Source organism: Cololabis saira, chromosome 16, assembly GCF_033807715.1.
Source record: "Cololabis saira isolate AMF1-May2022 chromosome 16, fColSai1.1, whole genome shotgun sequence".
Lineage (NCBI taxonomy): Eukaryota > Metazoa > Chordata > Actinopteri > Beloniformes > Belonidae > Cololabis > Cololabis saira.
In genome coordinates, this window is record NC_084602.1 from 9354838 (window position 1) to 9643195 (window position 288358).

The window sequence follows — 288358 nt, forward strand, 5'->3', positions numbered from 1 at the left end:
AATTCAACCCCTTTTAAAGTTAACATAAACAAATTCAAATATCTGGGTATCTGGGTTACGTGCAACCACAAAGACCTCTACAAAGCCAACTTTCTGCCCCTGATAGACTGTTTGAAACAAGATATTAAACGTTGGGATTTGCTGTCCCTCTCCTTGAGCGGGAGGATTAATACTATTAAAATGAATGTATTACCTAGGTTCCTTTATTTATTTCAATGCCTTCCTGTTTTCCTGACCAAATTCTTCTTTAGTTCTGTAGATAACCTCATATCATCGTTCATCTGGAACAAAAAACCCCCACGTATTAAAAAATCTGTTTTGCAGAGGCCCCGTCTCCAAGGCGGTATGGCACTCCCAAACCTTCTATACTACTACTGGGCAGCCAATATTAGGGCCCTGATGTATTGGATGAGCCGCACAGGAGATTCTGACGCCCCTAAATGGCTCGTTCTGGAAAACATGTCCTGTAGTCATGCCTCCTTATCAGCCCTACTGTGCTCCGAACTCCCACTAGAAAAGCCCATTTTTCACTTTACCGCTAACCCCATTGTTGCACAGTCAATAAGAATTTGGAATCAGTTCAGGAGATCATTTGCTCTCCGTAATCTATCCTTTTCTACCCCGATAGTCAAAAATCACATGTTTATTCCCTCAATGTTAGATGGGGCCTTTGGTATATGGCATAAGAAGGGAATTAAATCATTGCGAGACCTATATATAGACAACAATTTTGCATCGTTTGTTCAGCTGGTAAACCGTTTTGGTCTCCCCTGGTCCCACTCCTTTAGATATTTCCAACTACGCAATTTTATAACTTCACATTCCGACTGTTTTCCTTCATATCCTCCCGATTCCTTGGTAGATACTATTTTCAAATTGAGGACAAATCTAAAACAGGCTATAGGTAAGATCTATCATCTTCTCAATCACCATAACATGGCAGCTTTGGATAACCTTAAGAGTAAATGGGAAGAGGATCTAAGTGAGGAAATTTCAGGTGCAGTTTGGCAGAAGATTATTAGGAGGATTTACTCATCATCCATTTGTCAACGGCATACTGTCGTACAATTTAAGATTGTACACCGACTCCATTGGTCAAAGGTTAGGCCGTCCAAAATTAGACCAGAGCTGGACCCTACATGCGATAGATGTAAGCAAGCCCCCGCTAGCCTGTTTCACATGTTCTGGACATGTCCAAGTTTATATACATTCTGGAAGTCTATTTTTGATACCTTTTCTAAGGTGCTTGAGGAGCCGATCCATCCATCCCCTTTCATTGCCATTTTTGGTGTTACACCAGATGATGTACATCTGGACAGCTATGGGCGCAACATGCTGGCTTTTTGCACTTTGTTGGCCAGGCGACTTGTACTTTTCAAGTGGATAGATCCTCTCCCCCCTACACATTCCCAGTGGATCAAGGAGGTAATGCAACATCTCAAGTTAGAGAAGATAAGATACTCTCTTCAAGGATCTCTCTCGAAGTTCGATGCAACTTGGCAGCCTTTCATGACATTTGTCAACAATATGGAATCAAGGACTGTAACCCCATAATAAGTAGCATTATTTATCTAATTTTACATGTATCTGTACACTTTTGCACTGTCTAATTGTTTCTCATCTCAAGAAACACTTACTCTTGAGAGGTTTAGGTCTGGTGGGCCGGGGTGGGTAGTGGGTTTCGTGTTCTACTTGTTTTGTCTTTGTTATGTGTGATATGCAAAACCTTTAATAAAAAGACTTTGATTAAAAAAAAAAAAAATAATAATAACTTACTGACACTTTACGAAACACAATCTAAAGCCTAAACATAAGATAAAAGATTTATATTTCAATTTATTCTCTTGCTTAAAAGACACATTGTGAAAGTAGCGGCGGTGCCGCAGCTGACAGGCCGGGTCGGAGAAGCTGTGGGCCGCCAGGCGACACCTCCCGAGGCGGCGGGACCCGCGGAGCGACCCACCCCTGCACCCCGTCTGAGGTTCGCCGCGGCGGCGCTGGTGGTGCCACAGCTTAGGGGCCGCGAGGCAGAAGCTGCGGGCCGCCAGGCGACGGCCCCTGGGACGGAGGCGGCGACGGAGACGGAGGCGGAGTTGGCGGGGGAGGCGGTTGCGGAGACGCAGCCGCCCGCGATGGCGGGTCCCGCGGAGACGGGGGCCGGACCTGCGGACCTCCAGAGCAGAGTGTGGGGGAAGAGGCGGTCCTGGAGGCGGACCAGCAGCCCGCGCAGGGCTGCGTCACCAAGGAGGGCGTGGTCCGGGAAGCACCAGCTCCAGAACGGGGCTGCGCCGTGAGGGACGCGGTCCTGGATGCACCGGGTGGCCCGAGGCCACCATGGGCCCGGCCCCGAGAGCGTCTTCCACGGCGGGCGGGCCGACCCCCCCGACCAGGAAGGCCCGGAGGGTTCCGGGCTTCCTCTCCCGCTCCGAGGGGGCGGGGGGGGGAGTAGGCTCGGCCGGACGGACAGACCCCGGCTCGAGGTTGGCGTTGGGGGTGTGTGGCAGGGTGGAGAGGTGGATGGGACACGCGCACCTGTGTCCCATCCGCCTGAGTGGTTCTCTCCACCCTGCCTGACTTATAAGGCGGAGCCGGACAGCAGCGAGAGGTCGGAGGAGCTGCTGTCATGCTTGTGCACTGTGTGTGGTGTTTAAGTGACAAATAAAGGGTCTGCACGAAGCTCCGTGTCTCTCCATCCTTCGGTCGGGCCCCGTGGCACTCGCCCTGCCACATGGAGGCCTTCGCAACACCATCTAATCCCTTCCTAAAATGCTTTGGACCAAAAATAATAAACTTTGTTTTATCGGAATTTAGAAGCAAAAAATGTCATCCAGTCCTTGATGTCCCTAAGACATGCCTGAAGTTTAACTAACGGTTCTGTTTCATCCGGCTTCATAGACAAATAGAGCTGCGTATCATCAGCATAACAATGAAAGTGTATGCCGTGATTCTAGATTATACTTCCCAATGGCTGCATGTATAAACTGAACAAGATTGGCCCTAGCACTGAACCCTGCGGAACACCATAACAGACCCTTGACTGTTCTGAAGAAACCTCATGTACATGAACAAACTGGAACCTGTCAGATAGGTATGATTTAAACCAACATAGAGCTGTCCCTTTAATCCCAACAACATGCTTTAACCTGTGCAGTAAAATGCTGATCTACAGTGTCAAAAGCAGCACTGAAGTTCAGTTAATTGGCTCTGCCCACACGTCCACCTATCTGATTGTCCTTCCACTGTGATCTTTGTCCTCCCTAACCACATATCTCTTACATCTTTCAGAAGTTGCTTGGACCCCCCCTTTTGCTGCTATAGATTTTATTTTATAGTTGGAAAGTTGGAAAGTTTGAAAGTTGGAAATGAACCATCCACAGCTGCTGGAGTAGCATCTTAAAATGAAAAATAAAAACTACTTTAGGATACAGTTATACAGGATATTACCAAAGAGAATACTATACAGATTATGATAACTTAACATAAAATGCTGTCCAGTCAGAAGCATGGCTTTGATTATGCTGTTGAGACTAATCTAGTACACCAACTAACCATGTATCAGTAATATGTACATAGAACTTTCAGTTCTCCTGCTCATGGATAGGTAATATTAATATATTGTCTTTTGTACCTTTGACAGTGTGTCTGTGTCTCTCCTCTCTGTTCTTCATCCTCTCTTTCGTATCTCCCTTTTTTTCTCCCATTCAGGGGGTGTTTACTGACCATTTTCTATGTAATATTTGTTCTGGGGTCATGTTCTGGGTCTCTGGAAGGCGCCTAGAGACAACTTGTATGGCCCTTTAGCACTAGTATCGCTTCTCCTCGGTTCTACCCGCCACGGCCCCGTTTTGCGCTTTTGCATTCGGGCTGAGACGGGTAGAGCCGCTCCAAGCCGATACTATTTCTGTAACCATTTCGGCGAGGTTCTATCTCAGGGCTGAGCAGGGACTATTTCCGACGTCACCACCCTCCGCGCCACTGATTGGTCAGGGGGCGGGGCCGTCAGACATTTGAATCAGGAAGCGGGAGTCAGAGCGAGAGCAACTCGCGGCGATTTTATTATAAAGCGCAAAACGTCTGTTTGGTGATCCAACTCTGAGGTGCAGATGTTCAAAGCGGTTGCGCAATCGAGTACGTCACAGCAGCTTCACCCCAACCTGCCCACTTCTCCCCTGGCTGTGGAAAAACAAACGAGTAGAGGTGGGTAAAGGCGTGACGAGCCGAGTCGGGCCGAGTAAGTCCTAGTGCAAAAGTGCCATTAGTGATAATAGACGCTATCCAAATAAAAGATAAGATAAGATAAGAAATCCTTTAATAGTCCCCCAGAGGGGAAATTTCCAGGTTACAGCAGCAAAGGGGATAGTGCAAAACAAGAGGCATCAATATCACACAATATCACACAACAATAATAATAATAATAAACACTATAACACTATAAACAGTATATACAATAATAATAATAAGAAGAATAAGAAGGAGAATAAAAATAGTAATAAATAAAAAAATTCTAGTATACAAAAAGAAAAACAGATGGATATTTACAGATGTTATTTATGCCCGTTGCAGAATGGTTTTTATTGTCAGGATTGTTTGTATTGTTTGTGGTCTACTGTGAGCAGTGCTGGTTGTGTAGTCTCACAGCTGCAGGGAGGAAGGACCGTCTGTAGCGCTCCTTCACACACCTAGGGTGAAGGAGCCTGTCGCTGAAGGAGCTCTCCAGCGCTCTGAAGGTGTCCTTCATGGGGTGGGAGTCCTTCTCCATCATGGATGACAGCTTAGCCATCATCCTCCTCTCTCCCACCACCTGTACTGTGTCCAGAGAGCAGCCCACGACAGAGCCGGCCCTTTTGATTGTTTTGTCCAGCCTCCTTCTGTCTGCAGCTGTGATGTTGCTGCCCCAGCAGACCACTCCGTAAAAAATGGCTGATGCCACCACAGTGTTGTAAAATGTTTTCAGGAGCTTCTCCTGCACACCAAAGGCCCTCAGTCTCCTGAGCAGATAGAGTCTGCTCTGGCCTTTTCTGTGGAGTGCAGAGGAATTAGTAGTCCAGTCCAGTTTATTGTTGAGGTGAACACCCAGGTACTTATAAGATGTCACCATCTCAATGTCCTTTCCCTGGATGTTCACCGGTGTCGGGGGGGATTTATTACTCCTGCGGAAATCCACCACCAGTTCTTTGGTTTTCCCCGCATTGATCTGGAGGTGGTTCTGCAGGCACCAGTCCACAAAGTCCTGGGACAGTTCTCTGTACTCGCTATCGTCTTCATCAGTGATGAGGCCGACGATAGCAGAGTCGTCAGAGAACTTTTGGAGGTGACAGGTTGGGGAGTTGTAGGAGAAGTCAGCAGTGTAGAGGGTGAAGAGGAACGGCGCCAGGACCGTTCCCTGCGGGGCCCCCACACTGCAGACGACCATGTCCGATGTGTGGTCCCGTGTCCTCACATACTGTGGGCGGTTGGTGAGATAATCCAGAATCCAGGCTGTGAGGTGACTGTCAACCCCTGCATTCTCCAGCTTGTCTCCCAGAAGTGCCGGCTGGATGGTATTGAACGCACTGGAGAAATCAAAGAACATGATCCTCACAGTGTTCCCAGGTTTCTCCAGGTGAGACAGGGCACGATGTAGCATGAGGATGACGGCATCATCCACCCCAATACCAGGTTGGTAAGCAAACTGTAATGGGTCCATCGCTGGGCTCACCATGGGGCGGAGATGTCGGAGGAGCAGCCGCTCCAGGGCCTTCATCAGGTGGGATGTCAGAGCCACCGGCCTGAAGCTGCTGAGGTCCTTGGGGTGCGGGTTCTTGGGGACAGGTACCACGCAGGATGTCTTCCATAGTGGTGGTACCCTCCCCAGCCTCAGGCTCAGGTTGAACATATGTCCAACAATCCCGCACAGCTGGTCTGCACAGGACTTCAGGAGCCTGGAGCAGATGCGATCCGGACCTGCCGCCTTCCTCGCGTTCATCTTCCTAAGCTGATTTCTCACCTGGAGGGTTGTGAGGGACAAGATGGAGCAGGGGGGGTGTGTATCAGAGGTAGTGGAGGGGGGTGGGGGGGTAGAGCAGAGAGCAGGAGCAGCGGGGGGTCGGCTGTGGGATGAGCTTTGTTGTTTTGGGAGTGGAGGTGGGGGTGGGGGGGGAGCTGGAGGTGAAGGTGAAGGTGTCGATGACAGTGGGGGGGCTGTTGTTGAACTGAAGGAGGAGGAGGAGGGGGAGGGGGGGTGTCCTGTAGAAGCAGATGAAGGGGGTTGCAGCAGTGTGAGCTGGGTTGGGGGAGGGGGAGAAGACTGATCAAATCTATTGAAAAACAAATTTAGATCGTTCACCCACTGTTGATCCCCCACAGCCTGGGAGTCTGGTTTCTTTTGGCCCGAGATGGTTTTTAGGCCTTTCCAGACTCCTCTGATGTTGTTCTGCTGCAGTTGTTCCTCCATCTTTCTTCTGTAGCAGTTCTTCCCCTCCCTGATCCTCCTTCTTAGTTCCTTCTGAGCAGTCTTCAGCTCCTCTTTATTTCCTGATCTAAAGGCCCTCTTCTTCTCCTTCAGGAGGGCCTTTATGCCAGGATTAATCCAGGGTTTGTTGTTTGAAAAACACCTTATTGTCCTTGTGGGTACGGTGTTTTCCACACAGAAGTTGATGTAGTCTGTGATACAGTCAGTGAGACCATCAATGTCATCCCCATGAGAGTCACAGAGTTCCTCCCACACAGTTGTGTTAAAACAGTCCTGCAAAGCTTCTTCAGCTTGGCTGGACCATCTCGTCACTGTGCGGGAGACAGCTGGTTCCCTGTGCACCAGGGGTCTGTACACAGGCAGGAGATGAACCAGGTTGTGGTCGGATCTGCCCAGCGGGGGGAAAGGTGATGAGGTGTATGCCTCCTTGGTGTTGGAATAAAAAAGGTCCAGTATTTTATTGTCCCGGGTGCAGCATGTTACATACTGGGTGAAAGTTGGCAGAGTGGAGGACAAAGATACGTGATTAAAGTCTCCAGAGATCAGAAAGAGAGCCTGCGGGTGCTGTGTCTGCAGCCTGCTGGTGACTGAGTTCAGTGCATCACATGCTGCATCACTATTAGCAGAAGGGGGAATATATGCAGCCATCAGTATAACGTGCGTAAATTCCCGCGGCAGATAATACGGCCTCATACTAACAGCCAGCAGCTCAATGTCCCTGCTGCACTGTTGTTCTTTCACAGTGATGTGCCCGGGTTTGCACCATCTCTCATTCACAAACACCGCCAGGCCCCCTCCTTTCCTCTTTCCACTTTCTCTCGTCCGATCCGCCCGCACCAACTTAAATCCGTCCAGCTCCACCACCGTGTCTTGGATCGCCGCAGTGAGCCAGGTTTCTGAGTAAAACTGAATTGAATTGAAAATTGAAAAAATTGAAAAATCCTGCCCTTAAAGATTCTGAACAGAACCGGTGACAATCTGCAATCCTGCCAGAGTCCAACATTCACTAGAAACAAGTCTTGTTCAGTGCAGGCCCGGATCCTTCTCCAGCCGGACAACATCCCTTACCACTCTGTTCTCTAGTGCCACTGCAGGCACCAGAGACCTTGCGTCCACATCTTCCATCTGCCGCGTTGACAATGGAAGCAGACAACATGCTTTACTCGGACTCAATGTCCTGAGTTCTCCCTGAGGTGGGGGTTGAAGACGTCTCTTACAGAGGGCTCAGCCAGGCCCTCTCGTTCACCGGGGTGAACTCCAACACATGGTGGCTGAGCAGGGGAGCGATAAGCAAGCCTACACCAGCTAGCTGCCACCCACCCTGGGCAACTCCAGAGTAGTGGAGGGTGATGCCTTGTCCCGGCCTTGTTCCGTAGGCAAAGACCCGGCCACCAGGCGCTTGCCTTTGAGCCCCAGCTCCCGACCTGGCTCTAGTGTGGGGCCCCGGCAACGCTAATCTGGGTGACGTAACAGCCCTTGTTGGTTTACTATTCATGATGGGCTTGTGAACTGCTCTTATGGCGCTTTTATACTAGTACCTAATCAGCGCGACTCGACTCGCCCCGGTTTTGTGCTTTTCCACTAGGGGTGGAGGTGGGTGGAGGCGTGCCGAGTAGATACTTTTCTGTATCTATTCTACCGAGGTTCTAAGCAGCTGAGTCGGCTGTATCTGACATCATCACACTACAGGCCACCGATTGGTCGGGGGGTTGGAGTCAGACGTCTGAGTCCCGAGGCGGAAATCAGTGAAAGAGCGGCTCTCTGCTTTTTAATTTTATTCAACCAGCAATGGCAGCACAAAAGTCTGTTTCTTGATCCAACTCTGAGGTGCAGATGTTTATAAACCTGGTGCTGAGGAGAGAATTAAAAAGGGATCTAGACGGGTGATAAGGAACGACCAGATCTACCAGGAGCTCTGTCACTTCATAGCTGCTCACGGCTCCAGCTGACTTTTCAGGAGCACCGAGACAAACTAAAAAACAATTAAAAAGCGTTGCTGCTTGAAGCTTCTCTCACTCTCATTTTTTAACTTGGTATCGAACACAAGTCACAGACCCAGCAGCACATCTATCATCTCCTCCAGGTTCTACATCTTTAGTGTTGTTGTCTTCTCCTTTTAGATCACACAATCCAATACGTCACAGCAGCTTCACTCCAACCCTGCCTACTTCTCATCTGGGTGTCTAAAAAGAAACGAGGACAATGCGAGTGGAGGCGAGACGAGGCGTGGCGAGTCGAGTCGCGCTGAGTAGGTACTAGTATAAAAGCGCCATTAGTCTGGCCCGTCACCTTGGTTCTGATTGCCATGGGAGACCCTACCAGGGGCATAATGTCCCGGACAACATAGTTCCTAAGATCATTCTGGCACACAAACCCCTCCACTACGGTAAGGTGGCGGTTCAAGAAGGAGAGTTATGAATTGTTAAGAAAGGTAGCAGTAGCAGTTCAAGTCATTACTACATACAGTCAAGTGGCAAATAATTAAAATTCTGTGTATGACATATTCATATGCATAGGCATACTCAGTGAGGTAGTTTCTATTTAAATGTTCTTCTTAACAAAAAAAAAGCACAGTTTGATGAAGTGCATGTCTACAAGTTGATTGCTTCTCACATGGGCTTATAACTATTAATTTCAAGTAGCATCTACACAGCTCAATTTACACAGCAAACAAGCTCCAGTTCCTTGTCACACCAACTGTTAGCTTTTCATTTGACCTACCAAACTGATCGCAGTAGGTGACACAATGACTCACACACACACACACACACACACACACACACACACACACACACACACACACACACACACACACACACACACACACACACACACACACACACACACACACACACACACACACACACACACACACACGCACGCACGCACGCGCACACACACACACACCAAACACCACCCTGGCTCAAATCTCCCCAGATTGTGTCAGCACAATGTCTGTTAACTTTTATATAAAAGGAAAAGAAAATAACAATGACTGATGTCAGAAGGTGTTTTTACTCTTTCACTTCTCCATGTCGGAGTCTTTACCATCCAGATTGTAGTGGCATCTCCTTTTTTTGTACTGCTTGGCTTTGTGTGGGTGTGATCCGCACATCTGATTTTAAAAAGGGCCCTTTCCTTATTAAACTGTTTCTCTCTGGTCATCATCAAGTTTAATCACATTTTTTAAGGCATTTTTATTCTCTGAATAGGCTCTAGCTGATCCAAAATCCCAAAAGTGCTGACAGGAATCAACAACAGAGTGCATGTCTCTCCTTAGTTAGCCTCCCTCCATTGGCTTTCCGTAAAATTTGAAATCCAATTCCAGATTTTATTTATTATAGACTGGATTATGGTTTTCGTTAAATCGACGCCGAGCATGCGCCGCAGGTTGCGCCGCAATAAGCACCCTACGGCGCACGCCACGCCGTGCCTGACGTGCACCCAAAAATTGTAACTACGCAGACCAACGCAGACCGAGAGGGCTGTGATTGGTTCGCTTGGTAGCAACGCATTTCCGGTTTCGGTTCATAAAGCAGTAGTGAACTTTCAATGCTCTTTTCTTCATGTGTGTGTGATTTTTTTGTTTTGTTTTTTTGCACAATAGTTGACCTTATCTCTTTGATTCATTGTGAACGGAAAAGTCGGATAAACCATTCAGGAAAGGCGCTCAGGAAAGGCGCTCACGGGGGGTATTGCACCGCGGCGAAATGGAGTGACAGAGAAGTCCGAAGGGTTCATGACGGCGTCACGGCAACGGCGTGGGTTCTGCGCTGGTGTATCGCAGAACCATAATCCAGGCTTTATTACTAAGGGGGGGACCATCCTGCCGTAGGGCAGCTGGGGAAAGCAGGAAAAGAGAGAACAGACAGAGAGAATGAAGAACAGGGAAAGGAGAGACACAGACACAATGGTTGCCTCAGACAGGAGGGTCCCCCCTTATGATCCTGGTCCTGCTCAAGGTTTCTTTCCTCCTAAAGGAGAGTTTTTCCTTGTCACTGTTTGGCTTAAGGTTTTCTGCCACTAGGGGAGTGTTTACCTGCCGTTGTTTATGTATTACTAACTCGGGGGTCATGTTCTGGATCTCTGGAAAGATCCTAGAGACAACTTCTATTGTAATATACTCTATATAAATTGAATTGAATTGAACCTGTTCTTCACCAGGTTCTGTTCAGAAGCAAGCTCAGCATCCTCCTCTCCTGCCCTTAGCCAAACAGACCTTCCCTTGACCAACAGATTTCCTGTAACACCCTCAGCTGTCCCCATCTTCCATCCCAGTCATGGATCTTGCTAGTGCTCCATCATTGTTTCCACCAGCATCTCCTGATGTGGTAGTATACAATGTGGAGGTTCTTACAAGCACCTTCTCGGACCAACTTCCTTGTGCATATTGTTGTAGGGTTAAAGTTTAAGATGCCATCACAAGCCTGATTCAAATCAGGCAGTACTGTCAGGGTTAGGTTCCTTGTTTTCTCCAATGCATTTAACACCATCCAGCCTGCTTTCTTACGTAAAAAGCACCAAAAACAGAGCTCACAGAGGCACGACTCGATCAGTCAATTTGTCAAATTTGTTAGGCCACGTGTTGTGGCATGTGGGTGTATTGTGCACGCCGAGCAGGCATTTTGTAGCCTACTTGGTTCGGAGGACTCTGAATTGACTGTTTGGGCAACTCAAACTGAAAGTGGATGGGGGACATCAGTTCCCGGCCATTAGTGAAGTCTTAGACTCCCGCGACAAAGATATTTTCGCAACATGAACATCAGACTGAGACACATGAGGAAGGGCAAGGGCCCTGAAACAAGAAAATTACTTTTCAAAATAAAAGAGGAATTGACAGGACAAAACAAACCCAAGACAAGACAACCTTGAGAAGGTTGTCTTGTCTTGGTTCCTTCGTATTCTGATCATTTCCTGATGCTGTTGTCCCAAAACCTGTTCAGGACGCATAAAGCTTCCCATTCTTGTTCATTAATCATCCTTAAAAATAATGATGTGCTTCTTCAATGCTTTCCTGAAAATAAACATCCAAAATCTACAAACTTGCATGGTACTGAGTCCTGTGGAAAATTTTGAAAAGTAGCTTATGTGTCTGCAATATTAAGGAGAAGAAGCAGTGATATAGGTGATTGAAAAGGAAAAGCACGTGAGACAGTTTGGCAAGTACCCATGCAATGTGGGAAACGAAAAGAGAAGCGAACGTCCGGAGAGGCTGCGGAGAAGGAGGGGTCGTGGAGGAAGAGAGCTGAAGCTGGTGCTTGTGGTCTCAGCTTCTTTCTCAGAATTATCCCTCAGTGACGCAAGTTCCTCCTCACACATCCTGACAGCTGCTGCCTGCCTGGTTACAGCTCTGTTCAGCCCATCCCAGAGCATTCTTGTTCAATGCTGTTTTGATGTGTGGCATCCCTCTTTGGGGTTGTAGATAGAGCTGGAATTTGTTTCAATACTTCATGTTAATTCTTGAATTATTTTTTTCCTGCATAATTTATGTACCTGTGGGACCACAGTGTCCCATACACTAATTCTTCCTTTTTAACGAAGATGAGCTGTGGAAACATTAAAAATTATTATTATCCTTCTTCCCGAGTAATTCAAGGCAGAATAGAAAACAATGAATGCTTAAAAGGGAACTCAACGTCCCTTGTGAATTTATACGTTATTCAGTTTTTGTAATGGTTCTCTTAAATTAGAGCTCTGTATTTCAGTACCACCACTCTGGCTATCTCCAACAGTCAACAAAATGAATGTGTGGTTGATTAATGATTCCAAATTGCCTGTAGGCCAGCATGTTTAATTGTTTGTCATATGTGCGGCCCTGCGATGGACTGGTAACTCATCCTGCCTTTCCTCTGTAATGAGCTGGGATAGGCTCCAGCAGACCTGTGTGACCCTGTAGGATTCAGCAGGTATAGCACAGGTATAGCAAATGCATGAATGAATAAATAAATTCATAGTAAAATAAAGCGGAAACACAATTCAATTCAATTGAATTCAATTGAATTCAATTGAATTCAATTCAATTCAATGTTATCTATGTATCACAACTAGGGCTGTCAGGCGATTAAAAAAATTAATCTAATTAATTACAGGATTTATAATTAATGAATCTAATTAATCGCATTCTAGCACATTACAAAATTGTAGTGCATGACTAATTAACTGAATTCACCAAGAAGAGAAGATTTGAAATCCACATTTTTATTGGTGAAGTGTGTTTCATAAATGAAATTCAAAAGAAAAAAATATCTTCCTGTTCAGTTGGTCGTGCATCTGTGCAGGTTGGCCTGGGGCAGTGGTTTTAATATGGTTTGGTCATGACACCATTCCTCTTGAGGTTCTCGTCTTCCACAATTGGAATTGGCCTGCAATCAGCAGCAAGCCACTTTGCAATTGAGTTTGTCAGTTTTTTTGTCGTGGCTTTGCTCCTTCGTTTCCCAGATTCTGCAAGCGTGGGTTGGCGAAGGGAGCTCACGCTAGCACTAGTACCTGTAACGTTTACAGTGGAACCTTTACGGACATGTTTAGCGTTTAAATGATAATTCAGGCAGGAGCAGCTCCGGTGATAGCAAAATTCCTTTTTTACAAAATGTACAAATCACCGCTGTCTTGTTGATAGTCCCGTCTTCTTTCTTTTTATACATAAACTTGCCGTTCAAAGGCCCTAGCAAAGATTTGCTGGCCTTGCTCTCCTGAGTCGTCCAGGTCTGTCACCTGCTTTGTTTGTTTGACTAGCAGCAGGAGGGAAGTGACCTGCCAAGTGGCCTACGGGTCCCTCAATGGGCCATATTTAAAATGCTCGCGCATTTTGCCACTTATAATTAAATGAATTAACTTTCATAACGCATTAATTAGCAGTGTAATTAATTCATCTAATTAAAGGAGCATGAGGCAGGATTTATGAAAAAAATGTGTATATGTTTTAAGTTTTCTAGTAATAATGTCAGATGAAGCGTTCCAAACCAAAAAGAATGAGCCCTCTAGTGTATCTCTCCGTTGCCTTGAACAGGCTGTGTGCTGCAAAATGTGCTGCAATTCAGACTCCGAATTTCCCGCGCTGTCCTCCGAATGTGACGTCAAATGACGCTGCATGTGCGTTCTCCCCGTTCTCCCGTGCCGGCCTCACTGTTGGCTGCAGTACCCCCCGACGGTCGTCTTGGCGCTAATGAGTCTCATTTCTTAAAGGAGCCTCATGCTCCTTTAACTGTAACATCTTGTAACATCAGACCATGATCATGAGCAAGTATTATATAAACAATGGCCAGTGGCAAAGAAAAACTACCCTTTAGGAGGGAAGAAACCGTGAGCAGGACCTCATAAGGAGGAACCCTCCTGCCCGAGGCCAGCTGGGTAGAGCAGGAAAAGAGAGAACAGACAGAGAGAAGGAAAAACAGAGAAAGGAAACATACAGACACAATAGTATGTTGATGTACTACAGGGATGTATATATCAACAGATTTAGAAAGTGGATAGTGGTCAGAAAGGATAGTGTTGTGCTTGGAGCACCACTGTAACAGCATAACTGGATTCTGTTACCCATTTTCCAAACCGACAACCACAAAAGCTTTCTGTTTCCACTGCCAGAAAAACCGGTTCCAACGTAGAAACAACTCTTTGTTGGGCTAGAGGAAAGAACCGCTTACATGAGCGGAGGGGGGTGGAGTTATTAAGACCAACGGCAATAGCAAGACTGCGAGACGGCGACATTTTCAAATAAGAAAAAGCAAACCGGTTCTCAGCTGGTTCGCAAATTGAGCAAGTTGGAAACCAGCACCAGCTATGGCCCAGTTTGGTGGAAAAGGGGTATCATTGGGCATGAGAGCTCATCCTTTCTACTAACCCACTCACAAACATCTCCAGTTTTATCTTCGACATAAGGCTTCAGATTTCCTTTGTTATTGCTGGTTGAGAGAAAATCTGGTCTGCCATTCAGAATCAAGCTAGACGTGAACACCACATCATGTTGTCCACCATTCTTACCATTCACACGTGTACAAGCACCAATCATTCAACTTCTGCATTGAGTCTCATACGGAACTAGGTTTAATTACAGTTCCTCGACTGACTGGTAGAGGCTGGCTCCAAAAGCGAGTCAATCTCTATGGACCTCCATGTTAAAATGTTCCACTTTAGAGCAGAAAAAAATCTATTTACAGCCTGGTTCAAAAAGATATATTGGTCTCAATCATTTGATTTCACACCCTTGACAACTGTGAGGTGGGTGATTTTTTTTGTACCATGCCAGGAAAGTTTATATCAAGCAATACATTTACGATTGATTGTCTCAGCCAATTACTAGCTGTTATTACTTCCTCATCTGTAATTGTCATGCTACCACCCTTCGAGAAGCGACCACTCATTTGTATGGACCCAACGTCAGCTAAACGTGACGATCATCTTTTATTTTGGCATCAAGTTAAAATGTTATATCTCACTGTAAACTTCTGATGACTGCTCTGCAGATATTTCAGCAGTGTTCGGCTGAAAGAACTGGGAGCATAGCTAATTTTGATTGACATGCGGCTGTGCTCCATACTTCAAAACTGGTCTTTAGAAACCAATGGGTCACATGACTGAATGTTTCGTCCATTGTTATATACAGTCTATGAATGTGTATGAGCAGCCATCTTATCTCTCTCTTTCTCTCTCTCTCCCTCTCTCTCTCGTATACACAAATGCACAAGTAGGCTATAGGCTATAGACTGATGTTTCTGTTTCATGTTTAGTTAGTTGTTCGCTTATGTGTAGTTTAGATATCAGAACTTTAGTCACCTTCTTGTGCCAATAAAATCTGATTTATTTGAATGAGATAAGTTGTTTGTGGTTATTTTACACATATTTGTAACATTTGCTGGTTGCAAAAGCCTGTGCTTGGATCCCTTCCCTCTCTGTTACTCTATAGCGCCAGCCCTGGTCACAGGCTGGCACGCATAGCACTGCTGATAAGGGTTTCGTTCAGCACTCTCACATGAACATAAATTGTGTGACCACAAATCATTTAAAGCAGCACTATGTAACTTTTCCACCTTAATCTAATATTTCCAGAGTCATTGTGATGGTACATCAACTTCCAACAGGTTTAATGACACCTCTGTCATGGGGTGAGGGGTCTGTATCGCCTTCACTGGCACTATGTAACTTGGAGGTGGATGGTAGGAACCCTGCCACACTACTGGTAAAGCACTACCGCTTTTGTCCAAAGGAACCGCCAAACTCAACAAAAGCTGAAAGTTACATTGTGCTGCTTTAAACATTTGGACCAGAGACATTTTGCTACGAGAACATTTGATGAAGTTGGAGATTACATGGAAAAAAACAACATGGACCAATGAGTCGGTTCAGGTCTTGGTGGCCTATTACACTAATATAGAGAGGTCCGGCGGGGCTTTCTTTATTCTAAATCGCGATGACCACAGTGTATGTTTAAGAAAAAAAAAATTGTTTGGGGTGTCTGAGCGAACAATTCAACAGAGGATAGCACAGTACGGAATTAATCGATTCTCCAATCGAAGATAAATGTTAGAACCAATCAGCTCATTAACACACAGAGACAGAAATGCATAAATAAATAAATGTAAAATACAGAAATAAATGTAGGAATAAATAACAAAAGGGGATATAAATACATGTATAAATAAATACACATATAAATAAATAAATGTAAAAATAAATAAAAGTACAAATACAAGTCAATAAAAAAGAATGAACATTTTTCATGTGCAAAACATATTTATTTATTCATTATGTGAATTTATTTATTTTTATATTTTTTTATGCATGTATTTGTGTATTTATTTATTTATGCATTTAAACATTTTATGTGCATTTATTTATACGTGTATTTATTTATTTTAATATTTATTTGTTTTTTTTGTCATGTTTCGTCCCTCACTACTTTAGGACTAAACGGTTCCATCATCCCACATCCAGAGATACTTCCAGGCTACATCTTGACTTTGATTAAGAAACATTATTTTTAGTCATAGGAAAACAAAACTTAGGCGAAATAGAGCACTTTACATACAAAAACATCAGACGTTACTTCAACAAAACGCGGAGCGTGTCTGTCAGACCCGGAAGTGTTTGTACCTCCTCAATGACCCGGATGAACACGTGATCAATGTGACCTGCTGGATAACTCTGCTTTGACTTGTCTGGGAAAAATACACAATACATCATGTTTCTCACCACATGCAACTGTAAGTATCAGCCATTGAATCGGTGTATGTAATAAGTTGGATCATGATTAGGTGTGCGGTTAGTGGTAAATGTGAAGCTTGCTAGCATAAAACACGGTACTTTTGAACGTTTCATCGTCATATACGTCCAGGTTTCTTCCTCCTAAAGGGGAGCTTTCCTTGCCAATGTTTGGATTAAGGTTTTTCTCCTACTGGAGGAGTTTTTACCTGCCAGTATTTATGTTCAGTTTATGTAATAATTGCTCTGTGTTCATGTTCTAGTCTCTGGAAAGATCCTAGAGACAACTTCTGTTGTAATAGACGCTTTATAAATAACACTGAATTTAAATTTAATTGAAATTCTCTGATTGTTTTGTTATATTATATATATATATATATATATATATATATATATATATATATATATATATAGTGTATAGTATTATAATATAGGGGGAATATATTAATAAATATATAATAAATATATATTATATTAAATATTTTACATATATATTACATATTTTTGTTATATAAATAAAATTGAATTGAATTGAATACGTCCACAGCTGTTTAAACCGTGGATCACTGTGGTCATTTTAACGTTTCATAATTTATCATTATATCCATTCCTAAATGTACGTAGCCAACGGTAAGAAATTAATCACATTACTAAATAAAAATGATTGCTCGGAGCAATCAGCTGGGAAAGAAGTTTGTAAAAAAAAAAAAAAAAAAAAAAAGTAAAACGATTTTATTAACTCTTACATTTTAAGTTTTTCCTTTTACTATATCCACATGAATTCTTTAATTTTGTGTGAAATTCAAACATATTTTCTGCTCTTTTTCAGTGGCTAAAGCAAAATCTAAGTAAGTGAAATGACTACACTTCAGAATACACAGAATATCAACTAATAAAAGTCTTGAATGAAATGAGTGTGTTTGCCTGATGTTGACACCTGTCCTCCTGTCAGAACCATCCTGGTGCAGATGATGAGCGCTGCAGGAACTGGATTCTTCTTCAACACAAAGAGGAACCGGCTCAGAGAGAAGCTGGTGCTGCGTAAACACGACCCCTTCGGTGAGATCAACCTGCTCTCTGCTTTCATCTGTGTTGAACATGGATCTTTATTCATGTTTCTCTACATGATTCAAGAAATTCAGATTAGTTTAGTCTTGGTTAGAAATCAAGGTCAGTTCTGCCACAGCAAGAGCTGAAACAGAAAGATAGTAATTGATTTGATTCGATCCAATTCGATTCCGATATTGATTTGGGTTAGTGTTATTAAAACAGTTTTTTTGAGCTGTTACATGAATTATATAACTGTGTAGTTATGCAACATATGAATACTAGTATTATATTGAGATTCAACAGCAAGTTTTAGCAGCTAATGATGCTGTAAGGACCAATCACCTCCCAGAATGCTGATAGAACTGCTTTCAGAAACATCGTGGGTCAGAATTACCAAACAGATCCAGGGAGGAAACAGAGACGGATGAAATCGCTTTTATTTTTTCTATTTCGGTTTTTAATTTTTGAGTATTTGGTTTTTAGCATTTTATGCAAATGAAACCCCAAGACAGTATATAAAGTAATGAAATATAGACATTTTATGCAATTATAACTGAAAACCTTAATGTTTTCATTCTTTTAAACATATTTAAAGGCAAAAACATGACACTAGTTATTCCGGTGTCCAACAAAGCATTCCTTTTTTGGTCGTAAACAAAAAAATACAAGGAAGTGATAGAAGTAAACAGTAACGGCAGTTGTAGAGAGGAACTTTATCAGACTTGTTGTATCTTCCTATATTTGCATCTTATTAAACATTGAGTCGGTTCTGATGGAGGACAAAACAGATGTAAACAGTAGTGCCCTCATATGTATAAGGCACTTGTAAACAACTTAAATATTTCATAAAAAAATAATTGACTTGTCAGGCAGATCAAGAATTATCTTCAAGGATGTGTAGGTTCTGTTAATTCAAGAGCTCTGGGAATACTCAGGATCACAGTGCAAAAACATCCGCATGAGGATGTTTTTTTTTTATACATTTATTTATTTTTTAAATAGAATAGTGTGCATGATTATTTGTGGTGTTTGTCTCCATGCGGCTCTGTGATGGATCGGTAGGGCATGCTTAGGGCTACTGCCAAACGAAAGCTGGAATAGGCTCCCCAAATGGGATAAAAGCAAGTTTAAAGGATGAATGAATCTAAAAAAACTTTCAGATTTTTTTCTGCATTTACAAAAAAAACATGTTATGTAATTTTTCTACTATGATCCCACTGAAACAGTTGCATAGCTTGTAACTGTCTCCGTAAGACAGTTTTAACTACAGCATGTACGTTTCAGTCTTGCAGAATGAACAGCCTTATATAAATCTACACAGCAGAGGAAGCTGTATTCAGACTGGATTAATTGCATTTACTGTATTTGAAACTGCTGGCTAACTAAAACCTTTAATGTTATGTTCCAGCAACTTATCTGTATTAATGCAGCCTTTGTTTATGCTCATATAAGTTAAAATATTGAATGGTGGTAAAAGAGTATGTCTGCTTCTTGATGGATGTTCTTTCTGTCTTTGCAGTAAACAAGCATGTGCTGTTTTTTGAAAAGAGGAAGATCAGATCAATTTAACAATGGACACCCACATATGGACTACATGAAGCTGCAAAGTTTAAACACTGTTTATTGTCAAGGATTAAAGAAAGCATTGGTCAGTCAGCATTTCCGATTGGCTGTCTCACAGACAGATTTTTTTAAAATCTTTTTTTCCCCTTTTTTGATCAGTTAAAATCCCACAGCTCTCCAAACTGCAGCAGTTCAGCGTGAAGCCGTGACTCAATTTGAACATTTTCCATCATCACTTTAATTTAAAACTTGGTTGATGTTCCAAGCTGTTTGCTCACAGAATAATATCTTTTTGGTATCAATGGTTATGTAATGAACTCTGTTAACATAATTAAAATGTTTTCTGATATGAACTGTTTGGAGTAACTCAAATTATTTCAGTTTCTTAGTATACAGCAATTAGTAATTTTTATGTCTGACATTTTCATAAGTCACCACAAATACTGTTCATTGTAATGTTTTATCAAAGGTACGTAGTTTCATAAGATTATTCAGTGTCCAGCCATCCCAAACTTGGTCCATTAATCAGGAGTTTATGGCCTCTAATGAAACAGTTCGGCCGGTAGATCTTTTTTAAAAGGGAAAGACTTCTGTGTGCCAGCAGCTCTCACGCTCACTCCCGCCACCTGATTGGCTCTGCGTGCCATCTCCTCCAGATTCATCGTAGAGTGGTTTGCCATGTAAAATGCCAGTGCTCCGATGAAGCTATCTCCAGCTCCCTGAGGAAAACAATCAAACATTAATACATTAAATTAAACCTGCCGTGTAAACTTTCTCCATAGCCATGAAAGCTGCTTACAAGGAACATGTGGGCAAATAAATATGACATATGAAAATGTGTCTGTCGTATTTTTTTCTGGGGAAGAACAGAAACACTTGAGTTAACGCAATGAAAGGAAATTGACATTTTAAAACAGAATAAGCTTCATCAGTAGGGGGTGCTGTGGCATTTGTAGATCTCGTCTCTGGAAATCCTTGACGCAGACCAAACAGTTGGGATAAACACTTTGCACAAAGTTTTTCAGTCAGCTCTGTCATTAAAACATGTCTTTAGGGCTTTAATCATTGCATAATTCCAGTTACAGTAATATCTGAAAATACAGCATGATTTTCCCACAAATTCAGTTTAAAAAACATAACAGAGCACCTGGAAAAAAGAAAGAAAGCATTCTTAATATGGATTTAGTTAAAAAAAAATTTTTTTTTTACATAGATCCATAAACTGATGCAAAACAGAAGATTACATTTATAAGATTAAAAAAACAAAACAACAGCTCCAGATTGAAAATAAAATGAGATGAAGGGTTCATTGTTTTTGAAAGTCAGCAGAGCGACACGCGTCTGCTCTCTGGCTTCACCATTCCTACCAGCAGCTCTGGTTTGGGCTTCACTGAAGGCACATCAATCCTGCTCTTTCCCTGCTCCTCGATTGATAAAGATGGAATGTGCTGTAAAAGCCCTGAAGGTGGTTGGCTAGGAGTGGAGGGGGCTGTGGCTTGCTGATGGGAAAAGGCACAGTGGTATGTAGGGACATGCTCATGTTTAACCACAAATGGCTCCCCGATGCTGGTTCTCACAAGCCTGTTCCATTACTCATCACCTTGCGTCTGAACAGAGTTCATTGGATGTTTTCTGGGCACCTTTGTAATAACCCTGACCCCCACCCCCCCAACAAAAAACTGCCTAAAAGAAACCCTTTAGTCACAATGTCAGTGATGGTTTGTTCGTTGTTTGGAGATGAGTAAATGGCATCAAGTTCAAATAAAAACTGACGAGCTCATGCCTTCTTGAGACGGGTCTAAACAGGCTCCTCTGTTCAGTCACTTGCAGTCTTTTGTGTGTGTGTGTGTGTGTGTGTGTGTGTGTGTGTGTGTGTGTGTGTGTGTGTGTGTGTGTGTGGCAGTGGGGTGTTGGTTTGACATTTTAAAGACAAATATTTAACCCTCCCCCACCACTCTCAACACTGATGTACAATGCGGAGATGCAAGGACGAGTGAGATCAGAGATGAAACTTCTCACATGCCTGATGGATTTCCATTTTAAACCCATGCCGTGTTTGTATCAGTCTGGTCGCTGGGCTGGGCCCCGCACCAGCCGGGGTCAGGGAGGGGAAACACTATCTGCAGCTTTAAACGGGCATCGTGTTGTTGAAACTTTTAAGTTATTACTGAAAAAATGCAAATAAAAAAAAAAGATGAAAATGTTAATAGGGTGTTTAATTGAACATTTGATAATATCAGCTTTGAGGAAAAAGTCACAGTTTGAAACAATCAAAACTAATTGTTAGTTTGCAGTCTAAAATTATTTGAAAATATTTCCAACTTGGTAAGATTGCCGTTCCAAATTGTTAAAGAAAGAAGGTAATTAATTCCCTAGTGGGCCATAATTCAGCTGCTGGGAGTAACAATTGCCAGTTAATATTCAGGGAACTCTGTGTAAAGAATCAGTGTGAGAAAGAAGTGAAGGTCACAACATTTTTGGACCAGTAATTGTCCAAACTTTGACCAGGACAAGCAGATGCACCGTTGTGACAGTTTATCATAGCTTTTTGTGTCTCAGTCCTTACATTGTATCAAGACCTTGACCTTGACGCCCACAGTGCGTGTGAGGGTGTGTTTCACATTTAAACAATGTTGCTTACTTAATCTGTAGCTGGACGGTGAATGATAATATGTAATATTTGCAATGTTTGTTCACGATTTAAGCACTAAATGAAACTCTGTCCTGTTTGCTCTGTTAGTGTGGCTCATTGGTGGTAAAAGCTTTTCTCTCTGTTACTCCCTCTGCTCAGTTATTTAGGGAGGAATGGTCCAAAATTCCAAAGTTATTGGATAATGGACAAAGGCTTTTTGTAAAATAAATAAATACATTTATTTAAAACATGAGACAACATACTCATTTTGCACCAAATTAAACTGTTTTCTCAAATTTTAATTTTGGCAAAGTTATGGCACCACTGGAACTGAGTAATCAGAGCAGACTGTACTTTTGGGAGGCAGCAAGTATTTGTCCCCATTTTGGCTATTCTTTGATATCCAAATTTTGAAAACTGTTCACAGCAAAGTTGTGAACAGTAGGCGTCTCACAGACCAGATATAATTTCATTTTAGGGTTAAGAAATCAGTTCTTCACATGGTAAAATTGGTGTTAACCTTTCACCTTCATATTTTGTCTCTGTCTCTGTGTGTATGTGTGTGTGTTTGTGGTGGTTGGGTTGGGGGACTGATAAATATTATGTTTTAAAATATATAAAATATTTTCATGTTTCCAGAACAAAACATCTTCAAAATATATGATCTTAAACTACATATAAAATAAAAAAATAAAAAACACACCGTCCACACAAGACAGTGTGTGCATGGATAAACTTTCTGTTTCTCTTGATTCCGTCTAGATTCATTGGGTTTAAATTGGGTTTTATTTATCCATTTATCCATCTTGAAAGGATCCTTGAATCTCCCCTCCCAGGAATAAATGGGTGACTTTTGTGTAGCAAAACCATCAACTTCCTGTTTTAGAGGGAATGACGCAGGTGGCATTAGACATCCATCCACAAAACTTGTGTTACGTGACGACAGTTTTTAAGTGTATTCAGTACAAATGCCAGGCTGATCTGATTAAATACAGGACATAATGTGACCAAAATAATGTTCCTTGATCAGAAAGTGGCACTTTGGAGTTATTTCAAAATGGTCAAATCCACTTGTTCAGAGTGGAAGCCTCGTAGGAGTTTGGGTTCAGATTGAACAACGCATGGGCAAGTTAGAAGCTTTCCATTCATGGCAAAGCATTGAAATTTGCCACGTCACCATGGGAAGGTCCTCTGATAAAAGTAATTTTTATCAAATGATTAGCTTCATCAACCTCTTACACAAAAAATGTGACCAGGTTTGACATCTTTTTGACCATCACGTCAGAACAGTCACATCAAAACGTCAAGTTAGTCACTTCCTGTTGCCACTAGGGGGCGCTATGAATATAACTAAATATGACCACAAACCTACTAATTCATAATAATTATAATATAATTTATGATAATAATAAACAGTGTGAAAATAATAATAATAATGATTATAAAAAAACGTGCGAAAACAAGGTACTCGCAACATTGGTTCTCGGGCCCTAATAATAATATCAAACAGTGCAAAAACAATAAGGTCATGGGTAGGTACCCTCTTGGGCCCTAAATAGTTGACAAAAATAGTTTCTTTCTTCAACCTTACTACAATCATTTATCGTAGTACATGAAATATCTAAATAAGTATCCATAATTTCATGAAACAAAAGTTGCTCACTTAACTGTGTGAGCAACCATGCGTTCCTTTCTTTGTGTTAATAAGAACGTCTCCTTCAGTGACACTGGCATGTGACACGACTGGATCACATGAAAGACGCTCAACAATGCTGACAAGTTCTATCCTTTTGGCTTGCCGCCGCTGCCCTCGACACACTTTGTTGAAGGTTAGATCTGGAGGCCTGTCAATCAAGTGACACAAGCACTTGCTGAAGATGAGCCGTGATGCTCTGGCCGGCCGGCCTCGTCTGCCGAGCCTCGACCTCTACCCACTTTCCTCTGCCTCTTCTCTGCTCGCACTCACACGGAACTTAGGAATCATGACGGCAGTCACCCCTGCGAGAACCCGCCAGATTAACAGTATGCTGTGAGAACTTCTCTGCAGCAGTTTCATGTTGTGGAGAGAGAACGTGCATTAAGTTGTATAAACTGATGAGAGCCAGTGAAACGTTCAGATAAACTGCATTAGAATCAGAGGTGGGTAGGGTAGCCAAAAATTGTACTCAAGTAAGTACTGTTACTTCAGAATAATATGACTCAAGTAGGAGTACAAAGTAGTCATCCAAATAATTACTTGAGTAAAAGTAAAAAAGTACTTGGTGAAAAAACTACTCAAGTACTGAGTAACTGTTGAGTAACATCTGATTTTTTTTTTTTAACACAACCATTCAAACAGACAAAAGTACAAAATAATCATCTTCAGGCAAATTAAATCAATAAAATAATAAAATAAATTAAAATTTATAAAAAATATCTTAAATTAAAATAATTTTAAAGTAAATTCAAGTACTTTAATAAATAATGAAATAAATAAAATAATAACAGAATAAAAAAATAAATTAAGCACATGTAGCACAAAATTTCAAGCCTTTGTACTTTTCTTTTTTAACCAGGCAGAACTAGAACAAACATGAACTCATAGAAACTCTGTGTGTGTTTGAGTCTGTGTAAATGTGACAAAACATGCAAAAACAAACATTTTTCCCAAAGAATCACTCAGTGATGTCATGGGATTGACGCGTACGTGGATAAAAGGGATAAAAGAAAAGTAACAGCTCAACGTAGCCTAATGTAGCGGAGTAAGAGTAACAGTTTATTCTTCACAAATCTACTCAAGTAAAAGTAAAAAGTATAGTGATTTAAAACTACTCCTAAAAGTACAAAATTTCACAAAACTTACTCAAGTAAATGTAACAGAGTAAATGTAACTCGTTACTACCCACCTCTGATTAGAACAAGCTGACCTATTAACACAACAGAAGTTAGTAAGAAAGTCAGGCGGTTAATTAAAACTGCTGGATAGAAAAAACTTGGAAAAACTGCATAAATGTTTTTACACTTCTGGAAAACTGATGATGAAAGACAACTGTGACTAAGAGCACTGGAAACACATGTGGCTAAAGATGAGTAAATAAAAGGAACTGTGAGTTGTTTCTGAACACAGGGGGTTACCACAATTCCTCTGGGAGAACATAGTTACAGAAGTTGCTGGTAAAAATGATCAGTTAGCATTGTCCACAGTGCTTTCTATCCACTGGAGTCTATTGTGTTAATATTTGCAGTGTATGTATTAACCTTTGTTTGAGATTTGACTGCCACTTTTTAAATATTGACCTCTCATTATGCCATGCCTGCATTTCTGACACAGTCTTTTAATACCTGATATAAGGACAGTTTAGCCTCAAAGATCCAAAGTCAGTTAATGTTTCCCATATGCCATCAATTACATTTGCTCCATGTGTAATACCATGTGTGTGTCGATCATCATTTTAAATGAGTTGCCAAATAAAAAATAAAGCCTCAAAAATGTAAATTTTGATTCAATCAGGTTTTAAACATTATTGTCCTGCTCTGTTCTTTTTCAAGTACAGTCACTTCTTTTTGAGGCAAAAATCAAGGTGGCGATGACCAGACGGCACATTTGAGGCTTAAGAGAAATGGTTTAAAAAAATATTAGAAAATTGCTGAGTGCTTGCTTTTTTTTCTTTTTTTTTTTTTTTTTTTACTGGAAACAATGACTGATAACGGCAAGGGTTAAAAATAATCACAAAGACCTTTTCGATGTTCCTCACATGACTGACATTACTGTTTTCTTTCCGCTTAGTGAATACGACTGTTATTTATAACCATGTGTAAAATATCTGCTGACCAAACATTAAGAAACATGGTTGATGCATGTTTTCTAACATTGTAAGTTGTAAAGTTCATCAATATGTCTGACAGTTGGATGGAAATACGCACACACACACACACACACACCGACACGGACAAAAAAAACCCAACAGAAAATAAAAAAATGATTGAAAAGATAGCCTCAGGAGTTAGACTCTTAACTGAGGGGCAACGATGAATTGTAGCAGTTTCCTCGCCTTGAATCTTCCAGTAACTCAGCTGAGGATGAAGTACTGGGAGGTAAAGGGCTGGATGGGGTGAAAAAACAAAAATCAACTGGACCAGTTGGACCACTTGCGTCTTTGATCCATGTGTTGTGCTTCTTGTGTGTTCAACGGTGATCAAAATGACTATGAAGTGGTCGAGGCCGAACATTTGGGTTGCTCGACAACAGCTGCTGCATCATGTGCAGACAATTATAACATGATGATGTGGCAGTTTTCTGCTTGTGTCATGCTGACCTGCAGCCAGAAAAGTTGAGGAATGTAAAGCTCAGGAGGGATTCTCTTACCCCGAGCTTTCAGGAAGGAATCATGCCATCGCTTCTCACGTATCCTCTCATTGGAGAAGACTGGGAATAATTTGCTTGTCCAGACCAACCGGGATGCTGTAATGTCTGGTTTAGACACTACCGTCTACCTAACAGACCTCCCAGCGCAGTGGAAACCTAGGCCACCCAAGTCCTGCTGGGGCTAGGAGGTGCTGGGTGTGTGTGTGTGTGTGTGTCCGTGTGTGTGTGTCCGTGTGTGTGGTGAAATCACATTTATCTGTCTACATAAAACAGGGTCAGATCTCAGCAAGGGAAGCCTGCCTTCACTATAAGACAAAAGAGATCTGCCTTTTCCGTCAGATTCTTTGCTTCTTAATTTGTTTAGAGACTAGTGAAAGTATTTTACAGCTTGCAAATAAATATTTTTATTTTAATTAATTGACTGATTGAAACCTTTATTGTCCCCCTCTGGGGAAAATTAGTTGCCAAACAGCTCATGACATTCAAAAGAGGAAGACAAACAGAAAAACTGAGTCAACAATGCAACAATACACTGCAAAAACTCAAAATCTTACCAGGAATATTTGTCTTATTTCTAGTTAAAATGTCTAATTTTTATTCAAAAAATCTCATTACACTTAAAACAAGAGTCATTACCAGAAAAATAACTTATTTGAGAATTTTCACCTGTTTCAAGTAAATTTTCACTTGAAATAAGTAGAAAAATCTGCCAGTGGAACAAGATTTATCTTCTTATTACAAGCAAAAAAATCTTGTTCCACTGGCAGATTTTTCTACTTATTTTAAGTGAAAATCTACTTGAAACAGGTGAAAATTGTTGTTTTTTCCAATGATGAGTCTTGTTTTAAGTGTAATGATAAATCAATTTTTCTAACTAAAAATGAGACATTTTAACTAGAAATAAGACAAATATTCTTGTTAAGATATTGAGTTTTTGCTGCTGGTCCAACAAACACGAAGTGCTGGTAATAAATAAAAATAAATATTAATACATATTATTAATTAAATAAATATTGAAATTTGTTTTACGTTTGGAAACTGCGATTGCACTTCTTGGCCATCGTACATTTAGCACTTCATTATTCCACCAGAGTTGGACCAAAGTGGAAAATGGTCAAAGTGGGGTTTGGGTTATTTTCTACCACCTGTGCCTAGTGAACAGTAGCCTGGCTAAAAAAAGCGAAAAGCCGCAGGTTCGTCATTGTGCTGATGTTTATGACAAAGATTTCCATTTACGTTCCGAAGCAGTCACAGCAAGAGCATGTAATCTTTCATCATCTCAGATAATTATGCGAGAAAGAAAAAAAATATCACCAAGATAATCATAACCAGTTACCAGAACAAGCAGAAAAGTGAGTGATTACATGCCATTTGTTTTTTCCCCTCTCCAGTTAAAAAACTAAAAAAAAAAAAACTAAACAGAGAGTCTTACTGGAAGAGAGATTATGATGTCCAAAACAGTTAAACATAACAGGATTTATGGGGCCATCAAAGAACAGAAGTATGTGTGTTTGTGTGCGTGTAAGTGGGGGGACATGCAGCAGGCCCGACCACAGCTCTGTGCTGACTGAGGCAGAGCCGGGAGGTGAGTCATGGGAGAGCCGGGGGAGGGTGGGGGGGTGGGGGTGAGGGATGGGTGGGGGTGTGAGGGTGCTGCGTAAGTCTCCTCAGAGCTATCGAGGAGTAAAGACACTGAATAAGACTAGTTGTGCGCATCTGCTCGTGAAAGCAATGAAGAGGTCACTTACTCTGCAAGAAGCACTGCAAAAACTCAAAATCTTAACAAGAATATTTGTCTTATTTCTAGTTAAAATGTCTCATTTTTAGTAAAAAAAAATCTCATTACACTTAAAACAAGACTCATCACTGGAAAAAAACAACAATTTTCACCTGTTTCAAGTAGATTTTCACTTAAAATAAGTAGAAAAATCTGCCAGTGGAACAAGATAAGACAAGATAAATCAGATTTTTCTACTTATTTCAAGTGAAAATTTACTTGAAACAGGTGAAAATTGTCAAATAACAAGTTATTTTTCTGGTAATGACTCTTGTTTTAAGTGTAATGATATTTTTTGACTAAAAATTAGACATTTTAACTAGAAATAAGACAAATATTCCTGGTAAGATTTTGAGTTTATGCAGTGAGACTTTGAGCTTTGTTCTTGAAAAAAGACCTGTGATAACAAGTAGATGGTGATTTATAGTCCACACAACCTTCCCATTTTTCCCTCATCGCTTCAAACTCTAGATTCAATCTTAATGCATTTTTTTTGCTGTTTCTTTATGGTTGTTTTTATTCCTTTAAGAGTATCAGATGTGGTATAAATGTACAGCTAAGATCACATGTTCATAAAAAAATAATGAAGATTGCAATTATTTTAAAATAATTGCAAAAAAAACTATAAGGAAAGTATCATGTACTTCAAGCACAAAGTTTCAATTACACAAATAATTAAAGGTAAAGTAAAAGTTAATAAATTAAAAGTTCTGACTGAAATAGTGATTAATACCACTGATGTGTTTTGAATAAGCACAACTTTCATCTTATGCTGCAAGAATTCTCTTCAAAACAATGAAAAAGATAATCTTAACATTGAAGAAAATGGACAAAAACATTGTCTTTGACAAATTATTGCATTTACAACTACTGCTGTTGAGAAAATCATTCAGATGATGAAGGCAGCAGTTGATCATTGAAATGATTATTCAGGGGCAAAGCCTCCATGTAATGCAGTAATGCATAATGATAGTGCATTACAACTACAGCATATTAATGAGGTCAAAAATGGCTGTAAATTAGATTTTGATTACTTTAGATTGACTGGTTACATCACATCCAGCGCTGCCAGAGACGTGTAAATCAAATCAACTCAAAACTTATCTATATAGCCCTTTTCATACAAGAAAATGCAGCACAAAGTGCTTAACGGTAAAAACCAAATCAATCCCACCGATCCACTCACCATCATTCCTCACCAACCCTAATCCTTATCAATAATAAAACACAATCGAAAGGAAATCAATCAAAAAGAAGTAATAACATGGAAAACATTGCTGGGCTCAGAAGAACCAGTGAGGGAACAATATCACAGGATCACAGCTGTCTGTGTTAGGAGGCGGCTGCTGCAGCTGGGGGCCAGACTGCATGGTAGGGGGCCACAGGGGGACCACGGGGGGCACAGGGGGGGCCACGGCCCACCATCAGAGAGCCAAACACCAACTCTGCTGGATGAATGGATGAACCCAACACAACCCAGGGACGAGCGGAGCCAGCAACCACAGTCAACCCCCCTCCCAGTGCAGAGGACTCCCACTGAGGGAACACTGGAGTTAAAAAGTATGAAAAATATAAAAATAAGAGTAATAAATAAATATAAAAAAATTAAAGAGCGATAGATAAAAATAGTAATAATAAATCATAATAGAAATAGACAAATAAGTACCGTATTTTCTGGACTATAAGCCGCTACTTTTTTCATAGGTTTTGAACCATGAGGCTTATACAAAGGTGCGCTCAGAGCACTCTAACCGGAATTAGAATCAAAACTAAGACAAAATAAATGCAAAGAAGAATATGCTACTTCTTCTTTAGCAGATAGAAGTAGGTAGAAGCAGATTTCAAACAGATAAATAAATACCAGTTATTTTCTCTTGGTTCTGTCCCGTTTTAATCAGCAAAGTTGCTGCCGTGTTAAAAGACACTGTTAGGAAAGGATCTATTTAGGTACAAACATGTACATCATTTACAGTTCAAAATCCGTCTGTACATGTAGTAAATATCTAATCTAACAACATAAATATCTGCGGCTTGCATATCTTTTTTTTTTTAAATAGAGCAGATGCGGCTTGTATGCAGGTGCGGCTTGTACAGTATATCTTTTTTTAATTATTTTTTAAATATAGAGCGGATGAAAAGAAAATACGGTAGATAAATAACATATTGGCAATAAAAGACAGTACACCGTGTTAAAAAAACTAAATCTAAGATAGAAAGGGGACATTAGTTAAAAGCCAGATTAAAAAAGTAGGTCTTGAACCTGTTTTTAAAAAATTGAATTTTCTCTGCAGCACTCAGGTTCTCTGGTAGGCTGTTAATAAACGTGGGGCGTAATATTGGAAAGGAGAATTTTAAGAAGGCTGGTGCCGGGGATAAAAACCTGTTTTAAACATGGAATATGGCGAGGAATAAAACTATGGAATAAAACTATGCCCAGTCAAAAATGACACCCAGGTTCTTCACTTGATCAGATGTCTTTGAAAATAGAACATGCCATTTTGACAAATGTTTCTCTGTCTTAGCTTTGAGACCGATAACAAAAATTTCAGTTTTGTCCTTATTGAGTTTTTCAGCTATCCATGATTTAATATCTAAAATACAATAAAAAAGTTATTCAATTGGCCATATGTCTCCAGCAGACATGGCAATGTATAGCTGTGTGTCATCAGCATAGCTGTGAAAATGAATGCTATTAATGACATCCTCAAGTGGAAGCATTTATAAATTAAAAAGAATTGCGCAAAAAGCGTTTCCATTGCACTTTTGTGATAAACTGGATTATCAAATTTCCTAAAAAAAACACATAAAAGTGTAAAAATTCTTTTTGAAAATTAGAGCCACTGTTTGAGCCATTTTGCGCAAATCTACGGGTGATGGAAATCCAACTATAGAGGCTGGTGTAAGGTGACTCAACTCATGCTCAGCCTCATTTAAGAATTAGAATCAGTTAAGGGAAGTAGTAGTCACTGATATCTACAAAAACATCACTGTAGCACGACTCCCCTCATCCTTCTTCAATTGGTAGGACAACCAATGTTTCAATCAGATAATTTCCTTAGAAATTCTTCAAAGGTGATCATGGAGAAACATTCTACTCATAGTCTACACCCACTTATTCCTGTTTAGGGTTATGGGGATCTGCTGGAACCTATTCCAGCTTTCTTTAGGCGAAAGGCAGCGCTATACCCTGGACAGGTCACTAGGGAACTGCAGAGTTTTCTATTTGAATTTTTGTTACTTTTCAATAATGTTGAGAGTGCTTCTACACTTGTCAGAACATCCTAATACTTATTTAAAGAATGCACTCAGAAAAAAAGTTACATTTACTGCTAATAATATATAATAAAAATTAAAATACAACATAAAATGTATTCAATGCATTGAATAAAATAGGTAGACTGTAAAGGACCAAATCTTAAAATAGTGTATATATCTGGACATGTAGCTGTGATATATTGCAGTATCAATGTGCATTTAGAACCATAAATATCTGGACACTGATAGGGTTTTCATGATTTTGCCTTTTTCCTGGAACAACCTCTACCATCAACGTTTTGTCGACATTATGGGTTTTAGACAAAAATTTGGCAAACTGTTTTACGTACATGTACATGTACAGTACATATCAAACCGTAACGTTATTGACACACAGGAAGTGAAGAAGCGGGAGACTGTTTAGCCAATCAGAATGCAGAACACAAGGCACTATGCAAATCCATGAAGCAGCGAGATGTGAAAGGTGAACCGCGTTATAGCGAGGGATTAATGTATATGTAAACACTCAGGCATAACTTGTGTTTCATATGGTCTGGTTAGTAACTTCCTTTTGGAGATTAATAAAGTATTTTTTAATTGAATCAAATAATCATTTTTGATTTGTTCTTACTTTATAAAATTCACTTTGAGATTCATGCAACTGGTTTCAAGTAGTGTAAAACTAAGTTAAAGTAGATTCTTTTAGTGCTCCTCAAAAACAAAACTCTAAAAACCCGAGCAGCTCTGTATGGTGGTGTCCCCTGCCAGACACCAGAAGGATTCACAGGCTGGGAAGAGGGAATGCAGACACTTCACTGAAGTCGCCAGAGCTTGGTAGATGGGTATAGATGATAAACAGCTTTTCAGCCAAATTGTTTATGGCTTTGCACCTGGTGCAAATGAAGCATGCTTTTAGCACAGAAAAAGTGAAATGCTGAAGTATTTAAGGGAGTGCACGTCACACATCAGCTATGTATGCACTATGGACCACATTGTGTAACTCCAATACAATTCTGGTTAGGTGAAGATCTGATTTGACAACTTACATTCATAATTGTTAACTTGAATCAGATCTTCCTGTGGAAGCGATAGCTCTCTAAACCAGATACAATTCAGTGTGTGCGATTTCTATCAACAAGAAACGAAAACATAATATTTCTGAGAGAATAGTGAAGCATGAGATATGATCTGAGCAGAATACAAACAGCTGAAAATGGACGCGATCTCAGCTATGTCTATGTTGACATTCACCTCCAAAGGATGGAACTTCAACATGTGAAAAGATCAAGGACTTCTGTCACTTTCCTTCACTTTTGCTGAATGACTGTTGCCATGCTGGCAGTGCAGGTTGATGGCAACAATGCTCAGTGGATACACATATGTGAGGAGCCTAAAGGATTTTGATATGTTCATTTATCGCTCATGTTACAAGGCCAGATATCTGATATAAACTTAGCAAAAAAAGTACGGATATTTATGTCTATCTGGCATCAGACTTCTCCATTCACATTCAACCTTTGAAAATGGAAAACCTTTTGACCATATCGAGTCTCTCTTGAGAATTTGAGAGCGTGTCTCAATAGGCGTGTTTCCATTACACTTTTGTGCAAAAGAAAATCAAATCTCTGAATCTATGACAGAGGTAGCACTGAAGGGGAATAAGTGAATAAGAGCAATTCTTGTAACTTTCCGTATCTCTTCCTGTGAGACTTCTCTTAAAAAAACAACAAAAAAAGAAAATCTCAATGTGGAAGATGGACAAAAATATCTTTAGTCTTTGTCAAATTATTGCGATTGCATCAACTGCTGTTTAGATAATGAGATGATGGATGGAGTGGATGATCATTCAAATAATTATTCAGAGACAAAGCCCTTCTGTAATGCATCATAATTAAGTAGCTTTATACCACAACTGCATCATAGTAATGAGGCCAAAAACAGCTGGAAACAAGGTTTTGATTACTTTAGATTTATTGGCCTATAAAATATAAATAAAAATGTTCGGCAAATGGCCAGTGCAAATGGCAGACATTGATTTAAATGCATGTTGCAACAAAGCAAATAATGTTGAAACTTTTTTAGGAAATGCATTGGCATTGCTAGATTACAGTCCAGATTTAAACCCTTTAAAAAAATCTATATATATATATATATGTATATTTTTTTTATGTCAAGGAACTCAAGCTATTATAAATATTCGAAGAAGTGCACCACAGCATGACTTTTTCATAATCCCATAATGTTTTCCCTCTCATTTGCCTTTACTTGGGGATTTATCCTTCACAAGTTTCCTTCTAATATACTTTATTCTTCTTACACTGGAGATCTGTGCAGCAATTTTCTGTTCATAATTAAATAAAAATGATTGTCATAATTGACAATCATTTGTATTTAATCCGTTAAACTTCTGTTAATTGTTATAGTTAATGTAAGACTCTTTTTGTCAAGGGCCCCATTCAAGTCACATAATAATATTAAACCTCCTACATAACTGAATGCCATTAACTTACAGAAGAAAAAACATGAAATTATCCAAACTGAGAAACTGGAAAAAGAGATTAGAATAAATATCTGCTTTAAAAATGATTACTATTTATAAAAATGATGCAGTTTGAGTTTCTGTTTGATTAGTTGGCTCTGCATTTCAGCTAAGCGACCAAAGTACTAGAATATAAGTTTTAAAAATGAATAAAAAGCATTCAAGTGTCAATTCATCCTGATATAATATAAATGAGGCTAAGAAAAGTTCACAACAAAATACTGATGCAAAGAATAAAATGATAGATGATGATAATCAGACATAAATGGTATTCTTACAGTGGTATCCACAGGTGTAACGGGAGTAGCTGGAACATGTGTTGAGGTGGAGTCTTGTGCCTTGAGCACCACACAGCCTTGGGGTCCCAAAGTGACGATGACCGCCCCACAGCCTCGCTGCAGCAGCACCTGAGCAGCGCCATGTGCTTCCTCCACATTAGTTACCGTGCAACCCGTGAGAAGCTCTGCCTGCAAGGAAACACATCTTTTATAAGTCAAGGAACCATGATAATCAGGGGTTAAGAATTACAGCACAATGAAAGCTGGAGAAAAATCTGCACTAGCGTGGGATGCTATGAGTGTATATGAAAACTGCATAATGGAAAGTCCCCAAAGCAAAACCCAGTGCCAGGTGCTGTGTGCAACATGCAATTAATGAAAGAAACAGCAACCTCTTCTACCTTCTTGTTTAAAAAGAAATCTGTTGTCATTTAATAAACAAAAATAAAAAATATAACAAATACATGTCCACACATCTTTAATCAGTAGTGTATTAGTTGAGCTTATTGTTGTGTGTTAACAGCTCTGGTATGAGGGAGCTCTAAATTACACATTGACAGTGGTCAGACAGAGCCATTAAATCACTCGGTCTGTGAGGGATTTGCAGGCTTCGTCAGTCACATTTACAAAGACACAATCCTCCGACTGTACTGCATCATCTAGCTCTGCCATGACTACATGGTGACAAAGCAGGAATCAACAGCTGATGTGTGAGATGCTTCAAGGAACCCTAAACCGCAGCTCTGCTCACAGCCACAATCAGTGAAGATGAACCAGCGTTGTTACTGCACAGTTGGAGCTCATTTTCAAACCATGTGCACAGACTGACACATATACAGCCCACAGTCACAAGTGCTCCTATACGTTGATTCACAGCTGTATCAGCGTTACCTTAATCACCAACAAAACCTTTATCTTTCCTACTGGTTTGTTTTGACTGTTCAGTCATCCGATTTAATCAAACAATGTTGGACAAAGGATCACAGATCTGTTACCCTGAGAGCATCTAATTTTTTCCCTGGAAGGTGTGGTTTCGATGTGATCAAAAGCAAGCATTTAAGGATGGAACGATTCATTTCCTATTAACATTTGTTATGTTTAAATTAGTGCTGTTAAGAGATTAAAAAAATTCAGCAATTAATTCATTAAGATCTGTAATTAATTAATCAAATGAATCTCCTTTTTAATCTCACCTAAAAATTACTGAAAAAAGCCCACAACTTGAGGTGTTTCCTTTGAATTCATTACATTATTCGAGCAGATCAAAACATTGATATATAACAAAATATTTAACAGACTTGAACAGATTCAGTCATTAGCTGTGTCCGAAATCCCATCCTTCCTGAAAAATGCAGCAATGTACACAAATGGGCAGCAGCCCCCCGTGGCACTCTCGAAATTTCTGCAAGGAAATTTTCTAGTATTCTATAATTTCATCTTGTTTCAGCCAGGATAAATGGGAAAGAGCGGGGCGGTGCGCTGCTACTGCTGCTGTGAAAGGAGTTGTTACCATGGTAATAACTCCCCTCCCAACGACAGGAAGTGCCGTGGGGCTCCGAGTAGTACATCCCAATTAATGTATACTACTGATATTAACTCAAAAGTGTGAAGAACTTAAGTATACTTTCTGAGTATATACTGTTTAGCATTTCGGACGCACCGTGTGAGTCTACCAGCTTGGCTAACCACGCCCACACACAGGGACAGCCAATCAGTGTCCACTTCAAGGTGTGACGTACAACTGTTTTCCACCCACAACTCAAGCACAACAAGCCCACTGCACAAACACAGATTTCATAATAAAAGCAACTCGCAAACAGAAAAAATAAAGTTAGAGATTAAAAAAATAGATTAAGCGATTAAAAAACAGAACGCGCTAAATATGCCTGTAATTAATTAATCGCATTTAACACGCTAATTTGACACCCCTAGTATAAATAATTGTACTGTAGTTGCTTATTATTATTTTGTACAGTACACAAAAAAAATGTGTTATGGACAATAGTTTACATGTTTAAAATGACTCTGCTCTAAAATGAACAGCTGTATTTCACACATCTGAGGTTGAAAGAAAAACATCTTGCTCCCTTATCACGCGCTTATTATTATGTGATCTAGGTCAGATCCATACACAACACATGCGTTTTAGCAGGGGTGGTCCTTGAGTGGATATCAAAGATAATTCCCCTAACTATAAAGTATTTTAGCGTAGCATGTGGGCTGAGGATCAAAGAGCCCTGCACTCTGTCATCCTTAAGCCTCCCTTTAACCCTTACGACTTCTCAGCGTGAGCATGGCACACACACACACACACACACACACACACACACACACACACACACACACACACACACACACACACACACACACACACACACACACACACACACACACACACACACACACACACACACACACACACACACACACACACACACACACCTGTGCAGAACGTGTGCCAGCCACAGTATTGTAAGGGAGGATGGAGACGCAGCTGACATGGTGACATGAGTGTTGAATAGATCTCAACCCCACCCACCAACACAACCTGACCTGAGATCTGTCAGGGGGAACAATGACCCAGGACAATTCAAAAATAGACCACGGAGTGTAGCGGTGCTTTCAGAGTTGGATGCCAGAAGTGAAAAATAATTGATCTGTTAGTCATCAGCTTCAAACCAGGGATGGGAATCAATCTACCTCCAACCGGGTGCAGGACCACGAGCACAAAGACCCATCTTGCTGAGCGTGTGTGAGGACTTGCATGAAAGCACCAGTTATTTTAAGAAGACATTTGTTATTGTATATGCATACATCCTTTTTTATTTTATTATCTCCTTCATGCAATAGAGAGTTGAAATCCTGAACTTATTACATTCTATATCTCTCATTTGTCCTCACTAACAGGATTTCTTAACCTCAATCATAACGACTGGTGTTTAACATCGTTAAATTAAGATGCATATTTAGCCATCTAGATTTTCTTTTTTTTCCTAAGACCTTTTATTCTACTACCACCTCATAATTGTGAAATAAATTATTTTATGTGCATGTGAAATAATTTTTAAAAAGAGCTTAAAGTGATTTCTCTTTTAGTGACAATGAATGCTATTTTGCAGTCTAAAGGAAATTAATAGTTTTTTTATTTGTTTAACACTAATATAATTCATTTTCTCCATAGTATGTTTAAATACTATCATATTATTTTCGTTTTTCATTCCATTTTCTCACGCTCATGTTAGGAAAATAAACTTAGTTAAAAGAAAACCCAACAGAAGATCATCTTCACTGCCAATGACACTTATATAAGCTCAGTTTATGGGGATACAGATGTCAGCACCCAGTAACTTTTGTGAACATTCAGCAGACTACATAAAGTGGCATGCTAAGAATTTTTATGTTCCTAAGTGGTTGCGTGTGAAAACATGGTTTTATCTCTGTAGTTCTTGTGAACACAACCTGGCTAACTATCTGTTTATAAGTCCAGAAAATGACTGAAACAAACCAGATACGAGTGTGCTGAAGAAAAGCTTCTTTCACTCTTCAAAGACACTCTTCTCGGCTGACCTTTATGTTACTTTCCAAACAATCATTGTGATTGTGAACAATACAAATAAGGGCAGTATTTAACACAAAAACGGTCATTACTGAGACTACTCACACGTGACTTTTTAAGTGTTTTATGTTCTAACAATGAGTCATGTATTAAAATGTCATGCTTGAGTTAAAAAAACAACTGCACAAATTCTCTCTCATGTTCATGTATGAAAATAGTTTAAACATATGATACTAATGGGATGTGGGATGTTATTCTGATTCTAATAATGTAGCACTTCTTTTACACTGTTTTTTGTCATTTTCTTTTTCTTTTTTTAAAGCGTGTTTTTTTTGTGCGCCTTTTTACGCATTTCTAGACATTATTCATTTTTCCTGTTTTACATGGATGTAACATGGACAATGGAATCTGTTTTAACTATAGATGTTTTTCAGTAGAACCAGTATTTAATCTATGCTTTAAGGTTTATTACATGTCCCTGAGTGAGATGTACATTCTTCACCTCATCCCAATCCACATCATCATAAATATCACTGACAGCAAAAAACAAAAGCAGACATGTAGAGCTTTCATCAACTCTCCCTGTTATGTTCCCACACCTGGCGACATCATCTCAACACCTTGCATCACCACATCAAATAAAGAGTCGAAGGCAAACTCAGATTTACCTTATCTCCCAGGCAGTTTCTGACTAAGGCCAAGAAGACATCTGCTGTTTTGGTTTTACTACCATTCCCATCTATCCCTGCCCCCTCCCGCTTATCTGTCATTATCTTACAGTCAACAAAGGTTTCTTGACTTAGTTTTTACTGTAAAAGGGTGGAGGCATACCTGCTGGCTTATTCCCAGCAGAGGGTTTACACAGATAGATGAATGTGTTTGTGGAGTTCATGACCCAGGATGTGTTGATGGATCTGTAAAAACCGGTACATGGGCGGGACCTTCTGTCAAACTTTACATCATTTCCTTCCAATGCGGTTGACTGGACATCTGCTGATTTTGCATTATTGGCCTTCCTAAACCTAATTATGCAAGAGTGAAAGTGGAAGTGGTTTTTTTTATGCTGTGATATAAGCTGCAATATAACAGCCGAAACTTGCGTGCAATCGTCACTTTTAAGGCCTGACTGCAGTGGTTGTGGTTTTACAAGTTCTTAGAAAATCATTGTGACAACTACTGTCACTGTGCATATCCGCTACACTTTGTCTTGCTGTTGAATCAAATGGAGAAAGTTTAAAACAGACAAATACAAAACATCTCTTACACTTTATTACATCTTTTGAAAACAAAAAGACAGAAGGCAGAAGATGCAGCGTGCAAAAGAGCTGTTCTGCTTTCCTCTGTGTACTTACAGTGCAAATATAAGAGGCTGTATACCATGATTTGTTTTGAAGATAAAGATCCTAAAAATGTTTATCCATGGGAGTTAAAAATAAAGAATGTGTCTCTTTGCTAAGTATCATGTGCAGTATGTAACTAAGTTAATGTTTAAATTTTGCTTTTACAGTACATGGTTTTACTGTAAAGTGAATCAGTTGGAAGCCCTACAAAGTCAGCTGGAGAAGGAACTGATGAAAGTATTCTTAACTTTAAGAATCCACATTATACTAAGAGGCATCCTTATAGTATTATGTTATGGTCTGTTTGATATGTTAGATAAGGAAAGCAACAACAAATATTGCTACAGGCAGCGTGAGAAAACAGGGGACCCACACATACTAACACTATCTATCTAGTCTCACCATTGTGTCTATCATGCTCGAAGAAAACCCATACAGGAATGTGACTAAGATTTTCAACGGAAAACCAACTTGCTTTGAGGAAACAATGCTAACATCACACCATTTTACTGTCTTCATTCAAATTATGAAAAGTAAGCAAATCCTTCTGCTCCACCCTCAACTGCTGCTTTTCGGGTCAATAAATAAGAGTCTGCATCAGTGTTCAGAAATGAAGAGAAAAACTGCACCAATTGCAAAACAAAGCAGTTAACCAAATAAAAAGACAGTTTCCAGTTTTTTTTGTTTTGTACAAATAAGCCATAACTTGTACTTGTACACTTTTGCACAATTGAAACACAGAGCCACAGCAGTGGAATTTGCATGAAAGAGCAGAGAGAAAAGACAGGTTTGACTGGCTGATCACTATGTTCTTTTAATTGCCCCCCAAAAATAATGAAAACAGCAAAAACACGAAAAAGAAACAACTTGGGAACACTGGGTCATCTGTACAGAAATACCCCAACACATATTTTTGATGGTTTAAAAGACGTAATTGAGAAATGACTTTTAGTCTACGTATTGTTTCCCACAGAAAATCCTGCTTAGAGTTATGTTCTTTGTGTGTCCTCACCTCTGACTCATTACAGCAAAACACATCAGAGACTTTGTAGAAATCAGAATCCAAGTCAGGGATGGCTGGTGCCGGGTTGAATATCGTCTTCACTGCAACAGGAAACAACCGTAATTAATTTTATTGATGTCAAATATCATAATCTGCAGGTCACACCATGTACCATGGCATCATTGCCAGGGACTAAAATAATGCAATGGTTCACAATGTTATACAAGGTAGAGCTTTCAGATGTTTTAAAGGAAACAGATTGTTTTCTTATCTCCCAGCGACACATTTTTCTATTGTGTGTTTTGTTTTTGTTTTATTTTATTCTTTGTTTGTCATTTCTGAGCCTCACAGCCAAGACCTGGTGACATCTTACTTAACCTTTCACCAGGAACAAAGGCCAGCAGGTGACCACTGCCTTCGAGGCAAAGCTGAATTGGTTGAGCTTCTATAAAAACAATTATATAGCCAAATTAAAAAAAAAAAAAAAAAAAAAAAAAAAATGGTAAGAAGGCTTTATGTTCTGTATTATTTTTGTGCCATATGAGTATCACTAGATACATGTGCTCAAATGGTATCAAAGAGAGGTAAAATGATCACAACTAAAGGGGTTAAGCTCCCAGAAGGAAACCAAACAGCTACAAATACCCGGGGATTCCACCAGCAAATGGCAACCACTGCACCAAGAGTGGGAAAGATCCTGATAAGCCAGCTGAGTGGGGAGAAATAACACTGAGCCATCGATGTGTACGCCTGCTTGTACAATAACCTGGACACAGACGCAGATGGATGCCACTGATGTCAATTAATTTAGCTAACAATGGAGGCTCCAGTACTCTGACACCGCCCAGTACGTGTTAAAGAAACCATACAGGATTAAACAGCTTAGATTAGGGCTGGGCGATATGGACCAAAAGTCATATCTCGATATTTTCTAGCTGAATGGCGATACTCAATATATATATCGATATTTTTTCTGTGCCGTAATTGGGGTTTCCCCCAAAGCATTATAGCATAGCATCTCTGTTAGCTTCATTTTTTTCTGAGGCAAACCCTTAAAAAAACAGTCAGTTTTAATACAAAGCCTCGTGCCAAATGTCACACTGGTACATTTATTAACAGAGGTCTGCACAAAATCTAAATGTATAAAACAAATTAAATAAAAATAAACTGCCTGCATATATAGAATAAAAATGCTTCTTTAATAAAATAAAACAAATATCCCTTTCCTGCATAACAATTAAATTAAAATACACTGTGCAATTAATACAATGTAGACAGTAACAGGCAGGCTTTTCCACTGAGGTTGACAGTTGTGCAAATAACAAAACATTTGTGCAAATCTCAAATAAAACATTCAAGTCAATTTGTCACAAAATAAGTTATATCAAAATCATTAAAAAAAAAAAAAATATTATTATTATTATTTTTTTTTTATCGATATAAACGATATTGTCTCGTACCATATCGCGTTTGAAAATATATCAATATATATTAAAATCTCTATATATCGCCCAGCCCTAGCTTAGATCCATAAATACAAACACAAGATGTCCCTCAATGATGGAGTGTGGAAGAGGAAACTGTGGCAAAACCATCATGGAAGGAAAAGCCCTTGACAAGAGACCCAGTAGTGAACCCTGAATGCAAACAGATGCTTTTATAGAGGCAGACCCTCTACTGGTGATGATCAACCCAATACATCTGATTAGCAGTTTGAACTTAAGGATCAATTCATATGAATTCATATGGAAGCAGTAAATGTGTATTTACTAATATTCATGTATACCGCTTTGGAATTTTTGCATAATGTATGTTAAATAAATAACAATAGGGTAATATGTTATGTACTGTTGTTCATATGACATTAAAACCTAAGAAGGACTATAGGTGATTTTTATTTGCATTATTTCCTTATGTAGAGAACCTTTGAATACAAATGTTTTATTAGGCTGTCTGTTTCTTCCTCGCATGACTATACATATAACCATGTATATGTGTTAGTGTGTGGGTGTGATGAGTTGTGACCCTCTCTGTGAAGAGCACGAGGGGGAGAGAGAGAGAGAGTGTCAGAAGTAATCCTCTGAAAGTGTTGCAAATCACTGTCTGATGCATATTCATGAGCAGAGAGCATTAATGCATCTAATACCATGATTTCTGTGTATGTGTGAGGATAAGCCCAGCTTGAAGAAGCGATTAATTCCGATATCTCTGTGTACAAAATAAAGCCTTGTGCGAGTGTGTCTGAGGGAAATATACATATCAGAGCTGGTGACATCAAAGTCTGTTGTGCAGAAGTGAGCGTGTGGTAATTGTGTGTTTGTGTGGGCATAAAAAGGCGCAGCTGCGTGGGTTTGCGCTGGGCTTTGGCCACCTGGTACTTTGAGGCAGATGCGGGGCTGCTCATGAGTAAAAGTGGAAATAATGTTTGTGTCTTTTTTACAACAGACACACAGGGTACTTGTGCTGTATCTTTTATATGCGTCGACCAGAACATGGCACAGAGAAGTGACATTAGGCTCACTCTCTCTCTCGGCTGAACTCTGTTAAGTGTGAGATCTGTGATGTGAAGCCTCTGTTTTACGTGAATATGAAGGATCCCTATCAGCCCCCTAAAGCCTGTTCTCTTTTTGAAAAAAAATGTCCTTTTAATGCTCTTATTCTCCTATTTCTTTTATCACTATTCCCTTAAAGGATAATACAACTTTAAATGCACCATTAAAGTTTCTTTACTCAGCTCTGCTTAGTTTGCCGCACTTTCATCATGAATTATCTTTGAGCAGTCACCTGAAAACAGACCAAAATAAATTTTTTGGCATAAGCGTTATGACTACTACTACTACTACTGTCATTTAGCAGACTCCAAGCTCCAAAGCGACTTACATCTGAGAGAACAACACAAGCAGCAAACAGCAAGAGCTTGTTCATTCGGAACTAAAACATGACTGTAAAATATTTCAGTTTTTTATAGAAATTAGTTTGAAATCAAAGTTATTGTACAGTTAAACCATCATTTAATGCACTTGAGGTTGCATATTCTTATAATTACATAATTACAGGCTGTTTCACGGTGCATGAACATATGAGTCATGGGGATCTTTCTTGGACAAAGGGTGGTGTTTTTTTGTTTTTTTCTGAAGTCCTTCTATGGGATTTCATTAATTCAAATGTGACCAGGCCATAGTTATATGATCATATTGATAGTGGAAAGTTGTTCTCATCAATTATTACAACTGACTATTATTCTTCTGCCAAACCTCTAGACACTAAGGATCATCTTGTGAGTCTTTACTTCATTAGTTCCAAAGGAATTCATGTTCAGGTCACTACAAATATCTTCTTGCCAATGTACTCATGCAACCCATAGTATCACACCCAGCTCTGTGGCTGCCAAGTCCAGTAAAGACAGGCTAAACCTACTCTATCTCCTATTATTACTCAGCTTTCTTTCAATGTTCTCTAGCAATATTTGATTTAGCAGCTGTGGACCAAAAGTTAACATTGCTATGATTATTATTATTTTTTTTACCTAGTTGCTGTCTATCAAGATTTAGTGCTTATTGCTCTGTCTGAGCTGTCACAAAAACTCTGATCAACAACCTCTATATGATGTTGGAAGTGCCTGCTAGTCTGTTTTTCAGGGTTAAATGCTAAAATGTAGTACACTGTCTATGGCATCATTTTAGGACGACCACAACAATAGCCATGATTGTGGTAGCACGATTTCTTCTATTGTGCTTGACTCAGGTAAAATTGTTGTGTAAAGTGGTGTACTAGCTCCATATCCTCTGCTGGCATAATTGGACTTATTCAGATGTTTTTAGTTGCTCATTGTTCTCTGCGATCTGGTTCTGTCTTTGTGATGTCTCAGTTTTCTACTGGCAATACTTTCCCATGTATGAGTCATATTGCAATTCCATTTCAATTCAATTTTATTTACATAGCATCTATTACAATACAAGTTGTCTCTAGGCGTTTTCCAGTGAACCAGAACATGAGCCCTGAGCAATTATTACTGGGGGTGTCAAATGAGCCTGTTAATTGCGATTCATTAATTACAGGGATATATAGCGTGTTATGTTTTTTAAGCGCTTAATCTATTTTTTAATCTCTAACTTACATTTTTCTGTTTGGCATGGGGAGTAGATAGATAAATGACTTTACTAAGCCACTTTTTTGTTATACAGTATATCAATGTTTTGATCTGCCACAATAATGTAATGAATTCAAAGGAAAAAAACTCAAATTGAGGGCTTTTCTCAGCAATTTTTAGGTCAGATTAAAAAAGAGATTAATTAATTATAGTTAATTATAATTAATTCATCTCAAATGTTTTATGATAAATGTTTTAATCGTTTGACAGCACTAATTATTACATAAACAATGCCAAGTAAAAACTCCCCTAGTGGGAGAAAAACCTCAAGCCAAACAGTCGCAAGGAAAACTCCCCTTTAGGAGGGAAGAAACCTGGACCAGGACCTGAATCATAAGGGGGGACCCTCCTGCTGAAGACCAGCCGGGTAGAGGAAGAAAACGGAGAACAGACAGAGAGAATAAAGAACAGAAAGTGGAGGGGGACAGATATTTTGTCAAAGGTACAAAAAACAAGATATATTAGTATTAATCATCCATTAGCTGGAGAACTAAGTGTTCTATGTACATATTACTGTTACATGGTTAGTTGGTGCACTACAGAGATAACTATGTAAACAGGTGTAGACAGCAGACACTGAGGTGGTTGGAGGGTGGGAATGTCAGTAGATATGCAAAAGAGACACCTACAGTATACAGACAAATAGAGGTAAAGACTGTTATGGTCAGAGACTGCAGTTCAGCATGCAACCATGGAAGCTCTGGCCAAACACAGGAGAGAAAAGGAGGGAGCAGACCAGCACAACAAACTACAAGAACATGGAGAACAATGATGGTTATGAGATACTTATTATTAATAATTGGCTGAGCTTTGGAAAGGAAAGAGAAGGAGAGCAGGGCAAAAGGGGTGAGAGGGACAGTTCCTTGGATCACGGTGGTGTCCCCCTGCAGCGTAAGTTCATTTCTACAGCACAATTCAACAACAAAGTGATTCAAAGTGCTTTACAAAGACATTAAAACACAAATAAAAAGCATGATTTAAAATGTAAACAAAAAAGAAAGAAATAAGAACAATACATAAAAATATGATAAAATCACTATAAATATGATGTATATAAATGTGTATAGTTTGTTATTATTTGTATATAGATCTGCATGTCTTGTTTGCTGTTTTATTTTGTTTGTTATTTTGAGTCATTGTTTGCCGCTGTCCCATTTTTGGGATCAATATATAATAATGATCTTTCAATCTTGATGACACTCAAATTGCTTTTACATTACAAACCACCTTCAGCCATGATTATTTTGACTAAGGTATCAATGCACTGTGTGAGACATGACTTCAACAAAATAGCTCAGGAATATTGCAGGAAAGCACTCTTTTCAAACATGTCTTTACCCCTCCACTATCAGGAGTTTCGGGGTTGGATTGAGCTTCTCCAGGCCATTCCTCTTTTCCATGGTACGGGCTTCTTTCAAAACCTTTTCAGGTGATTTGGTTCATCTATCAATCAATCCATGAGAAATGGATTACATTTATTTTGTGCAATGGATGGATGGGGATTTCCATTTGCAGCCATGAACAGAACTGCAAGAAAACTGTGTGAGTTTAATGCTGATGTCAGATGCATAGACCAGATGTCCATGAAGTTTACATGTATAAGAATGTGGGACATGACTGATATGGAATCTTATCAATATTTACACGTTCCACATGAGTGAAATCCCTCGTGAAGGAATCTGCCTTACTAATCTGTTGAGCTGCTACTCTCTATATCAACTTAAATCATGTGTCTGTCTCGAGTTGCTATGTTTCTCACTCCAGGTGTTAGTCAAACCACATAAACCAACACACGTACAAGCTCACAGCTGTGGGGACAGATGTGGCAATTCTGGGATATGTGCATACTGAGTCATGTCTGGCAGCAGAATATTTGTGTTTGTGTGTCATAAGTCTGGGCTTTTAGCTTTCAGGTTCAAAGTCTGGTCGCACATGAGATGGAAAAGAAGTCGGAGGAGTTCCAGAAAAGCACAAATCTATAGATGTTTGTTGCTGGAGTCAATTTAGGAGGAAAAGTAGATGACGAAAAAAAGCAGAATGCTCTCTCTCTCACACACTCACACACACACACACACACACACACACACACACACACACACACACACACACACACACACACAACATGAGTCATCAGTGAATATGTGCAATAGCTTTAAGAGGCTCTAATTGCATCTGGTGTGAAATATGATAGCAGCTTTTTGCTCAAAAATGAAGACAAGGAGGCAAAATGGTAGAAAACGGAAGAGAAAAGAAAGAGAACCTGCACTATAATTTCTTCCACTGTAAAAGCTACTTAAATCCCATTACCATCTCAATCATAAATGCCATGTTATGTTTCCCCTAAAATGAAGAGTAAGCTTTTTTTTTCTTAGGTTACCAACACTTTCTAAGATCTGGCATTCACAGAATGTGTTGCTTAATGGTGACATTTGCGTAGTTTGAGTGTCGCTTCACCCCCGCGTCATTAAATCCTAGCTACTAAACCCATTAACACCCAGCCCTTCCAGAGAACTGTATTTACGCAATGCACTGGTGTGGCAACATGGAGGGTGTATCTTTGCCAAACGTCTCCAATCCATCTCTTCTGGCACCTTACGCAGAGCTGAAAGCCGTGCTATGGTTGACGCTGCAAGGAGGAAGGCTCGGGGAGGGAGGGTGGCGCTCAGAGAGGCCATCTGGGTATCCCATCTGCAGCACAGTTATGGCTGCAACTCTATCGTTCTGGCAGCCTGCAGTGAGCGATTATGGACGACAGACCCTGATGACAGGGGCACAAGGCTTCCCACAAGTCTCCAATGACGTGAAGTGCTAATAATAGGATGATTTGTTCAGTAACCTAGTTATGAAACCGCGGTGGAGGAAAGATGGGGATAAAGAGTATTGCATTCCGAAACAGGTCTTGATGGTGAATGAGTGCACACACTGCAAAAACTCAAAATCTTACCAGGAATATTTGTCTTATTTCTAGTTAAAATGTTTCATTTTTAGTCAAAACATCTCATTACACTTAAAACAAGAGTCATTACCAGAAAAATAACTTGTTATTTGACAATTTTCACCTGTTTCAAGTAAATTTTCACTTGACATAAGTAGAAAAATCTGCCAGTGGGACAAGATTTATCTTCTCATTACAAGCAAAAAAATCCTGTTCCCCTGGCAGATTTTTCTACTTATTTTAAGTGAAAATCTACTTGAAACAGGTGAAAATTGTTGTTATTTTCAAGTGATGAGTCTTGTTTTAAGTGTATTGAGATTTTTTTGACTAAAAATGAGACATTTTAACTAGAAATAAGACAAATATTCTTGTTAAGATTTTGAGTTTTTGCAGTGCAAATCATCTTTTAAAAGACAAATAGTATTTAAAAAACTTGCCACTTGCCAAAAAAACAACATTACTTCCACTTCTTAAAGGACTTAATCAAACCAAATCTATTTCTAGTAGAATAAGGAGAACCAAATCTAAAGCAAGATTATGCCAATCTTGCTGTTTCAATTTTCGACTCATTTGTCATTTGTCATTTTAAAATGATAAAAAAAAACGAGCAATCTTGAAAGAGTACATGTACTGTAAGTAGAAAAAAGCAAAAACAATTCTAGCAGAATGTGCTGCTCCACCTAAAAGTGATTCAAGCTCTTGAGTAAAGAAACAACCAACACCTTGTGTTTACCTTGGGTGGTTCTGAGAAGTTCAACTCTGTTATGAATGAACATTAAGACTAGAAGCCGTGTATACATTCATGTTTTAGTGAAGGACTGGGAACACAGACTGCAGAGAAGTGGATTGTACTACAGAAGTAATTTGAGAAGCTGCGGTGGATCTTTTGATACATTTTGGGCTGGATCTAGACTTCAAAATGACCATAACCTTTGACCATGTCCTGCTCTATTTAATAAAACAATCTACCGTATTTTCCATACTAAAAGCCTTTAATTTTCTCAAAAACTGGCAGTGCGCCTTATAATGCAGTGCGCCTTATATATGATCATTACGGTAATTTCTGTTACTGTAGTCAGGGGGATTGTGGGTAATGTAGTTAGTGTCGCCGAAGTAACGGCGCTAAAAACATCAGGAATCGTCACAGACGTTCAAGACAACAGCAGCGACGCTGACTCGCATAATGGCGACATTGACGAGACGGAGCAAAGCTGTTTTTATTTTGTTATTAAAGTTTGACATACGGAACTTTTCTTCTTGTTTTTTTTTTTTGCATTTGCTGTAGCATTTTGTAGCATTTCCTGTAGCGCAGCTCCATCAGGTAGATACGTAACTCAACCCCAAAATGTACTAAGGATACATTAGTTTTCTTACTTTAGAGGAATCTCTACCAGTAATGTCAATACAGAGCATTGACACTGACTGACCTTTATTATCCCGAGCCATTTGTAGAGCCTGCAAGGACGTCTGTGGGTTGATCTCCAGCTGACAAAGCAAAACTTTTGCTTTTTTGATGGCTGGAAGAGCTTCCTGTAGGTCCTCTCTGCTCAACAGCATGTTGGCACCAGCCACGATTACAATGGCATTCTCACCTGCCCATAAACAGCCAAAAGAGATTTTTGAGAATACATCTGCGGCTTTACCACAAAAAGATTACACAGGAACGCTACAGTTCATAGATATACTATGATGAGTGATGCAAAAGAGTGCAGAGGCTTACTGTGCATATCAGTCAAAAAAGATTGAGTCATGTGAAAAAAATATTTAAATCCCGCTGCTTTAACTCGTTGAGAGTTTTTAAAGAACACCTTAGATCTAATAAACATAGTTCGGTCACAATTTGAAGTAGCAGAAAAGGGAATAAAGATTAAAAAAACTTGGATTCAAATGTATGTGTGTGTGTGTGTGTGTGTGTGTGTGTGTGTGTGTGTGTGTGTGTGTGTGTGTGTGTGTGTGTGTGTGTGTGTGTGTGTGTGTGTGTGTGGGGCTGTTGGGGATATGCCCTGCCCCAACACCGGGGCATATGCAGTGATTACGGCCTTAATTACGAACTTAATCTATTTATGAATAAAACACCAATCCAGCAAGTGAAGGAAACTAAACTCCTATGCATCTTTCTTGACAATAAGCTTTCCTGGTCAAAACACATTGACACTGTTGTAAAAAGAATGGGTAAGGCATTGGCAGTGGTAAGGCGATGCAGAAAATATCTAACATCAGAATTGACTAAAAAAGTACTAAACAATATTGTTCTCTCACAGCTTGACTACTGCCAAATAGTATGGGCGAATGCTACTAAAAAAGATTTAAATAAACTCCAGCTGGTTCAGAACAAGACAACACGCCTTGTTCTCCAGTGTCCATATAACACCAGTATCAACAGCAGGCACTTCTGTCTACAACAGTTAAAAGTTGAGGACAGAATGAATGCTGCACTTCTGTTTTCAATATGGAAGGTTTTACAATCCAAAACTCCATTATATCAGTACAATCAGTTAAGACACAATCTAGAGTCATATCCATACGCCACTAAACAGGCAACAAATGGCCGGTTTTCACTTCCTAAGCCAAACACAAATTTTCTGAAGAATACAGTAGAATATAGAATATAGAAATAAAAATTCTTTACCACTGCCTATGACATCAATATTCAAAAACCAAATTAAGAAATACCTTGGAATATCATATGTATAGGATACCATACACACACTTATACAGATACATATACATACTGGACAGGGTAAGGTGTGTTTTTGATCTGATATTCATGGCCTAGATGATGTTTTACTGTATATTAGAATGTTTCATGTATGTTTTTTTGCTTTAAGATAATGATTTACATGTACGGTAAAGTTTAATGTAGGTTTGTCCTGTTATTTCCTTTTCTTTCTTTATGTCTTGTTTTTAACTGTATGTTTTAAATGTATTGTTTTTAATGTGGACTCCAGTAAGACTAGCTGTGTTTAAGGGCATAGTTAATGGGGATCCTTACAAATAAACCCAAGTATTCACCCAAGTATACTTGGGTGAATTCAAATCAATTTTAAAAGACAGAGAAATTAGCTCTCTTGGTTCTTGTGACTGCCCCGTTGTGTAAATTTTACTATTGTTTTACTATTGTTTCCCCGGAATGTGTGACTGACTGTGTTTGTATGTATTGTTGTATTGTTTTTATGCTGCCATTTTGGCCAGGTCACTCTTGGAAAAGAGGTTTTAATCTCAATGAGTTTTATTTTACCTGGTTAAATAAAGGATATATATAAACAAATAAACTAATTAGTAGTTACTCAAAAGTGGAACTGAATGCATAGCTATTTTGTGTTTATTATATGGAGTGTGCTAACAGTCCACATGGGCAGGCTAATGTTGCATTACATTATTTCTACAACTCAAAAAGTTCTTTGGAGATCAACAGGGCATATATAATAACCATGTGCTCTATATGTGCGAGCGGCTCGAGCGTTTACCTGCATCGTTGATGGTGATGGAAGCAGCTCCTGTGGCTGCATCAGACGTCTGCCAGACAAAGTCTGAAAAAGTATCTATCATTTGTATTTTTCTGCCAAAAGATACATTTCTTATCTCTCAGATTTTCATTGCCCTTGGCTTACAAGATACAGAGCACTTAGTACAACTTTCTAAAAACAGAATTTTAACAAACAGTTCAACAACAGATGGGTGTAACAACAGGGCAGACTTCGATATGTATCCAAAAACCGTAAGTAACTAAAAATGACCTGAGGAGACCCAAACTATAAAAAAGTGCTCTGCATGTGAACTTCTTGCATGGCTACCATTTGGGCATGTACTATTAAAAAAAAACAACATCTTACCTGTGTGCACATTATTGTCCTGGAAGTTCTGGATGTAATTGTTTCCAAAGAAGTCTTTACCAACCTAGAAAAGATTGAAGGCAAAACAATTCCAACAAAGAGGATGTCAAGCAGGGTCAGACTTGGTTTGCGGCAACTTTTAAAAACTAGTCTACTCAAATCTCAGTTGGGCTGGATTTTCGTGTGCTCTGCCAGCATACTGGCATGGTGCCGCCACCGAAAATGTGCAAAAACGAACACACAAAGACAACAGATGCACACACGTGCAAACACACGACCAGCTGCGCCAAGCCTTGAAGACACGATAACCCGCAATAACGCCTCTTCATGCCCACCTCACAATCGCTTGCTTTCCCTCCTTTCCCTCTTCCCCAGATCCGCTCTGGGATGTCCACATCTGTAGCTACTTTGGGTTGTGGAAGGGGTCCCCACCTTGCCCCGAGGCGTCTACTTCGAACCCACGCTTTTCAAAAACAAACAAACCAAAAAAAAGTGCCAAAATGCGGGCATTTCTAGCTCCCTGTGATTGTGGGTTAAGATGGTATTGGCTGCTTGGCCTCATTCTCTTTGAAGAACGGCCTTTCGCATTGGATGTTTTTGACAAGCCCGGGTGTTTATTTTTGGGTTCTCCCCATGCCCGAAGAGCTCCTCTTGCATGAGGTTGATATCGATTAGGCATCTTTGTTCTGATAGAGGTGGGGCTTTGGTGCTTTGGTGTTCAGGTTTAAAGGCCACACCAAGCTTACTGATTGGAGACCCTGGGTTGGATGGTAGGGGAATAGGCTGGTTTGAAGGCGTGCAAGCGTAGCTGGGCATATGCATTTACTAAGGTATTGATCAGGACAAAATGAAACACAATGAAGTGTTTATATTGTAAAATGACTGAAGTGTGAATGAAGCCAAAAGGTTGTTTGAGCAAACCAATGCCTGATTATTTGTATCGTGTCAGAAATGGATGAGCCAAAGGCTAGATAAGTAAAAGTGCCCACTTTACAACAAATTAATTAATGCTAGAAACCAAAAGAACACACATTTAGTCCAAACTCAAACAGCACCATAGGAACATTAGTAGTGTTTAGATGAAAACTCAGCAGTTTCATACCTTGCAGATCATAGCAGTTTTGACTCCCAGTCTGGAAGCCTGTACGCACTGGTTGGCTCCTTTTCCTCCGAAGCCAATAAAGAAATTATGACCATGGATGGTTTCCCCTGCTTTCGGAAGTCTTGGTGCCTGACTGAAGGGAAAAACAGTTGGTCCAGTTTAAGAAGTGAACATGTACAAAAACATTGTCAGGAATCCTCCTCCACAGAGGAATATTATATGTGGATGAACCTTTATTTTTTTCTTAAACAACATCTTGACTGTGGTAATAAAGCCGATAAACAGTTGCCCATAACATTGGAATACATTTTTTTTCCCCAAATTACTCCAACCTTTGGGCAACAATGCAGTGTATTATTTATATATATATATATATATATATATATATATATATATATATATATATATATATATATATATATATATATATATATATATATATATATATATATATATATATATATATATATATATATATATATATATATATATATAAATACAGTACATATACTCATATATAATACAGAGTTTATTTATATGTACATATATACACACACACTGTTTGTTTATATATGTTTTATCATGCATCCCTATAACCTGGTGAAAATAAACCTGTTATTGATAATGTGCTTTATAATGCAGTGCACCTAATTGTCCGCAAAATATAGTTATATATTTATAGTAATATATATATAGTAATATATATATAGTAATATATATATATATATATATATATATATATATATATATATATATATATAGTAATATATATATATATATATATATATATATATATATATATATATATATATATATATATATATATATATATATATATATATATATATATATACACAGTGGGGCAAAAAATTATTTAGTCAGCCACCAATTGCAAATTCCTCGGTAAAATAAGTATTTGGTCACCTACAAATAAGCAAGATTTCTGGCTTTCACAGACCTATAACTTCTTCTTTAAGAGGCTCCTCTGTCCTCCACTTGTTACCTGTATTAATGGCACCTGTTTTAACTGGTTATCAGTATAAAAGACACCTGTCCACAAGCTCAAACAGTCACACTCCAAACTCCACTATGGCCAAAACCAAAGAGCTGTCAAAGGACGTGAGAAACTAAATTGTAGACCTGCACCAGACTGGGAAGACTGAATCTGCATGAGGTAGCAGCTTGGTGTGAAGAAATCAACTGTGGGAGCCCTCTGTAGGGTTGCGGGTGGCCTGGGTTCCGGGTTCTTCCTTAATGGCTTCTGGTCTAGCGGTTGGCGGGGTTCCCCCTCCCCCTCCCCCCACTATAGATACATTTCAGGTGGAGCTTTGGTAGGATTATTACACACACACACACACACACACACACACACACACACACACACACACACACACACACACACACACACACACACACACACACACACACACACACACACACACACTCACGTACACACACACACACACACACACACACACACACACACACACACACACACACACACACACACACACACACACACACACACACACACACACACACACACACACACAGCCACTCATATACATATACACACATATACATATACACACGGAACATACAAACACATAGCCACACAGACATATACACACACAAACACACACAGGGCCGCCGCAAGGTGTGTGCGAACCGTGCGACCGCACGGGGCCTCGCGCTATGGGCCGTTTTTTTTTTCCCCTTATAAATATCAACAGTCACGTTCCATTACAGACCTAATGGCCAGTGTAGGCTAATTCTTACTTTACAACTGTCCTGAACGCATCAGGGCTGTGAGCCAACGCTGATTGGCTGTAAAGCCTGATTTATGGTTCTGCGTTAAATCGACGCAGAGCATACGCCGTAGGGTACGACGCAGTCTACGGCGTAGGGTACGCGGCGACGCGCAGCGTACTTGCGCATCGCCGCGTACACTACGCCGTAGGCTCTGCGTTGGTGTAACGCGGAACCATAAATCAGCCTTAACAGTTACAGCCAATTTGCCGACTTGGCAAATTTGCGGCCATGAAGGAGACGAGCGCTAAACTAAAGAACTAAAGAGGACTAAGCATGTACAAAGTTTTGAATGTTATCCCGTTTTCCATGTTATCTGGATTATTTTGGTTTATGGAAGAGTCAACTACCATTGGTGAGTGAGTGTAACCTTCTTAAATAATTTCTTTATCAGAATGTTGTGGTAGCCTTGACCACCTGCCTATTTGAATGTTTGTGTTGTTGTCAACTAGACCGCCGAGTCTAATCTCTATTACAGAGCTCAGAAATGATTTTATAGACTGCTGTGTCTATATCTATCTAAATAGATTGTGTCATTTTAGACAAGTTATGGTTTTTTTTTTGTATTTAAGCTGTATCAAAGATGGAACTGAGTCAGTCCGTGACTATCTGAGTTTTCAGCACCATGTGATTGACAGCTGTCAGGCCTGTGTGTGTGTGTGTGTGTGTGTGTGTGTGTGTGTGTGTGTGTGTGTGTGTGTTTGTCACTTTGGTCTGCTTTCTGCAGCATAGGCCTATAGGCTTGCTTGGCTCAATAAAAGTGAGAATAAATGTTGATTGATGGGTAGGATGAGGTGTTGTGGAATGTTAAAATGACTATCATAAGGGCCCATCGAGAATGCTCCGCCCCCTCTGTACTGAGACCCACGCTCCGCCACTGGAGGCCGGGTAAGGTACACCCGATCTGACCCAAAAAAAACAAAAATTTTGCGCCCACCAGCCATTTCGCACAGGGCCTCGCAAATCTCCCAGATGACTCTGTACACGCACATAACCACACAGACATATACATACACACACACACATACATATACACATACAGACACACACATATACATACACGCACACACACACATAGACATACACGCACACACACACATAGACATACACATTGACTTGTTCACCTGCATGCTTGCTCTGTAGTTTTTGGGGTTAGTTAATCGCGGTAGCTTAGCTCAGACTGTGATTGGATCTCGAGATTTGGGTCGATTGCTGCTCCTGTTTTGGTCGGCTCCGTGTCGGTTTCATGTTCGTCGTTTTTGGTTTTTGTTGCAGATTTCCAGTGCTCGACGTGTGCCTCCATGTGTTCTTGCTTCCTGGTTTAGCAGCGGATGTCACCCCCCCCCCAAAAAAAAAAATGTATGTGTATATATATGTATGTGTATGCATGCGTATATATATGTATATATATTAAATATAGTAACAATGCACATATATATGCCTTAGGTTTTTACCAGCATGGTATTAACCATTAATATGTGTGCAGACAAGGTAAAAAAAAAACAACAAAAAAACTGTGGGAGCAATTATTAGAAAATGGAAGACATACAAGACCACTAATCTCCCTCCATCTGGGGCTCCAAGAAATCACCCCGTGGGGTAAAAATGATCACAAGAACGATGAGTAAAGATCCCAGAACCACACGGGGGACCTAGTGAACGACCTGCAGAGCTGGGACCAGAGTAACAAAGGAACCATCAGTAACTCACTACGCCACCAGGGACTCAGATCCTGCAGGGCCAGACGTTCCCCCTGCTGAAGCCTGTACATGTCCAGGCCCGTCTGAAGTTTGCTAAAGAGCATTTGGATGATGCAGAAGAGGATTGGGAGAATGTTATATGGTCAAATGAAACCAAAATAGAACTTTTTGGTAGAAACAAAACTTGTGTTTGGAGGAGAAAGAAAGCTGAGTTGCATCCAAAGAACAGCATACCTACTGTGAAGCACGGGGGGTGGAAACATTATGCTTTGGGGATTTTTTTCTGCAAAGGGACCAGGACGACTGATCCGTGTAAGGGAAAGAATGAATGGGGCCATGTATGGTGAGATTTTGAGTGAAAACCTCCTTCCATCAGCAGGGCATTGAAGATGAAACGTGGCTGGGTCTTTCAGCATGACAATGACCCCAAACACATCGCCCGGGCAATGAAGGAGTGGCTTCATAAGAAACATGTCATTGTCCTGGAGTGGCCTAGCCAGTCTCCAGATCTCAACCCCATAGAAAACCTTTGGAGGGAGTTGAAAGTCCGTGTTTCCAGCGACAGCCCCAAAACATCACTGCTCTAGAGGAGATCTGCATGGAGGAACGGACCAAAATACCAGAAAACGTTTGACCTCTGTCATTGCCAACAAAGGTATACCAAAGTATTGAGATTAACTTTTGTTATTGACCAAATACTTATTTTCCACTTTGAAAATTACAGGCCTCTCTTATCTTTTTAAGTGTGAGGACTTGCACAACTGGTGTCTGACTAAGTACTTTTTTGCCCCACTGTATATACAGTTGAGGACGATATTATTAGCCCCCCTATGGAATTTTAAGTTTTTTCAAGTTTCTGGCAAGATCCTTTTTAGCAGAGCAAGGCGGTTCTAACAGAGCATTCCTGAACATACAATTTGTCATTATATGGGCCAAAACATTTATATTTGTGCACCAAAACATTATTATGTAAGAAAAAGCTAAAATGACCAGAAACATTATTATTAGCCCCCTTTAAGAAATTACCATTTATTAAGTCATCACACAAGCCACTTTTATGCAGTGATGTGCTTAAACTTCACAGGTGATGTGCATAAAGGTAATCAGGTCAAACAGGTGATTGCACTCAATTCAGTTAAGTTAATTAACTCAAGCCAAAACATGGTATAAAAACCTCATTATGGAGCTGGCAGTTGAGGAAGCAACATGCCAAAAACAAAGGAGATCAGTGTGGACCTCAGAATAAGAATTATAGATGCCCACAAAGCAGGGGAGGGATATACGAAGATATCCAACCGTTTCCAGGTGTCAAGGACTGGAGTGAGAGGCATCATTCAACGCTCCAAAGACAGCAACACAGTGCAGAACAAGCCTGGCAGATAGAAAGAGAAAGATTTCAGAGAGACTGGAGAGGAAACTGGTGAGAGACGTGTCTAGAGACCCCAGATTAACTTCCAAGGCGCTGGCAAATGACTTGGCCACATCAGGAATCATTGTCTCGAAGAAGACCATAACAAGAGCTCTGCACAGGAATGACCTACGAGGGTGCAGACCAAGAAAAAACCCACTTTTGAGGAAGAGGCACCTTCAAGCCAGACTTCAGTATGCTCGAGACAACCTGGAGAAAGATTATTCATACTGGAAGCGTGTCTTATGGTCTGATGAGACTAAACTAGAGCTCTTTGGCCACAGGGACACTGCTTACGTTTGGAGAAAAAAAGGACAGGCATTCAACCCAAAGAACACCATCCCCACAGTGAAGCATGGTGGTGGGAGTATTATGCTGTGGGGATGCTTCAATGCATCTGCAACAGGAAATCTTGTCAAGGTGGATGGAATCATGAATAAAGAAAAATATTTGGCTATTTTGAAAGAGAACCATAGGCAGTCAGCTGTGAAACTGGGTCTGAGACGTCACTTCATCTTCCAACATGACAAGGATCCTAAACACACCTCCCTCTTGGTGAAGAACTATCTCCAGACGACCAAAGTGAATGTCATTGAATGGCCTGCACAAAGCCCTGACTTAAATCCAATAGAAAATCTGTGGGGTGACCTAAAGAAACATGTCCATGCCAGGCACCCATCAAATCTAGAGGAACTGGAGAGATTTGCTAAAGAAGAATGGGCCAGGATTCCTCAAATGAAGTGTGAGAGACTTGTTGTAAACTACAACAAACTACAGGCAGTAATACAGCAAAAAGGATACACAATTGACTATTAGGGTGTGGGGGGCTAATCATTTTGACCCTGGTAGTTTTTGTGTTTTGTACAATATCTTCATTTCTGAGTGGAATATAAAATAGTGTAAGCATCCAAAATAAAACTACGAAGTCTACAAAAAGCTGTGTTCAGTTTATTTTGCTCTGGTTAATATCACTTGGAAAACACTTAGAAAACAAGCACTATTTTTTAAGGGGGCTAATAATCGTCCTCAACTGTGTGTATATATATATATATATATATATATATATATATATATATATATATATATATATATATATACACACACACACACACAATTTTATATATATAATACAGTGTAATGTATTGATTTGAGAATAAAGTGTGATGATAAGCTTCAAATCTTGATAATAATATTTAGATTCTTATTGTAAATGATGTGCAAGGACAGAGGGAAAAGTCTCTAGTCCATTAATAATGTCAATAAATAAAAGTCAATAAAATATTTCATCATTCTAAAAAGCTTTTTTACCAAGACATAATAAATTAATAATAATACATTTTATTTATAATGCACTTTATATTTGAATCAAATCTCAAAGTGCTACAATTTGAAAAAACAAGCAACAAAAATAAGATGGACTAAAATTGCAAGAAAAAAAAGAAAGTCAGAACATGTTCACCTATGCAAAGCTAAGAGATTAAAAAATACATAGTTCCTACTTAGGTTAGGCAAATGCATTGGTGAACAAAAAAGCCTTTTGAAGGCATCAAGTGACTGTTGTGCTCTCAGGTTGGCGGGGAGGGCATTCCACAGTTGAGGGGCAGCTGAGCAGAAAGCTCGGACATTTAATGAGATAGGTTGATGTATCCCCAAATTAGCAAACAATGCGACAAGTAAATATCATAGATGTCTCAACATGACACTATTGGCTGATTCATCAGGGTTGGCCAAGTCCTACCCATCCCTTGAGGGTGATACCCCACAGGTGGGTTCTTGCAGGAAGAGCATTCTGAGTTTCCTGAGTTCTCCACATAGCTGGAGTGGGCAGTGAGTAACTCGAGAAACAACAGTCAGCTTCATAATCGACGTCAGAACTCTGTGGTTTGGCCCTGAGCAATGCTGGCCTGGGGCCAGTCGGTTTGCGGTGAAATGCTGTAATAAACTTGTTTTTCACTCTGTTGTTGCATTTCTTGTGTAACATGCTTGTGTCAGTGTTATTGTGGCAGGTGTGCTGTTACGGTAAATTCACTCAATCCCAGGATTTCCAGTAACTGAGCAGCCTGTTGTTAAAACGCTGCTGTTTTTGCACCTCGGTGTGAAAACATCACAATATGCAAGGCTATAACAGGATGTTGGGTCACTGACATGGAAATGTGGGTAAAAGGAGAGACAATAAAGGCTGTGCATATAAACACTGACATACAAGTGCCTTTACACACACAGACACACCAACACAGTCCCCCACGCACACACACAGACACACCACACACACACACACTAACAACTATCCTATAACCTGTGTTACTCTTGAATGACTCCAACTTGCACTTTTTTTCAATTATTAGGGGGCTAAACAAGGGATTAGCAACAAATGGGCTCAATTGATTTTGTATTTCACAAAAATATAAAATAAATACATTCCTTATAACCTGCAATACACTGGTGACTTGTCCGCGGTATACCTGTTCGGATGGACATTCGTTACATTCAAGACTCCTTCTCACAGAATATCTCTTAAATATAATAACCATCTTATAATCAAGGCAAGTAAAGTCCTTTTCTGTCTCACATATTTTTTCCATCAGTCTTTTGGAACTGAAAACAGGTACTTTGATAAAACCTGCTCAGTCATACTTAACATTGACATTAAATGCAAGCACAGTATGTGCCGACTGCTCTGTACAGTGTATTTTGGGCTCAGGTGATTTATCAATTTTTAAAGTTGGAAAATGGCTGCTCATCAAAGGCAAGGAATTCCATGATATTCTTTCAAATGGCTTTACTTTTTTCAGTGTTGATCTGTGTTTCCCACAAAATGACATAAGGCTTGATAGATTTATGATAATTTAAGTAGGTCAAAACCAACAGAAACTTTATTTTCAAAACCAGATGCATGTGGTAGAGGGGATATGAGTTTTGCAGAGTTTTGGCAAACAGTTGTTAAGTATGCAGTAAGTAAATAATAGCTGAACAGTTTACCACCTCATAAAAAATTTGGAACTGAGCAGTCACATGTGCATACCCTATCCCATAATGCAGTGCTTTGACTGGGATAATGTCAAATATTGCCAAATTGTGAGTTCATTGTGTCGCGTGGAAGACACAATAAGGAAGCTCAACTTTACATGTGTTATCACAAGATTATTACAAGATTATCACAAGATTCCCCCATGGGGTTGTACATGGGGATGGTACTGTTTCAAAACATGTGGCTTAACCGTGTACCTGGTTAGATTAGGGCAGGGCAATATGACCTCAAATCAATATCACGATAAATTGGGCAGTTTTACCCCGATAACGATAAATGCACGATAAATGCGATGGTAGTGTGTACTTTTTGTCGCTACTTTCATGAGGCGTTTAAACCCTGTGCGTGGAATGCCTCCCTCCCAGTGTCCCGTCGACCCTTCTTCAGAAGGAACGAATTTGACTATATTGAATAGGCCGTTTTATTTATTCTACAATAAAGAAAAACACTGTAGTGGCCATTGTCTATTCACAATATTCATCCACCCATCCATCCTCTATACCCGCTTTATCCTTTGCAGAGTCACGGGGGTCTGCTGGAGCCTATCCCAGCCAATTTCAGGTGAGAGGCAGGGGTTCACCCTGGACAGGTCACCAGTCCATCACAGTTCACAAAATTCATGATATATTAAATAATTTGTCTTTGTGCTGTATTCATTATTATTATTATTAGGGCCCAAGCACTTACAGTGCGAAGGCCCTATTGTATCTGTAGGAGATGTCATCCTGGTTGTCGTTGTTTTTCTCGTTTTTCTTCCGACGAAATGAGGGCCTTTTTGCCCCCCTAAACGTGCCCCAAAAGTCACCAAATTTTGCACGCAAGCAAGGCCTGGCGATAAATTAGATATTTAATGGTTTGCATTAATGGGCGTGGCCTAATGGCTCAACAGCGCCCCTTAGAAAACTTCGTGCCTCAAGCCTCACAATACGGTTTAACGTACATGCACGAAAATCGGTACAAACCTGTATCATGTCACAACTTAAAGAAAAGTCTCTTTGCGCCATAGCCGAAACCGAACAGGAAGTTGGCCTGTTTGAATTAATCGTGTAATTTTGGCGCAATTTATGCCATTCCTTCGGCAGTTAATGCAGCCCGAACCGTAACGTGCACCCAGGTGTGTTATACATCAAAATGTGCATCTAGATCCACAATTGGTGCAAATCAGAGGTGGCAAATCCGGCTTCAGAAAGTAAAAGTCCTGCCATATATTTGTTCTGTCCATTCACTAAAACCAGGTGAGTTCACTAATTAGCTCATCTACCTGGCTGAAGAGCTGTGCTGATTAGAATCAGCTGGTTGAGTGAATGTGCAGAACAAATACATGGTAGGACTTTTACTTTCTGAAGCCGGATTTGCCACCTCTGGTGCAAATTAGCCCCGGCCCTTCTTCTGATTGGTCGATATTTGATAGTCTCTATTCTCCGCCATAACTTTTCAATGGGTTGTGATAAAGACATGTGGGTGTTGTCATCAGACTCGGTATTGAGTACTTGACCTTCATTGGCCTGAATTAGCTCCGCCCCTTCTTCTGATTGGTCAATATTTGATAGTCCCTATTTTCTGTTATAACTTTTGAATAATTGACATAGAAAGTCGTGGGTGGTGTCATCTGACTCGGTTTTGACTCCTTCACCTTAATTGGTGCAAATTAGCCCCGCCCCTTCTTCGGATTGGTCGATATGTGATAGTTCCTATTTTTTGCAATAACTTTTGAATGTTTTGACATAAAGACTCGTGGGTGGTGTCATCGGACTTGGTATTGAGTATTTGACCTTTATTGGTGAAAATTGCACGTGCGAGGGCCCGTTCATCGCTGCTTGCAGCTTTAATTATTATTAGTATTATTATTAGGGCCCGAGCACTGACAGTGAGTGAATGTACATACTCACTTGCTTGCTCGTTATTGCGAAGTTTTTTCAGATCTCGCCAGAATAAAAGCTGATTTATGGTTCCGCGTAACACCAACGCAGAGCCTACGGCGTACGGTGCGCGTCGCCGCGTAGCTCTACGCCGCAGCCGACGCCATAGGCTCTGCGTCGATTTAACGCAGAACCATAAATCAGCCTTTATTCTCTTATTACGATACTTATCCTGGTACGATATGTATCCCGATACATATATTAACTATTATAAAATTGTGATATATGAAATTACTTTACTTTGTTATCTTAGTCAAAAACACAAGTTGTTGTACATATACACTGGAAGATGCTGATCGGAGGACAAAATTTTGTTTTTAAAACAACTGCTCCATTTTATTCCAACTGCACTGCATAGGTGCTTTGTAGATCAAGTAAAAAAAAAAAAAAGCCTACCTGTACTACATGGCACTCACTAAAGTGCAAAATAAAGAACATTTAGGGAAAGAACAGGATATACAGACAGGCAGCAGACTAAAAGACACACACAGCAACAGTGAGTATGCAAAAACAGCCTAAACTAAACTAGAGAAAGGAGGGAGGTGTACAGAAAGCTAGAAATCAAGCTCCGGCAGAACAACATGTGGAAAGTTTGGTCAAAGACGGGGGAAAAAAGCAGAAAGAGAATCAGACTGATAGAAGTCTGGACTTAGCCAGTGGGGGATCTAGCAGGGCAAAGATCCAGGAGGCGAAATCTGCTGCAAGTTTGTTTTCTGAAGTTTTTATCAGCCATTTTGAGGCCAGTTTGTTTGGTCCTCTTATGGCGCTTTTGCATTAGTACCGCCTTAACTCGGTTTTACCCGTTTTGCCCTTTTGCACTAGGGCTGAGACAGGTAGAGCCGCTCCAAGCTGCTACTTTTTTCTGTAACCATTTCAGCCAGGTTCTATACGGGGCTGAGCAGGGACTATTTCCGACGTCACCACCCTCCGCGCCTCTGATTGGTCGGGGGGCGGGGACGTCACCACCCTCCGCGCCTCTGATTGGTCGGGGGGCGGGGCCGTCAGACGTTTGAATCAGGAAGCGGGAGCGACCCGCGGCTTGCAGCGATTTTATTATAAAGCGCAAAACGTCTGTTTGGTGATCCAACTCTGAGGTGCAGATGTTCATAAACCTGGGGGCTGAGGAGAGAATTAAAAAAGGGATGTAGACGGGCTGTTTTACTCTCAGCCGCTCGCGGCTCCAGCTGATTTCTCATCAGCGCCGACATGAACAAAGCGGTTGCACAATCGAGTACGTCACAGCAGCTTCACCCCAACCTGCCCACTTCTACCCTGGCTGTGGAAAAACAAACGAGTAGAGCCGGGTAAAGGCGTGACGAGCCGAGTCGGGCCGAGTAAGTCCTAGTGCAAAAGTGCCATTATTTAACCCAGGTGGCCTTCTCTCACACACTTGGATCCACCAACACATCAAAGCAATCAACATGGATGAACATCATCCCCAGCACAAAGACACACTTTAGGAAGGGGTTAGCTCTTATACAGTATATAATAAATTAGTATAATTGAGTATAAATTATAATTTAATTTGCCATTTAAAAAAAGGATTATGTTTAAAAAAAACCAATTGCTTGTTATCTCTTAAGCTTACACATTATCCATAATGACCCCAGCTCATTACAGGCAGGGGTACACCCTGGACAGTCTATCACAGGGCCACATATACAGACAGACAAGCAGACACACTCACAGTCACACCTATGGCCACTTTAGAATCATTAATTAACCTAGCATGCATGTTTTTGGACTGTGAGAGTAAGCCAAAGTACAGGGAGAACATGCAAACTCCACACAGAAGGACTCCCGCCGGGCCAGGGAGTCGAACCATGCAACCTTGCTGGTAGGCAACAGCGCTAACCACTAAGCCACCGTAGTGACCAATCTTAAACATGTTCAATGAAATTATAAAATTCAAAAGGGAAATGTTTACAGTATCAGTCAGCCACTTTCACAAAAAGATGCCCAGTTTTAGTGAGGTAAGGAATATATGGCAAATTGAATTGTCAGGTGAAAGCCTTTGCCTAAATGTATAGTCGAATAATGCAACATAATGTAGGTGAATCTGATATATATACATATATACACTGTATACAAACAAACTGTCCTTTCATTGTCTTGTGGACAATATGCATATTAATCTGCCTGTAAATCTTCTTCAATGCAGACATTGTAAAGATGCCTTAGTGATTTGAAGAACTGGTCGGACATAAATCTTCTCAAGAAAAGTAAAATAGAAATTGGTTATGTTTGGTTATGCTAGCCAGCAGAGGGACTGTGGCGTCTCTCTGTGTTGTCTCTCAATTTGATACAATGCAATTTTCAATTTAAAAGTGCTCTGACAGCACCTTTACATTTGATAAACAGTTTAGTTCTGTTGTGAATACTAACTTCCTCTAGTTAAGACTGTTGGTCAAAGTGAAGTCTTACCCAATGATTTTGAAAGAGTCATACATGCTAAATTATTGTGCCCACTGTCATCCTTCAGACAGATGGCCCTTGATCGTTCCAGATCTAGACCTAAAATTAGAAGTGACCATGCTTTTTCAGTTGCTGTACCCATTCTGTGGAGCACCTTACCAATACAAATTAAAACAGCTCCAACTGTTGCTACAGTCAAACGTTTTGGCTTGAGACTCATCTTTTCTCATTGGCCTTCAATGCAAGCGGAACTTTGACATCTTATAAATATTCTTGCCATACCTTTTCTTCTCTCCATCTGTTTCAATCTGCATTAGTGATGTTTGATTTTTGCCTGTAAAGCACTTTTGTCAGCCTTGGTTGTTTTTAAATGTGTTATATAAATGAATTTGACCTTGACTATAACCTTAAAAAAATAACAAAAATAATATTCTGATTGCTCAGTGTGTAGTCAGCCAGTAACAGACTAGAAATGGAGATGGTCTTTTTATCCTGCCATACACTATTTTGGTACTTCTGCGAGTAAAGATCCTCGGTCCTTTTAGGTCTAACTTTAGTCTTGTGTTGATGGTAGTTTGGATGGTAGGAAGGCTTCTTATTTGGCATGGTAGTTGAAAAGATTATTGACAGGTGTCCAACTATCCCAATTTGACATTTACTGAGATATTCGTAAAAGTTTATAAAACAGTCATGAAAACTGTTTCATTAATTATAAGGTTTTATAATGATGACTTATAGCTTTGGCTGGCAGCTACCTGAAGTCGGATAACTGACAGGTAAGATAAACAGATTTTCAAATTCTTAAATAAACCCACCCATGACTCATAAAGACTTGAGAGACACTTGGCTATTTTTTTTCTGTGGCGAGTGCACCAAGCAAACAGGGCAGATATGTGCCAAAGTGCAACCTCAGAGTGTTTTCTCCCACGGAACCAAAAGGCCAATGCAGGTGTTCAGTGACGTGAAGTGTTTGCTTTCAGGCTGGCTCTCATTTCCCTCTCTGCGGTCTCTGTTGAAATAATGCATCAGCTGTTGATGAGCAACACTGGGAAGTAGATGTGGACAAAAATAAACTGAAATGTTGTTTTCCACAGTTCCTAACCTCCACACAGTGGCCTAAAAATGAGGTATTCAGTCATTTCAAGCATTTACCTGTAACATTAGTGAGTAGTGAGGATACATAAAATGGTTCTAATAAACTTACTAATTGATTTAATTCATGTGCAAAGGTGAGGCAAGTTTATTTCTATAGCACAATTCAACAACAAGGTGATTCAAAGTGATTCAAAAGTTACATTGTTACTCCAACAAGTGGCTTTTTCAACTCAATAGACAACTGAGGTAGACTGTTTTGATCTCTTTTGTACAATTGTTCTTGCTCACACAAATTCTGTTACTGAGATTCCAGGAAATCATGTAAAGGTGGAAATGAGACTTAACATCTAACAGGCTGAGTGAGCACACCAAACCTTACATCATCAGAGTAAACTGTTTTGCCAACAAGAGGTTCATATGTGGGTGTTTATTTTTGTGTGTTTCTTTTGAATCATTTGTTAGAAACCCATGCGAGCTGCCATTATACACTTGGTAGTCAGGAACAGCCATGAGATATAACAAGCCACTTATCAAGCTGCTCAGTGTCTGAATTGTTCGCTGCTTATGGAACTATAACTACTCTGTTTATTTATTTAATTTTTGCATTCACACATATATAAATTTAGCACAAAAAGTAAGGACATGTGTGTTTAGTAGATTATTTCTTTGTTGTAACAATGCTTCTTGGCAATACATCGTACACCGTTGGAAAGCCTGTTTGTTTCCCTTTTAAATGGTGCCACATCTGTCAGGAACATGCATTTGTGGGATGAGCAGCAGAGCTGAGTATGTGGGTTGTGCCCATGAAAAAAATGCCAAATCTTCTCTGCTAATGTCTAACAGATTATTTTGATGTTGCTTTTGACCCTTGTTATGGGCTCTTGCTGTCAATTAGGTGGTAATTAGGCACCTGTTTGGGAGCCCCTGTATGCATGGGCCCAACTACAGTGGCCAGTAGGTGTCTGCTCCAAGAATTGGCATGTCACGTTTGACTGATCTGGATAGGACCCGTGCCATAGGGCAACTTCAAGCTGATGTGTTCTGCAAAACCAAGTTGCGCCATTGTTTGGAGTGAGCCCTAGTACCATCTCCAAACTGAAGGCCAAGTTCCATTTAATGGGGGATATCAGAGACAGGCTGAAAAGTGGGCATCCCAAGAAGACAACATCTGAAGAAGACTATTTCCCTCACCCTGTCAGCACCGTAGGCTGTCTTCTACAGATTTGCTGTCAAGGTTTGCAGGACGATATGGCCAACGGCTCTCTTCCCAGACAATGCGGAACAAACTGCACGCAGCCAATCTCCAGTCTCGTTGGGCCCAGGAGGTCTGCCATTACTGCTTTTCACCGTCAGTCCCATTTGCACTGGTGTAGGCAACATGTGGACGAACATATGGATGAACATTATGTTCAGCGATGAGTGTAGATTCTGCCTACGGCAGTTAGATCGGGTCAGAGTGTGGAGAAGACTTGGAGAGCGCTGTGCTTATTGCTGCACTGACAGAGTAACATCTTTTGGTGGAGGCAGTGTGATGGTGTGGGGTGGCATCTCCCTCACTAGAGAAACAAGGCTTTATAATCAATGGAGGAAATCTCAATGCAGAGAGATATCGAGATGAGATTCTGCAACCAGTGGCAAACCCATATCTCCACAGTCTGGGACCAAACTCTATCCTCCAAGATGACAACGATCGCCCCCACAGAGCGTGGTTCATCAGAAGGCGCTTACATACTACCATTCTGTAACCTTTCCATAAAAAGTAAGCTAAAAATTTTACTCCATTGGCATTTAGGAAGAGAGGAAAATCCTGCAAAGGAGTGCCTTTACATACACAAAACCGACATTCCAGAACTGAAGTGTGACTCCACATCGTGTGCGTGAAACGAGACGGTAGGGGTCATAAACATTCATTGGGATCATATAAATTAAGGGTTTAAAATAACCAACTGAACTTTTTATGCAAGGCCTGTTTTAATGTGTTTTTGTCTTTTTTTGCAAGCTTTTAACCATTTTGTTTTTATTTTGGCTATTTTACTTTGTTGTGTATATTGTGTATTTTGCTACGTAATGCAAATTGCTTTGATGAATAATGTTGATCTAATGTTTTGCAATTTGATTTACTTAAAAATATTAAAAATAAAACTGTATGTATAGCAAAAAGCTCTTTTTTATTCTATTTTACTTTATTTCATCTTATTTTTTATTTGTGGATACGGCTGGAATATTTGAATTTGTATGTATGTATGTATGTATGTATGTATGTATGTATGTATGTATGTATGTATGTATGTATGTATGTATGTATGTATGTATGTATGTATGTATGTATGTATGTATGTATGTATGTATGTATGTATGTATGTATGTATGTATGTATGTATGTATGTATGTATGTATGTATGTATGTATGTATGTATGTATGTATGTATGTATGTATGTATGTATCGATCAAAAAAATTGCTTGATGTAAATCTGAGCAAAATTTTTGCTTATGCACATTTTAAAAGTAGGAGTTCTGTCATCTGTTTCAGAGCACAATCACAGTAGAAGTGTACCCACTAAGCAAGCTGCAGCAGTAGGGGGCACTGTATCTCTTTGACAATGGATTGACAACTTTAACAGATCTGCACCTCCTCTCTGTGTACTGCAGATTTTAAAAATAGCATGTCACTACCTATTAACACGTCTGTCAGCCTGATACATTTAACACTAAACACTGCAAGGTGTGTTTGGGTATTTGAACCAGAAACAAAGCGTGTGAGTGTTTGCCTCCGTCAGAAGGTTACTGTACTGCCAACCATCCAGATGCTGGATTTCCAACTACAAAAGCCATGCACATCATTTTAATGGACTGCAAATGTATTTCCTTATCCATCTTTTGACCCCCATCCTAAAATCTTTCCCAAAAAACAGGTAATTTTACATAAACTTATTAAGTTCTTAATTGACAACTTCTGCCCTTTACAGCAGAAACTCACTAGTTAAATTTCTAATGAGCAGATTAGGTACGGGAATGCTAACCATGAACTGTTATATAGTACACAACATACAATATATAATAATTAAATAGATTACATAATAAGGATGTTTACGTACTCATAAATAGATGTTTACATATTTGTTTGTCTATATTAAGGACTGGAGTTTTTTACCATTAATTTATATGTATACACACAAAGGGATATACGGATATGTATGTATAACTGACTGTATAGTTGACTGCATGTACATGATGTTATCTTGGTATATTTACATATGTATGAGCATGTAAAGATGTATACCCTTTATATGTCAATATATAGACAGTATGTGTGGAGGGCAGCCTGTTGGCCTCGATGTGAAAGGGACAGGATGTTCTCAATGTGTAGCCCTCCAACATACAAATGTCCAAACAATAAGTGCAGTTGGGTGGCATTCCGAATTATTTATTCAAAATAATCAAAGATCTCTTTTGTCCATAAAATTAGGCCGCTATATTAATTTGATCACATGCTGTAAAATAAAGTTGTGCTGTGTACTGGCAGTAGGCTACGGTAAGAACCATGTGATCCCCACCTTCCACGCCCTTACATAATTAGTGAGCACACCTCTACATTCACATGAAACACCATGTGACTAAACACCTAGTGCAACACACCTCCTATTGGATAAATAAAGACTAAATAAATAATACTTATAAAACTAAACTGTCAAAGTTTCGTTATTTAGTTCCTGTTTTATTTTGAAACCGGTATCTTTGTTTCAGTTACGTCTTGACTTTCCTTATCCCCATCTACCCTGATTGTCTGCACCTATGTCTCAAGTCTTCTGTGTATATCTGGTATTGTCTTTCCTTTGCTCCCTGCTGGTCTGTACTGTTTTGTTCCTCTATGTTTCGGGTCTGGTTTTAGGATTTTGTAATGTTTGTGTTCTTTGTAATGTCTTGTGTTTTTTTTGCAATCCTGCTCAGCAGTGCTTTTGGTTTTGTTTAACTTAAAGGAGCTTGAGGCAGGATTGAGGCAGGATTTATGAAAAAAATTCGTATACGTTTTAAGTTTTCTAGTAATAATGTCAGATGAAGCGTTCCAAACCCAAAAGAATGTTTCCTCTAGCGTATCTCTCCGTTGCCTTGCACAGGCTGTGTGCTGCAAAATGTGCTGCAATTCGGGCCCAAATTTCCCCCGCTGGGCTGCGGATGTGACGTCACATGACGCTGCATGCGCGTTCTCCCCGTTCTCCCGTGCCGGCTTCGCTGTTGGCTGCAGTACCCCCGACGGCCGTCGTGGTGAAGGGTGGCGCTAGAGAGTCATTTCTTAAAAGGAGCCTCATGCTCCTTTAATAAATCACTGTTTTTGGAACTACTGCATCTGGGTCCTATCCTCTCCACCCGTGACATAAACTAAAGTGACTATAAATGGCTTTTACACCACGGCCCCATAATTGTGAATATTAACCCCACACAACCCCAGACATTTTTGTAAAGTTTAACCTATGACTAAGCAAGAGAAATTTCTTTTTTTCTCAGTCTCAGGACAGCTGTCATAGGGGTCTTCATGGCAACTCAGCTTCCATCAACAGATTGGCCCGTACTTGTTTTAAGTTAAGCTGAACGAAAATGGCCCTTCTTGTCAGGATATGTCTGTGTAATTCTTCCCATCAGCCAGGAAGTGCTGTCTACCAAAAGACCGATGGGCCAAGATGCAACTGCAGCTCCCTCTTCAGCATCTTGTCCACGCGGACAGTCAGAATAGCGGCAGTCAACTTGAGACAAGGAATAGTTGTTTGCTTTAAAGGAGCGACCTTGGACTTGCCCAATATAAAGGCAACACTGACTCCCGTTTTCTCATCTTCCATCCAGAAGTACGACACAGTTCCATAGCCATACACACTGGCATTCGAGAAGTGATGCAACTGCATGCGAATAGGTTTTCCGAAACCCATTGGCTTTATGCATCTGTGATGCGATGGAGGTTGGACAACCACTCGGATCACTGCTGGGAAAAGGTGTGTGGTGTCTGAGAATCCCAGCTGTTGTTCAGTTGGCACATCTCCTGCAGCATTCTCCTCACAGGCAAAGTAAACGATGCAGGGAAACCTAAAGGGTCATAGATGGATGACACCTTGGATAATATGGCTTGTCTTCTGTGTGGGCGCTACTCCATGGCTAGCCTAAAGGTCAGAATGTCTGTGTCCATGCGCCAGTAAAGCCCAAGAGAAGTCTCAACAGAGTTGGTACTTTGACCCAGATTACTGTTCTTCAGCGATGTTGGCCAAGACTATACTGCTGTTGCTTGTCCACGTCCAGAGGTGGAATCCTCCTTTGGCACAAGCAGCAGTCAGGTCATTCACCATCTTTAGGCCTTCCATCTCCGTAGACACAGACTTCAGACAATCATCCATATACAAATTCTGGAGTATTGTATTCAGCATACCAGGCTCGTAATGGTCTTGATGATCTTGCACAATTCTCCTTAATGCGTGATTTGCACAACTTGGCAAAGACACAGCCCCCTCTTGTCAGAGGACCATTCACGATTCACCCCAGTAGAGTCCTAAATGCATTATGTCTTTCGCTTGGCTATTAATTACTTTCCACGGTTCCATAAGCTTCGGTGCATTGGTGCCTATTAATAACTCCACTTTTACTTGGGGACTGGGAATGTTAATGCCTTGAAGATATGTCCAACCCTTTAGATCTTGCTGAGTGAGGATGTTATTTCTGCTCCTCGGCATGGGTTTCTGTGTGTAGACTTTAGGCAAGTCCATGAAATTTTGTTCACTCACACTACAAATCTCTAGACATCCAGGGTCTACGGAACCATAGGTGTTCACAGTCTTGGTCCTGTACCTTGCCCTCACCTGTACAAGCACAATAGAGAGCACCTAATCATCTTACCCCGCCCCAGTATTGCCACAAAGTGACACAAGTGCATGAATGACTGCTACAGCCATTGTTCTTGCCTTATGTTCAATGTGTAAAATGATGGGATTTTTCTGCCTGCAAACATAACAGGTCAAAGGCTTATTACATTCCCTACTCTTGTGACTTGCCCTAAGACAGCTAAAACAAACTCTCTGATTTAAGAGCTTCCATTTTTTTCCCTGTGCGACATCTTACAAAGCTGTGAGCTATTCTCAATTTAATGTTGATTCTTATACGTAACACAATACAGGATAGGGGTGCAACGGATCAAAAAATCTCACGGATAGGATCGTTTCTTGGATTAGAGTGATGGATTGGAAAATTTTTTGGATCATAAAAAAAAAAAGATAAAACATAAGTTTTGTCTTTTTGTTTATTAACACTTTTAATTTATTACATTAAAAGATATGTACTGCTTGGTCAGTCGGCAAGGTTTTTTTAAATTTCAGTTTGTCTCGGCGCGGCTGAAAAGCCCGTTGGTAGCTGCCGTCAACGTCACTTTTCAACTGATGTCCACATCCTGACAGATATCTGACTGGCCAACCCCCTGACCAATTGGTGGGCTGTAGCGTGATGACGTCAGATACGGCCTGACTCAGCCCGCTTAGAACCTCGGCAGAGTAGACCCCTAGTGGAAAAGTGCCAATAGATAGTAAAATAAAGCCAATGTCCACTTCATCAAATAACAATAAACGAAAGAAAGTAAAGCATACCTGAGCTTATAATTTCAAATCCTTTTTTAAAAAAAAAAAGGATGTCCACATTGTCTGGGGAGAGTATGGCACGTTTCCACTAGCAGGAGTGGAAGCTTCCTCAAAAAACCTGGTAGGAAATGGCATGTGTTTCCTGTGAGCAAGAACATGTGGGACAGTCTGGGTAACAACTACGATGGTCCAATTTGAATGCTTGCGAAACAAAGGCACACAAATATGCCCTGCAACTCTTCATCAACACAACAGCAGAGACTGCTGCTCTTTAATCACATCTTTTTTTGCCAACACCCAAGTGAACAAACAGATGCTGTATAACACAAACTGCTGCACAGTCTAAAACATGGTGCTTCATTGCCTGGAGCTACTGGTAGTTTTGGAATTTTGAAAGCTGTTTTGGGACATTTTGAGATTGTGTAATTCCTCGCAAAGGGATGACAAATTATTATCAATGAAAACTGTTTTTCAATGTGCTGCAGTTGATGACTGATGCTTTGTGGGAATGGATCCGACTCAAAAAATCTCATCACGTACAAGGATGATGCAACACTGACAATATCGTAAGCAGCAATTATATAAGACTATATGTGCAATAAAAGCATAACTGCATTTATCTGGAACCATAAAGTACCAAGGGTGAGTTTGGAGAAATCATCATGGGATTATGAAATGAGTGGCCTCCCAATTTCAAATTTTACTACTGGGTAGCAAAGATGAGATTTTTCCTATCCTTGTTTGAACGGGACTCTATCCCCTCTTGGACACAAATTTAACTACATGACTTTGGAGAACAGATGGCAGGATGATTGCACATTTGTTTTACGGATTTAAAGTCAGTGTGTTTTATTGTGAAAAGTATTTAAAGTGCTGGTGGCTGTCGGGAAGAAACTGTCTCTGAGCCTGTTGGCCCTGTCGTTATGAGACCTGTAGCGCCGGCCTGAGGGCAGCACGTTGAAAAAGTGATGACCGGGGTGGGATGAGTCCTTCATGATGTGTGTTGCCCTGCTAGCAAATCGTGAGCAAGCAATAGTCTGTCTGTCTGTCTGTCTGTCCGTCCGTCCGTCCGTCCGTCCGTCCATCTATCCATCCATCACCTTCCGCAGAGCTTTCGTGTCTACTGCTGTGCACCCAGCGTACCACACTGTGATACAGTATGCCATGATGCTCTCCATGGTGGCTCTGTAGAACTACATGAGCAGCTTCTCCTCAAGGCTGTTTCTACTGAGCACCCTGAGGAAATGGAGACATTGCTGAGCCTTCTTCACCACAGCCGTGGTGTTAGTAGACCTGGGGCCTCATGTACAAAAAATGTACGTACACCACTTTCTACGCTCACGTGGTCCTTCACGCACACATCAAGGCTGGTGTATGCACATTTCTGATGTTTTGTCCGTTGGCGACACTCACTGGTGATGCACTGATGTCCAGAATATGAGAAAAATGTGACGTCATCAATAAGTTCACGACCACACGTGAAAGACACGACAGTCCCCACATAACTAGATAAGTTACACACGAGCTGCAACAATCTCACAATCAACCACATTAACATGTAAAGGTAGGAGCCTGTCAATCACAACGATGGAAGGTGTCAATCACAACGATGGAACCTGTCAATCACAATGGCAACCATGGCTCTGTTAGAGGACACTGCTGATGCAGGATCAGGAGGGAGGGAGTTTTCAGGTACCTGATGATCCAGGATCTGGATCATCAGCTGATTTAGGTCACCAAGAGGATCCTTCTGCATCGCTGCCCTGAATTTGTCCCAGCGACGCTCTGGTTCGGACCGACACGAACCTTTCAACAGGAGCTGCTGACAGATTGGACATTTCTCACTCACCATGACGATCGTATGGGACGACTACTAGAGATTTGAACAGACAAACATTAAAACACAATTTGCAGCGAAGAATCGGTTCTCTAAAGTTGTCTTTTTAAAATAAAACTAACATGTCACTGAAAGGTTGGTTGGTACGAACTGATGTGACTCAGATTTTAATGAATAAAGTTTTATCGAATGTTTAGGCTACTTTCAGAGTCTGATATCCAGTCGGCTGCAGGCCTCCAGAAAGTGTCTGGTACTGCAGCCTTCCTAGGGTTTACAGTCCTCAACACACGTCTCACTTCATGTTCCTGAAGTGTTTGTGTGCTGCTGCTTTGATGCCTCTCCTTAGGTCCGCTCTGGCCCCCCTGTAGAGGGCCTTGTTGCCAGACCTAAAGGCAGTGTTTTGGAGTTTGAGGAGTCCCTGCACTTCACTGGTCATATAGTTTTTGATATAGTGTCTGTATATTCCTGGAGGTTTTGGTGCTTCAAAATGTTTGAATCTTTCTAACCATGAGTTGGATTTAGCATTTGACGAGATGGTTCTCCTTGCATTTTCTTAAATAATTGAGTTTGGTTTACAACTTGCACCAGCAGATGATCTGTTTTTTTTTTTGTATCTTAATTGATTTAGTGAAAAGACCTGTAGATAGTTAATTGTTACTATCTAATAGAAAAAAACTGCTGAACTAAACACTGTTGGACAACTGACGTGCATCATAGCATTTCTAGGACAAATACTGAAAAAGCCACAGCAGTGTCTAACTTTAGATGACTTCCTCAATTCCTCAATGTGTAGGCAGAACTGTACAGTCCATTTCAAGACATGATGGAAAACAACCTTCAGACCATATACTATATATTCCACACAACCATTAAGGGAAAATAAAAATACATTTTAAGCTGAAGAATAAGATACAATAAAATAAAAAAAGGTGCTATTTAAGGCATGGTCCAACATAAAGATTTTAAGCAAGGTGCTGACTCAGCATTCAACCAAAAAAGCTGCATTTCCTTTGAAAATACAGGATTGAATGATGTGAAGCTGAACGTTGCAGGAAAAACTGCTGAATATAGTAACATTGGGTACAAATTTAAAGAAAATGGTAAAACATAGCTCAGACATTTGAAAACTTAGAAGTTGAAGACAGGTGGAGGCACTGAAAAGGGGCAATATTTGCTGAAGATAAGAGCTGAAGAGAAAATGATGTCAAGAGAGTAAGATCAGCTGAAGAGAGGATCAGCTGAACCCAGAAAGATGCGCTGAAGACAAGAAGTTGACCTCAATTTCAATTTTCAATTTTATTTATACAGCGTCTATTACATAAGAAGTTGTCTCTAGGTGCTTTCCAGAGACCCAGAACATGGCTCAACCTCAAAAAGGGGAAGATCAGCTGACAAGGAGAATAAGAGCTGAAAAGAGGACAATAGGCTAAAGACAAGAAGAAAAACTGCAAGACAGGAAGATCAGTTGAAAAGAAGATAAACTGAAGAGAAGATAAGGTTAAGAGAGGAAGGTCAGCTGAAGAAAGGAGCTCTGTATTGAAGATGGGAGGATGAGTTGAAGAATTTAGGCGGAACTCTGGTAGATTTTTAGCATAATTTACCAAGTGGCTGAAAGCAAAAAAAGGAGGCTTTGATAGCTTGGGTAGTGTTTATCTTAAATAAAATTGTTGGAATGTATGAAGAAGGTGAAAAACATTTTCAATTGCTAAAGAACTTTTTACAAATAAAGATTAAGAGGAAGAAGAGGAGGTAGAAGGAGGGGGGATAAAGGGAAAGAGATCATGAAGTAAAATTGAACAAAGAAGAGGAAGGGAGGGTAGACAGAAAACAGATGCTGAATGAAAGCCAAACTGTTGCAAAAACAGCTGAATTCTACTGAAAATGAAAATGTTAGGAAAACTGTGAAATGTAGCTCAGACATTCAAAAACTCTCCACATAACGGAAGAGAAAATACTGAGGGCCCCCATTAGAGTGACTGCTATGGCCCAATGGGGCAACTTCAGCCAACAGAGTACACAGGGAGCTTCACAGGCCACATTGGTGTGTGTGACCCAACTCATGGCCCAATCGGACAACTTTAACATTTTTTGCTCCCAGACGCGATGGGTGACCTCAGGGCCCCCATTGGAGTACGTGACCCAAGTTATATGTTCCTAACTGAGCTCTCCGTTCTGATAGACCAGGTTTAGTCGTAGTCCCTCGACTATCCAAATGTAGATTTGGAGGACGGCGTTCTGCTATCAGGAACCGTTACTATGGAACCAACTTCCACTCTGGGTTAAGGAGGCTGACACCACCTCCACCTTTAAAACCAAACTAAAACCTTTCTGTTTAGTAAAGCCTATAGTTAATGTTTAGTAAACCACTAGTAGTTAGTGTTTAGTAAACCTCTAGTTAGTGTAAACTCTAGTGTGTTAGAGCCAGTAGTCATAGATGCAGTTACAGTTGCTCGTCCTAACCATAGCTTCGTTGTAGATATGCTGCTATAGAGCTACGCTGCAGGGGGACACCAACACGATCCACATAACGGTGCCCATCACCCTTCTTCTTTTCTCTTTCTCAGTTATTAATTATAAGTATCTCAGAGCCATCATTGTTCTCCATGTTTTTGTAGTTTGTTGTGCTGGTCTGCCCCCCCTCATTTTCTCTTCTGTGCACGTTTGCAGGCCAGAGCTTCAGGAGCTGCATGCTGACCTGCAGTCCCCCCTCTGATCATCCCACTGTTGCTTCCAACTGTCTGTATGGATGTCTGGTAGATGCCTGCTGACATTCTGCTCTGCCCCCACATCTGCTTGTGCAGTCATCCCTGTACTGTACCAGTTAGCCGTTGTGTCCGTATCTCTCCTTTCTCTGTTCTTCATTCTTTCTGTCTGTTTTCTCTTTTCTTCCTCTGTCCAGCTGGCCTCCAGCAGGAGGGTCCCCCCTTATGATCCAGGTCCTGGTCCAGGTTTCTTCCCTCCTAAAGGGGAGTTTTCATTGCCACTGTTTGGCTTAAGGTTTTTCTCCCACTAGGGGAGTTTTTACCTGTCATTGTTTATCCTACAGACAACTTCTGTTGTAATAGACGCTTTATAAATAAAATTGTATTTAATTATACACGTTCAACCAATAATAATATAATATATATATAATATAATATACTAAAATATAATGTAATAATTATATCCTATTCATTTTTTGAATCACATTTACTAATAGGGCAGAGAAGATTTCCCCAACATCCTATTTCCTCTTGGGCCCATCTGGGGATACAAAGGAACTTCCTGCGTCTACAGAGACTTCCCCTCAAATATTGAGCTTATTTAGTTTAATTTCCACCAGAACACAGAGAATTTATTTAATTAGTTTGAGTCACTGTCAGTAACTTGGTAGTTTTAGTTACTCACCTCACCAAGTCAGTCATACAGGAGCCAACCACCACGACATCCAAAGCCTCCTCAGTCATGATCTGATGAACAACACACACACTTGTGTTATTTCTTCTTCAACTAGGTTTTGTATTATCTTTATTAGATGTGATTCTTTTTCTAAATTGCATATTGATTTAGGAGATTACTGGATGTCTCAGTATTCAGCGCTCTGAAACATATTCAGAAATGAAACCATTATCTAAAGCATCACAAGGGCATTTCAGGAAACACATGTAAACTAGTTTCTCAACACCCTTTTATATATCTCCTACATTAGCATGAGCTCTACTGGAAAAAGGAAAAAAAAGAAGAGCATTCATCACAGGCTGAGTTGGATAAATTCAAATCTTACAGTGGGTGGGTGCAGGGAGATGGGGGGGTATCGATGCTGAATGCACCACAGCCTAGTGAAGTCTTTAATTAATTCAATCCTCTGCTTGTATTGGAGTTAATGCTAGCGTGTTAATCTCCTCAAATCTCAGTAGAAGACTTTGAAAGCTTGGCCGCTGGCTGACGGTTGTCACAGCTCTTTCCCCGCATCTTACAGAATATTGTTTTCCCTCTGAAGGCATGAAAAGTCAACCCTTAACTCTTTAAACACCAATTACAGGAACATTTGATGAAACCTGCATTTTCTGACCACTTGAAAAAGGAGGGACCTTTAAAATGACATGTATCTTGCATATGTGGTTTTGTATAACATGTGTAGTGTATGGGTCTTTATGTACATGGGTGTTAAACACAGGCATTTCAACCCTCTGAAATCCCAGAGTTATGCATGTGAACAATTGAATCTAGATGCAAATCAAAGTTGCTCACAGAGGGTTAAACAAATTTAACTGACACACTTCTGCATCCATTTTAAAATCCTGTTTAAATTCTTCAGGCCATGTTCTAGTCAGACAATCAAGACTTAATGGGGACCGTTATTACACCAGCATTTTGGCTTTTTCTAACACTTCATTAAACACAGTTTGGGAATTTTTTTTTTGTGTTCATGCAGACATTTAATTAAGAGAAAAATAAACTGCTGCACAGGGTGGAAAACTCCTCATATCTATGGGAAAATCTCATTAAATAATGTCTGGATGGTAACCAGCCGAACATATTCTGCTGTGACTATTTTCACTGGTTACTTTTAAAGTCATTCTGAATCACTCCCCAAGAATGAAAACTTTCCAGGTCCTGAGTCAGCCAGATTGCCTGTGATGTAGAAACAGCTGATAAAGTTGCATGCACTTAACCAAAAACCTGTCAAACACATTTTATTTATTCTGCGATGTGTTTTCTTTACACCAGATGTGATACATTGAATTAATAATAAATAAATAAATAAATAAATAAATAAATAAATAAATAAATAAATAAATAAATAAATAAATAAATTAATTAATTAATTAAAAAAAAAACTAAATTAAATGTTAAATGCCCAGATAGCAAAATATGTTAAATCTATGTTGAATTATGGTCAAAAAGGTTGATTTTTGGTTAAGGTCGATGATGGTGAATCAATCATCAATTGATCAACAAATTGTAATGACAACCTGTAATCAACGTGTCCTGTTTGTCGCTGACCAGGCTTCAACATGGATTCAATTTTTCTGCCTAACCATATTACAACGTTGATTCACTCATATTTTGCTATCAGTGCATGGATTCATGCTGCATTATTAGAAATTAATTGGTTATAATGTATTAACATTTGAAACTTGCAGTAGAAAATTACAAAATAAATGAATAAAAATAAGGTCTTATTCCAAACATATCTTAAGAGTAAAGAACACACCTGCATTAAAGGCATACCTGTCAAGTCTCCCGTTTTGGCCGGGAAACTCCCGTATTTTACCCCTCTTTCGTTTGGGCCCTTCCTATTTTATCATGCCGTCCTGCCGTATTAGTATTTTCCCGTAAATTTCCAGTTTTATAATCTAATAATTTTTAAAAACCATTTCTGTGCCTCTCCAAACTGAATTGTCACTAGCCTCGCGAGAACTGCCCCCTGCTGTAGCCTGGGTGACAGGAACAAACTCGGAACAACAAATCAGAGAGTGAAGGCATTTCAGGCAAAAAAGCGAAAACTTCATGTAAATATCTATCTATAAAAATGGGATACCGAAGTTACTTTCCTAAGGGGGAGCAGGATGGGGCAGAATTATTTAAATTAAAAGAAATTCAATTAAAAAGGAAAGTGTAAATGTTTCACTTCAAGACAATCGATGTGTTTATAAACTGAAAATATTTAAAATAAATAAATGTGCTTTAATTCACTTATATATTATAGGATTATTATAGGAATTACATACATAACGATCTCCACAGCATTTCAGTGTCAACAAAGATCGTCCTATCAGATTCTGACCACATAATTGTAGTTTGTAAGTGGTTGACAGGTATATATTTTAGATTTGTTATAAACCTGTTTTAAAATGTAATACTGGACCTCGGTTGGGCAGGTGGGACAGCGGCGGAACATTTCCCTTGTTTTTTTAAATCCATAACTTGACAGGTAAAAAGGTTAAAGGTCACCTATGTTGTAAAACATTTGCACACCTTAGAGTGCGAAATATTGAAAACCTTACATTTAAGTGATGAAAAGTTATTTTCATCTTTGTTGTGTAGCCCAATAAAACTGAAACTACTAGAATTAAGTGTTTAAAGTAGTGCTGCAGTATTCTGTAGTGAGGGTACTGTGATTTTGAATACAGACTCCAGTAATGTACCTACTGTAAACTGTACAGGCATTTCATCTGACTTGAACATTTAGGAAGAAAAGCGCCAAAACTCGAACACAGATAAGACAAACATTCAATAAAAAAGTGTTGGGCACGAATTTTATAAGAGAAATACGACTTAAAATGTACCTTGACTAGAAATGTGCCCTTGCAGAGTGGACTACTGAACACTGCTCAGTGGTGGGCGACGGGCGGCGGGACAGATGCCTGACCTCCGCTGCTACATCCATGTATATCATTAAAATGCAGCATATAGATTTACCTTTACTTCACAGTATTTAAGTATAATAATAAAAATAATGACAGATGTGTTATATAGTATATAAATATACCACCCATTAAGTGACATTTTCAATTTTTGACAACAGGCAGTAAAACGGTTGACTAAATGCGGGGCTTTCCACCAAGACCCCAATAACATGTACCGGAAAGTTTAAGAGCATGAAGTAAACATTGGACCGAAGACTCGGATAAAAGTGACTTCCAGCTCCCCCAGGTACTCGAAGACACACCGTATTCTTTATTTTAATGTACATATTGAGCAGGTCATCTCACTAGTGTGCAAAACCCATTTAGTCATCGGTCTTTTCCAGCCTATGGAAGGCAACGACAGCTAACGACGCAAAACCTGTGAACATGAAGACCAATAACATGTTCCTTTATTTATGTCACGATGGGGGAATTCACAAGCCTTCTCCTCAACAACAAAGCTCATGAAGAAAACATTATGTTTGCTTGCTCAAATATTTTTCCCCGTGCAGGAGAGTGATAGTGCCTGTCACACTTTACCATGATTTCCTTTTAGTTTTGAGCTACTAAGGAGAATATAGACGATATTTTGTCATTTTTATTTTATTTATTTATCTATTTTTTTCTCCCTTCTATAGCAAAAAAGTAATTCCGAGGTGCGTTCAAACATGTAATGATACCAGGAAGTGACAGTTTACAAACAAACAACAGAGCAGTTTACATCTTTGGAATATAAATTGCAAATCACTATTTTTGGTTTCAAAAATTAGCCCTGCTTTGCAAAAATACAGGTTTTAATCAGTTTTAAACAGTCAAACAAGGTTTGTTTGACGTAGTTGTGTTGTTTTCTACCATGAGCAGCCTGCAGAGGTGTATAATCCAGGTGTATAATCCAGGTGCCATAAAGTAAAAATCCAGTCCAGCAGTTCTTCCAACCGGTCACTAAACCAGCCCCTCTGCAGGTAGATGGTCGTTAGTGAAAACACCTGTTTTAAATGTACCGGCTGATCCACAGGTATATGTTTTAATGAGCAAATATCAGCTTAATGTAAAGAAAACTATTTGACAAATGGTGCTTTGAGACTGACTCCCTTTCAAAATTGGTCTTAATTTAAGATTGACACATACACAAGACTCCTCATGTGTGTCAAAAACATCTCCTGGAAAACTCATCCAACCAAGGAGCAGATCTCTGGTGAACTGCCACCAATAACAACAACTGTAGCACGCCGTAGAGCAATCTTTGCAGGTCATTGCTACCGTGCTACGGATCAAGTAATATCCGACATCCTGCTATGGTGACTCCCCCAATCATCCAGAGGAACCAGGCCTCATACTTATCCTGACACAATCTCTAGGGACACAGGATTTACACTCCAAGAACTGGGAGCGGCAATGGCCGACAGGACCCGATGGAAAGAAGTGACATCTAGGATCTCGACGACAGTCGAAGGATGATGATGATGATGATGAAGATTGATTCAAAACTATTTTTGATTTTGTAAAAAAAAAAACATTAAAGCACATAATCCAGGTGCCATAAAATAAAAACGCTGCCATGTTTCTAGATCAGCCTGTACATTTAGAACAGGGCTTTTCACTAACAACCTACCATCTACCTGCAGAGGAGCTGGTTTAGTATTTGGTAAGTGCTGGACTGGATTTCTACTTTCGGGCACCTGGATTATACACCTCTAGCAGCCTGTCCCCTGAGGTTGATGTACCGGTAGTTGTGTTTTTTTTCTACCTGCAGCAGCTACCATGAGCAGCCTGTCCCTTGAGGTTGATGTAGTTGTGTTGTTTCTACCTGCAGCAGCTACCATGAGCAGCCTGTCCCCTGAGGTGGCCCTGCACCGCATCGCGGCAGAGCTGCGGCCGCTGCTGGTCAGTCTGGTGAGGAACGGCCGCGTGGGGCTGGACTCCACCAACTGCCTGCGCATCACAGACCTCAAGACTGGGTGAGCCTCATTATCATTACAAGCTCCACTCCATCAGTCTTGTGTTTCCTAGATGGGTGATGCATGAAGCAGGTCGTCCAAGCATGAAATTATTTATTTATATATATATATATATATATATATATATATATATATGTATATGTATATACACATGTGTGTTTACTTTACATGTTTAATATGTGTACCTCAAACTGCTGCACCTTTCACTTAAAAAAAAAAGGTATATGTGTTAATAAGAGCTGTCATTTATGGAAGAGTATTAGGGCCATGCAGGAGAAAAGGAAGATTTTTTTTTTATTGTGCACTTCGAGAAAAAAGTCAAAATGTTGAGAAAAAAGTCGAAATGTCAAGATTAATGTTGAAATACAATTTCAAGAATAAAGTTGAAATTTAGCCTTTTTTCTCAACATTTCGACTTTTTTCGCGACATTTCGACTTTTCTCGAAATTGTACTTCAACATCAATCTCGACATTTTGACTTTTTTCTCATCATTTCAACTTTCTCGAAGTGAATGATTAATGATCATATGATAATCTGTAGTTAGCCTACTTGAGACCGGGTTTACAACTAGGATTTCTTAATTATACTGCTCTTTCTGTTCAGTCTCATGTCAGTCCAATTTGAAAATAAATTTAATGAATAAAACAGTTATTCATGATCATGTGCTTGTATATTCCCTTTTGTTTTATTAACAACCATCAACATTTTTGTCAAGGTGATGGATTTCATACAGGTTGTATTGATGTAAGGCTACGCAGTTATGGAAAGTAAAAAAAATATTATTATTTTGGTCAACATTGAAATCAGTCACTTGAACTACTCTAATACGGACACTATTGGCGCTTTTGCATTAGTACCCCCTTAACTCGGTTCTACCCGCCACGGCCCCGTTTTGCGCTTTTGCACTAGGGGCTGAGGCGGGTAGAGCCGCTCCAAGCCGATACTATTTCTGTAACCATTCTGGTGAGGTTCTATTGCGGGCTGAGCCGGGACTATTTCTGAGGTCACCACCCTCCTCGCCACCGATTGGTCAGGGGGCGGGGCCGTCAGACGTTTGAATCAGGAAGCGGGAGTCAGCGCGAGGCGACTCGCGGCGATTTTATTATACAGCAAAAACGTCTGTTTGGTGATCCAACTCTGAGGTGCAGATGTTCATAAACCTGATGGCTGACGAGAGAATTGAAAAAGCCATGTAGACGGGCTGTTTTTTTCTCAGCCGCTCCCGGCTCCAGCTGATTTCTCATCTGCGCCGACACAAACAAAGGTACGTCACAGCAGATTCACCCCAACCCCCCCACTTCTCCCCTGGCTGTGGAAAAACACACGGGTGGAGCCGCGCCGCGCCGAGCCGGGCTGAGCCGAGACTAATGGAAAAGTGCCATATGGCGTCCGTATTAATGGTGCCATCGGTGTAAACCTGAGTCAAGTTCTCTCGTCTGATTATGTCTGACCTGGCAATAAAGCTTTTTCTGATTCTGATTCTGAAAAAATGACGACCTAATTTTATAAATATTTTGCATTCATCAAACCTTGAAACCCCCACGATAAACTGACATTTCAAAAGAATTAGGAATTAATGAATGAAGACCAACATGGCAAATGTGGGTAGACAATCATTTCTTGAATGTTTTTGGCCAGAAACATCAGTGTGTCTTTGATATGCTAAACAACTTTGTGACACACAAAGAGCAGGAAGGAATCATTGATCTATGGACATGTCTCTGGATGAAGTGTGCAGAATTCAAGACACAACAGAATATGTGGTGAAATGTGATTAATTGCAAATAAAGATTCTTTATTTGTCATTGAGCCAGCTACAGCAAAATATGTTTCAGCACAGCCCGTCTAAAGAGAATAAAAAAACAAACAAATAACACGAAACATGAGTAGGCACCACCTTTTTCATTAGGTAAGACAAGGATGACACTTGGAAAGGGAAGGGAAAAAAGAAACACCTCTCACACTGTGTCATTTACAGGACACAGTGTGATATTGCAAAAAACACGTCAGCACAAAAAGCAACATACAGGCAACATACCGAGATACTCGAGACACGAGCATATGTTGAGGGGGATAGGAGGGAAGCCAGAGAAGGCGGTGAATTAAACGGAGGGGGTGTTCATAGTAGGTCCCTATGAAATGTTTTATTTTTTCCATTTTCTGTGTTTTTCATTTTTGAGAATTTGGTTTTTAGCATTTCATGCAAATTTAACCCCAAGACAGTATATAAAGTAATGAAATATAGACAATTTATGCAATTATAACTGAAAACTTTAATGTTTTTTTATACTTTTAAACATATTAAAAGGCAAAAACATGACACTAGTTATCTCGTGTCCAACAAAACATCCCTCTTTTGGGCTTAAACAAAAAAGTTCAAAAAGGTATTTTGTATGAAATAAATATTTAAAGGAGCTTGAGGCTCCTTTTAAGAAATGTGACTCTCTAGCGCCACCCTTCACCACGACGGCCGTTGGGGGTACTGCAGCCAACAGTGAAGCCGGCACGGGAGAACGGGGAGAACGCACATGCAGCGTCATGTGACGTCACATCCGCAGGACAGCGCGGGAAATTCGGGACCGAATTGCAGCACATTTTGCAGCACACAGCCTGTTCAAGGCAAAGGAGAGATACACTAGAGGGCTCATTATTTTGGGTTTGGAACGCTTCATCTGACATTATTACTAGAAAACTTAAAATGTATACGGATTTTTTTCATAAATCTTGCCACAATCCGGCCTCAAGCTCCTTTAAGAAATAAATAACTAATACTCCTTTCAATATCCATTTAAAGTGCAAAAAAAAAAAGAAATTGTAACTGCTCATGCAGTAAAGAAAATCATTTTAGCTTGTTTAATTTTTTTTTGTCATCAGACACATAGTTTGTCATGACTTACCTGACGTTTGTCAGGTAAGTCATGACGAACTGTGTGTCCGATAACAGAAGAAACCAAACAAGCTTAAGTAAATATAGATAATATGAACTTCATTGCACTAATATTACATTTTGAAATTTAAGCTGAAATATCCAAAGCACTGAACAGTGGTTGTGAATGGGTGGGGGTGTGTATGAGTGTGTCCGTGTGTCTCTCTTAGGTGTTCCACCTATTACAGACCTCGCAGTTAAAGTACATGAAAAGTTCATTTAGTCCAAGAAAAAAACTCAACTTTTACGCAAATTGCCGCTCAGTTGTGTTATTTTGCGCATTTAAAGAATTCCTTTTTAAATCTCCAATTCCGTGATTCCCTGATCACGGATTCCATAGGGCTCTATGTTTATAGCTGTGTGCATGTGCGTGTTTGTGTGAGTAAGTAAGTGTGTGAAATCTGCCCCAGTTCATTTCCTCAGGTATAGTAGCATATTTTTTGCGCCATAAGGCGTACTTAAAACCCTTTGAATTTTCTCAAATATTTTATTGGGTTAAAAAAATCTGTTGAAATGTTTTAGTGCGACTTTGTTAGCGGCAAAGCCGCTGTGCCTGATTGTCGGACAATTCCCAGCCGTTCCCAGGGACGTTGTATTAAAGTGAGTCCTAAGTTGGATGTGGGTTGCAACGTCAGATAACTAATTATGTAGCGCTGGCAAGCGACCAACATCTAGTCAATGTTACCTTACTATAATTAGACATCAAGCCAACATTAGGTTTTTAGCGTAAACCCAACTTTCAAATCTATATCATAATCCAGTTATAGTCGATTGTTGGAATACAACGTTGATCCAACCTCACACTAACTTCAAGTGTCCGCTATCGCCGGCAACGATGAACCAATCAGAGAACAGGACGTAGTACGAAGCTTACCACCTTTTTATTTGTGGATTTGTGGAGGACGACCAATTTAAAATGTGTTTATTTTTCCGTATTAGTTACACTTGAACATTTCAGTTCCACAGGTGTCATGGGGGAAAGGGGAGGGGTAGTGTGGGCAGAGCATCTTGGCAGGCAGCCGGGAGACAATTTTAATGGCAACAATTGTTTTGGATGATGCCGACTCCAGTCATTTTCTGTCTCCCTTAGAAGTGTCTCTGGTACATCTCAGCGGCAGCTCCAAATAGCCGAATTTGTGGTCAATTTCTGCCAAGCTGAGTTTGCAACTTCTCCCAGTTCTTTTCCATCCCAGCAATGAGTTCAGAAACCGCAGTTTGCCTGCGATTCTGTTCGAGAATCGCATCTAGTTTGCGAATTTGCTCACAACATCTGAGTCTGAGCGTTGATAGTACGACATATTCCATCACACAAGCCAGGCAGCCTTGAAAGGGCCAGAATAGCTGGTGACATATCCCAAATTTGTCAATATGCCAGGTAATCCGCCAACTCCAAAAAGCAGAAATCTTGTTATCAAAATTCCAATTGTGTAGACATTTCAGCATCCTCGACCGACAGAGTGGACAGAGACACGACCCTTCAGTTATTCCAGGAGTCCATCGTGTAACCGGCAGCAACCGTCCAATGGGGGCATACAGGTTTTCCTCTGCCCAGTATTTTCGTCAAGAAAATTTGGTCAATTGCATTGAGAGACCAGCTGACCAGATCTGTGATTTGAGTATTTGGAAGATATGCAGAGAGAGGCTCCAGAATAGATGAACAAGACAGAGAGCAGCAGGGCAGATAGGGAGGGAGCGGGAGAAGAAAAGCATCCACCTTCACTGAGAGCAGGAAGAGAAGAAAATCACTATATTGATGTAATGTTTAACCTACAATAATGATTATAAATGATAATTGGATTTCTCTTACTTACTGACTTCTAGATATTTTCTTGGGGGTAAGCAAGAACATTTCCCGTTAGTATTCTCAATGATGTGAAATGTGGAAAATCTCAATATAAGACACAATTTGCTGAACCATCTCAGCTGTATGTCTTGCTATAACCTGCATGCAATGACCATGATAGGTATGGTATATAGGTATATAAGTTTTGTATTTAGGAAACTTAAAAAAAAAAAAAAAAAAAAACTTAACATGAAATCCCAATTCAGTCCAAAGCTCTCAACTTCTGTGTGGTTGATATCACCCTCAGAAAGAAGTAATTCTACAAATGAGAACTGTCAATGTCGCATAATGCAATCTGTCCACGGTTTTCTGGCAAGACAAATTCTCTCTTAACAGGTTCTTAACAGTAGTGTTTTCATGTATTAGGTGTGTGACCTCCTTATACATTTTCATTATACTTACTTCAGAAAGTCGTGAACACGCAGGTCCCAGGATTAGTCACACCTGGCTTGACATAGCTGCGTCTTTTCATCCTAGCTTCCCGTTTATGCAACAGAATACGACTGCATTAACTCAGGGTATTTAAGCTCCACTTTCATCTTAATTCTACTTTTCTGTAATAACCCTCGAGATAACTTGATGTTGTTTAGACTTCATTATGCCCTGCAGAGATTCAGGGACCCCCCACCCACCATCCCATCACGTATAAACATAATACATTGTTTATTGTGTGCAATCTTAATTCTAGAGACTGGAAGGCCCTCTTAATGTTGGTGTTATAAGGATACATTTGTTTTTTAAACATTTATTCTTTTTGTTTCATTTTTTTCCTTTCTAACATGCAGATAATTCTTTCTTTTCTTTCTTTTATTGTTTATTTTGGTCATCCAAAAAACAAAAAACAATGTTACATCGGTGCAACCATCATCATCATACAGCACACATGGGGAAAACAGCAAAACCAGAGAGGAACTAAAGAGATGGCTCAAAAGATGTGACCAAAAAAGGTGTAGGCTGAAGCATGAGCTTGTGATGCCTACCCTATTATCATACAATCAATGCACGCACGCACGCACGCACGCACGCACGCAATTCAAGGATTCAAGGAGTTTTTCAATGCAATTTCAACACATCAGACATGAAGTGGAACGAAATTTGTTTTCCCGGTCATGGTGACAGGCCAATGACACAATACAATATAGTAAAAACAAAACAAAATAACTTAATAGAATTTACATAAGTGAAGAAAAGACATCAATAACAGTCAGCAGCAGTCTTGGGCTATTTGAGGTAGTGTGCAATGGAGTTTTAGTTCAAAGTGATTTGTGCTGTTTAAAGTGATCTTTTTTCTAATTACTAATAATGCATTGCTTTTAAAAAAAAATATACCTGACTAATATTTGATAAATAATTGCATGCTTAAGTTAATTTTGCTTTGCTTTTGTGTTTTTGCCTCTATTTTTGTTCAGGTGTACATCTATGACTGCAGGTCCTTGCTGTGACCGATTTAAACTTCACATTCCCTATGCCGGAGAAACCCTTAAATGTAAGTAAAAGAGTCTCAGTGCTGTTTAACATGTTATTTCTAGTGCAGCAAGGTTGTAACTTGTAATGCTGGTTCATCGAGGGGCCATTTTGGATACGCTTGAGCTGAAAGTTTATTTATTTTAATGATAATTCATTTTAGATTACTTAGGCCAAGGCACTGATAATATGACTTTATATCAGGCTGGTCTGTGCATTTGGTTCATATGAAACAGACCAAACAAACAGACGGATTAATTAAAGTTGGATTGTAATTACATATGTGTCAGCTCTCAGTATTGTAAGCACTTACAAGATTTCAATTTGTAAGTTACTACTGGTGTTCAGAACCAATTGGTTTATTCTCTAAAACACTGGGCTTCCAGTCATTTAATTTCAGACATTTCAAACTGATTAGTTTTGACAGATGTCACTAAAGAACTTAAAGTGCTTGAAGGTCAACCGAACTTATACAATTATAACAATATTAGATTTAATGTACAAATTCACCACAATTTTTAAGTTTAATTAACCAGTAGTCACAATTTCAAATCATAATGTTATAATACTTAAATTAGAGGGCAATCATTTATTAACACGTTAGATAACTAATTATCTAGTGCTGGCAAGCAACCATCATCTAGCATGTAATCAATGTTACTTTACCATAATTAGACGTCAAGCCAACGCTCTCCCGGCATGTGTTGGAGTTTACCCCGTTGAACGAGAGGGTCGCTTCATGTGCTTTCAGGTTGGGGAAAGGTCTCTCACTGTTGATTGTGGCTATGGGCCGAACAACAGTACAGATAACATGGCTTTCTTGGAGTCCCTGGGAGGGGTACTTGATAGAGCTCCAACTGGGGGACTTCCTGCTCACGTGGGCAATGACGGTGATATCTGGAGGGGTTTGATTGGGAGGAACGGCTCCCCCGATCTGAAGCCGATGGGTGCTTTGTTATTGGACTTTTGTGCCAGTCACAATTTGTCCATAACAATCACCATGTTAGAGCATAAGGGCTAGGACACCCTAGGCCGGAGGTCAATGATCGATTTTGTTGTCGTTTCCTCTGACCTTCGGCCGTATGTTTTGGACACTCTGGTGAAGAGAGGGGCTGAGCTGTCAACTGATCACCACCTGGAGCTGAGTTGGATGCGCTGGCGGAGGGGGAAGTTGGACAGACTGGGCAGACCCAAATGTATTGTGAGGGTCTGTTGGGCACATCTGGCCGAGCCATCTGTCAGGGAAGTCTTCAGTTTTCATCTCTGAGAGAACTTCTCACAGATTCTGAGGGAGGCTGGGGACATTGAGTCCAAGTGGACCATGTTCTCTGGTTCCATTGTCGACGCGGAAGCTCAAAGTTGTGGACGCAAGGTCTCTGGTGCCTGTCGTGGCGATAATCAGAGATAAGGGATGCCATCAGACTGAAGAAGGAGTCCTACCAGGCCATGTTGGCCTGTGAGACTCCTGACCCAGTCGAGGTATCGATAGGCCAAGCAAGCCGCAGCTCGGGCAGTCCTGGAGGCAATAAACTCAGGTCTGGGAGGAGTTCGGTGAGGCCATGGAGGGGGACTTTCAGTCTGCCTCAAATACATTCTGGCAAACCATCCGGCGCCTTAGAAAGGGGAAGCAGTACTCTGCCAACACTATTTACAGAGCGGGCGGGGAACTGTTGACCTCGACTGGGGACATCGTCTGATTGTATAAGGAATACTTCGAGGATCTCCTCAATCCCACTGACATGCCTTCCATTGAGGAAGCAGAGAGTGTGGACTCTGGGATATACTCTTCCATCACCCAAGCCGAAGTCACTGAGGTGGTTCATAAGCTCCTCAGTGGCATCGGGGGTGGATGAGATTCGCCCTGAGTACCTCTTGTCTGGATGTCGTAGGGCTGTCTTTGTTGACACGCCTCTGCGACATTGCATGGAGGAAGGGGACAGTACCGCTGGAGTGGCAAACCGTGGTGGTGGTCCCTCTTTTTAAAAAGGGGGACCGGAGAGTGTGTTCCAACTATAGGGGGATCACACTTCTCAGCCTCCCCGGGAAAGTCTACGCCAAGGTACTGGAGAGGAGAATACGGCCGATAGTAAAACCTCAGATTCAAGAGGAACAATGCGGTTTTTGTCCTGGTCGTGGAACATTGGACCAGCTCTATACCCTCCGCAGGGTGCTCGAGGGTTCATGGGAATTTGACCGTGTCCCTCGTGGCATTCGTGGGGGTGCTCCGCGAGTATGGGGTGCAGGGGGCTCTACTAAGGGCTGTCCGGTCTCTGTATGATCGGAGCAGGAGTTTGGTTCGCATTGCCGGCAGTAGATCAGACTTGTTCCCGGTGCATGTTGGACTCCGGCAGGGCTGCCCTTTGTCACCTGTTCTGTTCACAATTTTTATGGACGGGATTTGTAGACATAGCCAGGGGCCGGAGGGGATCCGGTTTGGGAACCACGGGATTTCATCTCTGCTTTTTGCAGATTATGTTGTCCTGTTGGCTTCATCGGACCGGGACCTTCAGCATGTGTTGGGGCGGTTTGAGGCCGAGTGCGACGCGACAGGAATGAGAATCAGCATCTCCAAAACCGAGGCCATGGTTCTCCACCGGGAAAGGGTGGCGTGCCTTCTCCGGGTAGGTGGAGAAGTCCTGCCTCAGGTGGAGAATTTAAATATCTCAGGGTGTTATTCATGAGTGAGGGAAAGATGGAGCATGAGATCGACAGACGGATCTGTGCAGCGCCCGCAGTTATGCGGTCGGTGTACCGGACCGTTGTGGTGAAGAAAGAGCTGAGTTGAAAGGCTTTTGATTTATAGGATTGCCTCGGATCCCTCCCTCCCCCAGATGAATGGATGGATGGATCTCTGTTGGGTGGTTTGTGAAGACTACTCCTGATATTAGATTGGCTTTTTTTTAAATGTTGTACTTTTATGATCATGATAAGGTTGATTGCCCTGTTGCATTGCATCAAAAAAAATGTTTGCTGTTGTAATTATAGGGCTTACGCTATAGCTATTTGAATTATGTAAACTATGATGGTAATTAATTTTCATAAAAGGAATTTACATCAAATCTATTTAATTTCTTCTGAAATCTAGTACTTTCATAATATAAGCCTATTCATTAATTCAGTATTTCATATTACATATGAAGTCTTTCCATATCAATTTTGAAAGTGGCAGATATGTCCAAAGCCAAAGGAGAGTGAAATGACATTTCTTATTTCAAGGGTGTCAGCTCTGTCAAATACTGTTTGAAAAAGAAAAAAAAGGACAATTTACAGTTTATTAAATTTCACCCTGCATAGTGTCTACAATTCACAATTAATCAGATATTATGTAAAAACGACTTCTTTTTAAACCCTTAGGTGAAATCATCATAAACTGGGTATCTGTCCTATTTATGGAAACAATTTCTGTTACAGACATAGGGCAGCAAGACACGAACAAAACAAGGTTCTAGCACCAGAATTGTGGTCCGTTACACATCTATCACAGCTGCTGTAGAGTTTGACATTAGTAGTTTTTATTGTGCTTTGACCTGAGGAAGCTTGCCAGTCAAGAATGACGAGCTTGCAGGTTTGTCTGTTCCTGTATCGATGGACCTGTGACTGATGGAATGCTAAAGCAAACCATCACCACTTCCACTTCACCGTTGTGGCTGTAAATAACAATTTAGGTCTTTGTCCTCATGCTCATTATCCTTTATGACAGTAAAATGTCTGGTTGAAAAAAAAGACGGAACGCACGTAGACAGGATTTTTGTGAGGTTTTTCATTGCTGTGTTAGGTTGTGTGAACTAAAGCAGCATATAACGGCCCCAGTTTTAACCTGTATAGTTCTCAGTGTTTTTTAAAAGATTGAAACAGATACTTTTATTTCCTTGTTTGACTCCTCTTCACTGGAAAAATATTTCCAGTTGTATTCATTTTACTGTTACTGGAACAAAAAAAAAGCAGAACTATACAGAAATAGAATTGTGTAACAGAACACTGCCTGACAAACATCTCCGATAGCACCGTTTCCTTTGCGAGATCACAAGAAAAGCAGTGCAGTTATCTCCTCTTCATCCCGTGTTGCTGTCTCGTTTATTTATCTTTATTCCACGAGCTGGTTTATTATACTACTACAAAATATTTGATTACTTTTCTAACTCTGGCTCTGCATACTGCCCCCAACTGGTTACCGCCGGTACGACGCGTACTACGAGAGCGAGGTTGCAGTTGTTGTGAACGCGAAAGGATGCGAACGCAGGCTCAAACAGCAAGCGTATTTGCCCCTTAAGAGGTTGATGAAACTAATCATGAGATAAAATTGAATTTTCATCAGAGGGCTTTCCCATGGTGATACGGCGAATTTTGATGCTTCGCCATGAGTGGAAAACCTGTTCTTACTTGCCCATGCGCTGTCAATTCTGAACCGAAATTCATACGTTTGATGAGGCTTCCAAGTCGAAAAAATGGATACAACAGGCTGAACTCCATAGCGCCACTTTCTGATGAAAGGAAAATGGTTTTTGCCAAATGATGTCCTGTAATTACGCCCTGCTTCATCAAATCAGGCTGAGATTTCAGAGTGTGTATCCAAATTTGTCTTCCCACAACACAGTTTCATGGATTTATGTCTTTGTCGCTGTGAAACAGGAAGTGGATGGTTTTGCCACACGTTTGAAAAAAATCACCCATTTGTTTTTCAGAGGGAGAGATTCAAGGATCAGATCCCTTTCACAAAGGCAACATTTTCATACACTGGAACATAGGGTGTAATAAGAACTTCACTTTATTTTTGAAAATATAAAATCATAACCGATGATCATATCTCGAAAATACTGTTGACGTTGAACTCATTAAATCCTTAGTTTTTCTTTCAGCCACACCCACATACATAAAACAAGCCCCCTCATTTGAATATAAGAACATGAAATAAGAGATATGAAATAAATGTCATGAAGTGTAATGCATAAAAGTGCCATGAAATAAACATACCAATAAAATAAATAAATAAGTTGTCATTTAAAAAAAGATTGTATTCATTAATTTTATATTTATTTCATTGTCAGTTATTTATTTGGCTTTTCGTAACATCTGTGAACAGTTTAACTGTACAGACGCCGGCCCAGGACCGAAAACAGTGACAGCGACAATGAGCAAACGCAGCAAAGTGAAAGTAATAAGAGAAAGAGACAGAAGATGTCGAAGGTGTGGGATCATTTTAAATTTAAAATTAAGGTCCAAATTGTGTGAGACTCTTGGTTCAAGTCCCGGTCCACAGCCAAGCATTTCTGTTTAAACATATTGCTTCTGAATGTGAAGTTGCACAATTTAAAGGCAATGTTTAAGAACATTTATTATTTTATTTTAGATACTTGGAAAAATAAGTTGCAAATTATTTTATTTTGTCTCAGGAAATGTAAAATTTGAAGTAGTTTTATTTATTTTTATTGGAAAAATTTAAACAGTTTACTATTTTGCATAATATGTAAATACATGTCATTTTTTCTTATAAAGGAAACAAATGGGTTGTGATCCGTCTTGTTGTCTATTTTCTATAATGTAATCGGGCTTTAATTAAGCAAAGGTATGTTTTATCTTACTCGATTTAATCAATGGAATATTTGATAAAATAATCGATTGAATATTTGATAGCTGCAGCCCTAGAATGCAAAAAGCCAAAAACCCTGCTGAGCAGCGCTTAAAAATGAAAATAAAATAAATAAAAAAACTTCTTTTGCCCTGATGAAGGCCAGATAGGCCGAAACATGTTGGCAGCCCTCTTTTAATAAAGGCTTTTTTACCTTTTTATCCACCGCGTCTCGAGTGCCTGGATCTTATGCTTCTAAATAAAAAAACTTGACCTGACACATGGCGGATAAGAACAGTATTGACCAGCAAGGAGCAAGGGACAGACATGATGTACATGAATATATAGACAAAAAGCTTGACGAGACTCAGGTGCAGACGATCAGGGCAAATGGGATGGGAAGTCAAGACAGAACTTAAACACAATGACATGGGGTTTCAAATTAAAACAGGAACCTATATACCGAAACTGAAAAATCGTGACACGAACCCAAAAACGTGACGGTTGTAGACCGTTGAAAATATCAGGGTGTTTGTAAAGGTCTGCAGCCTTTTCAAACTTGGTGTATCTCTTTAATTCTTATTATAAGATCCTGTCATGACAGTTAGAGATAGCGACATGGTTCACACCTACTATTTTCCTGTGAAGGACAGAAATGTGTCATTTTTAATTCAATAAAGTTCCTTTTGTCTTGGCATACAATTATTCTTCGCTGTTTCTTTTATCTCAGACAAGTCTGTCATTTTGACTTCATATTCCCAGTATTCATCATTAAGGAGTGGCACTTATTCTACCACCTCCTCCTCCAATCACAACTCCTCAACTTGATTACCTGAGTCTTTTAGCATCAGCAAAATATCTCATCTTGACCGGTCTGTGACAATTACTTTGTGTTCAATAAAGACATAACATTCTGCCTTTTTGTGTCGTATTGGTATATTTTGATCTCAACTGCGAGTTTGATAGAACTCTGATAATTTTTATTAAAAATGAGAGAAACGTCATTGCAATTCCAAAAGCTTAACAAAAAAATAAAGGAATCAAGAAATGCAGAACCTAAGCATGTTTCTGTTTTTACAAGGCAAACCTGTCTAGAGTTTAGTGGCTTCATTGATGAAGGGGAGTTTGCTCAACAATTTATTTAGTTCGTTTGTTAGTTTCAATTTATTGTCCTTTCGGAAATTCTTTTTGCATCTTTGACAGAACCATTAAGTGCAGTATAGTACAACACTATACAATAACATAACTTAACACAATGATCCTAAAGTGCTTCACACCAAACCTAGTGGATTATGAAATTAATAATGCATCATATAATTTATTTAGCAGAGTTATACTAGAGTGTACAAAAGATCTTTGGGCCCGGGAGGTTTGCAGAATAATTTAGGATTATATTGCAAGATCTCTGAGGTCAAGTGCACATTATTTAATAATACAGCTGCTGACAGAAACATGTGCCCTGACAGGTCAGTGCCAGTGCAATGTACAACTCTTAATGTTGTGTGTTACCAAAAGTAACACAGATACTTTTGGTCATATCCATATCATATTCTTGAAAGTAAGTTTATATAGCATTAACACATGTTCTCCTTTATTCTTTTAGGGGATATCATGTTCAATGCACGGTATCCAGAACTGCCTCCTGATTTTATTTTTGGAGAAGATTCAGAGTTTCTCCCAAACATCTCAGAGTTGCCTGTGAGTACCTTTTTGAAGAACATGGACTCTTCTGTGTATATTTGCTACTCTAATGTACATGGTTTTGTTTTTGTCTCTCTAACTTTTGGAGCCAGATCTCTGAAAATAATTAATCTGTTCTGAAGGCAAATGATGCAGGCACTGCGGGCGGGTTTTTTGTTTTGTTTGTTTTGTCCTCTGAAACACTATTTTGACTGGTGTTTATCTGTTGGTCTGATCATTCTTGTAAATCTGTGATTTACTAGACAGATATTCTAAGCACAGTGTTGTATAATGAGTTTCATATTCCAGTTCAAAGGAAGTTGAAGGTTATTTCCTTTTTCTTAAAGTTGTTTTCTAGGTATCCATGAACCACTTTGGGTACATGCATGTGTTCTTACGTTTGCACCTCGATAATCACGCTGGAACTTTGCTTTATTTTCTGCAACGGAGGAGCATCAGATTGTGATGCTTCATGTTTTAAATATATGTTTATGTCAATACACATGTACATTGGGCTTAATCCCATAATAATAATAATAATAATAATAAGCTTTATTTGTATAGCACCTTTCCAAACACAGTTACAAGGTGCTTTTACAAAGCAGAATTAAAAGGCAGAATCCAATAAAATGACAAAAATATAAAAACATAAGAGCATAGAAATACAATAAAACATTAGAAAATAGTAACATTGGATATTATAAAATACATTTTTAGATTTTAAGTAAAAGCACATTTAAAAAAGTGTGTTTTTAAAAGAGATTTAAAAATGGACAGAGATGTGGCTCGCCTGATCTCCTCCGGCAGGTCATTCCAGAGCGACGGGGCCCTGATAGCAAAGGCCCGGTCGCCCTTAGTTTTTAGTCGAGATCTAGGAATCACTAATAGGGACCCGCCGGAGGATCTCAGGCTACACCTTGGCTCGTATGGGACTAAGCAGTCTTTGATGTACTCAGGGGCCAGTCCCATCCGGGCCTTAAAAGTGATCATTAAAATCTTAAAATCAATTCTAAAACGCACAGGTAGCCAGTGTAATGAAGCTAAAATCGGGGTTATGTGTACTCTTTTATTTGAATTTGTGAGGAGTCTGGCAGCAGAATTTTGGATAAGCTGAAGTCTGGAGAGATTATGTTTACTTAGGCAGGAGTAGAGTGAGTTACAGTAATCTAAACGGGATGTGATGAATGCATGAATGACAATTTCCAGGTTCTTGGGAGACAGAAAGGACCGGATTTTGGAGATTCTGCGTAGTTGAATGAAACAAGACTGGACAGTTGCTTTAACATGCTGATTAAAGTTGAGATTACTGTCGAAGATGATACCAAGATTTCTGCAGCTGGGGGTAATACTGGTGGAGAATAAGCCAAGTTGTGGTGAGATGTGATTGTGTGTGGTGTCTGGGCCTATGATAATGACTTCGGATTTGTCCGGGTTCAATTGGAGAAAGTTATTAGACAGCCAGATTTGTACTTCATTTAGGCATACTTTGAGAGTGTGTAGTTGATGGTTGATGGTAGGGTCGAAAGAGAAATAAAGCTGTGTGTCATCTGCGTAAAAATGGAAACTAATATTGTGTCTGCGGATTATGTGACCTAGAGGTAACATGTAGAGTGAGAAGAGCAGTGGGCCAAGGACTGACCCCTGAGGTACTCCACAAGACAGAGATGCTGTGGAAGATCTGCAGTCACCAATAGCAACATTAAAAGTCCTATTGTGGAGATATGAGTAAAACCAGTCTAAAACAATGCCAGAGACGCCAACCCACTTCTTGAGACGTTCCAATAAAATCAGGTGATCTACGGTATCAAAAGCTGCAGTGAGATCTAAAAGGATTAAAATAGATGAATGGCCAGAGTCAGCTGCTAAAAGGAGATCATTGAGCACTTTGAGGAGTGCAGTCTCTGTGCTATGGCCCGTTCTAAAGCCAGACTGGAATTTTTCAAATAGGCCATTTCCGGTCATAAATGAGATCACCTGTTCTGCAACAATTTTTTCTAAAACCTTGGCCAGGAATGGAAGTTTGGAAATGGGACGAAAGTTGTTCAGGATGGTGGGGTCTAATGAGGATTTTTTGAGCAGTGGTTGAACTAATGCAGTCTTGAAGTGGTCCGGGACTATGCCTGATGAGAGGGAGGAGTTGATTATGGTTAAAATAGAAGGACAGACTAAGTGCAGGACTTCTTTAAGGAAGCGGGTGGGGATGATATCGAGAGGACAGGATGTGGGCTTCATGTTGGAGATGATTTTGCCAAGATGTTCTATTGAGACGGGGTGAAACAAATTTAAAGAGCACAACAGATTAATAGGTGGTTCGAGTGTTACAAGAGGCAGTGGGGTGATTTGATTTCTTATTACACTGATTTTGTTAAAAAAGAAAGATAAAAATTCCTCGCATGTCTCCGTAGACGGCTCAATCACAGTGGGCGGGGCATCTGTAGCACGGCTGATAATATTAAAAAGCACTCTGGTATTATGCTGGTTTTTCTCAATAATATCGCCAAAATAGTTTGCTCGAGCATTTTTAATTTTCAAATTAAAATCTTTCATTAAGACTTTTAGACTGTCAAAGTGGACAGTTAATCGTGTGGCCTTCCATTTCCGTTCAGCTTGACGGCAGATTCTCTTTAATGAGCGAATTTCCTCATTTATCCAGGGTTGAGAGGTATTTTTAGGCTTTTTGGTTTTAAAAGGTGCAACTCTGTCTAGAATGTTTGAGCAGGTGCTGTTAAAACCATTTAAAATATCGTTAGTGTTCATTAAAGAGCAAATTTGGAACTCAGAGGAAGCAAATTCTTGACAGAATATGGAGGCAGAGGTTGAATTAAAAATGCGGGAGCGTGTCTGACTTTCATGTTGGGTTGAGGTAATGGGCAGGGTAGTGTTAAATAAAATACAATTATGATCAGTAACCCCAACATCAATACAGAGCATGTTGTTTACAGTAATTCCAGTATATAAAACAAGATCTAATGTGTGGCCTTTGATGTGAGTAGGACCAGTAGGAGCCAGAGACAAAGTAAAAGATTCCACCAGATTTAAAAACTCATTTGCTAAAAAATTCTCAGGGCAACAGATATGCACATTAAAATCACCTACAATTAGAATATTATCAAATTTAGGGATAGCAATTGACAATAATTCTGAGAATTCTGTGATAAAACCGGTTGCAGATTTAGGTGGTCTATAAATAAGAATACAGAGGGTCTGTGTGCTACCTGAAACAGTGAAACAGAGGGATTCAAAGGTAGTGAAAGACCCAAACGTGGTGCTACAACATTTAAAACAGTTCTTATAAACAACAGCTAGACCACCCCCCCGGCCGGTTAATCTAGGTTGATTCAGGTAAGAGTAGCCAGGGGGACTCGTTTCAATTAAAGGAGCTATGTTATCCTTGGTCAGCCATGATTCAGTGATTAGAAAAAAAATCAAGATCATGGCTGACAATAAAATCATTACATAAAAATGATTTATTGGAGAGGGATCTGACATTAAGAAGACCAAGTTTACTGTTAAAAGCAGTGGGATGTACAGTATCTGGAATTGGTATATGGTATATGGTGTTGATTCTTAAAATTTACTTGGTTATAGTAATTTATACTAGCATGTCAAAAGTAGTGCTCTTGTATAAATCATGACAACGGTGCAATTTTGATCTAAAACACCACAATAGACTTGGCCGGTATGAGGAGCGCTCAAGTTGATCCTTGTTAGGTTTTAAAATAAGTGAGATTGTTGCTTGTTCCAATGTTGGAAGGAGACAGTTTGACTCAACGGACTCAATAAAAAAATGTTTTTTATGGAGATAATTTTTCACTGAACACTTTAAAAAATTCAACTGGAAAGCCATCTGTGCCTGGAGATCCCACTCTGCATTGAGTTGATAGGAGCTTCAATTTCTTGTACTGTGATTTTTTTTTTTTTTTTTTTTTTTCTAATTGATCTCTATGGTGTGCATTTAAAGTCGGGATGGATAATTCATTGAAAACTCTGCTGAGTAGTATAGGCTTATTTAAGGATTCAGATTTGTAAAGAGTAGAATAACAATTTTGGAAGCTCTCATTTACCTCTTTGGGATGTGTGATGATCTGTCATCGTTGTCTTGATTTAAGGAATTAAATGGGTAGACTCCGATTTACGTTGCTGGTGAAGCCTTCTCCCCTTGCTCATACCATGTTTGTCTAGAGCTAAAGAGCATCTGTTCAGCCTGGTTAGTGGAGAGTAAATTTAATTCCATTTGTAAAATTAGACTGTGTTTATAGAGGTCTGGGGATGGGATGGTCGAGTGTTGTTGATCCAACTGCCTTATCAGATCTGTTACTTCAGTTAACCATTTCTGTTTTTGTTTGTAAGTGAACGAGCAGTATAAAATTACATGACCGCACAGGAATGCCTTTAAACTTTCCCATATAGTACTGTAGATAAATAGTTATGTTTACTTCTAAAAAGGTATTAATTGTTCTGAGATGTACCGACTGAATCCCTCATCAGACAATAAGAGAGGATTAAAGGCTGAGGTATGGTTCTGCGTCACACCGACGCAGAGCACACGCCGCAGCCGTGACGCCGTGCTGAACCCTTCTGACTTCTCCGTCTCTCCATTTGGTCGCGGTGCAGTACCCCCCGCGGCCACTAGTTAGCGATCTTTTTCTGAATGGTTTATCCGACTTTTTCCGGTCACAGTAAATCAAAGAAATAAGGACAACTATTGTGCAAAAAACTAAAACAAAAAAAATCACACATAAACGAAGAAAAGAGCCCTGGAAGTTCACTACTGATTCAAACCGGAAACCGGAAATGCATTGCTTTCAAACGAACCAATCACAGCCCTCTCGGTCTGCGAGTGGACGGCGTCTCCTCGACACGTAGTTACAATTTTCGGGAGGTGCACGTCAGTGACGGCGCAGGTGACGGCGTGTCCTCTGCGTCGATCCAAACCACACGCCGTAGACACGGCGTCATTTTGACGCAGAAGCATAACTGAGCCTTAAGCCGTCATGAGTGAGCTGAATGCCCATTCGGGAAGTTGAGCTCCAACACAGAGGGCTGTGGTCAGATATTAATCATATATATATATATATATATATATATATATATATATATGTATATGTATATGTATATATATATATATATATATATATCTGGCAAGGCTAGTCAGGTTTATTTCTATAGCACAATTCAACAACAGGTTAATTCACAATGCTTAACAAAGACAATACAGCAGACATAAAAAGCATGATTTAAAGTTTAAACAATAATAATAATAAAAAGAAGAAAAAAAGGATTAATAAAAAATAAAACATAATTAACATAATTAACCTTTTGTCAACAAAAAGATAATCAATACATGAGTAAGTTTGATGGACAGGGCGAAATATTAGTTTTGTCTTGATGCTAGAAAAAGAAATCGCCACGCGTCAACTGCCCCATATATTTCAGGATGGAGCGACTTTCCAGGATGAAGAGCTTTAGTTGAGGATCGATCAAGCTCGAGTCCATAGATGTATTTATGTTTCCTCCAAGTATCAGTGGGTATCAATGGCAGGTAGGGAATGAAGGAGGTTCCTGAAAAAGTTTTCTATCATCCCAATTGGGGGCGTATACATTAACCAAGACAAGGGGGGTATTAAACAATGAGACAGTTACCATAACATAGCGACCCTTTGGGTCAGCGGATACATCAGAGACTGTAAATGGAGCACATTTATGAATGAGGATTGCGGTATCCCTCGTTTTACAATTAAAATTTAGAGTGGAAGACTTGGACCAACCCAATTTTTTCTCAGTTTAGGATGGTCCATATTTCCTCTATATCTCCACGAGGAACGCAATATTCACCTTTTTAGGGTGTAAAAGGTGGGAGAATATTTTGTTGGGTTTAATTTGGTGATTCAGTCCCCTTACATTCCAGCTGATAAAATTATCAAGATGTGAGCATCAATAAACTATGTGAGAAATTCCAGCCCCACCACGCTCAAACGAAACACACGGAACACAAATAAAACATAAATATACATTAAAAAAAAACTAAAATATACAAATAGATACGAAATAGAAATAATACCTATTAAGATATAAAAAATGAGGTGCAGTTTTATTTTCTGAGAAAGATGTAGCGCTCCAGTCTGACCCTGACACCCACGTGGGTGGGGCCACCTCCTGTGTGTGCGCACCCATCCGGCCTGTCCACGAGGACCAAATACGCGCAGAACCGTGCTCAAACGTTAAATAGAACTGCAGCAACAAACACAGAGAAATTACTGGCATATACAAAGTGTTATAACCACGTATACTTTCATGCACCAAATGATCCACCATTATCCCGTGTTCGTACAGTGGTGCAAAAAAGAATGAAGTCAAAGAAGGATTGTGCAAGTATTCCTACTTAGAAAGATGAGAGAGGTCTGTAATCTTCAACATGGGTACACTTCAACTATGAGAGACAAAATGGGAAAAGGAAATCATTGTTGGATTTTTAAATAATTTATTTGTAAATTAATGGCAGCAGGGATGGCAGTGCAGGGAATTTTTATGTTTCTCCCACATTTTCTTACAGAAGAAAATGCTTATCCCTGTGTAGGATCAGTTCCACCCTGAACAGATCCATTAATGCTCAAAATTAAAACATGTACCACTGTGAGTGCAGAATACTCAAAAGATACACGAAGAACCAAAGCGTTTGAGTCAACAACCTTTATCTAACACTAAACATCTTTGTCTTCCTTACCACTTTTATGAGATTACAAAAGATGTAGGAGCTAAAAATAAATCCTTCACCCTCTGCTATCTTTCTTTTTTGATCAAGTTAACATATGCAATTGATTATTGTTCTGTACAGAAAATTGGAAGCTGCTAAATTCAGAATCAGTAGCTCAGAATTAGAATTAGAATTGGTCGAATTGAGAAACTTTTTTTTACTTATTAGAAAAAGGAAAAATGTGCAGTCTTTGAATGCTTAGTAACTGCAGTTATTCTACTGCTATGTTGTCCACAGCTATTTTTGAACTAGACCAGCTTGATGAAACTAAATTCCCCTGCTTGTGTCAGAGTCTGGAAAAAGAAGGGGGAGAATTGCTCACTGTCTCATAAATCCAGCTGTGCACATAAGGGGAAGTACCTCTGCTGAGCTCAAGCTTGGCAGCATGTTGCTTGTTTATTTTCTCACTTATGCTCCTGCTGTGTTTTGCACTTCATGCTTTCATAATCTTTTTTGTTTGCTTGACATCTTCCCGTCTCACTCCCCCCTCTTCTTTTCCTGTGCATTTTCAGTAAGGACACCCCCCTTTTACTACTGAAGGGGAAAAAAAGACTTCCAAGTAATTCCTTAAGTTTCCCAGTCTCTTGGGATGTTTTTTTTTTTATCCGTTCCACAGTGTACAATGGCCTCTACAATACTCTACAATAGCCTTAAAACAAGTGAACCACTTGTCTCCACAAGATTAATCATATAAAATAACAAGTGACTGGCAGTGATTTGGTAAAAACAGTTCTGTATGCTTCCAGATAAATCCTTATCCTCATGAAGTAAAACTCACAAGCAGTATGTTTCTGGCCTTTTTCTTTCCAGTGGGGGTAAACATTCTTGATGTTTAGCAACACTGTGTTCTTGTTTACAGCCGGGCAAGGGTATCATTAGCTTCCCTGTTTAGGCCTGTGTTTTTCCCTGCTGTCACCAGGCCTTAAGAAGGTTTGTTATCCATGTTTGTGTTTGGACAGAGTGATGTATTGTTGTTACAAAGAAAAAAGGCAGGACTAAAACATGATGTGTATGACACACAGTAGATGTCAGTACAGTTTATTTCAGTATGGTATCAGCATTTGAAGTTGTATAAATAGTCGGGATGTGTTGGTCAATAAATTTGCCATCTTTTTCTAATCACAATCTTGAACTTTGCCTTGGTTCCATCAACTCTGTGTAATTTTTAAATGTGCACTAGGGAAAGGTACTGGAAACAGTTCCCCCCCTCCTTTTTAAAGCGTAAAGAGTTGAGACATTGGATATTGCTTTTAGAAATAAGTAATGTGATTGGGTAATAAAGATAGTGTGATAAATGTTGATCCATAGTGCAAAATGTTAGTTTCACAATATAGGCTCCAAAAAATTGTACATTACTGATTTTTTTTTTTTCTTTTCAAAAATCCTGTTCATTAAAGAGATGTAGCTTATATTTGGATTGTCACTAAATTGACCTTCTAAATCTTTATCTGGTTTCTACTTCATGATGGACACACAAGGATAATGACCTTCAAGCAAGACCTCATTAATTTAAGATATGCACTCACTTTTCCATTCCACTTGCAATTGCAATGCATTTAGTGAATGTTTAATAACAAAATCAGTGTACCTTAGTGTTGCAATATTTTATTAAATGTGCATTAAATACTCTTGACATTTGGATAGAATTAGACTAATGCAGTTTCATAGTCATGAAGTGAGGATTTCTATTCTATTGTATATCTATTGTAATGTCACTATAATAATGTCACAATACCGACCCTAATCCATAATCCTGGTTATGTAGGCCAGTGCAATGAATTATTATAATAATAGCTTTAATTAGAATAACTTTTTAGTAAACTCTATTCTAAATGATTTTGTGCTTGTATTTATCATAGTGATGGTGTCTATGTAATTCTTGAAGTTAGGAAACTTAATCAGGGCTCTGGACTAACTATTTGAACTTGTTGCAACGGTGCGAGTAACTTGCTTTTCTTTGGTGCACGGGCACAAAAGTTGGGTTCACCCAAATTTTCGAATGTATCGTAGGTTTACTGTCCAAATAGGGAATATATTGACTGGTAAATTATTAAGTAACAAACCAATCAGTATAGTCACTGGTCTCCGTGTCTGCAAGATACAACCACATAGGGCTGGGCGATATATCGAGATTTTAATATATATCGATATATTTTCAAACGCGATATGGTACGAGACAATATCGTTTATATCGATTTAAAAAAAAAAAAAAAAAATTTTTTTTTTTTTTTTTTTTTTGATTTTGATATAGCTTATTTTGTGACAAATTGACTTGAATGTTTCATTTGAGATTTGCACAAATGTTTTGTTATTTGCACAACTGTCAACCTCAGTGGAAAAGTCTGCCTGTTACTGTCTACATTGTATTAATTGTACAGTGTATTTTAATTTGATTGTTATGCAGGAAAGGGATATTTGTTTTATTTTATTCAAGAAGCATTTTTATTCTATATATGCAGGCAGTTTATTTCATTTGTTTTATACATTTTGATATTGTGCAGACCTCTGTTAACAAAGGTACCTGTGTGACATTTGGCACGTGGCTTCTGTATTAAAACTTCCTGTTTTTTTAAGGGTTTGCCTCAGAAAAAAATGAAGCTAACAGAGATTCTATGCTATAATGCTTTGGGGGAAACCCCAATTATGGCACAGAAAAAATATCAAGATATATATCGAGTATCGCCATTCAGCTAGAAAATATCGAGATATGACTTTTGGTCCATATCGCCCAGCCCTACAACCACACACAACGATCCATTCCTTTGTGAAGATACTGTGTCTCCGTCGATCAAGAATGTCATATATGCGATATATTGAAGAATGTCAATATATGTCATATACTGACGTCTGTGCAAATGCAGCAATTTGCCGAATTTGACGTCTTTTTTGTTACTGTATCTGGGATGACATAAATATATAACTTGGCTATAAATTGGGCCCACGCAACATAACGGGTACGTTGGGTTTGCTTTCAAGCCATTTTTTTTTCTAAAGAATTATTTGGGAATTGAACTTGGTTAACAGAAGTTCTTCTCTTGCAATATTGTAGTTGACATTAAAATTGACTTGACTTGATCTCGGCCTCGTCTTATGATCTGTTTGCTGCTCCCTTCTGCTAAAAGGCAGCCGGGAGTTGGGATGCTTGGGATGTGCATGTATCACGGCATGTAATGTGAGTCACAAATGTACTGTTGTCGGGCATTGTCTTCCCACACTCTTTACAGTAAATGCAGTGCATTTTTCAGCTTTACTGCATCTTAGCCAGGGAAACTGGTCAAGCTACTCTCTTCCAAATGTATACACCTGCCAGGGCTTGGCATAACTGGGGAGGTTGATGTCTCTGTGCCAGAGCATTGGTTAAGATAATATTCTTAATAAAAAAAGTTGTCAATTGTTCTTTTCATCTTCTCTCATCATCCCCAGCTATATCCACTCTGTCTAACCTGATGGGCCCAAGCTACTCACCTCTGTCTGACTGCGGGGAGTGTGTCTCGCGCTTCACCTTTGTATTTATCACATTTGTATTTATTTTTGAATTACAAGGAGAATTTCAGAGTCAAAGAGATTCTCGCATAACTTGACTCTATTTATCATTTTTTGCTGTCATAGTGTAGTAATTCAAACTACTGAGGCAACAAAGAACTCCTCAAACCTTTGTGATATTAAAATAAAAGGTCTTTTCAACGTTCAAACCACAGTGCAGGAGGGATGAAAGAAACCTAAATACACCAGCGAGATGATGAGAGGTTACATTTCCCCCAAATAAACCTTTGACAATAGTTCCATTTTCTATAGAGTATGACCAGAGTTTGGCCCAGATTTATTGAAGTACAGTACATTGTTGCTTTATTTTCTGGAGAGAAAATATAGGCTAACTAGTACCCAGAATGTGGTCAATTGGCCACCAGGGCTGCTCCCCACCTCAGTGCTTTTGAAATGAACTGTTTAAAACTTGTGTATAGCTGGTCAGGCCTCACAACAGTTTCAAGACTCTAATTATGTTAGTGATGTTGAAAGTTTTCTTCCAAAAGGTAGGGGTGTAACACGCATTGGCACCGAACCGTTTGGGTACAGGGCTTATGCTACGGTGCAGATGTTTACCGATCCGAATACAATGTTTAACAGTAGCTAGTTAACTGGCTTGTTCTGCGCGCAGTGCATACCGGTACTTAAAATCCAAGTTCCCACACTGACGTCTTAAGTGGCGGACTGGAAGTTTGTCGTCGGCACCAGACTCCCGCGTGAGTAGGAGGAGATCAGAAAGTGAATTACAGATAAGCATGTTAAAGGTAAAGGCTATTAGACCATAAAAAAGAGGAATAGGAGGAAAATTGATGACAGATTGAAGAGACAGATAATATCAATGGTACCCAAAAAACAACTTCTAAAGAGATTCAAGATGAACTCCAAGGCAAAGATACATTAGTGTCAGATCACACGAGCCATTGTTGTTTGTGCCAGAGACGTAATGGACGGCAGTTAAGATGGACTTCACTTTTGATAACAAATTATATAAAAAAACAAACTCAGACTGGAATTTGTCAAAATGCATTCGGACAAGACACAAAGCATATGGGTAAATGTCTTTGGACAGATGAGGCAAAACTGATACCTAAGTACTTACTTAGGTATGAGCCCTGGGTGATGAAATGAGTAAAAAAAAAAGATGAGGCAAAACTGGAGCTTTTAGGCAAGTCATATCAACCCTATGTTCACAGATATAAAAATGAAGTATTGAAAGAAAAGAAGACTGTAGCTACTGTGAAACATGAAGGAGGCTTTGTTTTGTTCTGGGGCTGCATCTGGTACAGCTTGTCTGGAATCTGTGCAGGTCCAATGAAATCTCAAGACTATCAAGTTCTGTTCAGTGTCAGAAGTTTTGTCTTGTGTACTTTTTATTAGTCAGTGTTTAGTAAGTTATAATTTACTATTTGTCAGTTTCAAGTTATTGACCATTGTGTGTTTAAATGATTTATCATAAATGCGATGAATATTTCCTGACTACTAGTTATCATTGACAACAGTAAGCCAAGCCAACAGTGATCGTTGTTTTACAGGGCTGGACAGCCGAGTGATCAGGGTTTAGTTGGGAAAGACGTGTTCACCAGGCTTAGTGACAGGAATACGACAGAGCAGACCAGCCCACGGGTTGCTGGGAAAACTGACCACAGAAGAGGAAATTACAAGACTGATAAGAAAGGAGGGAACATAAAAAGTAATACTACATGTTGCATCACTTGGTTCATTTCAGTAAGTGATGACGGAATCAGTTTGATAATATTTTGTACAAACATTTAAATTATATATACACAAAGAAATGTAGTATAAATCTGTGTTTCATTTAGAGAAACTTCATACAAATGCGTTCACACCTGCATGAGTTACGCATTGCAATGATAAAACTGCCACATATCGGGAGGAACACAAAGGCAATGTTTTGTTCTGTATCTTTCTCAAGCACACTTTGATATTCAGAATCAGAATCAGAAATCAGAATCAGAAAGGGGGTTTATTGCCAAGTTTGTCAACACACACAAGGAATTTGTTGTGGTGATTGGTGCAATACAGTAAAAATAAAAATAAAAATATAAAAGCAAACAAATATAAGACAGGCCGATTTGGTCTGTGTTGCAGGACATAAACTTTATCTGCTTTAAGCTCACAGTTAAATAGGAGTAACAAGTCAGCATATAAGAACAGTTATCCCTAATTGCCCTTCGGTGTTTCTCTCTTTGTTTTTTTATTTCACCCTGTGCTACCATTTGTCTGCCTCTTCGTCCCCTTTTTTTGTGTGTAATCTATCATTTCTCCCGTCTAGACTTGTCCAGTGATGCGTGCAGGCACTTAACATTTTGGGAGTTCCCCCAGCATTTTGTCTGTAATGGTTTGTGCATGAGACCTGAGTTTAACCTTGATGGACTGTCTGCACACAACGTTGACATGTTTCCACATATCTATTGTTAAGTAGTCAAGTTGTCGTCTGAGGGATCCACTGGAATTTCAAGATTTAACTGCATCTGGGCAATGTAAATGTACTTTATTTATATAGCCCTTTACAGCCACTTCTAGGCGAGCCAAAGTACTTTACAAAATAAAACATAGAGAAATACAACATACAATCACAAGACAGAGCAAACAATAAATAGAATAAAAGAAAAAGAGTGTCAGGATTTTATGTTTAATTGTGGAGTCAAACAATTATTTTATTAGAAAAAAATTATTTTTATGCAAGAGAGTTCAAATGAAGTCGAATTGTGGTGCATCATGCCAAGATCATGTGGAAATATTTTCAGATTTTTATGAAACACCCTTGATTTTTTTTAAATATTTTTTCTAAATCTCAAGAGATTACAAGCACGGCTCTTGGGGTGTGAAATTTAGTGGTGTGACATTCCTTTTTTGGCAGGGGGGCACCACTGCAAGGATCTCAGCAGATTATGGCAGTAATGTGTGTTTGATTGGTGATAATAGAGTATTACAGTAGTTAGGTCTGCTGGATAAGAAGGCATGAACGCAAAAAAAAGCAAATAACTTGTTTTTGCAAGTTCCTTGTTAGGATGTGCGGTTATTATTTACATTTATCCTCATTATCATATTTAAATTGATGTAATTGAAGGAGGAGGGCAGAGTGTTGTGCTCCCTCATATACCCTCAAATTTCACGTTGATTGTGATGTTCAAAGAAACGTGTGTGGATTTGGGCGTGGGCACAGTTTTGAGAATCTGATTTTATTTTTTTTTGTAAAATACCTGTCTGATCCTGGCGTTTGAAAAAGGAGGCATGGAAAGCAGAATAAAGCATTAGCATCCCGCCAGCCAACCGTCTTAGTAAACCTAGTTGGGCTTCTCCTGAAACGTTACTCTCAAATGGCGTTGTTTTACGTGACTTCACTGAATTTAATTTATCTTTCTTTATTTTGCTACTTCCTCCTTTGTGCATGTCCAACGGCTACTCAAAGTCACTCTGCCGCACCTTGTGACAGATGGCAGTGACGTAGCATTGGTATGTAAAGAATGTTGCACCCCGGAGAGGAAACACGTGACCAATCAGTAACTTTAGACAACATAGATGAAAATACAAAAACTTTATTCACTAACTATATACTATTTATCTTGCTCATCTAATTGTGTGTGTGTGTGTGTGTGTGTGTGTGTGTGTGTGTGTGTGTGTGTGTGTGTGTGTGTGTGTGTGTGTGTGTGTGTGTGTGTGTGTGTGTGTGTGTGTGTGTGTGTGTGTGTGTGTGTGTGTGTGTGTGTGTGCGCGTATGTATATATATATATAAATAAATAAAATATATATAATATATATATATATAAAATATATATAATATATATATATAAAATATATATAATATATATATATATGCGTGCGTGCGTATAAATGAATATTGAGTCATTTGCTTTCTCCTCCTTTGATCGATCAGTCATTTGACTGTGCCATCATGCAGGGAAACGCATGTCTCCAAGGCCTAGATCCCACCCAAAAGCAAACTAAAAACTAAAAATTAAAAGGAAAAACCTTTATTCAACATCTGTATACTCTAAATCTTTAAAATCTATGAAAACTTACCTCTATCTATCCACAGATGTAAATAATATTAACGAATTGAAGTTACCAAATAAAAGTAACCTCATTGTTGCACACTCACGCACATCAAAATAATCTCTTCTCTTCTCTGCAAATGTATTGAGGATAATAAACGTCCTCAAAAAAATCATATTTTCACTGATCTTTCAGTAAATTTGACTAATTGGCAAGTTATTTGGCCTGCCACTTCAAATGCTTGTGTATATAGTCAGTTTAATATTTTTATTTCTCTGCATTTAAAGCAAAATTTAAAAAGAACCTCCCCCAGAAGAATTTGTAATATATCAAGACAACTACCACAAAGAAAGGCATTTTAATGATTTTTACTTTTAGGAAAAGGAAACATTCCCGGCTTCATGTTACCCCTGGTGATCCTAAATGCCAGGCGTTGGTGAGTGCTTCCTTTCTGCAGCACCAGCTTGTCCCCAGTTACTGTTTTAACAAAGGGCCTCCGATGACCCATAAAACAAGATCATGTCAGTGTGGACAAAGTGTACCAACTGCTGCTCCTGCTTCCTTCCTGCTTTCGGGAATAATGTGTTCCACATTTTATTGGAGTTTATTAATGGCAGGACTCAATGACAGGCCTCAGGTCCATTTCATAAAGCAAGGCGACTTGACCTGAGCAAGAGGTTCACTTTAGCCGGTTACACAAACCAAGGTAACTCATAATCAAGTCTGTTACTGTGGTAACTGACTAAACCTGGTCAAGAGCAGGTTTACTTCAACATACCCCAAGTTGCTTTCTGTCTCCTCCCCCTCATGAAGCTGAAACAAGTTTAATGTAATCAGACAATTGATCATATAACGTGCATTTTAGAGACATTTGAACATTGAAATGTCAAGAAAATAATGATCAAAGTTAGATTTTAATGTGATCAAATGACGATTTTAAGAGCATTGGGTCTTTTTTTTTGTCACAGTCAGCCTTTATGATCATATGCTTCCATGCATCAGAAATATCATGAATTCAAATTAATATTCTTATTCTTAATCTATTTATCTATTTTCATTATATTATTTACACACACACACACACACACACACACACACACACACACACACACACACACACACACACACACACACACACACACACACACACACACACACACACTTAGATTCATATCATTGTAACTGATGTCGTCTTTTGTTGCTGTTTGTACTGTATGTTCATAAAAAAAAAATATCATGAATGTTCATACTTCACACAAACTACCTCGGGTTATTAATTATATTAAACTATTATTAATTTGCAAATGTCAGTTTTATTAATAACTATGTGGATAGTGAACATACTATATTCTTTTACCTTAGAAACTGAATGATGTAGGTATATAAGCAATTATTTTGGCCACCAGGATTGCACCTACATGACATATAGAACAATAAAGGTATATTAATATATAATTAATAGATGTTAATATATTAATTATAATTATATATTGCTATATTAATTTGTCATTCATACCAAACAGTTGTTAAATATTTAAATTTGTCTACATATTCACCCACTCTGCAATTTCAACTCTCCTTCCTTTGCTGCAACAGCCGTGTTGCATTTTTGTCTGAATATGTGCTTGTATTCATTATATGATTGCACTAATATGTTTTGTTGTAGCAACCTAAAATAGGAAGATCACTTATGCTTACTATGCGTTGTCATGTTGAATCCAGGTATCAGAGCTCCAGTGATAATGGATTTTTATAGTCGAGAGTAAACATACTCAAAATTGACTGAACTACCTCTAAATATCTGTCTTGAAACCAAAAACTCCATTTCTGAAATCAGTTTGTTGACTCCGATTCAGTTTTTTTGACTCAACTTCCTTTTTGAAACAGGCCCCTGGAAATGCATTTGGTGTGTTTTGCCACCAAAAATGGTGGATATAAAGGATCTGGCACTTAATATAATATCAGCGTATTGATGAGAAAATAAGACACAGATGCTGAGAGCCAGGTGGGACTACTTTATCACCCTTCTCAATGGACTGATGCTGGGTTGTTCCTCAGGCAGAACCTGATTAAAAGTAGTTAAAAAGTGCTATTTCTGATGACAAGTTGTGCCGTGTTGGACACAAGCCTCAGAGATCACAGTGAAAAACACTAGGCTGAGAATGCCAAGTGTCTTAAACACATGACAAGAGCAATTTAGCGTGATCTTACGCTTGGCACTCTCTGGGGGCTAAACAGGGTGTGAGCCCACTCTTGAATTAGAGACTAACAGCGATTAATTTAATACTTGGGAGTTTTTAATGCCTCGCACTTTTAAGTCTATAGCGATTTATTGGATCAGGCTGCCAGCATCTATAAAAATCACATTTAAGACGTAAAAACAAATATCTTCTCCTGCCCTATATAATTATCTTGCCATTTCAGATGCCAGTCTTTCTCTCATTGGCCTTAGATCAGTTTTGGATTGAATATGATACAGAGGGATTGAAAAAGAAGGCATAATTCTATCAACTTGCCTTTTTTAGGGTGAAAGTGCCCCATTTATTTGCACATTTAGTTTTTTTGTTTTTAAAGGAAAATATTCTAACTTTGTTCAACATAGATTATACATACATTTCACTCACTGAAACATAAACCACTGTTCTCTGATACACAGGATGAATGATTTGGTATATCTGTTCAACTATTTGTTTATGTAGATATCTAATCCACCAATCACATTGCTGCAGCCCAGTGCATTTAGACAGGTATACATACCGTATTTTCCGCACTATGAGGCGCACTAACAATACTTCATTTTTCTCAGAAACCGGCAGTGCGCTCTATAATCAGGTGCGCCTTATGTATAAATGTTGTTGTGCTTACTGACCTGGAAGCAATTTTATGTGGTACACTGCACTCAAAAATCTGTCAACGTGTTTTAGTGCGACTTTGGTAGCGATAAAGCCGCTCCGCTTGATTGATTGTTGGACCGTTCCCACGTAATAAAGTCAGTCCTTGGATGAATACGGGTTGCAACGTTAGACGACGTTAGATAACTAATTATGTAGCACTGGCAAGCAACCGTCATCTGTACTGTACTGTAATTAGACCTCAAACCAACGTTAGGTTTTTAATCTATATATTTCAAATCTATATCATAATCCAGTTGGAATACAACATTGTTCCAACCTCACACTAACTTCAGACCAATCAGAGAACAGGACGTAGTACGATGCTTACCTCCATTTTTTATTTGTGGATTTGTGAAGGACAAATGATTTAAAACGTGAGTGTATTTTTCTGTATTTGTAACAACTGAACAATATTCAGAGTTATTGTAAATGAGTTGAAAAAAGTTAGACTTACCACACTGTTTTATTTTGGTTTATATATGTTGTATCATGCTTATAATGCAATGTGCCTAATGGTCTGAAAATACAGTATTTTAAGATTGGTGAATGCAGACAAAAGGCAGTTTAACGAATGAATGTGGCAAGGTTGTTTGTACCAGAGGGGCTGAGTAATTTAGAAACCGCTAACGTACTGGGATTTTCACACACAAAATCGATGGATGGACGGATGGATACACACAAGTTTAAACATTACCAATTACTGCAAAAGAGAGTACATGGTTTCTACTTTTAACACTGGCCTATTTTGTCATGAATGTAGAAGTAACAGTCCAATTGATTGGAACTGAGAAACTGCCAATGTACTGGAATTTTTACACGCAACCTGATGGATGGATGGATGGATGGATGGATGGATGGATGATGAAGGGATGATGGATGGATGGATGGATGGATGGATGGATGGATGGATGGATGGATGGATGGATGGATGGATGGATGGATGGATGGATCAATCAATCAATGTTCCCTCTCCCCCTTTCCTTGCATTGGCAATTATTGTCATTGATATCTTTCGGCTTTATATTAATGCCTTTACAGCTAAATTGAAATGACTCTCTGATACACTCGTGCATTTTCAACACATGGCATTTCTCACGCTGAGAAATTGACTTTAACGCAAAGTGTTCCAACAGACCCCCTGCAAACAAGTCAAAGTACGCTACTGGGCACTGAGCTCTAAACTCAGAGCAGCTGTCTCGAGCTACCAACCAATCAGAAAATAGATTTTTTTTGTTGTCAGGTAAGGTCTGAGTTTCATCTTCAAGCGTTCCATGAATGCTTAGCGGAGGTTAAGTTACATACATAACTCTTAAACACACACAAACACAAACGGGGACACACAAACCACCACCGTTCAGGGGGGCAATTAGGGGCTAAATGTGTCTCTAAATGTGTCTTTGTCATGTGTCTTTTGGTTGTTTGTTTAGAGCAGAATGAGACCACTGCTGTCAATAATAATAATAATAGCAATAATTAATAATGAATACAGCACGAAGACAAATTATTTAATATATCATGAGTATTGTGAGTTTGTATGTGTGAATGGTGTAATGTAATGTAATGTAATACATTGTTATGAGACGGCTCAACCAAAATAAATAGGGATTAGCACCAACCACATGTAATTTGGTTGAGGAAATGTTATTTTTATTTAGTGATAAATGTGGTTTAAATGAACACGGGTGAGAACCGCAGCTCAAAGCAGGGTTGTTGGATGCTTCCAAAAGGAAAACAAAATTGTGGATGTCTATGTGCTTGAACGAAAATACCTAAACCTGGTTGGGTTTTTGCCTTTTGAAAGCAGGACCAGGAATGTGGACTTAATCACCGGCAAGAAACTGCACAGCTCTGATATACATTCTTAGAAAAACAATACCAGTGAGTGCACACTGTAAACAGCAGGCATGGGCCATACGACTGGAACTTTTCTTCTTCTTAAACACTTTTTACAGTCAAGCAGATTTGACTGAGTACTATAATAATTTAATTATAAATATAACTATATACATATGATATAAAATTCAAATTAATTCATTTTAGTAAGTATTTTTGAATTTCAATAATGAGGCCACTCATGATTCTTTCCCGTGCAAAATTGTTTTCTTTGTCAATCTTTATTAATAAATCAGATATATAAATTAAAATATAAATAAAAAGATGGAACAACAACCCAAAACTTAAAAAATAAATAATCAAAACTTAATATTTAAACATTGGTGATATGGTTAAAAAAGCTATTTTCTAGTTTCCTACATTTACCAAAAAATAAAAAAACATTCTATTCATTACATCACTTTAATCTGAAAAGGTGCAATATGAGTAATTTAATGAAAGATGAAGATGAGCAACACTTTCTTTTCAAAAGGCACAGTGTTTATATATTATATCAGGGTCTTGTTGGCATAGTGGCTATGTCTTCAATGTTGACTTGGAGTCACTGCTTCATGAATAGCTACTGATCATAGGAAAATATAAAAAAAATCTAATGTTAATCCACTATATTTTTAGTATGCAGTTTTTAAATGTTGATATTGAATCAAATCCTAATATCTTGAGGTAATACGATTATAAATTGCCCTTACAGATAAACTATATTACAAAAATGGAAGGTATGAGTGGTTTATTCATTTGAGTGGCAGGTTTTATCGTCAGCCAAGGTAAGGCTTAAATCTTCTGACACAGGTTTTGCCCGTATGTTGTGACAAAATAATTGGATTATAAGGTCCAGATCGAACCAGGGACTATTGTTGAGGCCCGTGATACGTACCCCCTGTGGTTAAAGCCATGAGAAAGATGTTCCTTCCAAACAGACTGATCTAGAGGGCATATAGATGGATTTTTCTTTCACTCCATTTCATCAATTGTTAAATCTAAGCTTTCAAACTGCTTATATTGTGACTATAGCATCTTTTGTGTTTTTCATGTATCAAATCTGTACATTTTCCTCAGGGCTTATCCTATTCATGAAGAGAAAGGAAAAGAAAAAAACAACACATAGATTTGTTTTGGCACACACAGCCTTCAGCAGAGCGTGTAAAATCAATTCAGAGAAGAGTCTGTGCATACTCACATATCTGCACCTAGCCATACACACACAATGCAACACATGAACATCGCTTTTTTTGGCTCACTGCTTCACATTCTTTCTCCCTCTACCAATGTTTCCTTCACTATTCAAAGACTATCTTGTTAACTCAAAATCACTAATTTCTCTCCAGTTGTATTCAATGTAACAGGAGAGAAATGAGTGCAATGTCCCGTTGTAGGCCATACCAGTGAATTTGTATCCATTCTAATACTTTATACAATTTAGAGCAGTGATAGATGCTCAGTGCATCAGACCATCAATGGAGACATTTCACTCCTTTATGCTCCTCAAGTAGTAATTGTTACTTAATTTGCTGGTATTTTGATTTTCTTTCCAGGGCAAAAATGAGGACAGTAGAATAGATTATTACGAATAATGTTTGCAAATGTGAATAGAAGCATGTTTACAAAAAACATATTTTGTACAAGCAACCATGGGTCCCATTGCACGTATCACGGAGTGATTTTAATAATTTCTGTCCTTACAATTGATTAAAATTGACAAATCTGTAATTAATTTTGTGACTGTCAGATCATTCTCAATTTCACTTTTGAGATTGATCTCAATTTCAATAAAAAAGTGAAATTGAGTTTGATATGACTTTAACTTTTTAAGTGCATTTCAAAGGTTAGAATACAGTCTTTTAATATAGAAGATACAATACATTTTTAAAGCAAATTTTAAAGAAATTCAGTGGCCCCTGATCCCTCATTTTTTCCACAGTTTTGGTAGTTAGGTTCCTGTTTTATTTTGAAATCCCATGTCCTTGTGTTTCAGTTATATATTGACTTCCCTTGTTCCCATCTGCCCAGATTGCGTGCACCTGTATCTCATCAAGCCTTCTGTGTAGATCTCGTCTTGTCTATCCCTTGTTCCCGGCTGGTCTGTACTGTTTCTACCTCCATGTGTCATGTCAGTTTATTGGATTTCTGGTCAAGTTTTAAGTTTGTGTTATTGTAGTCCTGCTCAGCATTGCTTTGTTTTTTGTTTTTTTAAGGAAAATAAATCACTTTTTTGGAGCTCCTGCCACCATGCTCTCCTGCGTCTGGGTCCAACTCAGCCACAACCTGACAAGACCTTCCTATTGCCACCATTTGACTACAAACTACTTAACCTTATTTAAAATTGTAGGATTTTTTTTTTTAAGTCATAAGAAAAACAAAGACCATGAAATTAAGTTAAGCAAAAAGAAAATCCTTTGGTCTAATTACCACCAAATTCAAAATTTGGACCATTGTGACATATACAATTTCCCTTATAATTTGGTTTCCAGAACACTTTCTGTGATTATGCCAGCTCATTTGACAATTCTCAGTTCTTGCTAAACCTAACTTTAAAAATTATATGAAACAACATTGCACTTAATCAGTTAACCATGAAAAAAATTCTTCAACCCCCAAATCCTTTTTTTACAATGTGTTTTATTGATTTTTAACAAATAGATAAGAAAAAAAGGGACACACAATCAAAATAAAACAAAATAGAACAAAATAACTCAGCTCACAAACAGAAAAATCAAGCAGGAGATTCAGGAATGACACAAAAACAAAAAATAAAAACAGTAGCAAAAACAATAGATGTCTGAGCAAGAAATGCCTTACTGGTGTCTGTAACATAAAGCTTCCTGCAAGAATTGGATATATGCCCAAACCGATGAATGACATGAGAGGTTCCCGTATTCTGCTAAATATATTTTCCTCGTGACGCAACATACACGTCAGATAGTCCAATGAAACATATCCCAATGCAACTTTGTGCCAGCCTGATTTAGATGGAGCTCTGTCAGTTGTCCAGTTCAAAAGAATACACTTTCTGGTGCAGAATTTTAACATTCTGAAAAGTTTCTCATCAGTGATAACCATTAGATATCCCTAGTAGCATGTGTAGTGGATCACATTCAACAGTAACAGTTTTACAATCTGCCAATATTGCTGTATTTTTCTACAAGACCACAGACAATGAGTAAGACAGTTTCCTCTTTTTCACATTTAGGACACTGGGAGGAGCAGTTATGGGGCTTTCCCACTAGTATTTACTCAGCCCGGCTCGCCTCGCCTCGACTTGGTTTTGGTGCTTTTCCACTAGGGGTCTAACCGTGCCGAGTAGATACTTTTCTGTAACTACTCTGCCAGTCTAAGCGGCCTGAGTCGGGCTGTATCTGACGTCAGCACAAGCAGGGTACAAAATAATTGATAGTCTAAATTAAATATATGGTTTGGAGCTTTTCTTCTTGGAATAAAGCAACAATTTGGAATTCATTATCTGGGACACACAGGACATCTCCAAAATCCTTTTCCTTTACTTGGGAGCTGTACAACACAAGATAAACCTCTCTTATTGGCCACTTAATTAGATTTACAGGAGCAGCTGAGTTTAAGAACTAACAACTAACCCAGGATGTTTCAACTGTAATTACTGAAGCAGTGCTTATGCCACATTGCTGTCCTCACATTGCTGTCTTGTTCTTCCTTTTGTAAACAAGACGTGTATTAGCACAAACACATCTTTCAGAGTGTTTATGACAGCTGTAAATGTAAACAATCTGAAAAGCATATTTATAATCACCTTTTTCCCGTGTAGAGGTTATCTAGACATCAACGATGGAGATCCTTAGTCCAGTTTCCATGTGGCCTTGGCCTACTTGTCTGAACTCTTCAGTGTTATGTCTTCCCTCTCTCTCTCTCTCCCACCTCTGATCACTTCCTTTCCCGTCCTCGTCCTCCTGACTGGAGTTTGTCTAACATTCTCTGTCACAATCCTGACTCAGCCCATACTTAGTCTCCCTTCAGTTTCAGCTCGCTCCTGCCTCAGGGCTCTGACTGCCACTTTTGGACAATACCCATCTTTGTTTGCATCTCCCCCTCATTTCGGGAATACCGGCATTGCTGGTAACCACAGGAGGATCAGAACGATGAGGTCATTGTCTCAGTTTAGCCCGCCTGTGCCACTGGCCCTCGTCGCCGCTCCACTCCATTGTGAAACAGTGGGATCTTTCTCCGTGAGGCTGATCCTCGCTGCCAGACAGACAAGACAGACAGTCTTGGAGAGAAGCTAATGAAAGTCAAAAACATCCTGCCTTTGTCACCTGAATGCAATGGGTATTTTTGCTTAATTCCAGCATTCGTTTGTTCTCCCACTCATTTGGCGCACATTAAAATGTCTTTGTTTTCATTTGCTACATTTCATTGGCTTGAATGCCACGGCAAGACAATGAAGTTGCGGATTTACTTAGACACCACACTTATGTCATTAGATTTCATTATTTATCGCTTGCCTACTCACAATTTGGGTCTGCCAGCTGTATTTGATTTTCAGAATGAGTTAGAGAAAGGAATCCCTCTTACCATAAAGATTGCATCAGGGCTGCATTTGAATCAAAATTAAGACAGGTTGTTCCTTTTCCCCTCATCATCTTCGCATTAAATGTGAAATCCCCTTTTGCAAATTACACCTCTCCCAAGATGATATGCAAAAAGCTACAACTATATGAAAATGGAGTTACTTTTCAAAAGCAACTGGCTCAAAGCTCCCAAACAAGAAAATTGTTTCATTGTTTTGTTTAAATCTCTTTTGATGAGTACACAGTTATTTCATAACCCAGACAGCGCAGTAAACTCATCAAGCAACGTTTTTTGTTTTTGATTCACATAGGATTTTCTACATTATAACCACTCAAAACATAAAGTCTCAAGCTCAGCCATTCATTTTTTGTGATAAGGCCAGAAAGACATACATACATATACATACATGTTTCGGGGGCAATAGCCTTCGTCCAGCTGATATGGGGGGATCTCAAGGCGTTGAGAAAAAACACCTTAAAATTGTTGAGGAAAAGATAATTTTGAAGTTTTATAATAAATGTTGGTCTCTGCTCTCAGTCAAAGGGGTCAGGAACTGTTTGTGATCACTAAAACAGGGATTTGTGAAAAGGGAGGAAGTTTGCATGCATAAATAAGTCACAATGCACTGATCTCTAAATTTGCATAAATAAGCCCTAAAAGTTGACTTTGATATTGTTATAAAAACTATGTGCATGTCCAACTGCAGATTTGTTGCCTCTTGCTGCTGCTCAATGAACAGCTTGCTTGTTGTTGCTTGTGTTTGGCGTGGTTCTGGTTGTGTTCAGGGCAGTTCTGTGTGGGTTTGAGGTGGTTCTGGTTGTACTGCATTCATTCCTATGCTCCCCATATGAATGAACAGGATTTGCATCACCACGCTGTGTAACCTGGTATGCTCTTCCTCAAGTACTCCAAAACTGTAATATTTAGCATAATGAGGCTTCAATATGTTGTAGTCCAAAGCATCCAAAGTCTTTGAACGTTTGAACGATGTCTGTACGATAAAGTGTGGCCAAGCAAAAAGGCAATTTTCTGCTTTTTGCCGTCTAGCGACGCCACAGTAGCACTTTTGACAGAGAAAAATGAATAGCCATCGCATTAAAGGCCGAAAAAAGTGTGGAATTATAATAGGCGGAAGAAAGGGGACCCTAAAAAGATACTAGGGATACTAATATATCGCCTTTACAAACTGCTTTTTTTTTGCTTTTCTTCCCTTCCTTACCAGAGCGATGTCATGCCATGCATCTCCTGCACGCCATTTTGCCTTGTAAAATAGTTTGGTTTTTTTTCTGGCTTTTTTGTCCCAGGGCGGTGTCTTGCAATGCACCCCCTGCGTGTTTTGTGTTTGGCTAATGCAAAATGGCCTTTTACCTGCATTGCAATGTGTGCTGCCACTGGCATGGACATAATTAAAAAAGAGTTCATCAGCATCCTAAAGTTTACCACCATAACAAAATCATAAATAAGTTGTTGGGCTGTGAGGTGCAACCCACAAGCTTCATGTAGCTCGTATCAGGAACAGCTATCAATCATTGTGGCAGCAGAGGTCAGAAAAAGTAGCAGATTGACGAGGATAGACTCAGTACTTTTCCATACCGGTTTAAACTGGTTACAGGACATCCTTTAATACAACCCTTTCCTTCTGATCTCACGGATTCGTAGGATCAAACATTTAAGGTTTTTTTTTTTTCTTTTCTTTCCAGAGACAAACATGTTTTCCATTAGTATGTTCTTCCCAGAAGCCACTAATAAAAGTTTTCTCTGCCTTTTATACTGCTTAATTACTTTCCAGTACATATCCCAGTGTTGTGTGTTTTTGATGGGGTTGTTCAAATTGATTTGACCTTTAGATGACATCTAACAAATTTTTTCAGTCCATGTTTTATGACTTGCATGCTGGAAATAAATGGGTTCACGTTGAAAAAGCAGGCCCTCATCATTTGAATTTCCTCTGGTGTTTGTTAGTCTCTTTCATTGCATTACATTTTAGATTATGAAAATCTTATCTCAGTTGGTTTATGTTTGCTGCTCTCTTTCTTTCTGGCAAAGGTAATTTGTTTTCCTTTTTTTAGTAGTTTATCTGACAAGCAGCTATTGATTAATAGCTGGGAGGAGATCGCTTGTGATTTGAGAGTCCAAAGATGGCGAAAGACAAATGGAGCTATGTCCGTTCAGGGTTCAGGGAGGTCGCATATCTTCCCTTTTGTACAATAGTACTTCCCTTATTTACTTGTTTGCTGTGGAGTAAAAAAAAAATGCTGCACCTTTCACAAAAATAATAAAAAATTGTACATATGTTATTTTATTTAGAGCCCTCATTTTTCTATCTCATACTGCTGCACCTTTCAGTTCTCTAATTGTATATATGTTAATAAGTGCCTACATTTGTTTATTTACTACATTTGTTTATTTACTTTACTGTTTGCTATTTTTAAATCTGGGTACAGCGAGCGAAACAACCAGTGTCAAATTCCCTGTTGGACAATGTTCAAACTTGGTCAATAAAGATAATTCTGATTACTTGCAAAGATTAAATGCTGTCATTCTGCACTGTGAATGGATGCTAACCAAAACATTGATGTTTCTGAATTAAATTTGACACCAAAATATTAAAAAAGAAAAAACAAGACTAACCCATAAATGGTTTGGCAAATAGTCAGTCAATGCAGATATTCGGAAGAAGAATTAAAAAGCTAGCCAATCCTGTGTAAATGTGCCTGTACTTGACTGTCCTTCCTAACTCTTCCCCTCCCTGTTGACTCCATCAGCACATGGACCGCTGGGATGCTGGGAACCCCGAGTGCTTACTCCTGCTGGTGAAGGAGCTGCTGCACCAGTACCACCGCTACCAGTGTCAGCGTCTGAGTGAGAGCTCCAGGCTGCTGTTTGAGTACGACAGCCTGCTGGAGGAACCAAACTACGGCAGCAACCTGGAGGTTTACGCTGGACAGAACAGCTGGGTAAGAACCTAATCACAGTCTACTGCTCACACAGTAAGCAATTGTGTATTGCAATCATGTACATCAATAATAAAGAGGTGAAATGGCCAAATGGTTTCTTGTTTTATCATGTCCTTTGGATGGTTTACTGAATGATGTCCCACAGCCAGACAGTTAAGGTATAGGTTATATAGTATATATATATATATATATATATATATATATATATATATAGGTATAGGTAGTTCTGTCAGGGCATCTTGGTTGGGTGCCATGTTTCTGCGTCTTTTCTTTAATTCAATCAATGTTTTGCACATTTACACTGCCAAATAAGATGGAAAAAATACCCAAGACCTATAATTGAGGAAAAACATAAATAAATCTGAGATAAATAGCTGTATTATATCTTTGAACTCCCCACTGATATACATTTAAGTGCTTGGGGCATGAAAGCAGCAAATAACTGTGATGAAAAGGATTTCCAGCGTGGTTAAGTAAAGGTGGTTTAAAAAAAATCCTAGTTCTTGCAGGATTTATTTCAAAAAATAAAATTGCACATACTAATATATGTTCATTGTAGAATAGAGCTGGGTGTCGAAGCTTGGTATAAATGTGTCCATAACTCGTATTCAAAGGTGCCATGTTTTCTCATATTACACTTGACTAGACACTAGTGAATTTTACAATGATCTAATTTAGTTTTATTTCTGATATCAGTTCTTTAACTTTGCTTTCTGTTTCTGCAGACAGGGGAGTTCTCAGCACGCTTCCTTCTCAAACTTCCTGTGGATTTCAGCAACATCCCAGTCTATCTCCTTAAGGTAGTTCAGCACCAACGTCACGGTCACATATCATATATCAGTCATTATCATGAGCTTTCCTCAGTTATTACTGGTATGGTTGCGAGGGTTAACTTGTTTGCATTTTGAACATTTGCGGTGATAATGGTAAGATTTATTGACTTTACTGCACTTGTTTGTGCATGTGCATGTGCACAGACTCTGCTCTTGGGGGGGCTGTAAGCAAGCCGTCATTGTCCATCTCCTGTGCCCCACATTGTGTCTCAAGGCAGTTAACCGGCTGACAGAAACATGCACACACTCTCACAATAAATACATAGATAGATATATAGAAAGATAAATGCTCTTATTCTCTTATCTTTTTCCCGCTTTTTTCTCTCACCCACTATCTTCACGGCTGTTTCCTAGAGGCCCAGGTTGTCTGGCCTTTTCTGGCCAGCCCACTACTCTGTTGTGAAGGGAACTGATGGTGAGCTTATGGGAAACGGCAGCCATCATCAGCATTTGTCCCTTATCTGTCAGACCTGCAGCACTTAGACTCATCCGTCTTTGTAGACTCTAAATAGATAGTCATATTTCACAGCCACGTTTAAAATCATGTTGGGATTTTATTTCATTTACTTTTACCCTTACTCCTGAGCAAAAAAATCTCGTAGACTGCACCCTGAAGGAAGTACTATTGGTGACTTTTTTTTTTTTTTAAATCCCCAGACATGCTTGCTGTCACTTGCAGAAACGAGGCATACGCTGACTGACCTTTAACCAGTGTGTGGTGGTGCTTGTACAACCAGTGACATAGCGTTGTCAAGTAACCTTTTAAAATATTTCACAATCATTTTTTTTCCATAAAAACTAAACTTGGATGTGGATACACATCCTTTTTACCCTTATCTCAGGGTTTTTCTCCGTTTCACATGCATGTACTCGCAGCGTTGTGCTTTATTTGGCGACGAGGGCATACACAAACGGAGTGTATGAAGACTGAGGAAGAGTACTGACTCATAGAGTGGAAAGAAATGAACATCATCAGCCCACACCTGTCCACCTACGCATTACAGTGGAGCAGGACTGTGCAGTATATAGGCTGGACTGGACTGCGCACCAAAGTCAATGACCTGAATTTTCATTTTGACAGTTGTCAAGCAATTGCTCTTGTAAGTGAGTGTGCAATGTCAAATAAATTGTATTCATGCATTGCACATATCGCCTACAAGATATTTAGGGCCCAAGCACCAACAGTGCAATATTGTTTTTGCCATGTTTATTATTATTATTATTATTATTATTATTATTATTATTATTATTATTATTATTATTATTATTATTATTATTATTATTATTATTATTATTATTATTATTATTATTATTATTATTATTATCAGGGGCTGAGCACCAAGGGTGCGAAGAGCCTCTTGGTTTCCTATTGTTATTACCGTATTTGCATGCCAGTGGCAGCACATATTGCAATACAGGCCAAATGCATGAGCCAAACAAAAGCCAAACAAAAACAACACCCCCTGCAAAGCCCTGAAAAAAATCCCCCCCAAAACAAAATGCCTGAAAAAAGAAAAAAAAAGAAGAAAGCCTTTTTACAAGGTAAAATGGCCCCAAGAAAATGAGAAAAAAAAACAGTTAGTGAAGGCAATATATTAGTATCCAGGATCGGTTTCCCTTCCACTTACTATTAGTCCCAATTTGAACGGATCAATATGGTCATTATTTCTCATATTCATTGCACCACCATATGGTGAAAGGATAAAGTAGATTATGGTTGGTTATTATTTGCCCCTTAGAAGGATTAGTGGAATGTCAGATATTGCGAGGAGGTTCTTTATAAGTTGATGATTTCCCACGGAAATATCAGAAAGTACATTGAAGGGCATGGTTGTCATGGTGTTGGTACAGAACCTACTTAATGCAATAAAGATGGATGTTATTTTACAGAGTAGTGTAGGAAGGTGGTGGCACTTGGGGGCAGAGGCCATGGGTGCGAGGGTCTGATCAACAATGCTTGCAGCGTTAATACATTTTGTTACAGAGCAGCTGGAACTTAATTCATTTATTCCTACGGTCGCTTCTGACTTGCAGATGAACGTAGCATCTATTACAATACAAGTTATCTTTAAGCGGTTTCCAGAAAAAACTTTTAAGTGGGAAGAAACAATGAGCATGACTTGGCTCATAAGGGGGACCCGCCTACCGAAGGCCAGGTAGATCAGGAATGGGGAGACAGGATAGACAGAATGGAAAACAGGAGAGGCACGGATATATTGTCACACAGTAAGAGACAGTCGAATTATTGCCTTAGTCCGACTGATATCGAAATTTTAAAAGCCATGTATACACTTAGTTGGGCTGTAGTCGAACCGAACTGGAGTTCTTGAAATCATACTATAAGTGCCGGATAATGCGGTACTGAATCAAGCTATTCCGGCATGTATATGCAAACCACGGTTAGCCGAGTACGGTAATTAACTGGCCTGGAAACTCCCCCTTCTGGGAGTGACGAGATCACGGAAGCGTGGATAACAGTCAAGGCATGACAACAACGCAGTAGTAGGCGAAGAAGAGGAAGACTTTGCGTGCAACACTATCAGGTTTAGTATGTACGAAATGTACAGAGCAGCTGCATTGTTGGCGTCAATATCTCTGTGTTTTGTTGTTCTCCTTCCACGTCTGGTTCAAATCTGCTGTGTCGTTTACTAATTGTTCTAACTAACCAGAAGAATTCCAACTCCAAAGGGTGTATAGCGCCCCCTAGCGTTGCGGAGTCAAACTCACGTCACTCAATAATTGGATTCTCTTCCCGTGGATCTATACACGGATTTCTCGGAAACCAGTGTCCTTAGCTCGATTATGGCCAAAAAGTCAATTTAGAAGTGCATGTAACTGTACTGAGTGTCCGTTGGTAGCCGTGAGCCGCGAGCCGCTATGGACTGTCCAAGCTCCTGGTAGATGTTTTCATTCCTTATTGCCCCGTCTAGATCCCTTTTTAATTCTCTCCTCAGCCACCAGGTTTATGAACATCTGACCCTCAGAGTTGGATCATGAAACAGACTTTTGCGCTGCCATTGCTGGTCAAATAGAAGGAACAAGAAGAGTCGCTCTTCAACTGATTCTCACATCCTGACTCAGACGTCTGACTCCAACCCCCCGACCAATCAGTGGCCTGTAGTGTGATGATGTCAGATACAGTCCGACTCAGCAGCTTAGAACCTCGGCAGAATAGATACAGAAAAGTATCTACTCGGCACGCCTCGACCTCCAGTGGAAAGGCACCAAAACCGAGGCGAGGCGAGCCGAACCGGGCTGAGTAGGTACTAGTAGAAAAGCGCCATTAGTTGGTAAGTGTCATCACACCAATCAAGCCTAATTCTGCCTCAGCTGATTGAGCAAGATTTCTTTGAATGTGTGCTGAGATTAAATACATTACCTCATTTGGACTAAGTAGTTCTAAGGCTTCCTTATGACAACATTTTGTTTTTCGCTATAACTACACTAAAAGGGGCAAATCACACAAGTTAATTCCAGGCAAATTGGGACTAGAAAGTGACATTGTAATTAGATACAAAAGGCATGGGAACTTTTGTCAGCAAAAGTGACATGTGCAGTCCAGCAGACAAAAGTCTGCATGAGATATAGTCTTTTCAGTAACTCTTTCAGTAAATCACACAGTTATGGAGTCCAAATTGGATGTGCATCCTATGCTCTGTGTCCAAAAACCTCCTTTGTAGTTTTTACAGCATACCTACCTAAAACCTTTGTTGTTCTTTTCATTGCAAATAAACAATGCTTGCCCTTTTGTCTGAGCTCTCTTCACAGTGGATGCATAAAACCTTCAAGTGCTTATAAATGTTCCACTAAATTCAGCAGATTTGATTCATGGCGTAAAGCTAAAAACAAAGGAAAAGCAAAATAAAAACTTTAACCACAGTCAGTTTTGGCTACAGCACAATTCTTTGTGTTAGTCAATGAAATATGGACGGAATATTTCTGAACCGTTCTGTAACATGCGTACTGCTTTTATCTGTTGCACTGGTGATTATTTCAGTGTTGTGGCTCATAGTGTAATTTAAAGCTGTGGATACGATGGAGTTTTCTGGGTAAAAACTGTAGTTAATGGGCTTATCACTATCAGAGCAAACTTGCCCTCACAAGTTACTGTGGGGCTGTTTTTGGCTGAACGCCCACTAAAGCCTTCAAGATGAGTTCCAACCTATTTAATGAAAGGTGTTTACAAAAAAGTCACAACTCAAAAAGTCAGGAGGTGATGCCTTTCAAACTAAATATCAGCCATCAGCTAGGTGCTGTAGGTAGAGGTCTAACTGCTGACCCTGATTTGAATCAACCTTCCAATCAAATCCACGGATGTCCTTGCTTGAGGACGGAAGGTTTGGCATTGAAGCGGAAATCTGTTCAGACATAGTCTAGTGTGCAATGCTAGTGAACGCTGAGATGTTGCTGGTGGGCACAGAGCTGTGGAGGACGACTGTTACCTGGAGCAAAACATCCGCATGGTCTGAGCTCACGACAGTGGACATGTTTACCTTCCTGCATAGACTATCCAGCTGCAGGGAGGAGGCAGGAATGCTAGTTTATTTGTTTCATTATTTAAAAAAAAATAAGGGAGGGGGCGGGTGGGGGGATGTCTGTCAGAATTGGACGTTGAGAATGGAGATGAAGGGAAATGAGATGCACAAAGATGAATGTTGGCAGTTTTCTTCTACTTTAAAGGCCATGCAGTCCTCTTGGGCACCGTTTTAGTTTCTCATTCTCTTATTGTACCTTGACCTCCTGCTTGTCACCCATTTAAGTTCGCTTTTACTTCTACCCTGTCATTTAGCTCTGGTGTTTCACCTCTTGCACAGTGCATATGCAGATCGAGGGGCATGGCTTATTTATACACACTGCCTAATTTGTATTACATGGGTTTTAGTTTCAGTACAAATAAGAAAGCCATGGCATTTTCTTAAAAGGATGTTGTGCTTCCCATCATCCGAGGTTCTTGCCAACTTACACTATATATGAAGCTGCTGTCTGTAGATGTTTATTATCAGCACGTTGGCACACCAAATTGGTGACTGGGCCCTGCTTTGCTTCTCTTACTTTTCTCAAGATTTGTTTCTACCACAGGCACTGACCCATGGCAGCAGCTCTAAAGTGTGTGTATGTGTGTGTGTGTCTTTGTGTGGGAGAGAGTGTAAGGAGCATTGACAAAAGGTTTGGTCCTCCAGTAAGCTGTTAGCCGTTTCCCTTTTAACTGAGTTGTGTAGAATTAGCCTCTTGCAAAAAGGACTTTCAAAGTAGGAGGGGTTTTTTTTTGCCAGTGCTCCACCTCATTTTTTGGATGCGAGGGGCATTTTTATTGCGCCTCTGTTCCGCCTCAGGAGGTAGTAATGGCAGTAAAACAAAGGGAAGGCAACCTCTATGTGCAGAGGTGACCCTGCATGTCAAAACACACCGCTCTTGCCAGCAATACTCTTATCAGTTAGATGATTCGGCAAAGCCGGCGTGCTGTATGTAATCACACACCAACGTGCCGCTCAGCATCCTCAGTTCAGTCTGCAGCCCTTTTCACAGAGCATCTTATTGGTGCAAAAACCTTTACTGGTTAAGCTGCTATTTCTCTTTTGAAAATGATTTATGTCTGTGTTAATTTTCAATGTTTCATATCTGACCTAATGTGTGTAGATATTTTACTCCCAAAAACAGTGGTTTAATGCATTAATTACTGCTGCTGCTGCAGTAACTATTTTGGCAGAAAACTAGTCTGACAAAGTTTGTTATCCCACCATAATTTCCTAGTTTCACATCACTGAACTCTTACTGGAGTGTTGGGATTGGATCATAAGACATTTACTTATTAATGGCAGCAGGATAGTAACACGTTTGTTCTGGGTGGGTTATTGCAGTGCTGAACATTTCTTTTTTTTTTGTCTGCATATATATTAATGGTTAATACCATGTTGGTAAAAACCCTCAGGCATATATATATATATATATATATATATATATATATTATATTATTTTTATTTCTGATTGGATAAACACTTCCAGCATCCAGCCTCGTTGTGTCAGTCATTTCATGGACAGTCTTCACTGTAGCTCTGTGTTAACGTCTAGTTGTATTTAAGGAATAATTGTTACAGTAACTACTTTAGTTGATTTATGCCTTCTGACTTCTGGGGTAGCTACAGGCGCTAAATTGACTGAAACAGGTTCTGGAGCAAATTTACAACATGAACTGCAACGCTTTAAAACAGACGATTATGAGTAACTTTTATGACATCAACAAGTTTTACCTTAACTTGATACGGTTGTTATGGAAGTGTGATTACGTGAGCAAAGCTTGAAAGCCTTAGAGCAAGTTATCTGCACTGTAGTCTTAAATTATACTGTACAATATTGTATTTACTGTTAGTATTCTATCAGAGTTGTTTTATATGTTTTTTTTATAAGCATTTCGCTCCTTTCAGATTACATTTTGTCGCGCTGGCCCACATTTAGTAGATGCTTCTGTTTAATTTGGTCATTATTATGTGTCTAGCCTCCCTAATGCAAAGCATTCCACACCTCCACTTTGCCTCTTCCAAAACGGACCTGAGGCATCGTAGTGCGGAGCCCTGGGCAACCCTCCATCCCGATTTTGTCTGGACTAGCTGTGCATGCTTCAACAAGAGTACATGCATCTCATTATTTGTACTCTAATTATTTTTGGTCCTCCATCCTCGTATCCCATCCCCCCACCACACGCACTTGCACTAACCTTCAAAGCTCCACAGGCAGCAGTTGACAGGGGAGAGGCAGGGTGAAGCAGAGCCGTAGGCGCTCGTGCTGTCTTCTCATTTGCTCTGCCAGCGTCACTGGCTTGATTATTTCTGTGTCTCCTTTTCATTTACTGTCCCTATTTTAATCATTTTATCTAAATATCAACTCTAAATTCAGCTTTGAGCAAATGTTGCATCCACAATCATCAAGGATAAAATCAGTTCATTGGCCAGTGTTTACTATGTTACAGTAAATCTCAATGGATTTGTATCATATTAGTCTTGACCTCGTATTGAATGATTTTTCCTGCTCTAATCTGAATATGGTTGAGAGTGCTACAAATCAGCAGAAGGGCATGGAAATGCTCTCCTTGTGATTCCTTTTTTAGCAATGAACCCTCTGCTCCTCAGAGCTATGTTTAACAATGGCACCGTCTTCCACCTCAGTAGAGAGAGGGTAAAAACACAGCGTTGCCCTCCGCCCCCTCATGCAGGGGTCCAGCGGAGCCGAGGCATGCCGTAGTCAGCTGACAGATAGGATTTCTCCAGCACATCCTGCTTCTGCCTCAGGACCTCCTCCTAGTTGGACATCTTCATCAGACGCCTGAACCACCTCTCAATATAGAAGAGTAGGGAATAAACGCATGTGGACAAATTTGTCGGTGTCCTTCCACAATGGTCACTGAAGTAACTTGAAACATGAAACTAATAATTTACTGAAACTTGACTAATTATAGGAGCATGAGGCAGGATTTATGAAAAAAAAATGCGTATACATTTTAAGTTTTCTAGTTATAATGTCTGATGAAGCGTTCCAAACCAAAAAGAATGAGCCCTCTAGCGTATCTCTCAGTTGCCTTGAACAGGCTGTGTGCTGCAAAATGTGCTGCAATTCTGGGCCCGAATTTCCCGCGCTGTCCTGCGGATGTGACGTCACATGACGCTGCATGCGCGTTCTCCCGTGCCGGCCTCGCTGTTGGCTGCAGTACCCCCGACGGTCATCGTGGCGCTAATGAGTCTCATTTCTTATTCTTGCCTCATGCTCTTTTAAATTCAGACATTGGTTTTTAATTTAAAAAAATCACTGAAATTGACTTTGACCTTGTATGTTTTTTATTGATTCCTGTAAAATTCTGCTCGTTTTTTCAGTGGAGCCCTGGCTTTCACTGCTAGCTGAATTGAATCAAAGTTAAAGGTAAAGACTGAGAGCATCTTCAAGCAGCTTGATGATCCTGTCACTACAGTTGAAAATCTCACTCAAAAATCTAGTTTCCATGAGACTCTAGCCAGCTTCCCTGAACGTGGCAGTAAGAGGAAAATTGATGACACATTTGAAATGACAGATAATACAAATGGTAACCAAAGAAGCCCAGAACAGCTTCCAAAGAGATTAAAAATGAACTGCAAGGTCAAGGTACATCAGTGTCAGATCACGCCATCCATTGCTGTTTGAGCCACAGTGGACTTGATTGAAGATGATCGAAGAAAAAGTGAATCTGGAATTTGTCAAGCCATAAAGCTTCAAGGAGACTGTCCTTTGGACAGATGATACAAAAAAAACAGGAGCTTTTTGGCAAATCACATAAGCTCTTTGTTTAAAGAAAAAGGAAACATTCAAAGTCATGAACAATGTAACTACTGTGAAACATGGAGGGAGGCTCAGAGAAGGTGACAATTTTCAAAACATTTTTTGATTGATCCTGTTGCTATAATTTTGGCTAGTGAGAATTCCCTTCCTTAATTTTAGAAATTGGTAGTTCACTTCACAACAAAAATTGCTATCAGAACTTAAATTCTAGATCCCCGGAAACCCTGTTTTCACATGATGAAACACTGAAGAACAAGAACTCTCTTGCTCAATTTTGAGATGTTGGGTACATTTTTCTCAAATGAAATCAGCTACATCCATTTTAAATCTGCTTATACTTGTAATTATAAATGACTCTCTTTAGATGGGCGTTGGTCCTACTGCTCTTAAGACAGCCAGGACTAAGAGAATTAAGAGAAGCAATTTAATAACTCAATTCTTTTTTTTTTTTTTCCCATTTTTTTCACCCAGTGCTCCTACCTAGTTTCCATGGTTATTCTGATAACTGAATGTTATATTTCTCTTGATGACCAGACTTCACAACTGGCCAGGGGATAACTAGCCAAGTTCCAGCAGGCACCATGATTGTTTTCAGGAAAACTAAATTAAACATGGCTGTAGAGCAAAAAATTGCAATCTAAAAGAAGAAAATGCAACAATTTTGTGTTTAGGCATTAAACCTGGCAGCCATTGAAAAAAAATGGTGGCCATCTTGAATTTCTTTTTGTGTGGGCAGCATTTTTTTGACCCTGAAGACTTTTTTTAAAGAGTTTGAGCAGTTCTTGTGAAATATGCTGTTATCTGCTGCACTATAGAGTCAATGGGCCGTTTCCTCTGAATCATCCCTGAGTCAGTTTTGTAAGAGGCAGAGTGGAGGTGTGGAATGCTTTCCACAAGGGGAACAATAATCACAATGACTAAATTAAAAAAAGCAAATCAGGCTTTCAATTATTCACCATGACATTTAATGCTTTAGCTATAGCTTTCCAGCACATTCCAACAATGGGCTACTGGATAGAACTCTGGTCATCTTAATACAGTGATGTCATGACAACACAAAACACAACACAAAAAAAAACATTGTGCACAGCATTAACATTTCATACAAAACCAAAAATGTGTTGAACAATGACTGAAAAAGGCATAGGCTGAAGCAAACTGCTTATAAAAGCCTATCCTATATTACCAACTTTCTTTTTGTGGCTACCGACCTCCAGAAAACCAAAAAGGGAATAGAAAAGCAAAGAAACAACAGAAAAGCAAAGAAACAACAAAAGGCAAAGAAACAATAGAAAAGCAAAGAAACATTAACAGATACTCAATCACACTTATAAGCTTCAAAAATAGCTTTACAAACCATTTTCTTAAAAACCAATACTACGTGGCACCAACAGCCGTGGCAACAACAAGTCAACTAAATCTCCATTTCTGAGTCGGTTTGAACTGCAGCAGGTCTCTGACCACGTCTACATGGCATCAATGCATTGAGCTGCTGTTCTATGGTTGGTTGGTTAGATATCTGCATCAGTTGTGAAAAGATGTACTTGATAAGGAACCCAACAAGTATTGCATCTTTTTACGTCTCTGTCACATGATGTGCCCATGATGTTTGAGATGTTATCTTTATTAACCTAAAGTTGCCACAACAAATGTCAAAAAGTTGTAAGGTGACTTTGTAACCTCGAAATATATTTCAAAAAATTGAGGGTGGGAGATACAGAAAAATCCCTTGGTTTTTTCACATGTTATGTTTCTTGCGCTCATCAATCTGTGCATTGGACTATTTCTTTAAAGAAGTGTTCAACACCCCCTCGTCAGAAGTCTAGATTAAGCTACTGTAGAGTGACACAAAGCTACTTATGTGACAACCTGCACCACTGAATCACCACATGGGAATGCCAGAACACCACCGGTGCTTACGTTTATGTTTGTCCATTTTCTCACTTCATCTTGTTCCTTTTTGTGAAGGTTTGGTTTCTACCTCAGATTACCAAGAGATGAGCTCGAAGCTTCATCTGCTTGCAGCAGCTTTGCTCTGCAGTTGCCACATAATTACAGCTCTTTCCTCAACCTCCCATAAGGCTGCAGTTGTTGTGGTTTTCTGTCCCTCTCTGCATGGCAGTTGGACTTTTGGAGAAGTCGTGGCTGAAGATAGCCCGCTGCGTCAGATGGTGCGTCTTTCACAATCCTCCGCATTGACCTGGAAAACAACTGTGTGGACGCAACAATAAAATACACACATCTGTAAGGATCAACTACTAAAAGGCACAGATTAATCAACAAAATATGGCTTCAGTATCATCGACGGTCACAGCAGATGTGATTTAACATCTGTTTTTTTTTTTGTCTTAAGTTATGCAAATTAAAAAGTATAAGGATGCAAATTGTGATCTTCAAAGGATGACATAAAAAGAGCAAAAATTATCCAACAACTGCCTTTCCTCAGGTTTTGTTTCAGTTTTCAGTGATGTCTGAAACTTTGAAGGGAAGCTCGGGCCTGTGCGTGACTGCTGAGCATTTGGTTCCAAAGCAAGTGGTTGTAATTTGTGGCCTTGCCTTGCCCTTGAACGGTAAACACTGACTAAGAGCTCAGGAATCTTAAAAGCTATAAAATAATTGCAGGTTACTCTCATAATGCTCAGTGTGTGCTGGTACTTTACCTCAGCCATGTCTCATCTCAGGTTTTTGTTCAATCTCTGTTAGTACATAAAAAATCCTGCCTTTTTCTGCTGAAACTCCTGTTCCCTAAATACATTAAGTACCTGTAAAAACCTTCTTTGTCCTTGCAAATATTAATTGTTCATTTCATTTGACATCTTTGTCTATATTTTTCATTACTAGAGATGTGCAAAACATGATGTCCAAACACTTTGATGTACACACTGAAACATTCACATATGTCTATATTGATATCATGAGCTAAATGAAATGACATGATTTTTGCACAGTTATGGTGTTGCGTATGCTGTATAGTGCAAAGTTTCTCAAGGATGTAGAGTGGGGAAAAAAAGAACCAGGAAAAATGAACTTTGCAACCAGTTGCATATAAAATATCCAAGGTGCACATATGACTCCACATTATCCATATTACGCTGGATAAGTCTGTTCATTGCAATAGCAGTACATTGAGATTAACTTAAAACTTGATGATTCATGTAACTGAAAACATTTAGCCATCATACTGGCCCCTTTACAGGGTTTGGAGTAGTTCTAAAAAAGATTTCCCCCCAAAATCAAAAACCACAACATCCAATTTCACTAATAGGAGACCCTAAAGATAATAAAAATCATTGTTGTGGTTGGTTCTACTTCGGGTCGGGGTATCTCGGAAACTAAAGCCTTTTTTGTGGACTTGTTCCTAGACTATTTGGTTTCTAAGAAAATGTTACTGTGACACTGAACATTAGCAGGACAGACTGAGCTGCTCTGAGCTACATTAGCTTATGTACGGTATTATCTGCAGTACTTATCACTTTTTCTTTGCTCCTCCTGTTTTTTTTCTTTCGTTTCTCACTGTCAGATGGAAATCTTCTCTTCATTTTGACAGACTGATCACTGTCATTGCAAAGTCTTCCCATTGTTACAGGCTCTGTTGTGATTTTAAGTTGCTCAGACGTTGAGTCCCCCCTAATGGTATGTTTGTTTCAAGCTGCGCCCCTGATTATCCTAGCGGTGTCCAAGCATTATTTTATTTTTTTCATTCATTCATATACCACCCCCCACACACACTTTGGGAGCCACTGGCTTAAGTATTCATGTGCTTTAACTGCCAAATTCATTTTGTTTAAGCTTCAGGTTCGTAGCCTGGGTGACTTTTTATTACATGAAATGACTCACTGCATTGTCACTGGACTGTCATAGCTATTCAGATACTTCTTTTATACATTATCATTCATTTACATGTATCGCTTTCAGCTGATCTTCAGTTACATTTTCAGCTGAATTAAAGTATGTTTTTTAATCAAGTTTTTGGAGAACTTTTTTGCTGAATGATGGTGTATCTGTGCAGCACTTCAACATAGCATTTAGGCAGAAAGCAAGTTGCCCAAATGACATCGCCAAGTAATTACCAGTTTGCGCTTCACTAATGTAGTTTAAGAGTGAAATCTTAAAAGGCCAGCCAATTCTTCCATGCAGATAAACAATTATGTGGCTTTTAAATGGTGGACGTATTATAGCTTGATATGCTCTTAAAGATGAATTTAAATGTCAGGCATAAAAAGTGTGAAACTGAAGTATGGCATGAGAGTTCAGAGGGAGTTGAGTTGTTTTTTTTTATTGCTGGATTAAAAACAACAGTTTTCAGTAGATAAACATTCAAATTGCGAATTATACATTTGTAAATTTCAGGTGGTTGTGAAAATGTACATTTAAAAAACCTTAATTCCTGTTACTAATATAACAAAATATGATAAAAGCAAAGTCTAAACAGATGGCAGGAAATACACACTTCTTTGCTGAGTTTGCTGACACAGCATCATGAAACTTCTCTTTTGCAAGAACCTGGATGCGGTTGCAAAAGAAAAAGATAGTTTTTGAATTGTGAGTTATTACATAATGCAAGTTAGACACTGACAGCAGGATTTGGCTTTCCCTCCATAGGAACCCCAGGGAACTCTGACACTACTAACATGTTTCTTTGAAAGATGAGATCCTTAAAATGTCTCCTTGCTTGGACCATCCATTTGTTAATTTTAAAATAAAACATTAATCTGAAATGATGCATTACTAATCACTTGTAATGCATTTGAAAAATCATGACAATGTGGTCATTTTTTTTGCATTATAGTCGTAACATTTGATATATTTTCATTTTTATTTCCTATCTAACATTTGTCATGTATTTAATATTGTGTTTGACTAAAAAGATGTAGTGCACAGTCACGCTGTGACAAACTCAGCCTAACCAAGTCTTTTCCATGTGTCACATTGGGTACAGCATTGTTTTTTGTTTTGTTTCCTTAATGCCTCATTTTTGCATCTGTGAACATAGAGCTGATGTCACTTTCCCAAAAGCCCCTTTCTTTTTTCTCTCATCTTTCCAAAGAGCTTTCTCTCGAAAGCTTTGTGGCTTGTTAATATGCATTTTGACAATCTGTAGTCTGGCTTTTTGAAGTTTGTTATTCAACAGTGGAGACCTTCTCATGTGTCCACTTTGGTGCCAGAGTGAGACGGTGTGATCGGACACTGATGTTCCTTCACCCAGGAATTCACCTGGATCCCTTTGGAATTGCTTCTGGGATCTTTGGTTACCGTTCACATTAACAACAAATTTGTCCATGTGTGTGTTTCCTGTTTAATTAAGAAACTCTTGTTACTATCGACATTTAGCTATTGGTGCATCAAAATTAAACAAGGCAACTTACAGGAAAACTCTTTGCAGATCCCACCTTCTACTTTTTTCTTTCCTTGTTTATTCTTTTCTTTTCTCTTATTTACTACTTTGTTACACAAGAAACCAGTATTTATGACAATTTGACAGACATATGATAATTACCAGGATTTAGCAAGAACATTACATAACATAGCTGCATTTTATATTTATTTACATAATAAACTAATAGTAATTAATTGAGTAATTCAGATATGATCTGAAGTCTACACATCTGTTTTTAGAAACATTGTATACTATTTTACAAACTGATAAGTATGTAATTTCATTTGTTGAAACATGTTTATTTTTTGCAGTTTAATTATTTGGGTGATGAGAATACTAAACCTTTCAGTTTTGTTAAAAGAATCTTTGTCCATTCTTGCTGATTATAAGATTATTCATCTATCCCCGGTGGTCATCGTCTGATTTTCATGATGAGCCATACGTACATTTTCAATCAGACACGGATCTGAACCTCAGTACCGGTAAGTTCAGTTGAGGAAACACTCTGTTTTTCAGGATTGTTCTCTGAAGGGCCTTCTTGCCAACTTAGAAATGTAGCCACATTGAAAATGATTTTAATCTCAGATGGACCTGGAAACAGTTATACGTGCTTTTATCTCTTTAGTTGCTCTGCTCTGACTCTTTGTTATGGGCCTAACTCAGTCCAAACTTTCCTGATTAGAGTTAATTTAGAATGCAGCTGCCAGACTTTTAACTGGGACAAAGAAAAGACAGCGCATCACTCCAGTTATGACACAGTTGCCCTGTTAGGCAGCGAGAAACAGGATTGATGGAAAACTTTACTTAGTTCGTTGATTTTGAGTTTGTTTTTTTGTTTTTGGTTTGGTATAACCTGGCTTGGTTTATCTCAACAGTAAATTACTGATGAGCTTCCCTCCATTTCCACAACAAAGTCACTAAGGTTTTCATTGCACCTATAACTTTCAGTACAGATGGACTAAAACCTGAGGCCAAACAAACTCTCAAAGCCAAATATAGCCAAGCTGTTTTAGTTGCTGCAATTGGCGTCAATACTCTGTCTTTTTAACATTTTCAGTGGTTATTCACCTTAATGTAAATAAATTAACCTTTTCGTAAAAAAAAAAAAAAAAAAAAAAATGTACTGACTTTGTTGGAAGTCCAGAATTTTGTATCTGATTCGTGTCACTCATAAGCTCTACGGATCTGACGATACTGATGTGATTACTGCCAGGTGGTTTAACATCTGGCTCTTTTCAGCTTTCAACCCTGTGAGGATTCTAAACAATGAGAAAGTTAAGGGGAGTGTGGAAGAAGCTGCCTCCTTTAATGATAACGTGCTTTCATCTCACTTTTGTTTCAGGCTGTCTTGAAAAAAATCTGTCTTACATTGTCCACATTACTGAAATCAAAGGACACCTGTGTAGTAGCGTGTAAGGCTGTTTTTGGCTTGCTATATTAGGCAAATAATGTTTTTAATCTTTAGTGCATGCGAACAACCTCTGTGCAGTCCGTGTAAATGCACCTGTCGCTGTAACTGAAACATATGCCAGTTCATCTCCTAGTGAGGTAACGAGGACCTCTGCTTGGTTAAATTGCCGCAAGCCTTAATAGCTTTGGAGATACTGTAGCTTATAAACTTTTGTGACCTGATTAAAAACAGCATTTAATTTTAACCCCTTCATATGGTGCAGACTTTGTCTAATTCCTAACTGAATGTTATATCTCACTTTAGACTTCTAAAGTTAATTGGTTAAATTAAGTCTAAAGTTCAGTCAATTAATCAATGTATTGATATACTTCAACTACATCCAGCAAATTATTTCTTATTATTATATTATTCACAGAAAAACAAAATAATCACAGTAAAAAGCACCTTTGAGTGCATAAGTAAGGTGTCGAGCTGCCATGTACTACTAGGATAGACTCAGGCCACGTTTACACATAGCAAAAATGTAATGTATTTACAAAAACGGATATTTCCCCCTCTACGTTTTGAAAAATACCATCATTTACATCAGATCGTTTTCAAAAACTCTTCATTTACACGAATCCGCATAAATACGCTGTTAAGGTGCTATGAGCAGCCAAACCTACAGGGGGCAGTGTAACGAGAAGATAAAGTCATGCTAGCCAATCAGAATCCTGGAAAAAAACATCAACAAATGACACGAGTGACTACAGTAGCCAAACTAATTGTAAACACAGGTCGCACTCATGACGCTGGTGATGTTTCTGTCGCTTAATGTGACGTTCTGAAGCCTAAATGTCCGTTGCCCTCCGTTTACAAGCAAACGTGAACACTGAGTTTTGGCAAATCTCCACTTTGCCCGGAGTTTTCAGAAATGATCGTTTTTGGTGTAAACAAACGGCCAAAACTGTCTACCTGCTTGTAAACAAAGGGAAATGGACATTTAGGCTTCAGAACGTCATGTTATGCGACAGAAACGTCACCAGCGTCATGTGTGCCACCTGTGTTTACAATTTGTTTGGCCACCGTCAATATTTTCTTGTATTTAACTTGTTTTATATTCAAACGTCACACTTAAAAGTAACTCCACTTCTCTGTCACTCCAAACGAAAGACTCTCGTTCATCTCGGAAGTAACTGGAAGTTACTCGTGTCATTTGTTGATGTTTTTTTCCAGGATTCTGATTGGCTAGCATGACTTTATCTTCTCGTTACACTGCCCCCTGTAGGTTTGGATGCTCATAGCACCTTAACAGCGTATTTATGCGGATTCGTGTAAATGATGGTATTTTTCAAAATGTAGAGGGGGAAATATCCGTTTTTGTAAATACCCGGCTATGTGTAAACGTGGCTAAAAATTATAAAAGTATAAAGTAGTTCTCAGGAAGTTCCTGTTCTCTGCTAATAATATCTGATAGAGCATGTCTTACTAAATTCTCTAAATAATTAAATCCATCTATCCATCCATGTTCTATACCCGCTTTATCCTGTGCTGAGCTGACGTGTTATAAACAAGACGAGAGGACTGTGCTTCCAAATTACTGCATATCTCCTAAGATACTTAGATATGACATAGCAAGACAGACAAGATATTGTAACTTTCATCCAAATGCTAAAAAAAGAAATGTCATGGAAACCAGACAGTGTTTAATCCATGTTCTTGTAAATATCAATTTGTGGTTAGTGATGCCTCTGAAACACACAGCCAAATGTAAATATTGAACGTGTGACATAATTACTACTGTTAAACCGTTGAACCACTCTGGTGCTTGTTCCAAATGTTTTTGATTTTTCTAAGGGTAGTTATAAAGTCAGACCAAACAAAAAAGCAGATTCATGTCTGTTTCTTTTGGTTTGTAAAAGTAAAGTTAGACCAACTTTCCTTTTGTTAAAACACGTTTACATGTTACTGTCTTCACACATAGTCCTGTAGTAGCACACTTACGGATCAGCATGAAGAGGGAACCATGTAAACATATGGAGGAGTCTGTTGTTTTGGACGCACCACCGTCCTGTTTGGCTGAACTTGTCAGGCAGGCGCAGGAAAATCAGGCCCAACTTTAAAAGCGATATCACATTTGTGTGTATACGTGTGTGTCAGAAACAAAACATAAATGTAAGTCCTATACTGTATATTCTTACATCATTTTTATGTATTTGTTTTTATTGTGTTAGTACCAATGTTTTCGACTTTGGCCCTGCACTATGACTACTTGTGTCTCTTTAGCATTATTAAACTGGTTTACATATGTGAACGCGACCAGCGACACAGCAGAAGGTAACAGAAGTGTTTGGGCTATTAGTTAGGCCCACACATACTTCTACAATGAGTCACTTGTAATTATTTCACCTTAATAAACCACTACAATAGATTGAAAATAGAATATTTATATATATGTGATCAAACTGTAAACTTTCAGTTTTACAAGGTTTTTTTTTTACAGCCATTTTAAGCAAGGTAGTGCCATTTTTAGGGGCTCAAAAGTACTTGGACATTTGAATTAAAAAAAAACATGTTAAGCTGCTGGGCGGTGGTCTATGCCCTTGTTACCTAAACAAAAAATAAGAAAAAAGGTCTGGAGTTCATATCATTGAGTTGGCTTTTGGCAGCTGTTTGACTGAAACTACCAATATGAGATCCAAGGAGATCTCAGTGCAAATGAAGGAGGTCATTATTACACTGCTACAGAAATCAAAACTACAGAAATGAATGTTGTCAGGAAATGGCAACAAACCTTGGGCGTGACTTCTTTAGCACATTTTGAAAAGGAGAGAAAGCACTGATGAGATCAACAACATCAAAAGGCCTGAAAGACCACAGAGACTAACCAAAGTGGATGATTTCATAATCTTTTCCGTGGTGAAGAAAAACCCCTTCACAACATGACAGAATAGTCTGGTTTGCGTGTGCAGTGGCTGCGTAGTGAATCTTGTCCTCCTTTATACTGTGAAAACATGTGTTTTCATTTGCAATAACATTTTTGCTGCTTCTATTCTGGTGTTATAATAAATTCACAAGCATAAATGTGGCAGCGGAGAGTTTGCTCCTTCATTTACATCCAGGTAGAATTGCGTCATCAGCCCTGCTGCACTTCCATGCTCCCGTTACTTGCTGCATCCGTCGTGTGCTGCACTGACAGACAACAGGTGAGAAAGGTGGACTGGGGCATGATCCACCATTTCTTGTTGTGACACATGACTAGTAGCACCAGCATCTGCATGAGGATATACTTAGGAACAGCAGAAAAAACACAAGCTCTGTGACCTTTTACGGTTTTCTTATTAATATGCAACAGCTTTTTTTTTCATTTTCAAAAAAACAAAAAATGTTTTTGGTTGTACAGTATATGACACTGCTAAATTTAGCCATGTGTTTCTCATCAGAAGCACTTAGTGCACTCTTATCCCATTGATGGCACACATTTGGTCTATAAAGTCTTTCTAGATCATATAGCAAGATGCGGCAGCATATGCTGTGACTAATGTCACAGAATGCCTCTGACGCTGATGAATTGATAATTTTTTGCACTGGATAAACATATTCCTCACTGTATCTGAGTCATGTGTTGAGTCACGATGCCATAACAGACATGCATTCAGGGACCAGCATGTCTCACCTTGATGATGATGATGACACAAGTAATATCTTTATCAGTGCTGGTCTCTGTATGTTTTATCTTGTTTTTCTGAAGACAGGAAGTGAGAATAGCATTTCTTGCTCTTTAATTTAAAATATAGGGGTTTGTATATACTTGTTGGAAACCCACCCACTGATTATATTCCCATGAGAAGATAAAAATAAAGCACTCATATTCTATATCAGGAGCTGATGAAATATCTCATGTCTTTTAGAAGTCATGTAACATTGGAAACTACCATCACATCTTTTTCATATAAAGGGAAAAAGTATGATTTAAGGTGACGAGTGAAAGCACCTCAGCATCTTCTATGCAGTAAGACGGTAAAGGAAACGTACAGCCTTAGGTGGGGTGGTTAAAGAGCAGGGAGCTCTAATACTCCCCAGTGCTCCAGTAACCCCAGTGTGACTCTTGGAAACCAAAGGTCGCCCTCACCTCCCGTCTCCCTCTGTGAATCTTCAACCCCCTCCTCGCTCCCAAAACCACCTACACTCCGTCTCCGAACGAGCATTCCCACCCACCTGCCTGTACCCCCTGCTGAGCATCAGAGGTTTTCCAGCGTTACGGTCCCAGGAGAATCTTACCCCCCACAACCACCACCACCCTCCAACTCCTCAATCTCTGTTCTCCCTCCCCTCACTACCCCACGCCTCCACGGAATTACTTCCATATGGCCTACTTTCCGCCCTCACACTCCAAGAAGTTATAGAATTGTATTTTTCTATAACATATCTAGATGTTCATCTTTCTGACATTATCCCACACTCTTTACTTCTATCTTTGGTGTGTTACTCTTTGCATTTTTTTTTTTTAATTGTAACTTAATATTTTAATAAGATAAGATTGTCCTTTGTTTCTCCTTCAATGGGGAAATTCACTTTGTGCAGCAGCAGTACACTCAACACACACATGCAGGAAAAGGGTAAAAAAAAAAGTTTAAAAAAATATATAATTACGAAATGTAAACAGTATATACATTGGAATGAAAAATAAAAACTAGTGTAGTACGGGAAAGAAAGAAAAACAGTGCAAAAAAAGCAGGTAGGATGTGTATGAGGTAGACGGATATTGCACATGTTATTATTGTCCATTACTACTAATGTCTCTGTACAGTACTTTAACTTTAACTTTAATCTGGTTGATTCTTCCTTAAATGTCCCCTAGAAATGTACCAGTTCATCCATCCGTTTTCTGTCTCTGGTTTATTCTATGCAGGAGTTTTAGGAGCCAGAGCTTATCCAGTAAATAACTCTGGTCCAGCCTGCTTCTCTGCATCCCGGTTTTCAGTTTCCTCCAGAGCCATTCTCAAGAAAACCCAAAACCTTGTTACGATTTGTACTGTTTTTGGTTTTTTAATTTCAACATCCTTGCGAGACCAGAATAAGTTGATTAAAAGTCTAGTGGGACATAAAACCCCTGCAAAACTGTTAGTGAAGCAATATTAATGCAATTACAATTATCAGCCACAGAAAAAATAAAATACCAAAGAAACAAAACACATTTTTTTTCTTCATGTGATCTCATACTTCAGTTATAAGTTGCCATTGACAAATTGTTTTTTTCTGTAGTTTCTTTTCTTTCATCTCATGATTTCACAGTACAACAAGGCTTCCGATTAATTAGAAATGTGAACATTTTTAAAAGAAATATGAGACTAATGTTTCAGTTGGAAGGCAGTGACCAACATGTCACTCTGAACTGTGTCATCAGTGTAAACATACCACATGGATTCATTAATTTATGAATATTTTACAATCCTCATGTAAAACAATATTCATTAACCAGCCTTCTGGTTTTGAATGTCCTCATCATACTCTTTGCACTGACTGTACAACACAGACCACATAACGACAGTGACATGTTATGTGCGAACTATCAGTTACGCTTCGTGACAGTCAAACATGACTCAGGTCACAGTGAAATTTCACCAGCTTGTCTTACTTTCTCAATGGTGCATATAAAACTTTGTGAATAAGGCATTCTCTTCTGATGCTCAGATGGAGATGGACCTCATATCTGCATAACCATAATGACCAGCTGAATACTTGGCCGCAGTCTATTTGGTTGCATGACAACTTACAAGGATGTAAATGTAATAAGAGTATTATATTCTATTGTCAATATTTACATTAAATTGTATTTATCTGATTTATTTTTTTAGCTTTTATCCAAAGCGACTTACAAAAAGAGGAACACAATCAATCCAAAAAGTAGAGGGAGGCTTGCAGTATGCCAAAAGTGCAGTTTTTAAAAGGACAAAGACAATTACAATGTGCAAGCAGAACATGTAATCAAAAGTACTGCTAGAAAATCATCTTGAATAGAGAAATACAAATGAGAATAGGATTCGGTTAGGCAGTTAGATGATGAAAGAAAACACCCATTTTCAAGAGCCTCTTTTAGATACAGAGGGACACCCATGTTCTGATAGCGATTGGCATGTTGTTCCCCCACTGTGGAACAGTCTGTGAGAACTGGCTGGACCGAGACGGCCCTGTGTATCGGAATGGCACTGCCAGATGGCATTCCCTTAGGAGCCAACGAGCAGCCTGAATGATTGAGTTGAGTTAGGTGGATTGTTGTACAGTGCAAATCAGCATGACTGAAGGATGTGAAGGATAACTGGTCACAGACTTGTCACCCCCTTGGAAGGTGTAAATGTGGTGACGTTGATTTTGAAATCATGATGGAAAGATTGATGTGTATGAATGACCAAGAGCTCGGTCTTAGAGAGGTTTAGTTGAAGCCGACGTTGCTTCATCCATGAGGAGATGTCAAACAGGTACTGTAGGCCCAGAGCCCTGACCTAAACCCAATTGAGCATCTCTGGAGAGATTTGAAAATGACTGTCCACCAACATTCACCGTCCAACCTGACAGAGTTGGAGAGGATCTGCAAGGAAGAATGGCAGAGGATCCCCCAAAAACGTGTTGCATCATTGCCAAGAAGACTCATGGCTGTACAGTAATCCCTCGCTATAACGCGGTTCACCTTTCACGTCTCGCTGCTTCACAGATTTGCATTGTGCATCGTGTTCTGCATTCTGATTGGCTAAACATTCTCCCCGCTTCTTCACTTCCTGTGTCAATAACGTTGGTTGCTTAGCAACAATGCTGAAAACGGCCAATGAGCTTCAGCAGCAGCTCAAGAACAGGACCCCTTTGATGAATCGTTCATTACAGTTCTCAGATATAATTGATGGTGGCATGTCGGTTTATAAGAATCTTTTTGCCCAGAAGAAAAAAGAGCGACAACAACGACCCATAACTATGTTCTTCTCTTGAAAAAACTCACCTGCACCGCAGGCTTTAGAAGAAAAAGACGCTACAGAGCGAGTCAGGATGCAGCGGCTCAGAAGAGCAGTGAAATACGCGGCAGTCACTATTTGTCCTCCTGTACTTATTGTATTTTTTTTTTTTCATAATCATTTTTCATTTTCTCCTGTTCAAATCCAATTAATCGGGTTGCGGTGGGGCGGTGCTGATCTCCGCAATTATAAGCTTTGTAAAATAATTGTAAAAAATGTTTTAAAAAAAGGTTGCTACTTCGCGGATTTCACCTATCACGGGTTATTTTTGGAACGTAACCCCCGCGAAAAAACAGGGATTACTGTACTCGCTTACCTGAATACTGAGCAAAGGGAACTGCACCAAGAGTGGAGGAGGGGGGGACACAACCATAATTGTTTTGTCAGTTTAAACTTTATATTTTTGAGGTAGTAGATCTGTCAGTTTGTGATGTTGATGTTATCTTTTTAAAACTTTCTTTAAAATAAAAAGCGTTAATTATATTATTATTAGTCTGTATATGGTATTTACTGGCCAAAATAAAATGTGAAAGAATTAAAACAAAAATGCCTAGTCTTTAGAAGAATTTTTTTTATACTAAACGTACATAATATTGTGTTGGCATTTAAATCACCCTTTAGGTTTTATTGAAGGAAAAAAAATTGTATATTAAATCGCAATATTGGGGGAAATAAATTGCAATTATATTTTTTTCCAAAATTGTTCAGCACTAATATTCTTCCCTTAACTTTTGCTTCTGAGTCTCCTGAGGAGTAAGTGTGAGTGTGTGTGATTGACCGTTTGTTGCCGTGTGATGGACTGGTGACCTGTCGAGGACATACAGTACGCCTTTTGCTCGTAGAGAGGTGTGATATGCCCCAGCAGATTCCCGCAATCTCCAATAGATTAAAAGAATAAACAGGTAGTTGATGGATGGATAGATGGATGATTTGTGGCCGCACCTATTAACATGGCAACAGGTCTCGTCTATTGTAAAGCTTAAAGTAAAGCCTGAGACTGGGTACTATAAGTGAAATAGAATAGCATAGTTAATCGTTTACTAGCCTGGGATTATGTTTGAAGAGGCACACAATATGTACTGATAGTCACATAATATTATGTGCTAAGTCGCACATTAAAACTGGAAAAGAGAGCTTGCGTGAGATTTCAAAATAAAGTATTGGGTACTCACAGGAATATGCACCACATTTTCATGCTCTTGCAAGTTCTGTAGTTTGAGACAGATCATCATGGTCCCAATAAAGCAACAAAGCCTTTCTCGCAAGCCCACTGCCACATCATCAGGAGAAACACCCTTAAGTATCTCTTTCAATCAGAGAATGAAAGTCATGCTGTAAGATACTTCTACCACCTTGGCCCTCCTTTAAGTTTGTGATGGATATCGAAACCAATGACAAAAACAAAACTCAGTACGTCCAACCTTCAGTCACTTTCTTATGGTCAAGGGCTTAGAGTATTTGCTTTATATTGTTAAACTTTTTTTTTTTTTTTACTTTGTTAAAAGTTGTTCACTTGTTCACAGCTTTGTAATATATTTGTATTTGTCAAATTGAATGGAAGCATAACTTTTGATTACAGGGCAGTTGTGTGAAAAAATGTTTGCCCCCTTCCTGATTTTTTTGCATGTTTGTCGCACTTAAATGTTTCAGATCATCAAACAGATTTAAATATTAAACATAGATAACACAAGTAAACACAAAAGGCAGTTTTTAAATGAAGGTGTTTATTATTAAGGGGAAATAAAAATCCAAACCTACATGGTCCTGTGTGAAAAAGTGATTGCCCCCTGAACCTAATAACTGGTTGGGCCAGCCTTAGCAGCAACAACTGCAATCAAGCGTTTGCGATAACTGGCAATGAGTCTCTTACAGCGCTGTGGAGGAATGTTGGCCCACTCATCTTTGCAGAATTGCTGTAATTCAGCCACATTGGAGGGTTTTTGGAGCATGAACCGCCTTTTTAAGGTCATGCCACAGCATCTCGATCGGATTCAGGCCGGGACCTTGAATAGGCCACTCCAAAGTCTTCAATTAGGTTTTCTGGAGCCATTCAGAGGTGGACTTGCTGGTGTGATTTGGATCATTGTCCTGCTGCAGAACCCAAGATCGCTTCAGAAGATCGCTTCAGATAACTTAGTTCTTCAGATAACAGATAATGTTGACTAATATAGTGTGTCATATGTAATATTAACATTATATTTGTTCCTCTCCTCTCTCTGTTCCTTGTCCTCTCTGTCCCCCTGCTTTTCTTCCTCTACGGTGCTGGCGTTGGCCAGGAGGGCCTCCTCTCAATGGCTCAAAACCAAAAGTTAATCACTTCTAAGAGGGGTGATGCCCTGCCTCTAAAATATTAATGTAAATCTATTCATAAGTTGTTTAATAAATCAGCCATGCAGTGAAACCAACTGAGCCAAAAATGATACCTACTTGGGGGAGGAAAAAATTATTTCAGATTAATTAATAATGAGACCCTAAGAACAGCACTATTTGTCAAGCCTAATGCTGTTTTTATTTCTTAGACTTAAGTGAACATGATCAGTTATTCCTTGGCTCAACTCCTAACTTGCCACAAAGCTTTATTTACGCATTATCAAAAATTAAACAGAAAACCAACCAAACCAATCACTGGCATGTCCACATCCTGCAGTTTGAATCGCTGATATTGCACGTTGGATTAGAATCTAAGAGATAAAACTGTCTTGTCCAGTGAGATGTAACTTTTTCAGGTTTTCATTTGTCAGTGATCACAAAGAGAGGCTGCTATTCTGATCGTTAACTGAACATCTTGTAGTTTCATGATTTCCGTGCACCAGTCGTACAGGGATGAAACGCTGTGTCCAGCGTATATGGGGCAGCACTCAAAGCTGCTCGCCTAGAAGCTGGACATGTCCTCACACAACAACCCCGTTGTCAGTCAAGCTGCCCCATCCCGAATGGCTTGACATTTAGAACTGGGCAAAGAATGCACACAAAGTGCCCTTAACTTCTCAGTTTAAGCCCTGCAGTATAGAGGCCTTGTGTAGCATTCGCGGATGAGTGTGTTTGAGTATGTTATGACTTTGGCCAGACTTAGTCCAGCATAAGGACAGCTGTCACATTTCCAACCTGTCACATGCAACACAGAGGAGATGCCAGAGGCCGGGGCATCGGGAAGGACAAGGACGGACACAGGGGAGTGTCTGCTTATATGTGCATGCATGTGCTTGTTTGAAAGACTTGGAGGGTCCCTCTGACTTTGATACCCCACACACACGTGTGTGCTCTTCAGTCAGGCTCTGAAAGACACTCCTTGAGCACTTGAGTCACTTTCTCGGGGGTCAAGTTGTAACCGCTGCCTTAGTGTCCACACAGGACCGCTACGGGACACACTCCCTGTCATGCAGTCCTCTGACTGAATCAGTTTCAAAGCCTGTTACTGACTGATGAAAAAGTATCTTCATTAAGGTCTTGCCTGTGGACCAAAGGGTTTTCCTGTAATGGCCCCTGTTAACTAACTCAGCAGTTGCCCTCAAGAGTATTAGGTTGAAAGGGAAAACAATAATATAATTTGTAGCCCTTTATTTCAGTACAAAGGGAAATACTCTTGTATTCCAATCTGAGTGATGACTTTAGGGCAATCTGGCTAAAAGGTCAACATTCTAGTTGAGATATGTTTTAACAAGACCTCTGTATAGATGTTTAAGGTTTAAGGTCAAATGCATCCAAATTACCACCATGCTGTTTCTTCTGAAACCAAAAGCAGCTATTGGGAATTTATTTGTATTGGTACTCAAAACTGTGGTTTACTTTCTGATTTAAAAAAATACAGTACAGTGCAGGGGGATCTTAATAATCATGACAATAGTACACTATTACACTACAGTATATATTATATGTACCCCCCCAATTTTTTGCATGCTCCACTTGTAATTGACTTTTGTTAGATTACTTGATTTTTATTTCTTACTCAGGACATTCAGTGAAGACAGAAAAGTAAGACTTTCATTGTACATATGACACTAAACTCTTTGAATTCTTGGATTGGGTGGGGTGGGGTACAAGTAACAAAAGTACACTATTGTTACTCCTACAATTTTGTTTCTGCTAAAAACTTGTCTCATATTACCTTAAAGCAGCACAATGTAACTTTCAGCTTTTGTTAAGTTTGGCGGCTCCTTTGGACAAAAGCGGTAGTGCTTTACCAGTAGTGTGGAAGGTGGAAAAGTTACATTGTGCTGCTTTAATTCATCCTGCTATACAAGTATATATTTTTGCGATATTTTCCTATTACTCCATTTCCTCTGTTGCTGACAGTTTTACAAGTTTACAAATGTCCTGGCACCGTTACAAAACTGCCTCTGGTAGTGTGAAAATCAAATTCCTTAATTGGCATTTTGGCATGGGTAAGGCAAATTAGCTTGTGTAAAATAAAAATTAGGGGTGTCAAATTAGCAAGTTAATTGTGATTAATTAATTACAGGCATATTTAGCGTGTTGTTTTTTAATCACTTAATCTATTTTTTAATCTCTAACTTTACTTTTTCTGTTTGCGAGTTGCCTTTATTTTGAAATCTGTGTTTGTGCGGTGGGCTTGTTGTGCTTGAGTCGTGGGTGGAAAACAACGGTCAGTCCCACCTTGAAGATGTTGATTGGTTGTTACAATGTGTGGGCGTGGTTAGCTACGCTGGTAGGGTCTCATTTTATCTGGACAGGTGGGGGGATTAGCGGAGAAGAGAGGTGAAAATGGAGGAGTATGTGAAAGTTGTCGGTCCAGTGAATGGGGAATATACATTCTTAAAACGCTGCGACGGCACCATTCATAAAGGTAGAGTGATATGTCTTTGTGTAAAGCACTTTCCTCACCACCGAAGCAGCTCAAGTTTATCCACATAAACGTAGAGCACCCGGTCAGGAGCGCAACCACAGCTAACGTTAGCAGCAACGATGTTGCCACAGCAACGCTCTTCCCCAAGCTAAACTGGAGGAGAGCAGCCGCGCATGCGCACGTCTGCGACCGAGAGGCTGGCGAATGTTCCTGCCAAGTGGATGTAAATAGCTAGGACTGCATCTGTTCAAGTCTGTTAAATATTTTGTTATATATCAACGTTTTTTATATGCCACAATAATGTAATGAATTCAAAGGAAAAACACCTCAAGTTGAGGGTTTTTCTCAGCAATTTTTAGGTGAGATTAAAAAAGAGATTCATTAGAATAATTAATTACAAATCTTAATTAATTAATCTCAAGGTCCATTTATAAATAGCAAAATGTTTAATTATAATCTGGGGCCGAGTTGGTTTTTTCCGGGTGCTCCGCCTTCCTCCCACAATCACAAAACACCTACGTTAGATTAATTGATCATTCTAAACTGCCGGAGGGTGTGAGTGTGAGCTTGTATGGTTGTTTCTTTATTTACGTGGCCCTGGACAGACTGGCTCCCTGTCCCGAGTGTACCGCTGCCTTTCCACTGTAATGAGCTGGGATCCCCTCAACAGCCCCATGTGACCCTGGATAGGATTAAGCAGGAATAGGAAATGGATGGATGGATGGATGGATGGATGGATGGATGGATGGATGGATGGATGGATGGATGGATGTGAAACGGTTTGATTGACAGTTGTTTTAGCCAATGCCTTGTCATCAGTCATCATTATTCCATAAAGCTCCTTTATTTATTTATTTTTTAAAGTGCATCCAAAAGATGGCTGGATGGCTTGGTTCTAAAGCAGGCTGATGTAAGTTTTATTAAAGACTATATTTTGCTAATTGTATCCCAAAAAAAAACATTTTTTTGCAAGGTATGCACCAGTCCACTTATTTCCACTGTGATGTGATTCCAATAGTGATTCTAATTAAAGGGGGTTTTTGTTTGTTGTTTTTGAACTGAATATTTGCAATACAAATATAAGAACTATGGAATAAACAAACATCTGCATTATTCATCCCTTTAAATACCGGTAAATGAAATATCACACTTTACTCTTAAATTTGACAAACTTGTAAAAATCTAATGTCTAATCCTTGTGTAGACTCCACTACTCAAAAACTATTTTTGTGTGTGTTTTTCTTTGCACAACACATTCAACACAATTTAAGGAGTCTGCCTTTAGTTTTTTGTTTGTTTCACTGATGCAGTTTGACTTGTGACAGCTTTCCGCTGTCATGAGGGACGAGATGAGTCTGAATGATTCTGCAAAGAGGTTCTCCCTTCAAACATTGCCCTCGGTCTCACCGAATAGAGGGATCTTCTGCTGTGGCCCATGTAGAGCGGTGCCATGCTCATCTTCTGGCTCTCTCACCTCACTATTCGCTGTCATACATCTGTTTACTTTTTCCCAATCCAAAGGATGCATCCATGGGATCAAAATGAAAATGAGAACAAAACCTGACAGCGACAAACTGGAGCAAAACAATCTCTTCCCAAACCCCAGTATCCGCTCCGTCCCTACATCTCCACGCCTATTCCTATCTGTCCCATGTCATCAGTGGCAGAGGCCTGAAGCGCTCCTGTGAGGCAGAGGGCAGTTTTTGTTTACTGATGCACAGTATATTAATGTGAGTTGATTTCATCAGGCAACACTTTTGGATGCCACACTATCTGTTGTCTTACTCTGACTCTGTTATACTTCATATTTCTTTAGCTACTAATGTATTTGATGCGACAGGGCAGATGTGTGACAGTCAGCAGAGCCTTGGTTGTTCATTGTTCTGCGACAGTAATGATCTACTGGTATTTGATTATCTTTTCATTTGCATTTCACGAATCCCATCCATTGCTCTTGATATTTGTCATACACGAGGCCCCTAGTAATTTTTACGGATTATCTCTAATTTTATCAATTCACTTTTTTTTGCCCCGATTAAATGCAATGATCAGTGTTATCAAATTAACTGCAGAAGAATTACTTCCACCCTACTTGGGAAGGAGATGTTCAGTGAAGGAATTATTTTTTTCTGCCCACTCAAGCCTCTCTCTCTGTCTCTCTCTGTCTGTCTCCATCTCTCTCTCTCTCGCTGAAAGAAGTGGTTGGTTGCTTTCCTTATCAGCAGGCCAAAGTGTGTAATTACTTAATAGCCTGCTCACATTTGGGGCTGCTTTGCTGCAAACTGGTTATAGTGTGCCTCCGTCCATCATGTATGGTGCTTAGATCTGCTCTCACCATGGCAGGCAGCAATTATAACAAATGGATGAGTTCAAACCATCTGTAAGACATTTGATTAACACTGCAGAGCCTCTCTCAGCAAAGGGAGTCCAGAATTGGTCATGATGTGGAAATGCATTAATGACATAGCGTGCAAAGTAGCCACGCTCTAGGAAAAAAGTAACGGAATGAGAAATTAAACCTTAGAGAGACTGATGGGGTTGGTAGCATTAGCTTCGGGTGGCCTTGTATCCATCTCACACATGATTTGAACGGTGCTCCCAGTCAACAGCTCGGACACATGGTACTGATGAAATTAATATGGCGTGAAACAAAGCAGATGTTTCTTTTGGGGCTATTCTTATTTTGTTGTGTGATCTCATTCAATATTTTGCCATTTGCCATTCCTGCATATTTGTTAACATGTATCTTTTTAAAAATGTTTTCATCTAAAAGCAAAGTTTGGGATGATGACAAAAAAAAGCAAAATGGTACAGAAGAGAAACAAAACCAAAGAATGCTTTGTCCTTTGATATGCACCATTGCCACAGTCATGTTTGAACCTAAATCTGAAACATTTTAAATGTCATATCATGTCTGTAAAGATATCACTTGTGAAAATCACATTCAAAAATGGAATTTTAGGATGAATAACAGAATAATCCCAAAAGTCACTGGAAGGTATAAAGGTCTGGATAGAAGTCAGAGATTCTGTAACCTCTGTAACGTCAACCGTATTGGAGATGAGTTTCATATTTGGTTTGAATGTAAAAATGTAAATATAATGAATCTCTGACAAAAATACTTACCAACGTATTATACAAACCGACTATCTATGTTTAATTTTATTTTTACTTCAATCTAATAAGTTAAATGTTATTTATAAATTAGGCGCCTTTTTGAAGAATGTCCTTCCTCTGTTTAAATGATTTTTATTGTATTTTTTTCTTTGCCAAATTGAGTATTTTAGTGGAACATGTACAGCCTGCCACTTGCTACAAATGTTTGTGTTCTGTGCTCCATACCATGTGATCATGGTTGTGAGTTAAAATAAATGATTGATTGATTGATTGATTGTAAAAAGGTTAAAGTTGGACGTAGTATTGTTTTTACCTCATGTAATCGCTAATGTAGCCACAGCAGCATAGCAACAGTACAGCAGCTTAGGTTCTGCTTCTATACCGGCTCATACAGATGTGTTCCAGCGCAGACTGTGGATAGGCCAGCACTCAGACACTGACACACAGACGTAGTCTACAGCCTTTTATAAAAAGCATGAAGCATAAAATATAATTTGGGTCACATCTATGGGTCACATGTAAGTAAATCTTGAGCAGTTATGTTCTTTTTAAACAGCTGTTACTAATGACAACCGTGAGCAGCCTCTTCACAACACAGTGATTCAGCAACGGAGTTTCTGCAGTCAGAGGCTTCTTCAGATGTGCTGCAGCACAGGAGATCCTTCCTGCCCACAGCTATAAACCTCTAACTGACTCTTTCAAGAGACTTAAATCACTGCAACAATTAATTTCCTTGAGGGAGATTAATACTTTTTTTGAAATTGAATTGAATTAGAAATGGTTACATATCTGTTACATTATGTGGTAGGAGATGAAGAGGTAAATGTTTATAGACCTTCTAGCTGGCTGCACTGAACTTGCTTAATGATGACCTTCATGGAACAAATGTTCAATAAATGCTCATGTCACTAAATATGAGATGTATTTGATGCCACCGTAGGGGGCTTGTTGAAAATCTGAGCCCAAAAGGATGCAAAATCAGATGTTTAGCATCCACCATAACGTGATATGAAAGGGATTAGAAATGAGTTGTGAAAGTAAATTTATTATCATTTACGCTCAGGAGATCATGAATATTCGTTCTGAATTTTATGGCATTAGCTGTAGGTCATTTAGTCTGTACCATCTGGATCACTACCTATAACTGGTTTTCATAGAGCCTTTCTTTTTTATAATTCACAATTTAGGACATTTGTTTTATTTGTAATTTGAGGATCCGGTCAACTTTTGCTGAAGGACATTAACAGCCCTCTGTTTTTGTCTCTAAGGACACAGCGCTGGACCCGGGCGAGGACGTGGCCCTTCTGTCGGTGAGCTTTGAGGATGCTGAAGCTACGCAGGTCTTCCCTAAACTCTACCTCTCTCCAGGCATCGAGCAGTAAGTACAGTACCAGTATATTTTCATTTATCAGTTAACCCATTACATATGTTTGATGTTTTCTATTCAAATTTAATTTGAACCTCTTTTAGTATGCTCAAATTGAGTGTTTGTTTTGATAATTGCTTTTACACTGAACTGAAAAGCCGAAATACATTTACTCCTCCCAAGTCAATTTTCAGCTTGACCATCCATGAGTGACAGAGAAAAATTCCACATTGCTCTGGGCGACTGTGCTCATGTCACATGTACAGAACTGATCAAGCACATCATCTCTTGGTTAGCTGTCTTTGGTTTTAACGGTTTTTCATTGTGACTATAGAATTCAACGTACGTTAAGATAGCAGTTTGTACAACCTGTCAAGTAAAAATCAGATGTGCAGGAACAACATAATAAGGAATAACAAACTTTAACACCTCTAAACAGTCAATGGTGGGTATTGACATTTTGTAGAGAAACAAATTGTTCATATTTTAGTGGGCCCCAAGACACGGTAACCAACTGTCCAAATACGTTTGGATTATCCAAAATTTTGAAACGTACTACTGTGGAGTTGTATTCACCATTTCACCCTCACTGCTCCCTCACTGCTCTGCTAAGGAAGCGCCTGAGCCGTCGCTCGGTGCATCAACCTTAGATTGCATGCTGGGGGGAGGCCAGCAAAGGCGGTGGAGGATGTTTAAAGGGGGTTTGTTTATAGTTGTGTACGTCTGTGTGTGCGTTTTGTGTGCGTACGGGTCCGTATGTGTACCTTTTTCAGCTCAGTTCTTTCAGCCATAGACATTGATAGCAATGAAAGGCTATCACACAGTCTCTGAATTGGGGGGAGGGGCTAGACCAGCCTGCCAGGGGCCGATCTGCCTAGACCAAATTGAAAATATCAACAATTGTACTCCAGTAATTTTCCATCTGCCTTAAAGTCTCTCTGGTTCATCTCCATGGTGACTCCAAACAGCCGAATTTGTGGTCACTTTCCGTTAAAGGAGCATGAGGCAAGAATAAGAAATGAGACTCATTAGCGTCACGACGGCCGTCGGGGTTCCTGCAGCCAACAGCGAAGCCGGCACGGGAGCGCGTGTGTAATCTCATGTGATTTTCAAATCAAGCTCTAAATATGACTTACCATGTTATCTTACCTGGTCAGTAGGAAAGGAGCCATGTCAGCATCTGTTTTCAGTTCCAATTCAAGTTGAAGCTGCCTCCATGACTCAAACGCGTATCCAATGTTTACTCGTGCGCCGCCGAGAATGCGCATGCAGCGTCATGTGACGTCACATCCGCAGGACAGCGCGGGAAATTCCGGTCCGGAATTGCAGCACATTTTGCAGCACACAGCCTGTTCAAGGCAATGGAGAGATACACTAGAGGGCTCATTCTTTTGGGTTTGGAACGCTTCATCTGACATTATTACTAGAAAACTTAAAACGTATACGAATTTTTTTCATAAATCCTGCCTCAAGCTCCTTTAAGTCGAGCTACTGAACTTCTCCAAGGTCTTTTCCATCCTGCCAATGAGTTCAGAAACCCCAGCTAGCCTGCGATTCTGTTCAAGAATTGCATCCAGTTTACGATTTTGCTCTCACAACGTTTCAGTCTGAGTGTTGGTCGCACAGCTTATCCCTTCAGAAACGCCAGGCAGCTCTGAAAGGGCCAGAATAGCTGTCGACGTTTTCCAAATTTGTTGATATGCCAGGTAACCGCCAGCTCCAGAAAGCAGAAATCCTGTTATCAGCAATCCAATTATGTCGACATCTTCCACATCCTCAACTGACACACGATCCTCCACGTCTTCCAGGAGTCCATCGTGTATCCCGCAGCAAACGTCCCGTCAGGGCGAAAGAGCTCCCCAATGCCCTGTCTTCTCCTCAAGAAGATTTGGTCAATTTGGTAGGCTTAGCAATTCCATGATTTTAGAAATACAGAGACACAAAGAGAGGCTCCAATAGAACTACAAGACAGAGAGCAGAAGCAGAGCAGATACTGTAGGGAGAGAGCGGGAGAAGATAAGCGTCTGCCTTCGCAGAGAGCAGAAACTATGACATTGATAAAAAAAATGTAATATTTGTATAATTTTGTAAATAGAAAACCAAAAATGTAGATAGTTATTATTCTTGAAAGTGTGTTGTTTCCATTTACTTTAGTGGCGGTTTGTGTTATGAGTGTAGCACCTGCATGTTCCACCCCAGGTAAAACACAGACCACACAGAGATGCTTTTCATCTGGCAGTTAGAAACGAAACGCTAAAAGGGGGAAAAAACAGGGAGCGCAAAGAAAATATGCATCAAGAAAGTTCTAAGTACTGCAGATAATACACACGCTAATGTAATAATAATGGCTTGGTTTTTATATAGCACCCTTCAAGGCACCCAGAGCGCTTTAAGGAGACCATTATTCATTTATACACATTCTCACCGGTGGTGGTAGCTACGTTTTTGTAGCCGCAGCTGCCCTGCAGACTGACGGAAGTGTGGCTGCCATATCGCGCCAAACGGCCCCTCCGACCACCACCAACATTCATACACATTCAAACACATGGGGCAAGGTGGGTAAGGTGTCTTGCCAAAGGACACTACGACAGCAAATGGTAATGTTGAGTGTCACAGTAACCTGCACCTGCAATCAACTTGTTGAAAATGTTTGGGAACCACCGCTTTAGCCAATTCCTGCCAAAATAGTTGCAGAGCTGCTGTGCAGCCGTTTACAGTGGAATATAATATTTTACATTTTGGCCTGATGTCAATCAATCATATTAGAAGTAAATCTATTGCTTTTTAGAAATAATCATAATAATATGGTACAAAAAGATTTGCCCCACTCAGAATTGTCATGGATGTCAAATCAAATGATTGAGACCAAAACGGTTTATTGAATCAGGCTGTAAATATGTTTATTACTGCTGTTAAATTGGGCATTTTAACATGGAGGTCAAAGGAGATTGATTGGCTTTTGAACCCAGGCTCCAGTAGAGGAATTGTAACGAGTCTCACTTCTGGATGAGACTCAACCCATAAATTAGATGTCTGGCGCTTGAGTACAGCTAAATGAAGTGAGGTATTGAGAGGGTCAGTAAGGAGGTTTATGATTTGTGAATTGTAAATACACTCTGGCTTTTACTCCAGGAATACCAGGACTTACTTAACTCCTGGTACAGGCCATGCTTGTGCGATCACCCTACAACATCAAGTCCATAAGTCATAAGGGTTACACCTCTTTGCGAGCTCTGTGCTTTTTTTAAGAACTGGCCTTGCAGAATCATCTCTCTCCACATTCAAGAAGTTGTTGAAAACTGTCCTCCTCCAAGAAAACCTGTCATGACCTGCACTTTTGTCTTTAACTTCCTTAACGGCACTTGAATGTTTTCTTAGCTGAAGTTATTTCAATAATGATTAAACTCCACTAATTTTGTGATCTACTATGTAAGTGTGGCTTGTTTTGTTCCTCTGTTGTAAGTAGCTTTGGATAAAAACCTCTGCTCAGTGTAATGTAATGTTATATTTAAGCAATCTTTTAAATGGCACATTTTATTCGTCCATCCAATGCTATTGTTACCCAAAAAATAAAATTCAGAGCCTAACAAATGAGCATAATTCTGCCAAATTTCACAACAATCCCTCAAACATGCACACATATACACATATCCTTTGCATCTCATACTTTTAAGATCTCACCATCACCTCTTGCAGTCTTGAGTCATCTGGTCAAGTGCTGGTGATGCTGCCACACACTCATGTTAAGACTAGAGGTGACCTTGCTTTAAGAGCCGTGGCCTCTAGGTTCTGAAACATGTTGCCTGCTTCTTTATGTTGCCTTAAAGGAGCTTGAGGCAGGATTTATGAAAAAAATGCGTATACGTTTTAAGTTTTCTCGTAATAATGTCAGATGAAGCATTCCAAACCAAAATGAATGAGCCCTCTAGCGTAACTCTCCGTTGCCTTGAACAGGCTGTGTGCTGCAAAATGTGCTGCAATTCCGCGCCCGAATTTCCCGTGCTGTCCTGCGGCTGTGATGTCAAATGACGCTGCATGCGCGTTCTCCCCGTTCTCCCGTGCCGGCTTCGCTGTTGGCTGCAGTACCCCCAACGGCCGTCGTGGTGCTAATGAGTCTCATTTCTTATTCTTGCCTCAAGCTCCTTTAAAGGAGCATGAGGCTCCTTTTAAGAAATGAGACTCTCTAGCGCCACCCTTCACCACGACGGCCGTTGGGGGTACTGCAGCCAACAGTGAAGCCGGCACGGGAGAACGGGGAGAACGTGCATGCAGCGTCATGTGACGTCACATCTGCAGCCCAGCGCGGGAAATTCGGGACCGAATTGCAGCACATTTTGCAGCACACAGCCTGTTCAAGGCAACGGAGAGTTACGCTAGAGGGCTCATTCATTTTGGTTTGGAACGCTTCATCTGACATTATTACTAGAAAACTTAAAATGTATACAGATTTTTTTCATAAATCCTGCCACAATCCGGCCTCAAGCTCCTTTAACTCAATTGAATCGTTTAAAAAGCAGCTTAAGAACTACTTATTTAGACAGGCTTTTAATTAGACTTGGGCTGGTCGTATGTTGCATACTGTATGTTCTTTCTTGTGTTTTTCATGTTTTATGTTTGTTTTACGCTCCTTCTGTTTTATGCCTGTATCTTATCTTTTTATGTGGGCCTTGTGAAGCACTTTGTGGCTTTTAACCTGTGAAAGGTGCCATATAAATACATTTTACCTAATCACTTACTTGACATTGACCCCTCCCATCTTAATGCAGACACTTCAGCTTCATGGCTGCAGTCTATGTTCAATACACAATCACAAACAGGACAAAACCACTTTCTATTGCACTATTGCCAGATAGATGGAGAATTAGATTTATACTTTTTTTAAAGAACATTTCACAAACATTTGTTCAGAAAAGCACAGCAAAAGACATATAGAAACATTTTAGACAAAGCTTGTTTGCTTTCTGAAAGAGACATTGACATTGACCATGATAATTCAGGCTGTTCAGCTTGTTTTTGGTTGTTTTTTTTTTTCAACTTAATGTACTTAAATTGTATTTGCAAAAGTTTAAAGGGCACCTATTATGGGATTTAATGTATATTTTAAACAGGCCTTTAATGTCTTCAAAATAATCTAAAGCTTGTTTTTTCTACATAAAACAGAAATTCAGCCTGTGGGCCATGTCTCTAGTTTTACCACTTCTAAGCTCATTTTCTGAGCTGGATCCTGATGGGAGGGGAGGCTATGATAATGAGGCTCTGCGCTGATTGGCTGCCTGAATGACGTGTAGCAGGGGAGGGAACAAAGCCTCGCTCTGGCCAGAAGAGCCGGCTGCGTACACAAAGCGTGTCCCATGCGAGCGAGCTTCGGCGACAAAATCAATTCCATTGCTTTATTTTTTTGTATTGGACTGTCCTAACTGGCCGCGAGTTTAACGGTTTCAGTGTGGACAGAGAGCGTCCGATGTCACGCAGCTCGACGCGATAGTCGGACGATCGCATTCATTTATGACACGGTGTAAACGGATCTTAAGCCTGAATTACGGTTCTGCGTTAAATCGACGCGTACCCTACGCCGTAGGCTCTGCGTTGGTGTAACGCGGAACCATAAATCAGCCTTTAGTCACCTCGTCTTCACACTAATTCACACAGGAAGATTTAATTGAATTCTAAACAGTTACACCACAGTTATTTACTCCGATTCCTCATTTCATGTCTTATGTTACAAGACAAATGAATCATGTTAACTGTAAAGAAATCACAACACTGAATTTTCACAAATGGCAACTTTATTGTTAAAAAAATAAATGAACATAAGTTGTATAACATGTATACACTATTGCTGACTCAAGGAAGGACCGTGCGTCTTCTGAAGGTATCGTTGAACAGCTTCAGGTGCTTTGCTAGGAAGATCTGAAACCATAAACTGAAGAAAAAATGTATTACTAATAGAGCTCCGGTGTTACCTAACACTCCGTTAGGGAACACCAGAGCACCGGAGCTGCTCACCGGTCCGGTCCGGTGAGTGGCTATTTAGCCCATGCAAAGATCATACTTGTAGACAAATATAAATAACATAAAAAAAATAACGTCACTTACCGCTGACTCGTGTGCAGTTGCCGGGTCCGTACTGTGGGCACTGATCCTTTTATGAGGGTAAATGTCGATGCAAAAACTGTCCCTCGCTGTGGAAACAGCCACACGATTCAACGCTTCTAAACAATGGCGGAGCTCCAGCCGGCGGAGTTAGTTGTGGGCGTGGTTTCAGCAGCGGAGGCTGACCTATGGAAATCTGCGCCTATCGTTACGTAACGATAGGTGCAGATTCTGAACGGCCCGTAGAAACAACATGACACTGGAAGATTCAGCCGGGCGGGGTGTACAGACCCTGCAGAATTTCGTGGCATTTCATCTTTTCTGTGTTGGCAGGGTGAGCTGAGACCACTTTATATATGTTAAAACAAGAAAAAACTTGTTTTTCATAATAGGTCCCCTTTAAGGTTTGTGAAAATGACATGAAACAGAGAGCAAAAGCTGTGTTGCCTTGGATGGGTTTAGAAAAAAAAAGAAAAAGTGGAATCGGCAGCACCTGGAATGTGAAACGTCCATGTCGTGCCGTATTAGCACAAAAACACTCTTCAAGCTGCTGCTCTTCCCCTTTGGTAGTTAACACAGACCCAATAGAGGTGAGTCAGCAGCACATCAATGCATGTTTACACAGAGCCTGCCAGCTTTGCAGGATCATCTGAGTGACACAAGTATTATTGGTAGGAGCACTGTGTCCCACCTCGCCACCTCGGCCTTACACATACCCATTCAGCTCTGCGACTTTGTCCTTTCCTACTTTGGCCCTCCAATCTGACTGTAATTACCCACACCGCACTAGTGTGCAGTGAACATACAAAAGCCCCACCTTGAATCAACAGCCCCACGGCTGATGTTTCAGTGTGAGGACTGCAGAAATGTGACCAGGGTGGGCTACATTGAAAATGGCAGGTCATCACTCTGTTTGCTTGAAACCTGAGTATTTGCGATTAAGCGTGTCCCAGTGAAACACAAATGCTGCATCATGGAAGTCTGGAGCCTGAGCCTCTCTGTTTTGTTGTCCAGCAATCTCACATTGTTCAAGATGGTAGAAGGTGTGTCTCCGATCTTGATCCAGGTCACAATTACAAAGTTACAATTGACTTCACCACTTTTGAATTTGAGGATTCAAGATACAGTCAGTAGACTAGTCTGAATATGGTCTGCATGGAGCATAGCCAGTACTCGAGTTGTAAAAAGAAATCAGGGGGGATGGTGGATTTTATCATATGGGGACAGATAATTTGTGCTGATTACAAATTATTAATAATAATAGTACTGACCAAAACACCAGCAGAAATACTGCACGAATGGCATAGCAGCAGTTAAATGCAGCCTTCTGTAAGCTTTAAATATCCACTGGGTTTACATCAAATACATCAAAACACAACAATTAAAAAACAGTTTTCATATGATTCTGTCCTTCATAGTAAAATGGATCACTGCAAAAACTCAAAATAAGAATATTTGTCTATTTCTAGTTAAAATGTCTAATTTTAGTAAAAAAAATCTCATTACACTTAAAACAAGACTCATCACTGGAAAAAACAACACTTTTTCACCTGTTTCAAGTACATTTTCACTTGAAATAAGTAGGAAAATCGGCCAGTGGAACAAGATTTTTTTGCTTGTAATCAGAAGATAAATCTTGTCCCACTGGCAGATTTCCCTACTTATTTCAAGTGAAAATTTACTTGAAACAGGTGAAAATTGTCAAATAAGTTATTTTTCTGGTGTTATTTTTCTGGTGATGACTCTAAATGTTGAAATAGCAGTAAAACCACATTCATTGATGAAATGACATAAGGGATGGAAAGGGGGGTGGCAGTTTTACAGGGGGGATGATTTTGACCGTTTTTTTTAATTTCAACTCAACTCCAGTACTGAGCATAACATTATGTCACTAAGAAAAATCCCACATCCCAGTAAGGAGACTGAACAGTTCAACAGTTGAAGTCAAAAGTGTCTGAGTTTGGGAATCACTGTCCATCTGCACATGGCTGGGATGTTAACTGGACAAATCTGTGTATGTGTGTGTTGTGGAATGTTTGGGAATGTATGGATACATGTTTGTCCGCACATGCAGTTGATTTTGTGTTTGAATTTTGTGTTCAAATAAATGTGCCTGTATTTATGCGTTTTTGTGCTTCCAGTACTGTTTGAGTTGGCATTGCTCTCAATCTCTTCCTATGTTTGTGTGAGAGAGAGAAGGGGGGGTGTGTAGGTAGGTATGGGCCCACTCTGACCTCAGGGCCTTACGGTCTGAGGGTCTAAGTGTCTGTGCTTGGAATAATCTCAGGCTGATGTTTATTTACAACCACATGCCCCGTCACACCAGGTTAGAAGACTTCCCCCACCACCGTCACCGTTCTTTCTTGCTGTCTGTCTCCATCTTTGTTGAATTTCTTCTCTTATAGTCCTATCTCAACAGATTCTCTTTTCCATGCTTATTTCTAAAATGTTTGTATAATCAAATCTTTCCCTATCTGCATATTTTTCATTCCGTTTTTGAACATTTTCTTTTCCTCCATTGCCTTAATCTCTCAGAAACGAAACATGTTAGTGTCAAGGTGGAATGAGTACCCTAGTGCAGTGATTCTTAACCATAGGGCCGCGGCCCGCACTTGGGCCGCGAGCGCCATCTAGTGGGCCGCGAAAAAAATTCAGTTTTGTACATGTGGGCCGCGGGGGCCGCGGGACTGCATAGCAACTCCCAACCAAATGAGGAGAAGAAGACCCTCAGCTAGCTCTAGGTGTAATAGTAAGAGAAATGGTGTGTATTTATAGAGAAAATCCTTCATTTTGCACAGAGTAGCTTTAGATCCGCCAGGATCGGGGATCGATTACTTGGGTCTGCGCCCAGAGCGAGCGAGCGCGGCTGATCATTTATCCTGACGCGTCCCCGCGGCCGGGGAGGTCGGTGCCGCTCGGGCGGTGGGCTCCATCATTACTGCTGAAGGATTGTACATGTAGATGTGTCGTCTGGACTGGACTGTTGTTCGGGCTCGCAAAAGCATCGGAAAGTGACTCTGCTGCAGCGGCCAGAGAGCTGCGGGTTCTGCCCGTCTCAGCTGATCAGGCTCAGATGAAATCCGACACGCGCAGTCCTGACAACTTATTAATGTAAATAAAACTTAGTAAGTTACTTAGTAAGTAATTAGCTTGACTCTTACAGAGATGAGAAGCCTAACAGGTGGAAAGGGAAGTTCAACCCAGAATGGACAGATTCATCCTGGTTCAGTCTTCCCACTGGGACAAAACCAGTGTCTCATACGTTCAGAGACCGTGCCGTTCAAAGTGCGAAAGTAAAACGCCACTGATACGAAACAAAACACAAAGTTTTTCATCAAACATATTCACTCAAGTCTGAACTGAAGTCACAGAAAATAAGCTGACCATCTTAAACATGTTTGGGTCCAGATACAGCTGTGAAGCAGCTTTCTCCACAATTAACATAATTAACTAAATATCGTTCCAGGTTCATCAATGAGCACCTTCACATGTGCATGAGAACCTGACACCATCGAGCCCAGATTTAAAGTCCTGGCAGGAGAAATTAGAGCTCAGTTCTCTCACTGAACGACAGAAAGTGAGGGCATAAGATTAAGGGGAAGAAAGAAAAACTGCAAAACTTTTAAATTGTTAAGATGTGTTTATATTAATTTATTATAAAAATGTGTTGAGACAATTAAAAAAGAAAAGGGGAAATTCAAACTGCTGGTAAAGAAATAAAATAAGATAGCATTTGAAAAATAAAATAAAATCTTATTTATTTATTTTATTTTTGAGAGAAAAAAATGTGTAATTGAAGTTACACATGTTAATGGGCAAATATGTACTTTTTTAATATAACAGTCAGATGCAGATGTTGATACAACTATGAGGCTACTTGAATATATATATATATATATATATATATATATATATATATATATATATATATATATATATATATATATATATATATATATATATATATATATATATATTTATATATTTATTATGATGTTCTGGACCTTCGCTGCTATACAGTGTTAATATTTAACGGGCCTCGGGCCACTCTGTACTGAAAAAATTGGGCCCCAAGGTCAGAAAGGTTAAGAACCCCTGCCCTAGTGCTCTTCTGTCCAAAAGACTACTAGTAACATTTACTTGACTTAGTAACGTTAACATATCACTTTAATCATGGTGCAACAATGAACTGAAACCCAGTCTGAATGGATCCAGATAAAATGTGAGGAGCATAGACTGTATAAGAACTGGGCAAACTCAGTGGGTGTGAAGCCAATTGAGAGATCTCCGGTCATCTCTCACAATGGCAGGAGCCCAGTTGGTTGGAATGAAAAAGCTTGGCAGTTGGTTGTAAAACCCCTAGCATACCCAGACTACCACAAGGTAGCTGTTTTAGATCATGCTAATCTGTAATGATATATGACATTGAAGTACGTACAATAACTTCAATAATCGCCCAACACCTTTTGGTTTGTTGCCTTTATTAAGGTCCTAATAAAACATTCAGAACACCATTTATATAAAGGGAGTCTGCAATGTTTAAAAGAAAATGCTAATTTGCCACTTGGTTCCACATGGATAAATTAACCACTGGACTTTGAGATATAATCTATAGATAGAGATATAATCAGCTCTCTGACTTGAGCATACACTGCACTACTCTGTCTGTCCCTCTTGGTGGACAGGTAGACCTGGGTGTCATCCGCATAGCAATGAAAATGGATGTTATATTTACGGAAAATACTGCAAGGGGAAGGAGGTAGATGAAGAAAAGGAGGGGTCCAAGCACTGATCCTTGGGGTACACCAGAGGAGAGGGGGACGGGTTGTGATGTAAATGTTTTCAGTTGAACCTGCTGAGTGCAGAAATAGATATGATTTAAACTAGTCCAGGGGTGTGTCGGATAGTCCAATTGCGGCTAATCTGTCAATGAGGATGGTGTGGGAGATTGTGTCAGTATGTATTAGTATGATCTAGGTTCACCGCTCCGGGGTGCACCAAAATCCAGGCAGAGGCTGTGAGCTTTACAGAGCTGAGCTGCGAGCAACTCAGGGCTGAAGCCACCGGTGCCCTTGTAACCTTCCAGGCCGATCTAGAGCCAAGTTGCAGCACACTGCTGCAGATGAAACATGCTTGGCGGGTGCTGCTCATGTCCCCCAACTTGACATAATTTCAAACAGTTTCCTAAGTTCTATGTGTATTTGTTCAGGAAGAACAAATACAACAAAGAACAATAATAAATATATTGTGTATGTGTGTGTGTGTGTGTATATATATATATATATATATATATATATATATATATATATATATATATATAAATAAAAGGTAAGAATATGTTTCAGATAGATCCAAGATTTTGTCACAGATGGGAAAGCCCTTTTTAAGTCTATAGACTATTTGACAGCATTATCTATGATAATGCTGGCTGCCTATGGAGTAAAATCTCAGACAGACCCCTATAGACTATTTGCTAAATGGTACATTTACGTAAACACTTTTGCTGTTCTTACAACCTTGACGCAATGATTAATCAAAAGGCTCACCTTTGTTTATTCTGTTTTTGAAAGAAAAAAAAATGTGGCTCACATAACGGGTCAGATATTTTGTGTTATGAAACACAGGAAATGCACAGGGCTTGTGCTGGCAGAGCAGAAGGGGTGTTAGATAAAAGACAAGAGGAAACAAACCCTCTCAGAAAACTCTTAAAATGCTGAAGCTTTAAAAGTGTTTCTGTGCCAGGCTCTCATTCACCAGTGCTCTTCTCCTCGATATTACCTTGTCTTGCTATATTTTCTTTTATGCATATTAAGTCCATCAGTGAATTTACACTGCTACGTGTTTTTATGCATCTTTTTGTCAGTCGTGTGGGAGTGTGTTAATTCATGACCCAGGGTGAAAATGCATCGCCCTCACCATAGTTTGAAGACAACTGACTGCAGGTGATAGCATTTTTGTGCATTTGTGTTGTATTATTAATGGGTGCTTAATTTAGTATGCAGATGTGTTGAGTGAGCCTCCTGCTATACTTTTACAGATCCGTTATGCTTTTAGGCCACGTTTACACATAGCCGGGTATTTACAAAAATTGATATTTCCCCCTCTACGTTTTGAAAAATACCATCATTTACATCAGATCGTCTAATAAAATCTCTTCATTTACACGAACCCGCATACATACGCTGTTAAAAGGTGCTATGAGCCAAACCTACCCAGTGTAACGAGAAGCATAAAGTCATGCTAGCCAATCAGAATCCTGGAAAAAAACATCAACAAATGACACGAGTAACTACAGTAGCCAAACAAATTGTAAACACAGGTCGCACACATGATGCTGGTGACATTTCTGTCGCATAATGTGACGTTCTGAAGCCTAAATGTCCGTTTCCCTCCGTTTACAAGCAAACGTGAAGACAGAGTTTTTTCAAATCTCCACTTGGGCCGGAGTTTTCAGAAATGATCGTTTTTGGTGACTTTTGAGCTTTGTTTTTGTTTAAACGAACAGCCGAAACGCATGAAAATGCCACCGTTTTTGCTACGTGTAAACGGGGCCTTGGTCTTGCACCATGGCCTCCTTGACCCCTGTTAGTCTTCTTGCTCATTTAGCTGCCCGTTACCTTTGCGTAAGCTCCAATGAAAACAAAACTTTTTTTTTTGCAGTGTGCTTGCACATATCTGTTTTTCTTGAAAAGCTTTTGATCAGCAGTCAAGACAGTCTTCAAAAATTCCCAACCACAAATGTTCATGTCGTAGTTTACATCATAACTGATAATTCCATTGGAAAAATTGGCACAACAGATCTGGAAAATATTTGAATCAAAATGATCTTTATCAAGTTCAGAATGCTGCAAATGTAAGAACAGATTAGCTCAGTTTTAGGTTTGATGCAGCGGGATCGTCATTGCCACACCTGGCTTAGGTGAAGGTAGCGTAATCCCTCAAAACTAGAGCAGATCCTCCATAAGTAAGTGATGGCAGACAGACTCAATGGAGCTAAGGTTCAGGGAGATTTATTTCTACCAGTACCAAGTGGTACCAACATGCCTGTGGTGAAAACAAAAGTACAATTAAAGACAAAGTACAGATAAAGAGTTCAATAACCCAATACAAACACAAAGGAAATGTAGAAACCATGGTTTCAATAAAAAATCGTCTTCACCTTTAAAGCAGGCAAAACAGCTCCTCAGAATGTTGCATCAGCAGCAGGGCAGAAAGTTGAAGGGAGGGTTTACCATCTTTTTAACCCTCAGCCTTCTCCGGGACCCCACCTCCACATGCCATTACTGGTTTTTCTTACAACTTAAATCATGTTATTTTTTTAAGCAGGGTCCTCCGTACTTTTAACAAATGAATCATATTTTAAATGTTTTTAACAATGCCATTTTAGCAGCATTTATCATCAAAAACACCATTTTCAATACCCAGAAAGATTTGACTTGGTTTGCTTCACCTGCACTCCTCACTGAAGCAGGTGTACTCAGTCAGCAGCAATCAAAGATATTCACATAGGTCAAATTTGACCGTGACTTCTCCGGCCCGGCAAGAAAAAACAAACATTAACAAAATAATGTTCAGTGAAGGCAGATGTAATGATTAGCAGTGAGGACTGACCCCCAAGACCACACCAGTCCCAGTAGCCATCGACTGCACAGAATCGTCGTCCACAAGTGAGGGCTGCCGTGGCCACGTGGTCTGCATAGTCACAGTCAGGTTTGTGCTTGGTGTCATATCAGTTCAGAGCTGAGTGTTAAGGGCTGCTTCTTATCTTATTTTTTTGTTGCCTGATGCGCTGGCATCTTGTCCAGTATACCCCTCTCTGTCGCCCAAAGAGAGCTGGGAAAGGCTCCTGCAGCTCCTCATGATCCGAAATGGACATAGCAGGTATAGAGGATGAATAGACGCTATATAAATGAAATTGAATTGAATTTTCAGTTGTTATCCTCTATCCGTTCATGTATTCATCCTTAGTTCTCTCACTTCCATTACCTTTAAAAAGAAATGTATTATTTTTATTAATGCTCCTTCAATAATAACCATCATTAGGTTTTTAGTATATATATATATATATATATATATATATATATATATATATATATATATATATATATATATATATATATATATATATATAAATATATATATATATATATATTTAGTATAAATGCTCAGTCATTCAAAGCAAAACATAAATCAGTAATATAAAATATGTGAAAAGTTTCAACAGTTATGAAACATCAATGTTAGTAAGTCCACTGTCTTCACTTGTTTTTTGACTGTGTTGCTCACGATTCTTTACTTTTGTTTGTTTGTGAGGTTCCGCTATTTGTAAATGCTCTCTTTGTCATCTCTAACTGAAGCTTAAACTATTTTGCTGTAAATATACAAAAAAACTAAAACTGTTGATGACTTGGCTATTAACTGCTAGGTATAAGCACTTATTACCAGAAACATACTTTTAAATGGCACAAAGGATCATTTTTAACTCAGATGGTGTCGGTGTGGAGGTTTAGTAGGTTTAAAGACAATGTCCCAGATTTACTCAAGTTTGGTTTCATCTCAGTCATTCTTGCTCTTTCACTTTTGTCATTACTAAAGGTCATCTGAACATAATCAAAAACTTAGATCGGGGTCAGTTATTTTTCCTGTATTCAGTCACTATGGTAGTTTGGTGGTTTCACCACAATAACTTAACACGATGTACAAATTTAGGAGGGAATGGACTGGACCTGGATCATAAGGGGGGACCCTCCTGCCAGAGGCCAGCAGGGCAGAGGAAGAAAAGAGAGAACAGACAGAGATAATGAAGAACAGAGAAAGGAGAGACACAGACACAATGGCTAATGCAGTACAGGGATGACTATACAAGCAGATGTAGACAGCAGACTGTCTACAGACTGTCTAACTACAGGCTTTACTAAACACAAATGTTTGAAAGCTAAAGTTTCATCCTCCTTAACCCAAACTGGAAGTCGGTTCCATAGTAATGGTTCCTGATAGCAGAAGATAGCTGGGAACTACGAGTAAACCTGCACTCTGAGAACGGAGAACTCTAACGTGTGAATTACTTTTTCCGCGTCACTCTGAGAGATGATGTTCCTAATCCTTGTGGCTCCAATAGAAGTTTCTGAATGTCTAGATGGAAGTCCTTTAGATGTTTGCCTTTCCATCATTAAATCCTTTCTATCCCCACCCCCACCCCCGCATCCTACACCTCCATCCTGTCCTCTTGGTCATATGCTTCTACCCCCCCCCCCAAAAAAATTATTCTGTTTTTCACATGTGTACCGTTTGTCTCCTGTCTACCTCCATATTTTCTGCTTTTCTATCAGTTTCGCTCCTCTGCTGATCCCTCTGGCTGATCCTCAAAGGGAACTAAGAGAATGAGTGGGACTTAAAAGACAGAGAAACGCTGTGCTCTACCTAGCAAGGTCGTCCCTTGCTCAGCTGAAGCGCAGCAACAAAAAAAAAAAGAAAAAATCCCAACACAGGGGAAAGGAGAGCTATTCCCTCTCTCTCATTTTATAGTTCTTCCACCTCTCTCCTCTTCTCTCCAATCACTCTCGAGTTGTGTGATATCTCACTTTCACTGTCTTTCAGCAGGAGCTTAGATCTAAGCGCTCTAAATGCAGAATCGTAAACCCCCTGAGCTACAGTTATACCTCCATTTCTCTTCCTCTCTTTTTCTTCCTCTCTGTTTTTTTCTTTTTCTTCTTCTATCTTCAAACAGATAATCACAAATGTTTTCAGAATTTAAAAGTAGCAAAATAACATGTTGCGATACCCCCCAAAAAACCTGACATTTTAACCATTAATGTTCAGTTTGTGTAGACCACTGCACAGTCTCGATCTGATGGGACTTTATTTGATTCTTTTTCAGTACAAAAAATATTTATTATGAAAAGTCAAAATAGATTTATAGATGCACCTGCTTAAGATTTCATGCTTATTTGTTATATAATGGTTTTTCAATGCCTGGGAAACATATAGTGTGCAAGGCACGGTGGTGCGCTGTGTAGCTTTTATTCCTCAACTGGCTTATTCAAACTGGCTGTTCAGTGTTAAATTGATGTAGACATTTAGAGAGCAAACAAAAATGTTAGCTTTTCAGGCGTCAAATTTGTTGTCAGAATAAATCATGTCTTTAATAAACTGTGTTTGTGGTGGTTGGTATGAAATTACCAGGCCTGCAAATGTAGGATTCAAGTATCCCAGTGAGAAAAAAAATAGTAATCCAGTAGTGAGGTGTTAAAAAAAAAAAAAGAATCAAGTTGGTTATGTTGGAGTGTGTTTCCTCACATGTAAATGCAACAAAATAAAAGACATTAAAAGCTATTAGGATTTTCAGAAGATTCAGGTCAAACACATGTCTTTCTGGATTTCTTTAACAGAAAACTTCACGCTAAATATCAAACAATTTCTACAGAGCGGATTTCATTATTCTCCTGTTGCTTAATGCAGCACTACCATAATTCCTCTGAGTTGTGTTATCTAGATGACCTGTATATAGATGGCTCTTTTTCTTTAATGGTTAATGTTCCCTGCTGTAATGTGGGTCACTAAACCGTGGAGTCTCCGTACCCCCACCTGTCATCTCTTTACCTACGCCCAGTTCTGTTTTCATGCTGCTTAATGGGAGAGTTATTTGCCCCTCTGTACTGACTCACAGCAGACACCTTCACTTCTTTTTGCATTTTGAGGCTGCTTCTCTGTCATGTAGCAATTTTGTGGTCAAGATATTCCTAAAATGCCTAAAATTTTGCTAATAAGAAAATCTCAAACAAAAAAAATCACCTAATATAAGAATAACGACAAGGCCAAATAAACATGATTCTGATTCTGAATGTCATGTAGCTCTAGTTCTTCTGAAAAACATGAAGAATTAAGTGTCAACTTATTTAAAAAGAAATCAAAATGTATCAACTCCTGTGGAACACAGCTCTGTCACAAAGGGCCACTGCTTGTAAATCTTCTTTAATAATGCTTTGTGTACTTGGAAATATAAGGTCGTTTTTTAGACATTTTTAAACATTGGACCCCATTTTGCCTTCAGAACTGCCTTAATCCTAGATTCAACAAGGTTCTGGAAACATTCATCAGAGAGTTTGGTCCATGTTGACATGATAGCGTCACGCAGTTGCTGCAGATTTGTCAGCTGCACATCCATGATGTAAATCTCCTGTTCCACCACGTCCCATCCAAATGTTGCAGTTGAAATGGAGACTCCATCGAACCAGGCAACGTTTTTCCTTCTTCTGTTGTCCAGTTTTGGTGAGTCTGTGTGAATTGTAGCCTCAGTTTCCTGTTGTTAGCTGACAGGAGTGACCCGGTGTGGTTTTCTGCTGCTGTGGTCCATCCTCCTCAAGGTTGGACATGTTGTGTGTTCAGAGATGATCTTCTGCAAACCTCGGTTGTAACGAGTGATTATTTGAGTTACTGTTGCCTTTCTATCAGCTCCAACCAGTCTGTCCAGTCTCCTCCGACCTCTGCCATCAACAAGACATTTGCACCTACAGAACTGCCGCTCACTGGATATTTTCTCTTTTTCAGACCGTTCTCTGTAAACCATAGAGACGGTTGTGCGTGAAAATCCCAGTAGATCAGCAGTTTCTGAAATACTCAGACCAGCCCGTCTGGCACCAACAACCATGCCACGTTCAAAGTCACTTAAATCACCTTTCTTCCCCATTCTGATGCTGGTTTGAACTGCAGCAGATCGTCATGTCTACATGACTAAATGCATTGAGCTGCTGCCACATGATTAACGTTAAGCAGTTGGACAGGTGTACCTAATAAAGTGGCCGATGAGTGTTTATCCTGAAGTATTTACCTGCAGCTCATTAGCATGACTCATTGAGGCTGCACCTTTGATAATGAAAGATACATTTACCATTTCCTGTCAATGAAGCTTCTGTTTGAGTTTCTGGGTATATTTTTACTGTGGAGTTATCGTTAAGAACTCCTTATCTGGGACAACTTTGATGTTTCCCTAATTTCAAACTGCCCTCTCCAAGCAAATATTTTAACAAGAGTCATTGCTCTTTTTATTTTCAGTCTCACTTCTTATTTACCTGATTTTATTGTGCCCGTGAAACGTGTTGGATACATTTCTCCTTCCCCAGAGAACCTGCTGCATTGCATAAAAGAATCGAGTGGGCACCGTCTCTGCCCCCAAACCAGATTTAGGAGCCCAGAAAAATCAACACAGAGAGACAGTTTTAGGCTGCAGTGCACCAATGTTTGTGTATCTGCATTTGCCTTTAGGTGCCTCTGCGTACATGTGTGTGTGTGTGTGTGTGTGTGTGTGTGTTTGGTGTGCACGCGTGTGTGTCAGTCCATGTACGTTCCTGCTTGTCGGTGTGTGCATTTATCTATGTGGGTGTACACTTTTTTGTAGTTGTGTGTCACTTCTCCAGGGTCTGTTAAGGTGTTTTATAGCCTTTGAAAATCTCTGTATTTCAATCTGATATTTTTCAAGATTTTGTGAACATCTTGTCCTCGTCTCAGGAGCTGTCAGTCTGGCAAAGAAAAAAAATCAACAGTAACCTGGCAAACTCACTTGACAGCCTAAGATGTCGGTGCAGATGGCAGCATGCTGCTGCATCTCTCTCTTCCCTGTCTCTTTGAACACTTTTGCTTCATATGTTTCTTTGTAAGTCTGCGTTTGGTGAGCTCTACATGAGGCTTCTTTTTATTTGAAAGCAGAGTTTCATCAATATAAAATATGAAGAATTAGGCTTTCAAGATATTATAGAAATTGCAGTTTTCTCTGCTTGTAAATGCATGAGTGTAAACGGGGGACACAGATTTACAGATTTCAGATCAGCCTAAATGAAATTCAATGAAAAAGTGGACCAGTTTGTTTTAATTTAGCCGAACTGCTTTAACGTAAAAGTTAAAATGGACTTGATAGAAATTGAATATTTCCGTTATCGTCCATGTTTGAATGAATGCAGCTTTGACTCTACTCCCCAGGCAGTGTCACCACCATTCACACCTTAATTCATCTTGGACATTCACTCAATAAAGCATAGTTCTAATTCTCTGAGGAGCGATGAAGCCCCTACAATATCCGTGGTGCTTTATTTTGACTTGAAAACATTAATCTAATATTCCTTTTTCCTTATTTGCGTGCAGTTTAAGTAAAAAGCCCAAATTCTCTAAATTCTCACATCCAGATAAGTTTCATTTCTATAATAGAGGCAGAACTGTTACTTCGCTAGTTATGGGAGACATACTCGTCCAAGGTCATCAAGCGGACGCACCAGAGGATTTTCTTCCCGCGGACTGTTCCGCAATATGAACGTTTCCCCCAAGGTTCGCTCCCACTTCTACAGAGCCACCATTGAGAGTGTCCTCTCCTCCTCCATCACTGTGTGGTACCCTGCTTCCCCTGCATCCCCTGCATCCCCTGCATCCTCTGCACACACCAAGAACAGACTGGAGCGCGTCGTCTGAACAGCCAGTCGTCTCACGGGCCTCGAGCGGGAGCCTGTGTTCTGCACGATGCCAGATCCCGGCAGAGAGCCAGGATTGATAGTGGGGGACCCGTCTCACCCAGCTCACTCCCTGTTCACTCCCATCAGGTCGCAGGTTCAGGTCCATCGGAACCAGCTGTCTATCCCTCTCAAAGACTGCAGTTATGTCAATAGATTAATAAAAAATCAACTATAGACTGCATTATTTGTACTAAACATATAACGTGAGTGTTGTTATGAAGCAGTATTTACAAGAAAAATACTAGCTTGTCTTGCTTCACTTTACCGTTAATCAACTGTTTCACACTTCCTGTCAAAAAAAGGTTCATTTCTCAACTCGTACTACTACTTGTTGATTATGCAGATATTGTTTATCAAAATACTCCAGATACCCATCTTAAACCTCTGACTGTATTATTTAATTCATTATGTAGATTTGTGTTACGTTGTCCTTTCAGAACATTATTGTTTTATGTTTGATTCATTGAACTGGTTCAAACCCAAATCTAGACGGCAATTTCACTGGCGTCAGTTCCTTTTTAAATGTGTTTATTTTCACTGTCCTCCATATTTAAAAGAACTCATGATTCCATATAACTCTCCATACTCACTCAGACATATGAATTTTCCTTTTTTCTTTGTTCCTAGAATTTCAAAAGAGGTTGGTAAAAGATCATTTTATTTTAAAGCTCCATCAGATTGGAATAATCTTCCTCTCTTTTTGCGTTCTATTACCTCTTTTCATTGTTTTAAGTTGTCATTATACTCTCAACTTAAAACCAATTGCCTATTGTTTTTAATTTATTTATGTATTTTTTGTCCTTTTTTCTATTTCTTTATTTCTTTAGATTTTTTCTCTCTGTTATGTTATATTTATCTCATTGTTCCGGTTATTCAATTAGTCTATTTTGTAACTACACTTATGTGGGTGGGGGTTGTGTGTGGGAGGGTGAGCAAGATGTCTGTGTTTGTTTTATGTCATGTATGTCTGTACTGTAATGTGATATATTGTAAGGTTGTATGTTTTCTTGGGACGCCCTTAAAAATGAGATGTTACATCTCAAGGGGCTATCCTTTAATAAATTCTAAACTAGTCACTCTGTGACTGGCTGCTGCCAATGACGAACCCCCCTCTCACACACAGACATGAGCAAACAAAGTTTTGTCACCATCAACCTGAGTCACAAAGGATAATCTAACCATTTGATGAAGTCACAGGCAGCCCCGTCACTGTACGGCGTGATTTAGGACATGTTTACATGCATACATGTACATCATCTCCTGTAAATATGCCATACTGTAGTTTACATAGCTGAGAGTGCTGTGTTAGGCAGCATGTCTGCATGATGACTCCAGTGTGTGGGTAGTGTTGAGAGTGGTGTCACCAGTGGAGATATTAGCAGGGACTCTTCAGGGTGCCACTTGCAGAGTAAAATACCATTGTGTCTAGATTGTGAGCCCACCCACATGAGGCTCAGATTAAAGCACTTAGAGAGTCTGAGAATATTCTCATGCTATTAAAGGGGACATGAAAAAAAACACTCTTCACTTGAGAGAATATTTTCGGATTTGCCATCTCAAATCCAAAACTCTGACAAAACACAACTCTGACATTGTGCTTGAGGGCACCTTGGTCTGAAAATGTCTCATTGTGTGAGCAGTTTGTAAAGCCTATGTCACAAACCCAAGTCAGAGTATTATCCAGCTTCCCACTCTTTACTTTTACCAACAACTTGATATCGTGCTGCATTCACTGTAACGCAAGTCGAAAGTCAGATTTGTTTTGCTCTTGCTCTTTGCTTTGCTGTTAACCAGTGTTGATTTTGTTTATCAATAATTTTCCTCAAACACAACATAACAACTGTTGTGCAACAAAGGAAGTGCTTTTTTAGTTATTAAAGGGTTATTAATGATTGTCTGATGAAAGTCATTAATAATGTAAATAAATTATCAATATAAATAAATCAAAACAGGGCAGCACCTGAAGATCAGGGAATAATAACTAAACAGCACAGCCAGTCTCAAAATAACTGTCACAGGCCTTTGCAACCGCCAAATGTTACAAATATGTGTAAAATAACCACAAACAACATCTCATATTCAAATGAGTCAGAATTTATTTACAAAAGTATTCAAGATGGTAAAACATCAACACTGGGAATACATTTCTGATGTCTAAACTACACAGAAGCAAACAACTAACTAAAAATGAAAGAAGAGTCAGTCTATACAAGTGTGTTAGGGCCCGATTTACTAAGATCCTAAATAAAGAGTACTAAATTGCGTGTGCACTGAAAAAGTTTGCGCGTGCTGTTTGCGTGTGGTTTGCAGGTGATCAACTAAGATTGCTTGCGCAATTGATAACAGGTGCAAACAGCAGTATTTAAATGAGGTGTTGCGTGTCTTAAGGTTAGCGAGCGCAGATCTGCGCCATGGAGAGTCTGGATGGAAAGCACAGTCACAAGTCACAAGCGCAAAATGAAATTTGACGAGTTGGAGTTAGAGATATTAGTGGAAGAGGCAAATAAACACATTCATGAACTACAGCAAATACATTTAAACATTACCAAAAGAAACGCATTATCGGAGAAAACCTGCGATAGAATAAATGTAGTTGGTAACAAAAAAAACAGAAAAACGGCTGGTTTTTCATATTTCAATTTTAGGCACAGATCAAAAATACGAAATAGAAAAACGGGCCACAGGACCGAATTTGATTTTAATATTGAATTGGTCGGGTTTACGTGACCCCGCGGTGCTCGGCATGATCTGAGGAGAAAAAGACAATCAGACGCAGAGCTGGAGAGCGCTTTGATTAATCTATTTATGAGTTAAGTTTTTATTCAGATGTCCACAGTATATTGCAAATATTATATATTATATAGCAAACACTGACAGTAAATGTGTGACAGACGGGACCATCATATGCCGAAAGAAGAGAAGAGAAGTGTTCAGAACAGCGCACAGAGCGCACACTAAAGGCTGATTTATGGTTCCGCGTCACACCAACGCAGAAGCATAATTCAGGCGAAGCTGCAGTCTGTCTGCGCTGATCCTGACACAGCGGGTCGGAGCGGATTTGGTCATGATGTTTAACCTGTGTTTTGTGATTAAGAAGCACAGGTTTTAATTAAATGTAATTTACGAAGGATGATTTCACGTTCAATAAGATAAATAATCAATAAAATACAAAGTTTTGCACAAAGGCTTGGCCTGCTTGTGGAGGGGGGCACATTAAAAGAAGAAGATATAAGGCGAAGAACTAAAGAAAAAGTGGCCTTTAATAAAACTTGTGCAACCATTTTTAAAATAGCATGCAGCAGAATAAAGACTCTCTCTCTGCGTATTCTTTGATTTTGGATGTCGCCTCCTTGCCACAATAACAGCAGCAGCAGATTAGCGCCTTCCTTTCAAACGTATTAAATACAGACGCAATCTCAATACGCGCAATTACTTTCAGGCTTGGTAAATCTCATTGCGCGTGGTAAATGGAGCAATTTGCATCTTCCCCTCCCAGTATTTAGGATTTCTGCCGGGTACGCCCCATATTGATTATTCATCAGGGCAAAAGTACTAACTGAATTGCGTGTGCAATTTTGCGCATTTCAGAGACGCAGTCGTCTTTGCACGCTGTTAATAGATCAGCTGGCACTTTGGTTTGCGGGTGCTGTCAAGTTTGCACAGGTTTTAACACACGCATACCTTTAGTAAATCGGGCCCTTAGTGTGTGTGATAAGATGGCTGATCATACTATAGCCTGTATGCAACAATGGACAAAGCTTTTGGTCAAGTGACCCATTGGTTGGTGAAGACCAGTTTTGAACCCCGTTTGTCTTTGTACGTGGCGCAGCTACGTTGCTCAGCAACCCGACAGAAAAACGCCCATTGCATGTCAATCAACGTAGGCTTGGCTCCCAGCTCCTCCATATAAATCACATGAGAAATTAAAGCTGTGAGCAGCATCGTTCGGGCCCAAACACTCATGGCCACCACCCCCCCCAGGTGCCACCACATTCCTGGATCAATATCACTATAAAGTGCCAATTTTCCTTTCATCAGAAGATGGCGCTATGGAGATCATCCGCAATTGGCATATCCACTTCTTTGGCATGGAAGCTTCATCAAAAGTATAGGTAAAAAATTGAACAACGCATGGGCAAGATAGAACAGGTTTTCCACTCATGGCGAAACATTGAAATTCGCTGCGTCATTATGGGAAGGTCCTCTGATTTTATCTCATGATTTGCTTCATCAACCTCTTAAGCATGGATTTGGTTTGACATCTCTTTGACTATCATGTCAGAAAAGCCACATTGAAACGTCAAGCAGGACTGAATAAGAGCAAGTCAAATTTTAATGGCCAAACTTCAAATTTTGCCGCAACATCACAGGCGAGTCCCGGGAAAAAAACTCAAAAGCTCTGCAATTTACCTTTCGCAGAGCCCTGAGATGAAACATGCCAAACATGAAGATGATCTGATCAAATCTCTGGGAGGATTTCATTCACATACGAGGTCTGCAAATCACAAAAATCTGCCCAAAATCACAAATTCAATTTATGTGGAATGTGGGTCCTTGAAACTTTACCGTGCAAGTCGCCCATTTACAGAAGTAAGATGGTTGGCGCTTCGTTCATACACGTTTCTTGACAGAATTACGTAGTGTTAAAGACTCCAGTGATTAAAAATGGTGGACAATGTCACGTGGTGGCTGAGTCTCATGTGTTTCAAACTAATGGCACACCTAGTGAGAACAAAGGAAATCAGAGGCTTGGTGGCCAAGTGTGTGTCAGTTAGTAGGAAAGAATGAGAAAAGGAAGAAGAGAATAAAACCCTAAAACTCTAGAATAACTTCTCACCACCAGGAAACCAAGCTGTTTGGTTGTTTCCCACACAGATGTAAAGCCAACTCCACGCGAACACTCTGGTAATTCAACCAGGAAATGAGGAAAAGCTTTGTTTTCTGTTGTGGGCTAATGCATAAACGATATCCAGCACCATGGATGCAATAACAGATCGCTAAAAATGAACAAACACACTTCAGCAGCTCTATCAAATAAAAGCAGTTGTGGTGGAATCAGTGGTCCGCTCACAACATGTGCGACACAGTAAAACCAAACCAGTTAAAAAGTCTCTCTAGCCAGACAGCCGCTTAAGTGGATCGCTATGGAGTTGACGGTTTTTTCCTTGACAGACCAGACTTTCTCTCGGTTTGGTTAACAGCTGGATGGTGACGCTCCACCCGTGGTCCTGGCTAGGAGAAACTCTCTCTTTCTTTCCCTCCTCGAGTCTGTGAGAATGAGGCGGTGTTGGCACCGCAGCTGGGCTTCCTTTGTCTCCGAGTCAGTTTGAAGGCGTTCACGTCGTTGTGTGCACAGGTCCCTCGGTGGACTCTTGTAGGGCTCAGAACATTTGCGGGTCACTCCATTGCAGCGCTGTAGCCAGACAGACTGTAGTTGCCGTGTCCTGGCAACCAGACAACTGCGTCAGACGTGGTGGAGGAGGCAGGACTTTGGTTGGTAGCTCATCATGTAGCCCTCACATCTCAGAGAGATGAGGGCTGTTTTGTAGTTGAGGGAGTGTGTGAGAGAGTGGTCAAGAGAAAGGGGCAAGCTGCTCTGTATAGCCTGGCCTGGGCTGCTGCGTGTCAGCGGGGACCCCTGCTGGGTTTTGGGGTTCAATCCCAATGACAGACTAGTGACATCATTAAAATCTGGGTGTCATAAACAGAGCACGCCTGCTGGGAGCCATTTTGAGAGTTTCTTTGTCTCAAGTCATGTGGTCAAGTTTTGCTCTTAGGCAACACATGGTTGTAGCCCAACACAGCTGTATAAACCTTTATGCACAAGGACAAAATCTATGACAAATTTAGTCCATAGATAATAGAATTGGAACACGGAAATTTTTGTCAGACTTGTCTGTCTATCCATCCAATTTCTATATCCACCTTAAAATGATGGGCTGGAGCTGATGCCCATGTATCCTCTGGTTGTCAAGGAGAGGTTGACAGCCCATCATAGGGCCACACAGAAATAAAAGAAAGAAAACATGCACATGTACAGAAAGATTAAGTATCACCAATCAACCTAAAATGAATGTGTTTGGACTGTTGGAGCAAACTGGAATACAGAAAAACACATCACAGGTCAGGGTCAACATGCAAACTCCACACAGAAAGAAAAAATTGGAATCAGGAAACTTTATGCTCTATGACAAAAGTGCAAACCACTGTACCACTATACAAACACAGTCAGACCTAATTTAGTTGTGCAGAAAACAAGACAAGTTGAGAAGACAATCATATATTCTGATAATTCAACATTCAAAGGATTCTAGACACACATATACACTTTCCTACAATCCAATCATGTGGTTTGATGCAGTTTCCAAATGTCTCTTGAATTGTCAACTTCCAGTTTATTAGGTCTGTTGTTTGTTTCATTGTTGTCTTTTCCTCCCATTTACAATTTTTTGAGGGTGAAGCCACTGAAAAGTGTATCACATTTGTTCAGCTGCCTGCCACAAAAACAAACAAATGACACACAACCATCTATTTTGTGTCTCTGTGCGCATTTCCATCTGAATGATATGAAACTATTTTTAGGTATGTGGGAGGATAGAAGGGTATCATTTAGATTTTCATTTTCAAAGACTTCTCTCCTCATGACTGTAAGCTATTTTAATTCAACAATTTGTTGGTGCATGGAAAAATTCACATGCTAATGGTAATTATGTGCACAAAAACTGCTCTAAATGCTGGCTTTCGAGTTCCAGAGAAAAGGATTTTGACAAGGAAAAAGGTTTCATGACATGCACTGCTTCCTTTTCAGTAGGGATTTATTAATATTCCGCTACACATTAGTTTATTGTAAATGTTTGTATCACAGTAGGATATTTGTGGAGCTTTTTTAGTAGAGTCTTAACTCAGTTTTGATAACCTGGAGCTATCAGTTGCTACACCTGCTGGTCACAAGATTTCAAAAAAGCAACATGTTTATTATTTGCTTAGATTAAACCTTTTAGGTCAGTTGTTTCACTCTTGACCCTTCCCAGATCTGTGTTAAGAGATTGTTCTCAGTCATGGTTTAGCCCCCGATAATAAGGTGGAGCAAATCCTGAGTCAACCTTTGTCAATACTCCCACAGACTTTCTTTGGAACTGGAGTTTTCACTCTTGTGCAACTCTTCTTGTACATTACAGCCTTCCAGCTCACAACATTCTGAACATGAGAAAAAGCTTTTCTTTTTGCATAATGGAAACAATTTCCAGCTTGTGGATGATAATGTATTGTAATTGTTTTTATATTTATTTAATTAAATGTGTTTCTGTTTCTTTATAAAGTCTTTTAAGAACAAGTACAAAGGCGTCCATCTGAGCATAAGCTATCTTTTATGTGATACTTTAGTGAATGCTGTGTACATGCATTATCCATGCTTAACATTATAAACATTCACTTAAGCATTGATTTTTAGAAGACGAAATAGCATTTCTAAATACCCTGTGTATATGAGATAAAAATAGAAAGCAAATGCGCACATACACACACACACACACACACTTAAAGTGAAGATTTAATGCATAAAAGCAGTTTCCTAAGACCCATCCCCAGGGTATTCCCTCCGTTTTGCCCCAGATCGGGAAAAATGGAGTGACTACTCTGGTTGGTTAGTCATTGGAGAGCTGCAGCAGCAGATTTCCTGATTAAATAAGCATGCACTAATCACTAATGGAGCTATGCTGCAGGATTAAATCAAGAGAATGTCAAAACAATAACTGAACAAGGGAAGGAACATGAGGAAGATGCCACAGGCAGGACTCACTTAGTTTTTTGTTCTCAGTTCCAGGTACATGAATACGAATATTATGTACGACCTATTAGATTATTTTTTTCGGTTTTTAATGTTGTTGTTGTTGCTAAATGCTCAACTACTTTCACCTACATGAGGTCATGTGTTCACAGACAGTTTTGATTAAGTTCTGGTACCATGGAATAAAAAAATAAAAAAAACACTTCTAATGTAATTCATAATATTTGTAATTTATAAAAATATACATCATCTCTCGAGTGTGTATATAACGTATACCTGTTCAGGGGCAAAGAGATCTGCTAGAGGCTTCTCCAGCTCTCATTGGGTCGAAAGGCAAGGGTTAATAATACATGCACATTAATAATGTTTGGTTTATTTGTTTCTTCTCATCAGCGCTCTCGGAGGCTCTTCAGCTCTTCATATCCCTGCATTTCCTAGTGGAGGATGTCTAATTGATTATGTCCCTCAAGTGTGCCATTTACTCACAAACAAGGTAAGTGTTGTGCTGTCAAAGTTATTTGCAAGTTTTGTTGATTATATGTATTTTAATAAAAACCTGAACTGGTCTGTGTGTGGGTGAGTGGCAGGTGTGTGAGTCATTTATTTCATATTTAGTGTGGCTGAGATGTCGTCCATTGAAGGATGTCTTATGTGTGTGTATTCATGCATGTGTGGCTGTCGCCTGCCAGCGTGGGTGTGCTGGCCAACCTCCAACGGCTGTCTGAGTGCTCTTTGGCCTCCGCAGGTTGACAAGTAGATATGCAGTGTAGAGGCAATGTAATACCATTTCCTTCAGGGCAAATACCCATCCCCCGTACCCATGTACACAGGCATACATACAGTATAATGCACACACATATCTTTCATCTCATCCTGTTCACCTACAGTCTTGTCCATGTGAAAACCTATCCCTGGCTTCCTTCCATGTCTGGTTTTGCAACTGTTGTGTCAGAGCCACTCCCTCCACTTTCTAAAGGAGGCCCCGGCACGGGTGTTACAAGGCATATTGAAAAGCAGTATCAATAAAAAAGGGAGAGGAATTGAAGGAACAAGTAGTTCTGTCTAGAATGCCATGTATTTTAGAAAGCAAAAACTAAATGTTCAGTGTAAAACCTTAGCTAATACCTCCCTCTATTTGGTTCCAAGCCTGGCCGAGAGCTCGTTTCATTCACTTTGCAGAACAACCACAGGTTTCAAAATGGTTCACCAGGATTCTTCAGATTTTGTGATTTGATAATTCTACAGAGAATATACTACTACTGATGGCATGATCATCAGCAGCAATGCACTTATCATTTCATAACATTTTAATGGGATGGAAAAATTCAAATTCAAACTGAATTCTCATCCCAGCCGCTTCACACTAGGTGGCAAACCGGCCCAGCACATGCTGAAGGTCCCGGTCGATGAAGCCAACAGGACAACATCATCTGCAAAAAGCAGAGATGGAATCCTGTGGTTCCCAAACTGCACACACACCAGTCCCTGGCTGTGCCTAGAAATCCTGTCCATAAAAGTTATGAACAGAACCAGGGACAAAGGGCAGACTTGCCGGAGTCTAACATTCACTGGGAACAAGTCCGACTTACTGTCGGCAATGAGGACCAAACTCCTACTCTTACAGAGACCAAACAGTCGTTAGCAGAGAGCTCTGCACCTCGTACTCGTGGAGCGTCCCCCACCCCCAATGTCTTTTCCAGATCCAGAAAGCACACGTGGACTAACCAGTTCACCGTTGGCATGCTGTTCTCAGGTCTACAATCTTCCCCCTTTTTCCTCCGAATGCAACGTTGGTCATTATGGCCAGACAGCTCCATTTTAGTTTCATCAGACCGTAGGACATGTCTCCAGAAGTCAAGGTCTTGGTGTCTTTTTGCAAACTGTAATCTGGCTTTTGTATGTTTCTTTAGGAGTAATGGCTTCTTTCAGCCCATGTCAGTGCAGGACTTGTTTCACTCTGGATAATGACTCTTTCTTATATCTTTCCTAAATCCTGAGCAAACAGCAAACTCAGGAATGAGTCATGATATTGCTAATGCCTTGATTTTTTTTTTCTTTTTTTTTTCTTCATTTTTATTCAATATTGTATGTGTTTTTTTCATTTTTCGCTGTATGCTAATTATTCCTAAGCCGAATCAAGTGATCCGAGAATGCCTTTTAGTAAGTTAATTATTTTGCTTTTATAGCTTTAGTTGTTGCTTTTATGGGGCACCAATTAGAAATGTCCTCCAACAACCAAACGCTTTTAATTTTTACCAAACCAGATATTAAATCAGTTGCTCTTTAATTGTTTGAATGCTGAGTCAGTGTCCAACCTCTTGTGATCCTTTTTCTATCTTCTGCCAGTTAACTAATTTTTTTAGTCATATCAGTGACCTGATACAGTGACAAATAAAGGTATCTATCTATCAGTCTATCTGTCTTTTTCTACTTCAAATTTTAAACTTTTTAAGATATTCCAGGATTTCCAAAACCCATTGGAATATAATGGGGACATTTTCAAATCCTTGACAAAGTTACCTCTTTCAGACTGCGTACTTTTAGCTAGAGACACCGTTCAAAGTTTCAACTGCTCACAAGACTTTGGACTACAACGTATTGAAACCATGTTTACATGCGGTTTATGGCCTTTGACAAATTACAATTTAAGCTTCATGCGTTTTTAAGAAATCTTACCATCAAACGTACACACGAGCCAATGAAGTAATCCACTCCAGGCCTGTGAGGTAGAGGAATAATCTGAAAATCCTTTAACAAACTTTTCCACACCTTTGACTCACCCCCCATAAATTATAAATCAAAACAAAGCTATTTTCAATGGCTTTCACAAAATATGACTTTTGTGACTCTGTGACTTTTATTTTTCATTCAAATCAGCCCAAAGCTCAGTCAGTGCCCATAAACTCTTTTTCAATGGCAGCCAATGACAAATGACATCTTCCGTAAAGATGAAGATTGGTCTTTTTAAGTCGCTTTACCTCCAAAATTAAAACCCCTGCCAGCTTAAAAAAATCCATAATTGCATTCAGAAAAAGACATCTGTCACTAACAGTGAAAGAACTTTTTTGATGTCTTTCTGTTTCTGCACAGTGACTGTTTCTCCGACACCTCAGAATGGCTGAGTCATTCCAGCAGTGACGGTTTTCTGGCTGCAGGTCCTCGGGTTCACAACCGCAGCTTATTTACCTAATTAATGTGTTTCACAATTTAATGTAATAAATATACCGAACAATACTTTTAACTCATTTCCTCCTTACTTCTTGCCTTTACAATTTTGTGCTTCAGTAAATCCTAATGACTTTTATATTTCTTTATACATTTCAACAGTAATGTGTTATTTCAAAACTAATTCGGCTACTTGTTTACAGTTAAGAAGACACTAAATTAAAGTTTTAAATTATAAAGAATCATAATAGGATGATATTATTCAGTATTTTGAAAGCTTCTACATTACAAATTAAAATCACCGTGGGGCAATACAAAGTAATCTCAGTTATATTTAAAAAAAAAAAATGAATCAGTTTACAGTAATAAAAACACAGAATTAACTTAGAGATAAACTGAGTTATGTCAGAAGGAGGGATGATGGATGATGGATGATGGATGATGGATGTAAGATGAATGATGGATGGATGGATGGATGGATGTTGGATGGATGGATAAATGGATGGATGATGCATGGATGGATGGATGGATGGATGGATGGATGGATGGATGGATGGATGGATGGATGGATGGATGGATGGATAGATGGATGGATGATGCATGGATGGATGGATGGATGGATGGATGATGCATGGATGGATGGATGGATGGATGAATGGATGGATGGATGGATGTTGGATGAATGGATGGATGGATGGATGTTGGATGAATGGATGGATGGATGTTGGATGAATGGATGGATGGATGAATGGATGGATGGATGGATGTTGGATGAATGGATGGATGGATGTTGGATGAATGGATGGATGGATGAATGGATGGATGGATGGATGTTGGATGAATGGATGGATGGATGTTGGATGAATGGATGGATGGATGAATGGATGGATGGATGGATGTTGGATGAATGGATGGATGGATGTTGGATGAATGGATGGATGGATGGATGATGGATGGATCATAACTACATCCTGACTGGTTCTGTCAATCACTGTAAATCAAACAGCTGTTAATCCTTAGCAGACTTACAGCCAATCACATAAACACAAACACAAACAGCTGATTCTAATCATAAATTCTGGTTTCAGGTGACGATAAAAAGACGTAGAGGAAACTGTCTAATAATAATACCATATATGTCTTTCCTCTGACACGGGTCCATTAGTCTTTCCACCCATACGTAGGTTGGACAACCCATTTGCGTGTCAGGACGGCTACGCGCTTCGCCCTGATTCATTCATACATGTCTGCTTGTATTTCTCCCGCTCTGCACTTCTGTCAGTATGTCTTCATTCAACTGGTGTTGTCTCCCATCCCTTCCTCTTTCTCCTTCTTCTTTATTCTAGCTTCATGTTCATTTCTCTTCCCTGCCTTTCCCATTCTTCCTCCTCTTCCTTCGCTTAATGTTTATTTTAATTTCAAGTTCTTTAGTAATTCAAAAGGTTTATCACCATCTTCATACATTCAACAATTGTATTAAAGATCAACACTGCTTCAGCTATCAGTCCTTCCTTTGATGGCTTTCAGCCACTTGCTAAATTGAGCTCAATTTGATCATTCTGTTAGAGTTTTGGCTAAATTCTTCAATTCAATTCCTTCCTTCAGCCGATCTACCTCTTTTGAGGTCAACTTGTTGTCGTTAGCTCGTCTTCCTGGCTTCAGCTGATCTTCTCTTCAGCTCGTCTTCCCATTTTAAGCCCATCTCCTTCTTTTAGCAAAGATCCCTTTTTTTAGCACCTCTTCCTGTTTTCAACTCCTCTCTTTTTCCATCACTTTGAGTTTTTAAATGTTTGAGCTACGTTTTACCATTCTCTTCATTTTTTTACCCGACTTTAGTAATGTTTTTTGATTTTCAGCAATTTAGCTGTTTTTTCAGCAAAGTTCAGCTCTCATTCAGCATTTCCAGCATTTTCAAAGGAAATGCAGCCTTTTCTAGTCTAAGAACTGGGGCTTGTATGAATGTGACAGAGATTTTTCATCACACAGTAAAGGGGTGAATATACTTGCTGTTCAGAACGCATACGCATCATGGCCGCCACGTGTATCCTGCGTTCATTTGACGCGTCGACGTGCAAGTTCTCCAAAAGCCACTGAACGCATACGTGAACTGCAGTCCTGGCTCTGGCCGCGAGTGGCGCTGGTCCCGGTCTGATACCAGCTGACCACAAGTGACGACGCGGAGGTGGGAAACCTGCGGACTGTTCTGAAGAGAGGCTGAGCAGCTGTTATCCTCACATTTATGATGTGACATTGCCACCGCAGAGACAAACATGTCAAAACAGCGGCGACAGATCAACACAGTCCTGGTACAGATAGCAGGGTTCGTACGTTTTGAAAAAACCTGGAAAAGTCATGGAATTTGAAAATGTTATTTTCAAGGCCTGGAAAAGTTTTGGAAAAATAAGTTCACCCCAAAGGCTTTGGAATTTATTTTTCTCACTTAATGATAACATTTAGTAATAACAGCCTATAAGGTAGATTTAAAATTGATCAATAAATATTTCGTATCGAAAAGTCTCACGTGTTTTCACGCGTGACGTGCCGAGCATCTTGCGCATCATGCAGATCAGATCGAGTGACCACATTCTCCAACAGTTATTACAGTTATATTAGATTATTATAAAACTATAATATACTACATATACTACAACATATTGCTGGTATATCAGTGTTAGTTTAAACAAATGTTTATTTTGTATAAAACCATAATTGTCATTAGATCTCCATTGTAGTGACTTTTTACATAGTTTTATTCCTATATTTCATTCATACATTGATGTTTTAGAGGTCATGTATAGTCATGGAAACTTGCTGCCAAGTCATGGAAAATTCATGGAAATTTGTTGGTTAAAATGTGTATGAATCCTGAGATAGAGTCGTTGTTATGTCCGTGCTCGTCAGAAGATGCAGCGGTGATGATGCTGGTGGGGGGTTTTGTCCACCGATCAATGGTCTGAGCTGGATACAGAGGTTCTGTATGCTGCTCCACCTGGCCGCAGCAGCTCGTCCCCGTCAGGTAGCACAGGATGACGGCCAGCTCTCTGTGGTTTTGAGTTGAATTAGCGGGACAATCCCATGTAACAAGTCGTCAAACAAAACTGAGGAAATGCAGAAATATCTCCGCTGTTTCTCATCATCAGTTGCTGCATCGGCAAGACGAACCAGCTCTCCAGTCTCCCGACGGCTCTGGTTGAACGGCCTGACAAACCATCTCTGATCACGCTGTTTTTCTTTTACGAGATCACAAGAAAAGCAGAGCAGTGAACTCCTCTTCATCCCGTGTTGCTGTCTTGTTTATTTATCTTTATTCCACCAGCTGGTTTTTTATACTACTACAAAATATTTTATTACTGTTCTAACTCTGGCTCTGCATACTGCCCCCAACCGGTTACCGCCGGTACGACACGCTCTCCTCACGTACTATGCAAGCAACGTTGCAGTTGGTAGTGAATGCGAACGGATGTGAACGCAGGCTCAAACAGCAAGTATATCCGCCCCTAAGTGCTACTAGTGCTGTCGCATCACATATCCCATAGACAGATGCACAAAGACAGTGAATGGATGCCCAGGTGAGGGAGTCATGGGTGCTGACGTGTTTGAATACCTGAAGGCCACGATCTTGTGTCTTGCATCACTCAATTCCATAAGCAGCCAATAGGAGGACTGAGTTGTATGAGGGCGGGAAATCCATACTCAATAAAAGGGAAGTTCAGTCATCCAGACATCCCTGAAAACAAACACAAACACACACACACACTAATTAAATAAAGAGAGCTGCAGCTTTTAGGACAAATAAACTGCTGTTTCCACTGCTCCACATAAATGTAATCAAACACAAAGATGGTTCTACAGAGATGAGACCCTTTATAAACAGCTATGTGTGTCACAGATTATCGCTTTCCTTTTTCAAACATGTTTATACTTGCTTAACGACCAAACACAAATATACACTTTTACAAAACCAATTCCAACTTTACGATCATGCAACCTGCTCAGAAATGAATGACGCAGCGTTGCTGCTGCTGTGAGCTGGAATTTGGGCGTTATAGATACAATCACATCTCTTAACATATTACATGCTGACATTAGGTTTCATTTTCAAGAGCAAACACTCAGTCCCTTCCTTCAGATGTGCAGGGTGGAAAGTTCAATTCAATTCAATTTTATTTTATTTATATAGTGTCTAATACAACAAAAGTTGTCTCTAGACGCTTTCCAGAGACCCATACCCAGAACATGACCCCCGAGCAGTTATTACATAAACAATGGCAGGTAAAAACTCCCATAGTGGGAGAAAAACCTTAAGCCAAACAGTGGCAAGAAAAAACTCCCCTTTAGGAGGGAAGAAACCTTGAGCAGGACCAGGCTCATAAGGGGGGACCCTCCTGCCGAGGGCCAGACTGGGGGTCGGGGACGGCAACAGCACAGCAGGCAGGTGGAAGCAGCAACGGGATTACCAGGGGTGGGGACCGCAGGCCAGCACGCAGCTCCCGAAGCTAGCAAGCAATACCCAGGTTAGGTTCAGGGTCGGGGAAAGGTTGAGAAGGGGCAGGGCCAGGGAGAGGAGTCTTGAGGGACGAACCTTCTCCCCCGCCCAAAAGGGGTCGTTACCCTGCCCCCCTCACTCCCACACTGCAGGATCCGGTGTTTTGCATTCAGAAAGTGCCCTCTTCCACCCCGATGTTTCAATGCCGACAATCATATACATACACACTCCAGGAAACTAGAAAGTAGCATCGTATGAGAAACATAGTAGTCTGTGTATTTACTGACCAAGGTTTCTCTGAAACATAAATGAGCGCCAACCTGCGGATAGATTTGTTTTAAAAACAATCACAGCTTGTGGAAAAATGGAATTCAATCCCTTGTTGTTGTATCTTTACATGTGTGTCTAAATTTGATGTGTCTAGGTACAGTATGTTATCCAAGGCTATCACAAGAGGAGGGAGTACATCGCTGCTTTTCTCAGCCACTTTGGAATGTAAGTCAACCTTCACGGCTCTTTGAAGTTAACAGCATGAGTTTGGCAGTCATTTATGAATCATGAGGAGCATGAATATCATTTCTGTATTTGTGTATTGCAGGGGAGTGGTGGAGTATGATGCTAAGGGATTCACAAAACTCACCCTTCTACTTATGTGGAAAGACTTTTGCTTTCTAGTGCACGGTAGGAGAGTCAGTGGCACAACATAAATGTTTCTTTGGAGTTGTTCTGAGTCATTTAGATTCACTTATCTTTTTTCTGTTCTCTTTTTGTGTTATAGTGGATCTCCCGCTGTACTTCCCGAGGGACCAGCCCACCCTCACCTTCCAGTCCGTGTACCACTTCACCAGCAGCGGCCAGCTCTACTCTCAGGTGCAGACGTCGTATCCGTACAGCCCTCGCTGGGATGGCAACGAGATGGCCAAGAGAGCCAAGTATGTTAAGTCTATGCAATAATGATGTACAGATGAATGAATGAATTGTCTTTATTTTGACAAATACAAGTTATTTTACAAAACAAAATGAAAAAAGTAAAATAAACATTGCTTTTGCTGAAAAGGTGTACCGGTAGGCTGAAGCCGTAGCTTATAGTGCCTACCCCTTTTCTCCTGTGATCAGCTTAAATCAGAAACATTAGCATTAATCCGTGGAAACAAACAATGCATAAAGAAGACAAAATTAAAGAAGACAAAATATAAAATTGACATTTCACATTCTAGAATGTTTTTGTTACTATACTTTATAGTTATAGTGTTTTATATTTATTTACAATATTTTCTTTAAACATTTTCTTAAACTTGTAGATAGAACTGCACATTTTTAGGTCGTTGTCACAACTATTCCATATTTCTCTAGCCTTAATTGATGTACATCTCTTTTTCATATTTATTCTTGCTGTCGTCATCATGAGTTTCCCCCTCAGGTCATAGCGGGTTTCTTTAATTTGGAACAAATCCTGAATGCAGTTTGGAAGCAGTTTCTGCTGGGCTTTAAAGGCAAATAAAACAGTTTTCTGCTCTACTATATCATGGAAGAGTATTATATTTAATAAAGAGATTATTTGTTGGTTCATAATAGTCAGATCTATTAATTATCCTTAAAGATGTATATGCTGCAATTCTGAATGCTGAGTTGGACAGCGTTCCCATATTTTCATTGGCCCCTGGTTATATTTCAATACTGTACATTAAGGATGATGAGAGGAATAATGATCTCATAGATTTTTAGTAGGTTCATCAACAAAATTTCACGTCAAGCCTATGACGTGATCAATTTATAGATTTGAAAATTGGAAAAAAAAATTGTAATGAAATCAGTTTTCAAAGCCAAACGCTGATTCTATTCAGTTCAGTTCATTTGTATAACTTAACAACAAAATTTCAATTTCATGCCACTTTACTCAGAAAGAGAAGACGTTTAATGCAGTCCAGTTGAATTAATTATAATCTGTTTAAATCCAATTAATTATAATCTATTTATAACCAATTCACTGCAGTCAAGTCCATTTCGAGTTCACAAAATCCCAGTTCATTCACAAAAAAGAAAAACTTTTGCTTAGCTGAAAAGCTCAACAGGTTTCATCAAATCTTTACTTACTTTGTCCCGATGCACAAGGCAACAGAAGAAAAGAAAACACTCTCTAAACAGCGGCAGAAATAAAGGATGGGAGGATAGGAGACAGCACCCAATAGATAGATAAAGATTAGTCCAGCGATATTTGCTATGAGACAAAAAAAAGAAAAAAACAATGTTCTCAAAATTCTTTAGCTTGTGTAAAAACAGGTGGGTTCAGTGTTGGGCATTGGCTCTGAACGAGCACTGGACCTTTGGAAACTGTTCCAGACGTGTCCCATGTGTTTCCCCTGAGCAGAGTTTACTTGTGGGAGAGAATCATCGAATGTTGACTCCAGTTTGCAGGAAGCAAACACATTCTGCCTTTCATGTGGACTTTGATCCACCGTCAGGGTGGTACTGACCCCGTGAATTTATTTGATGCTCGGAAGCTTTGAAACGCAATTATTGTCACATTTTGATGTTTAATTTGTTGTACTTTCCCTCTCCATATTTCTCTCTCAGGGCGTACTTCAGGAGCTTCATCCCTCAGTTCCAAGAGGGAGCGTTTGCCAACGGGAAGCTGTAGTTATCTCCTGCTTCATGACACGCCTGGAGACTCGCATGCAAGTTGATGCTTGAACGTTTGTGCTTGGCTTTGTGTAGCTGATCAGAGGTTGCACAGACGTGACGGTGTGTTCACTGCAGTTGTTAAAATGCTGTCGTGCTCCTTAAACTCCCTGTTGTATTGTGTTGCTGACATGACTGCACTATGGTTACTGACAACATTTGTTTTACCATGATTGCTTTCCAATAAAACATGTTATTCTTGACCCTGTCATTGATTCATCTGCAATGTAAATGGGTTTTCACACACCAGATACATTGTTAAGAATATCCTGTAGTTGCAATTGTATAGTAATAGTACAGGTAATAGTACACATTTTCAAAAACCACAAAGTTGTGCCATTAAAAAAAAAAAGAAGAATCCATCAAATGTTTTTTAAAGTTTGTCTTTTCCTACAAAATGCTCACTTTCTGTCAAGGTGAAGTACTAAACAACGCTGTTGCCATAAATATATACTATGAGTAACTTGCTATTCACTCATTTTGCTCTTTACTAACTATTTTTAGAATCTCCCCAAATATGTTGAAGTAAACTGTCAAACATACACCTTAGTATCTGACGCATTTACAACCCTTGCTGATTCTGTTTGCCCTAATCATCAGTGCATCCCTCTATTCTGGAGCCGGCGTAGACAGGAGAAGTGTGTGTGCGTGCACATGCCCTGCATGTGTGTGTGTGCTCGCTTGTTTTCATCATTAAATATGAGGGTCATAGTTAGGGGTCCTTCCAAGCCCAAGGCGCAGCCTTTTGCTATATTTATTGTTGGTAAAGCAGCAACTGTCAAGTCTAATTGAGAATTATGGGGTGAATGTATCTGGGGCATTTAATAACATCAGGGATCTTAATAAAATAATTTAAAAAAAGCAAGATTCTTTTTGTCTTTTTCCCGGTCCTACTCCATGTTTGTCGCTCTAACCTTTCCTGGCCTGCTTTCAAAACATCTCGGCTGTCATATGCAGGACGAGCTGCTCTCACGTCGGAGAGCTGGAGGGGTCAGAGCAGGGATGAGCATCTCCAATGAGCCCGAGTAAAGATGAGGATAACTTGACACCCGGCTCCAGGCGTCGCAACTCCCAGCTCAAAAAGGTACCAATTGATTTCAGACGAGAGTTGGTTTCTAAGCATTGAGTTTATTGCTGTGTGAACACAAACCTGTTAAATCTGAAATTGCTTTACATGAGATGAAACACAAAGAGCAGTTAGTTTAGGGTTGTAACGCGTCCTTTGAAATACGGAATTGTTACGTAATTGGGAATTAAAAGTTGGACACATATTATGCTCTTATTTATTGATGTCATAATATACAGGTGAAGGTCGAAAATTTGAATATATTGCAAAACTTAATTCATATTAAATTCATCTAAAGGTGAAACAAATATATTATTTCCCACTACATTCAAAGTGATATTTTTCAAGCCTTTATTTGTTATAATTTTGGTGATTATGGCTCACAGTTTATGAAAACCCCAAATAAAAAATCTCAAAAAAGTTTAATAATTTATGGAATCAATAAACAATTCAGTCATCAAAATTGTAAAAAATAAAGGTTTAACATATCTTGCTTTGAATGTAATAAGACTAGGTAATATATTAGTTTCACCTTTTAAGTTGAATTATTGAAATAAATTAACTTTTACACCATATTCTTCACCTGTAGCTTATTCTACATCTTGGCTGATGGACATACATAGCATTTCAGTTGCTATATGGTTGGCTGTCTGTACAGTCATGCAAGTTCAATGCTACTAAAGCAAAATTTAAATGAAAGCATTTTGTCTTTTTACATAAAATAAACACATGTCTATGCAGTTTAGAAGTTTCAGGGATGTCCCTTTTTTTTGGTGCCTGCGCTGCTGAAATCGGGGCGTCCCTTATTTCTATTTCTGAAAGGTGGCAACCCCTTCGTTAGTTATAAGTTGTTGTTTTTTTTACCAGAATCAGTCTCTTGAAGGTAGAGTTAATCACCTTAGAATGTCAGTTGCAGCAAATATCTACTCAAGTTATTCTGGGTGGCTGACGTTGACCCGAGCTGACGTAAGCCCTTTAACTTACCCGTACACAATTCCTCCCTGTGTTGCTGTCTCAATGCCGAAGTCACATCTAGTTAGCCTGCTCCCTCCAAAAACGTCTGTGTCTAAACATCTCGCCTTCACGCGCTCTTAAGAAACGTAATGTGGATTTATCCCGTGTTAATGATTGTGTCAAGGTGCTGCTCAAGGTGCCCTTTGAAGATCTGTTTCTCAACCTCCTAAATCACAGTGCAAAAGGTCTGCCAACCCTCCCAGTTAATCCCCAAAATCCACTAATCCGGCGTCTTCTAGAGATCTCGACAGCAGTCTGATTGAAAAATTAAAAGGTTGGAATAATTAGCTTGGAATCTTCGGACGTGGGATGATTAAATTGATGAGGCTGTTTTATTTATTTATTTATTTGGAGCTGGGCAGATTTCATGCTTTGCTGGACGGAGATTTGATTTTAGCAACAACTGGAGATGCAGTAATCATTTTTCCTCAGAGGCTGAATGTGCAGTCGAGTGGTGTTTCTGCTTTCTTTTAAGCCATTTTATTATCCCAGCTTGTGAGTTGAGTTCCAGCGGACCGTCCTGGTGGCAGATGAGTCTCCAATTTAGAGCACGGCCTGTTTGGGGGCAGGTGTCCTCGGCTCAAACAAGCTGGCAAACATGTATATTAGCATTAGATTAACATTAACGGCACTGGTGACAGCCCTTTGAGCAGCGAGCTGGAAGGCAGCAAGGCCCTGCCAGCCCGGAGAACTGACAAGTGTGTGAAACAGGATCACTTTAAGCTCAGCAACAAGCACCTTCCTGGGCAACAACCTAGAATTAGAGTTTGATTCCCCCACCCCACTTTACCCCGTAAGTCGGCCAAGTCATGGGAAACTTCGGGAGAGTAGAAAAGTAATGCCTGAAGCAGACAAAGCTGCAGGGAAATGGAGAGAACATGCACGAGTGATAAAAACGGAGGGAAAGTTAGCTTGTGCAAGAATGATTGAAAAATCCTGAGACATCTTTCATTTTAACTATGATGGCAAACCATCAGCAGAGATAAGCTAACGACCAACAGGCCTGAATGTGTCGGAGCACTGAGTGCAGACGGTAACTGATAGGCATTAATTTACTTTCCGCTCCTCTCCCCGCATTCAAATTGTCCAGTTGGCATAATTTGTAATTATTATTATGCAAGGACCCTATTGTATCTGTAGTGTTTATAATTATTAGGGCCTAAGCACAAGGGCCCTACTGAAATTGTGCTGTTTATTATTATTATGGGCATTCCAGTAGTGGCAGCCTATATTGCGATGCCCATAAGTCAACAAAAAAAAAACACACCCAGCAAAGCAGGGAATGAAGTCGAAATGTTGAAAAAAAAGTCAACATTTTGTGAATAAAGTTGATATTTTGCGACATTTTGACTTTATTCTTGAAATTGTATTTCAACATTAATCTCAACATTTTGACTTTTTTATCAAAATTGTATTTCAACATTATTCCCGACATTTCGACTTTTTTCTCGAAATTGTATTTCAACATTAATCTCGTCTTTTTTCTCGAAGTGCACAATAGAAAAAATCTTCCCCTCAAATATTTTTTCTCCTGCATGGCCTTAATACTCTTCCGCAAGGGGTGTGTTCCAAGACACCCCCCTGAAAAACATCAACGAAAAAAGAACACCAGAGAAAATGAGAAAAAAAATGTACAAGGAGAAATGGCAAAAGTCCATTTTGCGCGAATTTTGCTTCTAAGCTAAAGACGCAAAAAACACCCCCCTCTGATGTGGAATTTAAAAAAAAAAAATGTTGGAAATGCCAGAAAAAAAACACTTAGGCGATATATTAGTATCCAGGATTGGTTTCCCTTTTATTATTCTTATTATTCGGCACTTTTTTCGTCCGTTAATGTGCCCCCAACCGTAATGGGTCTCAGTAGAACTAGAACCACCTCAAACACAAGCATCAGCAAGAGGGGGCAAATGGGCAGTAGGGCAATCACAATATCAAAATGTCCCTGGAAGTTTCAAGTTGTGGGCACGTCAGTCGTGGCAAGCCCATATTGCGATGCAGAAAAATAATTCCGCTTATTATTATTATTCCAAGAAAAACTAGGAAAAAACCAATTTTTCAAGGCAAAACGGCAAAATGGCCCGAACCAAACCCAATAGATCAGAACCGCCCTGAACGCAACCAGAAACACCCCAAACACAAGCAGCAGTATCAGCATTTTAATGGTGACAGTTAGCATGCTGAATTTGGAGGCTTGTTGCTCTGCCGTACTTTATCGTAGAGACATCATTCAAACGTTCCAAGAGTCCAGACGCTTTGGACTACGACATATTGAAGCCTCTTTTTGCTAGCTATGATACTTTTTGAGATATTGAGTAAGAGCATAACAAGTTACATGGCAAAGATGGCCCATTCATTCCAATATGGCCTGTCACTGTGGCGATGTGATACCTATTCATTCCTATGGGGAGAATAGGAATTAATGCAATATAACCAGAACCACCTCAGACAGAACCAGAACCACCCCAAAGCACGGGGTGTGGTTCATGAACAACCCCGAACTACTGTACACTCCCTTAACCACAAAACACAAAAAAAAGCAGGGGGGTTGGTTCATTGACGACCATTAACCACACCGAACACAACCAGAACCACCTCAGACAGAACCAGAACCGCCTGACCCAAAACCACAACCACCACGAGAACCAGCTCTGACAGAACTAAAACCACAACAGAACACAACTAGAATCACCCCCCCCACATGCACAACATTTCGTAGGTTTATGTACTTTGGTTCAGAACTCAAGACTAGAGCGACCCATCATTTCTGGTTGTTCTTTTTTTCTTTTGTTTTTGTGCGACATCACAGATTAGCGCCACCTGCAGTTATGGGGACGTATTACACCTTGGATGTACACTCCAGTCGGCATCTGGTTCGTGTGTTCTGGAGTATTTTTATGACCAACTCGGGGAGACAAGAGCCGACTTTCACCGCGACTGATTTTGTACCGACGGTCGCACATCCGGTTGGCGTGTCTCGGCCTCAACGCATAGCTTCAATCAATATGGCAATGCAACTAAACTCCATCTTCAGGACATTGCCAAAGGACATCATTTCACTTCCTTTTAAAGGAGCATGAGGCTCCTTTTAAGAAATGAGACTCTCTAGCGCCACCCTTCACCACGACGGCCGCTGGGGGTACTACAGCCAACAGTGAAGCCGGCACGGGAGAACGGGGAGAACGTGCATGCAGCGTCATGTGACGTCACATCCGCAGGACAGCGCGGGAAATTCGGGACCGAATTGCAGCACATTTTGCAGCACACAGCCTGTTCAAGGCAACGGAGAGATACACTAGAGGAATCATTCTTTTGGGTTTGGAACGCTTCATCTGACATTATTACTAGAAAACTTAAAACGTATACGATTTTTTTTTCATAAATCCTGCCTCAATCCGGCCTCATGCTCCTTTAAGAGAAAACAAAAACAAAAAACTTGCAAAAGAACAAAACCAGTTTTTCAATTTCAGTTTTCAGTCCTTAAAGTTTTCCTTTTTTGGTTGCATTTGATGAATGTATTACTTATTCTTGGATATTATATAGGCAAGATCTTCAATGAAGGACATTTCACCTGCAATGTGGTGGTACCTGGGGGGGCGGTGGATTCTAAAAATAGTTAGTAAAGAGCAAAATGAGTGAATAGCAAGTTACTCATGGTATATATTTATGGCAACAGCAGCTCCATGGTGGTGTGGTTTAGTACTTCACCTTGACACAAAGTGCGAGGGCCCGATTTTCGCCTCTCGTGGCTATATTTATTATTTTATTTTCTTTTTTTTTTTGTACATCCGCTGTTTTGTTCCTGGAAAAGACAGTCATGATTGTGGAATAAGTTATGGTTTGTCTATAAGTCCAAACTCAGAGTAACATTTGGAGTTCTCCTCCCCCCTCCATCTGAAATTGATCATTCTCAGAGAGATGTAGGAATATCAGGCACGGTACCGAATTTACAATGCATTGTAGGGTTGTTGATGTGAGCCGTGTTGCAGATGATGGAGCTGAGAGGCTTAACTAATTTTGGAAAGAGAGAGCAGGAGGAGGAGAGCGGAGGGGGGATTTGGGGCCTTTTGTTAAAGCCTGTTTGATCTGGGAATTTGGAAAGAAAAATGGCCCACAGATGTTGTGAAAATGAGAGAATTAAAGCTCGGGTCCCTCTCTCCTTTTCTAACAAAATTTGACGATCCCATGAATCCTCCTCCTGTAGACCTGTGTCAAAGGAGACCCCCCCCCCCCCCCCTCAAACCCAAGAACTTGCTTACAGATAATTACTGGATCCAGTTAAAACCTGAGTGTTAATTGCTCATTACTCCACATACGTGAGAAGCCAGGAGAGCCACTAAGCTGATCAGATGAGTCTCCCATTTTGTCATGTCCCCATGTTGTCAGGGTATTCTTGATGAGCTTGTTTTCGATGCCTTTTGAAAAGATAAAGAGAGATTTTTGTCAAAATGGGAGGGGGGCCCTCCATTTATGCCCTCCTGGGCGTGATCATAGAAACTTGATTTAAACCTCAACTAAAGCACCTCCCGCAGGTGTTTTCCCCCTGGAATACAGTTCTTGTTATTCCTTAATCAAGCTACTTGGCTTTATTTAAATGTCCATGATTGTTGTAAAAAAATTAGATTAAATTTGCTTAAAAATGACTGAAACTGGCACACAGTTTCCTTGGCAGATGCAGAGCTGTAATGGAGTTTTTAACAGGAAGGTTTGGCACTCGTTCTCAAAGCATGATCTCAGAATTATCCAACGATTTTGTGAAATTAAGATTAAGAGCTGTCATGCAGCTGGGATTAGTTCAAGTTGTTTATCCGCTCTAATTTACTCCTCTTGTTTTGTGGACTGTGGACTTCTTCCCTCTCACTCTCACCCCCCCGTCTCCCCTCTTTCCCCCTCCCATCCTCCACCCACCTCAGAAGAAGCTGTCACTCTGGATTGCAGTCCCGTCGGACGCAATCTGATCAGCCGTGCACTCTGATAGACCTGTCAGGTGAGATGATGGCTACAAGTGAAGACAGCACAGACAGGTACACGTAATGTGACAACACTCCTTCTTCCTTCCACCACAAATCCAGCCAGCCTGCTTGTAAAAATACATATCCATACGTTGGAAGACTGAACAATGGATGAGTATGTTTCAGCTATCAGCTCATGTGATCAGGACACTCAATCTTGCCATGACACTCTGAAGGATCTTCTCAGGTAAGACATGAACCATGTTTCCCGATGAGCTGAGAAAAAGTTGTTTTTTGAGCCTGACGGGATGTGATGAAGCATGGATCAAGCATTAGTTTGGAATCATCTCAAAGTCAGTATCAAAATACAGTTTAAATGAAATTTAAGGTTCATATTTATATCATGCCTATTATCCACCCATCAAAATGCAGCCCAATACTACATGTTCTTCTTAACTTAGGCCTACTACGTCCCTCATTTGTGAGTGCATGCAGTATATATTTTACTACTACGGAGTGAAGGTAGAGGGAGTGTAGCTCTGGATGAAGGAGTGAAGGTAGAGGGAGTGTAGCTCTGGATGAAGGAGTGAAGGTAGAGGGAGAGTAGCTCTGGATGAAGGAGTGAAGGTAGAGGGATTGTAGCTCTGGATGAAGGAGTGAAGGTGGAGGGAGAGTAGCTCTGGATGAAGGAGTGAAGGTGGAGGGAGAGTAGCTCTGGATGAAGGAGTGAAGGTGGAGGGAGAGTAGCTCTGGATGAAGGAGTGAAGGTAGAGGGAGAGTAGCTCTGGATGAAGGAGTGAAGGTGGAGGGAGAGTAGCTCTGGATGAAGGAGTGAAGGTGGAGGGAGAGTAGCTCTGGATGAAGGAGTGAAGGTAGAGTAGCTCTGGATGAAGGAGTGAAGGTAGAGGGAGAGTAGCTCTGGATGAAGGAGTGAAGGTAGAGGGAGTGTAGCTCTGGATGAAGGAGTGAAGGTAGAGGGAGTGTAGCTCTGGATGAAGGAGTGAAGGTAGAGGGAGTGTAGCTCTGGATGAAGGAGTGAAGGTAGAGGGAGAGTATCTCTGGATGAAGGAGTGAAGGTAGAGGGAGAGTAGCTCTGGATGAAGGAGTGAAGGTAGGCAGGAGCAGTTTGGGTAATTATTTTGTAAGCCAGGGCTTTGAACTTGATGCTGCAACTGGAAGCCAGTGCCGGTCCTTCGCTCATGCAGAGATACCAGAAAAATATTGAGAAGGCAGTGTCATCAGGTGGGAAGGAAAGGAAAACGTGGGTGTCATCAGCATAGCAGTGGTAGGAAAACAGTGAGAGTGTACAGCCAAAAGAGAAGAGGCCCAAGCACCGATCCCTGTGGCACCCCTGTTACCAGCTCATGTGATCATGACACTCGATCTTGCCATGACACTCTGAAGGATCTTCCTGTGAGGTAAGACATGAACCACAAGAGTGTAGAGAGGAGGTTGTGGTGGTTGACCGTGTCAAAGGCAGCAGACAGGTCCAGCAGTATGAAGACTGAGGATAGACCAGCAGATCTGGCAGAAATTACTTTTCCCATCGTTGCAACGCCGTTACCGTTACTGAGAATGTGAAGTGATGCGTTACTACAATTTGGTTGCATGAAGCGCAGTTTCAGGTTTCGGGTATGTGATGACACTGTTGCAAATGATGATGATTGGCAGGATGTGAGGATCATGCCCTGCTCACACTGTCTCACTGCACGCTCTGACTACCAAACACAAAGAGACAATGGCGACTATCCAAGCAAATTCAAAGGTAGCCTTTTCAGGTTGGAAGTACTGGCACTTCTTCTCGCTCCTCGAGGGTTAAAGGAAAAAAAATGTTATGTTATATGCATGCTATTCCCAAGAAAAAAGATATTATCCACGTCTGCCTCAAGCAACTTAGACCTTATGAAGCACCTCGCGTCAACACATGCTAACACGCCACTTGTTGCTGCTGCTACTAACCCAAGCCCAAATGCAGCCAGCAGAGCAGACGGAGCACACAGAACCCAATGACGGATTACCGCATGGGCAAAGTGGGCGTGTGCTCAGGGCCCTGGAGCCAATGGGGGCCCTCGGCTTTCAAACATTTAGTTGTTTTTTTATGTGTAAATTAAAATAAAATAAATATATAAATTACATAAATGTGATTTTGAAAACGTAATTATTATGTAATTGTTTGAATGTTATGCAAATTATTGTATTGAGGGCAGAACTGGGCCCTCATTAATTTTATTTTATTTTTTTTTCAATTTATTTATTTTTTTTATTCTCATTAAATTATGGAATCATTTTTCAAAATGTTTCAAAATATGCCTATTTGTCGAAAAAAAATTGTCAGCTTATTTGTTTTCTTCCTAATTGTCCTTGAAATAGTGATCAAGAACCCCCCCACCCCCAACACAAAAATGGTTTGGCCGCTGATCAAAATTTGATGTTATCATTTAATTCAACCATTAGAAAGGTCAAAATGTCCGATCAGCACAAGTCCAGTGCTCAGAAAAGAAGAGAAAAGAGAAGAAGAGAAGAAGAAAATAGAGGCCTCAGAGATTCTCTACACAAATATTTTAAAAAGGTGGTGACGGTGAAGCTAGAATTAATAAAGTCAGCGTAGAGCAAGGTAAGAAACAGCGCAGCCAACGTTTACCAACCTTGTAACTTAACCTAACTGGCTAGCTCTAATGTTAACGTCCATTAGCTTGTATAAAAACCTGAAGAGGAGAGGGAGAAGAGAGGAAGAGGGAGAAGGAGAGATCCGGGCGCAGGGGGGCCCATCTTAGATTATTTTCTCCGGGGCCCCGGCAGGACTGTCAGCTGGCCTGGTCATGATAATCCGTCCTTGACAGAACCACAGCCAGGTACCAGCACATCTTTACTTCACACAGATTCAACCAAAGAGAACGATTTCTTTCTCTTTGAAGAGGATGAGGAGGACACATCCTCTTCAGTAGAAAACGAGGTGGCAGACTATTATACTCTCTGTGTGGATTTTATCTCATCAAGAGAATGTCAGTACGTTACAATGCTGCTACTCCATCCAGCACCTATTGAGAGATTGTTCAGCCAGAGCAAGCTTGTCTTCTCTCCGAAGAGGAACAGACTGTCAGACAAAAGATTCAAAAGGCTTCTCCTCCTACGTTACAACCACTGGTTTGTTCATTAGATGAGAGGAGTATTTTAGTATAGATTAATGTATTGTTCATTTTCACTGAGAATGAACAACATGAATATACATAGAGAGCTGGATAGTGATTATTGTGCGATACAGATTTGCACTACTTAATGGCCATGTCTTCCTTTGTTTCTTTTTACCCAAGTTTACATTCGTGTGTCTTAATTTTGCACTTGAATGCAAAGTGTGTGAATAACTGAATATCATTTATTTTCAATATTTAATTTTTATTGCATTACTGAATATTTAAGAGTTGGACATTGATCTGTTTATTGTGCAATGTTATACAGGTATAGGCCACATTTTAATTGTTTTCTTTTTACCCAAGTTTGGACGTGTTTCTTAAATTTGCATTTGAATTTCTTTTTCAGTATTTATTTTTGATATATTTTTATTTCACAACATGATGATTTAACACCAGTGTCTTCAGTAAGCAGCTTTTCAGGTTCACTGCAATACAGGCTGTTATGGGAGATCACTTCTGGTCACAGTTATAATATAAAATGAGGCTCTGAAGTACAAAAAGTCTACAAAACTACCAAAAGTGACGTACATATGATGGGAATTTATTACTTCCCCTTGGGAAATAGTATTCAATTAAAATCAGTTAAAATTAATTCAGTAAGAATTCTATCTGTCATATTTGAAAAGTTGGGAGAACCTGGTAAACCGAAATATTATTGAAGATATCAGCAAGGATAAATGACAACAACATTGTCATTTATGAGCTAGAGACTGGTGTGTAACTAAAGTGTTATACAAACACCTAAATAAAAATAAAAACACCTAAATATATCTATAATCAGATGTGTTCTGCATATGATGGTTGGGGGATCCATAAAGGCTTGACAGCAAGTTACATTTAGCATGTGTAAATCTTGAGCAATATTCAAAAATGAAGTTGTAACAGCGTAGCAGTATGTCACAAGAACCCACAAGATAAAAATGACAATCAGCACATATGCCTTCCTGCAGCTAGCACGTGTCCACACATCAGTTCACACCCTCTTTGCAGCTCTAAATTGTTGACCTCCATCTGCCTTCTTGCCCTGATGGGTCAAATCCTGGAGGATCGGGTAAAAGTACAAAGAGATGTGTAAACACACGGGTTGTGGCAGAAAGTGGGATAAGAGCAAAGGGCACGAGGGCTGGCAGAAGTGGAGGGGGTTGCTAATGGTGGTCGGGGTGGGGGTGGGATGTTGGGAGACGGCTCGTGCCAAGTGACACAAACCCCCCTTGGCAGCCTAATTAAATTTTCCACTTTTCGACATTCACATTAAGCATCTGTTGAGCTGGAAGCAATGGACACACTGGAGGAAGAGGAAGAAGGAAGATCAACTGCCACCCTCAACCATCGTCTTTCACTTTGCTCCCCGTTGTTCTACATTTAGTTTGAACTGATGACTTTACGTGGTTTCATATATTTCTGATCCCTTATTGTCTCATTAAGTGGGTAAAAAGTCTAAAGAGGTTTCATGTTTTGCTGTGTTTTCCTTGTTTCCCCATGTGTCAGTCAGTCCTAACTATTGCAGCTTACATGTTCATCTTAAACTCATCTCAGGCTCCATACTATACCGTAACTCAGTTTTTTTTCTTCCTCTCCAAACGTCTGACATTATAGAACTAAAGTCAGACATTTGGAGAGGAGGAAGGAAAACTCAGTGACATTATAGAACGAAACTTCAAAATAACCCCATCAAAGAATTGCAAGCATGTTTAGTACACACTATGTTTGTCAAGTTTTTTTAGGTAATGTCATGGTTTTGAGGTAATGTCACGTTTTTTCCCAAATTTGGTGTTAAAGTTCCTGTTTTATTTTGAAACCCCATGTCTTTGTGTTGGTAATGTCTTGGCTTCCCTTGTTCCCATCCGTCCTGATGTGTTCACCCGTGTCTCATCAAGCCTTCTGTGTATATCTTGTCTTGTCTTTCTCTTGCTCCCTGCTGGTCCGCACTGTTTCCTCCCTCCATGTGCCATGTCAGGTTTGTTCTGCTCATGTTTAAGCTCTGTCTTTTTTATTTTTTATTTTTTGCAACCCTGCTAATCAGCGCTATTGGTTTTGAATCACCCTAATAAAAAATCACCCTTTTTGGAACTCCTGCCTCCTGTGTCTGGGACCGGTCCTACTCCCACCACACCATGACAGTTTCCCAGTTCACAAAACTAAACATGGCTAAACAGACTAAATAGCCATGCAATCTAATTTCCCTACCATCACACATGACCATTTAAATGTTACTAAAATGTATATTTATATATAAAAAATTATATATGTTATATATTAAATGAATTATTAAATATGCATATATATGCTTTAGGTTTTTACCAACTTGGTATTACACATTAATATGTATGCAGACGAGAGAAAAAAATGAATAAAAATGTTACTAAAATAACTCAAAAATGACTATAAGCCCCATGAACAGGAAAACAGGTGGTACATGTCCAGTACTTACATTACACATTAGTCTTATTCCACGTTTTCAGTTTATTTTCACTTCCCCTGCTGCTTAGTGTTAGGGCAACAATAGTACTTGGTTAGGGTTGGGTAAACAATCATGGCCGTGTTTTCACTTCAGTTCACAAAATTTACAGGAGCAGTTATCTAATAAAACACAAGTTTTAGAACATGCTGTTTTAAGTGACTATTTTAAGGCAAGATACATAATGTAAATAGTGGATTTGATTAACTTGTATTGCAATTTTATGGCCCTGTTGACCATTCAACACTTTTACACTTTTACACTACAAGCCACATTTATCATTCACACATACACATCAATACTTCACTCTCTTCATCTCAGCCTCTATACAGACATCTATACAGATGTTTCTACTGAGAAACACATCAGATACAATATGGGGTTAAGTGGCCTAAGGAAACTTGGGCCACTAGACTGTATTTCTATGTTCATTTAAGTTAAAACATACAAAATAAAGAAAGCGTTGTCCTATGATACAATCAATAGAAAACATTACAGAGTTTAACTGACTTTCAGCGTCTGTTACCACAACACATACATAATGGTTGATTTTCATCATTTTCGTTAGTGATACGTATCCAATGAATAACTGAAAACGCGTGCAAAAATCAAATTAAAGATATGTATCGATGAAGGAGAAACAAAATATTCAAGCAGCAGGATTTTTTATTTTATTTGTATTGTTTTTAATGGTTTGATATGATAGAAGAAAATACAGTGTCTTTGTGAAACATTTACAATTTTGTTCTAGGTAATGATATTCCTCTCTGGCTGTTGAACATAAATTGTAATGTAAATATTAAATATAAGAGACTGTGGTGAGGCCAACCTGAACATCTACAGATCACTAATACAGTAAATCTTCCCATGTAATTCCACAATCACTTTTGCTGGTGAACAGACAGACGGATACAACAGTCTGGTTTATTCTGCAGTAAAAGTAAGTCTCAGATTGAAACTGGCACTAAAATTATTTATGTTTACATTGAAATATGGGGGATTCCATCTAAAGATGCGCACCTTGAATTTTTTTTTTTTTGCATTTAAAAAAAAAACCATATATTTTGTTGCATTTCTTTATGCTTTGTTTCTTTTTTGGAGCTCTCTCAACAAGTGAATTTCTCCACTTAAAGATTAATAAAGTCTGATCTTATCATATCGTGCATACCTTTTAAGGAATCCAGAGCATCTCTACTGAAAGAGTAACCTCTGCAGCATTGTGTGCAAAACTGCACGTTAAATCCAGACTGGATCTGTTGCAACAGACTGATGTAATCACCAGTACACCTTTATCAACTCATGGGAAAATGTGGAAATCACAGGAAGTATTGTTGTTTTTCCAGGTTTCAAGAAGAACAAAGCAGTTAGTAAGCAAAGTAGATCAAAACACTGAAACTTAAGACGGCATCAAGTCAAAATCCAAAGCAAACAGCATCAAGCTGCAGTACCACCCACAGTTTCTGAGATTGATGGGAAGGTTTTTCCACAAAGCAAAACTACATCATAAACATGAACTAGTTCCAAAATATGAGGATATGAAAAGGAAAAATAAAAATTTCACATTTGATTTCAAGGTAGTTTAACCTCAGTTAAAACCTTAATCTTTAGACAACAATGTGATGTTTTTTCAGTCAAGGTCAAGAAGCTGGACAATTCTGTAAAACCATTAACATTCCAAGCTGAGAAACTTTCAGTCTGCTCTCAGACCGGCATACCCAAAAATGACACTGACAACATTGTGGGCTGAAATAAACTTGCCCATTGTGTGAGAACTGTTGCTGCACTGAGACACTATTTGATTTGAATGTTTTGAGCCAAACAACTCACTGGAGGACCAAAACAAAATAAGTGCACATAAAGCCAACTTCTGCCAGGCAGCAGATATTTGTTTTCTCATAGTAAAAACAAGCAGTCCAGTGTGGGGGACTTGAACGTCAAGGTCCTGTTTGTCTCTGAGCTGCAGGTGGCTGCACCGACCACTCTCTGTCCCCGGACCACTTGTTCCCTCTCGTCTCTCAGACCCTGTTATTTGTTCACTTCTTCCACCACATGTTCCAATATTTCCTTTTCTCTCTTTATGCTGTTTTTGCCCGGGCAGCGTTCCATTCTTCTTTGTCTCGAGGTACAACGTGCCTGTGACGCACTTCCTTCCATTGTATCAGGAACTGATACCTTAAAGCTGGTGAAGTTACTGTCAAGATCGTGATTGAGTGTGATGTATTCTCAGCGCAGGCAATTTGGAGTCTCCACTCTCGCTGTTTTGCTGTGGTCACATATTAAGCAGACCGTAACCTAGTCACTTACAAAATAAGGCTCTTTTTTTTCACATTGTCAAAATGTATTGGAGTTTGTCAGATAGAATTACCAGCACAATGATTTCTCACTGAAGTTAGGGTTTTTTGTTTTTTATATTGTGTCTATTACAACAGAAGTTCTCTAGGCACTTTCCAGAGACGCAGAACCCCTTATCCCTGAGCAATTATTACATTAACAATGGCAGGTAAAAACTCCACTAGTGGAAGAAAAACCTCAAGCCAAACAGTGGCAAGAAAAACTCTCCTTTAGGAGGAAGAAACCTGGACCAGGAGAAGCACAGATATATTGTCAATGACGTACATATGACTGAGCATAACAAACTACAGACTACAATTCTTCCTATGATATATTTCTAATCAATAAATGTGGATTGAGCTGAAGGAAGGAAAGAATAAGGGTGAGTGGCGCCGCTCATTGGATCATGTCGGTCCCCCCCTGCAGTGTAGGCTTAAAGCAGCATATCTACAACGAAGCTATGGTTAAGACAAGTTGGTTTAGTCTTGTCCTGTAGCAGCAGCTATGACTACAGGGCCTAACACACTAAAGCTGGCCATACACTGTGTGATATTTTAAATCGTTTGATTCAGCCCCATCTCAAACTGCACGACTAGATCGCTGAGTTCAAAAGTTCACAGCCCACGATTTATGGTTTCACACTGTACTAGCCGATGCTCTGATGCTCCGTCTGCTCACACTATACCTTCATAATCCTCACGTCGGACTTCTGTTACTGGAACTGCAACGTCAAAAATAAGTAGAAGAAGAGGAGGAACCCGGAAGTGGGAGACATCGAAGATGCTCAGCAAAAACCCTGCATTTGCAATTTGTGCCATCCTGTGTGGCGATAAATCAAAAAAGAAAAGACGCCGTCGTGTTTGGACAAGGAATTGGCTGGGCAATCGTGGGCAGTACGGTCTTTGAATCCTTCAGCGAGAACTGGAGGTAAGCAGCAAGTTGTATTGGTCTAACTTGCACGTTAGACCAATACTATCTACTGTATAAGTACGTTTTGGCACTTTTTCTGTCTTTTTTTTTATTGCGCATGCTCTCTGCGAAAGGATGAGGCCAATCTGGTCGTAGCTGCTTCAACTGTGTGATTCCTTCACGAGGAGCGACCAGGATTTCAAACACGTTTCATTTTCTTGCGACCTCACGATTTGTGATCGGGAGCTCGTCGTGAGGTGTTAATCTCTCGTCGTTCCCCCACGTTTACTGCACGAGGCACAGCCAACGGTTGGGTCGAAATCCGGCCCAATCCAAAAAATAGTTGCACGACTGGAAAATCGGCTCAAAACGAGCCGACAATCGCACAGTGTCTGCCCGGCTTAAAGTTGAGACTAATTAATAGGTTTTACTAAACATAAAGGTTTTATGTTTGTTTTTAAAGGCGGCAGACCAGAGTTCCAGTTTGCTCCCATCTTAATTTTTAGATAAAGCAAACAGTGTGGGGAGTGATCTGTTTGTCTCATGGTTAAAGAGCCTTTGCTTACTGTAAGAGAGTTATGTGGGTGTGTAGGCAGGTTTCACTCTGTACCGCTTTAACCTCACTTCAGCCTTACAGGAAGGTGAACAGCTCTCCCAGAGTTTACCCTTTCTTTTAACTTTGCTGATTTATATTTATTCAAGTGGAAACTCATTACATAATCAATATCCCCACAGACAACATCATTTGGATTTCACTTAGAAGCTACAATAAAGAAACTACAATGTCATTTCTAATAAAAGAGATATTGTGTTAGAGTTTATTGCTCTTTTTTCATTGTACACTCTTCTATCCTTCTGTTTTCTTAAATATTTGATATTAACTTTGATCTTTGATCCATCAGCATTACATGTCCTCAGCAGAGACATTTGAACATGTAGTGCAAAGTTAACAGTTGTGAACTTGAGTCCAGTAGAAAATCATGACGTTCACTTCCTTGTTTAGCCTTTCATTTTTACACCAATTCCAATGAAGTGTAAAATGTAAAAACAACAATTATTTGCAAATCTCATGAATCAATGTTTTATTCCCAACTGAACAAGAACAACATCAGATGTTGAAACTGAGATATTTTTCCATTTAATGGATAATATAAACGCCTTTTGAAAAAAAACAAATAGGAAAAAGGTTGGAACAGGGTCAAAAAGCCCAAACCTGCCCCTGCAGTTTTTCTTTGTTCCACATTTAGCCTTGACTGACAGCACTGACTCAAGATGAGTGGCTGCCTGAAGTAGGACACATATCCACCACACATGTCTCAATTCTTTAGTTTCTCTGAGCCTTTGAGCCACTTGGCCCTCACAACACTTTCCATACGCTGTGTAACAACTTACTTGTGAAATGTGGCAACGTCTGGCTCATACAAGCCCAGTTCATGAACTTTGGTACTGTACATGTCTGGCCTACACCGCATCTACCAGTGCTGTACACTCACCAGACACTTCATTAGGTACAACTGTCCAACTGCTCGTTAACGCACATTTCTAATCAGCCAATCACATGGCAGCAACTCAGTGCATTTAGTCATGTAGACGTGGTCCAGACGATCTGCTGCAGTTCAAACCAGCATCAAAATGGGGAAGAAAGGTGATTTAAGTGACTTTGAACGTGGCATGGTTGTTTGTACGGGCTGGTCTGAGTATTTCAGAAACTGCTGATCTACTGGGATTTTCACCCACAACCATCTCTAGGGTTTACAGAGAACAGTCTGAAAAAGAGAAAATATCCAGTGAGCAGCAGTTCTGTGGGTGCAAATGTCTTGTTGATGCCAGAGGTCGGAGGAGACTGGACAGACTGGTTGGAGCTGATAGAAAGGTAACAGTAACTCAAATAATCACTTGTTACAACCGAGGTATGAGCATCTCTGAACCACAACACGTCCAACCTTGAGGAGGATGGACCACAGCAGCAGAAACCACACCGGGTCACTCCTGTCAGCTAAGAACAGGAAACTGAGGCTACAATTCACACAGATTCACCAAAACTGGACAACAGAAGATCAAAAACGTTGCCTGGTCTGATGAGTCTCCATTTCTGCTGCGACATTCGGATGGCCGGGTCAGAATTTGGTGTCAACAACATGAAAGCATGGATCCATCCTGCCTTGTATCATCGGTTCAGGTGGTGGGGGTGTAATGGTGGGGGATATTTTCCTGGCACACTTTGGGTCCATTAATACCAACTGAGCATCGTGTCAACACCACAGCCTACCTGAGTATTGTTGCTGACCATGTCCATCCCTTCATGACCACAGTGGACCATTTTCTGATGCTACTTCCAGCAGGATAACATGTCATAAAGAATCATCTCAGACTGGTTTCCTGAACATGACAATGAGTTCACTACTCAAATAACCTCCACAGTCACCAGATCTCAGTCCAATAGAGAACCTTAGGAACAGAGCCGGATTAAATAAATGGACTACACTAGGCAGACTGTGATTTTCGGGCCCCCCTCCATCGATGTTATTTATGAAATCTTAAACTTATCAAAGTTACTAATAAAACTTAATTCACATTTTACATAGCAAAGTCATAGTCAAGTTGGTTCTTTGTATTCCAAAATAAGTCATGTGTTGTATATTAAACAGTCTATCAGACTATTTTTAGATTTTTATTATTTATACGTTATTACAATGCTCTATTAAATGCTATTAAATTATCCTTATCTTATCGATTGTGAGCATTTTGCAGAAAATCTTAATTAAATGTGTTGATTAAATTGAATAGTTAAATAAGAAGTCAAATCTACAAAGACCAATACAATTTGCAGTAAGACAAAGTGTGCTGTAGTATGTATGTCTGTATGTGTATATGTATGTATGTGTATGCGTATGCAGAGCTGTTAGAGAGATTTGCGAGGCCCTGTGTGAAATAGCCAGGGTGGCCCTTGCGCGTGAGCGTAGCGAGCGCGCGCAAAATTTTTGGGTTTTTCGGGTCGGATCTGGTGTCTCTATGCGCAATTTTAACTCTCCAATTAGCAAAATACTGGATACCTTCCCCTGCCTCATCATCATCTGGGCTTACCTCGACGCGGGGCCCCACGGCTGCTTGAGACCCGAGCGGATCGGTGATTTTTGTAACAAATTTATCAAACGTGCCTTTCAGAGAGGCATTAAACTCTTCCATTGTCTTTAGTTTTTTTCTTTTTTCATCCCCTGATGGAAATTTCCTGAATCTGTCTCTTTTTCTCGACATTGTGTGACAGTTTGTTCCACCTCCACCCGTCTGGATCAGAGCAGCTTGTGTCTGCGCTTGGTCTGATCATTGGATTGAACAACAGACACGCGTCATCATTGCACATATATTTATTGATATGCACAGACTAGTACACATTTAGGTCTGTAATGGAACGTGACTGTTGATATTTATAAAGAAAAAAAAAAAAAATAGGGGAAAAAAAACGGCCCATAGCGCCAGGCCCCTTGGGGCGCCAGGCCCCTTGGGGCGCCAGGCCCCTTGGGGCGCCAGGCCCCTTGGGGCGCCAGGCCCCTTGGGGCGCCAGGCCCCGTGCGGTCGCACGGTTCGCACATCCCTTGCGGCGGCCCTGTGCGTATGTATGCGTATATATATATGTATGTATACTAAATATAGTAATAATGCACATATATATATGCCTTAGGTTTTTACCGGCATGTTATCAACCATTAATATGTGTGCAGACAAAAAAAAAAAAAAAAAAAAAAAAAAAAAAAATTTTTTTTTTTTTTTTTCTCCCCTCTGTCTGGGCCCCCCCCCTGTCGGGCCCTAGGCACGTGCCTACTCTGCCTCTCCGTTAATCCGGCTCTGCTTAGGAATGTGGTGGAACGGGAGATTCGCATCATGGATGTGCAGCCGACAAATCTGCAGCAACTGCGTGATGCTATCATGTCAATATGGATCAAACCTTGGGAGTAATGTTTCCAGAACCTTGTTGAATCTTTGCCACTTCCTGAAAAATTACAACCTACATCACAAATTACTGTTGACTTTCTACACCTCCTCCATGGAGAGCATCATCACATACGGTCTTACTGTACGGTACACAGGCTGTTCAGCGGCTGACAAAAAGACAAAAAGGTTAGGTCAGCAGGAGAAATCATAGGCTGCTCCCTTCCCTCACTGGAGAACATTGCTGACACCCGTTATCTTTCTAGAGCAACAAATATCATGAAAGACTTCTCTCACCCCGGCCATCACCTCATTGAACTGCTGCCTTCAGGAAGGCGTTAGAGGTCGATTAAAACACGCAAACAGACTATTATACCGTTTTTTTCTTCACAGCCATTCAGTTTGTCACCAAATATACATAGTGACTCCATACATCCAGTGCAATATACTCCCTATGAGTGCAAATTCAAACCTAATTTGTTTATAACTTATTTATACTTGGTGCCATACGGTCACTTGACACTTTATCCTGCTCTCTGTGAAGTCTGTTTCCTACCTGATATGTCTTCGTGTTGTATAATGTTTGGCTTCGTCGTGTGACTGTATGTTAGTCTCTTAATACTACTGGACTGGACAGTTATATACAGTGACAAATAAGGGTATCTATTATATTCTATTTAGCATCAGAAGGATTTTCTTTCATTTCAATCTTTTTTAGAAGGAAAATATTACATAATTTAGGAAGTTGTTCCTAAGTAGGTACAACTTCACTCAGAAATCATTCTTCCAATCTTCCTTATAACTTTTCTTGATCCCCTTTGTTCCAACTATCACAACCATGGCAAGCAAAATGTAGGTAGTTTTTTAAACTGTAAATAATGGTGCAATTGGTAACAAATTGTGAGCAGAAAGCTTTGCAATCTTTAATGATTCACTTAAATATAATGCAATGTGTATATGTTTATATGCACATATGTGTGTGTGACTCTGTGGAACAGTTTGGAGCAGGAAATGAAACAAAGGAATAACATAAATCTGTTTAAAAAGAAATACAACAAATTATTTATAAACAGGTATATGGAAGAGGGGTGTGAAAATCAAATAAAATAGGGAAAATGGTATATTATACTTGCTTAAGATGTTTAGATATTTATGTGGATATTTATGTAGTATATATTATATTAGTATATATTATATACATATATATGTTATGTTGAGAGGGATAGTTATAATTATGTAATATATGTTATATTTATTGGGTAAGTAGCACATATATATTTATAGGGATATTTATGCAGTTTATATAGTGTATATTTATATAGATTTATATAATATTTGTATTTTCTAGATATTGATATAATATTTATGTAATATTTATATTGTCTATATACTTATATGGATAATTATGTAATAATAGGCATGTTTACGTAGTATTTATATAGATTATATTTATATGGATAGTGTGTAGATATATTAATAGCAATAATGTAAATCCATAGAGTTATAAAGGGGTAGGAACTAGGAAAAAGTGTATACTTCTTCCTACTCCTTTTTTTTTAACATAAGTATATATATAGTCAATCCGTATTAAATATCAGTAACTTTTTTTCGGGGCCGCGCCTGCCCCCTCCCTTTTGAGCCAGGCACGTTCTCGTCTAAGTGTGTTAACAGGCCACTAGCACAGTATTAAATTCCAGCGTCACGCTGATGCTCTTTAACCCACTCCCTACACTCCTAGTCAGCACTTTGGATCCTGTGTGTCCTACTGGCAGCTCCTGAGCTGAGAGATTAGCCCCGCTGATCATGAGGAGGTATTACTCTGGTGCAGGTATTACAACATGACAGGTAAATGACACTTCAGGAAAAACCAAACAAACTATTCTATTCTGTGTTTTCTGAGGCGGATTCAGCGTCTCTCGTTGCCTCCTGAGTCACACCTGAGTCACAAACGCAGTTCATTTACGGGAATTAATAACAAACAACAACACCACAGGCTGTGACACCTTCAGATCATACAAACGTGCTGTAGCAACAGTTACGAGGAAGACACAATTGCAGAGCTACAATAGCAGATTCAACATATAAAGTGTGTATTTCTCCTTCACTGTAAAGACATTACATGCATCCTATTTTTTCAGACAACGTAAATTGACTAATATCTCCAAAATCATTACACAAGCACAAATGCATGATTTGTGATGTGTATACATTTTGGAATAGACAACATCTTGCTGAATGAGCGATTGAGGTTCACTGGTTTAAAGTTACATTTAGTGAATTAATTATTTAAAGACAATGTTTTCCCAGTATAAGGCAGAAGGAAACATATGAATGAATCCTACCTTCGTCCGTGTGAGAGGACAGCATGTTTATTACGTTGAACATTCTTTAACTTAACTTATAGTTTTGGAATATCTAAAATAAAATGAGTCTTGACATATGTGGACTTGGATGCACCGTGGTCCAGAACAACCTGTATTCATCACAATCTGTAACCACAGGGACAGGTTTCACACTGGGGGTGCTGGCTGCATCTATTTGTGGATGTTCTGTTTTGTATGTGACTCGTTACTTGACAGCTTTGTCTCATTTTAATTGAAAATATAATTTACTTTTTTAGTTTTACAAAAGAGAAGGCCAAAAAAGGCTTAACAGTGGATTTCAAAACAGTTTTTCATTTGAGCCAGACTTTAAGAACACAACAATTGCGTCCTTAATTGTTCTCTCTGTGTAGAATCTTAATCTGCAAAATAACTTCCAGAATATTAACTAATAAAGCTGTAAAATATAAAATAGAATAGAATAGAAAGCCTTATTATCATTATAAGTGTACAATAAGATTAGCAGTTCCATAAAAGTGCACACATGCAAAGACTATGTAAATTAAAGCTGCAAGCAGCGATGAACGGGCCCCCTCGCACTCATGGCCACCGTCCCCCATAAGCATATCAGAAATGACACCACCCACGACTTCCTATGTCAAACCATTCAAAAGTTATACCAATCAGAAGAAGGGCCGGGACTAATTCAGGCCAACGAAGGTCAAGGACTCAATACAGATTCCCATGACACCACCCAGAAATCTCTGTGTCAAACCATTCAAAGGTTATAGTAGAAAATAGGGACAACCAATCAGAAGAACGGGCGGGGCTAATTTTCACCAATTATGGTCAAGGACTCAATACCAAGTCCCATGACACCACCCACGACTCTTTATGTCAAACCTTTCAAAAGTTATGGCAGAGAATAGTATTCTAGGGGGCGCTGTTGAGCCGTTAGGCCACGCCCATTAATGCAAACCATGAAATATCAAATTTATCGCCAGGCCTGGCTTGCATGTAAAACTTGGTGACTTTTGGAGAACTATCAAATATGGACCAATCAGATGAAGGGGACGCGCGCTTTTTGCCGTCTAGCGTCGCCACGGTAACACTTTTGAAAGAGAAAAGTAATGTGTGTAGTCGCAGGATGGAGACGCACATTTTGATGTATAACACACCTGGGCAATTAATTCAGAATGTTCAAAATGGCCGACTTCCTGTTCGGTTTCGGCCATGGAACCAAGAGACTTTTCTTTAAGTTGCGACATGATACAGGTGTGTACCGATTTTCGTTCATGTACGTCAAACCGTATTCTGGGGCTTGAGACACAAAGTTTTTTCTGTCTGAACCAATCAGATGAAGGGTGGGCGCGCTTTTTGGCGTCTAGCGTCGCCACGGTAACGCTTTTGAAAGAGAAAAGTAATGCGTGTTGTCCCAGGATGGAGACGCACATTTTGATGTATAACACACCTGGGTGCACATTACGGTTCGGGCCGTATTAATTGCCGAAGGAATGGCATAAATTGCGCCAAAATTAAACAATTAATTCGAAATAGCAGACTTCCTGTTCGGTTTCGGCCATGGCGCCAAGAGACTTTTCTTTAAGTTGCGCCATGATACAGGTGTGTAGCGATTTTCGTGCATGTACGTCAAACTGTATTGTGGGGCTTGAGGCACAAAGTTTTCCGGGGGGCGCTGTTGAGCCATTTTGCCACGCCCATTAATGCAAACCATTAAATATCAAATTTTTCGCCAGGCCTGGCTTGGTGCAAAATTTGGTGACTTTTTGGGCACGTTTAGGGGGGCAAAAAGGCCTTCCTTTCCTCAGAAGAAACAAAGAAAAAAAAAATTCCTACAGATACAATAGGGCCTTCGCACTGTAAGTGCTCGGGCCATGATAAAGGCTGTGTAAGCAACAAAATAAGAAACAGGAAACATAAATATATATACACTATGAAAATGAATGAATGAATGAGAGAATAATGCACATGAATGAGTGAAAGAATATTGCACTTTAATGGATGGAAGAATATTGTCTGTATGAGTATGAGGTAGCTTATTGGTTCAGAAAGTTTATTTGATTAAATATGTTTGATTTCATTCCACATGAAGGTGTTATCTGACAGACAACAGTGCCCTTATGATTTCCTTTGAACAGTTGTTTTTAGACCTCTGAACTAGAAGACGTGACTGTCATCGATTTAGTCTCCTCGGATTTACCAGCAGGTACCTGAAGGCAGCATTAGGAGGTACCTGAAGGCACCATTAGGAGGTACCTGAAGGTACCATTAGGAGGTACCTGAAGGCAGCATTAGGAGGTACCTGAAGGCAGCATTAGGAGGTACCTGAAGGCAGCATTAGGAGGTACCTGAAGGCAGCATTAGGAGGTACCTGAAGGCAGCATTAGGAGGTACCTGAAGGCAGCATTAGGAGGTACCTGAAGGCAGCATTAGGAGGTACCTGAAGGCAGCATTAGGTACCTGAAGGCAGCATTAGGAGGTACCTGAAGGCAGCATTAGGTACCTGAAGGCAGCATTAGGAGGTACCTGAAGGCAGCATTAGGTACCTGAAGGCAGCATTAGGAGGTACCTGAAGGCAGCATTAGGTACCTGAAGGCAGCATTAGGCCTCCTGCGTCACAAACACCTCGCATGTCCGTATGGGCCAGTAAGCCTCTGCGACATAACTCCGACATAAATCCTGGATGATAATTCCTATGACATGTTCTGCAGCTGATTCTGGTGCGTGATAGACGGACACCGACGTGTCGGTGTCGCACCACCTGCGCATTTGGCTGCATGAGTGCGTGCTGACCCGCTGGCCTCTGCGTCATCTCACCTGAGCGCCCCGTTTTTAAACTGGAAGATTGACAAAATCTGTCGTCTGACCTCTGTGGTTCAGGCCGGTGACGTCTGGCTGACAATATCACGTATATTTTCTTTGTTCATCTCAGTATTTTGGCTCCATGTGTCATAAGAAAGATGAGAATTGGACTCATCGGGACAGGATCACTGTGTCAAACCTCCTTCAGAGCGATTTGTATCCCAAATGACATAAAAATATGAGAGAATCAACATTGAAATATGGTTAGACAGAAACATTGAAGCCATGTTGAAGCCTTATTTCAATTTATTTATTCTATTCTATTCCAGGACAAACAGAATAGTTGATTCCACATTGATTACAGGTTGGCATTAGAATTGGATGATTGATTGATGGTTGATCAATCACCGACCTATAAACAAAAATCAATTGTTGACCATAATTCAACATTGATTGAACATATCTGACTATCTGTGGATTTTCCACAGAAACGTCGCTTAGCAACACGGTAAAAATGTTGCAGCTGGCAGATGACAGGCATTAATCATGAATTAATGTCACTCAAATAAAGATCCTTTAAGGATCTGCAAGCGTCTTGTTGCCGGTGCAGAAGTCCACACACACACACACACACACACACACACACACACACACACACACACGCACACAGGAAGTGCTGTAGATCAGTGCGCAGGTCAAAAGCTGATGCAGTGAAAAGTGACACCCAATAATAGTGGAAAGGGTGACAGGTCGGGGCTGGAGACTACAGTATTACTGACGTGTTCTCCTTATGAGCAAGCGTTTATAAAGTCACTCACTCCGCCAGTGGTCAAACTCAGAAAACCCCCTGCAGACTCTTTCCCTCCACACAACTTTCCCCAGCTGAGAATGAAACTTTTTTCAAAGAGTGACTCTTTCTGGCAAATATGTGCGCGGCAAAACAGCTTTAGGAGCTAAGCATAAACAGTTGTGTACAGATTAAAATAGGAACCGTAACAGATTGGATTATTCTTAATGCGCCATTCTATGTCGCGTAAACGTGTCATATTCTGGGCGTTGTGCCCTTGTTTATGAGGTGAGTCCGAATTACAATTAGCCCACATTTGTCAGAGATGCCTTTGAAGATCCACCTAGTCAGATCGGGGTGGCCAGTGGCAATAATAATAATAATAATAATAATAATAATAATAATAATAATAATAATAATAATAATAATAATAATAATAATAATAATAATAATAATAATAATAATAATAATAATAATACATTTCATTTGTTAGGCAGTTTGCAGCAGAACACAAAAGACTATGTAAATTGTAAGTGTACTTAGTTGATTAAAATCTCATTTGTGAAACAAACTTCACCAGTCACAAAGTCAAACATGACATAGACATTTTTAATATATATATATATATATATATATATATATATATATATATATATATATATATATATATATATATATATATATATATATATATATATATTTATTTATATATATATTATATTATATATATATATTATATTTATATAATATATTATATTTATATATTTATTTATTTATATATAAGATAAGATAAGATAAGAAATCCTTTAATAGTCCCACAGAGGGGAAATTTGCAGATTACAGCAGCAGCAAAGGGGATAGTTCAAAAAACAAGAGGCATCAATAGAAATAGTTATCACACAGTAATAACACACTATAAACAGTAAACTGGTATATACAATAATAAGGTGATATATATATATATATATATATATATATATATATATATATATATATATATATATATATATATATATATATATATATATATATTTATTTATTTTTTAATTATTATTATTAGGCTCAGAAATACTTAAAGAAACACCTACTGATATGCATTTTGCCCAAATGATTTGGAATGAAACGCATAACTGATGATAGAATCTATGTGACTGGCAAGTGTTTTTTTTTTTTTTTATTGAGGCCAGTGGGGTGGCCAGCAAATTTGTAGGGGGGGCCATGGCCACCCCTGCCCCCCCACCCCTGAACCCCCCCTGCTGGCGCCACTGGACACACAGCGCGCTCGCTTTACCTGTCAGGATGCACACACACAAATATTGAATTTAGTTTATCTGGAGAGTTACAAAATGGGCTCGGCTGCCTTTTTCAACGTGGCTGCTTCTTTTCTATCGTTCTATCTCTGTTTCGGGGCGGTGAGGAGGAGCGTGGAGCGGGGAACAGCCAGGAAGGGGAGGGAATCCCTGCAGCATCTGACGCCTCTTTTACCAAGGAAACCCGCACGCGCGCTCTGACGCAACTGCCCATTTTAGGAAACATGCGTCAATGGACCGAAGGAGTGAGACAAACGGTGAAGTCCTGGGCGCAGCGGGGCCCTGACTGACGCACATGGCCCACAAAATCTGGAGACTGATTTTTTGGGTCCAGCTTTGGCTGTGAAGTTGGCGCTAAAATCTGAATTATGGCTCCGCGTTAAATCGACGCAGAGCTTACGGCGTAGGGTACGCGGCGACGCGCAGCGTACGTGCAAGTCGCCGTGTACAATACGCCGTAGGCTCTGCGTCGGTGTAACGCGGAACCATAAATCAGCCTTAGCGCGAAACCATACATCTTTTTTTCTTTATTGAACACAATAAAACAACATAGAACAGTAATTAAACATCTTCTCGTAAGGATGATAGTATACTTAGTAGACATAATATGAGATGCTGTCAAATATAGAGCTATATAGAAAAACAATTAACTATATAATGAAATAAAAGACAAAACAGGGCTTTTTATAAAGTGCAAACTATAAAAGTATCACAGTATTTAAAATCAGGCAAACATAAGTGACAAAAAGAGGAGCAAGGACTGAGGCATGCATCAAAAAAGCAGAAAACGAGATATATCGTCACAAATCTTTTTAGCCATTTTGTCGGAGTCGATTTTTCTTAGGGATAAGAATAATTTAAAATAGTTTCAAAACCAATCAAAGGAGGGTTTGTTATTTCTCCACTTACTACAATGAATATGGTATTAACCCATGAGAATAACTATATTTATTATGTCAGATACATTCGACTTCAAGTTATCTATATAGAAATATATATATATATATATATATATATATATATATATATATATATATATATATATATATATATATATATATATATATATATATATACATATATATACAGTATATATATATATATATACATACATACATACATACATACATACATACATACATACATACATACATACATACATACATACATACATACATACATACATACATACATACATACATACATACATACATACATACATACATACATACATACATACATACATACAGCACGTGTTTATTTTCTCATACATACATCTGTATACGGTACAAGTTCGAAAATAGAGATACTCATTGGAAAAGTTCTCCAGTTTTGAAAATAATGGAGACCAAAATGCTTGAGAGATATGACCGACCTCAAGTTATCTATATAGAAAAAAATATGAGAGATATCAAAGACTGGTATGTTCTCTATTCTAAAGGCTGATTTATGGTCCGCGTTACACCAACGCAGAGCCTGTCGATTTAACTGAACCATAATTCAGGCTTAAGTAGCCTAGTAGCCAGTTTCTTCATTCTAAGCAGAAGTTTGTGGACACAGGAGGACTCAGGTGCGGAACCGTAACTCAGCCTTTTAACGGGGGAGCGGGGACGCGCTCGGCGGGGCCGCGCCGCGGGGCCGCGCCTGCCCCCTCCCTCCCTTCGGAGCGGGCGCGCCGCCCAGCCGTGACGCGCTGCTGTCGTCGCCGTTGAAAAGCAGTAGCAGTTTCCTCGTAGTGCCATTGAAGTGAGTCATCTCTAGGAAGTGGGGTGAAAAGGAAAAGAAAAAAAAAAAGTTCGAGCTGTTCCGTGAACAGCAGCGATCTTATAGGGTAGAGCAGCGCAAAGGCGACGGAAATATTCAGAAGAGTAAAAACAGGGAATAATAGGCTTTTAAAGGAAACGATAACCTGCGTGTGTCACTCTGAATACAGGCTGACTCCGACTGGCTGAAGGTGCGTCGCTGACTTCTAGTCTAAGTTTTGAGGAGGATCTTAGACAGAATAGTCTGATTAGTAAAAGCACAATAAGATCAAATCATCTCAAGCAGGGGGGACTAAAAAAATAGATATAGTTCCAACTTGCGATATCAGTAACGTGTTCTAGGCTAGAGAAGGATTATTGCACTTGGCCAACTTTTTTCTTTGGATATCTCCAGTGAGAGGATTTCTGTTGGTGCCTTCTCTTCTTTTTTCTTTTTTTTTTTTTGTTGCGGGGATTTTTCTAAAGAAAAGGCTCCAGGCAGAGCTGCACCAGCCGGCTGAGAGCCTCCTCTCCCCTGGACCATGTACCAGGACTACTCCGGGAACTACGACACCTCGTCCCGCGGCAGCAGCACCTCCCCGGCCCAGCCGGAGTCCTTCACCAGCGGCAGCAGCACCATCGGCAGCCCGGTCTCTACCTCCAGCTACCAGGTATCTAATGATTAACGGAGAATATATGTGCTCTTCCAGGGGACAACGCCTGGAACAATGTCCTTATTTATTTACCAAGATGTTGAGCGCCTCCTGATATTATCCTAATAGATAATAATCCACCGGGTCGCCTGAGGGGGAAAAAGAAAGAGAGAAAAAAAAACAGCAAACAAAACATTGAAGCTGATTTAATCTGTGACTCAACCGATGCGAGACTCGATCCATGCACACCCAGTTTGGACTCACCACCTGATTTCTATCGTCAAGCTCCGGCATGTCGGTTCATGTCATATATTTGAATGGAGAATGTTTCCGCGGTGGCCGGAGCGCACACGGTTAAAGGCCAAGAACGGAGCTTTTTTCCGCGGACATCTTTTCTCAACACAACAAATTGCGGCTACAGGGAAGCATTTCTGTACGCAGGAGGAGAAATTAAGTGGCCATATGAAAAGTATATTTGAGCTTCTTATGTCCAGATGTGAATGTTGTCATATTCCCCGTTTGTGCGTAAAACTGTTAGTAATTGGATACATTTGCGGCTACTTGTTTTGCGCGCAACGCACGCACCGTCCAGAGCAGACAGATACTCTCTTCCACTGAGCTCTTCCACTGAGCTCTTCTCAGTCTGAGCCTCGGTAATTACCAGGCTGGAGATAAAGCTCTGAGCCTGCAGAATGCAGAATGCAACAGGCTCGCACTGCTGGCTCAGTTCATGTAAACACAGAGCCGGGGAAATGTCGGGCTTCCCAAAGCGCCGGCCGGCTGCTTTTTGGTTACAGGATGTGAAAAAGCTATAACGAAAACGTGTCAGATGTGCTCATTTCATCCGCGTTTTTACTGTTAGAAGAATGCAGCGGAGTGGGGATGATGTGGGGATGAGGGGTGATGTGAGGAGACGGGTCCCCGGATACTGCGCACGGCGCGTCTCCTCCAGCTGGAAGCGCACTCGGACCGGCAGCTCTGCCCGCTCACAGGCGCTCACGTCCCTGCAGGGGCGAGTGGCACTGCTCTGATTTATCTGGCCACAGAACACTGCAAATCCCGTCCACGCCATTTCGTCACATCTCTGAAAGGAAATATTCTCATAAACTCAAAAACGTCTGTGTGTTCCAAAATAGTCGGGTCTGAATCCGGGAATACGCGCGTTGTTTCCACCCCGCTCTTCTGTGGAAAAGCTGCGTCAGGCTCACGCAACATTACAGTAAACGACATTTACTGGCCTCTATCTAGCTTTGCTTTAGTTTACTGCAATCACTCCCTGTTTTCCATTACAGTGCAACCCAGAACATGAACTGCCATTTAAGCAAATAAGACAGTTTGTGTGTTTATTAGACCAAATGTTGTGTTTCTCCCAGAATGACTCCAATTAAAGTTTTTTGTCCATTACGTTGCTTTGCATACATTATTATTATTATTATTATTATTATTATTATTATTATTATTATTATTATTATTATTATTATTATTATTATTATTATTATTATTAATAATATTATGTGGTAACTTTATCGGAAGCAAAGCTGGACAAAATCCCACTCGTCTAATTCTGGATAACAAGCCTGTGCCGCTTCCTCCTTTACTGGAACTGAGCGAAATTCACATGTGCTTAACAAATCCCATACACAATGACTCACCAGATAAACAACGTTCCAGTAGACAGCCAGGATATCCGACGGAAAGTTAGAAAAACGGGGGATTTGGGGATGTGTGTGAATTATGCACGCAGGCGGTGAGCAGCTCCTCAGTGTGTGGACGCCAGAACCATAGGAAGCAAAACGGATCTGACATCAGTTTGGACTGTAGATATAGTTCAGACTAGCTCTTAAATTACAGGCTGGAGACATTTGTCATTTATCATCACTGTGGTCTATAACTACAGTGTTATAAATGAGGGCATTTTATGACATACCCCTGTATCAGACACTTTTGTAAAGTGAATTATATATTTATGTTGTGCTAAGATTTGAACATGTTTTGGTTTCTTACATTTGATATTCTTTTATTTTTCTTCTTATTTTTTAATCTGCAGTGAGAGACACTGCCATATCTCCATTCAAGATATTAGCCATTTTGCTAATGCCCTACTTGTCTCATGTTTATTGTAGTAAAATGACTACTTTGGACACCTTGGGCTTTCCCATATGATTCACAGATTATGTCACCGTTCCACAGGAGTTACAAACAATTTATGTGGATTGAATCATTACTAAAAGCTTGAAATGCGGAAAAATGTGTGAATTTAGTGATGGTGGGTGGTGGTGGAGGCATCAGTGTGAATGTGCTGTGAGCAATATAAAAAGCTGCTTATGGAATAAAGTTGACTCACACATCAACATAAGAGCATGTCATGTAGCTTCCACCCCACTGTTTCTGCAACATCTTCCTCCAGCATGAATCCTCATGACCTTTTCCTCCTCTTACCATCCAGAAATACAGGATTGATATGCCTGGCTCCAACAGTGCCTTCATCCCCACAATCAATGCAATCACAACCAGCCAAGACCTTCAGTGGATGGTGCAGCCCACCGTTATTACCTCCATGTCCAACCCGTACTCCCGCTCCCACCCGTACGGCCATCACCTGACCAACGGGCCGGGCCTGCTGGCTCACAACACGCTGACCCGGCCCGGGGTCATCCGCTCCATCGGGGACACCAGGACCCGACGCAAGAGGGATGAGCAGGTAACAAACTACCGGCATCTCTGGATGTCATGTATACATGTAAAGATAAAAATCATGAATGGCTTTCAGAAGGAACCAGTAAATAAAACACATTTGAATGAGGTTTCATCACTTAGTTTTATCACGCGAAATTCCTGATATGTTCACTGCTCTTCATATTGATTGGCAACTGGCTGATTTTACTGACGGGTTTTTCTTTGTTTACCCGCCCTTAGCTCACCCCGGAGGAAGAGGAGAAAAGGAGGGTGAGGCGCGAGAGGAATAAGTTAGCCGCGGCCAAGTGCCGCAACCGCAGACGGGAGCTCACCGAGATGCTGCAAGGGGTGAGTGAAGCGCAGGAGCCAGCATATTACAATCTCTGTTACCTGTTTAAAATACAAAAAGCTTTGTTTTACATTTAGGATGTTCAAGGATTAGATTAATAAAAAAAGAAAAGGTATTTGTGCACGAGAAGGGAAAAATATGAATTCTTGTTCCAAATTGTGCCATGAACCAAAGTTTTTGATGGGTGACTAAGCTCCACTCCTTAATTTATAACCTCACCTGACTGGTTTAACTTTGATCGTGCCTATAAGTTTGAGGGAAGAAATGGCAGGCAATGAAAAGCTTTTGTCTCTGTGGCCGATGTTGACAGAGTTAAGGCCGTCTTGCTGCTAATGACTCTAAGACAGTAACAGCATCGACTAATTCGTCCAGTCACAGAGAAGTACATTTTTTTAGAGCCTATAAAAAAAGAAAAGACAAAGACAAACTGGAATGGAATGTACCGTAGTCAGCTTTCGTCATGAATGCAGAACATTTAGCAAAGGGGCAAATTGCTCGTCTCACATGGCAACATGGTACACAAGTACAGTATGTACAATCGCTCCTAAGCGGATATTTCAAGAGGAGAAAAACTTTCCATCTTCACAAACCTGATTTTATTGAAAACCTTAATAACAAACTTCTGCTTCTAGTGAAATTTAGACCACACCTTGACTGGTATCATTTAAGTCTTACTCCACCCCTCCTCTCTTGACTCTGCGAGCAACTTCCTCATACCTTTGCTCATGAGTCAAAGTCCTCAGACAGCACTTAAGCTTATCCTCCTCCGCCTCAAGTCTACCAACATTTTTTTTGTCTTTATCTTTGAGTTGACACATCAATGACACACTGTTGTTGAAAATCTTACATCTCCGAGAGATGTAAGATACAGTCTTTACGTGATGTTTAAACTCACGCAGGCTGCTTTAAGATTACATGTCTGAAAACAGACACTGGCAATAATATGCTGATTGTACTGAACATTAAACTGTCAAACAGTGCCCTCTTTTGGCTCTCATGAGATGCACAGATATAATCTGGCCACTATTGAGAAAATGCTTGAAATGATCATTGTGAAGCGTCTGACTCAGTTTTATTTTGTCGTTAAACTTTACAGTAGCATGCTTGGATGATTTTCTTGCCTGTGACTGCAGATCTGTCCATGTTATTTCTATATTTATTGAATCAAGATTACTGAAACTTGATGATTTGGTTAAGTTACAGACACTCACAATCATGTACACAGCTAAATGTAAAGCATTACCAGAAAAAAGTTTACTTTCAGTTCAAATAATGAAGATAGTTGAAGAAAATTTAATTTTAAATATCTATTTGCCCGAACAACTTTAAAGCAGATGAGTGTTTCTGTTGTTGGAATTAAGTTATGGAATTCATTACATGATGATTTAAAGGGCTGTATAAACATATTTCAGTATAAAAAAAAATTTAAAGAGAAAAAAATAGCAATGTATCGATGAAATAGTTAAGATTTATAATATATGCGTATGGAGACAGACAATCTATCTTTGATTTTTTCTTTCCTTTCTTTGTGATGTTAACTGAGTAATTGTAAGTGTGCAGACCATCTGTTATTATTGTTCAAATTTTTTTTGAGGGAGGGGCAGGTATAATTATGATTATTTTATTTATGTTTATTTGATATGGACATAGCCATAACATTGGACAAACCAGATGCATTGTTTAAGTGATTTAGCACAAGTGCTAATTCGCAACACTTGTCCATAGGCAGATTTTGAACAGAATAGAGAGCAATAAAATATTAAGATAACAAGAAAAGGAAAAAGGAAAATAAAATAAAATAAATAACAATAAATCAAATAAATACAATCAATTTCCAATTAGAAACATAAAAAGACAACAAAGCAAGCAGTCAACAAGTTAAGAACTATTCATGTGTACACTGCTGATTCGATTTTAACCACTGTTTGAGTCCTTTTGGTAAAAGCTTTTGTGTTGATATTGATAAGATTTTCTTCTTCCTGCTCCTTTCTGGTTATGGAATATGCTTTAGTTGATGATTGTGTTGTTGTTATTTTTACTTGCTTGTTTTTTCTGTTTGCATATTTCCATGATCGGAATAAATAAAAATGAAATGAAATGAAATATTCACATTTACTGTTTCCTTTAAACAGGAAACGGAGAAGCTAGAGGACGAGAAAGCAGACCTGCAGAAGGAGATTGAGAGCCTGCAGAAGGAGAAAGACAAGCTGGAGTTCATGCTGGTGGCGCACAATCCCGCGTGCAAGCTGCCCATCGGTGAGCGCCACCAGCAGCACCAGCAGCAGCAGCAGCAGCAATGCGCCCCGCTTCCCCTCACCATGCGCTCCAACATGGGCTTAAGGGCTCAGGTAAACCACGTGGTGGTGAAGCAAGAACCAGAGGAAATGGAGGATGAGATGGGCAAACCTCAGCGCTCCGTCATCAAGCCCATCTGCCTGGGCGGCAGCGGGGGGATGTACTGCCCCGATGGAGACAGCCTGAACACGCCGGTGGTGGTGGCGTCCACGCCGGCCGCCACGCCAAACGCCAGCAACCTTATATTCACCTACCCAAACATGCTGGAGCCCGAGAGCCCGTCACCCTCCTCCGAGTCCTGCTCCAAGGCCCACCGGCGCAGCAGCAGCAGCGGAGACCAGTCCTCTGACTCCCTCAACTCGCCCACCCTGCTGGCTCTCTGAGTGGGGGGGGGAGGGGGAGGAAAAACTAACACTGTGGTTGAGAGCAAACGTGAGGACCGACTACCCCTCCACCCTGCCGCCCTCCAGTGTCTTCAGAACACGATCCAGAGTCCAGACCAAGCTGACCATGTGAGCCGTCTCCTCTGTGGGCCGGAGACCCACAAGTGCTACGCCACGTCTCTTCTCATCCCACTTTAGTGTCACGTTTTCAGTTTGTCGTAGTGTGTGGAGCAAACCTAAAAGGCTTTGTCCCAAAATCATTTCAAGTCCACAGTGTCAGTTTGTTTACGGACTGTTCTGAAGAAAGATATGCCAGTATATGGCAATCATGTTAGATGTGACTATGACAAAAAAGTTCTAAGATATATAAGATATATCTTAGAACTAAGATATATATATATATATATATATATATATATATATATATATATATATATATATATATATATATATATATATATATATATATATATATATATATATACAGTATATATATACAGTATATATATACAGTATATATATATATATATATATATTAAAAATGTCTAGAAAGCCATGTGGCTGACACTTGCACTCTGCCAAGACAAATCAATGAATAAATCACAAAGCGAGGTCAGCATTCTCTACTGGAACTTCTGAAGAGAGGAGAGACGATGAGCAAAGATTTCCTCCCGATATTTTTCCATCTATATTTGACATTTTGTAACTTGATTAAACATAGCTTCTCAAAGTGTGTACACTTTGTTGATTAAAAAAAAAAAAAAGTCTGTTTAATTGTATTTATGGCCTGTGCTGATCGAATTTTGCAAAGTGTTTTGTTGAGACACTGTCTTCTCGTTGAAACTGCCTGTAGAAAAGCAATCTGGTCACCCGCGGGTGACCGAAGTCTCCTCAGAGCTGCAAAGGATACGAGCCAACTTTCAATCAATGACTAGTTCCTTCATACTTTCTATTTTGCCATAGTGGCTTGACTTTACAGTTGTATTGTGTGCTTTTCCTCAGTGATTCTGTACCTGAACTTTACAACCTGTTTTTTGACAAAGTGTATGTGATTTACATTCATGTCAGGGAATATCTCTCATGTGTAGTGGAATCCCATTTTAACGAGTCCTGCCGGCTGTTGCACAATTGGTACTTTTAAATTTGATCACCTCATTGTGTGTTACAGAGAGGTTTGTATTTTTTCCTCAGACAGTTCAAAATGTTTGAACAAAACCCTTCTCCGCTGTCTGCTTGCTCTCCAAACAAACATCTTACCTTTTTTTCCACACTGCCTGTCAGGGGCAGGTCAGGTTTCAAAAAGCCGAAAAGATTTGTGAGATACATGTAATCCTGTAATTCGTATGTCTTCGTCTAAAAAGGAGGGATTTTGCTCAAATTTGAGAACGCCACTGTGGTTTAAACTGTCTCAAGTTGCCAATGATGTCAACCCTGTTTGAGACACATTTGCAAATCTTGTCAATTTTTGTAAACAACTTATGTTTAAGTTTCTCCTCAGATGTGCTGATTTCAGGGTGCGTGCATTCTGAGGTACTTAGCAAAAGTCTGATTGAAATCCAGCGTTAGACACAGTACACTCTGAGAATAAGGAAGAGATGAAGAAACCTCTCAACAGCTGGTCTGACATGAAAGAGTTCTAACTCTTTACTTCTACCACAAACTTGGTCATTATTTTTTACATGTGTGTATCTTAAGGGGATGGGGGTTTGAAATACAATGCACTGAAAAGGACAGAACACTGAGTGTCCTGAGAGTTTTTCTTTACTCTGTTTTACTAAAAACATTCCTAATGAATTGTACGTCAGGGCTTTAAAGGAGGTCGTCATCTTTGCTGAAACACTTTTTTGGTAATCAGAGGAATTTGTGCTTGATTTTATTTTTTTGTGCTGGATGCAGAAACTGCATTTTGGAATTGAATAAAAGCTGCTGCTATGTGTTTTGAAAGACGTTGGCTGTTTATATTTCAATTTAATGTGATCAGTTGTTAAATCATGTGAGGGGAGGGTTCATCCTGTAAGATAGTGTAAACCGGTGGGGTGATAACCAAAAACATCCCCGAGTCTGTGTGCTGGAACATTCTGGAGCCCCTCAACACATATAGAGTAGCCATCGACTGTAGATCTTCTACTGTTTTAGTCATCTACTGTCTGTCGCCTGTTCAATGACTATTACTTCTGTTTTGAAATGCTTTAACTGTTCAAAATGATTAAAAATAAATAAAAAACAGCAATATGTATAGCAGTGTTTGTTAATTTAAAAGAAGAATATTAATAAAATAATTTTCAACTGGGGATTCTTTTGTTCATGAAAATATTTTCACAGTGGTAAAGTCATCTAACACGTTTCCACACTTCCAATTACACAACATCAACTTTACTGGAATGTACAGTATTTAATTGAACAATCGCTGTCATTTGATTCAATTAGTTAATTTTGGTAATTATTTGAAAATGAGACAATTTATAACTAAGGCTGATTTCGTAATATGAACTGGAAAATTAACTAAAATCCAAGTTCAGGGCTGGTGAGTGAAAGAGCCACCAACAATGTTCTCATTCACTCTTCTTTGAAGATTCATCCATCCATTATCTTGCCCACTTCTTCCATATTCAGGGCGACGGGGATCTGCTTCTCCCAGAAAGCAGACGTGCTTCATTTGAAAATGTTACAGAAAAATAAATATAGAGTCAGAGTTGTTCTTTTGTTTTGCTTAGTCAATACGAGTATTTGAAAAAATGTTTTATGTCTGTATCTCAGTGTATCCTCATAAGTGCAGGTAAGTAAAATCTACTTCAGGAGAGACTTAGGCGCTTTCTTCAATTACAGATAGAAAAAATATTTGCATACATAAATAAGGTCAAATTAATAAGAATATGATTGGTTAAGTGGATGCTAACAAAATCGTCCAGATGCATCTATTTTTCAGAATCGGATGTAAGAAAGTTGCCCATTGGGCAACATATACAGTAGTCAACTCTGTATAGGTGGATCAAAATCACAATTACATGTTCGGTAAGAATTTTGAACCTTGTCTGTTCTTTTCTGACATTTTGTTGCTTAAATGTTTTGATCCACTTAAAATGTTGACTACTATAGTTTAATGTTAAACATGATGCTGATATTAATTCACTACACATAATATTTATTGCGGCACATTTTGCTGAGTCCAGACCTTTGTGTGAAGGGTGCGACCCTTATTAGTTTTATAAATCATTGCATAATTACAATAAAACATTTTGAACATACATTTTTGAAGTAAATAAAAAAAAGGGAAACTCACTTGAGGTTTGTGTTTTAGTCAAATGTGCAAATGTTTATTCAAGATTCAAGATTCCTTATAGTCATTGTTCATATTTCATAACAACAGAATTACAGGTGCTTCATCGCAGGTGCTGGTTTTTATATAAAGTGCAAAATAAGTAAAAAATAAAGTGCAAGATAAGTAAAAAAAAAATTTTTTGGGGGGTTGATTTTTTGAATTTTTGATCATATAATTATGACATATTACATGTATACCTGTTTTAAACACATTAACATTTTACTTCAGGGGTGACTATGGATTGATAGTAAAAAAGTCACATTATGCTTTTATTTTGTCCATTAGATGCACCATTTTTTAATAGTACTAATGAATTGGCTATATAAATGGGTTTAGTAAGAAATCTTGGTCACCTAAAGCTTCTCAACATAAAAGATGCTTATTAGTGTGCTTCTTTTGAAATTGGTGTCACAACTTTACACATCAGACTTCCAAGATCAAGCAAATGCAGAATGATGTGAGGTTTGGGAGAGAAAAATAGGTTTGATGTTTGACAAGAATGTTCAAACATCAAACCTATTTGATGCACAGCACAACATGCTGCAGACTTGATTGGCTCATCTGATAAAACTTAGGCAGCCCCAACAAGCAAAGTGTTATTTCAGACTTTTGGATTTCATGGTCACGTCAGAGAATCGAAAAAATGTCTACATTTACTAAAAAACAAACAAAAAGGCTCATTTTTGTCATATGACTTGGCCTTCCCAGTTTAATTTCCTTACTTGTCGGTGAAGCGGCTCCTGTGATGGCTTTTTATAGCTAAATTTAAAGTGTTTGCTTCCCTCAAGTGGTCATAGATTTAAACTGCAGCACAAGATATGGGGTTAACGTAAAAGGCTGATATGAATTTTGTGGTATTGCTCTTTTTTTCTCTTTCCTTGACTACATGGTGTTTAGACTGCATACTTCACAGTATCTGAGGACGTTGTGTACATGTTAAAATGTTTTCCATAGAGAGCTTGGCCAATATTAAGACGATGCTGTGCCGTTGTCTTCATCATTCCTGAGGAAGGTCTTGATTGTCTTCAGTGTTGAGAAGGACATCTCAGATTCAGCTGTAGTCATAGGATGTCTAAGATGTCTAAGATGGTGTCACAAACCTAAAACATGAATGCAACAATTTAATATAATATAGAGATGGGCATAAGTCACCTTCACAATATGTGTGGGTCTGCTGGAGCCTATCCCAGCTCATTTCAGGTGAGAGGCAGGGGTTACACCCTGGACAGATCACCAGTCCATCACAGGGCCACATATAAACACACAACCATGAACTCTCACACTCACGGGAAACTTAGAATCACCAATTAACCTAATATGCATGTTTTTGGACTGTGGGAGGAAGCCGGAGTACCCGGAGAAAACCCATGCAAGCACAGGGAGAACAGGCAAACTCCACACAGAAAGTCCCTGCCGGGCCTGGGAGTCAAACTGGGAACCTTCTTGCTGTGAGGGAACAGTGCTAACCACCAAGCCACCGTGCTGCCCCAGATTATTGATACATTCAGTTAATTAATCTATTTGTTCTATATCTGAGACAGGTTTATCTTATTAAAATGTAAGAAATAATGTTGAACATGATTTCTCGATGTACATGACCAGTTTTTAGAAGAATAATTTCAGAAAAAAAAGCCACAATAGAGCAGATAATTTGTACATATCACTTTCCCACCAATAGGGAATCACAGTATGATGGAAGATTGATGAAAAAAAACTCTTCATTTTAACTCCTTTTATTTATTCTTTATTAGGAATGGACGGATTTCTTGTAAAAGTTAATAATTGGAGGAAACCCAAAACTTTTACTGAAAGTGAACATAAACCTGTGCGATGCTCTTCATCTATAATAATAATACATTGTAATATATGTGTATATTTGTAAAGCACTTTTCATAAAATAATCTCAAAGTGCTACAGATACCAGCAAACAAAATAAACAAAAAGGAATAAAATCAAGACACAAAAAAACAAAAGTAAAAGCATAAAAGCACAGAGACAATAGAAACATCTATAAAAGACCAGGGAAAGATTTAAATTCAATTGAATTCAATTTTATTTATATACCGTATTTTCACGACCATATGGCGCACTGTGTGGAAAGGCGCACCCTCAGTTTTGTGTGTCATGTTTGGTTTTAAAACACACATACGGCGCACCGACCCAAAAGGCGCCGTCTACAGAGACGGAGCTGCACACACACGCGTTGCAAAACACACACACGCTAAAAATAGTGCGGAAGCAAAACTTAGTTTGATATTTTATTTCACTTTTCACATCAATCAAACCCTTCAAAGGTTCATATTCTGTTTCTGCATTAAAGAATTTAAAAAAACCACGGGGCGCTGCACATAAACCTGTCTCAGCCACCAGCCCTTTTCATTTCACTCTGGCTGGAAAAGTCTGGACCGGGTCCGCTCCCCGTCTGCTCCCTCGCGCTGGACCGGGTCTCGGGTCCCGCTCCGCCCCCCCCGCGCTGGACCGGGTCCGCTCCCCGTCTGCTCCCTCGCGCTGGACCGGGTCCCGGTCCGCCCCCCCCCGCGCTGGTCCCGCGGCGGTCCCGGGTCCCGGGTCCCGGGTCCCGGGTCCCGGGTCCCGGGTCCCGGGTCCCGGGTCCCAGATCCCGGGTCCCGGGTCCCGCGTCCCGGGACCCGGGACCCGGGACCCGGGACCCGGGACGCGGGACCCGCTCACACACGCGCTGTGGGGGAGCCGGTACCGGGTTGTATCCGGCAGGAGCTCCGCTCCGCTAATTCAGCTGCGCCAGTCCAAATTTCCAGACCTGTCTCAGCTTCTTGATCATCATCCCTTCATCCAGCCACCCCTTTTCATTCGTCCTTATAATGACTCCGGCTGGAAACGTCTTATGCAAAGTTTTTCTTTTAAAAATCACCATACAGTTTCTGTCCATCAGCTGCGCCAGGCAAGCACCACATAAATGAGAATGTGTGTGTTTCGCGCCGCGAATACACACACGCGCATGTCGCATGTTGACTTAATGTTTATTATCTCCTCTTGCCTTAAGCTTTATCATGTAGCGATGCACTCTTGACTTTGTAAAAAAAATGATTTTGTGGTAATTTCAGCACCGCCATCGCCATGTATTAGACAGCTCCTCCCGTGCTGTCTGATGCGATGGTGAGATTTGTTGACCTGCAGACTGTTGTGCACAGGTGAGTCAAAGCTGGGCTGTTACATTTAGAATCTTGACCTCTTAAAAAGTTTCTATTAGGCTACAATAACCCAAGTCATTTATTTGATTGTAAAATTTAACAAACTGTTGGTAAAATCTATATAGACCTCATAGTGGGGGTGAGCGCATGCATGTGCGTGATTGCGCGGGTACGCCTAATTAGTAACATGCACCTAGGGCCCGTCAATATATCTTGTGCTGGGGCCCGTGCTGAGGTTGCTACGCTGCTGGTGCCAGCTTTGCACACGGTCCACTCAGCCTCCCATATGTCCCGACCGGGTTTGTACATTGGACATTTTTTTTTCAGTGCATCTGTGAAGCTGCATTTTCGCTTCGGCATCTTGGGAGTGTGTGCCCGGTAAGCGATACCGCCGCTGTCTGCTGCTTCCTTATTGAGTGTTGGAGATCTGCCCACAAGGCAGCTCTCGGGGATTACGTCACACACGCTGAACCATAACCGGGGGGCGCACACACACACACACACACACACACACACACACACACACAAAAGGAAAACCGGACATTATCATCAATTTATAAAAAACCCCTGGACGCCCCGGACAGGATGTAAAAAGTGGACATGTCCGGGGAAAAGAGGACGTTTGGTCAGCCTAACTTAGCACACACATGCAGGGGAGGGGTAAAAAGACTGAAAAGTCAGAAATAAAAAATATATAAAAAAATACAAAAAAATATATATAAAATATGTATAATCATGGTGGAGAGAGCAGATGTTCTCCTGGAGCTTCATGGAGGGATCCACCAGCTGGTGTTTTTGAAAAGCAGGAGCATCATAATAATAATAATTCATTTTATTTAACGGCGCCTTTCATGTCACCCAAGGTCACCTTACAGAATAAAAACAAAACAATACAATAAAGGAAATACAATAATAATAAAGTAGAAATTATAATACATACACACATACACAATACATACAATCAAGGAGCAACAGTACAGATAACAGAACAGTATGGTGGGAGGTAGTGTGTGGTGACCGGTCAAAGTGAATGGGCAAGTTTAAACAGGTGAGTCTTGAGTTGTGTTTTGAATGTGGTGATGGAGTCTATTTGTCTTATGTATGGGGGGAGGGAGTTCCAGAGTCTGGGTGCCGTACAACTGAAAGCTCGGGCACCCATGCTGCTAAGGTGTGAGGTGGGAGTGAAAAGAAGTCCAGCAGAGGTTGAGCGGAGGGTACGGGAGGGGGTGTATTCTTTCAGTAGGTCACAGAGGTAGGTGGGGGCTAGGTTATGAAGGGCTTTGTGGGTGAGGAGGAGGTTTTTATAAATGATACGGTATTGGACTGGGAGCCAGTGGAGTTGGATAAGAACGGGGGTGATGTGGTCAGATGACTTGATGCGGGTGATGATCCGGGCGGCCGAGTTCTGAATGAGTTGTAGTTTGTTGGTGAGTTTGGTTGGGAGGCCAGTGAGGAGAGCATTACAGTAATCGATACGGGATGTGACGAATGAGTGGACCAGAATTTCGGTGCTGGATTGGGACAGTGCTGGACGAAGTCTGGAGATGTTGCGGAGGTGGAAGAATGCAGTCCGGGTGATGTTGTGGATGTGAGGTGCAAATGAGAGTGTATTGTCCAGAATGACGCCGAGGCTCTTGACGTGGGGGGAAAAGGGTACCGGGAAGCCGTCGATGATGATGGGAGGGGCGGGAGAGGGTTGTGACTTGGTGAGGGTGGATTTGGAGCCGATGAGAAGAGCCTCAGTTTTATTGCCGTTGAGTTTTAGGAAGTTATTGCTCATCCATCATCATTGCTCATGACATCATAGTGAGGTTGGAGATGTTTCTCACAATAAGAGGCCAGACAGACCAGACAGGACTGGACAGCTTTCACCTTCCTCCCAGTGCAGACATCACAGGTCACGTCTTCAGGTCCAGCATAGCAGAGATCAGCTTGGAGTCCAGTCTTCTTCATCTCCTCCACTAACTCTGCTAACAAGCTGTTTCTCACCAGGACGGGTCTCGGCGTGAAGGTCTTCCTGCACAGAGGACAGCTGTGGGTTCCCCTCCCATCCTCTCCATCCCAGTGGGTTTTAATACAGTCAATGCAGAAGTTGTGTCCACAGGGAATCGTCCCCGGGTCCTTCAGTAGATCCAGACAGATGGAACAACAGATCATTTTTCTATCCACTTCAACTCTTTTCTCCGACATTTCTCCTCAAAAAGTTTGTTTTAGTTCAGAGAGCTGTGAGTCCGTGCTGACGCCCCCCCCCCCACCTCTGGTCATCCCGCTGCTGCTTCCACCTGCCTGCTGTGTGCTGTCGACGTCCCTGACTCCCCCAGTCTGGCCTTCGGCAGGAGGGTCCCCCCTTATGAGCCTGGTCCTGCTCAAGGTTTCTTCCCTCCTAAAGGGGAGTTTTTCCTTGCCACTGTTTGGCTTAAGGCTTTTCTCCCACTAAGGGAGTTTTTACCTGCCATTGTTTATATAATAATTGCTCGGGGGTTTATGTTTATGTTTATGTTTATGTTCATGTTCTGGATCTCTGGAAAGCGTCTAGAGACAACATCTGTTGTATTAGACGCTATATAAATAAAATTGAATTGAATTGAATTGAGTCCGTCAGTCCGCTTTTTCGCACTGGGCTCGAACCCGCGACCTGCGGGGTTTATAAGCGCCGCGCCGTCACCGGAAGTGACGTAACGCCCTTTCTTCTCCCGCAGCAAGTTCCCGCCAAAATTCAGACTTTTCTCGTCGTAAATTACAAATAAATTAACTGATATGTTGTTTTTGCATGAAAGAGTCACTTTATTTCATGGCAGTTATAGTTGCATCGTGTTTACTTAAAAAACAAAATTAAAACCACCGACATTTCTACAGTTCTGGTTCCGTTACGTAAGAAATCCCCTTTTTTAAACCTTTATAGTCCAGACAAAACTTACAAGCACTTTCCAAAAGCCTTTGAACCTTTAGACTAAATAGTCAGCAGTTAAATAAACCTCACAGACCAACACAACACAGACAACATAAAATGTTGAAATGAAAAAATATAAAAAGGAAAGTTATAAATAAACTGTAAACATGAATTAAAAATGAATAATACACATATATATATATATATATATATATATATATATATATATATATATATATATATATATATATATATATAAATTTTAAAAGTTCTTTTAAAGCATATTAGGAAATACGGGGAACCATTCATGAATTTACACCTTTATAAAATATATTTATCCAAAATTATGAAATTATTCAACAGAAATTCCAGTTTTGAGTTCTTCGTGGTGAATTGGATATTATTATAGTTTATTATTATAGTTTAAAGTTGACAGCAAAAAATTATGATCCCATCGGTGGTAAAATACTTCCCAAAATAAAGCAGAAAAAATGTAAGAACATAAAGTTGGCTCTGAGTTTTGATTCCACTTTTACTATCAAGAAAATAAAGTTTTCTCTGAGTTTTGATTCCACTTTTACTACTTTTATATTCATTTAGGTCAGTGGTCCTCACTCCTGGTCCTCGAGAGCCGCTGTCCTGCATGTTTTTGATGTTTCCCTGCATCAACACACCTGATTCTAATTAGTGGTCATCACCAATCTTTCCTCCAGGTCTGCACAGTTCTGTTGGTGACACAGTCATCTGTATCAGGGTTTACTGGAGCAGGGAAACATCAAAAACATGCAGGACAGCAGCTCTCGAGGACCAGGAGTGAGGACCACTGATTTAGATCAATACTGAGCTTAAGGTTCATTAATTCTTTATATTGGCAGATGTGGTTCATCGTTTTGAAGAGCACGTCTTTAGCTTTTGATGAAATGGTAAATTTCAGGTGGTTCCATCTTGTTCTCTTGGAGGATAGAAGCTGCAGCAGAATATCTTTCCAACATCAATCTTCTTTTCAAAGACAAGGGAAGATATCTATCTATCTATCTATCTATCTATCTATCTATCTATCTATCTATCTATCTATCTATCTATCTATCTATCTATCTATCTATCTATCTATCTATCTATCTATCTATCTATCTATCTATCTATCTATCTATCTATCTATCTATCTATCTATCTATCTATCTATCTATAAAACTCTCAGTTTCATTTACACATTTTAACGACATACTTTTACTCTTACTAGTAACAGAGTTCTTTAATGGTCTGGTTTTGGTTCTTTTGCTCAAGAACTCTTCAAAACTACCCTGATATATTTTGTTTGTTTTGGTTCTGTGTCTTTAATAATCGCTAGCTTTTACAGACATATTCATGGAAGCACAAACAGATAATAATGCAAGTGTGACATAAATACAGCATAAACTAACAGCCTGAGAGTCATAAACATGAGGATGAGCAGCAGGATCCTGCAGACCATCTTCTCCCTGTGAGGGACACATAGCTGGAGAGTCACGATGAGACCAAAGTTCAGACTTTCCAGCTCCGAGAACCAACATCTAGTCTGACTGGAGAGACTTAGTCTCCCTCTAGTGGACACAAGGAGACACTGCTGCTTCCGTCTCCTGTTGTTTCTCTGTTCATGGAGACTCTGCTCTCTGGACCAGTTTGATAAAACACTTTGTCATTAAGCAGTTTTAGATGTTCATTCGTATATGTAATCCATATCAGGTCAAAGATAAATAATAAAAGAGGTTCTGCATCAAAATATGTGTTTTCTTTTATGTTTTCAACCCAGTTCAGTTCAGTTCAGTTCAGTTTAATCAGCTGGTGCCAGAACAACCATCTGGTGTTTATTAGTTGGTAAAAGAAGTAAACTTGTAACTGTCTTTTATTCACTAAAATGCTCACATGGATAAACTAAGTACAGACCATAATAACCCCAGGTATATTTGGCCATTGATGTCAGCAGATCTGTCATCTTGTAACCCGGCGGTTCTTTATTTCACCTGAACAGTAAAATACTGACGAGTGAAAATAATATTTATACACGACTAGTAACAACTTCCTCTGATGATCAAATTCAAATAAAAGTGATTTATTTTAACACGTTTCTCTAAAATATGTCACATCTGAATTTCATCTTTTGATATTAAAAGTGTTATATTTAACACACAAGGGTCAGTGTATCTTTTGGTCATTGGATTTTTCCATCATGAGTGGGAATCAAAAAACAAAAAACGATTGGTTTATTTGATTTTCCTTTTAAAACAAAAAACAAATATTGAATTACACTGCATTTTTTCTTTTTTTGTGTTAATATGATTTAACAAAGATTCAAAATACACTTTTATTTTCGTTTTCTATTTCATATAAGAAAAATGAAATCACTAGTCAACAGGAACGAAAAAACGAACCAAAAACAACCGTTTATTCATATTCGTGCACCGGAAGCTGGCATTTACAAAGTAAGCGCGCGAATGAGCTGTTCTTTACCAACCAAGAGCGCAGTTGAGGCAGTTATGCCATCTTTCATTGATTAGAAAAAAAAAATCAGTGTTACAACTTTTCTTTTCACTACTATTAGGCTACGAACATGACATGTCCTTTTGACGAGGATCCAATTGATGCAGGTGGAGCATTAATCCACAGAGAATTTAATATAGTCTTACGTTGAGAGCTGATCATTAGACCACGCATAGGCCTAGATGTATTATCATATTTAGTAAAAATCTACTTTAAATTATGTAATTGATTACAATCACTTCTTGTGACTAAATACTTTTGTTTGGACTTTTAAACGTCTGTAGGCTCTGCTAATTCTCTCTCTCTCTCTCTCTCTCTCTCTCTCTCTCTCTCTCTCTCTCTCTCTCTCTCGCTCTCGCTCTCTCTCTCTCTCTCTCTCTCTCTCTCTCTCTCTCTCTCTCTCTCAACTCAGACGTCGTTGTGCATTTATAAAATTATTCATAGCCTAATATAGCCTATTATATTATCTTATAAGCTATTAGGGCCTGTATATTTCATTGTCTGTGTTGTTTTTATCTGTGCTTTTTTAAAAATCTGTTTTTGAAGTGCCTTGCAAACTTAGAAAAGTTCTATGACAATAGAGTTTATTATTTTCATTTTATCACCATCTTGTCATTTTGTGGGTAAAAAAGCCTAAGTTAATTTTATTTTACCTTTTGGTCTAATAGATGTATTATTATTGTTGTTGCTGTTGTTCTTTATTTTGTATGGATAGATATTTATCTCGACGTTTTTCCTGTGTGTGTTTCTTGTTTCAAGTGGTAATTGATGCGCGCTGCGTGACCGTTTACTATTTAGGCCACTCAGTGTCAGACCTGAGCCAGAATTTATGAATGAAGATTGAATGACACAATGAGTGACGTGTTTTTCCACCTACATGAACTGTCCTCTTCTGCTGTCTGACAGTTAACCTGATGAAGGTCACAGCCTACCCAAACGGTGTAACAATTATAGCACGACCTTCGGCATAATGGACTGTCGGCATATTGTAGCCTATTCTAGTTTTTTTTTTTTATTATTATTTTTCCGTGCTTTTCACGACCCTTCTCCCGGTAGAAACATGGAGGCTGCAGTGGAAATCATGAATGACCGTCTTGACATTGTTGTAGCTGCAAATGCATGTAGTTCAAATCCATCAGAAGAGTGAACTTTCACATGATATTGAGATGCTAACATGCAGCAGCCTGTGGTAAAGAACATTTTTCTATCTTTTAACAAGCTCTAGAACTGACGTCAGCCCATTATCCCCACAACAAATGACCACAGTCCCGTTGCTGCTTTGACCTGGTGTTTACTGTTGCTATGACAACTGTAGCTACATCTGGGGGCGTAATGTCAGTAAATACGAGTAAAATACATGCCTCGCGTATAGTGTGAATGCACCGCAGAAAACACAGGGGGGGGGAATAGTAGCCTAGAGTGGCTGGCTCGAGTGGGACGGGGTGGTACAGAACAACTTCCCCTGGAGAGAATTGTCACAGGAATGCCTGTCAAATATCCAGAACTAAGTTCACTCGGTTGTAAATGCCAGCTTCCGGTGCACGAATATGAATAAACGGTTGTTTTTGGTTCGTTTTTTCGTTCCTGTTGACTAGTGATTTCATTTTTCTTATATGAAATAGAAAACGAAAATAAAAGCGTATTTTGAATCTTTGTTAAATCATATTAACACAGAAAAAGAAAAAATGCAGTGTAATTCAATATTTGTTTTTTGTTTTAAAAGGAAAATCAAATAAACCAATCGTTTTTTGTTTTTTGATTCCCACTCATGATGGAAAAATCCAATGACCAAAAGATACACTGACCCACAAGGGTCCGTGTATCTTTTGGTCATTGGATTTTTCCATCATGAGTGGGAATCAAAAAACAAAAAACGATTGGTTTATTTGATTTTCCTTTTAAAACAAAAAACAAATATTGAATTACACTGCATTTTTTGTTTTTCTGTGTTAATATGATTTAACAAAGATTCAAAATACGCTTTTATTTTCGTTTTCTATTTCATATAAGAAAAATGAAATCACTAGTCAACAGGAACGAAAAAACGAACCAAAAACAACCGTTTATTCATATTCAGTGCAGTGTTTGGCGGGTGTGCTTGTGAAAACTGGGGTCCCTGGAGGTCCTGGAGAGCCAATGTCCCCGTAGCGCGAGGTGTCCCCGGCGAGGTGCAGTGTTTGGCGGGCTGTCTGTGAGTGTCCTGGGGTCCCTGGAGGTCCTGGAGAGCACAAGTCCCCGTACCGGGAGCTGTCCCCGGTCCTGGCCGGGATCAGTGCAGTGTTTGGCCGGTGTGCTTGTGAGAACTGGGGTCCGTGGAGGTCCAGGAGGCAAAGGGAACGCCCAAGTAGCCTACCCCCCGTACCGGGACGTGGTCCCGGTCTTGGCCGGGTGCAGTGCAGCGTTTGGCGGGCTGGGTGTGAGTGTCTGGGGTCTCTGGGTGCCTGGGTCCTGGTCCCGGGACTCGTGGGTCCCTGGGTCGGGTCCCGGGACTCGTGGGTCCCTGGGTCGGGTCCCGGGACTCGTGGGTCCCTGGGTCGGGTCCCGGGACTCGTGGGTCCCTGGGTCGGGTCCCGGGACCCGTGGGTCCCTGGGTCGGGTCCGGGGACTCGTGGGTCCCTGGGTCCTGGCCACTTTCGCCCGATTTTCAGACACTTTGGCCGGCTTTCGGCTTCCTTCGGGCCCGGGGGGTTCGCAGCGCCTCCCTCTCGGTAGCGAGACCGAGTCGACCCGTCCGCCCCAGGTGTCCCCCCCCACGGAGCCCCGCCGCCGCCGGGCAGGCACAGAATCTTCTGACGCTCATTTCTGAGCCTTGCAGGAGACACATCTGCTGCAACGTGCAGGGAAATGTCATTGTGCGTCAAACCGCTGTGGAACAAGTCCTTAATCAATCTTTAAAAAATAATCCTTAATCTGTTGTTTCAGCGCCGCTATGGTTGCCATGGTTACCCGAACTGCAGCATACAGAGCCATTTCCGAGTCACGTAAACCCGACCAATAAAATATTAAAATCAAACTTCCCCTGGAGAGAATTGTCACAGGAATGCCTGTTAAATATCCAGAACTAAGTTCATTCGGTTGTAAATGCCAGCTTCCGGTGCACGAATATGAATAAACGGTTGTTTTTGGTTCGTTTTTTCCTTCCTGTTGACTAGGGATTTCATTTTTCTTATATGAAATAGAAAACGAAAATAAAAGCGTATTTTGAATCTTTGTTAAATCATATTAACACAGAAAAAGAAAAAATGCAGTGTATTCAATATTTGTTTTTTGTTTTAAAAGGAAAATCAAATAAACCAATCGTTTTTTGTTTTTTGATTCCCACTCATGACGGAAAAATCCAATGACCAAAAGATACACGGACCCACAAGACACTGATATTACAAAATCATGGAAAATGTTTAAAATGAAAAACCAGAAATTACAAAATGACTTGAAGAACAATTTTTATGTACAAAGCAAATTGTTTTTTTGATTGTTTATCAAAATTATGAACTTATTACATTTCATACAACAGTGTTATTTTACAGTATATTTTTATTTATCCCATAGGGGGGTTTGTCTTCACTAACAGCACATTTCATCAGCACCAACACTAAATAAATAAAATGTACATTTCATTAAAACATCACAGTAAAGAAGCTTCCTGGTACAGGCCATCCAAGTGATCAGATGGAGGAAGAAAGTCCTGCAGTCGGTTTGAGACTTGAATCATGAACTTCTCATAAATCCTGAGAAACTTCTCCTTCGTCTGAGACGAAGAGCGTCAGTTTTTTCCTCCTTATCTTTATTAAAACTATAAAACCAAAGACCACAATAGCTGATGTAACTACTCCCATTCCAACGTAGAAACTCGTCATCTCCTGAGGTTCTTGTTCTGGGATCATCGTTGGTGTCTGAGGTGGAAGATCAGCAGCCTCGGAAAAAGAAGTCACAATAAAATTCACATGTTTTCAAATCGGTTTATGTCCAGGATTAATGGGACAACTGCTTCAAGTTGAACCGGAAAAATCAGGACAATTTCATCTCGTGAGTGTATAAAAAGTGGATTAAAAGAGCTGCTGATGCAGGATTGTCCATGTTTTACTTCTGTCGGATTTACTAGTGTCACCGTGAGAACAGTTCATGGCTGCTGTGGACACAATTTCAGGGAAATGGGGGTCGTTTTCAAACACACACACGTGAGCAAATGTCTAGAAACACTGCAGGTACATATCAAATAGAATTGGACGTTTCCAGCAAACCGGTTCTGCAACATCCTACAACAGTTAGTGTTGCTTTCAGCCGCGCCACGTGATTCATCTGCATGTTTTAAATGTTCACTTTCCATACTGCCAGTATATATACACAGTATACTGCCATCACTACAATATCCATGTTTACATGCTCCTTTATTTTGCTGTCAGTTTTATTCACAGGTTTCATTAGGGGTCGTCTTATTTCTGTTATTCTGAGAGGACAAAAATAATTTCCCTCCAAACAGCTCAGTTTTTTTTCAATGTTTCTAGCAAAACATTACAAACATCGACCCAAAAGTTTAACGGAGGTAACTGTTTCATTGTTCACAGAACAGAAAGAAAATTTCACAGCGACGTATCTGTGCGTGATAGGTACTGTGGGGTGACGCGGGGAGGGCGGCCGATTCGGAGAAATGTCGCCATCTGCTGGAAAATAATTGCACTGCAACAATGGGAGGGGAAACGCGTTCTAGATAAAACCATAATATGGTTTATATTAAATGTAATGTGTATATTTAGTTTTTCCCTTATTTGTCAAGAAATGCATATATTTTGTTTTTCCTTATACATTGGTGTGTTCACTAGTTACTAGCTGAGCTAGTTTATAAATAACCATAGTACCACATTTAAGCAGATATTCCCAATTCATATAGCCATACAAATGGATATGGTTCCAAGTACATGTAGAGAACTTCATATTTGTGTATTAAAGGGTACAGGATCTAAAAAAAGTTATTGTAAAATGTAAGAGCTCTTGTATTTCTTCTCCATGAGAAGGAAACCTGTATAAATGCAAGACAGGTGAGTAGTGGTTAAAGTGAAACACCTGCTGTTGAGCATTTAGGAGTGGATCATTTTGGTTGCAACTCAAAGAAAATTCCTTTTATGTGCAAAGGCTTGTGAATTACCACAAATATAGTAGAGTAAAAAACAAGCAGTATTTAAGCCAATAAACACTTTATTATGAAATAAAAAAAAAAAACAAACAAGTCACATAGACAGGGAACGCATGCTCAATACTCTTCTCCTTCATCATCCTCCTCACCCACACTATCAGTTCCAACCTCTTCATAATCTTTCTCCAGCGCTGCCATGTCCTCCCGGGCCTCGGAGAACTCTCCCTCCTCCATCCCCTCCCCCACGTACCAGTGGACGAAGGCCCGCTTGGCGTACATGAGGTCAAACTTGTGGTCGAGCCGAGCCCAGGCCTCTGCAATAGCAGTGGTGTTGCTTAGCATGCACATGGCCCTCTGCACCTTGGCCAGGTCTCCCCCAGGAACCACGGTGGGGGGCTGGTAGTTGATTCCCACCTTGAAACCAGTGGGACACCAGTCCACGAACTGGATGCTGCGCTTGGTTTTGATGGTGGCGATGGCAGCGTTGACGTCTTTGGGCACCACGTCTCCGCGGTACAGCAGGCAGCAGGCCATGTACTTGCCGTGGCGAGGGTCGCACTTCACCAGCTGATTGGCCGGCTCGAAGCAGGCGTTGGTGATGTCGGCCACCGACAGCTGCTCGTGGTAAGCCTTCTCCGCCGAGATGACGGGGGCGTAGGTGGCCAGAGGGAAGTGGATCCGGGGATACGGCACCAGGTTGGTCTGGAACTCCGTCAGATCCACGTTGAGGGCGCCGTCGAAGCGAAGAGACGCAGTGATGGAGGACACGATCTGACTGATGAGCCTGTTCAGGTTGGTGTAGGAGGGACGCTCGATGTCCAGGTTCCTGCGGCAGATGTCGTAGATGGCCTCGTTGTCCACCATGAAGGCACAGTCGGAGTGCTCCAGGGTGGTGTGGGTGGTCAGGATGGAGTTGTACGGCTCCACCACAGCAGTGGACACCTGGGGGGCCGGGTAGATGGAGAACTCCAGCTTGGACTTCTTGCCGTAGTCCACGGACAGACGCTCCATCAGCAGGGAGGTGAAACCAGAGCCAGTTCCCCCCCCGAAGCTGTGGAACACCAGGAAGCCCTGAAGACCGGTGCACCCGTCAGCCTGCCAACATAACCAGAGATGGAAGCCATGAAATACAGTTACCTCATTTCATATTTTGATTACCACTGAATTAATTTACCCACCAGTTTACGAATCCTGTCCATAACCTGGTCAATGATCTCTTTACCAATGGTGTAGTGTCCACGGGCGTAGTTGTTGGCAGCATCCTCCTTGCCGGTGATCATCTGCTCCGGGTGGAACAGCTGGCGGTAAGTCCCAGTACGCACCTCATCTGAAGAGGCAGGGACAAATCAGTTCTAGTCAAGATATTCAGTACGATTTCCCAAATGTTGACCCATAACTAGTGATTACCAACGACGGTGGGCTCCAGGTCCACAAACACAGCTCTGGGAACGTGCTTTCCAGCTCCAGTCTCACTGAAGAAGGTGTTGAAGGAGTCGTCTCCTCCAGCACCAGCGCTCTTGCCACCGGCCGTGCGTCCATCCGGCTGGATTCCATGTTCCAGACAGTAAAGCTCCCAGCAGGCATTTCCCATCTGGACCCCAGCCTGACCAACGTGGATGGAGAGACACTCACGCTGTGGGGAGGGGCACAAAACACGCACAGGGGGCTCAAATGGCATCGTTACAGCGAGGACCACTGGTGGAACAAACCACACAACGGTGGCTAACAACAAGACAAAAAAAAAAAAAAAAAAAAAAAAACACACAACGCCACCCACCGAGAAGCTGAGCACGAACCACAACTGTGGTGGAGTAGTTTGGGTCGAACAGTTAACAGCAGTTAGCCGGTGTTCTGCTGATCCTTGCTACCCGCCGAGAACTGCTACCGTATCGGCCCGAGTATAATATGGTGTTTTTTGCAAATTGAAATAAGACTGAAAAAATGGGGGTCGTCTTACATTCGGGGTTTAGATGTTATACCCATTCACAACACTAGATGGCGCCAGATATCTTTAAAGCGAATGCTGAACTAAACTCCAAGCCAAAGCGAACTCCTGTCAAGAAAAAAAAAAAAAAAAAAAAAAAGCGCCAAGAAAGAAAAAAGAAAATGAGATAACTCAAAATGGAGAAACGAGAAAAGTGGGTGGAAGATCGGCAGGTTAACCTGCACCTGAGAAGTTATGATGCAAACTTCAAGATGATGATTTGAATGAGGCAAAATATGCTTTTTCTCTTGAATATATTGTTATAATCATTTGTTTCAGATGTACTGTAATTATTTTCTGTATGAAAATTGAATTTGATGTTCAAAAAGTATTTTTTTTTTTAACCTTGTCTGCACACAAAAAAGTATTTTTTCAAACTTGAGTCTTGAAAAAGAGGGGGTCGTCTTATAATCAGTGTCGTCTTATATTCGGGCCAATACGGTACTTTGTGGTTCTGCGCATGCGCATAGTCGATTTTCAAAGTTTGATTGCCACACCCATCATTAAAAGTAAAATTGATAATATGGGATGTTAGAGTATTTGATCCTTCAAAATACACTACCCATGACATGAAGTGCATTACACTTTGGGAACATTATACAATAGAGAGAAAAAAAAACAATTCTATCGCTCTATTTGATAGTCATTGGCCTTTATTTAACCAGGCAGGTCATTAAGAACATTCTTATTTACAATTACGGCCTGGCAAGAGACAAGGACAACTTGGGGAAAAGGAAGTGGTTTAAGGAGTAAAACACAGTAGAACTGTAGCTCTGCAAAGGTGGAAAACCATTATGTAGCATTTTTTGGCAAAGCAGCAGAAATCGGCCGAACACCTGTATCGACTGTGCGCATGCGCAGAACCACAAAGTAGCATTTCTCGGCAGGGAGCAAGGATCGACATGACACCGGTGTCCTGTCGATCCTTGCTCCCTGCCGCAGCTACATGAACCTTACACACTTGGTTAGTGCACGAGTTCAAACCGGTTTAAAAGTAGCCTATGACCCGACAAGTTAAAAACCAAACCTACATAGCTAAACTTGTATGTAAACGCCTTACTTTGGTAGCATTGTTAAAACTTAAAAAGGAGCGCTACATGATAAGCGCCCTCAACCCGACGAAAGCAGTTTATATAAATCAAAATGAGCGTTTCTCACTTACCATTGTTCCTTAAACCGATAACTTTCAACTCTTGGTGTGAGGAAGAAAGTGAGAACAATAAGTTTGCTTCCAGATAATGCCGTTAATGAGTCCTGAAAGCAAAATGTGAAATGTTTGAAGTAGACTGGGTTATTTATACTAGGCGCTCAGCTGCGAGGGAGCTGCTGCTCCAATCTGATTGGCTGGTGTTGAATTGGTCTCATTTCATTGGCTAAAATGAAACGGTGGTCCCTCATTGACGCCTACAATTGTCAAGAGAACTATAAGACAGGAGTCAACTGAAACAATGGAGAGGATTTTAAAGGTCCTTCGGTGAGTTCACTCTGTAGGAAATATAATGGTCAATCAAATTTAAAATTGATGGTACAAATTGAAAAGGATGGTCCACTACAAGGCCCCATCCTCTAAACTGAATCTATTCACTGCTATACAAGAATGAATATGGCTCCTATGAAGAAATGTGTGCTTCAAAATAGGATAAGTGCCATAGGTGATTAACATAAAAAAGTATAAATTGTGATTCTATTAGGGATTCCATGACACAAATAATTATTTATGGGGTATGTATTTAAAAACCCAAAATATTTCCCTATTAAAAAAGGAGCCCACTGCTGATTGATTTTTTCTGCAAAAATATTCAGTTGAATGAAAGAGAATCAGGAGTGATTACATGTTTGGTGCTGGTTGATTGTGCAGCTCAGTTATTTCTGGCGCATGTGCTCCCTCTAGTGGCTGAACCTTAGAACTCATTCACTCGTTTCGAATTTGCTGCCTTGTTGCCTGATGCTGCATTGCTCCTCCAGGAATGACAAGGACTAACACTTAATTACAAATATAATGCTTACTATAATACAAGAATAAATGGATCTCGTAATTAGAGGCTTATATGTATAGCTTTAATTACATTACTCTTAATGAGAGAACAGTAGATAATTCTGCTCAAAGAAAAAAAAAATGATTAAAATTTTTGTTAGAAACATTCATAATTTTTACATTTTATGGAAAAACTTATACATAAATAATTGTGTTTAGAAGAAATACAAAGACAGGCATTTCATGACAGAACTTTTATTCACAACAAAGCCAAACTTACATTTTCAGGAAGTTTTAATCAACCTGCCAGACAAACATCTCTTTTTGGAATGCCTTTAAGAACACATTTCATCCTTCATTCAATTTTTAATATTCTTCTCCTGCTGTTGATTACAGGGGAGGAACAAGCGTATGTAGTAGTGGAAATATGGGCACACAGAAAGAAGGTGGTGTTAATAAATTATTATATACCGTGTAAAGAGTTGAGATTAAATGATCTAGAGAAAGTAGAAGGCCTTCAGATTATGAGACTGACGCGCTGCCTACTGCGCCAACGAGGCCACGAAGGTCCAAGAGGCATTGATTGTTGGGGGTACATGGACTTTCCAAGACTCTCCTTTGCCCGGCATACGTAGATGAATACCCGTCGGGCAGGTGGCATATGCCATGTGCCATGACATGGCATGTGATGCCATGCCCTTAGCTTCTAGCATCTAGCTAAACATCACACTATAACTGAAAGTAGGTTGTTTAACTATTGCGAGAACTTTTAGCGTCTAATTAAACACTACACTATAGATGCCGTTTTTGGTCATTGTGAAATAGAAAAGAGGATGGAGCCTGGTCAAACAGCCATTCAGGAGATTACAATTAGCTTCAATGTCCCCAATAGGTGTATTGAAGGTTCCAACACAAATGGAGGTCCAGAGAGCAGCTGAGGTATCATCCTGTACAGGTTGTTTAAGCCAACAGTACCAGGCTACCCTACACTCTGCTTTTGATGGTCTGAGGGGAGGCCTAGCACATAATGCATGCCCCGTGTGAGGTTCGAACTCACGACCTTCAGATTATGAGACTGACGCGCTGCCTACTGCGCCAACAAGGCCACGAAGGACCGAGGGGTATTGATTGTTGCGGGTACATGGACTTTCAAAGACTCTCCTTTGGCCGGTGTCGGTGCTTTTTTTTCCCACCTGCTTTTTTTTCCCGGCTCCCCGTACGTGATGACGTTTCGTCTTGTGATTGGCTTTTGACCGTACGTGATGACGTTCCGTCTTGTGAAAACTGATGATTAATAAATATAATAAAGCAAATCGATAATTTAAAATGTCTATTAAGATCAAAATATTTAACTGCTTACTGCTATGCAGCAAGCGAAAGATTGTTTACCCTATACATATAGTAGGCTATTATTGTTCTCAGCTCACTGATGAATCTCCAATTGTCTAATGAAAATAGTCCCTAATAAATATTTTAACTCTAATATTTTTTTTAGCCTATGTCAGTAAGATCACTGATAATTCTGATAATTCCTTGCATATGTTTCTTCTCCCTTTTACCTCCACTATGATCTGCTGCTTCTGACTAAAATACCATCGCGGGGAAAAAATGCACACTTCCGGGGAAAATATTGCAGCCCGATACAATCTGGTACCCACACCGGCATACGTAGATGAATACCCGTCGGGCAGGTGGCATATGCCATGTGCCATGACATGGCATGTGATGCCATGCCCTTAGCTTCTAGCATCTAGCTTCAATAGCTAAACACTACACTATAGATGCCGTTTTTGGTCATTGTGAAATAGAAAAGAGGATGGAGCCTGGTCAAACAGCCATTCAGGAGATTACAATTAGCTTCAATGTCCCCAATAGGTGTTTTGAAGGTTCCAACACAAATGGAGGTCCAGAGAGCAGCTGAGGTATCATCCTGTACAGGTTGTTTAAACCAACAGTACCAGGCTACCCAACACTCCTCTTTTTATGGTCTAAGGGAAGGCCTAGCACAAAACTCCTGCCCCGTGTGATGGTTGAACTCACGACCTTCAGATTATGAGACTGACGCGCTGCCTACTGCGCCAACGAGGCCACGAAGGTCCGAGGGGCATTGATTGTTGGGGGTACATGAACTTTCCAAGACTCTCCTTTGCCCGGCATACGTAGATGAATACCCGTCGGGCAGGTGGCATATGCCATGTGCCATGACATGGCATGTGATGCCATGCCCTTAGCTTCTAGCATCTAGCTAAACATCAAACTATAACTGAAAGTAGGTTGTTTAACTATTGCAAGAACTTTTAGCGTCTAACTAAACACTACACTATAGATGCCGTTTTTGGTCATTGTGAAATAGAAAAGAGGATGGAGCCTGGTCAAACAGCCATTCAGGAGATTACAATTAGCTTCAATGTCCCCAATAGGTGTTTTGAAGGTTCCAACACAAATGGAGGTCCAGAGAGCAGCTGAGGTATCATCCTGTACAGGTTGTTTAAGCCAACAGTACCAGGCTACCCTACACTCCTCTTTTTATGTTCTGAGGGATGGCCTAGCACAAAACGCATGCCCCGTGTGAGGTTCGAACTCACGACCTTCAGATTATGAGACTGACGCGCTGCCTACTGCGCCAACGAGGCCACGAAGGTCCGAGGGGTATTGATTGTTGGGGGTACATGGACTTTCAAAGACTCTCCTTTGCCCGGCATACGTAGATGAATACCCGTCGGGCAGGTGGCATATGCCATGTGCCATGACATGGCATGTGATGCCATGCCCTTAGCTTCTAGCATCTAGCTAAACATCACACTATAACTGAAAGTAGGTTGTTTAACTATACCGAGAGCTTTTAGCGTCTAACTAAACACTTGATGAGGCCCCCTGCAGACCCCCTGCGGGGACACGACGCCGCCCTGCGGACGGCTCCTGAACTCATATCCCCCTCAGCTCATTGACATGCAATTCCAGTTGCTAAGGACCCCTGCCGGTACGACACCTTGCCGGCAACGCATTGTCTCATTCAATGTCCCTAGGCATTGTCATTCCAGCCCCCCGCAAGGCCACGCCTCTGACTGTCACACTGACTTGTTTAATTCTGTTGTTTGTTCTTGTATAAAAAAGCTTGTTACAAACCATTCGAGGTCGACACACCAAATACAGACTTGATCTGTGATGGTCATGTCGACCGCCGGCTGAACTGATTAAAACCTCTCTATACCACGAGCGGACTTCTGAACTGGTTTTTGATAAATTCCACAACACACTACACTATAGATGCCGTTTTGGTCATTGTGAAATAGAAAAGAGGATGGAGCCTGGTCAAACAGCCATTCAGGAGATTACAATTAGCTTCAATGTCCGCAATAGGTGTTTTGAAGGTTCCAACACAAATGGAGGTCCAGAGGGCAACTGAGGTATCATCCTGTAAAGGTTGTTTAAGCCAACAGTAACAGACTACCCTACACTCTGCTTTTGATGGTCTGAGGGGAGGCCTAGCACAAAACTCCTGCCCCGTGTGAGGGTTGAACTCACGACCTTCAGATTATGAGACTGACGCGCTGCCTACTGCGCCAACGAGGCCACGAAGGTCCGAGGGGTATTGATTGTTGCGGGTACATGGACTTTCAAAGACTCTCCTTTGCCCGGCATACGTAGATGAATACCCGTCGGGCAGGTGGCATATGCCATGTGCCATGACATGGCATGTGATGCCATGCCCTTAGCTTCTAGCATCTAGCTAAACATCAAACTATAACTGAAAGTAGGTTGTTTAACTATTGCGAGAACTTTTAGCGTCTAACTAAACACTACACTATAGATGCCGTTTTTGGTCATTGTGAAATAGAAAAGAGGATGGAGCCTGGTCAAACAGCCATTCAGGAGATTACAATTAGCTTCAATGTCCCCAATAGGTGTTTTGAAGGTTCCAACACAAATGGAGGTCCAGAGAGCAGCTGAGGTATCATCCTGTACAGGTTGTTTAAGCCAACAGTACCAGGGTACCCTACACTCCTCTTTTTATGGTCTGAGGGAAGGCCTAGCACGAAACTCATGCCCCGTGTGAGGGTTGAACTCACGACTTTCAGATTATGAGACTGACGCCCTACCTACTGCGCCAAAGCTGGGGAACAATAGTCTACCATGGGGGGGGAAGAAAGGAAAAGAAGGGGGAAGAAGGGGGGAGAAGAAAAAGAGGAAAAAGAGAGAAAAAAGAGAGAAAAAAATGAGAAAAAGAGAAGAAAGCACAATTCTGTAGCACCCATTCTTTTGAAAGTCATTATATACCGTAGTATTTTTGTTAAAGAAAAGAAAAGTTATTTTTTGTGCGTTGCGGAGGAGGAAGACACGTCCACAAAAGCGCCGGTTCGAATCCTGACTCTGGCAGGATTGAAGTTTATAATATGCAGAATAAAAGTGTTTGTGTTGACTGTGTAAACTTGAATTTATTCAAGATAATGACGTATAAGACTCTTGCAATGCAATTAACTGTTAATACATTATTATTAATATTTAAAAAAAATAATAATATTAGTATATTATTATTGTTAGTTTTTTTATTAGTCTATTAGTATTAAAAAAAACTTCCCTAGTTTAGATTATATACTTAGACTATCCATACGTAGATTCTTTATACCTTCCAAGTTCAGAGATTAAATATTTTATATAATATAGATATAAGACTCTTGCAATGCAATTAACTGTTAATACATTGTTATTAATATTTAAAAAAAAATCAATATTAGTATATTATTATTGTTAGTTTTTTTATTAGTCTATTAGTATTAAAAAAAACGTCCCTAGTTTAGATTATATACTTAGACTATCCATACGTAGATTCTTTATACCTCAAAGTTCAGTGATTAAATATTCTATATAATATAGAATAAATGTGTTTATTTTCTGCTGTCTTGGTTTAATCAGGGTGGTGTCTGAGGCTGTTTCAGGTTTCCTTATACACAGTCCAGTGATCAGTCATGTGACTGGAAGCTGTCACTGGTAGATACCAAATATACCAAATAACATTATCATCATCCTTTTCCTTTCAAAGTAATGATGATAATAAAGGATGATGATGTTATTTTGCATACATCCTACTTATGACTGATTAATGGACTGTATAAAAGGAAACCAGAAGCAGCCTCAGAACCAAACCTGACAAAGGCAAGCCCAAAATGTTTGTTGAATAAAGCATAATGTACTGGAGAACACTTGTACAATGTGTTTTAATAGTGATGGACTTGCATTGAAGCTCACCATGGTTTGCTCCTTGCTGTGTGTAATTAATTAAAAACTAACCATAAAAATGAACATGAACTGAGGCAGTATTGATATTAAAATTGTAATTGTATTGAACATTATAACCTTCATCAGAAAACATATACAGAACTATATACAGAAATAAAAGTGTCCAGTGTTCATGCCTCTGGGAGGGGGGTAGAGGGGCACTAGCCCGGTGGCCATGCCTCTGGTAGGGGGGTAAACAATCCTTTTTTTTATTATTATTGTTAGTTTTTTTATTAGTCTATTAGTATTAAAAAAAACTTCCCTAGTTTAGATTATATACTTAGACTATCCATACGTAGATTCTTTATACCTTCCAAGTTCAGAGATTAAATATTTTATATAATATAGATATAAGACTCTTGCAATGCAATTAACTGTTAATACATTGTTATTAATATTTTTAAAAAAATTCTCGGCGTGATTGGAAAGAAGCGCTGTAATTGGCCTACGTCCAATCTGACATTGGACAGTGAATGCCATGATTGGCCTACGTCCAATCTGACATTGGAGCAGTGAATGCCATGATTGGCCTACGTCCAATCTGACATTGGAGCAGTGAATGCCATGATTGGATGATGAAATTGGAGTTTGGACAGACGATCCTGATCCAGGTAGCGCCAACGAGGCCACGAAGGTATGAGAGGCATTGATTGTTGAGGGTACATGGACTTTCCAAGACTGTCCTTTGCCCGGCATACGTAGATTAATACCCGTCCGGCAGGTGACATATGCAATGTGCCATGTCATGGCATATGATACCATGCCCTTAGCTTATAGCATCTAGCTAAACATCAAACTATAACCGAAAGTAGGTTGTTTAACTATTCCGAGAGCTTTTAGCGTCTAACTAAACACTACACTATAGATGCCATTTTCGGTCATTGTGAAATAGAAAAGAGGATTGAGCCTGGTCAAACAGCCATTCAGAAGATTACAACTAGCTTCAATGTTCCCAATAGGTGTATTGAAGTTTTCAACACAGATGGAGGTCCAGAGAGCAGCTGAGGTATAATCCTGTACTGGTGGTTTAAGCCAACGGTACCAGGCTACACTACACTCCTCTTTTCATGGTCTGAGGGAAGGCCTAGCACAAAATTCATGCCCCGTGTGAGGTTCGAACTCACGACCTTCAGATTATGAGACTGACGCGCTGCCTACTGCGCCAACGAGGCCACGAAGGTCTGAGAGGCATTGATTATTGGGGGTACATGGACTTTCCAAGACTCTCCTTTGCCCGGCATACGTAGATGAATACCCGTCGGGCAGGTGGCATATGCCATGTGCCATGACATGGCATGTGATGCCATGCCCTTACCTTCTAGCATCTAGCTAAACATCACACTATAACTGAAAGTAGGTTGTTTAACTATTCCGAGAGCTTTTAGCGTCTAACTAAACACTACACTATAGATGCCGTTTTTGTTCATTGTGAAATAGAAAAGAGGATGTAGCCTGGTCAAACAGCCATTCAGGAGATTACAATTAGCTTCAATGCCCCCAATAGGTGTTTTGAAGGTTCCAACACAAATGTAGGTCCAGAGGGCAGCTGAGGTATCATCCTGTACAGGTTGTTTAAGCCAACAGTACCAGGCTACCCTACACTCCTCTTTTTATGGTCTGAGGGAAGGCCTAGCACAAAACTCATGCCCCGTGTGAGGGTCGAACTCACGACCTTCAGATTATGAGACTGACGCGCTGCCTACTGCGCCAACGAGACCACGAAGGTACAAGAGGCATTGGTTGTTGCGGGTACATGGACTTTCCAAGACTCTCCTTTGCCCGGCATACGTAGTTGAATACCCGTCGGGCAGGTGGCATATGCAATGTGCCATGTCATGGCATGTGATGCCATGCCCTTATTTTATAGCATCTAGCTAAACATCAAACTATAACTGAATGTAGGTTGTTTAACTATTCCGAGAGCTTTTAGCGTCTAACTAAACACTACACTATAGATGCCGTTTTTGGTCATTGTGAAATAGAAAAGAGGATGGAGCCTGGTCAAACAGCCATTCAGGAGATTACAACTAGCTTCAATGTTCCCAATATGTGTATTGAAGGTTCCAACACAAATGGAGGTCCAGAGAGCAGCTGATGTATAATCCTGTACTGGTGGTTTAAGCCAACAGTACGAGGCTACCCTACACTCCTCTTTTTATGGTCTGAGGGGAGGCCTAGCACGAAACTCATGCCCCGTGTGAGGGTCGAACTCACGACCTTCAGATTATGAGATTGACGCCCTGCCTACTGCGCCAATGAGGCCACGAAGTTATGAGAGGCATTGATTGTTGGGGGTACATGGACTTTCCAAGACTCTCCTTTGCCCGGCATACGTAGATGAATACCCGTCCGGCAGGTGACATATGCCATGTGCCATGGCATGGCATGTGATGCCATGCCCTTAGCTTATAGCATCTAGCTAAACATCAAACTATAACTGAAAGTAGGTTGTTTAACTATTCCGAGAGCTTATAGCGTCTAACTAAACACTACAATATAGATGACATTTTTGGTCATTGTGAAATAGAAAAGAGGATTGAGCCTGGTCAAACAGCCATTCAGGAGATTACAACTAGCTTCAATGTCCCCAATAGGTGTTTTGAAGGTTCCAACACAAATGGAGGTCCAGAGAGCAGCTGAGGTATAATCCTGTACAGGTTGTTTAAGCCAACAGTACCAGGCTACCCTAGACTCCTCTTTTTATGGTCTGAGGGAAGGCCTAGTACAAAACTCATGCCCCGTGTGAGGGTCGAACTCACGACCTTCAGATTATGAGACTGACGCGCTGCCTACTGCGCCAACGAGGCCACGAAGGTATGAGAGGCATTGATTGTTGGCCGTACATGGACTTTCCAAGACTGTCCTTTGCCCGGCATACGTAGTTGAATACCCGTCGGGCAGGTGGCATATGCAATGTGCCATGTCATGGCATGTGATGCCATGCCCTTAGCTTATAGCATCTAGCTAAACATCAAACTATAACTGAAAGTAGGTTGTTTAACAATTCCGAGAGCTTTTAGCGTCTAACTAAACACTACACTATAGATGCCGTTTTTGGTCATTGTGAAATAGAAAAGAGGATGGAGCCTGGTCAAACAGCCATTCAGGAGATTACAACTAGCTTCAATGTTCCCAATAGGTGTATTGAAGGTTCCAACACAAATGGAGGTCCAGAGAGCAGCTGATGTATAATCCTGTACTGGTGGTTTAAGCCAACAGTACGAGGCTACCCTACACTCCTCTTTTTATGGTCTGAGGGGAGGCCTAGCACGAAACTCATGCCCCGTGTGAGGGTCGAACTCACGACCTTCAGATTATGAGATTGACGCCCTGCCTACTGCGCCAACGAGGCCACGAAGTTATGAGAGGCATTGATTGTTGGGGGTACATGGACTTTCCAAGACTCTCCTTTGCCCGGCATACGTAGATGAATACCCGTCCGGCAGGTGACATATGCCATGTGCCATGGCATGGCATGTGATGCCATGCCCTTAGCTTATAGCATCTAGCTAAACATCAAACTATAACTGAAAGTAGGTTGTTTAACTATTCCGAGAGCTTATAGCGTCTAACTAAACACTACAATATAGATGACATTTTTGGTCATTGTGAAATAGAAAAGAGGATTGAGCCTGGTCAAACAGCCATTCAGGAGATTACAACTAGCTTCAATGTCCCCAATAGGTGTTTTGAAGGTTCCAACACAAATGGAGGTCCAGAGAGCAGCTGAGGTATAATCCTGTACAGGTTGTTTAAGCCAACAGTACCAGGCTACCCTAGACTCCTCTTTTTATGGTCTGAGGGAAGGCCTAGTACAAAACTCATGCCCCGTGTGAGGGTCGAACTCACGACCTTCAGATTATGAGACTGACGCGCTGCCTACTGCGCCAACGAGGCCACGAAGGTATGAGAGGCATTGATTGTTGGCCGTACATGGACTTTCCAAGACTGTCCTTTGCCCGGCATACGTAGTTGAATACCCGTCGGGCAGGTGGCATATGCAATGTGCCATGTCATGGCATGTGATGCCATGCCCTTAGCTTATAGCATCTAGCTAAACATCAAACTATAACTGAAAGTAGGTTGTTTAACAATTCCGAGAGCTTTTAGCGTCTAACTAAACACTACACTATAGATGCCGTTTTTGGTCATTGTGAAATAGAAAAGAGGATGGAGCCTGGTCAAACAGCCATTCAGGAGATTACAACTAGCTTCAATGTTCCCAATAGGTGTATTGAAGGTTCCAACACAAATGGAGGTCCAGAGAGCAGCTGAGGTATAATCCTGTACTGGTGGTTTAAGCCAACCCTACCCTACACTCCTCTTTTTATGGTCTGCGGGGAGGCCTAGCACAAAACTCATGCCCCGTGTGAGGGTCGAACTCACGACCTTCAGATTATGAGACTGACGCGCTGCCTACTGCGCCAACGAGGCCACGAAGGTCTGAGAGGCATTGATTGTTGTGGGTACATGGACTTTCCAAGACTGTCCTTTGCCCGGCATACGTAGATGAATACCCGTCCGGCAGGTGACATATGCAATGTGCCATGTCATGGCATGTGATGCCATGCCCTTAGCTTATACCATCTAGCTAAACATCAAACTATAACTGAAAGTAGGTTGTTTAACTATTCCGAGAGCTTTTAGCGTCTAACTAAACACTACAACATCTTGTTCAAGATGGCCGCCGCTGCATGTGGAGGTGCTGCAGGCAGGAGTAAAATTCGAACAAAACCTGAAATCTACCGCACAGATACAGGGAAAATGATTGTGGAAGATGAGTTTTTAAACTTTCTTTTTATCAAGATCAAAACTGTGAAACAGGACGAGATTGTTTTGATGGCTGTGGACCATTTTGGATCAGAATGGATTGCAAACTCCACCAAACTGCTGTTTGAACTGTGCCCAGGTACTACTCGCAGGCTGGTGGCTCACACTGGGCCGCAAAAAGACTCAAAGAACGTCAGAAGTTGCCTTAAGCTTCTCAATGAAACTGGTGAAAATGTTCCTCGGTTTGTTTCCCACCATCTTGATGAACTACCACCTGTGAATTTTAACAGCCTTGATGTTTCCTGTTTGCTTGGTAAGATTGAACAACTAGGTGCCGATATTACCACCATGAAACAGGCTGTATCTCTGCAGACAAACACCTGTAACGATCTGCGGATTATCACCACAGACATAAACCAACGTCTGGGTGTTATTGAGCAGCCTAGAACAAATCTGGAAAGAGGGCCTGTTTTTAAAACAAACAAGCCAGGAACGAGCCAGAGAGCGTCCACTCCTCAAGCCTGTGAGGAGACCCAAGATGGCATGGAGGGCCAGACCAGCGAGGGGGACTCAAGCCAGAAGGTGGAGAGTTCTGCCTCAGGCCTGGGCGGGCCAACCAGCACCGCAAAGGGAGACCCTCATGTAAAGTGGAGTGACATGGCAGCTACTCCACCCTGGAACCTGGTCCAGGACAAGAGGAGAAACAAACGTCAGCAACAGGTCCCCGAAAATGCTTCAGTCAAGCCCAAACCTCGCCTGAATCCTCCCAAAGGGAAGAAAACTGGCGGCATTGTTGGGACTGGTACTGGTGGAGACATCCAAGTCATAAAGTCTAAGCTGGTGAGTGTATTTGCAACAAAATTCTCACCTGATTTAGACACTGAGACTTTGACTAGTTACATGAAAGATAAACTTGGGCGTGATGTAACCTGTCAAAAGATAGAAACTGTATAAAGCCGGTTCAGTTCATTTAAAATAACTGCAGAGTGCAAAAAAGTGGATGAAATGTACAACCCAGACCTGTGGCCTGAAGGCACTTTTGTGCGCCGATTCTATGAGGCACGCAAACCCAAGTCTACTGTGGGGCCAATGTCAGTGATGAATGTGCCTGTAATGGGGGCTGGGGTCCATGATGCCTAGTTCTAGCCACAGTGATGGTGGTCAGAGTGGTGTCATACAACTCACGAGGCTTGCGCCTAGGACAGAGTGCTGGGGACAGAGCGCATCGTGTTGTTGTTGACCAGCTACTGGAGACCACAGACATTTTCTGCCTGCAAGAGACATTTTTAGCCAAACAGGACCTCGATAAACTTAATTCTGTCCACACTGATTTCCATGGAGCAGGAGAGTCCACAACGGATCTAAGCACCAGAATGGTGCGTGGTAGAATACCTGGAGGTGTGGCCATTTTGTGGCGCAAGAAATATGATCCAATGATCAGTATTATCAGATTAGAGGTGGACTGGTGTATTGCAATTAAAGTTGTGCATGATATGAATGTTTTTATCATTTTAAATGTTTATACCCCATATGACTGCTATAAAAATGAAGATGAATATATGAATAGATTGGCATTTTTAAACTCTTATATTAAGGAATGTACATATGCAAATATATTTGTGATGGGTGATTTGAATGCAGACATCTCTGATGAAAAATCTCTCTTTGGTCAGCACTTGAAGCAGTTCTGTCATGACTGTAATCTGGTTCTCTCCAGCATGGAATTCCTGCCTGTAGATAGTTATACTTACATCAGTGAAGCATGGCACACAACATCCTGGCTGGATCATGTAATCTGTACAGCTGATGCTCATGAAAGTCTGGAAAAAGTTGAAATATTGTATGGGTTGACTACCACTGATCACTTACCTGTCTCTATGATGATAAATGTTGATAACCTACCTGACTTCAGCAGTTCAACAGAAGATGGTGCCAACGGGGTCAAAGTGAATTGGGTTAAACTATCTAGAGAGGATGTCTTGTATTATTGTGGGAGGACAGATGTTCTCTTAAGGGAAGTACAGCTACCCATGGATGCTATTTTATGTTCAAATATTAACTGTGATGATGACACTCACTGTAATGGCCTATGTGAAATGTATAATAGTATTGTGAGCGCTATACATGAGGCCAGTAGACCTCTACACACTCACCTCAGAAAGGCTAAGAATACCAAGCCTGGTTGGAACAAGCATGTAGCTGACCACCAAGAAGCTGCTAAGACGGCTCATCGGGCCTGGGTTATAGCTGGTAGACCCAGACAGGGGCCAGAGTTGGAGCACAAGAAGCTTACCAATGCTAAATATAAATATGCAGTGCGCTTTGTTGGGAAGCATGAGCAAGCCTTAAGAGCTCATTCTATGGCTGAAAACTTGCTTGGTAACAATGTCACTGAGTTTTGGAAAGAGGTAAAAGCTACGAATAGGGCCAAAGCAGTAATGCCATGCTACATTGAAGATGTATCTGGTGCAGACAAAATAGCAGAGCGGTGGAGGCAGCACTATGCAGCTCTGTTTAATTGTATCAAAAGTGAGCCCTATTGTGTGGGCAAGCTAAATGAGGAAGTGATTTTTTTTACCCCCAATGAGGTTTATCATGCTATAGAGCAACTAGCGGATAACAAAGCTAGTGGCAAGGATAACATCACTGCGGAGCATCTTAAGTTAGCCAGCCCCAGAGTAGCAGCACTGCTGTCCATCTGCCTCACAGGGCTGATGACACATGGTATTCTGCCAGACACCATGCTGACCATCACATTAGTGCCCGTCATTAAGGACAAGGCAGGTAAAATAGGGAGTTTGGAGAACTATAGACCCATCGCCTTAGCCAGCATTCTTTCAAAGGTTTTAGAAAAGATGCTACTAGATAGACTGAGTGAGTTCATTTACACCACAGAACATCAATTTGGTTTTAAGCCTAAGCATAGTACAGATCTATGTATCTATGCCTTGAAAGAAGCTGTTGAATCTTACAGAAGTCAGGGCTCTACAATGTTTTTAGGATTTATTGATGCTTCCAAGGCATTTGAGAGAGTAAATCACCATAAGCTTTTTACTAAACTCATGCTTAGGGGTGTGCCTGGATGCATCATACGTATCCTGGTTTACTGGTATGGCAAGCAAAGTATGCAGGTTAAATGGGGAAACAGTCTATCCTCACCCTTCAGTGTAGGCAATGGTGTACGGCAGGGGGGGCTTCTGTCTCCAGCCCTGTTCAACCTATACATGGACAACCTGTCCAAGCAGTTGGGGAAGTGTAAGACAGGTTGTCTGATAGGGAACACTCTGTTAAACCATCTGATGTACACAGACGATTTGGCCATTATGTCCCCCAGCACTGTCGGGTTCCAGCAGCTGTTGGATATCTGCTCCCAGTACGGGGTTGAGTTTGATATACAGTACAATGCAAAAAAGAGTGTTGTATTGATATGTAGGACCAAGGAGGATCAGATGCTGCACTTTCCAATGTTTTACCTGTCAGGGCAATCCCTTTGTGTGCCTAACTGTACAAAATATCTTGGGCACATAATCACTGACAAGATGGAAGGTGATGCTGACATGTACAGGCAGAGACGCATGTTGTATGTCCAAGCAAACATGCTCGTCAGGAAATTCCATTACTGTTCCGATGATGTGAAAGTGAGCTTGTTCCGTGCTTACTGCACCCCTATGTATGCAGCCCCATTATGGGTCAACTACAAAAAGGAGACCCTGCGCAAACTTCAGGTAGCATACAATGGCCGGGTTTCCCAGATCCAACCTCTCTTAAGGATTTAAGAGAGGTTCAAAGAAGGTTTGAACTAAGAGAGAATCCTAAGATACGGGTGTTTCCCAGATGACTTCTTAACACCGTCCTTTAGTTTCGCTCTTTCAGACGCTCTTTGGAGCAGCTGTCCGGTTCTGAAACCAAATGAATCGATGCCAGGCAAATCGATCACCGATCACTATCAGCGCATTTTCACACGCAGCACTGCTGCCTAACGCACTAATTCACTGCTGCCTGTGCGTTATAATAAAAAATTAAGATGATAAATATAATTCAATGACCCTTTTTCATCCAAACGGTGTGTTACTCCGTTATTTCTGGCTACAGTGAGGCTTTTTTTCCCCACACACGGAGACCGGGAGTAAACGGGGTGGGCGTGTGTGTGCGTTCAAAAACATGAGCCAAGAGAAGGCGAGTTTCGCAAATCGCAACGTGGAATTACAGCAAACCCTGGTTTTTCGCAGGGGTTATGTTCCAAAAAGAACCCGTGATAAGTGAAATTCTTTTTACAATTATAGAGGGCTTCAGATTGCAGAGATCATCCCCGCCTCGCACGTATTCCTCCTCTTCTGAATGATGCTGCATCCCGACTCGCGCTGTATACAGCGCGAGTCGGCAGGTGGGTTTTTTCAAGAGAAGAAAATAGTTATGGGTCGTTGTCTTCGCTCTTTTATCTTCTGGGCAAAAAGATTCTTTAATATAAACCGACACCATTGATTATATTTGAGACTGTATGAACGATTTATCAAAGGATCTCGTTCTTCAGCTGCTGCTTCCCTGTCATCACATAGGGGCTCGGGCTCGGGCACGGCGCAGGTGTCCCGGCTGCCTGACAGCCCGGTCCGACAGCACGTCCAGGGGACTGAAATGCTGACGCACGAATGCGTTCATATAGACAGTTCTGCTTCGCACACGGTGACGCGGTTGATTTGCAGCGAGAACATGCTGTATAGCAGCCAAATTATCAAATAAATGATATTCATGATGATCGTTTTATTTGTGCGTAATGCATAAAGCATGTACAGGAACACACTTGTTATTCCTTATTTTTCTTTTTTTCCCCCTTTGCTGTCACCAATAAATGCTAAACAATATAAATCTAAAGTATAAAATAGATCAAAATTTGTGCGGGGTGCATTGTTTTAATATCGCATTGCTTGGTGTGATATTGATTTGCCTGACGCGGCTGGATCTGTGAGTCTTTGTTCACTAAGATGGTTGGAAAGACTGGGTCAGCAGCATCTTTCATTTCCTTCTTAATGAAAGAGATACTTAAGCTAAGAGCAACTCTGGGAAACGCGATTTTCTTTCACAGGCTCCTTAAGAAGGTTTGAAAGAAGTCTTTCGCTGTTAAGAACTACTTAACTGATCTGGGAAACCCGGCCAATGACTGTCTGAGGATACTGCTGAAAAAGCCCAGGAGTACCAGTGCTAGTAAACTCTTCTGTGACTCAGGCCTAAGCACTCTACAGGCTCTCTTGAGGAACCTGATGTTTAGGTTTATGTCTAGACTTGATGAGTCGCAAAACTGTATCATAATGAAGTTCACAAGCCCCAGGTGCAGTTCTGTCAGATATCAATCCTATCTATGGAAACATTGGTATGGGTGCCTTTTAAGACTCTCATGAATAAGAGTATGTTTTTATGTGTTTATGTAGTTGTTGTTTATTTTTTATGTTGTATGTCTTGATATTGGGTCTAGAGCCCGTAATAAAGTTTATATATACTACACTATAGATGCCATTTTTGGTCATTGTGAAATAGAAAAGAGGATTGAGCCTGGTCAAACAGCCATTCAGAAGATTACAAATAGCTTCAATGTTCCCAATAGGTGTATTGAAGGTTCCAACACAAATGGAGGTCCAGAGAGCAGCTGAGGTATAATCCTGTACTGGTGGTTTAAGCCAACGGTACCAGGCTACACTACAACCCTCTTTTTATGGTCTGAGGGGAGGCCTAGCACAAAAGTCATGCCCCGTGTGAGGTTCTAACTCATGACCTTCAGATTATGAGACTGACGCGCTGCCTACTGCGCCAACGAGGCCACGAAGGTCCGAGAGGCATTGATTGTTGGGGGTACATGGACTTTCCAAGACTCTCCTTTGCCCGGCATACGTAGATGAATACCCGTCGGGCAGGTGGCATATGCCATGTGCCATGACATGGCATGTGATGCCATGCCCTTAGCTTCTAGCATCTAGCTAAACATCACACTATAACTGAAAATAGGTTGTTGAACTATTGCGAGAACTTTTAGCGTCTAACTAAACACTACACTATAGATGCCGTTTTTGGTCATTGTGAAATAGAAAAGAGGATGGAGCCTGGTCAAACAGCCATTCAGGAGATGACAATTAGCTTCAATGTCCCCAATAGGTGTTTTGAAGGTTCCAACACAAATGGAGGTCCAGAGAGCAGCTGAGGTATCATCCTGTACAGGTTGTTTAAGCCAACAGTACCAGGCTACCCTACACTCTGCTTTTGATGGTCTGAGGGGAGGCCTAGCACAAAACGCAAGCCCCGTGTGAGGTTCAAACTCACGACCTTCAGATTATGAGACTGACGCGCTGCCTACTGCTCCAACGAGGCCACGAAGGTCCGAGGGGCATTGATTGTTGGGGGTACATGGACTTTCCAAGACTCTCCTTTGCCCGGCATACGTAGATGAATACCCGTCCGGCAGGTGACAAATGCCATGTGCCATGACATGGCATGTGATGCCATGCCCTTAGCTTCTAGCATCTAGCTAAACATCACACTATAACTGAAAGTAGGTTGTTTAACTATTCCGAGAGCTTTTAGCGTCTAACTAAACACTACACTATAGATGCCATTTTTGGTCATTGTGAAATAGAAAAGAGGATTGAGCCTCGTCAAACAGCCATTCAGAAGATTACAACTAGCTTCAATGTTCCCAATAGGTGTATTGAAGGTTCCAACACAAATGGAGGTCCAGAGAGCAGCTGAAGTATCATCCTGTACAGGTTGTTTAAGCCAACAGTACCAGGGTACCCTACACTCCTCTTTTTATGGTCTGAGGGAAGGCCTAGCACAAAACTCATGCCCCGTGTGAGGGTTGAACTCACGACCTTCAGATTATGAGACTGACGCGCTGCCTACTGCGCCAACGAGGCCACGAAAGTCCGAGGGGTATTGATTGTTGGGGGTACATGGACTTTCCAAGACTCTCCTTTGCCCGGCATACGTAGATGAATACCCGTCGGGCAGGTGGCATATGCCATGTGCCATGACATGGCATGTGATGCCATGCCCTTAGCTTCTAGCATTTGGCTAAACATCACACTATAACTGAAAGTAGGTTGTTTAACTATTCCGAGAGCTTTTAGCGTCTAACTAAACACTACACTATAGAGACCATTTTTGGTCATTGTGAAATAGAAAAGAGGATGGAGCCTGGTCAAACAGCCATTCAGGAGATTACAACTAGCTTCAATGTTCCCAATAGGTGTTTCGAAGGTTCCAACACAACTGGAGGTCCAGAGAGCAGCTGAGGTATCATCCTGTACAGGTTGTTTAAGCCAACAGTAACAGGCTACCCTACACTGTGCTTTTGATGGTCTGAGGGAAGGCCTAGCACAAAACTCGTGTGAGGGTCGAACTCACGACCTTCAGATTATGAGACTGACGCGCTGCCTACTGCGCCAACGAGGCCACGAAGGTCCAAGGGGCATTGATTGTTTGGGGTACATGGACTTTCCAAGACTCTCCTTTGCCCGGCATACGTAGATGAATACCCGTCGGGCAGGTGGCATATGCCACGTGCCATGACATGGCATGTGATGCCATGCCCTTAGCTTCTAGCATCTAGCTAAACATCACACTATAACTGAAAGTAGGTTGTTTAACTATTGCGAGAGCTTTTAGCGTCTAACTAAACACTACACTATAGATGCCGTTTTTGGTCATTGTGAAATAGAAAAGAGGATGGAGCCTGGTCAAACAGCCATTCAGGAGATTGCAACTAGCTTCAATGTCCCCAATAGGTGTTTTGAAGGTTCCAACACAAATGGAGGTCCAGAGGGCAGCTGAGGTATCATCCTGTACAGGTTGTTTAAGCCAACAGTACCAGGCTACCCTACACTCCTCTTTTTATGGTCTGAGGGAAGACCTAGCACAAAACTCATTCCCCGTGTGAGGGTCGAACTCACGACCTTCAGATTATGAGACTGACGCGCTGCCTACTGCGCCAACTAGGCCACGAAGGTCCGAGAGTCATTGGTTGTTGCGGGTACATGGACTTTCCAAGACTCTCCTTTGCCCGGCATACGTAGATGAATACCCGTCGGGCAGGTGGCATATACCATGTGCCATGACATGGCATGTGATGCCATGCCCTTAGCTTCTAGCATCTAGCTAAACATCACACTATAACTGAAAGTAGGTTGTTTAACTATTCCGAGAGCTTTTAGCGTCTAACTAAACACTACACTATAGATGCCATTTTTGGTCATTGTGAAATAGAAAATAGGATGGTGCCTGGTCAAACAGCCATTCAGGAGATTACAACTAGCTTCAATGTCCCCAATAGGTGTTTTGAAGGTTCCAACACAAATGGAGGTCCAGAGAGCAGCTGAGGTACCATCCTGTACAGGTTGTTTAAGTCAACAGTACCAGGCTACCCTAAACTCCTCTTTTTATGGTCTGAGGGAAGGCCTAGCACAAAACTCATGCCCCGTGTGAGGGTCGAACTCACGACCTTCAGATTATGAGACTGACGCGCTGCCTACAGCGCCAACGAGGCCACGAAGGTCCAAGGGGCATTGATTGTTTGGGGTACATGGACTTTCCAAGACTCTCCTTTGCCCGGCATACGTAGATGAATACCCGTCGGGCAGGTGGCATATGCCATGTGCCATGACATGGCATGTGATGCCATGCCCTTAGCTTCTAGCATCTAGCTAAACATCACACTATAACTGAAAGTAGGTTGTTTAACTATTGCGAGAGCTTTTAGCGTCTAACTAAACACTACACTATAGATGCCGTTTTTGGTCATTGTGAAATAGAAAAGAGGATGGAGCCTGGTCAAACAGCCATTCAGGAGATTGCAACTAGCTTCAATGTCCCCAATAGGTGTTTTGAAGGTTCCAACACAAATGGAGGTCCAGAGGGCAGCTGAGGTATCATCCTGTACAGGTTGTTTAAGCCAACAGTACCAGGCTACCCTACACTCCTCTTTTTATGGTCTGAGGGAAGACCTAGCACAAAACTCATTCCCCGTGTGAGGGTCGAACTCACGACCTTCAGATTATGAGACTGACGCGCTGCCTACTGCGCCAACTAGGCCACGAAGGTCCGAGAGTCATTGGTTGTTGCGGGTACATGGACTTTCCAAGACTCTCCTTTGCCCGGCATACGTAGTTGAATACCCGTCGGGCAGGTGGCATATGCCATGTGCCATGTCATGGCATGTGATGCCATGCCCTTAGCTTATAGCATCTAGCTAAACATCAAACTATAACTGAAAGTAGGTTGTTTAACTATTCCGAGAGCTTTTAGCGTCTAACTAAACACTACACTATAGATGCCGTTTTTGGTCATTGTGAAATAGAAAAGAGGATGGAGCCTGGTCAAACAGCCATTCAGGAGATTACAACTAGCTTCAATGTCCCCAATAGGTGTTTTGAAGGTTCCAACACAAATGGAGGTCCAGAGGGCAGCTGAGGTATCATCCTGTACAGGTGGTTTAAGCCAACGGTACCAGGCTACCCTACACTCCTCTTTTTATGGTCTGATGGAGCCCTAGCACAAAACTCATGCCCCGTGTGAGGGTCGAACTCACGACCTTCAGATTATGAGACTGACGCGCTGCCTACTGCGCCAACAAGGCCACAAAGGTCCGTGGAGCATTGATTGTTTGGGGTACATGGACTTTCCAAGACTCTCCTTTGCCCGGCATACATAGATGAATACCCGTCGGGCAGGTGGCATATGCCATGTGCCATGACATGGCATGTGATGCCATGCCCTTAGCTTCTAGCATCTAGCTAAACATCACACTATAACTGAAAGTAGGTTGTTTAACTATTGCGAGAGCTTTTAGCGTCTAACTAAACACTACACAATAGATGCCGTTTTTGGTCATTGTGAAATAGAAAAGAGGATGGAGCCTGGTCAAACAGCCATTCAGGAGATTACAACTAGCTTCAATGTCCCCAATAGGTGTTTTGAAGGTTCCAACACAAATGGAGGTCCAGAGGGCAGCTGAGGTATAATCCTGTACTGGTGGTTTAAGCCAACAGTACCAGGCTACCCTACACTCTGCTTTTTATGGTCTGAGGGAGGCCTAGCACAAAACTCATGCCCCGTGTGAGGTTCGACGACCTTCAGATTATGAGACTGACGCGCTGCCTACTGCGCCAACGAGGCCACGAAGGTCCGAGGGGCATTGATTGTTTGGGGTACATGGACTTTCCAAGACTCTCCTTTGCCCGGCATACGTAGATGAATACCCGTCGGGCAGGTGGCATATGCCATGTGCCATGACATGGCATGTGATGCCATGCCCTTAGCTTCTAGCATCTAGCTAAACATCACACTATAACTTAAGGTAGGTTGTTTAACTTTTGCGAGAGCTTTTAGCGTCTAACTAAACACTACACTATAGATGCCGTTTTTGGTCATTGTGAAATAGAAAAGAGGATGGAGCCTGGTCAAACAGCCATTCAGGAGATTACAACTAGCTTCAATGTCCCCAATAGGTGTTTTGAAGGTTCCAACACAAATGGAGGTCCAGAGGGCAGCTGAGGTATCATCCTGAACAGGTTGTTTAAGCCAACAGTACCAGGCTACCCTACACTCCTCTTTTTATGGTCTGAGGGAAGACCTAGCACAAAACTCATGCCCCGTGTGAGGGTCGAACTCACGACCTTCAGATTATGAGACTGACGCGCTGCCTACTGCGCCAACGAGGCCACGAAGGTCCGAGAGTCATTGGTTGTTGCGGGTACATGGACTTTCCAAGACTCTCCTTTGCCCGGCATACGTAGTTGAATACCCGTCGGGCAGGTGGCATATGCCATGTGCCATGTCATGGCATGTGATGCCATGCCCTTAGCTTATAGCATCTAGCTAAACATCAAACTATAACTGAAAGTAGGTTGTTTAACTATTCCGAGAGCTTTTAGCGTCTAACTAAAAACTACACTATAGATGCCGTTTTTGGTCATTGTGAAATAGAAAAGAGGATGGAGCCTGGTCAAACAGCCATTCAGGAGATTACAACTAGCTTCAATGTCCCCAATAGGTGTTTTGAAGGTTCCAACACAAATGGAGGTCCAGAGGGCAGCTGAGGTATCATCCTGTACAGGTGGTTTAAGCCAACGGTACCAGGCTACCCTACACTCCTCTTTTTATGGTCTGAGGGAGCCCTAGCACAAAACTCATGCCCCGTGTGAGGGTCGAACTCACGACCTTCAGATTATGAGACTGACGCGCTGCCTACTGCGCCAACGAGGCCCGAAGGTCCGAGGGGCATTGATTGTTGGGGGTACATGGACTTTCCAAGACTCTCCATTGCCCGGCATACGTAGATGATTACCCGTCGGGCAGGTGGCATATGCCATGTGCCATGTCATGGCATGTGATGCCATGCCCTTAGCTTATAGCATCTAGCTAAACATCAAACTATAACTGAAAGTAGGTTGTTTAACTATTCCGAGAGCTTTTAGCGTCTAACTAAACACTACACTATAGATGCCGTTTTTGGTCATTGTGAAATAGAAAAGAGGATGGAGCCTGGTCAAACAGCCATTCAGGAGATTACAACTAGCTTCAATGTCCCCAATAGGTGTTTTGAAGGTTCCAACACAAATGGAGGTCCAGAGGGCAGCTGAGGTATAATCCTGTACTGGTGGTTTAAGCCAGGGGTTCTTAACCTTTCTGACCTTGGGGCCCAATTTTTTCAGTACAGAGTGGCCCGGGGCCCATTAAATATTAACACTGTATAGCAGGGGTATTCAACTAAAACTTTAAGAGGTCCATTTAGAGAAAATTTACTCAAGCGAAGGTCCAGAACATCATAATATATATATATATATATATATATATATATATATATATATATATATATATATATATATATATATATATATATATATATATATATATATATATATGTGTGTGTGTGTGTATATATTCAAGTAGCCTCATAGTTGTATCAACATCTGCATCTGACTGTTATATTAAAAAAAGTACATATTTGCCAATTAACATGCTTGAATTAAACATATTTTTTTCTCTTAAAAATAAAGTAGATTTTATTTTTCAAATGCTATCTTATTTTATTTCTCTACCAGCAGTTTGAATTTCCCCTTTTCTTTGTTAATTGTCTCAACACATTTTTATACTAAATGAATATAAACACATCTTAACAATTTAACAGTTTTGCAGTTTTTCTTCCTCTTATAATCTTATGCCTCCACTTTCTGTTGTTCAGTGAGAGAACTGAGCTCTAATTTCTCCTGTCAGGACTTTAAATCTGGGCTGGATGGTGTCAGGTTCTCATATGCATGTGGAGGTGTTCATTGATGAGCCTGAAACGATATTTAGTTTTAATTATGTTCATTGTGGAGAAAGCTGCTTCACAGCTGTATCTGGACCCAAACATGCATGGCAGGATGTTTTAAGATGGTCAGTTTATTTTTCTGTGACTTCAATTCAGACTTGAGTGGATATGTTTGATGAAAAACTTTGTGTTTTGTTTCAGTGGCGTTTCACTTTCGCACTTTGAACGCCACGGTCTCTGAACGTATGAGACACTGGTTTTGTCCCAGTGGGAAGACTGAACAGGATGAATTTGTCCATTCCGGGTTGCATATTTAAAAATACAGCGAGGACAAAACTTAGTTTGATTTTACTTTAAGTTATTTACATTAATAAGTTGTCAGGACTCAGTGTGTCGGGTTCATCCGAGCCTGATCAGCTGCGACGGGCACAGCCCGCACCGCAGCTCTCTGGTCGCGCTGCAGCAGTAACTTTCCGATGCTTTTTCGAAAGCCCGAACAGTCCAGTCCAGCAGACACGACAGCCCACGCATCTACATCTACCATCCTTCAGCAGTAACGACGAAGCCCACCGCCCGAGCGGCAGCCTCAGCCGACCTCCCCGGCCGCGGGGACGCGCCGGGATAAATGAGCACGCCGTGCTCGCTCGCTCTGGGCGCAGACCCAAGTAATCGATCCCTGATCCTGGCGGATCTAAACCTACTCTGTGCAAAATGAAGGATTTTCTCTGTAAATACACACCATTTCTCTTACTATTACACGTACAGCTAGCTGAGTGTCTTCTTCTCCTCATTTGGTTGGGAGTTGCTATGCAGTCCCGCGGCCCTCGCGGCCCACATGTACAAAACTGAATTTTTTTTGGCGGCCCACTAGATGGCGCTCGCGGCCCAAGTGTGGGCCGCGGCCCCATGGTTAAGAATCACTGGTTTAAGCCAACAGTACCAGGCTACCCTACACTCTGCTTTTTATGGTCTGAGGGAGGCCTAGCACAAAACTCATGCCCCGTGTGAGGTTCGACGACCTTCAGATTATGAGACTGACGCGCTGCCTACTGCGCCAACGAGGCCACGAAGGTCCGAGGGGCATTGATTGTTTGGGGTACATGGACTTTCCAAGACTCTCCTTTGCCCGGCATACGTAGATGAATACCCGTCGGGCAGGTGGCATATGCCATGTGCCATGACATGGCATGTGATGCCATGCCCTTAGCTTCTAGCATCTAGCTAAACATCACACTATAACTTAAGGTAGGTTGTTTAACTTTTGCGAGAGCTTTTAGCGTCTAACTAAACACTACACTATAGATGCCGTTTTTGGTCATTGTGAAATAGAAAAGAGGATGGAGCCTGGTCAAACAGCCATTCAGGAGATTACAACTAGCTTCAATGTGCCCAATAGGTGTTTTGAAGGTTCCATCACAAATGGAGGTCCAGAGGGCAGCTGAGGTATCATCCTGAACAGGTTGTTTAAGCCAACAGTACCAGGCTACCCTACACTCCTCTTTTTATGGTCTGAGGGAAGACCTAGCACAAAACTCATGCCCCGTGTGAGGGTCGAACTCACGACCTTCAGATTATGAGACTGACGCGCTGCCTACTGCGCCAACGAGGCCACGAAGGTCCGAGAGTCATTGGTTGTTGCGGGTACATGGACTTTCCAAGACTCTCCTTTGCCCGGCATACGTAGTTGAATACCCGTCGGGCAGGTGGCATATGCCATGTGCCATGTCATGGCATGTGATGCCATGCCCTTAGCTTATAGCATCTAGCTAAAAATCAAACTATAACTGAAAGTAGGTTGTTTAACTATTCCGAGAGCTTTTAGCGTCTAACTAAAAACTACACTATAGATGCCGTTTTTGGTCATTGTGAAATAGAAAAGAGGATGGAGCCTGGTCAAACAGCCATTCAGGAGATTACAACTAGCTTCAATGTCCCCAATAGGTGTTTTGAAGGTTCCAACACAAATGGAGGTCCAGAGGGCAGCTGAGGTATCATCCTGTACAGGTGGTTTAAGCCAACGGTACCAGGCTACCCTACACTCCTCTTTTTATGGTCTGAGGGAGCCCTAGCACAAAACTCATGCCCCGTGTGAGGGTCGAACTCACGACCTTCAGATTATGAGACTGACGCGCTGCCTACTGCGCCAACGAGGCCCGAAGGTCCGAGGGGCATTGATTGTTGGGGGTACATGGACTTTCCAAGACTCTCCTTTGCCCGGCATACGTAGATGAATACCCGTCGGGCAGGTGGCATATGCCATGTGCCATGTCATGGCATGTGATGCCATGCCCTTAGCTTATAGCATCTAGCTAAACATCAAACTATAACTGAAAGTAGGTTGTTTAACTATTCCGAGAGCTTTTAGCGTCTAACTAAACACTACACTATAGATGCCGTTTTTGGTCATTGTGAAATAGAAAAGAGGATGGAGCCTGGTCAAACAGCCATTCAGGAGATTACAACTAGCTTCAATGTCCCCAATAGGTGTTTTGAAGGTTCCAACATAAATGGAGGTCCAGAGGGCAGCTGAGGTATCATCCTGAACAGGTTGTTTAAGCCAACAGTACCAGGCTACCCTACACTCTGCTTTTTATGGTCTGAGGGAGGCCTAGCACAAAACTCATGCCCGGTGTGAGGGTCGAACTCACGACCTTCTGATTATGAGACTGACGCGCTGCCTACTGCGCCAACGAGGCCACGAAGGTCCGAGGGGCATTGATTATTTGGGGTACATGCACTTTCCAAGACTCTCCTTTACCCGGCATACGTAGATGAATACCCGTCGGGCAGGTGGCATATGCCATGTGCCATGACATGGCATGTGATGCCATGCCCTTAGCTTCTAGCATCTAGCTAAACATCACACTATAACTGAAAGTAGGTTGTTTAACTATTGCGAGAGCTTTTAGCGTCTAACTAAACACTACACTATAGATGCCGTTTTTGGTCATTGTGAAATAGAAAAGAGGATGGAGCCTGGTCAAACAGCCATTCAGAACATTACAACTAGCTTCAATGTTCCCAATAGGTGTATTGAAGGTTCCAACACAAATGGAGGTCCAGAGAGCAGCTGAGGTATAATCCTGTACTGGTGGTTTAAGCCAACAGTACCAGGCTACCCTACACTCTGCTTTTTATGGTCTGAGGGAGGCCTAGCACAAAACTCATGCCCCGTGTGAGGTTCGAACTCACGACCTTCAGATTATGAGACTGACGCGCTGCCTACTGCGCCAACAAGGCCACAGGGTTCGAGGGGCATTGATTGTTTGGGGTACATGGACTTTCCAAGACTCTCCTTTGCCCGGCATACGTAGATGAATACCCGTCGGGCAGGTGGCATATGCCATGTGCCATGACATGGCATGTGATGCCATGCCCTTAGCTTCTAGCATCTAGCTAAACATCACACTATAACTGAAAGTAGGTTGTTTAATTATTGCGAGAGCTTTTAGCGTCTAACTAAACACTACACTATAGATGCCGTTTTTGGTCATTGTGAAATAGAAAAGAGGATTGAGCCTGGTCAAACAGCCATTCAGAAGATTACAACTAGCTTCAATGTTCCCAATAGGTGTATTGAAGGTTCCAACACAAATGGAGGTCCAGAGAGCAGCTGAGGTATAATCCTGTACTGGTGGTTTAAGCCAACGGTACCAGGCTACCCTACACTCATCTTTTTATGGTCTGAGGGAGGCCTAGCACAAAACTCATGCCCCGTGTGAGGTTCGACGACCTTCAGATTATGAGACTGACGCGCTGCCTACTGCGCCAACGAGGCCACGAAGGTCCAAGGGGCATTGATTGTTTGGGGTACATGGACTTTCCAAGACTCTCCTTTGCCCGGCATACGTAGATGAATACCCGTCGGGCAGGTGGCATATGCCATGTGCCATGACATGGCATGTGATGCCATGCCCTTAGCTTCTAGCATCTAGCTAAACATCACACTATAACTGAAAGTAGGTTGTTTAACTATTGCGAGAGCTTTTAGCGTCTAACTAAACACTACACTATAGATGCCGTTTTTGGTCATTGTGAAATAGAAAAGAGGATGGAGCCTGGTCAAACAGCCATTCAGGAGATTACAACTAGCTTCAATGTCCCCAATAGGTGTTTTGAAGGTTCCAACACAAATGGAGGTCCAGAGGGCAGCTGAGGTATCATCCTGTACAGGTTGTTTAAGCCAACAGTACCAGGCTACCCTACAATCCTCTTTTTATGGTCTGAGGGAAGACCTAGCACAAATCTCATGCCCTGTGTGAGGGTCGAACTCACGACCTTCAGATTATGAGACTGACGCGCTGCCTACTGCGCCAACGAGGCCACGAAGGTCTGAGAGTCATTGGTTGTTGCGGGTACATGGACTTTCCAAGACTCTCCTTTGCCAGGCATACGTAGTTGAATACCCGTCGGGCAGGTGGCATATGCCATGTGCCATGTCATGGCATGTGATGCCATGCCCTTAGCTTATAGCATCTAGCTAAACATCAAACTATAACTGAAAGTAGGTTGTTTAACTATTCCGAGAGCTTTTAGCGTCTAACTAAACACTACACTATAGATGCCGTTTTTGGTCATTGTGAAATAGAAAAGAGGATGGAGCCTGGTCAAACAGCCATTCAGGAGATTACAACTAGCTTCAATGTCCCCAATAGGTGTTTTGAAGGTTCCAACACAAATGGAGGTCCAGAGGGCAGCTGAGGTATCATCCTGTACAGGTGGTTTAAGCCAACGGTACCAGGCTACCCTACACTCCTCTTTTTATGGTCTGAGGGAGCCCTAGCACAAAAATCATGCCCCGTGTGAGGGTCGAACTCACGACCTTCAGATTATGAGACAGACGCGCTGCCTACTGCGCCAACGAGGCCACGAAGGTCCTAGGAGCATTGATTGTTGCGGGTACATGGACTTTCCAAGACTCTCCTTTGCCAGGCATACGTAGTTGAATACCCGTCGGGCAGGTGGCATATGCCATGTGCCATGTCATGGCATGTGATGCCATGCCCTTAGCTTATAGCATCTAGCTAAACATCAAACTATAACTGAAAGTAGGTTGTTTAACTATTCCGAGAGCTTTTAGCGTCTAACTAAACACTACACTATAGATGCCGTTTTTGGTCATTGTGAAATAGAAAAGAGGATGGAGCCTGGTCAAACAGCCATTCAGGAGATTACAACTAGCTTCAATGTCCCCAATAGGTGTTTTGAAGGTTCCAACACAAATGGAGGTCCAGAGGGCAGCTGAGGTATCATCCTGTACAGGTGGTTTAAGCCAACGGTACCAGGCTACCCTACACTCCTCTTTTTATGGTCTGAGGGAGCCCTAGCACAAAACCCATGCCCCGTGTGAGGGTCGAACTCACGACCTTCAGATTATGAGACTGACGCGCTGCCTACTGCGCCAACGAGGCCACGAAGGTCCGAGGAGCATTGATTGTTGGGGGTACGTGGACTTTCCAAGACTCATCTTTGCCCGGCATACGTAGATGAATACCCGTCGGGCAGGTGGCATATGCCATGTGCCATGACATGGCATGTGATGCCATGCCCTTAGCTTCTAGCATCTAGCTAAACATCACACTATAACTTAAAGTAGGTTGTTTAACTATTGCGAGAGCTTTTAGCGTCTAACTAAACACTACACTATAGATGCCGTTTTTGGTCATTGTGAAATAGAAAAGAGGATGGAGCCTGGTCAAACAGCCATTCAGAAGATTACAACTAGCTTCAATGTTCCCAATAGGTGTATTGAAGGTTCCAACACAAATGGAGGTCCAGAGAGCAGCTGAGGTATAATCCTGTACTGGTGGTTTAAGCCAACAGTACCAGGCTACCCTACACTCATCTTTTTATGGTCTGAGGGAGGCCTAGCACAAAACTCATGCCCCGTGTGAGGTTCGACGACCTTCAGATTATGAGACTGACGCGCTGCCTACTGCGCCAACGAGGCCACGAAGGTCCAAGGGGCATTGATTGTTTGGGGTACATGGACTTTCCAAGACTCTCCTTTGCCCGGCATACGTAGATGAATACCCGTCGGGCAGGTGGCATATGCCATGTGCCATGACATGGCATGTGATGCCATGCCCTTAGCTTCTAGCATCTAGCTAAACATCACACTATAACTTAAAGTAGGTTGTTTAACTATTGCGAGAGCTTTTAGCGTCTAACTAAACACTACACTATAGATGCCGTTTTTGGTCATTGTGAAATAGAAAAGAGGATGGAGCCTGGTCAAACAGCCATTCAGGAGATTACAACTAGCTTCAATGTCCTCAATAGGTGTTTTGAAGGTTCCAACACAAATGGAGGTCCAGAGGGCAGCTGAGGTATCATCCTGAACAGGTTGTTTAAGCCAACAGTACCAGGCTACCCTACACTCCTCTTTTTATGGTCTGAGGGAAGACCTAGCACAAAACTCATGCCCCGTGTGAGGGTCGAACTCACGACCTTCAGATTATGAGACTGACGCGCTGCCTACTGCGCCAACGAGGCCACGAAGGTCCGAGAGTCATTGATTGTTGGGGGTACATGGACTTTCCAAGACTCTCCTTTGCCCGGCATACGTAGATGAATACCCGTCGGGCAGGTGGCATATGCCATGTGTCATTTCATGGCATGTGATGCCATGCCCTTAGCTTATAGCATCTAGCTAAACATCAAACTATAACTGAAAGTAGGTTGTTTAACTATTCCGAGAGCTTTTAGCGTCTAACTAAACACTACACTATAGATGCCGTTTTTGGTCATTGTGAAATAGAAAAGAGGATGGAGCCTGGTCAAACAGCCATTCAGAAGATTACAACTAGCTTCAATGTTCCCAATAGGTGTATTGAAGGTTCCAACACAAATGGAGGTCCAGACAGCAGCTGAGGTATAATCCTGTATTGGTGGTTTAAGCCAACAGTACCAGGCTACCCTATACTCTGCTTTTTATGGTCTGAGGGAGGCCTAGCACAAAACTCATGCCCCGTGTGAGGTTCAAACTCACGACCTTAAGATTATGAGACTGACGCGCTGCCTACTGCGCCAACGAGGCCACGAAGGTCAGAGGAGCATTGATTATTTGGGGTACATGCACTTTCCAAGACTCTCCTTTGCCCGGCATACGTAGATGAATACCCGTCTGGCAGGTGGCATATGCCATGTGCCATGACATGGCATGTGATGCCATGCCCTTAGCTTCTAGCATCTAGCTAAACATCACACTATAACTGAAAGTAGGTTGTTTAACTATTGCGAGAGCTTTTAGCGTCTAACTAAACACTACACTATAGATGCCGTTTTTGGTCATTGTGAAATAGAAAAGAGGATGGAGCCTGGTCAAACAGCCATTCAGAACATTACAACTAGCTTCAATGTTCCCAATAGGTGTATTGAAGGTTCCAACACAAATGGAGATCCAGAGAGCAGCTGAGGTATAATCCTGTACTGGTGGTTTAAGCCAACAGTACCAGGCTACCCTACACTGTGCTTTTGATGGTCTGAGGGAAGGCCTAGCACAAAACTCATGCCCGGTGTGAGGGTCGAACTCACGACCTTCTGATTATGAGACTGACGCGCTGCCTACTGCGCCAACTAGGCCACCAAGGTCCGAGAGGCATTGGTTGTTGCGGGTACATGGACTTTCCAAGACTCTCCTTTGCCCGGCATACGTAGATGAATACCCGTCGGGCAGGTGGCATATGCCATGTGCCATGACATGGCATGTGATGCCATGCCCTTAGCTTCTAGCATCTAGCTAAACATCAAACTATAACTGAAAGTAGGTTGTTTAACTATTCCGAGAGCTTTTAGCGTCTAACTAAACACTACACTATAGATGCCGTTTTTCGTCATTGTGAAATAGAAAAGAGGATGGAGCCTGGTCAAACAGCCATTCAGAACATTACAACTAGCTTCAATGTTCCCAATAGGTGTATTGAAGGTTCCAACACAAATGGAGGTCCAGAGAGCAGCTGAGGTATAATCCTGTACTGGTGGTTTAAGCCAACAGTACCAGGCTACCCTACACTCTGCTTTTTATGGTCTGAGGGAAGACCTAGCACAAAACTCATGCCCCGTGTGAGGGTCGAACTCACGACCTTCAGATTATGAGACTGACGCGCTGCCTACTGCGCCAACGAGGCCACGAAGGTCCGAGGAGCATTGGTTGTTGCGGGTACATGGACTTTCCAAGACTCTCCTTTGCCCGGCATACGTAGATGAATACCCGTCGGGCAGGTGGCATATGCCATGTGCCATGACATGGCATGTGATGCCATGCCCTTAGCTTATAGCATCTAGCTAAACATCAAACTATAACTGAAAGTAGGTTGTTTAACTATTCCGAGAGCTTTTAGCGTCTAACTAAACACTACACTATAGATGCCGTTTTTGGTCATTGTGAAATAGAAAAGAGGATGGAGCCTGGTCAAACAGCCATTCAGAACATTACAACTAGCTTCAATGTTCCCAATAGGTGTATTGAAGGTTCCAACACAAATGGAGGTCCAGAGAGCAGCTGAGGTATAATCCTGTACTGGTGGTTTAAGCCAACAGTACCAGGCTACCCTACACTCATCTTTTTATCGTCTGAGGGAGGCCTAGCACAAAACTCATGCCCCGTGTGAGGGTCGAACTCACGACCTTCAGATTATGAGACTGACGCGCTGCCTACTGCGCCAACGAGGCCATGAAGGTCCGAGGGGCATTGATTGTTGGGGGTACATGGACTTTCCAAGACTCTCCTTTGCCCGGCATACGTAGATGAATACCCGTCGGGCAGGTGGCATATGCCATGTGCCATGTCATGGCATGTGATGCCATGCCCTTAGCTTATAGCATCTAGCTAAACATCAAACTATAACTGAAAGTAGGTTGTTTAACTATTCCGAGAGCTTTTAGCGTCTAACTAAACACTACACTATAGATGCCGTTTTTGGTCATTGTGAAATAGAAAAGAGGATGGAGCCTGGTCAAACAGCCATTCAGAAGATTACAACTAGCTTCAATGTTCCCAATAGGTGTATTGAAGGTTCCAACACAAATGGAGGTCCAGAGGGCAGCTGAGGTATAATCCTGTACTGGTGGTTTAAGCCAACAGTACCAGGCTACCCTATACTCTGCTTTTTATGGTCTGAGGGAGGCCTAGCACAAAACTCATGCCCCGTGTGAGGTTCGAACTCACGACCTTCAGATTATGAGACTGACGCGCTGCCTACTGCGCCAACGAGGCCACGAAGGTCCGAGGAGCATTGATTATTTGGGGTACATGAACTTTCCAAGACTCTCCTTTACCCGGCATACGTAGATGAATACCCGTCGGGCAGGTGGCATATGCCATGTGCCATGACATGGCATGTGATGCCATGCCCTTAGCTTCTAGCATCTAGCTAAACATCACACTATAACTGAAAGTAGGTTGTTTAACTATTGCGAGAGCTTTTAGCGTCTAACTAAACACTACACTATAGATGCCGTTTTTGGTCATTGTGAAATAGAAAAGAGGATGGAGCCTGGTCAAACAGCCATTCAGAACATTACAACTAGCTTCAATGTTCCCAATAGGTGTATTGAAGGTTCCAACACAAATGGAGGTCCAGAGAGCAGCTGAGGTATAATCCTGTACTGGTGGTTTAAGCCAACAGTACCAGGCTACCCTACACTCTGCTTTTTATGGTCTGAGGGAGGCCTAGCACAAAACTCATGCCCCGTGTGAGGTTCGAACTCACGACCTTCAGATTATGAGACTGACGCGCTGCCTACTGCGCCAACAAGGCCACGAAGGTTGAGGGGCATTGATTGTTTGGGGTACATGGACTTTCCAAGACTCTCCTTTGCCCGGCATACGTAGATGAATACCCGTCGGGCAGGTGGCATATGCCATGTGCCATGACATGGCATGTGATGCCATGCCCTTAGCTTCTAGCATCTAGCTAAACATCACACTATAACTGAAAGTAGGTTGTTTAATTATTGCGAGAGCTTTTAGCGTCTAACTAAACACTACACTATAGATGCCGTTTTTGGTCATTGTGAAATAGAAAAGAGGATTGAGCCTGGTCAAACAGCCATTCAGAAGATTACAACTAGCTTCAATGTTCCCAATAGGTGTATTGAAGGTTCCAACACAAATGGAGGTCCAGAGAGCAGCTGAGGTATAATCCTGTACTGGTGGTTTAAGCCAACGGTACCAGGCTACCCTACACTCATCTTTTTATGGTCTGAGGGAGGCCTAGCACAAAACTCATGCCCCGTGTGAGGTTCGACGACCTTCAGATTATGAGACTGACGCGCTGCCTACTGCGCCAACGAGGCCACGAAGGTCCAAGGGGCATTGATTGTTTGGGGTACATGGACTTTCCAAGACTCTCCTTTGCCCGGCATACGTAGATGAATACCCGTCGGGCAGGTGGCATATGCCATGTGCCATGACATGGCATGTGATGCCATGCCCTTAGCTTCTAGCATCTAGCTAAACATCACACTATAACTGAAAGTAGGTTGTTTAACTATTGCGAGAGCTTTTAGCGTCTAACTAAACACTACACTATAGATGCCGTTTTTGGTCATTGTGAAATAGAAAAGAGGATGGAGCCTGGTCAAACAGCCATTCAGGAGATTACAACTAGCTTCAATGTCCCCAATAGGTGTTTTGAAGGTTCCAACACAAATGGAGGTCCAGAGGGCAGCTGAGGTATCATCCTGTACAGGTTGTTTAAGCCAACAGTACCAGGCTACCCTACAATCCTCTTTTTATGGTCTGAGGGAAGACCTAGCACAAAACTCATGCCCTGTGTGTGGGTCGAACTCACGACCTTCAGATTATGAGACTGACGCGCTGCCTACTGCGCCAACGAGGCCACGAAGGTCTGAGAGTCATTGGTTGTTGCGGGTACATGGACTTTCCAAGACTCTCCTTTGCCAGGCATACGTAGTTGAATACCCGTCGGGCAGGTGGCATATGCCATGTGCCATGTCATGGCATGTGATGCCATGCCCTTAGCTTATAGCATCTAGCTAAACATCAAACTATAACTGAAAGTAGGTTGTTTAACTATTCCGAGAGCTTTTAGCGTCTAACTAAACACTACACTATAGATGCCGTTTTTGGTCATTGTGAAATAGAAAAGAGGATGGAGCCTGGTCAAACAGCCATTCAGGAGATTACAACTAGCTTCAATGTCCCCAATAGGTGTTTTGAAGGTTCCAACACAAATGGAGGTCCAGACAGCAGCTGAGGTATAATCCTGTATTGGTGGTTTAAGCCAACAGTACCAGGCTACCCTACACTCATCTTTTTATCGTCTGAGGGAGGCCTAGCACAAAACTCATGCCCCGTGTGAGGGTCGAACTCACGACCTTCAGATTATGAGACTGACGCGCTGCCTACTGCGCCAACGAGGTCATGAAGGTCCGAGGGGCATTGATTGTTGGGGGTACATGGACTTTCCAAGACTCTCCTTTGCCCGGCATACGTAGATGAATACCCGTCGGGCAGGTGGCATATGCCATGTGCCATGTCATGGCATGTGATGCCATGCCCTTAGCTTATAGCATCTAGCTAAACATCAAACTATAACTGAAAGTAGGTTGTTTAACTATTCCGAGAGCTTTTAGCGTCTAACTAAACACTACACTATAGATGCCGTTTTTGGTCATTGTGAAATAGAAAAGAGGATGGAGCCTGGTCAAACAGCCATTCAGAAGATTACAACTAGCTTCAATGTTCCCAATAGGTGTATTGAAGGTTCCAACACAAATGGAGGTCCAGAGGGCAGCTGAGGTATAATCCTGTACTGGTGGTTTAAGCCAACAGTACCAGGCTACCCTATACTCTGCTTTTTATGGTCTGAGGGAGGCCTAGCACAAAACTCATGCCCCGTGTGAGGTTCGAACTCACGACCTTCAGATTATGAGACTGACGCGCTGCCTACTGCGCCAACGAGGCCACGAAGGTCCGAGGAGCATTGATTATTTGGGGTACATGAACTTTCCAAGACTCTCCTTTACCCGGCATACGTAGATGAATACCCGTCGGGCAGGTGGCATATGCCATGTGCCATGACATGGCATGTGATGCCATGCCCTTAGCTTCTAGCATCTAGCTAAACATCACACTATAACTGAAAGTAGGTTGTTTAACTACTGCGAGAGCTTTTAGCGTCTAACTAAACACTACACTATAGATGCCGTTTTTGGTCATTGTGAAATAGAAAAGAGGATGGAGCCTGGTCAAACAGCCATTCAGAACATTACAACTAGCTTCAATGTTCCCAATAGGTGTATTGAAGGTTCCAACACAAATGGAGGTCCAGAGAGCAGCTGAGGTATAATCCTGTACTGGTGGTTTAAGCCAACAGTACCAGGCTACCCTACACTCTGCTTTTTATGGTCTGAGGGAGGCCTAGCACAAAACTCATGCCCCGTGTGAGGTTCGAACTCACGACCTTCAGATTATGAGACTGACGCGCTGCCTACTGCGCCAACAAGGCCACGAAGGTTGAGGGGCATTGATTGTTTGGGGTACATGGACTTTCCAAGACTCTCCTTTGCCCGGCATACGTAGATGAATACCCGTCGGGCAGGTGGCATATGCCATGTGCCATGACATGGCATGTGATGCCATGCCCTTAGCTTCTAGCATCTAGCTAAACATCACACTATAACTGAAAGTAGGTTGTTTAATTATTGCGAGAGCTTTTAGCGTCTAACTAAACACTACACTATAGATGCCGTTTTTGGTCATTGTGAAATAGAAAAGAGGATTGAGCCTGGTCAAACAGCCATTCAGAAGATTACAACTAGCTTCAATGTTCCCAATAGGTGTATTGAAGGTTCCAACACAAATGGAGGTCCAGAGAGCAGCTGAGGTATAATCCTGTACTGGTGGTTTAAGCCAACGGTACCAGGCTACCCTACACTCATCTTTTTATGGTCTGAGGGAGGCCTAGCACAAAACTCATGCCCCGTGTGAGGTTCGACGACCTTCAGATTATGAGACTGACGCGCTGCCTACTGCGCCAACGAGGCCACGAAGGTCCAAGGGGCATTGATTGTTTGGGGTACATGGACTTTCCAAGACTCTCCTTTGCCCGGCATACGTAGATGAATACCCGTCGGGCAGGTGGCATATGCCATGTGCCATGACATGGCATGTGATGCCATGCCCTTAGCTTCTAGCATCTAGCTAAACATCACACTATAACTGAAAGTAGGTTGTTTAACTATTGCGAGAGCTTTTAGCGTCTAACTAAACACTACACTATAGATGCCGTTTTTGGTCATTGTGAAATAGAAAAGAGGATGGAGCCTGGTCAAACAGCCATTCAGGAGATTACAACTAGCTTCAATGTCCCCAATAGGTGTTTTGAAGGTTCCAACACAAATGGAGGTCCAGAGGGCAGCTGAGGTATCATCCTGTACAGGTTGTTTAAGCCAACAGTACCAGGCTACCCTACAATCCTCTTTTTATGGTCTGAGGGAAGACCTAGCACAAAACTCATGCCCTGTGTGTGGGTCGAACTCACGACCTTCAGATTATGAGACTGACGCGCTGCCTACTGCGCCAACGAGGCCACGAAGGTCTGAGAGTCATTGGTTGTTGCGGGTACATGGACTTTCCAAGACTCTCCTTTGCCAGGCATACGTAGTTGAATACCCGTCGGGCAGGTGGCATATGCCATGTGCCATGTCATGGCATGTGATGCCATGCCCTTAGCTTATAGCATCTAGCTAAACATCAAACTATAACTGAAAGTAGGTTGTTTAACTATTCCGAGAGCTTTTAGCGTCTAACTAAACACTACACTATAGATGCCGTTTTTGGTCATTGTGAAATAGAAAAGAGGATGGAGCCTGGTCAAACAGCCATTCAGGAGATTACAACTAGCTTCAATGTCCCCAATAGGTGTTTTGAAGGTTCCAACACAAATGGAGGTCCAGAGGGCAGCTGAGGTATCATCCTGTACAGGTGGTTTAAGCCAACGGTACCAGGCTACCCTACACTCCTCTTTTTATGGTCTGAGGGAGCCCTAGCACAAAACTCATGCCCCGTGTAAGAACTCACGACCTTCAGATTATGAGACAGACGCGCTGCCTACTGCGCCAACGAGGCCACGAAGGTCCGAGGAGCATTGATTGTTGCGGGTACATGGACTTTCCAAGACTCTCCTTTGCCAGGCATACGTAGTTGAATACCCGTCGGGAAGGTGGCATATGCCATGTGCCATGTCATGGCATGTGATGCCATGCCCTTAGCTTATAGCATCTAGCTAAACATCAAACTATAACTGAAAGTAGGTTGTTTAACTATTCCGAGAGCTTTTAGCGTCTAACTAAACACTACACTATAGATGCCGTTTTTGGTCATTGTGAAATAGAAAAGAGGATGGAGCCTGGTCAAACAGCCATTCAGAAGATTACAACTAGCTTCAATGTTCCCAATAGGTGTATTGAAGGTTCCAACACAAATGGAGGTCCAGACAGCAGCTGAGGTATAATCCTGTATTGGTGGTTTAAGCCAACAGTACCAGGCTACCCTATACTCTGCTTTTTATGGTCTGAGGGAGCCCTAGCACAAAACCCATGCCCCGTGTGAGGGTCGAACTCACGACCTTCAGATTATGAGACTGACGCGCTGCCTACTGCGCCAACGAGGCCACGAAGGTCCGAGGAGCATTGATTGTTGCGGGTACATGGACTTTCCAAGACTCTCCTTTGCCCGGCATACGTAGATGAATACCCGTCGGGCAGGTGGCATATGCCATGTGCCATGACATGGCATGTGATGCCATGCCCTTAGCTTCTAGCATCTAGCTAAACATCACACTATAACTGAAAGTAGGTTGTTTAACTATTGCGAGAGCTTTTAGCGTCTAACTAAACACTACACTATAGATGCCGTTTTTGGTCATTGTGAAATAGAAAAGAGGATGGAGCCTGGTCAAACAGCCATTCAGAACATTACAACTAGCTTCAATGTTCCCAATAGGTGTATTGAAGGTTCCAACACAAATGGAGGTCCAGAGAGCAGCTGAGGTATAATCCTGTACTGGTGGTTTAAGCCAACGGTACCAGGCTACCCTACACTCATCTTTTTATGGTCTGAGGGAGGCCTAGCACAAAACTCATGCCCCGTGTGAGGTTCGACGACCTTCAGATTATGAGACTGACGCGCTGCCTACTGCGCCAACGAGGCCACGAAGGTCCAAGGGGCATTGATTGTTTGGGGTACATGGACTTTCCAAGACTCTCCTTTGCCCGGCATACGTAGATGAATACCCGTCGGGCAGGTGGCATATGCCATGTGCCTTGACATGGCATGTGATGCCATGCACTTAGCTTCTAGCATCTAGCTAAACATCACACTATAACTGAAAGTAGGTTGTTTAACTATTGCGAGAGCTTTTAGCGTCTAACTAAACACTACACTATAGATGCCGTTTTTGGTCATTGTGAAATAGAAAAGAGGATGGAGCCTGGTCAAACAGCCATTCAGGAGATTACAACTAGCTTCAATGTCCCCAATAGGTGTTTTGAAGGTTCCAACACAAATGGAGGTCCAGAGGGCAGCTGAGGTATCATCCTGTACAGGTTGTTTAAGCCAACAGTACCAGGCTACCCTACACTCCTCTTTTTATGGTCTGAGGGAAGACCTAGCACAAAATTCATGCCCCGTGTGAGGGTCGAACTCACGACCTTCAGATTATGAGACTGACGCGCTGCCTACTGCGCCAACGAGGCCACGAAGGTGGAAGGAGGAAGCATTGATTGTTTGGGGTACATGGACTTTCCAAGACTCTCCTTTGCCCGGCATACGTAGATGAATACCCGTCGGGCAGGTGGCATATGCCATGTGCCATGACATGGCATGTGATGCCATGCCCTTAGCTTCTAGCATCTAGCTAAACATCACACTATAACTGAAAGTAGGTTGTTTAACTATTGCGAGAGCTTTTAGCGTCTAACTAAACACTACACTATAGATGCCGTTTTTGGTCATTGTGAAATAGAAAAGAGGATGGAGCCTGGTCAAACAGCCATTCAGGAGATTACAACTAGCTTCAATGTCCCCAATAGGTGTTTTGAAGGTTCCAACACAAATGGAGGTCCAGAGGGCAGCTGGGGTATCATCCTGTACAGGTTGTTTAAGCCAACAGTACCAGGGTACCCTACACTCCTCTTTTTATGGTCTGAGGGAAGACCTAGCACAAAACTCATGCCCCGTGTGAGGGTGGAACTCACGACCTTCAGATTATGAGACTGACGCGCTTCCTACTGCGCCAACGAGGCCACGAAGGTCCAAGGGGCATTGATTGTTTGGGGTACATGGACTTTCCAAGACTCTCCTTTGCCCGGCATACGTAGATGAATACCCGTCGGGCAGGTGGCATATGCCATGTGCCATGACATGGCATGTGATGCCATGCCCTTAGCTTCTAGCATCTAGCTAAACATCACACTATAACTGAAAGTAGGTTGTTTAACTATTGCGAGAGCTTTTAGCGTCTAACTAAACACTACACTATAGATGCCGTTTTTGGTCATTGTGAAATAGAAAAGAGGATGGAGCCTGGTCAAACAGCCATTCAGGAGATTACAACTAGCTTCAATGTCCCCAATAGGTGTTTTGAAGGTTCCAACACAAATGGAGGTCCAGAGGGCAGCTGAGGTATCATCCTGTACAGGTTGTTTAAGCCAACAGTACCAGGCTACCCTACACTCCTCTTTTTATGGTCTGAGGGAAGACCTAGCACAAAACTCATGCCCCGTGTGAGGGTCGAACTCACGACCTTCAGATTATGAGACTGACGCGCTGCCTACTGCGACAACGAGGCCACGCGGTCCGAGGGGCATTGATTGTTTGGGGTACATGGACTTTCCAAGACTCTCCTTTGCCCGGCATACGTAGATGAATACCCGTCGGGCAGGTGGCATATCCCATGTGCCATGACATGGCATGTGATGCCATGCCCTTAGCTTCTAGCATCTAGCTAAACATCACACTATAACTGAAAGTAGGTTGTTTAACTATTGCGAGAGCTTTTAGCGTCTAACTAAACACTACACTATAGATGCCGTTTTTGGTCATTGTGAAATAGAAAAGAGGATGGAGCCTGGTCAAACAGCCATTCAGGAGATTACAACTAGCTTCAATGTCCCCAATAGGTGTTTTGAAGGTTCCAACACAAATGGAGGTCCAGAGGGCAGCTGAGGTATCATCCTGTACAGGTTGTTTAAGCCAACAGTACCAGGCTACCCTACACTCCTCTTTTTATGGTCTGAGGGAAGACCTAGCACAAAACTCATGCCCCATGTGAGGGTCGAACTCACGACCTTCAGATTATGAGACTGACGCGCTGCCTACTGCGCCAACGAGGCCACGAAGGTCCGAGGATCATTGGTTGTTGCGGGTACATGGACTTTCCAAGACTCTCCTTTGCCCGGCATACGTAGTTGAATACCCGTCGGGCAGGTGGCATATGCCATGTGCCATGACATGGCATGTGATGCCATGCCCTTAGCTTATAGCATCTAGCTAAACATCAAACTATAACTGAAAGTAGGTTGTTTAACTATTCCAAGAGCTTTTAGCGTCTAACTAAACACTACACTATAGATGCCGTTTTTGGTCATTGTGAAATAGAAAAGAGGATGGAGCCTGGTCAAACAGCCATTCAGGAGATTACAACTAGCTTCAATGTCCCCAATAGGTGTTTTGAAGGTTCCAACACAAATGGAGG

The 288358-nt window shown here is 40.7% G+C and overlaps 5 protein-coding genes and 38 non-coding genes across 43 annotated transcripts; 3 read left to right on the forward strand and 40 right to left on the reverse strand.

Annotated features, from left to right (window-relative positions):
* Positions 1-16603: 16603 nt before the first annotated feature.
* On the forward strand, positions 16604-19611 carry mrpl33 (mitochondrial ribosomal protein L33). The gene is made up of 4 exons (XM_061744408.1): positions 16604-16647; positions 17475-17493; positions 17598-17704; positions 19215-19611. Exons 1-4 carry the CDS (start codon positions 16626-16628, stop codon positions 19262-19264), a joined length of 198 nt encoding a protein of 65 aa, XP_061600392.1. The 5' UTR covers positions 16604-16625; the 3' UTR covers positions 19265-19611.
* On the reverse strand, positions 19290-80151 carry rbks (ribokinase). The gene is made up of 9 exons (XM_061744407.1): positions 80093-80151; positions 77208-77269; positions 52004-52136; positions 50902-50965; positions 50536-50598; positions 48496-48660; positions 39993-40084; positions 34085-34273; positions 19290-19977 (listed from the first exon to the last, which is right to left on the reverse strand). Exons 2-9 carry the CDS (start codon positions 77264-77266, stop codon positions 19801-19803), a joined length of 942 nt encoding a protein of 313 aa, XP_061600391.1. The 5' UTR covers positions 77267-77269; positions 80093-80151; the 3' UTR covers positions 19290-19800.
* A 205-nt stretch (positions 80152-80356) lies between these two features.
* babam2 (BRISC and BRCA1 A complex member 2) lies at positions 80357-192984 on the forward strand. Its single transcript, XM_061743132.1, has 12 exons — positions 80357-80459; positions 82026-82170; positions 88350-88426; positions 95574-95668; positions 122035-122226; positions 122952-123026; positions 154321-154430; positions 182187-182286; positions 189869-189939; positions 190043-190125; positions 190223-190376; positions 192019-192984. Exons 2-12 carry the CDS (start codon positions 82034-82036, stop codon positions 192080-192082), a joined length of 1158 nt encoding a protein of 385 aa, XP_061599116.1. The 5' UTR covers positions 80357-80459; positions 82026-82033; the 3' UTR covers positions 192083-192984.
* A 27944-nt stretch (positions 192985-220928) lies between these two features.
* Positions 220929-227684, forward strand: fosl2 (FOS like 2, AP-1 transcription factor subunit). The gene is made up of 4 exons (XM_061744010.1): positions 220929-221622; positions 224051-224305; positions 224521-224628; positions 226762-227684. Exons 1-4 carry the CDS (start codon positions 221494-221496, stop codon positions 227305-227307), a joined length of 1038 nt encoding a protein of 345 aa, XP_061599994.1. The 5' UTR covers positions 220929-221493; the 3' UTR covers positions 227308-227684.
* A 16767-nt stretch (positions 227685-244451) lies between these two features.
* Positions 244452-247498, reverse strand: LOC133462756 (tubulin alpha-1B chain-like). Its single transcript, XM_061744180.1, has 4 exons — positions 247481-247498; positions 245742-245967; positions 245513-245661; positions 244452-245429 (listed from the first exon to the last, which is right to left on the reverse strand). The coding sequence occupies exons 1-4, from the start codon at positions 247481-247483 to the stop codon at positions 244452-244454; spliced, it is 1356 nt and encodes a 451-aa protein (XP_061600164.1). The 5' UTR covers positions 247484-247498.
* A 1827-nt stretch (positions 247499-249325) lies between these two features.
* trnam-cau (transfer RNA methionine (anticodon CAU)) lies at positions 249326-249398 on the reverse strand. The gene has a single exon. It is a non-coding gene; the product is annotated as a tRNA-Met (tRNA).
* Positions 249399-250308: 910 nt separating this feature from the next.
* trnam-cau (transfer RNA methionine (anticodon CAU)) lies at positions 250309-250381 on the reverse strand. The gene has a single exon. It is a non-coding gene; the product is annotated as a tRNA-Met (tRNA).
* Positions 250382-250853: 472 nt separating this feature from the next.
* trnam-cau (transfer RNA methionine (anticodon CAU)) lies at positions 250854-250926 on the reverse strand. Its single transcript has one exon. It is a non-coding gene; the product is annotated as a tRNA-Met (tRNA).
* An 867-nt stretch (positions 250927-251793) lies between these two features.
* trnam-cau (transfer RNA methionine (anticodon CAU)) lies at positions 251794-251866 on the reverse strand. The gene has a single exon. It is a non-coding gene; the product is annotated as a tRNA-Met (tRNA).
* Positions 251867-254669: 2803 nt separating this feature from the next.
* On the reverse strand, positions 254670-254742 carry trnam-cau (transfer RNA methionine (anticodon CAU)). Its single transcript has one exon. It is a non-coding gene; the product is annotated as a tRNA-Met (tRNA).
* A 472-nt stretch (positions 254743-255214) lies between these two features.
* On the reverse strand, positions 255215-255287 carry trnam-cau (transfer RNA methionine (anticodon CAU)). Its single transcript has one exon. It is a non-coding gene; the product is annotated as a tRNA-Met (tRNA).
* A 1017-nt stretch (positions 255288-256304) lies between these two features.
* trnam-cau (transfer RNA methionine (anticodon CAU)) lies at positions 256305-256377 on the reverse strand. The gene has a single exon. It is a non-coding gene; the product is annotated as a tRNA-Met (tRNA).
* Positions 256378-257394: 1017 nt separating this feature from the next.
* Positions 257395-257467, reverse strand: trnam-cau (transfer RNA methionine (anticodon CAU)). Its single transcript has one exon. It is a non-coding gene; the product is annotated as a tRNA-Met (tRNA).
* A 464-nt stretch (positions 257468-257931) lies between these two features.
* trnam-cau (transfer RNA methionine (anticodon CAU)) lies at positions 257932-258004 on the reverse strand. Its single transcript has one exon. It is a non-coding gene; the product is annotated as a tRNA-Met (tRNA).
* A 6072-nt stretch (positions 258005-264076) lies between these two features.
* trnam-cau (transfer RNA methionine (anticodon CAU)) lies at positions 264077-264149 on the reverse strand. Its single transcript has one exon. It is a non-coding gene; the product is annotated as a tRNA-Met (tRNA).
* A 472-nt stretch (positions 264150-264621) lies between these two features.
* trnam-cau (transfer RNA methionine (anticodon CAU)) lies at positions 264622-264694 on the reverse strand. Its single transcript has one exon. It is a non-coding gene; the product is annotated as a tRNA-Met (tRNA).
* Positions 264695-265166: 472 nt separating this feature from the next.
* Positions 265167-265239, reverse strand: trnam-cau (transfer RNA methionine (anticodon CAU)). The gene has a single exon. It is a non-coding gene; the product is annotated as a tRNA-Met (tRNA).
* A 459-nt stretch (positions 265240-265698) lies between these two features.
* On the reverse strand, positions 265699-265777 carry trnam-cau (transfer RNA methionine (anticodon CAU)). Its single transcript has one exon. It is a non-coding gene; the product is annotated as a tRNA-Met (tRNA).
* Positions 265778-266794: 1017 nt separating this feature from the next.
* Positions 266795-266867, reverse strand: trnam-cau (transfer RNA methionine (anticodon CAU)). Its single transcript has one exon. It is a non-coding gene; the product is annotated as a tRNA-Met (tRNA).
* A 1016-nt stretch (positions 266868-267883) lies between these two features.
* Positions 267884-267956, reverse strand: trnam-cau (transfer RNA methionine (anticodon CAU)). Its single transcript has one exon. It is a non-coding gene; the product is annotated as a tRNA-Met (tRNA).
* A 1011-nt stretch (positions 267957-268967) lies between these two features.
* Positions 268968-269040, reverse strand: trnam-cau (transfer RNA methionine (anticodon CAU)). Its single transcript has one exon. It is a non-coding gene; the product is annotated as a tRNA-Met (tRNA).
* A 471-nt stretch (positions 269041-269511) lies between these two features.
* On the reverse strand, positions 269512-269584 carry trnam-cau (transfer RNA methionine (anticodon CAU)). Its single transcript has one exon. It is a non-coding gene; the product is annotated as a tRNA-Met (tRNA).
* A 2584-nt stretch (positions 269585-272168) lies between these two features.
* Positions 272169-272241, reverse strand: trnam-cau (transfer RNA methionine (anticodon CAU)). The gene has a single exon. It is a non-coding gene; the product is annotated as a tRNA-Met (tRNA).
* A 471-nt stretch (positions 272242-272712) lies between these two features.
* Positions 272713-272785, reverse strand: trnam-cau (transfer RNA methionine (anticodon CAU)). The gene has a single exon. It is a non-coding gene; the product is annotated as a tRNA-Met (tRNA).
* Positions 272786-273799: 1014 nt separating this feature from the next.
* trnam-cau (transfer RNA methionine (anticodon CAU)) lies at positions 273800-273872 on the reverse strand. The gene has a single exon. It is a non-coding gene; the product is annotated as a tRNA-Met (tRNA).
* A 1010-nt stretch (positions 273873-274882) lies between these two features.
* trnam-cau (transfer RNA methionine (anticodon CAU)) lies at positions 274883-274955 on the reverse strand. Its single transcript has one exon. It is a non-coding gene; the product is annotated as a tRNA-Met (tRNA).
* A 471-nt stretch (positions 274956-275426) lies between these two features.
* Positions 275427-275499, reverse strand: trnam-cau (transfer RNA methionine (anticodon CAU)). Its single transcript has one exon. It is a non-coding gene; the product is annotated as a tRNA-Met (tRNA).
* A 471-nt stretch (positions 275500-275970) lies between these two features.
* On the reverse strand, positions 275971-276043 carry trnam-cau (transfer RNA methionine (anticodon CAU)). The gene has a single exon. It is a non-coding gene; the product is annotated as a tRNA-Met (tRNA).
* Positions 276044-277054: 1011 nt separating this feature from the next.
* Positions 277055-277127, reverse strand: trnam-cau (transfer RNA methionine (anticodon CAU)). The gene has a single exon. It is a non-coding gene; the product is annotated as a tRNA-Met (tRNA).
* A 471-nt stretch (positions 277128-277598) lies between these two features.
* Positions 277599-277671, reverse strand: trnam-cau (transfer RNA methionine (anticodon CAU)). The gene has a single exon. It is a non-coding gene; the product is annotated as a tRNA-Met (tRNA).
* A 472-nt stretch (positions 277672-278143) lies between these two features.
* Positions 278144-278216, reverse strand: trnam-cau (transfer RNA methionine (anticodon CAU)). The gene has a single exon. It is a non-coding gene; the product is annotated as a tRNA-Met (tRNA).
* A 472-nt stretch (positions 278217-278688) lies between these two features.
* On the reverse strand, positions 278689-278761 carry trnam-cau (transfer RNA methionine (anticodon CAU)). The gene has a single exon. It is a non-coding gene; the product is annotated as a tRNA-Met (tRNA).
* A 471-nt stretch (positions 278762-279232) lies between these two features.
* trnam-cau (transfer RNA methionine (anticodon CAU)) lies at positions 279233-279305 on the reverse strand. Its single transcript has one exon. It is a non-coding gene; the product is annotated as a tRNA-Met (tRNA).
* A 471-nt stretch (positions 279306-279776) lies between these two features.
* Positions 279777-279849, reverse strand: trnam-cau (transfer RNA methionine (anticodon CAU)). Its single transcript has one exon. It is a non-coding gene; the product is annotated as a tRNA-Met (tRNA).
* Positions 279850-280320: 471 nt separating this feature from the next.
* trnam-cau (transfer RNA methionine (anticodon CAU)) lies at positions 280321-280393 on the reverse strand. The gene has a single exon. It is a non-coding gene; the product is annotated as a tRNA-Met (tRNA).
* Positions 280394-281947: 1554 nt separating this feature from the next.
* On the reverse strand, positions 281948-282020 carry trnam-cau (transfer RNA methionine (anticodon CAU)). The gene has a single exon. It is a non-coding gene; the product is annotated as a tRNA-Met (tRNA).
* Positions 282021-282491: 471 nt separating this feature from the next.
* trnam-cau (transfer RNA methionine (anticodon CAU)) lies at positions 282492-282564 on the reverse strand. The gene has a single exon. It is a non-coding gene; the product is annotated as a tRNA-Met (tRNA).
* Positions 282565-283035: 471 nt separating this feature from the next.
* On the reverse strand, positions 283036-283108 carry trnam-cau (transfer RNA methionine (anticodon CAU)). The gene has a single exon. It is a non-coding gene; the product is annotated as a tRNA-Met (tRNA).
* Positions 283109-285201: 2093 nt separating this feature from the next.
* On the reverse strand, positions 285202-285274 carry trnam-cau (transfer RNA methionine (anticodon CAU)). Its single transcript has one exon. It is a non-coding gene; the product is annotated as a tRNA-Met (tRNA).
* A 1011-nt stretch (positions 285275-286285) lies between these two features.
* On the reverse strand, positions 286286-286358 carry trnam-cau (transfer RNA methionine (anticodon CAU)). The gene has a single exon. It is a non-coding gene; the product is annotated as a tRNA-Met (tRNA).
* Positions 286359-286834: 476 nt separating this feature from the next.
* Positions 286835-286907, reverse strand: trnam-cau (transfer RNA methionine (anticodon CAU)). Its single transcript has one exon. It is a non-coding gene; the product is annotated as a tRNA-Met (tRNA).
* Positions 286908-287379: 472 nt separating this feature from the next.
* On the reverse strand, positions 287380-287452 carry trnam-cau (transfer RNA methionine (anticodon CAU)). Its single transcript has one exon. It is a non-coding gene; the product is annotated as a tRNA-Met (tRNA).
* A 471-nt stretch (positions 287453-287923) lies between these two features.
* On the reverse strand, positions 287924-287996 carry trnam-cau (transfer RNA methionine (anticodon CAU)). Its single transcript has one exon. It is a non-coding gene; the product is annotated as a tRNA-Met (tRNA).
* Between the last annotated feature and the right edge of the window lie 362 nt (positions 287997-288358).

Bases quoted from the DNA above. Each gene is read 5' to 3' on its own strand.
- mrpl33 (XM_061744408.1), top strand. From the start codon at position 16,626: ATGTTTCTCACCACATGCAACT. The intron at 17,705-19,214 runs GTGAGATCAACC...CTGTCTTTGCAG, and splicing joins GCGTAAACACGACCCCTTCG to TAAACAAGCATGTGCTGTTT.
- rbks (XM_061744407.1), bottom strand. From the start codon at position 77,266: ATGACTGAGGAGGCTTTGGATGTCGTGGTGGTTGGCTCCTGTATGACT. The intron at 50,599-50,901 runs GTAAGATGTTGT...ATACTTTTTCAG, and splicing joins GGACAATAATGTGCACACAG to ACTTTGTCTGGCAGACGTCT. The intron at 48,661-50,535 runs GTAAACGCTCGA...GTTTATGGGCAG, and splicing joins CATCACCATCAACGATGCAG to GTGAGAATGCCATTGTAATC.
- babam2 (XM_061743132.1), top strand. From the start codon at position 82,034: ATGAGCAGCCTGTCCCCTGAGGTGGCCCTGCACCGCATCGCGGCAGAG. The intron at 82,171-88,349 runs GTGAGCCTCATT...ATTTTTGTTCAG, and splicing joins ATCACAGACCTCAAGACTGG to GTGTACATCTATGACTGCAG. The intron at 190,377-192,018 runs GTATGTTAAGTC...TTTCTCTCTCAG, and splicing joins GAGATGGCCAAGAGAGCCAA to GGCGTACTTCAGGAGCTTCA.
- fosl2 (XM_061744010.1), top strand. From the start codon at position 221,494: ATGTACCAGGACTACTCCGGGAACTACGACACCTCGTCCCGCGGCAGC. The intron at 221,623-224,050 runs GTATCTAATGAT...CTTACCATCCAG, and splicing joins TCTCTACCTCCAGCTACCAG to AAATACAGGATTGATATGCC. The intron at 224,306-224,520 runs GTAACAAACTAC...ACCCGCCCTTAG, and splicing joins GACGCAAGAGGGATGAGCAG to CTCACCCCGGAGGAAGAGGA.
- LOC133462756 (XM_061744180.1), bottom strand. The intron at 245,662-245,741 runs GTAATCACTAGT...CTGCCTCTTCAG, and splicing joins CCTGGAGCCCACCGTCGTTG to ATGAGGTGCGTACTGGGACT. The intron at 245,430-245,512 runs GTGGGTAAATTA...TTATGTTGGCAG, and splicing joins TGGACAGGATTCGTAAACTG to GCTGACGGGTGCACCGGTCT.